Consider the following 286,652-nt stretch of genomic DNA (forward strand, 5'->3'; position numbering starts at 1 on the left):
GCCAGTAACCAGCCCAAGAACGCCTTCCCCTTGGGGAGCAATTTCTCGGCACCCTGAACGTAAAATTTCCTTATTGACTTCCCAGACCTGCTCTTACTACGGGTTTACAGCAGAGTGTTCACAGGTAGTTTTAAGAAATAACACAGAGAGAGGCAGTGTACCCTTCACCAGTTTTCCCCATAGGAATCTTCTGCAAAACCGCAGTACGGACACGGATACACCCACGGTACAGAATGCTGCCACCGCTGCCCGGATCCCTCCTGATGCCCTATTATAGCCACGCCCACTGCTGCCCCCTTTGCCGCCGGAACTCCCGCTGGCTATGATCTCTTCTCCATCTCTATGGTTTTGTCCTTTCGAGGACATTGTATAAATGGAATCATATTGTACACAACATTTCGGGATTAGATTACTTTCACTCCGCATAATTCTCTGCAGATTCCTCTGGGTTGCTGTGCACATTAGCAGTTCCTTTCTCTTTGGTGCAGAACTGTATTCCATGTGTGGCTGGACCGCTGTTTGTTTAGCCATAGTCACTCCATGAAGGATGTCTGGATTGTTTCCAGTTTGGGAGCGTTACAAATAAAGCAACTAGAGATGCCTGGGTGGCTCAGTCGGTGAAGCGTCTGCCTTCAGCTCAGGTCATGATCTCAGGGTCCTGGGATCCAGTCCCACATGGGGCTCCCTGCTCAGCGGGAAGCCTGCTTCTCCCTCTGCCTGCTGCTCCCCCTGCTTGTGCACGCGCTCTCTCTCACAAATAAATAAAATCTTAAAAAAACACAAACAAATAAAGCAACTATAAAATATTTGTGCACTATTTTTAAAAATGTGACTATACGTTTTTCTTTCTCTGGGATAAATGCCTAAGACTGTCATTACTGGATCATTATGTATTTAGTTGCTGTTTGCTTGTTTTTTTTAAGAAAACGCCGAGCTCTTTTCCAGAGTGGCTGTACCATTTTATATCCCCGTCAGCAATGTATGAGTGATCTAGTTTCCCCGTCCCATCACCGGCATCTGGTTCAGTTGCTATTTTTCATCTCAATCATTCTGGAGATTGTGATCTCTCATTGTGCTTCTCCTCTGCATTTCCTTAATGAATAATGACGTTGAGCATGTTTTCCTGAGTTTATGTGCTGCTTGTAGATCCTCTTCGGGGAAATTTCTTGTGTTTTTTTGCCCGTCATTTTCTCATTGGAATTCTTTCTTTCTTTCTTTCTTCTTTCTTTCTTTCTTTCTTTCTTTCTTTCTTTCTTTCTTTCTTTCTTTCTTTCTTTCTTTCTTTCTTTCTTCCTTCCTTCCTTCCTTCCTTCCTTCCTTCCTTCCTTCCTTCCTTCCTTCCTTCCTTCCTTCCTTCCTTCTTTCTTTCTTTCTTTCTTTCTTTCTTTCTTTCTTTCTTTCTTTCTTTCTCTGTTGGGTTTTGAAAATTCTTTATATATTCTAGACAGTAAGTATGTGATTGGCAAATGTTTTCTCCCAGTCTGTAGGTTGTATTTTCATTCTCTAAACAGGGTCTTTTGTGGAACATAAGTTTTTACATCTAATAAAGTCTGGTTTATCACTTTTTCCCTTTTTTGATCATGTTTTTGGTGTCAAATCCAGAAACACTTTGCCTAGCTTTAGGTCCCACAGATTTTTTTTCCTATGTTTTTTCCTATGTTTGATAGCTTCACATTTAGGTCTCTGTGATCCACTTTGAATTAATTTTTGTATAAGGTGTGACTTAGGTTAGGTTGAAATAATTTTTTTTCTGACTCAATTACTCCAGCACCATTTATTTTAAAAGGGTAGTTTTCTTCCAACGAATTGTCAAATATCAGTCGGATATATTTACACAGGTTTATTTCTGGATTCTCTATTCAGTTCCGTTGATCTGTGTGTTCATCCCTCAGCCAGTGATGCCTTGCTGTCTTGATTCCTGTAGCTATATAGTAAGTATTGATATTGGGTGCACTATTGCCTCCCACTTTATGATTCTTATTTTTTGAATTAAAAAAAATTTGAATCCAGTATAGTTAACAAACAGTGTTATATTAGTTTCCAGGTTACAGTATAGTGATTCAACAATTCTATACATTTGTCAGTGCTCATCGCGATAAGTGAACTCCTTAACCCCCTTCACCTATTTCCTCTACCCCCCTACCCCATTCCCCTCCGGTAACCATCAGTTTGCTCTCTATAGTTAAGACTCTGTTTCTTGGTCTATTTTTTTCTTTGTTCATTTGTTTTCTTTCTCCACTGTATGATTCTTTTTCAAAATTGTTTAGCAATTGTAGTTCCTTTGCCTTTCAATATCAATTTTGGAATAATCTTGTCATATCTATAGAAGTCTTGCTGGGATTTTGATAGGAATTGCTTGAAACCGGTTTGTCAGTCTGGGGAGAATTGACATCTTTAAGATTCTGAGTCTTCCAATCCATGAACATGGTATGTCGTTACATTTGTTCAGATCTTCTCTGATTTTTTTCAGCATTTTGTAGTTTTTAGTGTACAAATCCTACATGTATGTTGTTAATTTTACACCTAGGTATTTTTTGAGCAATTGTAAATGGTATTTTATTTTAAATTTCAGTGTCCAAATGGTCACTGCTAGCATATATAGAAATAAAATTGATTTTTATATGTTGATCTTATGTCCTTCAGCCTTGATATTTTGTTCTAGACACTCAAGCAGACTAAGAGTCCCTAGGGCCTTGTCTCCTCCATGTGGAAGCCCTACACTACCCACACCTGCACCTGCCATCAGTGTTCTGCAAGGCTGCCTCCTGCTCTCCTTGGACCGTTGCTAGTTCCCGAGGTTCTGGTTTTGCTCATGCTGTTGTTCCTCCTATAAGACACCCTCCTTCCCACTCTGCAGACCCCAAGCCCACTCCCCCTGCAGGAGCAACACCAGCCCTAACTCTCCTACCATCTTTTTGGAGTCTTCAGATTTGCACTGGGCTCTCCCTCTCTGACCTTGTGCATTTACGGTCAGCAGCATACATTTCATTACTTACATGTCCTCTGACTGTTTACAGGTGATAATTTTATGTTCAAAGACACTGGAGAATAAGCTTGTTGAGGACAAGGACTTTGTTTTGCTCTTCACGGCTCACAGAAGGAGTTCCAGCAGAACTTAACTGAGTGATACACATACAGATGTAGGTTTCTGTAGAAAGTCAGACAAGAGATAGAGAAAAAAGAAAACACTAAGAGGGATTCTCAAACAACTGCCATGGACTTCTTTTCTTGGCTTCCCCACTGTGTCTGAGATACAGGATGTACCTAGAGACCTTCCCCTCTATGGCATGCCTGCAAAAACAACAGCCAGGGGCCCTGGACCAGCTCCTACTGTTTCTGGCCTTGCTCCCTGTGCCGCAGCCAGAAGGGAAGGGCTGCTCAAAGGCTCTCATGCCTCAGGAAGGAAAAGCAATCTGCAGTAAGGCTCTGTCCTGAGATCAAGTTCTTAAACAACTAGTGAATAAATAGGAAAAAAATATGTTAGGCAGTAGTGGAGGTTGGGTTGTGTTTGGAAAGAAGTGGCAGGCATGAGGGAAGGATGGCAGGAGTGAGCCAAGAGTTAGAGAACTGAAGATGCAGGGAAGGCATAATGGAGAGTAAGGTGAGAGTAAAGCCATGAGAGAAAATGAGACAGAGAGGCAGAGATCTCAGAACAGAGAGATGACCCTGAAAGAGAGAGAGAGAGGAAGAGAGGAGGAGCTAGGAGAAGGGGAGAGGGGAAGGTGTGGGAGAAGAGGGGGAGCCGAAGGGGGTGGAGAGAGGAGAGGATGGGATGGGAGGACAGAAGAAGGGGAGGGGAAGGGGTGGGGAGGGAAGGGGAGGACAGCAGGGGAAGGGAGAGGATGAGGAGTGGGGAAGGGGGTATAGAAGGAAGGGAGAGGTTGGGAGGGGAGGGAATGGGAGGGGAGGGTATGGGGGAGAGGAGAAGAGGGGGAGGGGAGGAAAGGGGGAGGATGGGAGGAGGGGAGAAGGGGGGAAGGAGGTTGGGAGGAAGGGGCAGGACAGGGGTGGAAGGAGACAGAACAAAAGAGGTCTATAAGAGTGGACAATGGAAGAAAGTCTTGAGTGGATTTACTAAGAGAACTGAAGACAGCAAGCCTTGGAAAGTGGTCTGGCAGACAGCAGTCACACGTCGGGAAAATCGAGGAGGACCATGGAGAGGCAGAGCGACGTCAGATCTAAAAGCAGAGGTAAGGGTTTAGGGTCACACCATCTTTTACTGGCATTCATGGAGGGCCTGATGGAAATGTGTGTGTGCCTCTCGAATGTGGACCTGAGGAAACTTCCAGGGCTGAGGGTGCAGGCCCTCCCCATGACTCGCCTTCACACTGGGCAGGAGGAGGCAAGAAGAATGGAGAACACTCAAGGCTCAGCACAGATAGTTGCGTCCAGTGTTCAATCCCTCACCTGGGAATGTGTTTACCTGGATGAAAACAAGCCCGAGCTTCTGCTTGGGGGGCCCTCTCTCCTGGCACCCCTTCCACAGCTCTGGGAGGGCCCTACGATGGCTCGCATGGTCATCTGTTTTTGTACGATCTGCAAATGTCTGCTGTCTAAGTGCAGTGGAGACAGTGGTCCCCTCTCTCTCTAACCCAGGGTGGTCCCAGCCCCCGTGAACAGACATGTCCTGGTCGGGGCACGTTTCCAGGAGTACTTACCGCCCCTGGCACGCTGACTTGGAAGGACAGAGCCTGTGGCCCTCCGGTCACGTGAAGGGCCCCAGCGGGAAGGGGCAGCAGATGAGAAATGAGGTTTGAGATTTCTAGAGCCAGAAGTCAGGCCGGGGAAAACTCTTGCAATCATCAGATGTAAACTAGAAAGCCCAGGATTTCCTTCCGGCGAAGGCCTCCTCAAACCTGAGGCTCTCATCTACCGGGAATGTACCCTCGGGCATCTTGGGGCATCAGGAGGCCACAACATGTCTCTCGCCCTCCCCATGGTGGCACTCCAGCCCTGCAGTCACGGAGTTCCCAGATGTCTGTGTGCGTGGCTCGGGCCACTGCAGCCAGCTGAGGACGGAGTGTCTCCAGCATGGTGCTGGGCCCCTGGCCGTCAGTCCACGCATAACCCTAAGACTCACAAATTTGAAGGAGTGAAATATGCATTGAAACTGATATCTGCTTGTTCGTTCCCCAGATGCCATCAGTGTAACTTTGTCTTCCCCACAGCCAGAGAAACCATCACTGTGAGGACATAATCCCATGCAAGGGACCCGTCCTTTTGTCCTCCCGCCCTCCCCTCCTGCGCGGTGAGGGAGGCTGGACATGAGGAGGTGGACGGGTGCTGATTGCCACATCCGGTCTCTCTCCCCGGGGGGGAGGTCCCTGGGTTCTAGGTGGAACAACTCTCTCTCAGCTGTTCTTTGGAGTTTCCCGGCATCCCTGCAGTTTTTTAAACAGAGGGCTTGCTGGTTGCAAAACTTCTTTGGCTGTTTTCGTCCCCTTTCGGTGGAAACCTCTATTTGGTAACAGGACTGGTTTCCCCACAGGTTTTGTGGTACGGATGGAGTCTTGCTCCAGCCCCGGAGCCTCTCCTTCGGGAACGCTGTTGTGCTTCTTGGGCTGTGGCCGTGCAGAAGCTGGGACTTACGTAAGGGCCGCAAAGACTGGGTGCAAGAACTGAAAACTGGCTTTTGAAATGAGGTGGAGGACTTTGGACGGGAGTTCTGTTTGGGTAGCCTGCTTCTTGGAAGTGTTGTGCGTATCTCTTGGGATAGGCCAAAACCGCTTTGATGCCCAACTTCAGGCACTGACTTGCAAGCAGCCCTGGCCAAGCTCCAGACAGGGCTTCACGGGGTACGAACCCCCCTCCCCTGTCCCCCCACAGACCATGAGCAGCGCTCTCCTGCAGGTCAAATTGTCTCCCGTGTGGTCTCCCCACAGACTCTCAAAATCCCTGCTTCTGTGGCATTGTCCTTCACACTCACCAGAACCGTCCATGTGGGTGTTCCAGACCATTTCTTGGGGTTCAGTTCTTACAAGGCAAGAAGAACAACGCTTTCCTGGCTGCTGCCTGATCTCCCTGGGGAGGATTTTCTTTCCCTCCTCGGGTGGTGGAGACGGCAACGGGAGGCGGGGTCTATCGGGGAGAATTTACTGTCTCGGGCCGGGCTGATCACACCTTCGGGCTTACAAGGGGCTCTTTCCGCCTACATCTGCTGTCCTGGCTGAGAAGGCTCCAGGGCTGCTGTGGAAGGGCCTGAGCGGCCTGGCCTGGCCGAGGGCGCCGCAGGGCCTGGAGGGAAGGCGGCATCCTTTGATGGGTCGGCTCTGTGCGGTGCACGGGGTTTGCTGTTGCTGGAGTAGTCAAGTCATCTCCCCTTTCGGGGGGTAATCTGGCATCCCAGCAGTGTTTTCTGGAGAAAGAAGCCGCCAGGAGAACCAGCCAGACGTGCCAGGCGGCTAGGAGGACACGACACCAGTCCCCGTGCAGACATCCAGCTTTGCTCTTCCGTGTCGGAGGACGGAAGGGGCTGGGTGGAACAGAGACGGTCTGGGAACAGCAGGCACTCAGCAGCCTGAGGCCTCAGCCGGCAGGACCTCCCTGTGCCTCTGAGGCCAACGCTCAGGCGCCCTCCCCGCGGCCGAGGCCTCCGAGTGCGTGGAGTGCAGGCTTCTCTCGGATCCTCCCCTCCTGAGTCCTCCCTAGGGATTCTTCCCTCTGACGATCTTCCGTCTCCTCTCTGGGCACCCGACACTCCACCCACCTGCTGAACTCCCCCCCACATGGCTGGCCCCCGTAGCCATGGACATCACAGCACGCAGAACCAGCTACATGATTTAGGGGGCCCGTCCTTCATAATTCAGAAACCATTCAGAATTTCGGGGTAGTGATGGCAGAGGACTGCACCAAGCAGCATCAAGCCCAGAGCCCCCCGGAATGACAGAGGGGACTTTTCATCACCACTTGGCCGCTGGCCGTCCTCCAACGGCGAGGACGTCTGTAGCTGGGATGCACTCGGTGGCTCACGGCCCCATGCAGCACCCTTGCCGTGAACACCGACTCTGGCGGGGCTCTGCTCGGCCTTCAGCGGTCAGGTGGCTGCGCTTGAGGGGCGGGCCCTCGGTGGGGAGACGGGGCAGTGTGGGGGGGGGGGACAAAGGGGCATGCTGATATCATCAGGTGCGTGCAGAGGCCACGGCGATGCTCCGAGGGTTCTGGAGGCTGGAGAGAAGTTAGCCGATCGGATCGGGAGAGTAGGGAACGGGAGTCAGCCTTCCTCGAGGATTAGACGTCAGAACTGAGTTTATAGGGTTGGGCGGGAAGTGGTCTCACAAAGACAAGGCAGAAGGACACTGTGCCCCTCTGCGCCCCTGCGCCTTCTCCCACGAGGTCCCTTCAGCCTGGGAACAGCAAACCCAGGCCCGCCCGCCTCCTCCCCACCCGTCGTATCCACCTGGCTGCCGCTCCGTGTGCGGGGCTCCTCCACGTTTCCAGAGCACGTCTCCGTCCATCCCTCACGCCACCATTTGTGCTCTGATCTTCACCTTTGTGTCCCCTAAAGTCCGGTACGCACGCACGCACGTTCGACAGTATAGGCCGAAGGAGTGGCACATCGCCTGAGCACGAGTCTGGTTTGACCCTGAACTTCATTCTTGGAAGTGCGGTGTCTGGAACAGGGAGACGTGGCCCCCTCACCACCGGCATCGGCCAAACTTGGCTGGGGTCCAGGAACGCGTCACCGCAAGGGACTGACACAAGCTGAAATATGTCAAGAGACAAGGGGGCCTGACGTGCGCCATCTAAACTCACTCTTGAAAGGGTCAGTGCTGCTAAAAAATAATGAGTAAATAAATAATAAATAAAAATTATCCAACCATTGGACAATTGGCCTTGAACTCCCCACAATGGGCACATATCCAGGAGAGGCAAAGCAGCCACCCCCCCGGGATGTCGTCACCTTTAGGCCTTGGGTCCTGGATGGGAGATTAGGCCAGACAGCCTCTAAGATGGTGTGCGGATCTAAGAGCCTGCACGCGTAGGAGTTCGTCTCCACCTCAGGCCCTGCGGTGAGGCCACATTGCGTCCATGCCCAGAGACGGAGAGGGCGCACCCCAGGCTTCACAGGCCCCTGTCATGCCAGCTCTGGTCCTCGGGAGTGTTGAGGTTGGGAGTGACGAGCCGGGCGAGTCCCAAGTCTGTGGACGGCCTTTCCCTACGCTGTGGGATTGCTTCTCTCCCTCACCTTCCTCGTTTGGGTCTTCTCCAGAACCTGGGGTGTAGGACTCACCCCACAACTCCTAGAGCCCAGGAGAGAGCCAGCTCTGGCCGGGTCCGCAGCAGCCCTCCTGGGACTCAGGGTAAGAAAGCAGTCTGTGGGTCCCTCTGACCTCCCTTCAGTGGCATCCTTGCCAGGACCGCTGTCACAGACTACCATGGGCGGGGTGCTTTAAGCAGTAGACATTTATGTCTCTCATCTGGAGGCCAGAAGTCTGAGGTCCAGCTGTGGGCAGCCCTGGTTTCTCCTGAGGCCATGCTCCTTGGTGAGCAGACCCCGTCTTCTCCCTCTGTCTGCAAATGTCCCTTTCTTATAAGGACATCAATAATGCTGGATTGGGGCCCACCCCAATGGCCTCGTTTTAACTTGATTGCCTCGATAGAGACATTATCTCCAAATAGGGGTTATATGCTGAGGTTCTAGGGGGTCAAGACTCCAACAAATGAATTTGGGGGGGCACAATTCAACCTCTAATGGAGGACATGTGTCTTTTCTGATTGCCCATCACCTGCACTCCGCGATGTGACTTTGGGTGGGAGGCAGAGCTCTCCTTCCACAAAGAGGCTGAGAGGCCCAGACACGGCCCCGCTGCTCTGTACCCATGACAAGGCTTGGGCCCAGCTTTGGCAGCAGAGAGGCCTGCATGGGACGGTCTACTGTCCCAAAGATGTGGCCAGGGCAGAGTTCTCTCCTGCTGGTGGTGGCCGCCTCCACTTCCTAGGGACCACAGCGCCCCTGCGCCCGCACTCACCGTTGGCACTGGGCAAGAGGGGCCCTGGCTTGTGGGGTGTTTTGACAGCACCCCCTCTGCAGCCCCCTGACCTCTGACCCCGGGGCTCTCACCGACGCTCAGTTTCCCCAGCCCTGCGGGACAGCACCAGGTGCGGAGCCCAGACAGCCTGGGCTGCACATTTAGCCTTCCACCTCCCCCGCCTTCTGAACCACGTGCCTGGCTCCTTTCCCCTCTCTGTTAACCCTGACGCATGCTAGACGGCCACAGAAGCCCGAGAAAAGATGTTTGGAGGCCTATGCGGAACCCCGTCATTGACCGTCCCCATGGGGTGTGGAAACCCTGCTGTCCTTTATTCAAGCCCATGGCCGATTCCTGACTTTCCCTCCCCTGCCCCCAGCACCCAGCCCCTGGCAGGAGGCCCCGGAAGGGCTCTACCTGCTTCCGGCCCAGCTCCCTTGCCCCCTCTGGGTGGGGCCAGGCTCCTGTCTGACACCTACCAGAACAGCAGGATGGTAGGAGGTCTGGGGTTTGCTTCCACTCACCCTGGGGCAGTGTCTACCTCACATGAGTTTTAATTTTACATTTCTCCAAAGAGAACAACAGAGTCATTTTTAGCTGGCTCGTTCGGGGAGCTTTTGAACAGGCCCTTGGAATCTGTGAGGATCAACAGAAGCCGGCAGGGCTGGGCTGTGTTTGACTTAAAATTGGAAACACACGGGGCGGGGGGAGGGGCTTTATATAGTCTGGGAGGTCCCCGAGCCCCGAGCCCTGATTTACGAGCGGCTCGGTGAAAGCCTGTGGTAATATTTATAAATTCCTTCCCTGGGGCTGGATGGAATGTTCTTCTGAGCTGCAGTCAGATAGCACCTTTTTGGGGGATGAAGGGAGGGTAAGTCCAATTATTCAATGACCGGGAATGTGGGTGAGGAGTCACTGTGAGAGGTCTGCTCCCAGAGACTCGGGGAAGGAAGCTGGTCTGCGGACCTCCTTACACCCTCAGGGACCCACTCCAGGGACTTTCGGGGGCTCCTCCCTGGTGCTCCAGCCCCCAGGCTTCCCCCTGCCCTGCTCCCCCTGCCCTACACCTGCTCATTGTGGTGAACACATTTCACAAACAAACATCCACCTCGGTCGGTGTCAGGGAACAAGACAGGTCCTGGACGCGTGGAGGAAGAATGGGAAAGAAGACGGAGGGGGCGTGTGGAGGGGGCTGAAGACAGACGCAGGTGACCTGAGCAGCCCGAGTCCCCAGGCTGACGTGTGACAGGACACACACAGTCAGACCCATGCCTGGCACGGAGGTCGCGTGCATGCCAGGCCCGGCGAGAGGCTCACACACCCACTGTGAGTTTTGGACCCACCAGCCAAGCCAGGGGACGCCACTGAATCGGAGAGCGCCTGCCCAGCAGCGTCCCCCTCAGGCCTGGCGTCCCTGACCCGAACCCAGCAGGTGGGCAGAGGGCTGAGCCACGTGGCCAAGCTGGCCAATGACCTTGCTTGGATGAGAAGGAACAACGGCAAACGTTTTTAAAAATTGTGTTCAGGAAAGTAAAACCAAGGTGGGGGGAGAGGGAGCATATTCAACTCTGTGGGCCCACCTTGCCCTTGGAGCCTCAGGTTCCCCCCGTGAGCAGAAGAGAACCCCGTTTCTTAGTGATCTGCTCCGAGGCTCCCAGAGGTGCGTTTCCTACCTGCTGCTCAGCTCCCTACAGAAGCGGTGACCACGGCGGGCGGTGGTCTGAGGAGCCGTGCTGTCGCTGGGGCGGTGCGCAGCTTGTCACCTTCTTTCCAGGCTGTCTGGCCCCCTCATCCGCAGCCCGGCTGCGGGAACACCGAAAGGAGGGGCTTGTCAGGAGGCCTTTCAGCAGCAGCCTAGCTCCTGCCCGGCCCAAGGACTCTCCAGAAGACTCTACAGCCTATTCAACTGCAGGCAGAGTGGGTCCGGCAGGATGCCTGCGGTAATTATGAGACCTGCATCGGCGACATCACCGGGAGGCCGGGTGGAAGGCACAAGAAGACACCTCATCCCTTCTAGCTCAGTGTCAGCAGGCCAATAGGTCCCCATACTTGCAAGGGCTTAGTCAGGCCGACGCCGGGAAAGCAGGGGTTAAACGCCCAACTCTCCAGCCTGGTCCAGGTGCCCTGCACCTCCTTACCTGGTTCTTTGCTTCCTGAAGCCTGGGTCCCACGAAAAACACTGAGAAGGAATCCTTTTGTCCCTGGGGGTGACGTCAGTGTTTCCGTTGGCTGGTGGGACCGTCATGCATGTCTGAACCTCAGAGGTGACGACTCGCTTGGCTCTTCTGTGCAAGGCACCCCGAGGGAGCTGTGTCCACGGTATCTGGACGCTCAGTCCGGCGTGCAGAGGCGCTGGCTGCCAGCTCTCCACCTGTGGGTGTTCAGCCAATCCCGACCCTTGAGGGCTGCGGGAGGCTTAGCTCAAGCAGGCTCAGCCTGCAAGGGCCTGTGGTCAGAGCATGGCCGTCCGAGTCCGTGCCCGGGAGGGGCTCTGCAGCTGCAGGACATCGGGGCCCTCCTGTCCGAGACCCCGCCCCGCATCCCCCCAGCCCCTGCCTCTTGGACAGAAGGGTGGAAGTATGTTGCCAGGCCTCACAGAGTGTTAGAGCTGAAGGGGGATCCTAAAGGCAAGAGAACTTGTCACTTATTAAGCACCTACTGCATGCATGTCACTTATTAAGCACCTAAGATGATTTCTAATCCTCTCGCAGATGCTCGAGAGAGGCACTGTTATGGTCGTCGGCCTCCATGGGGGCCAAGGGGCTGCGGAGAGGCCGCACGGTGTGGTCAGGGGCACAATCCCAGCCCCATCACTTTCCAGCTGGGGCATCGCGCTGATTTCTTAAGCTCTGCGTGTCTCAGCGTCCTCGTTTGCCTGACGGGGAAGCTACTCGCAGCGGCCAGTGCATAGGGTGCTAGTGGGCTACCGTGCACGCAGAGTGCTCCCCACAGTGCCTCGCACCCAGGGGATCCTGTGCGAGGGGCTGCTCTCCTCGTGAAGAAGTGGTCCCAGCCGGCAACAGTCCCAAGGCCGGAAATCCAGGCTCTGCAGCCCCAGTGCCATGTTCCTCGTTGTACATGTCAGGATGCGCGTGCTGGGGAGGGGGTGTGGGGGAAAGCACTTTTCCAAGATCAGCCAGCTGCTGTGTGACTGTCCCAGAGCTGGCAGCTGTTTGTCACCAGCCCCAGCGTGGCGTCCACTGCCCAAAACACTGCCTCCCTTTGGCACTGAAGTAACCGCTGCAGGGTCCCTTTGACCTCTGGGAGACGCCGGCAAATGCAGGAGTAACCGTGTCGGTGGCTGTGGGGCCCCACGTGCTGGACGGGCAGTTCACACCCTCCGCCGCCCGCGTTCCTGTCACCTCCCAGCGGCCCCAAGCCCACCAGTGATGGAAACGCGCGACCAGGTGCCTTCTCACCTGTAATCTGCTCGGGGCTCCGGGAGTTCTACTGACTTACCCATTTTATTTGAAATACACATCGAAGACTGACCTTCTGTCTTTTCACTCTGCTCTCCAACACAAGGTTTCATGGCCTTTTCAAAAAGCACGGAAACGGAGATCCTGCGTCATGTAAACCCCAGACGCACCGAGGATCATCTCATCTCGGCAGGAAGCAGAGCCAAAGGAGACGTGATGGGGATGCAAGCACTTTATTACTCCCTGTGCTTCCCTCTCCCTCCCGCTCCCGTCTCCCTCCGTGAAGCTGCACACAGACGTGTTACAACGGACCCAGCTTTCCGCCCAGCTGCAAAGGGTGAATCACAGACAAGCGAGCGCCCCGTGGAAAGGGGGTGATGTTGCTCAGGGAAGCCTGGTCTCAAGCGTCATCATCTCCGGCAGCCCCTGCAGCCCCCTCACTCAGGTCAGGTCCGGTCCCTCCTGCCCGCCCCAGTCCAGCGGCTGATGGAGCCATCGGGCCGCGGGGGCTCCCGTGGCCCCGGCCCCAGTGCCGAGTGCCTTTCAGGGGTCCAGCCAAGGGCTCTATGATGTCACCCTGCGCCTCCGCAGGTGTCCAGTCACTGGGACTTGTGCTGGTCCTCTGCTCACTGTCTGTGCAGAGTGACGTCGCCGCTGGTCCAGAGTGGCAGACGTACCTGGGCTTGGGGGCGGCCTGTGTCAGTCCAGCTGGGAGGAGAGGGGAGGAGGGCTGGCAGGAAAAATGGGACAAAGGGAGCTGCACAAAGGTGGGCGGAATCACCTGGAACGGGGAAGTGGCAGAGCACAGAGGGGCCGGAGGGACGCAGGGAGCAAGGCCGGTCCCAGGTCCCCACAGCACAGCCAGTGGCCTGGTGTGGGGCCCAGCGCCAGGCCCGGCCCCTCACTTGGACACCAGCATGTGGACGAACTCCTCGTAGTTCACCTGCCCGTCCCCGTCCACGTCGGCGGCCCGGATCATCTCGTCCACCTCCTCGTCACTCAGCTTCTCCCCCAGCCGGGTCATCACGTGCCGCAGCTCGGCCGCACTCACCAGGCCATTGCCGTCCTTGTCGAAGACACGGAAGGCTTCGCGGATCTGCTCCTCGCTGTCCCTGCCCTTCAGCTGCCTGGCCATCATGCCCAGGAACTCGGGGAAGTCCACGGAGCCGTTGCCGTCCCGGTCGATCTCGCCCACCATGTCACGCAGCTCGGCCTCCGTGGGGTTCTGGCCCAGGGAGCGCATGACGGTGCCCAGCTCCTGGGTGGTGATGACGCCGTCCCCGTCCTTGTCAAACAGGCAGAAGGCCTCCTTGAACTCGGCCACCTGTTCCTCGCTCAGCTGGTCGGCCATGGAAGGTGGGCGCCGTGGGCTCCGGTGGTGGTGGTGGCGGCCGGCGGAGGAGCAGGACAGGTGGTGGTGAGCGGGCGCCGGCTGGCTGGCCGTGTGGCCCGGGCTTGACTGGCGGGCGCTTAAGAAGGAGCCGGGCTCTCGCTCACATGCAGGCTCCCCGCCCTGTGGTTGCCCCAGGCCGGGTGCTGTTGGAACAGGAGTCCGGCACCCAGAACGAGGCTGGCCTGGGGTTGAGCTGACGCCAGTGCCGGGGTGTGTGCGTGTGTGCGTGTGTGTGTGTGTGCGTGTGTGTGTGCGTGTGTGTGTGCGTGTGTGCGTGTGTGTGTGAACGGCTCCCCGCCCACCGCACTGGGAGCCGGCAGGAACCCCCCAGAGGACACCCACAGGGAGGGCGGCCTGCCCAGCCCGCCGGAGACTGGTTCGGGCTGTTCCTCCTGGAACCGCCCGGTCCTGTCTTCAGACCCCACGCTCCACAGAGCAGCCAGCTTCCCTTCGGCGGAGGCTCGGGCCAGGATGAAAGGCAGAAGTGGCCTTTGCCTGAAGGGAACTTCCTCCCGTGTCTTTGCTTTCCAAAGCCTGAAAGCCTCCGGGTTCCCAAGAGGGTTTTCCGAGAAGGAGCAAGGTTCTCTTCTCCAGGGCGAAGCAGATTGTCTTCTTATCTTCAGAAGAAACATGAATGGAGATGTATTTCATTCCAACTCATTCATTCCTATGTATATACTGAGGGCCTACTCTGTTCAGGGACTGTTCTAGAAGCTGGGATTAGAGCCACAAATGAGACAGGCAACTCCCAGTCCTCTAGAAGATTCTCTCCCCTCCAAGAGACGGCTAGCTAGTGAGTAAACTAACAGGTGAGATACTTGGATATTGGGACGAATGCCATGAAGGAAATTGAAGGGTGCTGGTGGGGAGAACACAAGCAGGTGGCTTCCACGGTCATGGTCAGGGAAGGCTTCCTCGAGGTGGCACGTGAAGGTGACCTGAGGGGAGAAGGTGCTGTCCAGGCAGGGAGGCTAAGCAGGCTCAAAGCCCACAGGTGGAGAGGGCTTGGCATGGCCAAGGGACAGAGAGGTGGCCTGCGAGGCTGCAGCCTGACGGGGGCGGGGAGACAAGGACATGAGGAAGGGCACACAAACAGGAGGAGGTGGGGGGGGATTTACGGTTTACTCTGTGATTGACGAGAAGATTCGCAAAGGCAGGTCTGAAAGTCTGGTCCCCTTGTTTTGGGGTAGCAAAGCAGAAGAAAGTGGTGTTTTTAAGAGGAGATATTCTCAAGAAGGCTATTCCCGGGAGCCTGGGAAAACGACCACCCAACTGAGTGAGAAGAGGTGGCTTTGCCTGCAGGAATCCATGAAAATCCCAACTGGGAGAGACCCCGGAGAACCACCAGGATACTGCAGGACAAAGCTGGAAGACGGCCACGACCTGACTTCCAGACTCACTGTAAGCCCACAGGAATCAAGATGGCATGGTTGCCCAAGAATGGTTCGAAGGAACAGAAGCGTAGAGGGCCCAGAGATAGACCCACACGACACAGTCGACTGATCTTTGACAAAGGAACAATAAGAGGGAGAAAAGATAGTCTTTTCAACAAATGATGCTGGAACAACGGGACATCCCTGTGCGGTGAATCTAGACACAGAGCTTATACCCGTCCCAAAAAGTAACTCAAAATGGATCACAGACAAAACATAAAATGCAAAACTATAAAACCCGCAGATGATGACAGAGAGAGTCTGAACGACCTTGGGCTTGGCAATGAGACCAGAGCATCCAGTTTGGGTCTGGGTTGGGTTTAGATAGGATATCCAAGGCCTGACCCATGAAAGAAAGAATTGATAAATTGGATGCTATGGTCTGAATGTGCCCCCCCCCGCAAATTCATAAGCCAAAATCTCACCCCCAGAGGGATGTACATATGAGATCATACAAGGGCAGCCGCAGGAGACAGGCGACACCACCAGACGCAGGGGAGGAAGTGGCACGCTGTCCTGGAGAACCAGGGGCTAGCATCACGGGAGAGCGCGTGCCTGGGACGGTTCCCCGATGGACGCGTACAGTCTGGTCTTGCTTCCTGCCTACTTCCCCCGCAAGGGGTACGTGGCCGATGGGTGTCTGCAGGTTTCTGGATTATGGCATCGTGGTCCAACATTCAGCCCTCGCCCTAAGCGTGTTCTTCAAAAAGGCGCATTGAAAGAGAGCTCAGTAAGGATTTTAAACAGAGTTACTCATGACTCACAAAGGAGAGAGCTGGGATGGGCTACACTGTGGCGTCTCGCTAGCTAGGAACCTGGCGCTTTGTTCACGGGCCTCTGCAACTCTCTCCCCGCAGCCTTCCCCAAGAACAGAGTTTGGATCTTCAGACCCACCTAAACATTTAAAGGGATTGAGGACCCCAAAGAGCTCTCATTTATGTGGGCTGCACCTATCCGTACTTACTGGATTTGCAATCACCACTGGAAAAACATTAAATGTTGAAATATATTTTCTCTATTTATCGGCAACTTAAAGAAAACAGACGTAAAAAACTCACGTTAACATAAATAATATCGTTTTCTGAAAAATAACTATGTTTCCAAAACAAACAAAAAAAGGAGATGAGTGGCACCTAATAAAAATAGTTTTGCACCTATCTTCCTATGCCCGGTTTTGTAGAAGCATGTTTGCTTCTGCTGCCCTGGATTTGTGGGGTAACCCGGCTTCACACAGATACGCAGGTGGAAAAGGAGAGAACGTGTAAGATGACTCTCTCAGGTATTGGTGGGTGTTCTTTGATACTGTATCAAAATTTGGCAAGTGGGGGTTTCTCAAAGGTTAGCTGTGGTGTGGAATCTGAAACCATGTCTGTCTGTCCGTCTACTGTCACATTAAAATCCATTGGTCACTCGCGGGCTTCGTGATTTTGTCACATGATGCATTGGTCATTTGGACGATGTTGGTTCACCGAGTTCTACAAATCTTCTGCATGTTGAGCCATTGCAAATATAATTTAATTTTTTAAAAGATTTTATTTATTTATTTATTATTATTATTTTTAAAGATTTTATTTATTTATTTGACAGAGACAGAGACAGCCAGCGAGACAGGGAACACAAGCAGGGGGAGTGGGAGAGGAAGAAGCAGGCTCCCAGCGGAGGAGCCTCATGTGGGACTTGATCCCAGGACTCCGGGATCACGCCCTGAGCCAAAGGCAGACCCTTAACTGCTGTGCCACCCAGGCGCCCCAAGATTTTATTTATTTGAGAGAGAGAGAGAGAGAGAGAGCACGAGAGGGGGGAGCAGCCAAGGGAGAAGCAGACTCCCTGCTGAGCAGGGAGCCTGATGTGGGACTTGATCCTGGGACTCCAGGATCATGACCTGAGCCGAGGGCAGTTGCTTCACCAACTAAGCCCCCCAGGCGCCCTTGCAAATATAATTTAAAAAGTCACTTTCATTCATTATTGCCACCAATCCTATTAGAAAAGTATCAGAAAGTCTCAAGCTCTCAGTGGCACATACGGAATTTCCAAAATTCTAGTTTTCATTTGAAAGCTCAGCTATTAGCAGTGACAGCAGATATTGTCGGTTGTTTTTCCTGAAGCGACAGGCTCGCTTCATCCATTTTTGAAAACGTGTCTGCCAGATACCCAGTCTGAGTGACCACACTTGTCCTATCAGCCGTTCTTTCCGGTAAAAACGGCAGTCCACAGACAAGGCGCACCCCGTTACTCGTGGGCTCACATGGTGCTTCTCCTACGGCAACCGCTGTGTCTCCGCGTCCAGCAGCATATTAGACACGCGCATGCAAGGGTGGAAATTTAAAAAAATTATGTCACTACTCCAAGAACATTCTTACATGAAATGGCTTTTTGGTTTTTTTTCAGTTGAGACTCTGTGGCAGCAAAGAGTATAACGACTGTTAGTACCCATGCTAAGGGGCTGCTGATTTCACGCACCATTGCTTTGGCCTCACTGCAAGATGTTAACACAGTGAAAAAGGCGAATAATGTCTTGGTATTGTTAGGAGAATCGTTTTGACCTCCCAGACCCCCTGAAAGGGTATTGGGAGCGCCCGGATCCTTGAAACGCTCTTGGAGGACCACGCCGGTGGAGTGTTGAGAACCGAGTCTGAACCGAGTGTAGTACTCCCTGGGCTGGAGGTGAGAGGTACCGAGGACGCTGGAATCTTGGCAGGGACGGTGTTGACCCTACAGAATACAGTATTAATGAAGACCCCGGCCCACCCCAATCATTCACGAGGACATCCATCAAAGGGACTGCTTGCTTCAGCCGCTTCCTTTGAAGAGTAGAGGACCCGAGGTACTGTTCTACCTGGATTGGTGTCATGGTACTTTCTGTTAAAAAGAGTTCATGCCGCACCCTTGGGGATCTGCTTCTGCTACTGGGGGCTCTGAAGATACACGTCAGGATTCCCCAGGCTTGTCAACCCTCCCATGCCTGTGCCCTACGAGAATACGTGTGGCTGAGAGTGGCCGTGAGAACGTCTCTCTTTCTCTGGATTAAGCCATTCACCAGCCCTAACAGTTGCTCACCAACCAGCCCCCCATCTGAATAGAAACACCTTGTCTCAAGGTGTTCAGGCCGCTACAACCAAATGCCACGAACTTGGCTGGCTTCCAGACTCGGTGCACAACCCAGCTCTTGGAAGGACTTTTTCCCAGTCTGTGTGAATCACCCAGGTCCCTTCGGGCTGTCCCGGGCTGGGCTGCCCTGGAGTTTGACTTCAGGGAGGAGTTTGAGTTCTCGCTCTGGATCAGAGCTCTGAGCTGTTTGATGGAAATCTGATAGGAACCGAATGACATCATGGTTCAGGAGGCCGGTGCGGGACGTGAGAACACCTTTCCCAGAGTTTGCAGGGCACCGTGTGTTACCTCCTGCTGGGTCATAAAGGGAAGGAGTGGCTCGTTTTTTATGATTGGAGGCCTCACCTGCAGAATGAAGGTCACGGGGGACAGGGGAAGTAAACAATAGACTGTTTGGAAAGTTCCTTGGATCTTCTTGGGTCAGTGTGTCCTCATGTCAGCTCCCCCTGCTTTTACTGGGCGGCAGGTCTAGGAGGGCTGCCTCCAGGGGAGCATTCCCCCAACCCCACGCTGACGCCCCCGCTCGGCATCTTCAAGCTCCTTGGCGGCTTGACTGCAGAGGCCAGCCGCTCTGGGGACTTTGGACACCTTGCACAGTCCATGTATGCAGGAGGCAACAGGAGGGACACAACGTGACTTGTATTTAATTACTGATTAAATCAGGATTAAATGATCACCCCAAACAAAAGCAAATTAGTACAAAATCCCACAATAAAAACAGCCAGACAAATGAAAATATCTTCTCAGACTTCCTGTTTTCCTGGGAAAAGGGTGATTTTTTTTTTTAATGACACCTGCTGGGATTGGTGACTTAGCCCGGGTCACTCGCCGTGCTCACTGGTGCCTCCCCTGAACTTCCGGGCAGGTGAAGGGGTCCTGCACTGGCCTTGGGGAAGGCAGGGTGGAGGAGGGCAGAGCAGGGTTCTGAAAGGGCTCCTTTGTGTGACCCACGGCCTTTCAAATATGATATTTGATGTGGTTTTTAAATTTTCAAATTTTTATTAAAAATTTTTTTATAGTTGATGTTTTGAAAAAAGAATTGACCAGCAGAAAATATTAAACGAGGTGATGTCGCTGAGGGGCTAGAACTCCATTGAACAAATCTGTTGGTGCCCAGCTGCATTTGATCAGGGGCTAAGCGGGTTACTTTAAGCCCCCGCAACCACCGGGGTGTGGTAATTACCTTCCAGAGAACACGCTACTCTGCCCTGAGGGTTACACAGCTCCCTGAGAGGCAGGAAGAGCGTTTGTTCCAAGTTCCAAGCCTTTGAAGTTTATGATTGTGATGAAAACCTTTTCATTCCATGCCGAAAGCCACATGTGTGTGAGCTTGTGTTTGCGTGGGGCTCAAGCGTCCACGTGAGCACATGCGAGCGGTGTGGAGAAAGCAGGCGTATTTGGGGTACGGGCTCCGTACCCGGGTAAGCCATGTGAAGGAGGCAAAGGGGTTCAGCAAAGGGCAGAACCCCCTTTGGAGGTCATTCACCCAGCAGCTTTAGACTTGCTTGTTGAAACCCTTGGAGTCTGCAAAGGTCCTTCCAGAGATTCGTGGTGAGTGACAGAAGGCGACACGGAGGACCCGGGGTGCCTGGCCTCCTTCCCTCCCCCCACTGCCAACTAGTAAAACCCTGCTTTTAACTGCTTCATATGTGTTGGGCAAGTTGCAACACTCATGGCTCAGGGTCCTCTTCTGTAAAATGGGTACAACAGTAGCATAGGGCACCACGGATTAATTCATGCGGGGGTTCAGACCCGCGGCTGGAACAGTCACTGAGCTCAGGAAAGGTTAACAATCACTTACCATCCGAGGAAGATTTCATTTGAAACATGGCTTCCGTCGCTAATGATTTCTGAAAGACACCCTCTAGTCTAAACCCCTTGTTTGCCAGACAAGGACATTGTAACCCAACAAACTTAAGTCTTTACCCAGGACTAGGCACTTAGTGAGCCGCGAAAATAGGCCTGGCAGGAGGGTCACCTGGCTCTTTGGGCTGCAAGGAACAGGGCCGAGGGGCATTGCCACCTACTAAGGGAATCTGCCCTCAGCCTCAAGTCCCTGGAAGGCATGGAGAGTATTTTGTTCACTGGAAACTCTCCGAGTCCCCACAGCCCCCACACATAACGGGCATTCGAGAGACATCTGCTGAGGGGACGACGGAGGCTTTGATCAAGGTCAGCTGGCTGGGGCAGAACGCAGGTTTTCTGGGAAGCAGAAGGTGGTGGAAGCCTTGGTCCCAGGGTAGTGCCTCGTGTGTGGTAGGGGGGACGGGGCAGGAGGGCTCGTGACGCAGGTGTCATCGACTGCGGACAGAGGTCCAGCGTCTCAGAGTGAACCGAGACTCTCGAGGTCCAGTCCTGACTCAGCGGGCCACCGACATCGAACCTGGTGGTGTTTCTGTGTACGCATTTCTACATTTGTACGGGGAAGAGAACACACAGCGGCTGACCTCATCTCTGAAGGAATATGGGGGTGACCCAAGCACCTGACCCAGGACCAAGCGTTGCATGCCTGGAGGAGACCAAATTTGGTGACTCGGAGAAGGGAAGGGTCGGTCCTAGGAAAGGAGCCTTGTTCAGGAGAAGGAAGGGGTGGAGGGAGCGGGCGTGGTGTGGCCCAAGGGAACCCCATGAGAAGTCCAAGGGCAAAGGAAGGAGTGACTGGGGAGTGCTCAGTTCTGAGTTTTCCCCTGTGGGGTGCTCGAGGGCGGGCCATGGGAGAGCTCAGTGGGTTAGGGAGAAGGAGGCCTCTGCAGAGGCCTGGCAGGCGGGTGGGGGGTGAGCCCAGCATAGGGTCTGCCCCTGGGGACCCCCAACTTCCCCTGAGCCCCTGCTCTGAGTTCCTGGCAAAGAAGGGGTAGAAGCTGGGGCCGCTATTTTCACTAAGGTGCCAGCGGAGACCAGCCTCTGCACCATCTCTGTGTCTCAATCTGCAGCTCCGGGGAGCAGCGGCTCTGGCTCCCTGAGAGGTCGGGGTCTCAGCTGCACCTGACCCCCAGATCTGACGGGGAGGACGACCCTGTGAAGGAGGGCGTGGGGCAGGCGCTGTTTCCATACCGGGCCGGGAAGGAGATGGCAGACCCAGGATGTGGGGAGGGCTAGGGGGGGCCCTTCACGTGGGCTCCATGCTGCTCGCTCCACCGCCCCAACTCCTTTCCACAATGAAATAGGGAGCTGCCAAACTATGGCCTCTCTCTCATCTATTTATCTATCATCTATCCATTATCTATCAATCATCTATCATCTATTATCGATAGGTCTGTCTGTCTGTCTAGTAAACCCGGAGGAAGGAATTTCAAATGCATCACAGGGAAGAGCTGGAGAAAACAAACACACAAAATGACCGTGAGCCCAAATACTGAGAACTGGTCACATCACTGTAGTCCTCAAAGAAGGTCGTTTCACAGTAAATGATGACAGCTTGGAAGACACTCAAGAAAGGGAAATGGGCCAGTATAAAGGCAGCATGTATGTGCGAGAAACAGAGAGTAACATGTAAAAAAGCCAGACATCTGCTCTCTGATCGTGCACGGAATAGAGTCAGTCTGGAGGGTGCAGCCCGTGTGCTGGGAGGGGCAGGGCGAGTGTGAGCAGAGCTCCCACGAGAAAGCAGAAGGTTCCCGATGCTGTAGTAAGAGGGGGTGCGGGTGGAGAGGAAGCCCTGCTGTCTTTTCAAGATGCCAGAAAGTAGTCAGATATACTAAAAAAAAAAAAAAAAAAAAAAAAAGTAAAGAAAGCTCTTAAGAAAGAGTTAAAGTCTAGAGATCTTTAAAAAACAAATCATTGTTGGGGACGCCTGGGTGTCTCAGTCACTCAAGTGTCTGCCTTCGGCTCAGGTCATGATCTCAGGGTCCTGGGATCGAGTCCCGCATCAGGCTCCTTGTTCAGTGGGGAGCCTGCTTCTCCCTCTGCCTGCTGCTCCCCTGCTTGTGCTCTCTCTCTCTGACAAATAAATAAGTAACATCTTAAAAAAAAAAACCCTCAAAAAACCCACAAATCATTGTTCCACGTGTTAATGTTCCAGATGAAGACTCTGGAATAAAAGTAGGGGGGATTTAAAGCCCCAGTAAAGAGATGGCATAGCCACAGATGAGGTTACTGAGGGACAGAGAAAGTCAAGCAAGAATCAGGACAGCTTGTCCCAGAACGTTCCAGAAAATAGGAGGAGAATGGTGGACATAGGTAAATACAGTTTAGTGGAGGTGATGCTGAAGGCTTCCTGCCAATGACGGCTTCTCGAGAAACCATTTCCAAGGATTTCACAAAAAAGCACAGAGGACCATCTACGTACCAAGCCCGTTTGCTGAGTTATCCAATGTTAAATGCAAAACTGGGGCACCTGGGTGAACTGGGTCGGTTAAGCGGCCAGCTCTTGATTTCGGCTCAGGTCATGATCTTGGAGTCGTGGGATGGAGCCCCGCATCGGGCTCCGCTCCGGGTGTGGAGTCTGCTGGAGAGTCTCTCTCTCCCTCTCTCGCTGCCCCTTCCCTGCTCGCTCTCTCTCTCGAAGAGAATTATATACATATATAAAATACGCAGAACTGGCTCCTGTAGTCAAGTGTTGCCAAAGCCAGGCGGCGGCTGGGAGGCGGGACGCCCACTGCAACGCCACCGCCTTCCGGCTCGTCTGGTGGCCTCACCTGCCTCCCTGCCCTTCTGCACCTGGGGCGCAGCTGCCTGGGGGGAACCCTGGCTGCTGGCTCTGCCGGGCCACCAGGGGTTGCTTGAGTCGCGTGTGGCTGCCTTCAGTGGCATAGGGGGAACAGCGGCTGAAGGCCTGAGACGCGGGGACAGCCCTCCCCCCCCACCCCGAGTAAGGGAACCTGCATTCAGGTCCTGGCTCTGCCGTGAACGAGTTCTATGCCGTGTCTGAGCCTCACTCGCTTCATCTGTAAAATAGGAACAAACTGTTGAGTGACTAGGAGATGAGGTCACACATCGGAGCCCTTGGCAGATCAGCCAGGGCGGCGCCAGGTCAGATGGCGTCGTGGCCACTTGGCGTGATGGAGCCTTGCTGATACCCCATTACCAAGAGCAATGGGAATACCAGGGGCCGGGGGCGACAGGCCCACCTCTCCCTGCTGAAACTGGCCCATCAGGCACTGTCCCCCGGGGATAAGGGAGCCTTTCCGGGCAGGGGTCACGGGGAGCCACCCCCTCCCTCAGGTGTGTGTCACCGTGGCCCTGCCCAGCTTGGGCAACGAGCTTGTCGGGCGGGGGTGGGGTGGGTCCCGCTCTCCCAGTTCCAGGCTCTGACCTGGTTTAAGCCGTTGCCCTCTGTATGTGCCACGGCCGAACTCCCGGGACAGGCGCTGAGGGGACCGAGTCCCCATCCTCAGTCTTGTGAGGCCCAGGGTTCCGCGTCCTGTCCGCTCTGGCCTCACAGATGTCTCTGTTCCGGGATCATTAGCTTCTTCCTTCACACCATCAGTGTCAAAAAGACCCTCCTGGGTCAGGCCCAGGATGGGGAGATCGCGGACATTAAGGCCTCAAGGTCATGCACCTGTAGGTGGTCGGCTGGCCCCGGGCCCATTAGCTCCAGGGGGAGGGCGGCCGACTGCTCACCTCCAAATGGGACGGCCGTCCACTCCCATGGACAGCCCTCGAGGCCCGAGGGGGAGAGCTCATTCGCTCCTTTTACAGCCCAGGAAGCTCTGAGAGCCGCCACTTCTCCACAGGAGGCCGGCTGCTGAGACCCACGTCGGTCCCGTGAGGCCCTGCTGCAGCCAGCTTGCCGGGCCTTGTCCCTCCAGGCCCGGAGCAGCCTGTGTCCTGTGCACGGACCCTGCCCCCACCGCCGGGCCTCCCTGCCCAGCTCTGTTCTCTCTCCTCTGGGGGCAGGGCCATCAAATGATTGAAAATATAAAAGGTCCTTCTGCCAGGGTTGGCCTGTCAACAGCAGGCGTGGGGGCGATGGGGGCAGGCTCGCCACTGGCCTCAGTCCTGTGGGAAGGGACTGTGTGTGTGAGTGGAATAAGCCCGCCTGCGTCCGTCCTCCTGGCTGCTTCTGATCTGTGCTTGTGGGAAGACTGACTTATGTCTGAGGCCTGGGCTCTCCCAGAATTCAGTCCGTGGCCCCAACACACAGCCTGGTCCCAACCAAGCCTCAGATACATCATGTCAGCAGCCAAACAGGCCAACGGAGCGCATCTCATAGCAAGTGTGTCCTTGCCACTGTCAGCAGGTGTCGGAAAGACAGACGTTTGTATCTTGCTAGGCCAAGGGCGGGGATCCCTGGTCTTAGGGAACGTGACACACGGCATTACCTTCGACTGCACTATTACAGCTTGGGGGGGGGTGTCAAATAGCTCCCCCCATGCCTGCTGAGGACCCACACATTCTCCTGAAAGGGGCCACGAGTTTCCCTAAAAGTGATTATTTAACACAGAGCCGACGTCCCTGAATTGGTAAAGGCTTCCCAGGTGACACTCAAAAACACCAAATTTGCAACTTGAAAAAAAATTCAAGACCTGGTCAAGTCCTGGGCAAGTCTGAGAAGCCGACAAATCAGTCTCTCAGGTGGATCTAAGAGGAAGGGGAGAGAGGACCCCGCAGAGGGGCCCACAGACGCCCAAGGACGCAGTCGGCGGGCTCAGGCCTCCCCTGCGGCGGAAACCCACGATTTTAAATTTGATTCCACCAAGTGTGATTTTCTTAACTCCCTTCTTAGAAACGAAAGCTTTGTGAGGCTGGGGATTGTGAAGAAAATAAACGAGTCATCCCAGAAACAGGAGCAAAATAAAAGTCCTTTCAAGAGGTGGCTGATCTCTTATACACACACGTACACACACGCATACACACATGTGCGTGCACACACATGCACACACGTGCACACGCGTGCACACACACACGCGCTGACCACCTCTTTCATCTTTTCCTTTTCTTGTTGGTTCCCCGCTTTCCTATGTCTCGGCACCTCCCACGTTAACGGCTAGACCTGTGATCGCGCTGCTACAATCCCAGCACGGGTTTGCCTACACCACGTGCTGCCAGGGTCCTCGGACGAAGGCTGCCGCACTTGCCCTCTTCGCAAGCAGCCTGGGCCGACACCCATCTCTTCGTGTCCTCGCCGGCACTGCAGCGCTCAGTGAGGGCTTACCAGCCGGATTGGGTATACAATGACACCTCATTATCATTTTAATTTGTTGTCTCCGTCTCCTGCCGAATTGTAGAGTCTTCCAATATGTTTCTTGGCCATTTGGATTTGCTCTTCTGTGAGCTGGCTTCGTATCCTTGGCCTGTGTTTCTATTTTATTGTGGTTTTTTGAAAAAATTTAAGAGCTCTTCATTCATATATTAAATCATTGGTCTGTTGTTCATTTCCTCCCAGGTCCGTCTCCACCACCCCCCCCTATTTTAGCTTAAACGATGTAGGATTTTATTTCACAAAGATGAAGAAGTGCCCCGGGGATCAGTCTGGGTGGCATGGCATCTTCGGAACATTGGGGACCCAGGGCTGTCTAGCTCTGTCCGTACTTCTGTACCACCTCCTGACCCCAGGGGGCGGGTCCAGGCCTTGTCTCAAGCCCGACTTCTGCACAGCAGAATTCTGGAAACCGGTGGAGAAAGTCAGTCTCCTCTCTTCCCTGAGGCTGCCCACAATCCTTTTGCTTACATCATTTTGGCCAGAAACTATTCACATAATGATACTAGAGCAAGGGAAGTGGGAAATTTATTCTTGGACGTCTCCAGATGGCCACGTGTCCTGGGAGAAATGATGAGTTTTAAGGATGTTTGTATTACTTTTAGGGAAAAACAGCTGTTGGTGCAAACAGGTTGTTTTTGCCACGAAATCCCAAAGATGTTTGTGTTCTCAGCACGACCTAGGCTCCAAATGAGATATTTAGTCTCTTCTAAGTTCTGACACCAAAAATACAGCTGCTAACAGAAGAGACACCAACTTTTCTTTACTGATAGTCACTTTTGACCACACACAGAATGGCATATTTTTTGACATAGTCAATATTATTTTCAACATAGTCTTTCATAGCTTCGGCGTTTCCAGAATTATTTCAATGTATTTCTGCTATCCCACCTCTGACTTGGGGCCCCCATCTGCTGGCGTTTCGTTAGTTAGATCTAAACTCCCTAAAGGCTGCCCGTGTTCACGTGTCACAGCCGTTAACGTGAGTGTGATAGCGTGTGCCTTGTGTTCTCCTGTAACAGGTGGGCTATTTCTCTGTGTCCCGGTGCTTCTGACAAAATGGTGAAGAAGCCATAATTGGCTTCTGGCAACCTCTCCATTTTGGGGCTCCCCTCTTCCCCCTCCTGTTACCACCTGTCTCTCCAGGGACCTAGAGACCCTGCTCTTCCTACCTCATATCCTGTCCTCCCACTGTCCCCCTCCAGCCTCTAGCAGCTGTGCCCGCCCTACTCCCCTGTGCTTCACCTGCCCCCGGGGACCCCAGAAGTCAGTCCCTGGTCTGGTGCCTGGCCGTGATGGAGCCTTCACCTACCCACTGAGAGAGGAGTTTATATAAACTTGCCAACTGCTTTTTCTCTAGAAGTTCCATTTTTAATTCTTCGGTGGGTGGTGGGTAAAGGGAAAAGTCATTTTTGAAAATCTCACTCTGGCAAGACGACCTGTGGGCAGTTATGTAGTTTCCGTAGTGAGTGTGGATGAGCGCGTGTTTAAGCCCGCAAAGGAGAGCAAGAGAGGTGCATCCAATATCACCAGGTTCTGTGGGGCGGGAGGCTGTCACAGACACTCTGGAATGTTCTGCTCACTCAGCAACACAGGACATTATGACCCACGTTGCGTGGTCATTTCCACAGTGGGGAGGACATGTTTGTACAGAGATCCTATTGCCCTCTTGCCTGGTTCTCCTCAGGGCAAACGGAAAGGTGGAGGCGTGGAGGGATGGCAGGAAACTGTTGTGAGCTCTCCAAGGGAACCCCAGTGGGTGGTGGGGGGGATCCCGTGGCCAGGGCTTCGGGAGCCCTGTGACCTAATTCACTCCTTCTGAGCAGCGCATCGGGACGCGTGGGTGCGCCCCAGTCACTCCCCTGGTCTGCAGCAATGTCTTGGGGCTGCTCCCTCCCTCGTTTCTTGCCAGATGGAAGGACCCAGGAGCGCCTGGAGCAGAGATGGGGGAAGGGGCTGAGGCAGGCGCGTCTGTGGGAACGGATGCCTGCTCGGAGCCAGTGTTCAGGCAACGGCAACCCTGATGCTTTAGGAGCTCGTCCCGAAACTAGAGATACAGTAGAAGCACCGGGCACCACCCTTAGAGGGATCGATTCATCACTGCTTTTTAAAAAAAAATTTTTTTTTTTTTAAGAGAGAGAGCGAGCGAGCATGCGTGCCAGGAAGGGAGGAGCAGAGAGAGAGGGAGAGAGAAAAGCTTAACTAGACTCCGTGCTGAGCATGGAGCCTGACACGGGGCTTGATCTCACGACCCTGAGATCATGACCTGAGCTGAAACCAAGCGTCAGACGCTCAACCGACTGAGCCACCCACGTGCCCTGATTTATGACTGTTTTTAAATTAAAGTTGCTGATTTACAAGTTTGGTCAACTCTTTTTTTCCCTGACGACTTTGGCTCTACCTTGTGTCAAGACTAGCTGTGACATGAAGCCTGGGACCCTTGGAGGTAACAGCAGACTGCGGACAGGAGGGGGGAGCACCCACTGGAGAACCTGCAGCAAACTGGGACCGCGCAGTGCAGGGCCCACACACTTGCTCTTGGCCCCACGGGAGGGCTGCGCCATGACAAGACCAACGGTCCCATCTCTCCTCTCTCGCTACTGGGACTACGGTCCACCTCACTTCGTCCAGAATGGGGGGAAATACAACACGCGACGCCTCTTAGAAAGATTTCCAGCACGGATGGTTAAAGTTAAAATGCTTAGTGTTTGAAGGGATATATTTCTGTTCTCCGGAAAAATACCTCACTCAGAGCATTTCTTGTGGAAAGTGCCAGACAGCTACAGCGCCATCATCACTGGGGCTGCGTATGTGTGTGGATGGCGCGTGGGGGGTGACATGTCTCCTGCCAAGCTCCCAGGTGTGTCGTTGGAAAAAAAAAGAGCGGGAAGGACGGCTCTTGCCAACGACCCGGCAAGTCTGGGCAAATGGTGGACAGCAGCTCCCGCCAGCAAGCAGTGCTGAGTGCAGAGCGATCAGACCCAAACCCCGCTCCTTTCAACACAAGCCCATGACAGCAAGGCCTCTGCCCTTTTCCAGGCAACCCACTGGTAGCCCAAGAATCACGCCTTTGCTTGGACAAGGATCTAAAATGGAAAGGTGAGGGGCGCCTGTGGGCTCAGTGGGTTAAGCGTCTGACTCTTGGTTTTGGCTCAGGTCATGATCTCAGGGTTGTGGGATCGAGCCCCGTGTCCGGCTCCATGCTCCGTGGGGAATCTGCTTGAAATTCTCTCTCTCCCTCTCTCTGTGCCCCTCCTTCCTGCACATGCGTTCTCTCTCTCTGAAATAAATAAATAAATCTTTAAAAAAAATAAAATGGAAAGATGCTCTCCGACTTCTGCGCCTTCAAATGTGAGCGTTTCTGGTGGAATGATGGTCACCTACCAAACTCACTCAACCCCAGGAGCACCTGCTCCACGGCGGGCACTAGCAGTGGGAGTGGGCAGCAAGACAGACACTGTCCCTGGCATCGGTGGGACCCAGTGTTTCACTCGGCCTAAGACTTCCTGAGAACAGGGAACAGCCACACTAGTCTGCCTCAAGGCTGTCTTTTGACCGGCAAGCAGATGCTACAGGGACTGGAAGCTCGATGAGGTGCCCCTGCAGAGACTGGCGGCTGGGGGAGGGGGAGGACGGCAGGGAAGCGTGCCTGAGCCTGTCCCAGCTAGCGCCTTCCCTGCCGCTCCATCCGTCTCCACCCTTATAAGGCAGGGATGGTGCTCTCTCCACAGTGAAGTCACCTGCCTCGGGCCATACTACCTGTGACCAGGGGGCCTGGACGACTCCCCACAGCTGCCTGGTTCTAAGGTCAGCGATGGCACCACCTGCCGTATTGCTCTGTGGGGAATGTGACTTGCGTTTTGGGTTCTGGGCACGACAGGGACTCCTGAGGAGGTCTGCTCACCATTTCTACTGCTCATGACTCATAAAAGGTCTGATGGAGCCCGGTTCTGGGACCTGGCCCCGGAAGCTCTGTGTGCGGACAGCCTCACGTGCTCACACAGCAGAGCCCCCCTCCCCACAGGAGCTCCAGGCAAGCTGGGGGGAGATGCCAACTCCATGGACTGGCTCGAGTGGGAGGGACTAGCAGGTTCCTGCAAGTCTGAGGAGCCAGAGGAGGCCCCCAAACCTGTCTTACTGGTTTCTTACCAGTACTTGGCCCACAAAGCCAACGGGGAAGGGAGGGCTGAGTGTATTTCTGCTCCTGGGGAGGCTGCGGCTGGCTCCAGCCGTGGGTTCTGAAGGCCTGAGCAGGAGGCCGACCACCTCACACGCCTGTGCCCAACACACACACACATGCACGCACACACACACTCAGGGCTGCTGCATGAGCAGTGAGGAGTAAGGACTCCCCTCCCCGGAGCAGCGGGGCCTGTTGCCTGTGGGGACGGCCTCGGGGACTCCTCCAGCCTAGGGGAAGGCTGCTTCCTTCCTCTTCCCTCCTCAACCCAGGGGACCCTGTTTGCCTCCAGGACTGCAGACTCTCTCACTGGGAGAAGTCCGAGCATCCCTGGCAGCAGGGTCAGGGAGATAAATGGAGAGGGGCCCCGGAGAGGGAGGGAGTCCTGGGCAGGAGAGCTGACCTCAGTCAGGTGACACCAGGAAGGCCCTCTGCTTTCTCCAGCCACGCTGCTAGTCTCTGCTCTGCCCGGCCACGTCGTCTCTGTTCTCGATAGCTCCAGGTGCTCCTTTTTCAGCTAACCTGGGTGCCCCCCTTCTCAGGTGTGGTCCTTCTGTGCCCCTCGGCAGGCAGCCTTTCTCTGTCTCCCTCACACTCAGCTGGGGGGAGACGGACACCCCACGGGCTGATGTGGGGCGTTCTTCTCACTGGTTTTCTTGCACATGCTTCTTACTCGGGCCCCGGGGCCAAGGGCTGGGGTGCCGAGCAAGTGACAACCCCCAGCCTCAGAGTCATCCCTAATGGACACCCTCGTCCCAACACCCAGAACGGTGCAGCCCCGCGAGGAGTCACCCACGGATGCAAGGGATCCCCAGCTCCCTTTGCTCTTTCCGAAGAGCTGGGCCAGGCTCTGGGCCAGGACTGCGGAGGGAGAAGGCCGCTGACCGGCTGCTCACCTGCTGAGGCAGGAGGCCGGGTGGGGAGGTCGGGGAGTGATTTCCATATGGGTTCATGCTCTGAGAACAACACACCATATTAGAGAGGAAGCAGGGCCCAAAATGGCAGGCCGCAGGTGGGGGGGTACTCACCGAAGTGCGGCTCCCTCCCCAGTTACTGGGGGCCTTGGGCATAGGACTGTGCCTCCCAAGATGCCATCTGTCCACGGGGAGAGGGAGCAACAATCCTTCTCACCTTCTGGCCCCATGAGGACACTCTCTAGATGCTCTTTCTAAATACAAGCCTCTGCTCCGTGCGGAACTGCGCTGCTGGGGCTGAGGTCCAAGAGCTGACGGATGTCGGAGCCTTGGACTGTTTGATGTGACTAAAACCTCCAGGCGGACGAGTTTAGTTTATCAGTCCAATCAAGAAAGGTGAGACTGAGGTCCTCCTTTTCTTGAGTGTTGGTTCACATCAAACACAAACCATCTTGTTACCAGAGATGAGGTTTATCCTAGAATAATAATGCCTTCCGCTGATCAAAGATGCTTTGATCTTTGAGCTTAAGTGCCCTGATCATATAGGGTGGACTTATTATCCTATTTTATAGATGAAGATATTGCGACCCACGTTAAGTTTCCAAATCCGCGACGGAGCTAGAACCAAGAGCTTCCGTCTCCTGATAGCATCTGGAAAGTTCTTAATTGTTTACGAGGCATCATCTAATACCAAGGGAACATAAGAAAATGTTGAGCATCTTGGATTTGTAATCACAAGTCCTGCTAATAAGGTAAGAAAGAAGTGTAAAATATAGATTTATATCTTCAAATACCCTAAAGAGCAGATCTCGTTGTCAGGAGCCCCACCCGTCTGGGTCACGTGCGAAGCAGGAGCTCCCCCGCACCGTGTTTCAGGTAGACCACGTTCTCCACCCGATACTGGGTGTCGGTTTCATTGAGAAACTGATTGCTCAACGATTATTGAGGTCTCTGTACTATTCCAGCGCCAAGATGAAGCAGCAGCGCTTCTTCAAGACATCTTTGTAAAAGAAGTTAAACAACTGGAACATTCCCCTTTGTGTCTCTCTCTCCACCTGGGTCCCCTGGCGCGGGGTGGGCTGGGGGGCAGGTGTGCCCTGGCAAGGGAAGTGTTTGCCTGGCTGCCCTCTAGGGAAGAGAGACTTGTCAGTCTGTCTGAGGGGCTGAACCAGAGGGAGCTAGAATTTATACAATTCCACGGCAGAGGGAAGGAGCTCATTCCGTACGTGGACGCACAGGTGGGTGGTAGTCCCAGGAATGTGCAGGGACCAAGAGGAGATCTGTTTGAGAAAGACACCACGGAGTCTGGTGCAAACGTCCCCTCAGAGCCCTGGGTCTCACTTGCTAAGGACTTGGGAATAGTCCTCAAGGGTTGAGCTCTAGGTCTAAACTCTGCTACTCAGAGCCTTGGGCAGAGATGATTTCCTTCCAGAGAACACAGAAAACTGGGGGCCACGCGCTCCCCAGCACCCCCTCTGCTCTTGGACAGGAACCCCCACTCGTCCTCTGTGTCCTCATAGAGAAGCTTGACCCTAACAATGGAACGGGATCAGAGGAATCACGGAGCTCGAGGAGAGGTATTCTCGGGGGACAGGAAGTCTTTTCCTCACCCCCCGAAATCACCCTTGGACCATTCGCATCGTAAACAGCACAGGTTGTGCGTGCGCCCGGGCCCCGTGCTCCAAGCCGCGGGCAGTGGGCTGTATCTTCCATCTACACATCTGTCGACCGCCCTGGCCTGGGAATTTAATGATGCCCATGGGTCCACACAATTCCACTCAATTCTACCATATTCGCCTCTACTGGTCCGCCCTGTGGGATGAGAGCTGGACAGCAGCCTGAGAGGGGCACAGACAGGGATGCTGGACAGTCGTCCTCTCCTCCAGGACCTGCCGTGTCCATCGAGGGAGGCTCCCTTTCCCTTCCCAGCCATGGTCTCTGTGACGTCCAAAGTGGCACGTCTGCAGTCGGGGCCTGGAGAAGCTGGCAGGCCTCTGATGGCCCCCACACTGGCTCCCTCCAGCCTCTCCTGGGCGGGCCCTGCCACTCCAATTCCTGCATTTCTGGTGTGCTGCTGGTCTGTCCCTCCCTGGGAGGAGGATTTCGCCCAAGGACATGGAAGGGTGGAGAGCCTTTCCCCTCCCTCTGTTCCAGTTGCAGAAAAGGAGGGGGTTCCCATCCCATGGCAAGGCTGCCACGGAGCTCTGCCCTCACACAGACTTGGCTGCCCGTCCCAGTTGCTGGTCCCCAGCCCTGACGTGAGCCCTTTGAGCCGGCTGGCAGCAAGGTCGGAAGCTCCGTGACAGGTGTCAGTGACATGGCCGAGCAGCTGTCTGAAGAACAGGTGGCCGAGTTCAAGGCGGCTTTCTCCAGATTTGACACGAACGGGGATGGCACCATCAACACCCAGGAGCTGGGCGCCGTGATGCGGGACCTGGGCGAGGATCTGTCGGAAGACGAGCTGAAGAAGCTCATCGCACTGGTGGACACGGATGGCGACGGTGTCATCAGCTTCCAAGAGTTCCTGGCAGAGATGGTCAAGAGGATGAAGTCCTGGGGCAGCGAGCACGACATGCGGGAGGTCTTCCGTGCCTTCGACCTGGACGGCAATGGCCACATCAGTGTGGACGAGCTCAAGCAGGCCATGGCCACACTGGGCGAGAAGCTTTCCCAGGAGGAGCTGGACGCCATGATCCAGGAGGCCGACGTGGACAAGGACGGGCAGGTGAACTACGAGGAGTTCTTGCGCATCCTCTCCCAGAAGTGAGGCCCGGCCCTGGCCCGTCTCCTGCCTGACTCTGGTCCTCACGCCTTCTCGGGGCCCCTGCTTCTGTGGCAGGGGAAGTAAAGGGGAAGTCTGGGTGGTGGATGGGAAATTCCTTACCGGTGGGAAAGCCCGGCCTCACTTGGGCCTGGGTTCTGCGTGCTCTGTGCCCGGAGCTGCTGTTGTAGAGAAATGGGGAGCCCCCTGCCTCACTGGGCTGTCGTGAGGAAACCCAAAGCAATGTAGTGGTTGAATAAAAGGAATGTGAGCTCCAAGGGTGGTGTGTGCTGGTGTTTGAAAGTTTGGTTGGAAAGTGGAAAATCAAGGCTTCCAGCTGGTGGCATTTGGGTTTCTTTTGCACGTCTACCCCCTTCACTGGCCAGACAGTCCTCCTCCAGCGTCTCCGGGATGCCCGAGGAGGAGAACAGGTGCAGGAGGGGTGTGTCAGGCTGGGAGAGGATACAAGAGGCACTTTTTTTTGGCTCAAGGTTCTGCCTGAGCTCCTGGGTCCGGCCCAGAGGCTGGAAACCAGAGCCTGTGACTGGAGCACTGTCTACACCACAAACAATAAATTACCATCCTTTGCATATGGTCATCCTCTGTTGCCTCCAACCCCATTTGAATTGGGGTTTGCGGCATTGCAGCGTGGCCCCCCAAAATCAGGCCCGTTGGAGGCTGTTCGTCTCAGTTTGCAAGGCTCCCTTCCTTGTCCCGGTTCTCAAAGATGGCTTCATTCCAGGTCACCCTGCCCGGAGGAAACCGAGGCCCAGGGTGGCATCGGAATGAAATCCCGGGGTCGTAGGAGACGCAGGATGAGCCCCAGGCCTCAGGAGGAAAACACACATGGTTTTCCAGCATCGTCTGCGACCAGCTGTGCGGCCCTGGGTGTTGTGTGATGGTGGGCTTCTGCTTCTGTCTTCGTGAAATGAGTTTTTCTTTTGCTTTTGGCGACGACTGACTTGATCTTCTCCTAGCTGTGCCAAGTCAGTGGTTCTCAGCTCAGGGTGGAGAGGTAGAGCCAGCTTCCCCGGGGGGTTATTGCAAAATACTAGCGCCCGCCCTTTCTCGCCTGCCCCTCATTGCATCGCGGGTGGTGGGTGAGCTGCAGAGCCCGTCCAGTGTACCCCCAGTGGAGGGGGGCAGGGCCAGGTCACCAAGGGGGGCTGTGGCTCGGATGACATCGTCGGTGGGTCATCCCAGTCTCCTGTGACCCTCACATGCTGCGGTCTCCTTCTCCCCAGCCCTGTCCTCAGACCAAGTCCCAAGTACGGCCAGGCCCCGTCCAAAGCCCGGCAGGTGTCAGACGCGGCAGGGCAGGTCCAGGGTCGAGGGCTGGGAGGGCTGGCGGCCTGCGGGGTCTGAGGCAGGGAGGGAGTCCCCTAAGTTTCTGAGGGAAGAAGGGGATGGGCCAGGGAGCTAGATGACAGAAGTATGGGAACTGGGGAAGGTACTGACGTGACAATGAGGAGATGGGGCAAAGGCAGCCATCAGCCCCTGTGTGGTGAGGGAAGGAGTGGCAGGATGGGGTGGTTCCCTCCAGAAAGTCCCTGTCGCCTTACAGACGTAGTCACAGAGGTCTGAGTTTCTAAATTAGAGAGTCCTAAATGCCACCCTGGCCCGAGATGAAGGTTTCCAGGCTCTGTGTGGAAACAGAGAGAGTAAAAGACTTTTTCGACTAGCCGAATGTATGCCGTGTTTAAATTTTTTCTGTATTTTCCATGTTACGTGTCCTTTCTTCCGTGAAGCCACCGTGATGGCAGCTGATAGCTTTGCGAGCTTTTTTTTTTTTTTTTCATGTTCTTACTCTGAAAAATGAAGAGTCCTTACAAAGTGCCCCCGAATGGAAGTGGGTATTTCACTGTCCCACGGCCCCAAACGGCTGAGGACCACTCCTGGAGCGGGTGGAGTGTAAAATCGATTTTCTTTCTTTAAAATAACAACAACAACAACAAAACTTTTCTCCCCCTGACTTTGAGGAAAGATGTGGCTTATCCAAGGGACTAGTAAGCTCCCCCAGGCAACGGTGAGGGCAATCTCAGGGCCGCTGTGGGCCGGCAGCAGGAGGCAAGGGCCGGAGGCCGTCTCCACCGAAGCCTTCCCGCTGTGCTTGGCCAGCTGGCAGCCAGCTCCAGGGTCGCTGGCTCTTCTGCTCCCCGTGTGGTCGTGTCGACAGCGTGCTCCGCTAAGTGTCATGCACGCCGTACTGGAAAGATTGGAACTGGTGGAGGAAGGAGAGAAGGGAAGCCCCTGGCAGCCCCGGGGCGGGGGGGCTGGGAGATGGGGCATCTGAGGCTGCTCACTCCTGAGCTGCTCCTGAAAAGGGCTTGCGAGGCCAGGGGGCAGGAATAGGGTAGCAGGAGCTTCTCTTTATCTTTTTTCCAAGATTTTATTTTTATTTATTTGAGAGCGAGAGAGGGAGAGAGCATAAGCACAAGCAGGGAGAGCGGCAGGCAGAGGGAGAAGCAGGCTTCCCACTGAGCAGGGAGCCTGATGCGGGACTCGATTCCAGGACCCTGGGATCATGACCTGAGCCGAAGGCAGACGCTCCACCGACAGAGCCCCCCGGTGCCCCAGCTTCCCCCAGGAGGACAAACGGGGACTCTGAGGGTCTGGGAAAAGAAGTGACTCACTTCAGGTCTCCAAGTGAGAGACAGATGTGTGTGGACCTCGAGGATTCAGAGGCCGCCCCCTTGAGCAGCCTCATTTCCCCACTCAGAGCTTCTTCTACCCCGAGGCCCTGGTGGCCCCAGGGCCACCGAGGAGGCCCCAGGGCCCCGAGGAGGAAGGACCCCTTGGGCGTGGGGGGGTCTGGTGGAGAGGGTGGGTCGGGACCCACAGGGTGAAGCATCTTGTGGAAGGTGGCAATCCGAGGGACCTTCTCGCTACACCTGGCACCTCGGAGATACATGGAAACAGCCTCCGTGTGACCCCATATCTCCTGGAGGACTTCGGGGGTGGAGTCCAAGCACGGGAAGCCTCCCTGCCCCACTCTGGAGCCCTGGGGAGGACTGGAAGGAGTGTGGAACCGTCCCCAGAGCCAACGCGGCTCGAGACGACTTCAGGGAAAGTCAGTTCTCTGAAAATCAGTTTGCCAAGACTCGTTCTGCCAACAGCCGATTTGCTGGTATTTCCCAATTTACGAAAAAAAATTATTTATAAAAAACACTTTACGAGGATTACAGAGATTCATATTGGATGAGATGGTTTAAGTACTTTTTGACTATTTCTAGAGTTTTCCTCGCCTTCGTTGAGTGGTTCTGGCGTGGTCACCTGAGCCTCACCCCGCCGCCTGACAGAGATGAATGTTCTCTGCCTTCTCTTCTTGTCTTGTTCTTGTGTTTGTATAGTCCGTTGGGCCTATGGTTTGGGGGCAGGAGAATGGAGTCGTTTCAAGATGGCGGAGCTGCTCGAGCCTCCGGTGTCAAGGATCTTACGGACCATCGATCAGGCGGGTCTCTCTCTTCTAACAGACTTTCCACAGAGGTGGTTGCTGTAGTCCCCGCTTTAATTTGCAGACGTACGAACTGACTCAGTCAGACAGATACTTAGCGTGTGTTCTAGGCGGTATTTGGTAAAGGCCTCGGTGTCAGAAATCGGAATCACCCTCGAAACTGACATTTAGCTGAGCAGAACTGAACTAAGTCTACGGGGGGGAAACAGCTTTGGTGAAACCAAAACTGATCTGAACTGAAGCAACATTCTCCCCAAATCCTTCAAGAGAGGAATCAGGACATTGATTTTCGATGAATTATTCTACTTCCAGTCAAAAGAGGTATTTCAAATTCCATATACTGAATAATACATTTTCTCCACTGAATTGCCCCTGGATTTTTAACAATCCTGATTTATGTCCATTCCTGACAGGCCTCTCTTTTAAGGCCCATGTCAAATGCCTGCTCCTCCAGGAAGCCTTCCAGAACAGGGCCTGGCTGGTCGTGGACCCTCCACACACACGTTGGAGTGAAAGACTGACTCTCTCCCTCTTGATACTATTCTCATCAAGATGCATCTTGTATTATAATTCCTTGTGTCTAAGGCCTCATCTTCTTCCTCAGAACCCCCCAAAAATAAAATAAACTTATCCACACCCACACTGGATCACGAACTCCTTGAGTGCAGGGTGTGCGGGCTCCAGGGGTGTGGCTGATCGAGTGCAAACCCTCCCCACATCTGCACTGGGTGCTGGGTGACCAGGTGGGCTCCTTCCCCTACGAGGCCTCACCCCTACCCCCAAGGGATGGCTTCCACGGTGCCCCCTGGATTGAAGAGGTCTGTGCAATGTCTAACAACAGGAAGAGAAAAGACCCAGAGTGACTGGCACCTCTCTACTGCCCTGTCCTCTATGCACAGGATATAAAATTCCAGCAGTCCTGGATCAGCCAGGGTGCTCCAGACCCGGCACCGATGGGGAGGGGTAAGAGGAGCTTTATCATAGGAATTGGATCATGTGATTATGGCAGCCCAGAAGTCCCACAATCTGCTGGGTCATTCAGCTTGAGTCTGAAAGCCCAAGATCCAGGGGGACGCATGTCCCAGCTCAAGAGCAGACAGCGAATTCACCCTTCCTCCACCATTTTGTTCTATCTGGGCCCTGGATGGACTGGATGGCTCCCCCCACACTGGGGAGGGCCACCTGCTTTACCCAAGACCCCCTCACACACACCCAGAAATAACGTTTCACCAGCCATCTGGGTGTCCCTCGGTCCAGCCAAGTTGACACCAAGAATGAACCATCACAAGCTCCCTCGCTCCTGGTGTAGAAACAGGGAGGGTCCAGGCCATGTAAGTCATGGGACAGACAGAGATGTAGATGTCCGACCACTGTACCAGTTTTTAGGGTTTCAGATCCATGCTCTTCACAGGGCACCATCCCTCTGCCACCCCGGGTCCAGGGCCTCTACGGTCCAGCTTCTCAGGAAAAATCTAGATACGATGTCTCGTCCCATCTTCTCTGTAAACTAGCACAGACTTTGAGTTTGAGGGTCCACAGTGCGGCAGCCGTACCCCGCATTCGCTGGGACTGCTCGGTTCCCCTCTAGAGGGAACAGAGCCGGCCTCTCCCCGCCCCCACCACCCACACAGGAGCCCCCCTGCTCCTCCAGCCCTCCTCTCTGATCTTACTCTGTCTGGGAAAGCACCCAAACGTCCCAGTCTGCAAGCTCCTTCTTGCTCACCTGCGCTTGTTTACCGTCTCGGCGTGCTCTCCCCTCTCCCCGCTGCAGACGGCCCTGAGGCCCAGGGCACGGGCACCGCTTTGCCCCTCACCTCTCCCGGCCCAGCCTGTGCCTGCCCTTTTTTGTTTTTGTTTTTTAATTTTATGTATTTATTTGACAGAGAGAGAGAGGACACAAGCAGTGGGAGCAGCAGGTAGAGGCAGAGGGAGAAGCAGGCTCCCTCCTGAGCAAGGAGCCCGAAATCATGATCTGAGCCAAAGGCAGACGCTTGACTGACTGAGCCACCCAGGCGCCCCTGGGCCTACGCTTTGCTGAAACCCAGCGATTCCTCCCTCAACCAAGCAATTGATGCACCTGAGAGCTGCTGAAAAATGTCATGCGTGGATCCCCCCGTGTTCTGACCCCTCATTTGGTCCAGGGGCCTCCACTGTTCTGACCCCCACATGGTCTGGGGACCCCTGATGGTCTGACCCCCAGATGGTTCAGGGGCCCAGGCTTGACCATCTCTTTCATGCTCCCAAGTGCTTGAGTGGCCGAGATGGAGAAGCCAAGAGTAAGAAGCACTGTTCCAGCCTGTCCCTGGAACCCACGAGTCGACCAGGTGCCCACACCCCCAACTCTGCCTTTGCCCCACTGGGCGGATGGGCACGGCCTGTGGAGAGGAATCCGGGGGAGTAGGCACTCGTCTCTACAGGTCTGCACGGTGGGAGGCTGCTGGTTGCACAAGTCAAGTCTGAGTCACTCTGTTTGGGAACAGACGGTGCTCGGCTTGGTGACCTGCCAGCCCCAATACCCACGGTGCCACCCAGAGACGCTGGATGCCAGGAGCTGCACCATCTGCCAGAGGAGCCGTGTTTCTCTGTATCCAGAGCGTCGTGGTCGGGACAGCATGGTGGCAGTGGGGGTGACATGCATCCGTCCCTTCATTCCGCAGGGTCCTCTTGAGTCACGCACCTTATGGGTCTGTGAGGACAAGGAGGGAAACGTCACAGCGGCCTCTGCCTCTGAGCCGGGTGGGATGTAGGTGTGAACAACCACACGCACAGACAGTGGGTGGCAGGTGCCTCATCGGTGGATTCCAGCGAAGGGTAGACACTTGGAGGCCGTGGCATCGGGCTGGGCATTGGAGGCGGGGGAAGCTCTCAACAGGTGCCAATGTTCTTGGCAGAGGAAGCGTGAGACTAAAAGTATGGCAGTGGGGACATGCCATGCCTTTTGGGGGCATCCCACGGCCTGGGAGCTGGGGGAGATGCGGGAGCCCCGTGACGGGTGGCCCCGACTGTCAGGAGTTTCCCAGTGGAGGTATTTCCCAGCTCTGTGACCTTGGACAAGTCAGTTGTAGCCTCTGCCTCACTTTCCTTGTAAACTGGGGGGGGGGGGGGGATTACACGTCTGTTGATGTTGCTGCGAGGCCTCAGTGGGTGGTATGTAGACAGAGCTAGCAGTGGGGTCTGGAACAGCTCAGCTTGGATAAGGAGCATAATCCATGCATTATTAGTGCGTTGGTTTTCTTCCAGAAGATCCAATGGAGACTCGCTGAAGGTTTTTAGTCAGAGGAGGAATATGGTCACCTCGGTGCTCTTGGAAGGTTATGTCTCAGGGGCATGCAGGAGGAACCAGACTGGGGGGACGAGGAGGCTGATTTGACATCCTGAGCCTGAGCTGATAAGGGGAGGGGGCAGGCAGACGGGCCGAGGGGAGGCTCTGCTGCGGGCAAACCGCAGAGCAAGGGCAGGGCTTGGGGTGGGGCTGACTCTGTGTCCGCCAGAGCCCTCGGGAAGTCTGGGGGGGGGAGGCGCGGCAGGGAGAAGTCTCTGCGCTCAGCCACACCAGGGCGGGACCATGCCTGGGCCTCGCTGCGTCAGGGGCTAGCCCTGTTCTTGCTGCTGTCAGAGGACCGGCTACCATTGCACACGTGAGGCCTCTTGCCGTGCCAAATGCTGAAAACACATTAGTTCTCAGAATCCTGGAGCCACAGGGAGCCTGGGAGCCACAGGGAGTCTGAGAGCCGCAGGCTCTGGTAGGAACCGGGCAGAGTGCACCCTTATAAAACTCCAGGGCCTGCCCAGCCTCCAGAAATGGAGGGGACCCCCTCCGGCCAGGACTATGGGGGCCAAGAGGCAGAAGTGTCCCCAGAGCTTTCTGCCCACCCAGCCCCCTCCAGGAGAGGGCCTTTCCCCAACTCCAGCACGCTCAGTTGTGGGGAAGGAGACTTCTGGGGTGCTTTAGGCACCTGCCCCAGGAGCGGGGGGAGAAGGTGTGCACACAGAACTGGGGCCACTCCTGGAGCCCGCTCTTGTGGGGACAGGTGTGTAAGAGGCTCCGTGATTCCTTCCTGATTATTGGGCCTGATTATTCCAGGCCCAGTGGTAGGTGTTGGTGATCAAGAAAGGGCCCACCTTGACAGCACTCTCCATCAGGGACAGGGACACAGACAGGAGGGCCCACTGCGGGACCTCTCACCCCATGGGACTGACACTGCCATGGGGGCAGAGGCTGCCAGACGGGACATCTCAGCTGGGCCTTGCTGCTGGCACCTGGTGGCCTTGCAGACCACTGGGTGGTGGGCGCTCGGGGCTCAGCACAGAGCTCTGGGTTCGCGGGGGACGGCTGCAGAGCACCCCTCTTCAGGCACCTTCTCTGCCTGTCTTTCTGCTTGGAGGCAGATCCACTCCTTTGAGAAGGACACTCAACTGCCCAGACTGCTTGCCTGTGGGGACAGGGGTGGGCTGCCCAACGGCCATGTAAGCCTCTTTCCTCCATGTCCTTGGAATCCTGGAATTCTTCTCTGGAAGGGTGAGCCTCCTTCCCAGGGCCATTACCTTGGGTGCCCCCCCTTCTGTTGCTGGCCCTGAGAAAGCAGCCAGGGCAGGGTGGGGGGTGGTGGGCAGAGACCGCGGGGCATGGGGGGCATCAGGGACAGGCTGTGAAGAAGGCGGTCTGCTGCTGCCTCAGGGACTTCGCTTCAGCTGTTCTTCTTGTCACTGGGGTCTCAGCATAAATGTCAGCCCCTCCGAGAGGCCACGTGGCCACCGGTCATGCCTCATCGTGGGACCGGCTTTGACTCGGAAGAGCACCACTGCCTGGTACGCTCCCCATCCCCCACCCCCGCAACCCGAACGTGAGCTCCTCGACAGCTGGACTCTGTCTGTCTTGCTCATTGTTGGTCTCCCAGCACTGGATTCAATTTTGTAGGAAGGATGAGCACGCAGATGGTCATCCTTCTCAGCTCTGGGCACCTCCCTTCTAAATGATGGCGCGGAGACAGACTGGGACCCGTTCAGAGAAGCATGACCTGGACGACCCCGCGGGCGGCCACGTTGGCCGCGCTGGCTGCAGGGGCTGTTGGGCCTGGAGCAGAGCCTGCTGAACCCCGAGGAGCATCCCCCCGGGACAGGGACTCAGACCTGCTCCTAGCAGCCCCAGGGCTAGAATCAGGTCTGGGAGTCGGGGCTGCAGGGGCTTGCCTGGGGCTCGGCAGGACGGCGCTCCTCCAAGCGGGGCGCCCCCAGGTTCCGCGGTTGCTCGGGAGGTGGTGGGTGGAAGCGTTCAGGCAGACGCTGGGAAGATGTTCGGGAAGGGTGTGTGGAGGAGATGAGCCATCCTCCCTCCACTTGGCTGCATGGACACTGGACGTTCCTCCCTTTCTGAGGTTCAGTGGTTCCCTAACTTCCCAAGACGGGTCTAAGGATCCTTGTTTTATTGGAAATATTGAGATGGACTGCAGTTCGGTGTCCCCCCCACCCAGAAACTTAACGACCCCTGCCTTTTCCTCCGGGAAACAGACCCTGCAAGAGATGGGGCGTTGGGGGCAGAGCCTGGAGTGAGCCCCAGTGTCTCAGGCCACCCAGTTTGTGGTGGTTTGTCACAGCAGTCCCAGGGAAGGCACATGGGTGGGTCAGAGCTGTCGGAGGCTCACTGAGGAGTAGAGAAGGGGCGCACGGGCTCCCGTGGGCGCCTTCAGTGCAGAGGGGCGCCGGTTCTGTGGCTGCACGGGCTCTGATCGGCTCCCCACATCTTTGATCGGCACCCATTGGGAAAACAGTAGACGTGCTGGTCAGCAAGTTCGGTTTGTGTGCTAAAAACACGATTTGGGAATGAGGGCTCCTGGGGAGAAGAGGGTTTGGCTGGACGCTCCTAAAAGCCCTCCAGCTGTGAGGCAGCTCAGAGGGTGCACGGGGCTCCCGGGCCTGGGGAGCGGCCAGTAGGGAGGACCCGGGAGAAGGTGGGGATGTGGGCCGCCCACAGGGGCCCCTCTGGAGTCCAGCTCCAGCCGCTGCTTTCCCAGCAGACAGGGTGCGCGTTGAGGCAGGGCTCCCTGGTTTCAGGAATGACTGCTCAAGTCGGCAGGGAGCAGGGGCAGAGCCCCGCTCTCCCCAGGCGCTCCCTGCAGGCCAGGCCGGGGTGGGGAGGGACGGGTGAGGGGGTGCTTGGCGGGAGCACCCAGCTCTGTAACTGGGACTCAGTTGTGCTCTGGGGCCGAGGCAAAGATGAGGACTGGGGCCTGGTCCTTGAGGGCCGGTATGTGCCACCCACCGCCAGGAGAGGAGGCCTGGGAGGGATGTGTGTGCCCGGGGTCGGGGCAGGGTGGCGTGGGCTGGGAGCTGCAAGGGGGAGGAGACTGGCCTTTAACAGACCAGACTTTCCTTCCCCTCCCCATGCTCTCTCCTCTTTCCCACGCCAGGCGCTCAGGCCGCCTTCACTGGTGGCCCTGGAGAGCTCAGCTTTGGAGTTCTAGAAGGGACAGGCGATACATCGGGTGAGCCTTGACGACAGCCGTGCGTGGGGTAGGCAGCAGGGGGGAATGACGCTGACCTTGGCGCTGACCTTGTGCTAGATCTGGGGCACGGTCTCTTGGCCCTGGTTTTTCTGTTTGCAATTCAGGGGGTAGTGATGCCTCTTTCTCTGCAGATTTGATCAAGCAGTTGTTAGAGGGGAGACCACTTTGGACCCGCTAACACACGTGGGGGCAGCTTCAAGCCAGGGTGCTTACGTCTTTCCTCAGGTGTGGGGCTCCCTGCAGGGGCTGCTCAGAGCCCAGGGCCCGGGGGACCCCGGCCTGCCTGTGACTTTTCTTTACTTCTACAGCGTTGGGCGGAGCCTGAACCGACCACGGGGGCTGCTCCGCTTCCTTCTCTGGGTTTTCCATGAGGCAGAAGGGGATTTCCTGTCAGGAACCACCATGGTATCTCTCAGGGCCAGTGGGGAGAAATGTTGGAAACAGAGCCCGTTATCTCTCCCCAAACAATGCTGGTCCCTTGTTCTGTGCACTGGCAAAAAAAAAAAAAAAAAAAAAAAAAGGGAAAAAAAATTCTTTTCAGGCATGCATTTTTAGGCCAAAGGATTGTATTTGTGTGTATGTTATGATTATCACAGGGGTTACAACAAACCGCTGGGAAAGAGAGTGGGGGGCAGGGGAGACGGGGAGAAACAGAAAAATAAATAATTCAACTGTACCTCTGAAAGGGACCCTGAAGATCTCTGAACTCACTGATGGCCAAAGTTTGGGCCCTGAGATGACTTGAGGACATAAAATGACAAATATAACAAAGGTGAGAGTAGACCTCCCTTTAGTATGTAGGCAGGACTTGTTAATTTAATTTTGCTTTCAGAACCCTGATTGTTACAGTTTCCTCCTATTTGTAGCAAGGGAAGCTGGTTTTCTACTTAATAATCAGGACATAAAGGGGTCTTTTAGAATAAATACAGAGCCCGCACATGGAAACATACCCAGCAGAGAAGCGTGCAAATGATGCCAACTTGTGATAGTGACTCTGGGGGCAGTGACCCTCTGGAAACACAGGGGTGACCGAGCCTCCCCCGTACACGGAGGATGGGACCCAGGCCGCAGACTGATGGGCCTGACCGGGGTCCAGGGGGATACTGGCACGGGTGTGGGTGGGTGAGAAGGTGGGGACACTGAGTAGAAGCAGCAGGGGAAACAGGGAGAGGATGTCCCCTGCAAAGACGCCCAGGGAGAAGCGGGGCTCAGGACTCAAGCCGCAGGCCAAAATCTGGCCACCGCCCCAGAGGGGACCTTGTAAAGACCCAGCTTCTGAACCTTTGGATTCGTTTTGTCAGAGGTTTTGAAAAACCCCTGGAGGCCTCAAAACTTTTGTTTTTGCTCATCAAGAAAAGCCCCCGAGCCACTTTTGGTCTCGTGACCTGTGGCTCCTTCTGCCCGGACCCCCGGCAGGCAGAGCAGCGGGAAGACGAGAACGCTAGCGTCCATCAAGCCCAGGAGAACCGGAGAACGCAGGTGCACTCAGTAACGTCAGGACGGATGGACAGCCAGGACAGGCTCCCAGGACGGACGGACCACAGCAGACAGGCCTGTGGCAGACACGCTCGGGCTCGAGCCAGGGCCTCAGGCCAATCACTTCTGGAAGTTTCAGGCATCCAGAGCCATGCAGACAGGTGCGGGGGGGGGGGTGTGTGTGTGTGCTGTGCCCAGGATCACTCTCCAGGGCGCCACGTCTGCCTCTTGTCCTGCTGCGGGCCTCCTGGCACACACACAGGTGTGGCTGTCGGAGGCTGGCAGGCCACACGGGTCCTGCGCAGCCCTCTCTCCAGAGCCTGGAGCAAGGCAAGGACCTCTCTTTCCTACCATCCCAGGTGGTGGCCGTCCTGCCCAGGCTGGGGGTGGGGTGGGAAGGTGCACGGTGGGGTCTGGGGTTCCTCAGGGTCCCACCAGGTAAAACGTGGGGACGACTGCTGGGAGACGGACGCCACCCAGCCTGGACATTGAGTTCTGCCCTGGAGGGGTGCGGGAGGTGGGGGCCGGGGGCAGTGTGAAGTGGGGGTGTGGGGCACGGCCAGCCTTGAAGCCGGACAGGGTCATGAAGGTCGTTAGCGTGCGGGAACGGGGAACTGGCAGAAGTGGTTCCAGGCCCGAAGCCTTTCCCTCCCCACGCTGTTTTAGCGAAGCTGCTGGGGAACGTGTCTTAAGTGAGGTTCACGGAAGCTCCCCGCCAGTTCCGCGGCCCCCCGTGCACTTCGCCAGGGAAACCATTTAAAAATAAAATCCATGCAGAGGTCCGCAGGGGCAGGTGGTCATTGGTTAGTGTACGTTTCTCCCGTAGGTGACCTTCCAGCGGCCACCAGGCTCGATGACGGACCTGTGCCTGCCGCTCCAACTCGGCCGGCATCGTGACTTTGATGGGCCGCAAATATTCGAAGTCCCCGTTTGTTATCTCCGTCCGCGGCAACTTGACACGTGCAGCACACGTGTCCCCGTTACGGTCCCTTGGGGGGGGTGCTCAGCTGCTAAGGGTCGCCGTCAGTCTCTCTGAGGGGCCTGCTGCACGTCGTAAAGCGAATTTCCAGAATACCCAGTTTTTTGGTTTTTTTAAAGATTTTAGTTATTTATTTGACAGAGACAGACAGCCAGCGAGAGAGGGAACACAAGCAGGGGGAGTGGGAGAGGAAGAAGCAGGCTCCCAGCGGAGGAGCCTGATGTGGGGCTCGATCCCAGAATGCCAGGATCACGCCCTGAGCTGAAGGCAGATGCTTAACGACTGCGCCACCCAGGCGCCCCAGAATACCCAGTTTAAATCAGGCCATCCCCGCGCCTAGCCCGACAGTCAACCTCTCTGGCTGTTTCTTCGGGAAGCCGTAGCAGACGAAGTGTGGTTACATTATGAAAACAAAGTTAATAAGCAGGAGCGATGGTGTTGAGGCATTTGGGGCGCCCAGAATTACCGTTGGGACGAGCACATGGCGATTGCAGGCTCCTGCAGCCACGACCACATCCACGACCACGTCCACTACCACGTCCGCCACTGCGTTTGCCACCACGTCCCTGACGTCTGCGCCAGAGCACGGGCCCTGTGGCACACACATCACGGCCACTGTGAGGGGCTCCAGGTGTGTGACTCGGTCTCCCCAGCTTGGCGACCGCACGCCGTGATGGTCTCGGGGCCTTCCAAGCCCAGGCCGACAGCAGGCAGGACTCAGGACAGCCCAAGATGATGCCTTTCTACCACGTTTAGGGAGTTCCCTCTAACTCCAGCAAGCGCACAGGGAGACTGGTGACCCGGGGCTGAAGAGGCACCTGAGGAAGGCCTCCCTCTCCAGGGAGCTCCCTACACCCTGAGCCGGAATCTACAGGGCCCTGGACGTGTAGCAAGGCATGGTGGGGGAGCTGGACAGGGCGCTGTCTGCTCCCTCCTGGGCTCCCCTGCCTGACCTAGGACCCGCCTCAGGACCCTTTCTCTTGACTTTCTCTGGGACTCTGGCCTTGGGCTGGCTGCACCAGTGATTCCACGTCAGTCACTGGGCTTCTCCTCCACCTGCCACCCAGGGGTCCTGACCAGGCCGCCACCATACTGTCAGCTCCCAGAAGGCTCAGAATCCAGGCTGGGAGCCGGTAGCACTAAGGCTTCCTGTATGATCAGACGAGCCTTGGCTCTGCCTTTGGACAGACCCGAGCAAAGCTTCAGAGGCTGTCAGTCACGAAGAGTAAAGAAAAGGACAAGTCATGTTTCAAGTGCTTGGAAAGGCGTTGTCCTCAGGCCTGGGGAATCAGGGCCACTGCTCTGGACTCCTTATTTTGGAGGCCACTGGGGCGTCTCCCCACCTCGCCAAGCCCAGGAAGTTAGGACTCTTCTGGGCCAAGGGGTGATGCCAGCCAGAACCCCGCCCGGCTTCTAGATCACGTTCCTGGTGCAGACAAACGTGGAGTTCCCCCCCAGGTGACCCTGCACCCACATCCGGGGCCTGTCTGCTTCTGACCTGGGCACTAGATCACTGCCGTTCACACCCCTTGGCCCAGGGAGCAGCGGTCTGTGGGGAGAGGGGGTGTGGGTGTGGACAGAACTTGGATGGGTGGGCTGGGCACGTGTGAGGGCCCTCTCGGCTCAGGAGGGAGTTGCACAGGAAGCAAAGGGGACAGACTGCAGGCCGGAGGCCAGCAGGAGCAGCAGGGCGGTGGTGGGCACCCAAGAAATGATAGTTCTCAATGGTTGTGCTATTGACCAGGCCGCTTGTGAGTCTGACAAATGTTGTGCTATTGTTCTGTGTCTAGGAATGGCATCCATGTGGGAGAGAGAGGTGGGGGAAGGGAGGCAGAGAGGGAGGAGAAGATAAGAGAGAGCTCACTCCTCCACGTGCTGGGGCGAGTGCCACCAGAGGCCAACTGAGCTGGGGTCGGAGACGCCAGGCCCACCTCCCAGCGCGGGGGCTGCTCTCCCGCCGTAGGGCATCAACAAGTCAGTCCCCGGCTGTAAGACCAAGTGTGATTGAGTAAGACCAGGGCAGGCAAGGTCAGCCCATTCGCTCTGTCCACTGGGATGCAGAATTCAGGGAGAGAGGGCAGCAGGCCCCAGGGCTCAGACCACGGCCACGCCTGCTGTGTTTGTGTGACCTATGCCTCCGTTCTGGGCCCCGGGAGACAGGCCTTGGTTTCTCTTCCTGATATTTACTTCTTGTTTGTTCCGTCTGGCTTGGTGCAAATCCCAGGGTGCCGAGGAGCTCCTGCAGGCCGACTCCCCATGATTCTCCCCGCGATGGCTGCAACCCAGCGGAGCTCTTAGGATGTGTGTTAGTTACCTGTTGCTGCATAACAGACGATATGAAAACCTCGTGGCTCAACACAGTCATAAACATGAATTATCTCAGTTTTTTTCTGGGAGCAACCTAGCTAACGGTTCTGACTCAGCACCTTTCATGGGGCTGAAGTCAGGAAGCCAGTGGGTGAGGCTGGGTTCCCTGTTTGGAGGGTGTGCCCCCAGGAGACCCCCCAAAGCTGGGCAAGCTGGTGCTGGCTGTGGGCAGGAGCTCAGCTCTGCCCTCCGGGGCCTCGGCACAGGCCTGCTTGAGCATCCTGGCAGCATGGGGTCTGGCTTCCTCCAGAGCGAGGGACCCGAGACGCCGCAGGCAGAAGGGGCTTGGAAGTCACATGCGGTCACGTCCACCTTACTCTGCTGGTGGTGCGGACAGCGGTGCTGCGTTGCGGGAAGGGACCCGAGGCGGGGTGAATTCCAGGAGGCAGGCTCATCTGCGGCCCTCTGGGGGGCCCACCCAGGTCTGAGAGTCTGGGAGTCTCCTTGCCTTGCTAACTTCGCCATTCTGGTGCATTCAGCAAACACGTTCACGCACCTTCTCGTTGTCAGGAGAAGTGGTAGTTCCTGGGGACACCGAGACCCAACAAACTCACAGACTGGTAGGGAAGGCGATGTTCAGGCTGGAAAGTGTTGTGTGTCACAGGGCGGTGACGCTTTCCCGAGCAGCCTGGTGGGGACGCATCGCGGGAGTCAGAGAAGGCTGTCTAGCATGGGGAAGGCCAGCCAGGTCCTGAGGGATGAGGAGGATGTCTCCAGGCAGAGGGAGGGAGAGAGGACAGAGGACTAACGTTGCAGGTGGGGAGACCGCGTGACAAGTTCAGATCCCAAGCCACCTGGGTGGGGGGGATGCGGCATTGCGAGGTGAAGATGTCACTTCTCCCACGTGATATGATTTCAGAACTTCCCAGAACCAATGGAAAGTTCTGCATCCTTTGAATGCCCTGTTAGGCAGGCAGATAGATGCCCAGGTTGCACTTGTCTGTTATTGCAACAAAGAAGCTCATTGGAAAGTTCTGGGAGATGAAACCTGGAGGAGCTGCCTGTGAATTAGAACAGCAGAGAATGACAGAAATAGTTTCCATGGGTGGAAAAGACTACTTCATGCTCCTTGCCTGGAGGCAAACATGATTTCGGGGTTTCAGGGGCCCCTCCCCAGTTGCTCAGATAGGGTGTGCAGGGGTGTGTATCTGCACACCGTGTGCCATTTCCTTTGTTTTGGAAAAGCGCCCTACCCCCTGGGATGAGCGCGCATGCAGGGGTCTGATGGAGAACACGTGACTACAGGCCTGCCCATACCCCGAGAGTTTAAAGTCTGTGCTGAGTTTCCACCTACACGTGGCACCCCATAAAATGCACCGTACCTTTGATGGTATGGAAAAGTAATATGCTAGCTATTTATTTATACATGTGGTTCGTGCAGTTTGCCCTGTGGTCGGCTTCGTTGCCATCTGTCTCGGATTACGTATTCGTAATCTGCTTGGGGCAGAGACTTTGTGCGAAGCCCCTCCCTCGTGTCCTGTCCCTAGAGAGGGACTGCGAGGGGAGCATCTGAGACAGGAGAGAGAACAGGGGGGCAGTGGGGGGCCCCAGCTGCACCTTATGCTTTGCTCCCCCGGATCTTCAGAGTTGGGGTATCACCTGCCCACAGTCCCCCGTGGCATGCTCTGCCCCTCCCCCGTCATCACAGACGCCACATGTTTCTTGGACGGTTGGGTGGGGAGCGGAGGGCTGAGCTCACACCTGGAAATGGCCCAAGCTGAAGAGAACACACGCAGGCGGGCACGGGCAGGGTGTGCTGGGGGGCTGGGGAGGAGTCTGCCAGGGAGAAGACAGACAGGGTCGATGCCTGACGGTTGGCAAAGGGAGGTGATGTCAGACAACACTCTTTTCCAGCCCTGGAGCAGTTTCCAGGAGTGGAGGGAGGCCTGGCGCCAACGTCTCAAATCACGTTCAACTGACGGTAGTAGTTGGAACTAACTGCTGGGAGGGGGGCCTGGAGGAAGAGAGTGCATCCAACCGCCCAACCGCAGGGGTGCCGCCTGGCCCCCCGTGATCGCACCCTCAACCCTACTGGGGTGAGCGCCACGGCTGCATGAAGCCTTGGGTGGGGTCATGGGGGATGGAGGACAGGCCCTGCCTCCACTGCCCAGCAGAGGCAGAGGAGGGAAGGGAGGGGTGCAAAGGCAGTGGGCCTCTGCCCCACATTTTGGACCCCAGGTTAGCTAAAAACAGAGTCCAGCTCCAATCCCAGACTCAACTGGGGGAGGACAAACCAAGTTCGGAGCTCCCCTCCCCGCCCGGCTGGGGTGCTGCCGCTGACTCTGCCACGTTCCTCTGCTACCTTCTGCCCCGGCTTGCCGTTTCCCCTGCGAGTGGAGGAGGGCTGGCCCAGTCACCTCATGCCCTAGGTCCTGACTCTTCTGGAGTTGGAGGTGTGCTGCTCTGGGTGGCCGGGGCTGGTGTGAGAACCTGAGATCCTGGCCTCTGCACACAGAATTTCCTAAGCAGGTGTGGTTTGAAAGCGATGGCTTGTGGCCCAGACATCCGGACACACAGGTCACTTTTGCTGAGCACTGACATCTGATGTCTTAGAATATCGGCGGTAGTATTCCAATTTTGGTCTCTGTAGATAGGACTTAGATATATATTCCTAATTGTATATATATTTTTTCTGGGCCTGAGTAATTTTTCTTTTTTCAAAAATAGACTTTTTTAAGTGCAGCTTTAGGTCCACAACTAAATTAGGTGAAAAGTGTGGATTTCCCATTACTCTCTGCTTCCATACACCCACAGCCCCTCTACTATCAACATCCCCTAGCAGAGTGGGACAAAGGTCAGTGAACCTACATTGTCACATCCCCCACAGTCCGCAGCTGACATTAGAGCTCTTGGTGTTGCACATTCTATGGGTTTGGATGAATATCCAGTGACATGTTTGTACCCTTACCCTGTCCCCCACCCCCACCCCCTGGCAGCCACCGATCCCTACCATCTCCTTAGTCCTACCTTTCCCAGAATGTCATAGAGCTGGAATCCTACAGTTTGGAGCGGTTTCAGATGGGCTTCTTTCCCTCAGTAAGATGCATTTAAGGTCCCTCCATGTCTTTTCGGGGCTTGACAGCTCATTCCTTTTTCAGTGCTGGAATATCTCACTTAGGTCTAAATGCACCATAGGTTACTTACTCATCACCAAGAAGAGCATCTCGGTTGTTTCAAAGTTTGGCAATTACGAATAAAGCTTCTATAAGCATCCATGTGCAAGTTTCTGTGTGGACTTGTCTTCAACTCCTTTGGTTAAAATCGAGAGCATGACTGCTGGACCATATGGCGGGTTTCGTAGTTCGTAGTTCGGTTAAGAGACTGCCAGTCTTCCAAAACAGACGCACCATTTTGTGTGCCCAGCAGCGATGAATGAGCGTCCCCGTTGCTCGCCAGCGTCTGGATCTCGCCATTCCGACAATGTGCAGTCCGTCGTTTGCACGGGCACTCCCCTAACACCGCGTGTGGCGCCGTCGTCTCTCTGCCTGTGCTTGTCATCTGTGCGTCTTCTCGGGGAGCTGTTTAACTAGTTTGTTCGTTTCCTTATTGTAAAGTTGTAAGGATTTTTGTTATTTGTTTTGGGTATATTCTGACTAATCATCCTTTATCAGATGTGTCTTTTATAAATATATTTTTTAAAGATTTTATTTGACAGAGTGAGGGCACACAAGCAGGGGGAGCGGCAGAGGGAGAGGGAGAAGCAGGGTCCCTGCGCTCTCCACTGAGCAGGGAGCCCCAATGCAGGGCTCTATCCCAGGACCCTGGGACCATGACCTGAGCCGAAGGCAGACGCTTCCCCGCCTGAGCCACCCAGGCACCCCTAAATATTTTCTCCTAGTCTTTAGAGTCTTCTCATTCCCTTGAGGCAATTTCTTTTTTATATTTTCTTGATTTTCCAAATTGAGAATCCATACCATGTTTCCCTAAACAAAGTCCTCGTCAGGAGAGACTTGAGCAAATGTTAACTTGGGATCTGTAGACAGGTTTGGGGATTATCCTGGACCCCCCTAATTTGTGTGGATGTGTATATACATTCATACATTTTCTGGGGGGTGAGGGCCCATAGCTTGTATTGGGGTCTCAGAGTACTCATGATCTAACTCAGATCACATACCACCGGACTTGAGGAACCACTTACATCTGAGACCACCTCAGACATGCTGTTGGTTCTGTTGTTCAAATATGCAGGCAAAAATCAAAATTCCTCTGGATCTAGGAGATTCTGGAGTCCTCTGAAGTGAGGGAGATGTTCTTTGATAGGACACTCCTCAGGGGAATCAGGTCCAGATTCTTCCATAGGTATTCCTGAATGCTTTTTCTTAAGAAAAGCCCAAGGAGGTTGAGATATCATGTACTTCGAATCCCTTGGACTTCTAAACACAGCGAAGACCAGTTTCAGCTCCAGGGACGGGCAGGAGTTTTCACCGAGGAGTGTGACGAAGACAAACTGTAAGACGCCTGCTTCGTCTGCGTCAGTTCCCAAGACTGACTGATGGAAGCCTTCCTCAACTAGACGTTTGCCGACAATTAACTGAGTCATATTACAGTTATATGTATACTGAACAACCCCACACCGGCTAGATCTGCATCTTGAGAGAAGCATTAAACAGACGTAGACCCAGCTCTCTGACCAAGTCAGTTCAGGAAATGTCAGTCTCAACAGATTCAAGGGTGACTGGATGACACTGGCTCCACCGACTGCTAGTTAGTTTGGGTGGGTGACTTAGTTTGCCCGTACCACCTTGTGTGCACACATCCTAAGTTTAAAAAGACCTTCCCAAGCAGAGACTAACTTTGCTCAAAATATATAAGCACACTCACTGAAAGAAGAAAACTCAGGCTTACCTCAACGGAGCCTGAGTACTTTAAGGCAAACTGAGAAGTTAGTAGATACAGGACGGTACTTACTGCTTATCATTCACATAGTGGCTATTGCTGGATCCCTGATTGTGAAGTGCTGACCCAAGGAGTTCACTGTATCAGAATTACTAGGAAGGAGTGTTTACAAATACAAATGATCAGCCCTCCCTCCTACACCCCTTCTCCCCAAGACCCTGAATCAGTGAAATGGGTATTTGTATGGGAAAGAGTTAGGGGATAGGTCCACTTACTTTTTTTTTTTTTTTAAAGCACCCCTGGTGATTCTGATGCCCGAACTGGCTTGAGAATTACTACTGGCTAGATCATCAAATGCTCTCAAATATAGATGTAGTTTCTGAAGTGTTCATTCCATGCAATTATTCATTTTCTGAGTCTTAGTTTCACCTTTGTGTGAACCAAAGGAAGATACAGCTTTTGATAAAGAATCATTCCATTAATAGCATTTGAACTTATTTCTGAACTTCAGAAGCTGATCAAGGAAATTCTGGAAGGAACATTCTATATAACGTCTCTAGAAGTGATCAGAAATCTTGCTTTCTAACTTTCCAGATCACGACTGTTGGTTTAACCTACACTTTTGACTTTGCATTTCCAAACTTAGAAACCTGAGATACTTAAATTAAAATAGCTTTACTATTATATCCAGAAAGTGGCCACATGTTCAACGGACTTCAATCCAATAGCTATTTCTGATTATACTGTATTCTAAATGGTGTAAGAAGATTCACAAAACTTGTCCTTATAATTCAGTCTTTCCCTTACTCATCAATGAATTTTAAGGGTTTATTTATGATTTTTAAAAACTTTGTTGAGGTCTGCCATTACCTCCTCTGAACTAGCACATCCAGCAAATGTCCCCCAACACCCACCAGCCAAGAAACCTTTAAGGGTGATTATGTGTGTGCTTTTTTTTTTTAATTGTATAATTCGTTTATACAGAGAAATGATTTGGGTTATCTATTTACAGTCTTTTTCAATTTTCATTTCCACTGGCCAGATATAGTTCACGTAATAGTCCACATTTACTTGAGCTGATCACCAATATAGATTTGCCACGACACAGGGCTTTAGTCCTCCCTCTTTAAATACTGTGGTCTCATTTGAACAGAAACACGTTACAATAAAAGATTCATCAGTCTTTTCCCCCCTCTTGTGAGTAAATCCACCAAAACTGATCTACTATGGTCAAATTTCAACACATTTCATTGTTTCCTTTCAAACCCATAAACCAAGGCAAATAAAATTCACTTCCCCCAAGCCTTCTACGACTTACTACACACCCTCAAGTTTAGCTTTTACTATCTCCTTTCACGTTCTGGCACAACCAGACATTTTTACTTTAAGACAAAACTACTCTCTTAGGCCCTCTTGTTGTGTGTGTGTGTGTTTTTAAAACTTATTACCAGTCAATTGCCTTCCCTCTTGTTTTTCAGACAACACTAAAACTTTCAACAAAAACCTTATGGCATTTTTCTTTCAGTAGTCCAGAATACACAGTCATTTCATGTGTATTCACCACTCTGACATGCTACACTTTAAAAATTGCAATTTTCTTAATTGGCTCAAAAACAGTATGGCTTGGTTTCACTTGGTAAGGTGATTAAAAAAAAAAAAGATATATATATACACACACATACACACACACACACATTTTTAATCAAAGAAGAAAAATACTTAAAAGACATGCCAATTTGAAAAGGCAAAGGCATCAAAGTAAAAAAATAAAAGCAGATACTAAAAACTACTTTACAAATTAAAAAAAAAATTAAATAATTGGCAGGTTAAATGGATGAAAAATGAGGAATGTGCAGTGAAAAACAAATATAAGGTATTCCAGTTGATAAAATGGAAAACTCACTAAGTTTTATGGTTTGTTCTCCAAGGACTTTATGTTTCAATGGAAGTTCTGAAAAATCATAAACAAGCATGTAGACTTTAGGTGCCAGTGCTACAATTTCAAATTCTGCACACAAAGTTTATCAGAGAAACACTGGTAAAATCCCAGTATTTGCAAAACTTCAGTTTTTGGCAAATATTGTAAATATCACAATTGGTTGGTATTAGAAAGTCATGATGAATGCAGAATAAAGAGAAAATCCATTTCATAAATATTTCATTTGATTAAAAATACCAGGCTTGCATGTTCTAAATAATCAGGGGAAAATATCTTAAAAAAAAAAAAAAAGCTACAGTTTAACAGTAATCTGCATGTATCTTTAGCTGCCATTAAAAAAAAAAAAAAGGAACAACCACCAAAACCAACCAAAAACATAGAAAATGTTAAGACTGGTATTAAGTAGCCCTGCAATGCTCCCATGCTCACATTACAAGAAAAAACAAACTGTACACATTTATAAATAAACAGTCTCTCCACCAGTTAATACACAGAACTTCCTTTACACCACAGTCTCTTTCCGTTTGCCACTGAACTGGGCTTTGTCCCTTGCTTTTCGGAAGCCAGACTGTGTTTGGTGAACTTTCACACTCTTCATGTCGTCTGCTGTGTGCACTGGGGAGCCGCACTCTGAAGCGTCTCCAGCAACTTGGAGATGAGTCACACTAGACGCCGTGGACGCCCTTCTCTGGGCTCGGACGTTCCCGGCAGAGGGGTTGTTCTCCTCGCACTCCTCGTGGAGCTCCGGCAAGCCCTGCGGCTCGGCCGGGCCAGCGGCCTGCTGGAAAGGAGCAATGGCGGTGCGGATGCAGTTGAACCACTGCTGCTTGTGGAACACATCATTGGCCTGCAGAGTGTGGGACTGGCCTGGAGAGGGGTCTTGGAAGCGAACCCTAAAGATATTTTTAGCTAGAAGAATAAAAAATGTAAAAAAGACTTTTTAAGAAGTTTATTGTGAAATGAAGTCAGCATACACTCTTACTATGGCTGGGAGTGTTTACATCCCAGGCGCGTCTAGCAGGCCGATACACTCACTAAAGCCTATCCGTTCCTTATCAGATGCAGCTGCTGGGGTCAGAGCAGCAAAGCGCCTGACGGCTGTTCCAGCCAGTACAACAGGTACAGGACAATGGAATCCACTTCATTTATAATTTTTTGTGTAGGGACAGAATTCTTAAAGAGTAAAACTAAATTTATTTAAGTTCTGAGTTTCTGTTTATGTAAACTACTTTAAAGCTTCTATTTTTACCTTTATCTGAGTTGCTGAAAGCCCCTCGGAAGGACCCTCCCATCCTCACATCTCCATCCTGCAGGTCTTCCAAGATCAGCTCTTGGACAGGGATTGGCTGCCGATAAACCTGGTAGGAGTGACGCTCATTTCGTGTAACAGGCCGAGTCAAAACCAAGATGTCTTGAAACAGGAATATGTAAAGTTTCTGGAGCAACAAGAAACAAATACATCCTAACTGTGAAACTTTGTGATTTTAAGTGACTGAAATCCGTCCTTACAAATGACCTCATAAAGACCGTGATTTCAAGGCTACGCATGTTCTACTTGGAGAGCTCTTCTAATCTCAGACTATATAAAACTTATTTTTATCAGTGTGTAACATTAGATTAAGCAGCAGCTGAACAAACGCTAGGCACCACAAAGACCTACCAGTAGCAACACGTCTGGAAACACGAGTATTGTATACCATGGTTTTCCAACAAAATAAGGATTAAAAAATGCAAGTTGGTAAACACGTTAATGGTTCTATTTTGTCCCACACAAATGTGAGCCTTTATAGAACATTAGGCTTCATGACAGAAATCAGAGATGTCAGGTTTCAACTTTTTCCAAAAAGAACCCCAACTTATAAATTGGGCTTCTGGGGGGAAATAGGTGATGGGGATAAAGGACAGCACTTGTGACGAGCATGGTGATGTATGAAATTGTTCAATCACTGTATCGCACACCTGAAACTAATATTACACTGTATGTTAACAAACTGGAATTAAAATAAAAACTTAAAAAACAAACAAATAATTGGGCTTCTTTCTGAAAAGCACCTAATGAAATAAAAATACCATTCCATGGGGTGCCTAGGTGGCTCAGTCGGTTAAGCGTCTGACTCTTGGTTTTGGCTCAGGTCATGATCTCAGGGTCATGAGATGGAGCCCCACATGAGGTTCCATGCAGGGCATGGAGCCTGCTTGGGATTCTCTCTCCCTCTCTCTGCCCCTCCCCCAGCTCACGTGCTCTCCGTCTCAAATAAATACATAAATCTTAAAAAAAAAATTTCCATGCTTACATTTAGTTCCAGCAGGTACTTTTTTTTTTTTTTTAAGCTTTTATTTATTTATTCGACAGAGATAGAGACAGCCAGCGAGAGAGGGAACACAAGCAGGGGGAGTGGGAGAGGAAGAAGCAGGCTCATAGCGGAGGAGCCTGATGTGGGGCTCGATCCCATAACGCCGGGATCACGCCCTGAGCCGAAGGCAGACGCCTAACCGCTGTGCCACCCAGGCGCCCCCCAGCAGGTACTTTTATAATTAGTATTTAAAGAATAAGTTCGCTTTCATTCAATCTATTGTAGAAATTTGTTTAGTAGTTCTAAAAGCTACTTCCATCACTATAAAGTCTTCAAAATTTTTTTTTGAAGGACATGTTTTTTAATTATGAAACTAATAATGTATTTAGAAAGGAACCCCTAGCCAAACAAGTTGATTTATGCTTCAAAACTAAAAAAATAAAGTATAAACCGTTCTCCACCAAGACATTCCAGTCATTCTGTCACAAAAGAAACCAAAGTTTGCTTTACCAAAGCTGTTAACGTAAAATAAAAACCAGTAACCTTCTTTCACTGTGTGATCAATTTATTTTAACACCTGTTTCATGACCTACGCAGAAAAAATCACACAAGGTACAAGATGAAAGGAATAGCTCCCTTGTATCCTAGTTAGTGTGAGACTCACATGTCCGTTCTTATTCTTCAGCTCCCCATGGCAGAGCAGTACTTTGCTGGCTTCAATTCTAGGATCCTTCTGCTTTTCGTCTAGATACTCCAGCTTGTCAATGTAATACTGGCACTCCGATTCACCTTTCTTCAAGTTGATATCAGACAGAACTCCTTGTATTATCAGTATCTAAAAATTATCAAGAAATCAACGAAACATTTTCAGCATTTTAACTTGACTCTGCTTCCCCGCAGGGGAATATAAAACATTATATTAAAACGATAGGATTTTAAAAGCTTGAAGGGACTCTAGAAATCAGATAATTCAGTCAGTCCCTTCATTTTGCAGATGAAAAAACAGCCTCAGCCAAATTGGGGGACTTGCCCAAAGTCACATAGCTAGCTAGTGAAAGAGATCAGATATTAGAATCTAGTCTTTTGATTACAATATAAATATAAAATGTGTCATGTCTCTTCACTGCTCAGTGCACTAGCATATTGGGTACTTAAAACAACAGAAGGTTTCACATGCTGCACTGTGCATAAGATTTGAGAGGGTCATCGCATACCTTTCTAAGGCAAGCTAATATACAAACTTGAAAAATGTACGAATCATTTACTGGACTTACAGCTTCCTCCAGAGGCTGAACATCAGGGTGGTCTTTTGGAGTGTGTCTAAGAATTTCTCTTAACAGCAAAGGGTATTTGACCAGGCGACTTCGAGGAATATCTAGGAAGCTCCAAAGATCTAGTTTTCGACTGAAGGGAGACTCAAGACATCGCTGGAGGAAGTCTTGGACTCGTGGATCCTGTTTCTTTTGATCAAGAAGAGCTTTGGCTGCCAGCTGGTTACTACAGTAGCCTCTGTAGGCATTCAAGCCTGGCAACTGAAGAATAATAAGAGAAAACACGGTATGATACATGTTTTTGTGAAAACAAACACAAAACTTATAGCTAATTCTGAAAGTTTAAATAAGCTGCAAAAATTTCCCTGCAGATGATAATGGAGGTAGGGGAGTACTCTGAGACAACATCAGAATGTCCTTTTCTAATTTCCCTACAATTTGACTAAAGCCAACCAAAGACCCATGACTTCTACTTTCTCCCAGCCTCTGACAGATGTTAGTCTTCTATATTCTTCGGGCACCTGAGTTTCTCTACCACGGTTATCACCAACCTTGAGACTGCTTATGTACTTGACTATCGTCTCACTAGATTATAAATGTAGAGATGTCTTTCATCACTGAATCCCCAGTGGTCCCTCCTAGAATAGCACCTGGCATGTAGCAGGCACTCAAATGTTAACTAAAGAAAAAAATAGATAATGTGGGAATTCTGTCCAAAGAGGAACATATGTTTAAAACAAAGAAAACATATCATTCATGAACTATTTTTTTAAAGTAAACACTAACTTTGACAGCTATATAATTTTGTTCAGTTTTAATGCACTATTTATCTGTTTTTAGAATGTAGTTCTAGATCAAACAGATCTGCTATTCACCACAGATAACAAGTATGGCATTTATGCAAAAACTGTCTGTAAGCCACTCACTACACACCCAGTTCACAAGAATGTGACCAATTTGCTCCACTGTTCCACCAGGTTTGGTTGCTTCTCCTATTCTTGCCAACAAATCTGAAATGCAAAAAGGCAGAAATACCAATAACGAAATTATTTAAAAAAATAATTCAGCATTAAATTAGAAGTTTAGATTCAAAAGAACTTGTGTTGGGGTGCCTGGGTGGCTGAGTTGGTTAAGCATCTGACTCTTGATTTCAGCTCAGATCATGATCTCAGGGTCATGGGATCAAGCCCCATGTGGCCTCTGCCCTGGGCATGGAGCCTGCTTGAGATTCTCCCTCTCCCTTTGCCCCTTCCCACCTCACCCGGCTTGCCCTCTCTAAACAACAACAACAATAACAATTTGTGCTAATGCTGTTCAGATACTAACGAAAATCAAATAGCATATCTTACCTTCATGGAGAGGTATGTAAGCATCCAAATCACCAAATATATGGGTGAGTTCCTCCTCTGACATAATAGACAGCTTTAACATGGGGTCATGGTAGGCCTATCAGAAGGGGAGAAGTATGTCACCCAAAGGGATCAAGCAAATAAAACATGATGAGAGACCTTCCTTGAACGCAAACATGACTAACTATACAAAAGCTACGCGTGGATTCTATTTATTATACATAAAAGAAACTAAAGTATATGTTACTACCCAAACAGATTCTCTTACTGATACTTATATTTGAAGAGATTGGAAACCATAAAAGAAAAGTTTATAATTTGTGAAATATAATTTTCTAAAACCAGGGCATGTGATAAAAAGTTATTTACTGACCTTTCTTGCCAGCTTGAGATCCTCAATTAAATCCTGTTCACCTCGGGACATTTCATATATTGCCTAAAAAGAAAAAAAAAAAATCCAGCAAACATTATAGATCATTTCTTCCTTTGAGAAAGGAGAATTACATGCAATTGATATTTATCATTAATTATTTAACTGATGTTTTGAAGAGCACTTTTAAGTGACTCAGTCTGAAAACTGTAATTCAGAATGGAATCTCAAATAAGAGGCTGCCATACGTTTTACGATTTTACTCCATTAGAGTTAACTTTGACGGCCAGTACGCATCACAGAGTGCGGCTGCCCAGCATGTGCTGTGGATTACCACTGACATAGTAAAATGCAGCAGGTTTTTGCCTTGGCATTCGTTTGCTATTCTTCTGACAAAACATATGTTTAAAAAACAGGGACAATTTTTTTTCGTATAAGCCAATAAATACGACCTTGCTACTGAATGCCAGCTTACCTCCTGACGTTTGATTTCTTTGGTAGTTAAAGACTCTTTCATACTGACGTCTAACATCTCTGACCACAGGACACTGCTTCTCCTTTTGGCAGGTGTTGGGGCTGTTGATCTGCTCGATAACTTCTGGGCAGAAGCCGGGGATCTGCTGTCACCACGAAGGGTAAATGACTTAAAATTAAAAAAAAAAAAGAAAAAAAAAAAGAAAAAAAAAAAGAAAGAAAGAAAAAAGAGGTAAATAAAAAGAGAGATTCAAAGGATATAGTAATTATTCCTTTTTCTTAAAAAAAAAACAGACAAATTAAAAACAAAGTTCTGAGAATTTCTCAACACATAAGATAATCCTTTGTCCAAGATTCAATCTATCATTCAAAAATATTTATTAGCCAAAATTACGTTTTGGGGAATAAAAACTAAGACTCTGTTTTGATATAAGATGTGACTTAATATAATGGAGTCATAAAAATACTGTTCTGATAAAAATATTCCTTTCCAGCATGTTAAAAAAACTTTATGTTTAAATATAATAGTGCAAAACTGTTTGTACAACTCAAAGGAAAACACAAATTTTAGGATTCTGTGAAAAGTCCCCTTACTACATTACTCACCTCCCAGCCCCATCCCTTGCTTACCTGAATTGTTTGACCAAAGCGTCGGACTGCTCCATTTCTTACAGGAGAGATCAAATTTGCCAAGGATGTGACCCGAGCAAGAGGTCGAACTCTTTTATTGCTTGGCTCCTATAAAAACAAAAACAGGTTACTCTAAATGTGTGTTTAGGTGTAATGGTTTCAAACAAGTTTGGACAAAGTTGAACACTCTCAAAAACCAATATTTGTACATAATAAAATAGAGAAACATGAAACTCTGAAAATGAATGTTGTCCTTTATTATTAAAATACTAAGAACACTATTAAGAAACAGTAAATTCTTAAAAAATTTAATGGTATGAGAACAGCCAGGTGGATATCACTTTGAGAACAGAACAAATATTATCACTACACAGAAGAAAAACTAAAATGAAAACAAAGACATTAGATTCCAGAATCCTAAAGAACTTTTCAGTTTACTATAGAGTCACTATTAGAATGTACCTGATTATTATGAAAAATTTCAAACATACACAAAGGTGAAAAATAATAGCATAATGGATCCCATGTACTTATCACTCAGCTTTAGTAGTTTTTGGTGTGAGAATTTGCTTAAAGCAAATCCCAGACATCGTATCATTTCATTCTTAAGTACTTCAGTTAGAGAATAGCTTTTAAGTGAACATATCTGCTGCTGAAATGGGCCAACTCTGAAGGCAGAGCATCCCTGTCATGGGAGGTAGTCAAGCAGAGGCAGGACAGGGTTAGGAGAGAACACGGGCTCTGGGATCGGACTGGGCCCAAATCCTGGTTCTAGCACTTGCTAGGGAATATCCAGGGCCTCAGTCTTCTCATCTGTAAAATGGGGTTAATATTAGACCTTCTCTTATAAAGTTGTTATGAAGATTAAATAAAATACGTTTAAGTGGTTTGAACAATGCCTGGAACACATTAAGTTTTTGCTATTACTAACATTCTTAGAAATATTTCCACTTACTATGTAAACACTGGGATTTATGAATAATTAGGTTCTCAAACAGTTAATGTGTTAACTTAAAGGAAAAATAAATACAAGTTGAGAAGAAATAGTTATTCTACACGTATTGTCCCAAAAATAATAGTTTAGTAAACATATCACTTAATCATTCAAGGATCTCAAAACTTTACAAATCACACTATTCTAATCTTACTGCTAGGGAAATGGAGGCACAGCATTAGGGACTCCTACAGCTACCAAAATAAAGAACATCAGGTCTGTCTTTTACATATCTAAGGAATGTATTTATTTGTATTTGGTGCTTTTGACAATTGTGGCATACTTGACAAAATTTTGATTGTAATTCAGAAGGATATATAATTAAAAATTAACTTAAAAATAAAAATAAAGAAAACACGTAAAAATAAAATTTACCATTTAAAAATGACAGATATGAAACGTTTTTTCTAAAAATTCTTTGATATGACTAATGTCACATAAAAAAGTAAGGGGCAAGAAAATGGAGTAAAAATAGTCCCCGTAGTATAATTTAAAAATAAAATGGCAGAAAGAGATAAAATTCTCTGGAAAGAATCTTCAATGATTTGACTCTTCAATGAGGCAAAGCCCAGTACAGCTCCTAAAGGTATACATTCATATCAGAAGGGAATGTGACTTACTAAGTAAGGAGACTGGGCAGGTCACCAGCTCAGGTCTTTGAAGGTCTTAAGAGGTAGAGCTGAAGACCAACTCTCTCCCACCAAAATAATTAACCCCGAAGTAAAACTTTGAGTATAAAACCACTAATGTGCAAATGTTAAATGAACTAAAAAAGAAACCTTCAAGATATGTAGTAAAATGACACACTGTGTGGCCAAGGACATGTGCGGATGCCTTTACAACATACATCTGTGCAAGACTGAAGTGACACATGCATGGCAGAAGGTCCGGCACAAGGCATTCCTTTCTATTTAGTAAAGACAGCACAAAGAGTCTTCTGTTTGAATAGAGATATAATTACCTCCTCACAAAGTAAGATATGCCAATGCTAACTAGAAACAAAGCAGTTGTCAGAAAGTTCTGTTCTACTTTTTGGAAACAGAGGTTAATTCCTCTTCCCTGTTTAAAACATAACAAATCTGACTTTCTACTAAGTCACAAGATGAGTCATTTAACTTATAACGTCTTTGGAAATGCGCTCTTCCCAGTGAACTTGAAAAGTTAGTATGGATGGGAGGAAAAGATTTTTGGTATCTATTTTATTATATTAAATCAGGTTAGATAAAAAATTCTTATCTTTATAGGATCATTTACTGTTCAATTACTGATTTCCTGGTAACTCAAAATTACGTGATATTTAAAGTTAAAACTACAGAATTTAGATTTAGATAATTAAATGTTAAATATATCTAAAACATCTTTTTGAAATTAATATGGATTTTGTTTCTGCAGTCCATTTAGGGTGGTGGGATATTTACCCTGAGCAGTATTTGGTGGTTAAATATGTTCTACATAGGTCCTTTAGAAAGCCATCTATCTCCCATCTTCACAAAGGATATGGCAGTCTTAGGAGTTTATCTAATCTAAACTGTCTTGGTAAGAGCTCCAGGCTAGCTCAGTCACTACAGCACCAGACGCTTCCAATGTCCTGGTAAGTAAGTAAGTGCAGTATTAAATCAGGAAGCGGGGGGCGGGGTGGATACCTCTGTACTTTTCACACATGTTTTTGGGGATCCAAAAGTAAAGGACCCACTGCCTTACTAAAAGGAACATGCAATGAATGTTTAGGAGACAAAACACGAACTTTCAGCATATATGTATATTTCAAGAGTATGAAAAATTTTAATAACTTAAAAAGTGTGACTGCAATGTAAAGCTGAACACGGTTCACTTCTAACTTTAGGATACACATACAGCATCTGAGAAAAAATACCACACAGAGGACACTTCTGTGGCAAAGTGATATGGATTAGGCAGTCATCTTATTAGATTACAGGGTCACCTTAAAGGTTGGGACAAGAATTTCTTTTAAAAACAGGTTAGGATTCCGCCTATGTAAGCTACAACCAAAAGGAGCTTTTCTTTAGAGATCCAGATGAACCATCTGAATGAGCTTGATTTGGTTATGAAGAACCTCAACATCTGCACTGTCACAAAACTTATTCCACAGACAAAGTTTTTCGAGAACTGATATTACACCCACATCTGCCACTCTGCACACACAGGATGCAGGCACACTGTTTGGAGGTGAGGAAGGGAGAGAGGGGCAGGAGTCTACCTGTCTTACCGTCACTCAGAATAAGGCTTACAAAATGGTTTTGCTGCGGCTGTTATTTCTGTTCAGGAGTGCTGTTAAGAGTGTCATGGTCAATACGAAAAAGCTAATAAGACCCAGTGCAGATGGGGAAACTATATACTCTCCTCAAAAGACACTCCGAACATCTACGAGAATAAATAAGGAATACCAACAAGTTTTCCATACACGAGAACTTTCTCCTGTAGCCAACCTTTCACCAGGGCCAAAGTTCACAGATATGGAAAAATACTCCAATACCTCTAACATAAATTTATGCTGTTTATTTAGGTTAGGTTTTAACGAGACTATCTAGCTTAGCCAGGCAATCACACGCATTATTTTAGGGTATCTGCCTTTAGACAGACTTTTTAATCAATTTATTTTACTAATCCAGTTGTAAACAGAAAATCGTTAAGATGGATTTTAAGTCTTTTACTGGGATGTACCTTGCACATAAAAACAACAACATGGAAAAACTGCTGTGAACGCCTTTTTTTTTTTTTTTTTGTAAAAAGTTTTTTTCTATTAATGATGTCATGAAAGAGAATAGGCTGGGGAGGTCTCTTCTATAGTCAACCAACTCAAGACACTTAAAAAAAAAAAAAAAAGAAAAAAAAGAAAGAAAGAAAAAAAAAACCAGTATAGGGGTGTCTCTGAGGCTCAGTCAGCAGAACATGCAACTCTTGATCTTAGGGTTGTGAGTTCGAGCCCCATGTTGGGCGTAGAGTTTACTTAAAGAATAAATCATAGTTAAAGAGAAAAAAAAAACAACCAGTATATATCTGGGTTTATTCGTTTGGGTTATTGGATGCATAATCTTCCCTCTTTGGCAAGAACTTCAAAATAAGGAAAAAGAAAAGAAAAATATATTTATAAAAAGATAAAAGAGTTATGATTATATAGGATTTCTTCCCTTTCTACTTAGTAATAGAAATAGTCAAATTTAGTCATTTATTTAAGGTTGTTATTGCTAGTACTAAGAACCTGACGGCATTCCTGGTGTTTTAAATCTTTGGAATAAAGGTATGCCAGAAACATGGCTGGTGCCTGATACCAACCATAAAAGACTAGTTCTTGATGGTCCAAAAGATGTTCAGTTTCAGTATTTACACTGATGACCATGTATGACTTGTCCTACTCAAAGGAAATGCGTACATATTTTCAGAAAACTGAAACATAAAAGCAAAAACCAAAACCAAACATAAAAACAAAAACCGAAGCTAAATTGTACCAAATGAAAGCATAACTCCTAAAGATGGCAGCTATTTTAACTACCAGGTGTGTGTATGTACGATACACGGCTTTACTGAGGTATACAACAGGCTGCACATATTGAAAACGTATAATTAGGTAAGTTCTGATACACGTATATAGCCACAAAACTATCACCACAATCAAGGTAAGAAGAATATAGTCCACTGAACACAGGAACACTACTTCTGTCCTCTAGCTAATAATGTAGTATATACCATAGAGTAAGCAGTAGAAATAGAATATACATATAGTATTAAATCAACTGTCAAAATTAAATAAAATGGCACAAAAATCACTTGACTTATTTTGATAAATGTTCATAAAGCCCTTTAAAAACCATAATGACTTTAGACAATTAGAGCAAGGAGGGGAGAAGTACCTACATAATGGTTTGATGGTTTAAATATTTTAACATATTTTCCTTTCAAAAAAAAAAGTCGCATGCAATAGACTTATTAGATGTGGAAAGAAAAATAAAAACAAGCACTAGCTTAGATAGCATTTTACTTGCCATTTTATTTGTTCACTAGTGTGAACTCACATGGAAGGGATTCTTATTTTCCTTTTACCCTGTAAGGCAGTTCCTCAGACAAGTGATATAAGTGCAAGTTAAAAAGAACAATGTATTAAGCATCAGAAATGTGACCAATTTAACCAATTTAGCAGCATACACATTTAAAATATTGTCCTTTTTGTATAAAAGTCTATGTACACTCGGGCTATGCTACGTATAAACCTATCCATACAGTAGTTCCTAAACCTCTACCGTAGAACCAGGCGTACTTCAAACCTGCATAGAAATCAAAGTCCTACATTTTAACACTCAATAATGAGATAAAAAATTAAGTTTAAAATCATCCTGTTAATAAACTGAAAAATCTTCAAAGTTCCGTGGAATCAGAAAACCTTCCTTTGGTCTTACCTCTTGTTCTCTGAAGGACTGGTTATTAACGTCCAGGACTCGTATAGTCCTCTTGATGGGCAGGAGACCTCCAATCTCGTCATGAGCCACCATGCTTCCCCCAGTGGCCCTGCAAACCCTCACAGTCCTTGGGAGCCAAGCCCGCCCTACAGCGAGGCAGTACCGGCACGCAGGCTTCCCCTCCGAGCGCCCGGCCCCCGGACAGCCATCGGCCCCGGCCTCTCCCTCGCGCCGCCGCCGACTGCTCTGCAGCAGCCGGGCGATCCACCCAGACCGCGGGGCTCCGGGGGCGGGGCTCCGGGGCAGGGCGGGGCCTGTGGACACGTGACCGCGCTTAACTGACAGCGGGCACACCTCGGCTTCTCCCTTTTCTCCTGCAGGAGAAAGCTCTAAGAGGTTTGGAATTTCTACAGCAACGCAAGGCTCAAGGAAACCTTAGGTTAATGTAAGGGATTTCCTGGTTTAAAAAGCATTCCGGGAGGGAAATTAATTGCTTATCTAAGTTACCTACTCTAGTACTCAGCCCCAGACAGGGATACTTTTTCTCCAAAACCCTATCACCTAGAAAGGAATTCTGTGGTGGAAACTTGACAACTTCAAGTGAGAAAACTGTAAGTCAGAGTTCAGTGTGTGTACCAAAGAAAAGCCTGATTATTCAGGGACCTTTTAGTGTGAGCATATTCACTCCCTGAGAGCATCTAGGCCTTTACTCTGCCCTTGGGACCGACAGAGTGGGCACCGCGGGCACACTTCTGGTCACCCCATTGGTCAAGTGGCTCTCCCACGGGGCTTTGGGGCAAGAACTGTGCTACCTCAGATTTCAGCGTCAGCACTGCTCAGACTTAGAGGCACATATCTTTCCTGGATGCTTTAAAAACTTGCTATCTGTGTACAGATGTTTTACACCATAAATACAAAAAAGGTGATTTCTAGTAACGGGATCCTGTTCTATTCTGAAATAACTCACCGTGGTAGAGTCCTAAAAGAGTCAAAAGGCCTTACTTAAAACGTAACTTGCACTTTACAGGTAGAGAAATGAGGTCCACAGAGGTGAAGTAACTTGCCCCAAGTTACACATTAGTGACCGTCTCTAAATTCTTTCTTCCCTGGAAAAACACCATTTATGTTGGTTTGAAAGGCTTGCTAAGAAGCAGATTTTCTTCCTCAACAGAACATACCATATTCTATTTTGAAAGGCAAGATTTTATCTTAACTATATACTACTATGAATGATATGATGCCAGTAATTTGCAAAAAAAAAAATGTTCTTGGGATTTATTAGGACAGAGAAATCTGAGAAATCTATGTAAAAGGCACTATTCTAGATACCGTGGATGACATAAAAATAGATTTCATATTTGCTCCTAAAGCACTAATAGACCATTATGTAAAAGTAGGCTACACAAAGAGATAACTCATAAAAGGCCTTTTGAAAATTCCCAAGTAAGTTGCATAGCTAGCTAGTAAGTGCCACAAGAGTTCAGGAGGAGAAGCCGCTTCCAGCAGTCTTCTGAGCAGAGATGGGGCTGGGAAAGATGCTAGAGAAGACACTGTAAGATGTTATTTGAGTGGTGCCTGGAAGGCCATGTTATGTTCTTCATAGGCCCATGTAAGGGTAAAGTGGAAGGGTTTCTCAGAAGAGCATGAAGGAGTGATCTCACAGACTGCAGTCACGGGCTGTGGGTAAAGACAGATGAGCAGAGGATTTTACCGAGCAGGTGAAAGATAATGGAAGTTATGTTGAAAGCTGATCTATCAGATGGTTTGAAAGATGACTGGGAACATAATGCAAAAATTATAATCAGCTATCAAGAAGTTGGCCTAAGGTAGGGACCGTGGGAAAGGAAAAGGATATATGCAAGAGGCAACACAGAGAAGTCATAGATGCCTATAATTTTAAAGTTAGGAGGGGTAACTGCTAATACACATAAGTAAGGAAGAATGAGCTTTGAATGAGAATTCTGAGTTTCATTTTTAGATCTACTGAGGTGGTGGAAGAACATGAAAATGAAAATACTGAGCTACTACTTGGAGATGCTGGACAAGGACTTGAAAGAGGCCAGAGGGCAGATTTAGACTGGGGAGTCACATACACAGGGATCGGAGTGGAAGCTAGGAGTAAATGAGATGCTTGGGAGAGAAAATCTGGACAAAAAGAACAAGGGTCCAAGGATCTAACTTTGGAGAGATGCCAAAGGAAAAAGACTTTGGCAAGAGGAATAGTCACGAGAAAAGAAACATAGCAAGATGCCAAGGGAAGAAAAGGTGTTAATTACAGCAAAAAGGTTAAGAAGGGTAAGAAAAGATGCATAGATTTAGTGAGTACAAGTTTAATGAGGACTGGAGTGTGCTAGTTCAGTGGAATAAAGACAGAAGATAAACTAAGGAGGCCGAAGAGTGAATAGAGCAGAATAAATAGTGAGCACAGACTATTTATAATGACAATCTATAAAACACAATTTACTAAGGTTTGCAAGACAGTGTAACTTCTTATTGGAAACATCAATGCTGCTCCTCTATAAATACCAATGTATTTTGTATTCAAGATGGTAATAATTCATCTTTTTGCTCTGAGACTTTAAAAAAAATAATGGTGATTGGTTATATCTCATCATGTATCCTTTATTACCTGACCACACCTGATCAGACATACGTGGATGTGCCTGGCCTTAGGGATGGCTGACTGTGTGCAGAAGCCTGTACTACACAGGAGTGAAGTGGAAGTACCTTAGAGATCATGGGAGCCAGTTCCCTAATTTACAGGTAAGAACACTGACCTGGCTCAAGCCCTCAGAGAGAGACGAGGCTAGAACCCAGGAGTCTGGTTTAGTTTCACTGGTTCAAAATGATGGAAGTGAGGCCAATACTTAATGGCCACTGAGCTTCATAAGGGAATACAGGCCTTACGCTCAGGGAGAGTACGGAAGCTGCTAGGGTGATCTCACGGGTCTGTTACCTGACATCTCTTTCCACTGTTCTTCTATTTAGTTCTGAAAGAGGTAAGGCCGAGATAATAAGGAGAAGGGATTTCTTTCATTTCTCTCCTTTGGCTGAGGACCCAAAAGGTAGAGAGATAGGTCTTATAAATGTAAAAACTGAAAGCCCACAGGAGCCACATAGGGTTTAATGGTGATAGTCACAGCACTATCCCAACTCACCAACCCTAAAATCTTCGTTTCATTTTGAATGTTCAGGGTTGTGGTCCTAATATAATTCAGGTAACTGTAAATAGCATCTAAAAAAGCAACAATGAACACAGGATGTTCAACGAGTACCCTGAGTGATGAGCCTGAGGATCCTGACGCTAACAATGCTCCATAAAATCAGAGGGCTGAACCGCTGCCTTTGAGGTCATCAACACATCCTCCTCTGTTTTCTTAGGAGGAAACTGAAGACCACCAGTGAAAAAAAAGAGGAAAATTTGCGTCCTTACCCTGTGCTGGGAGGTTTGTGTGTGTTACTAACTTAGCCAGCTTTATGAAGTATGTGTTATTAGCACCATCTTACAGATGGAGGAAGCTGGGACTCAGTGTAAGAAACAAGCCCAAAGTTGCAGAGTTAATCAGTGGCTGGACAGACTTGAGTCTGGTCTGGCAACTCCCGTTACAGTACACCTTCCAGGTAAGACAGGAAATGTACCGCCGTGAGCACGTTCGATGCACACGTGGTGTGCAGTCAGTGCTGGCCGGCCTTCTGTGAGCTGGGTCTCCTGGTCCCAGCGTGTGTGTGTGAAATAAATGGGAACACCTTACAGAGAAGGAAACCATAAAGAAGTTGAGAGATTATTTGTCTCAAAGCCTTTTTATAACAAGGCAGGTAAGTAAAAAGATAATAAAGTAGTTCCAGCTGCTTCAGTTTTAGAGGAGATCCTATTTCAGTTGTTTAACGTTATTCACAGCTTATTAAAGCATGACTTACAAATATTACAAATTGTGTAACTAAAGCACAGATTGGTTAAGTATCTTTCCTTTGTGTAGAAAATCTAGAATTTAAAAACTTAAAGACTGAGTTTTCTAGGAATAATAATGCAGCTCTGTAAAAGATACCAGCTTTTGGTGAAAATACGGGTTTCCAAAGACCAGTTATAGTTATAACCTCTGTTCTTCTTCTTTTTTTTTTTTTAATTTTTATTTATTTATTTAACAGAGATAGAGACAGCCAGCGAGAGAGGGAACACAAGCAGGGGGAGTGGGAGAGGAAGAAGCAGGCTCATAGTGGAGGAGCCTGATGTGGGGCTCGATCCCATAACGCCGGGATCACGCCCTGAGCCGAAGGCAGACGCTTAACCGCTGTGCCACCCAGGCGCCCCCAACCTCTGTTCTTCTGTTTGTATGGAACTTTCAATGCTTTCTTTTCTAAAATACGAAGAAGGTAAAGAGAGAGAACACTGCTTCCCTTCTACAGAGAAAGCCTACTTTTTCTTCAAGATGAAATCAGAATTCTGGAATTTAGATAAACAAGAGCTGAAGAATAATCATTACTTTTTCTGGTCTAGATACTATTTGTTTTTATTTACTTTTGTCTGGACTAATAAACAATTGGAAATTAGGCGAGGAAAGCCCTATTATAGGGAAGGAAAAAAAACAAAATCTAAGCTCTCTGCTGCCCTCTGCAGGTGATATTGTGAAATGCAATCACCAACCTGCTTTTTTTTCAACTTTGTAATTATAAGGACCTTCTGTAGATGACTACAGAAACAATCTTAATCTGTACAGAAATATGGATAACAGTACAATCTGTTTCTTCAGCCCTTGTGTAGCTCTCATGTTTTATATTACTAAATTAGACATATATTTAAAAATCATTAAGTGTATGAAAAGTTGCCACAGTTCACGAGAAATACTTTAAGGGCTTTTTTCTAAACACAAGAAAACAATGTTTCACTTTAAGACTCTAGAATTTGGGGTGCCTGGCTGGCTCAGTCCACTATGTGTCTGCCTTCAGCTCAGGTCATGACCCTGCTCACTGGGAGGTCTGCTTCTCCCTCTCCCTCTTGCCTCTCCTCCCTGCTTATCTTCTCTCTCTAATAAATGACTAAATCTTAAAAACAAAACAAAACAAAAAACAAAACAACTCCAGAATTTAAGATTACAAATAACAACTATGTATCTCACTAAAAACAGCTTAGTTTAAAAGAGTATTTTAAATCTTACTAGAAAAGGAAGCAATGATTCAAATATAAACAAAATGGAACTTCTAAAAAAACCAGAGTTCCAAAAAAATTTAGTAACTAGTTAAAAACAACAAAAAGGTGGGGTGCCTGGGTGGCTCAGTGGGTTAAGTGTCTGACTCCTGGTTTCAGCTCAGGTCATGATCTCCTGGTTGGGAGATGGAGCCCCGTGGGCTCTGTGCTCAGCAAGGCTTAGGGGGAGTCTGCATCCTTCTCCCCCCCCCATTAATAAATAAATCTTTAAAACAAAACAAAAAAAGGCAGTTATATTTGGACTAAATGAACATTAAAGAAGTTGGTAATAAAGTTATATGTAGATTTGAGTTTTAAAAAATTATTTGGATTAAAAATTTGACTGTCTCCAAGCTTTACCAAGAACTTGGTTTGGAAAAGGATCAATTCAGATCTTTATACTATTAGCAAGGACTATAAACAGAATACCTGACAGGCTAAGAAGTTTGGTATTATCAAAACCATGGTTCTTTTTGCAATAATAATACAAACAGCAAATAAAATGGGCGTATTGGTGCTGTTAGTGGTGACTTTTTATCTCAAGTACATAGGATAGCAAGTAACTTCCAGTATAATAATGTAAGATCACTTAGGCTTGTGTGTGTAACAGGACGTTGAATGGGATTTTTCTCATTTGCCCCTGAAACTCAGCTAAGGCCCAAATCTGAAGACAAATGGTCCTGTGCCCAAGCTCCTGTTTCCTCAGCCTACTTTTACTTCAGTCATTGCTCCCGCAACCAGCTATACTAGGTTGCTCTTGCTTTCTACTCTGGGCTTGAATACTGGAACGTGGCATTTACGCAGGTACCTGGTAGTGTGAGAAATAAACACCCCATGGGGTAGCCACTGACTAATGGTGGATAAAAACTCCTTCTTCAGTCCCTTCACAAGACAATTCTGCGATGTATCTTACATGGCTCTTCAGAAGGTTCCGGCAAAAACAAGCCTCAATTGCACACAGTGGTGACCAGCTTAAATACAGACACTTGGTATTAGCTTCCCCATTCCCAGGGACCACACCTTTTTCAAAAAGACTGTCAATGAGCTCACGTCTCAGGCTGATTTCTGGAAGGAACCCGGCTAGGACACTGAAACTAAGACTGGTCCTGGAGACTAGACACACAAAATGAGATTCTGGAACTAGGCCCTCATTGGAAAAATGGTGATAAGGTTTATAGTTATTGATTGGTACGGATGGAGTGAAGCAATGGATCATACAGTGGTTGTGGCACATGAACAACATAGGGTGCAACTCTAATTGTAGAGGTTGTAGAGTTGGCTGGCTTCTGTTAATTGCTTTAAAAGCTTTGAAAAAGCAGCTGGTAACTTTCATAATGTTCTCAGAGTCATTATGGTGGGAAGAGCCAAGTGGGAGCCCCTGAAATTCTATCCCCTACACTGGAGTCAGAATAAATAGAAGCAGTATTACATACCAAATGAAAATGCAGAGATGGTCATCAAAATTACAGCAGGCAGGAGTGATAGTCTCCACCCCATATTCATTCAACTATCTGTAGGCCTCCTACAATGAGATGGACTGTGACGGCCAACAACAGACTACTGTAAACTTAACTCAAGTGGGACATCATGGGACTAAAGCTATAAGAGCTGTCCAAAATGAACAGGGTCAAGCCCACCAAGTCACAAGTTTGGGCAGGTACAGTGGCAACCTATTATATGATGGAAACGGTCTATCTGGAATTAGGCCTGAGCAAGACCAAAGGGCATAAGTAAACTACATAAATAGATGTCCCCAACTGTCCCAGTACACCAATATCAGCCCTTCAATTCTTCATTTGGTGGTGGGAATGGGGGTGGTTCTTGGTAACCAACTGATAGAGGAGAAAACCTTGCCCTAGTTCCTGGGTAGATTAGCTTCATCTGTTGTTATGAGCACTACAATGGACCCCCCCTACTGTGCTGCAGTGCCATTTAGGGATAATCCTGAAGGAGAGTGGTGCAGGGAAACAATCCCAGCAGGCAGAGCTGCAGGCAGTTGTCCAATTTATACAGAGGGAGAAAAGGCATGAAGTACGGGTTCCTGAGAAGCGGTGAATAGCTTGGCTAATGGCTCAGGGGCTTGGAAAGAGCAAGACAAAAAAAAGGCTGAGAGAAATTTTGGAAAAGAGGCATATAAATGGACCTATGGATTGTGCACAACGTGGGAGGATCTTTGTCTCCTGTGATCAAGAGTACAAAGGTACTAGTGCTTTGGAGGCACTAGGAAGAAACAATGATTTACCCTGTGCATATCAACAAGTCTCTCTCCTAAACCATCACAGCGCTTCTGGAAGGGGCCCTAACCACTGCCACTGATGAATGCCCCACTCGCCAGCAGCTGAGAAATGATGCTAAAATCCGGCCATAGAGTCCTGGTCGCTAGGCAGACTTGGTGGCTAGTTGATTACGTCACACCCTACTTCTACAGTGGGCAGTGATTCACCCCTGCTGCGACGGCCATCTCCACTGGATGCTGAATTTCCTTCTCTATCTTCAGGGCCCCTGCCAGCACCATCATCTAAGCGCTTGATGGTGCCTGCTCTACATGCATGAGACCCTACATTACACCGCCTCCGACTTCAGGACCCACTTTACAACAAAGGAGTTACAACAATGGAAAGACAGTCACTTGACTGACGGTTCTTCCACATTCCCCATTATCCAGAAGCAGACAGCTTAACAGAATGATGGCATTGTTTACTGAAGATTTAGCTATTGCAGCAGCTCAGGGTTAAAATTCTGCAGTGCTGGAACACTGTCCTTCAGAATGTGATACATGTGCTATGTCCTCAACAGCCATCATACTTGGGCCTAGGAATCAAGGGGTGGAAGGAGAATTGGTCCCTCTCATCATCACTCCCAGAAGTGGTGTTTCCCAGGTTCAACCTGGCTCTGTAGCCACCAAGACTCAAAACGGTAAACAAACTAGGGGTTCAGACCCCTCAAGGACAAAGGTGGAGCAAGCAACTTAGACCCACTGAAGTGCTGGCCAAGGGTGAAGGAAATCTATTCTAGTGGTAGAGGAGCAAGATGTTCATCAGTTATGGCTCTTTGTAGCAGCAGACACTGTGGCTTGTTCTTCCGTGTTGTAACTTGCAGAGATGGTAGCAGGCCTCTGTGATAGACAGGGTTTAAAGGAGTATATGAGCACATCTCTCCAGTACAGATGTACGGGGTCAAACAGCATCTGTATCCTCCTCCTCACATTCCCTACCCCTACCCTTTCATTAGTTGCACTACAAATCACCCTTTCTGCTCTAGGGCTTCTTGAATGTACAGCCTACAAATACAAGGGTGCATGTACCTTACAGGGAATCTGGACCAACAGGAGATGGGGCCAGCACAGGAAACTGCTACCCCTCTGCCTGTGAGAATGCTCTACAGGACTCCTCAGAGGCCCAGCTGCCAGGTCAAAAAGTCTCCCTGGAACTTACTTTTCTTCCTTTTCCCAGTCCCTTATTTCCTCAGATAAAATATCTGTATACGAGCCTTGCCTCAGGTTCTACATTCTGGGGGAAACCCAGACTAAGACACCCATATTTCTTTTTTTTTTTTAAAAAGATTTTATTTATTTGAGTGAGAGAGAGCAAGCGAGAGAACATGGGGGGGAGGGGCAGCAGGAGAAGGAGAAGTAGACTCCCTGCTGAGCATGGAGCCCAATGAGGGGCTCGATCCCAGGACCCCAAGATTATGACCTGAGCCGAAGTCAGATGCTTAACTGACTGAGCCACCCAGGTACCCCAAGACACCCATATTTCTAATTCGAGGAGGCATAAGCAAATGGCACCAGTACCAGGTCAGGGTGAGAGAAACCTAGTATGGGTGGTGCACGAGTAGGAGAATGTGTTTCAAGTATGGCTTCCCTGCAGGATTTACCCATTAAAGCCTGATCAAGGAATGAACCATTCATGCCCACTACAGCCATTTCCACTTCATCAGAAAAGGAATGAGAAATAAAGCTGCTGGTATGGGCTTGTAGTTTTCCTGTAAAGAGACTACTCTCTCCTCTCTCCAAGCTTTCCTTCCTTTAGGGACTTTCAAGAGGAGAGAGGGCCAATGTGGCACTGACGCCACATGAATTTCTGGTTCCTCTAGTACAAAGAATGGAGGTGAGATTGAAGGTATGGTCTTGCTGGGATGGCTGCATCCAGGTGGGCAAAGAACAGCATGTACTGGAAGGGCGCGTGGTATGCTATTTGCTAGAGGGCATCCAAAAGATGTGGTTAATCTTGCAACATACGATCAATACCTCGGGGAGTTTCACAGGAATGGATCCCTCATTAGCAGAATTTGATGGAGCCATTACTCATTCTCACTGATCCCACAGAGGATGAGATAGGACAGAAGTTACAAACCAAGATGAAAAGGATTGTAATCTCATCCAGTAAGGTAAAGAGGCTTGATCCTATTTCTCCTTTCTCCCTTGGAGGAGTCTGCGTCTCAAAAAGGTGGGAAGGAGATGCACGCAATAAACAGAATACATGTCTCCTCTACAAATTTCTAAGGTTGCAGACAGATATAATCTGCAGATAGAATGCCTCCACTAGAATGTAAGCTTCATGAGGGCAAAGACTGTTTTGTTCTCTGAGTGTCTAGCACACAGAAGGAGCTCAATAATGTAAGAATGAATGAGTGAATGAATGAAGACCTAATATGCTGAGAAGTGGAGAAAAAGAGCTATGAATCAAATTTGAGATTAAAATTTTATCATTAAATACAGAAAACAGAGGCTTAGAATGGTTATATAATTTACACGAAGTCACACAGGTAGTAACACACAACTGGTTAAGTCCAAAAGTCTGCAACTTCTAAACAACCTTTACAGGCCCTAGCATAATTTCATTTGATTTATGGTTTATTTTATATTAGTTAACAGAGCAAACAGAAGGAAATGTTAAAAGAAATAGAAGTAATATCCCCGGAAGGTAATAGAGGAAAATACATTAATGAAAATAAAGACTATTATGGGAAAACAAAAAATTAGAGATCTTAGAAATAAAAAAAATTGTCAAAATTTTATTTATTGCCAAAATAGAAATGTAAATAGTTAGGCTAACTAGCAAAATAGACACTAATGAGGAATGAGCAAGCTAGAAAATGACATTGAGGAATTCTCCCAGAGAAGAGCATACAAGATTAAAGAGATGGAAAGAATAAAAAAGAGTTAATAAACATATAAAATAATTCCAGATTTTCTGAAATCTTCCTGAGTTCTAGAAGCAACAACTAGACAGTAAGAGGATGAAAATAATCTAAAAATGAGAAAATTTCACAAGGCATTTACTTTACAATTAGAGGGTCCAAAAAATGCCAAACAGGATGAATAGAAAATTTAATGAGAATTCTCAAACTATAAAAATATTAAATAAGTGATCCCATCAAAAAACAAAAACAAGAGACTGGAAAAAAAACCCAAGCCCTGCAACATACATAATAAATCAGAGGCTAATAATATCCATGTAACATAAAGAACTCAAAATTATTTTTCCTTTTTTTCTCACATTTAAAAAATTGTGATGAAATACACATAAAATTTACCATTTTAACCATTCTTTAAAATGATTTTATTTACCTGAGAGAGGCAGAGAGTGGGCGGGAGAGGACAGGAGCGGGAGGAGGGTCAGAGGGAGAAGGAGAAACAGACTCCCTGCTGAGCAAGAAGCCCCAATGCAGGGCTCTATCCCAGGATCCCGGGATCATGACCTGAGCCGAAGGCAGATGTTTAACTGACTGAGCCATCCAGGTGCCCCCAATTTTAACCATTTTTAAGGGTATCATACATTAGGGAGGGCTCAGAAGCATTAACTGCAGTCACATTTTTGTGCAACCATCACCACCATCATCTCCTTTTGTCATCTTTCTTCCCAAACAAAAACTCTGTACACATTAAACTATAACTCCCCATTTCCTCTCTCCTCAGCCCCTGGTACCCACTATTCTATGTTCTATCTCTATGAATTTGACTATTCTAGGTACTTCATATAAACAAACTCATACAACATTTGTCCTTTTGTGTCTGGCTGATTTTGTTTGGCATAATGGTTTCAGGGTTCATCCATGTCGTAGCATGTATCGGAATTCAATTCTTTAAAGTTGAATATTCCATTGTATGTATATATCACATCTTGTTTATCCACGAGGAAGCTTCTTTCTATTTTTAGTTTGTTGGGTTTTTTAAATTTTTTTTTTAAAGATTTTATTTATTTATTCAACAGAGATAGAGACAGCCAGCGAGAGAGAGAACACAAGCAGGGGGAGTGGGAGAGGAAGAAGCAGGCTCATAGCAGAGAAGCCCGACGTGGGGCTCGATCCTGGAATGCTGGGATCACGCCCTGAGCTGAAGGCAGACGCTCAACCGCTGTGCCACCCAGGCGCCCCATGTTGGGTTTTTTTTAAATCATAAAAAGGGTGTTGAATTTTGTCTAATGCTTTTTCTGCATCAATTGAAATGATCATGAGGTGTTTCCTCCTTGATTCTGTTAATGTGGAGTTATTACATTAACTGGTTTTCATTAGTTGAACCATCCTTGCATGCCAGGAATCAATCTCACTTGGTCTTAGTGTATAATCCTATTAATATGCTGAATCCACTTTGCTGGTATCTTTTTGAAGATTTCTACACCAATACTTATAAGGGATATTGGTCTATAGTTTTCTTGTAGTGTCTTTGGCTTTGGTATCAGGGTATTGCTAGCCTCAGAGTGAGTTAAGAATTGTTCCTTCCTCTTCAATGTTTTGCAAGAATTTGAGAAGGACCGGTATTAATTCTCCTTTAAATGTTTGGTAGATTTCACCAATGAAGCCATCTGGTCCATGGCTTTTCTTTCTTGGAAGGTGTTTGATTACTCATTCAATCTCTTTAATAGTTATAGGTCTATTCAGATTGTCTCTATGATTCAGTCTTGGTAGGTTTCTAGAAATCTGTCCTCCTCATCTAGGTTATACAATCTGTTAGTGTAAAATTGTTCATAGTTCTCTCTCATAATCCTTTTTATTTCTGTAAATTGGTAGTAATGTCTCCACTTTCATTTCTGACTTCAGTAATCTGAGTCTTCTTTTTTTTTCCTTGGTCAATTTACCTAAAGATTTGCTGGTTTTATCTTTTCAAAGAACCATACTTTAGTTTCATTGATTTTTTTCTATTGTTCTATTCCCTTTTTAATTAAAACCCACTCTAATCTTTATTATTTCCTTCCTTCTGCTAGCTTTGAATGTAGCTTGTTCGTCTTTTTCTAGTTCCTTAAAGTGTGAAGTTAGGTTGCTGATTTGAGATATTTCTTTCTTTCTCTCCTTTTTTCTCTTTCTTTTTTTTTTTTTTTTGAGGGAGAGAGAGAGTGAGCACATAAGCATGAGTTCGGGGGAGAGGGAGAGAGAAAGTCTTAAGCAGCTCCAAGCCCAGCACAGAGTCAGATGCTGGGCTTGATCTCACAACCCTGAGATCACAACCTGAGCTGAAATCTATAGTTGGGTGCAACCAACTGAGCCACCCAGGTGCCCCAAGATCATTCTCTTTTTTAAAATGTAAGAGTTTATAGCTATAAATTTTCCTCTTAGTTTTTTGCTGCATCTCACTAGTTTGGTATGTTATGTTTTCATTTTCATTTGTCTCAAGGTATTTTCCAATTTTCTTTGTGATTTCTTCTTTGACCCACTGGTTGTTCAATATCGTGTTATTTAATTTCTATGGAGTTGTGAATTTTCCAGTTTTCCTTCTGTTCTTTCTAGTTTCATTCCATTGTGACTTCAAAAATACTTTGTATAATTTCAATCTTTTAAAATTGATTAAGGCTTTATATGGTCTATTATGGAGAATGTTCAATGTGCACTTGAGAAAAATGTATATTCTGCTTTTATTGGATAGAGTTTTCTATAGATGTCTGTTAGGTCCAATTGGTTTATGGTGGTGTTCAATCCACTATTCCCTTAATAATTTTCTGTCTGGTTGTCTTTCACAATTGACAAAAATTTAAAAGATTAAAAAAATACAGGGTTGAGAAGAATGTAGAGATATGTTATCATAAACTGATGGAGAAGTATAAATTTGTCAAACTACTGGAAGGCAAGTGAACAATATTATCAAAACTGAAACTTGCAACCCAGCATTTCCACTTCTTGATATCTATATTAGAGACATTACAGTGGTTCCTCTGTACAGAAGGGGAAGACACACTGCAGCATTATTTTTAATGTGAAAAAATGGAAAATATATTAAAGGGCCATTCTTCAAGGACTGGTTAAGTAGATTACGGTACTTTATACTATGGAATATGATATGACAACCAAAAAAAATGAGGTAGCCTTATATGGTATTGATAAGAGATAAAGAGAAAAAAAGCAAGCTGTAGGACATGTACGGTATGATCATATATAGGTCACCATTACACACATTGTGTGAAAGTACATAAATAAACAGAAAGGAACCTGGAACACATCAAATAGTAACTAGTTACTTCAGAGGATGAAGGCGATACAAGGAAACTTAAGAAGTTTAATTTTGAACAAAGACAATGCATTCTTGTATTACTTTAATAATTAAAAAGCAGACACAAGCATTTACATGCACATAGCAGCCGAGGAATGATTCACAGCAGTCTAGGAATGATTAACCCTAAGGATAAGTAGCTCTGGATACTTCAATAGCTTCTCAGAGCATTATCACGGGTAATTGTTTTATGTTTAACTTTTATGTTTTTGGCTAAGAACCATCTTCTTACATCTATCCTCTGTTCCTCTTAACTTTCATCACCTGTACTAGCAGATGGCTTTATTTTTTGGACCAATGTCACAGAGAAAAAATGTTTTATTTTATTATCTTACAGGGCAACCAGCAGAGATCATAAGTTACATGAAAATGCAAGGTGGGGGGCAGTAAGCTAGCTTTATTCATAAATTAAGCCACTAGGGGCGCCTCGGTGGCACAGTGGGTTAAGTCTCCGACTCTTGGTTTCTGCTCAGGTCATGATCTCAGGGTTGTAAGATCAGTCCCTGTGCCAAGTTCCTCCCTGAGGCAGGCTCCATACTCAGTGCAGAGTCTGCTTAAAGACTCTCTCCCTCTCCCTCAGCCCCTCCTCCCCGCTCTCTCTCAAATAAATAAATCTTGAAAAAAAAATACTAAGTTAAGCCATTAGCTTTGGCATGCCACCTAGCTTCAAATTATTCAAATCTGTGCCTCAGAAAAATTACCAATTACCTGTCATGGTCTAAGAGGTGGGTTTGTCAAAAGTGAGATTTTATTAATCCAGGAACTGACAAAAGACTATTCGTAATCTTAAACAATCACAAATGTTTTTAAAATCATTTATTAGGAAGATCACAACCTGAGCTGAAATCTATAAATATACATAACTCATTATATTTAATCTAAGATTTACATAGTACACCAATACTCAAAGTATAACCCTTCACTATACTATTTAACTTATAAGAAAATGAAATCCCTAAATCTGAACATTCTGAAAAAGGACGAACCATTTATATATATAAACATTTCTTTTGAAGTGTTCTGGTTTGTGTTTTGATCACCGACTAACAGTTAAAGAACTTTGGTCATGAAAATATGACTCAGTCTTACTCATCCCAGTATTATTTTACATTAACAAAGTAAAAAGTCACTTTGGACTCTTTACTATCAGAAGAAAAGGGCAAGGTTATGGTTGCTAACAAACAGAGCTGAGAAACACCTTTGGAAAACAAATACTGTATTCCTTTTAAAATGAATAATTTTATACATAATATAGTAGTAAAGCAACCTGATACAAGTGCTAAAATTTTACTTAGAGACAAATTTGATAAGCAACCACAACTTCACAACAAAATAGCCAATGATCCCCTTCAGGACAAATCCTTAACATCGGTATTAAATTCCTAACGTAAGATAGCCAAAATCAAAATATATAACACAATGCTCATGTTGTATGTTTACTTAAGTCCAAAGTCTTATTTGATTCATATGACCTATATTACTTTATCTGTTCATTCATTAAATATTTACTGAGCACCTATTATGTGTCAGGCCATGTGGCTAGGTGACTGAAGTACAGAGGTAAATAAAGTAATGGCTTCTAGCAACAGGCCTCAAAAGACCATACAAACTGATTATATTTAGCATATTACATAATAACTGTTATATTTAGATGAAAGGCCATGCAAAACACAGGGCTGGGAAAGTTGGCACTGTATCCGTTTCAGGGTATGTTTTTGAGGTAGAGGGACAACTTTAAGAATGTCACATTCTAACTTAGTGGTTAAGTTCTGACTATACCTAAGAATCGCCAGGACAGCTTATACAACAAAAACAAAACCCAGATGTTCCTAGGTCCCAATGGCACCCATCCTCATTCCCCCATCTCCTCACATTCATATAGTATGGGATAGGGCTTCGCAGCGATTTCCTCCCCTAAAAACTCCACGGTTAACTCTGACCTACAGCCAGAGTTGAGTAATTATTTTCAAGGTATAAATATAGCTTAATGCTACTGTGATCATCAGAACTTCATTGCTGACTTCTTTCCTCCTCATGAAATCCTTATTTGCTCCTTCTATTCAATTTTCCCTACCTAGAGGGCTTATGGGAGAGGTAACCAGGCTAGGTTCGTAGGGGTGGGATAGAGGGAGAGGGGTAAGACTCTGGGAAGGGTTCCGGGATATAATGCCTGAGTGGGGATAGGCAGGCAATCTCCAGGCAAAGAAAAGGAATAAAGATGTACAGGGGAAAGGAAACAGGGAATATGATAAAAGAGATATTTTGGAGAGATAGGAGTAGGGAGCTCATCATAGTGGGGATTACATGTTAAGTAACATTTGGGTTTTATCTTGAAAGCAATGAATAGCTACTGAAAGAATTTCAGCAAGGTACTGGAAAGACCGAGGAGGAGCGACTGGGTGGCTCAGTTGGTTAAGTGTCTGGACTCTTGACTTTGGCGCAGGTCCTGATCTCAGGGTCATGAGATTGAGCCCATGTTGGGCTTCACCCTGGGCATGGAGTCTGCTTGAGTCTCTCTCCCTCTTTCTGCTCCTCCCCCACTTGCATGCACGGGCGCGTGCCCCCCCTTAAAAAAAAAAAGACCAAAGAAAATCAATATGGCATCATAAAGAGGCTACAGGCAGGGAGACAGTTACAAGGCTATACCTCTTGAAGCAATTAGATAAAGGGATGTGAAAATCAGGACTGTGATCTGGCTTAAAGATTCAGATTAGGGAGTCATCAGTTACAGACAGCTGAATCTGTCTGTAAAGAAAGATCATTAAGTAAGAAGAAAAAACTGATGAAGATTAAACCTTAGGAATGCCCTTTTCATTTCCACAGTCATCACTCCCATTCTAGGCCTCCAGACTCTGTACCGGGTCCTCACTAACCAGTACTTTCTATTGAGATGGAAGGACTATAACTGCAGAAAATCAGTTCAAGAATCCAGAATCTCCTCTCTGTTGATTTTCATAGGTCAATAAATGCTTCAGCCAATCATTTTCAGCCTTCAAACTGAGTGGCCAATTAACCTGTGTACTACTTCATTTCTTAGTTCTTCCTCATATATTTGACTCTTTCCAAAGAATTTATCATTCCTTACACAAACACAACTCATTTTAATTCTTGGCATTTGTAGACACCCCTTCTCTATCTGGGGTTGGTTTTCCCAGTTCGTGTTCACTTTCATAAAAAGCCAACTTCAAATCAAAACCTCCCCAAATCTTTTTCTCCCTCCCATTCCTCTTTTTTTTTAATAATAATTTTTTATTTTATTATGTTAGTCACCGTACAGCACATCCCTAGTTCTTGATGTAAAGTTCCATGATTCATTACTTGCGTGTAACACCCAGTGCACCATGCAATACGTGCCCTCCTTAATACCCATCACCGGCCTATCCCATTCCCCCACCCCCCTCCCCTCTGTAGCCCTCAGTTTGTTTCTCAGAGTCCATAGTCCTCATGGTTCATTCCCCCTTCTATTTACCTCCCCTTTCTTCTTCCCTTTCTTCTCCTACCGATCTTCCTACTTCTTATGTTCCATAAATGAGTGAAACCATATAATTGTCTTTCTCTGCTTTACTTATTTCGCTTAAGATTATCTCCTCCAGTCCCGTCCATGTTGCTGAAAATGTTGTGAAATCGTTCTTTTTGATAGCTGAGTAATATTCCACTGTATATATGGACCACATCTTCTTAATCCAGTCATCTGTTGAAGGAATATCTCGGCTCCTTCCACAATTTAGCTATTGTGAACAATGCTGCTATGAACATTGGGGTACATATGGCCCTTCTCTTCACTACGTCTGTATCTTTGGGGTAAATACCCAGTAGTGTATTGCTGGATCATAGGGTAGCTCAATTTTTAACTTTTTAAGGGAACTCCACACTGTTTTCCAAAGTGGCTGTACCAACTTGCATTCCCACCAACAGTGCAACCTCTTTGACATCGGCCACGGCAACTTTTTTCATGACACATCTCCAAAGGCAAGAGAAACAAAAGAAAATATGAACTTGTGGGACTTCATCAAGATAAAAAGCTTCTGCACAGCCAAGGAAACAGTCAAAAAAAACTGAGAGGCAGCCCACGGAATGGGAGAAGATATTTGCAAATGACACTACAGATAAAAGATTAGTATCCAAGATCTGCAAAGCACTTCTCCAACTCAATACACGGGAAACAAATAATCAAATCAAAAAAATGGGCAGAAGATATGAACAGACACTTTTCCAATGAAGACATACAAATGGCTAACAGACACATGAAAAAATGTTCAAAATCATTAGCCATCAGGGAAATTAAAATCAAAACCACATTGAGATACACCTTATGCCAGTTAGAATGGCAAAAATTGACAAGACAGGAAACAACAAATGTTGGAGAGGATGTGGAGAAAGGAGATCCTATTCCTCTTTCTAACACTATCATACTTCTGTAATCTACACAGGCATGATTTTGTCAGTGGTTCTTGTTTCCTGTTTGGATATAGTTTTATCTCTAAGGTTAAGTATAGGACCTGGAACATTGTGGGTGCTCCATAAAATGTTTGTGGAAGCAAAAAAAAAAAAAAAAAAAAAAGGAATAAAAGAATTTAGACCAGACCCTAATGAAGTTTTGAGTATACAAAGATGATATTCAGTAAATTATTATTTCAAATTCATTCTTTTCATAGTTGTACATGATTCCTTAGGTTTGGAAGAAACGGAGACTATATCATGGCAGGTAGGTAGGTCTGCTTAATGTAACTAAACTTTTAAAAGGATTTCTTTCTTGCATATAACTCCACAGTCTGAAGAACATAGTGGTAGTATATGCAAATGTATGACCATTGCCCCAAACTTAATAAATTTTGAAGGACAATAAAAAGCTTTTTTTTTGGCTAGTTGATGAGTATTAGTATCAGTGCATAATATATAATCCATTCTAAAAATTATAGCAATTCAACTAATTCCAGTAAATTCAATGTCAAGGGGCACCCAGGTGGCTCAGTCGTTAAGCGCCTGCCTTCGGCTCGGGTCATGGTCCCAGGGTCCTGGGATCGAGCCCTGCGTCGGGCTCCCTGCTCAGCGGGAAGCCTGCTTCTCCCTCTCCCACTCCCCTTGCTTGTGTTCCCTCTCTTGCTGTCTCTCTCTCTGTCAAATAAATAAAATCTTAAAAAAAAAAATTCAATGTCAATAACATCTGCTAAAATTATATTGGGTTCAGAGGAAAGCTAAATTTGCCTTTCACCGTTGGGGATAAAATATAGGAGTCATAATTCTGGGACTAAGGTGATGGCAGGGACATAGTTTTGCAGTTTTTCCAAATCCTTCCATAAAAACGCATAGAACAAGGACAGCAAAACCAAAACCTCAAGGTCAATATGTATAGCACCATGTAACAAGGTACACAACCCCATGAACCCAAAAATACAAGTTAACGTGGATAAACTACCAACAACTAACTGTAAGACTTATATAGCATCAGAAGAGAAAGCAGAGAAAAACAAAACATCTGCCAGACCTGGTAGAGAAGAATCCCGAAACTATCGACAGCTCCTTGCTGCAGCTGCAGAGCGAGGCGGGTCATTGTAAGCACGGCAACTGAAACTGGGAAGGGTTTTATCTACTCAAGGGTGGCAGTAAGGGGTTCATGGCTGGAACACATGAGCTTAGGAACTTTCGAAGCTCCCTTCCAGGACAAAGCCCTACACTGTGGTGCAAGTTCGGGGAACAGATTCAAGTCAAGTGGAATAGAGGTGACAGATACACAGGAAAAGAGAAAGTTTCGATAAAAGTTGAGGTGGACAACAGGTTCTGGAGAACTCAAAGTGTACCTACATTTATCATCTGCTAAAGACAACAGAAGAGGAAGTTTAGAGTCATGAAGCTAAAAAAGCTCTGACTCGCTCCTCCTTCCTAAAGTCATTTTCATGCGGTAATGACCAATAGAAAAGAATCACAGTCAAATCCCTTATGAAGTTTTCATAAGGAAAAAAGGTAAAAGGGAAAAAAAATATCCCTACAAAAAAATAAAAGCATGGTAGGAAAACATGCTCACAAAAAAACTGTAATATTCCAAGACTAGCTACAAAGAACATAAATCAGAATTAGAAAGGTGGTAAAATTAAGGGAAGAGTTAGCAATAAAAGAAAATATCCAAAACTTGAAATCAGATGTAAAGGGTGCCTGCATGTCCTCTCAGTGGATGATCTCATCCTCTAGGGCCGTGCATCTTGTCTGATTCACCGTTTGTTACTGAGCAGGTTTTGTGACTGTTGGGGCAGATGTTAACTGTAGAAAACTGAGAGCAGCGCAAATACATTTTGTAGGCAGAGATGTAGAAGAGGATATTAATCTGTTTTGCATCAAATTTAGCAATCTTTTTTTCCAGCATTCTTTTTTTTGAAAGATTTTATTTATTTAGTTGAGAGAGAGCATGAGCAGGGGGAGGGGCAGAAGGAGAGGGACAAGCAGACTCCCCACTGAGCACGGAGCCCCACATGGGGCTCAATCCCAGGATCCTGAGATCATGACTCAAGCCAACTGAAGTCAGATGCCTAACTGACTGAGCCACCCAGGCGCCCTTCCACCATTCTTTCTTCCAGTAATTAGAATCCTTCAGTGTTTCCTATAGTTCTTTGTTAGCTTTACCATTCTGTTGGCTCATTCATTAATATGTTAGTTGAATCTTTGACAGGCCTTCACTCTTTAAAGTTAAAAAAAAAAAAGGCAGCTAGAGCAACATAACAAAACAGAAAACTCAATCGACAACAAAATGAAGAGAAAATGTTTCCCCCAAAACCTTTTGTCTGTCAGATAGTGACACACAGGACCACTATGAGACCACATGGCATCAAAGGCAAGGCAACTGGGCTCCTTTGATGGCGCCTGAGAACAGGGAGCCCCTCACTAGCATGCTAGTCTGAGGACAGTAGTCTAACGTGGGAAGGACCCCATGATCAAATTCTTGAGCTGAGGGCAAGGACCCTGCCATGCAAGGAGGTTAGCAGTCTGGGCCATTTAAACTCTTGAAGCTAACACTACTCTAAGAGTAGGATCTAAATTGAGTGGAACAGGGCAACAGAAGCAAAGACAAGAAAAAACTCAGATAAAAATGAGGGAGGAAAAAAGAAAGATCTCAGAAAGCCCGAGGCTGTAAAAAGAAAAAAAAAAAAAGTGGTTAAAAACCACTTTGTGAAGACAACAGAAGAGGGAGCTCTGGAGCTATGAAGGTGAAGACAGGCGACCGTGGCTCACTCCTCTCACCTTTAAGACAGGAAAATTCACTGCACTTAAAAAATGAGCAACAGAAAAGACTCATGAATCCCCTTAAAAACTATTGTAAGAACACAGAAAATGTGAAGTAGAATAATGTCTCTATAGCATAAAATAAGAAAATTATAGAAGTTGTGAAAGAACGTAAAACTCTGAAATTACGTGGGTAGAGAAAGGAAGATTTGCAATGAGGTGATAGAACTAAGAAAACAATTAAAAATAGAAGAAAAATTATTTCAGAATAAAAAAAAATCTGTCCACTGCATTAAGAGGAAAAAGAAGATAAAAGGGAAGACAAGTTTAAAGACAAGCCTGGATGGCTCAGTGGTTTAAGCATCTGACTCCTTTTTTTTGTTTTTAAAGATTTTATTTACTTATGTGACAGAGAGACAGCCAGCGAGAGAGGGAACACGGCATGGGAGTGGGAGAGGAAGAAGCAGGCTCCCAGCGGAGGAGCCCGATGTGGGACTCGATCCCGGAACGCCGGGATCACGCCCTGAGCCGAAGGCAGACGCTTAGTGACTGCGCTACCCAGGCGCCCCCTAAGCATCTGACTCTTGATCTCAACTCAGGTCTTGATATCAGGGTCGTGAGGTCAAGCCCTACATTGGGCTCCATGCTGGGCATGGAGCCTACTAAAAATAATAATAAAATAATTTTAAAAAGATACAAAGAGATAGAAAATATTTTGAGAGAAAGTGATAAATATAAAAGATAAAAAATCCAATCTAAGTAAAGGTCAGGGAAGGGACAGAAAACAATGGAATAGAAAAATGACAAAAACTATGAGAACAAGTCATCTGAATTTACTCTAGAGCAGGGGTTGGCAAACTCTCCGTAAAAAGGCCAAATAGTAAATATTTCAGTCTCCGTAGGTCAGATGGTCCCTGTCACTGCTACTCAACCTCTGCCACCGTAGTGTTTTGAAAAGCAGCCAATAACAATATATGTAAGTCAACGAGAGGTCAGACATGGTTTGTGGGCTACAGTTTGCTAACCCCTTTGCTAGAAAATGAGTTTCAGAAAAACAAAGACCTAGAACTGGTGCTCAGCATTCAATACACACTTACCTGTAGAACTAAAGCCTAAAAATGGTTACCAGGGTGCACAGCACAATGTGCAATGGCTATATTCTTGTAGATAGAGTAAAACTATGTTCAAGAAATGGAAAATGGTGAATGTACATGAAAAGTAAAATAAGCACTTAATACTTTAAATGTATTAATTTAGAATAAAGAGATATTACTTTAGTTTATTAACAGGAGAAGGAGAGGAGGGAGCAGAGGTATTAGTTGATTATAATAATGCTCATAGGAATGAACCTATTTCCAATAGTTAAAAAGAGGAAACTGAAGGCAAAAATATCCAAGAGAACACAAAACATGAACCTTCCTAAATATGGAAAGACATACCAAAGCAAAAATACACAGGCAAAACAAATAAGGAGAATAAAATAGAGCATATAATGAAAGACAGCATGCTACTGTTTAGCCAAGAGAATGGGACATACAAATATACATGCAATTGCTTCTATTTTTAAAAAGTGAAAGAATAAACCATAAAATTTAAAAAAGGGAAAAAAGGAATTTGTACAGAAGAAGTAGAAGATCCAGGAATAGAAACAAGAATCCTGTGGAACTGACTTTGAAATTCCATATAATTTTGTTATGTGATTATAAGAAAAATTAAGTTTAAAAAGTAGTTCTTAAAAACTGAAAATAAAAAAGAACAAGTGAGTTGTTGCCATAATTACACATAGAAAAGTACTAGTTCAGGGGCACCTGGGTAGTGCAGTTAGTTAAGCATCCAACTCTTGGTTTTGGCTCAGGTCGTGAACTCAGTGTCCTGGGACTGAGCCCCACATTGGGCTCCACACTCAGTGGGGAGTCTGCTTGAGGATTCTCTCTCTCTCTCCCTGCTCACTTTCTCCCTCTCTCTCTTAGAAAAAAAAAAGTACTAGTTCAATAATTTAAAAACATAGTAAGTTGTACATACTATAACTTATATGTAAAAACAAAAAATCTGAAAAATAAAACATGCAATGTTTTCAGTAATTGTCTCATTTATAGTATGCAGTAGCGATTTGCGGTAATGTAGACTGTTGTCTTTGAACTGTGAGTAAATCAAGTGAGTAATTATGTCAGCATCCCCAGGACCCAGATTTTTGGTGTGGCTGAGAGATCTAGATAGTAAGATTAATGTAACTGAGTAAAAAACACTGTAGTCTCGAATCAGTACAAACTCAAAATCTATTGTATCTGAAAAAGTGATTTACATTTCCTAGCTTTGTCCATTAAAAAGGCACAGAAACAAGAATCAAAACGCAGCCAAGGAGTGTTCATAATGCCCAGGTTTAAGCCTCTACCATTTCCTAAGGAAACCAGGGTTTTTAAGAAATGACTGTTTCCAGGTATGGAGCAGAAACAACAACAAAATGTACAAGTGGGCCTGGAAGAACTTGTTATCCTGGAAGAAAGGGAGGCCGTTTAGCCTGCAGGTATAAAGTGAGGGTGATGTCAAAGGATACAGGAAATCAATACACTGCATTCCTTAAATTTACATTATGTTAAATGTCAATTATATCTGAAAAGGGGGGGTGGAAATAAGTACATTGGAGCTACCCTGAAGCCAAAGATAGGATAATTTGAGCATTCTAAGAGTAATAACTGAAATGGACCAAAACACTACAAATGTGCTAATATCTTTACGCTCATAATCACCTTAAGAAGAAAATATCATTAATTACTTTTAGAGAATTTTAATGAACAAAACTAATCACTTGAAATTGATACAAGGAATCAAACACTTGTCCTACCTTTAGTATAAGTACCTCGTAGCAACCAAATGCTGAGTGGAGTTTTCGCTCTTTTTTTTTTTTTAAAGATTTTATTTATTTGAAAGAGAGCATGAACGAGCGGGGGTGGGGGGTGGGGGAAGGAAGAGAGAGAATCAGGCTCCCCACTGAGCAGGGAGCCTAACATGGAGCTCTATGTGGGGCTCAATCCCAGCACCCTGGGATCATGACCCAAGCCAAAGGCAGATGCTTAACCAACTGTGCCACCCAGGCGTCCCAAGGCGAGTTTTCTTTTTACGCAAGTATTCTAGTTAATAAAGATAACTGATAAAGGTACAATGTTACCACTCTGCAGCCCTTAATGAGTAAATAAATCTAGGCAATGATAATTAGTTTTGACAACATCACAAAAAGACACGATGTACCTTCCAAGGGAAGTACAGAGCCCAAAACAATCGCTAGATCTATCAGTTTATTAGGAATAAAGGGAAGAGAGGAACATAAGAAAGGATACCATGGAGATGCAATCATGAATATACTATGAAGGGCTCTTCATACGCTTTCATCTTTAACAATAAAAAATTCTTAAAAAAAAAAAAACAGCTAGAGTGGGAACCTACAGATTAAAGACACTGAAGAGACATAATCACAATGTATGGACCTCATATGAATTTCAATTCAAACAGACAAAATGAACAAAATCAAAACAAAAAAGGTGTAAGACAAATCAAGGGAAGTGTGAACACTCAATCTGATGATACAGATAAAATGAAACAACGTAAAGGATTTTCTTCAAATAATCCAGGGGAGAGGAGGCAAGTAGATAGATAAAATGAGAATCACTTGATCCCATGATGGGAACTGCTGAAGTTGGGATAAACAAAAGAAGGATTATCTTTAAGTAGATTTGACCATGGATTCCATTGTGACAAACTATAAATACTGTCTATTTCTGTACGTACTCTGATTTGAAGCATACTTAAAAATAGGGTTGCCATTTCACCCCTTTTTTTCTTTCTTTGAATACAGAATTTTTAAATGTAACTAAAACTGTTTTGCAAAAAGCCTACCACTTAAAACAGAGTTCTTCCATAAACATATTGTGTATGTACACATGCCAACCCCCGCCCCCTCCGCCAAATCTGGTTTGCTGGATTTGGCAAAATGTTGATGGGCAGACCTATAAAAATTTGTCATCATCACACATGATGCAAACATTTTTAAATCTCACTTAAAAAATATATAACTTTTATGTAACAATCTTTAAAAAGGTTCCTTAAAATCAAGATGGTTCTGTAAAGTTTGCCAACAGACAAAAATGGACTAAGTGATTCCACAGATACTAGGTTTTGGGACTTAACTACAATTTTAAATAAAAGGATACACAATTATTTTTTAAGTGTGAACTGGATTTTAGTTTGTCATATGTCACACATTGGAAACACACGGCCACGTCTGACCTGCAGACGAGCTGTTTGGTTTGCATGGTCCAACATATAAAGATTGGGAGATTTCACAAAAAAAAATCCAGATTTTGACAGTCCTACAAGCCGCCAAGGGCTGGAGCACAGTAGCCACTGCCTCTTGCAGGAGGGCGCGTGTCTCTTACCCACCCCAGTCCCTCCCTTCCTTCCTCCTTGCATACATCGTAGGCATTTGAGTGTGAGATCACTAGCTAAAGCCTAACATTGTTCTTAGGGAGGCTTTTACCTCATTCTTAACAAAGAAGTACAATAGAAAAAAGAAGAAATCTGTAAGAGCCCATATTATTCAGTTTTGCACTTACAATTTTTTAAAAAATTAGCATTCATTATCCTTATAGCACACACAAATATGCTATCTGCATATTTTTAAATGCTTTTCTTTGACAGAGCAGGAAGGCTTACCTTTAGATCAAGGCTGTTAAGGCTTACGACATCATCATCTTTCGCTCTCCGCTTTCTTTTCTATATGAAAAAAAGATTTCATTCTTATATAGAAGGAATGCATGTTACTTCATTAAACAAAGACTCCATAAAACCAGAAAAATCACTTTAAAAAAGTGAAGCTGTACTCATAAAATTATTTTTGAAAAAAACTATTTTTGAGGGATGCTCATAAGTTATCTCTAGCATATTTACTGTTTAAATAGTCCCCCTGGCCTGATTCATCTCATGCTTCGACGCTCCACCCTATTAAAAAACCTTATGTAAAGTTTTTTCAGAGCAGAACTCTTATATAAGTCAAGGGCTGACTGTACTTGTTAGAAAAAGTAAAATATGTTTTAAACATAAAGGCAACGAGTTTTTTTTTTTAAATGAACACATTATTTATCCTATGGAAGGGGGAGGGTCTTCACTAGAAAAAATATACCCTTTTCTCATAGCCCAAAGTAATTAAGACCTGTTGCCTGAAGCAGGATTTATCTGCTGGAAGACAACACACTCCTAGTCATCATTCACCATCCTCACTGAGCCCTGCTGGTGCCCACAGGGGCGGAACTGTGTATAATCTCATTTCTGTCCTTCACCACTATTGAAGAATAATCCTTAAGTAACACATCACCCACTCACAACCTCAAAATAACTTTTCAGATTACCTGTGACACAGTTTAGCTCTTGTAAACTCTCAAAACTGACCAGCCAGGGTTCCATTCCAGGACCTGACTCCACCCCAAGGAGAAACTGGTGGTAGAGTGGAATCAAAATGGAGCAGGACAGGGACAACAGAGAAAAGGAAAGACAGAGTCCAGATGGAAGTGGGGAAAATAGATGGAGCCTGGGAATCACAGAAGCAAGGCACCATAAAAAGAAGAGAGCGAGCTCTGTGAATTTTAGAAAAGTTATCTGAACCAAGCCTCTTTGTAAAGTTCAGAAAAACTAAATTCACATTAAAATGAACAGAAAATTCTCCAAGTCAAATCCTACACAAAATAACTCTAAGAAAAAAGGGAAAAGGGGAAGAATAACATCCCTACAGGGAATAAAAGCACTCCAAAACGAAATGCTCTAAGAAGCAGAGCAAAACTATGACATACTATTCCAAAGTTAGCTAAAAGACACTAAGAAAATGATAGAAGATCTGAAAGAACAATATAAGTCAGGATTAGAAAAAAACTAAAAATGAGGTGACAAGAAATCTTTATTGATCCTAAGGTCATATCCAGAAGATCTAGAAAAATATGAATAATATGATCCTAATTTTGAAAAAACAAAGCAAAGATCCTGCATATGTGTATCTTATTTGTGAGGGTGTGTGTGTGTGTGTAAATATATGAGCAAAACACAGAGGGATAGGTATGGTATTGCTGACATGGATTAGAGTGGAGGTTGGGGACAAAAGGCTTGACTGGGGAGAAGGGAGGAAAGGAGGAGGAAAATGCCAAGCAAAAAGGAGTGTACTGAGGGGAAAAACTCGTTCATGACTGTACTTACACATTTATATAAAATTATGTACATGTGTTTGCATTTGTATAAGGACATTTAACAGATTTTAAAACATTCTACTATATTTTCTTTTAAATATTTTAAAGTTTTGCTTTTCCTATTTACATATTCAATCCATCCAGAATTTATTTGTTTGTATATGGTATGAGATGGCACAGCTAACTCTCCCCACTGCTAATACCATTGTTGCAGGCACCATTCCTTCTAATGTCTACGATGCAGTAAGTTCTCATACATATGTCAGTTTTTGTGTTCTTGATCTTAGAGCATTGGCCTATTTACCTAGACCTTCATCCACACTGTGGTTCCGTAATTACTATACCTGGGGAGTAAGCCTTAATAGCTAATATAGTAAGTCCCTGACTTGCACAATACTTTCGCTGTTCTGGGTTTCTACTTTTCTTCCTGAGTTGTAGAATGAGATCTCTTACACTCTAATGGGATTTCTATCAGAACTGCAAGGAATTTATAAATTAATAGGGGGAGTACTAACATTTTTATGTTATTGAGTCTTTCCTTGCATGACTATCTTTCCATTTGATTTGGGGTCTATGTTCTTTATTAATGCTTTCCAATTTGTCCCATAAAAATCTCACAGATCTTTTCAAAGATTTATTCATAGTTTTAAAAATTGTTTTTATTTCAGTAAAAGCATCTTTACAACTTATATCTGTTTATTGAGAGTATATATACACATTTTATTGAATCCTTTTTATAAATTTTATAGCCAGTAATCTTGCTTGAACTCTTATTAGTTCTAATAGCTGCTATTAATATTCTCTGGGATATTCATTCTATGTAGAAAGTCATATTGTCCCTAAGTAATGAAATCCTACTGTGCCTTCCTTTCTAATTTGAATACCACTTTCTAATTACTGTGTTGGCTAGAAGCACCAGTACACTGCTGGATAGACATGGTGATAGCAGGCTTTTTTTCAAAACTTTACGGTAATGTTTCTAACATACTATCATTACAAAACATGTTGTTTGTGGCAGGTCTCAGGCTAAGGAAGTTCTATTTTATTCCCAGTTTGCCAAGAATTTTATCATGATTGGGCGCTAATTTTATTTTTATCCATTCTCATTTTTCCTTCTATTTTCTTTGGTTCTTTCTACTGTTCTTTCTCTAATTACTTGAGTTAGATGCTTACTTTTGTTCTTTCCTTTTCTTAAACTATGTATGTGAAAGTTTATAAATCTCCCTTTTAGTACTCCTTAATCACATTCCAAACGTTTTAATACATGAACTATGAGCTATTTCTTCTGTCACGGGAGAACTCCACAAAAGTGTTTTTCCCAAGTGGGATCTCCCCATTCCAGAGGACATGCAAGATATCTTCCCTGGAGTGCAGGAGGAAAATGTTAGAACTTCTATTTTTATGTATTTATTAATCCTTAAATATAAGCTTTACTAATATTTAATACATCAATTATGCACTCATCATCACCCACATTATAAGGTTAGACAATGGTGATCTAATCAGTTTCCAGAAATTGACCTCACATTGTGAAAATGTCATGGCTATTTGAAATACAGACTTACACCCACTATCATGAACTTTACCTTAGGTTGAGTACTGTGCTTTGAGTTATTAGCTAATAATGGTGGTACATACATAAAAATCCTAAATAAATAAATATATCAGGTGTACATGTTCAAAATACTTTTGCTGATAGGTTTGCAAAATCAAGTTTGGAGACACTTCTCTACTAAAGTTTTTCTGTTTGAGTTTAGGCTTATCAACTACTAAGGGAAAAAAACCAAGATGAAAAAAGTCTCAAGGAGAATAAAGAATTGTATTAAAATCAGGAGACTCTTGCTATGAATGCTTTACTGACCAATTAACATAAGCAACTGGTATAAGAGTACAGAAATCTCAAACAAAAGTCCCCAACAGAAATATAAATTAAATACAAAAGAACAGAGTGCAAATTAAATATGTATTGCTGAACCCATCAGCAGACGAACAGGTAAAGCCTGGCAAATAGAAACAGAATGATTTTTGCTATTTTCTCCAAATAAGAAAACATAAGAATCATGTTCTATTTGTACATACATTATTTATATGAGTATTATAAGGTAATGAGTTTTTAATTACAAAAAGAATCAACTGGTGTCATTCTGCACAGTCAGATGCCTCTGTAAAGTCTCATTCTAAAAATAATGAAACTAGGATACTAGGTGATTAATAACAGAAAATAATTCATTCATCATATATATCATCTGCAATCATTTTTATATTTTCAACCAAGAGAAAAACTGTTAGAGTATGTGCATAAAAACAACTTCATGTTTCATAATATAGTCTCTTAATTTTAAAACTGGTAGGAATACGAGAAAGGACTGCATAAGGTTAAAAATAAATAGATGTGATACTTTTCAAAGTATGTTTTATATTTAATTGAAATAAAAGTCGTTTTTAGCTCGTTAGCAGAAGAGAAAAGAATTAAATTAGGCTGCCAAAGATGTCGACAGAACCTCTGTACCTCAAGATATTCAGAGAAGTACAGACAACTGAGTTGTATACCAGATAGAAAGACAACCTAGGAATTAATTCTAGGAATTAATTCTATCAATGTCTTGACATAAAATACCCAGGAAGCTACTCACCAAAGTGAAGTCCCAATGGGGGCCAGGTGTTAAAAATGTGAAGGAACTACCTCTCCGAAGGGAATATCTGTTTAAAAAATTCAAGCAATAAAAAAACTGAGAGTAAGTTTAGTAAAATAAAGCACTAGATAGATAAAAAGCTATCTTTTTCATACGTTCAAAATTATTTAAAGTAGCCTTATTAGTCATCCAATTGTAGAAATATAAATGAGGGTATGCAAAAAAAAAATATCAGGGTATAGGTTTTGGTCATTTTACAAAAGTGAATGGGCCTTTATAAAACTAGTGGACATATTAAAAATAATTCACCAAACCAAGCAGAGTTATTTTAGGAACATATATGTGGTTCAAAAGTAAGAAATCTATTTATATACTACATTATACTCATATGTTTAAAAAAAAAAGCAGTAAATGATGCAAAAATTATTTAATAAAATTAAACATGCATGCCTAATATTTTAAAAACAAGAATAAAAGGATGCTCAACATAATAAATAAAACCCGAATGGATTTAATTTGCATTTCATGTTTATATCTCTTCCATGTTCTGATTTTTTTTTAATTATGGTTTAATTAACCAAATAAAGAATTCTGAAAATTATATCTGAGACAAAGATCTCAAGTAAGATTTTGACTAAGATTTTGTTTGTTACTATAAAGTGACAGATTTTTCTTCTGTTTATCTTTCCATTCAAGAGAATCCTTTTAACAAAAACCTGTCGTCACCTTTATAAAATATAAACCTCTATGTTTATAAAACATGTAGAAAAATCACAAAATACAGCTAGCACAAGAAATAAGGTTTATAAACTATACTTACCATTAATCTCTTCAGATGTAAATAAATATAAAATAAATAGGTTTTCCCCTTGTATAGGAATAAATGAGAAAAGCAAAGGCTATTTATTCAGCTCACTAGCGGCAAGGGAGTGAGCCACCATCACTTGTGTTCAGGCAGACTCAAAGGCAGGCTGAAGAGTGGGAAAGCTTCATAGTGGAAAAAAGGGAAGGTTTCAAGTATGCCCTGATTGGAGGTTGTTGGCATGGGAAGCTGAAGGTAAGCTAAGCAGGAGTGGGACATCCTATGTGACTGGCATGGGGATACACATTTGGCTTGCTCTGATTGGTTCAAAGTTGGAAGCAAGGATTAAAAATTAGGGAACCTGGCAGTTATTGATCAAGTCCTGGCCACTTTTTTGTTAAAAAAGTTATTGTTCAGCTTTCTGGATTATAAGGTCATTCTCCATTTGTATATGCACCCACTTCGCACCCTGGATCCTCATAGTCTTTGTTCACTCTAAGTTACAGAAATAGCACAGATGGCTATTACACCTACATGAATTTACAAGTTTAAATCAAGTACAAGGTAGTTTTCTAAGCTAAATATAAAGCAGAAGTTTGTTCATATTTTGACAAGGAAAACAAGGGAAGATGGCTACAAGGAGAAAGAGGATGTCAAAAGACTCCACCGAAGAATTATTATTTAAGCAATTCTAAAGCCAAATCAAAGAGAAATAGCAATTAGCATAGCATATGAGAGCCAGGAAGGGTTTTTGGGCAAAGGGAACAGTGTAAGTTAAGGGGGAGTGAAATGAATTATATTCAGGAAATTACAAGTAGTTCCTTATGTTTGGGTACCAAAAGAAATAAGGAAGGGCTAGATAAAAGGCCTTACATAACAACCCTTAAAGAGTATGAACTTGATCTTGAATATGTATGGTGGCAGCAATCAGCTATTGAATTCTAAGTAACAAGAAGGATGAACCGGAAGGCAGCCGGACTGGTTGGGAAGACCCATCAGGAGGCAGCTCCCATATTGCTTACAATAGACAGCGAGGGGCTGAAGCAATAGCAACAAAGTTAGGAGAAGCACATTAGAAAGAGGGCTCACTGACAAAACTGGAAGATTTCCCCCTCTTCCTCCCTATGCCAGCTCAGTTTCCATGAAGGTTCCTGGCATAGTGAAATACAGTTCCACTAATCATCATCACCACCACCACCACCATCATCATCATCATAAAAAGAAAGATCTTAAGATATTTAAGCAAACATTTCCTAAATAATTGTTTGTGAAAGACTAAAACACAGTTAAGAATTGTATTACTCTTAAAGCTCATTTTTTCTTTCCCTGGGGGCCTCTTTAGTGGAGCAAGATAACTTAAGGAACTGATTTTTCTTGCCACTGCAGAAAAAGTTAACAATGAAGAAAACAGTATGATTTTTGATAAAACAATGGAATGAGATATTTAGTTTAAACCAAGATGACATGTGAAATGCATTACAATTCTAAACAATACAAAGATACAATATTATAAACAATGTTAAAAGATTATAGGAAAAACAGCACCTTTGTACCATATGTATCCATGGATCACGCTTTTTAAAAACACTACTGGAGGTAAGTGCTATCATATACTACATGGTTAATAAGAGCACCAGTGTGGACTGGGTTGAGAAGCATCAATTACGATTTCTCATAAGATTATTTTTAATCCAGTGCAAATATTCATTACAAAGTAGTAGTCATAGTGGCATTTAAAATACTCAATAGGGGCGCCTGGGTGGCTCAGTTGTTAAGCTGCTGCTTCGGCTCAGGGCATGATCCCAGAATCCTGGGATCGAGCCCTGCATCGGGCTCCCTGATCCACTGGGAGCCTGCTTCTTCCTCTCCCACTCCCCCTGCTTGTGTTTCCTCTCTCGCTGGCTCTCTCTCTCTCTCTGTCAAATAAATAAATAAAATCTTTAAAAAATAATAAAATAAAATATTCAATAAATATGTCCTTAAGCCCAATTTTAAGGAGAACACAGAACCAAAGTTATTCATTTCTTTAGTCCCTAGAATCAACCAAACTGACCTCAATGAATTTGATGTTTGAAAGCTGGAAAGAAAAATAGTTCTTAGGAATTTCAAATAGGTCAACTAACTGGAAAAATATTTCCAATCAGATGGCAAGATTCTTTCCAGTACAAGCTGTAATCAGTTTTATAGTTATGCTATTTTTTCCCAATTTAATAACAAGTACCTATTTATTTTGAATACCCATGGAAAAAAAGAACCCAATAAACAAACTGTGCCCAGCAATCATGTAAGACAGTGCCAACTTTTAAAAATCTTGGAAAGACATACAGTCATCTTTCATAGGGGTCAGACTCCAAATGTAATAGCTATTTTAAATCCTTGTGGGAAAAAATTTTTTGATTTCAAAAAATGTTAAGACTATAAGTGGCCTTTCTAGAAGATACAAAGCAGAGTTCATTTAAAGAGCTATTTAAGGCTGAAATAAGAAATGACAGTCCTTCATCTTTTCAATAATTTTTGTCCAATCCCCTTTTTTCATATATTCAAACAATTACAACATTTCAGACATAAAATAAACTAATACATGAAGAAACTAGCTTGGTGTATTACATTGTATTTCCTATTAACCCCATTGTGATTATTCTGTAGCCTAACATCCATACTTCCTTTCCTATCATTTGGTGTTTTTAAACAATGTAAATTATTTTTTTTTTAAGATTTTATTTTTATTTATTTATTTGACAGAGATAGAGACAGCCAGCAAGAGAGGAAACACAAGCAGGGGAAGTGGGAGAGGAAGAAGCAGGCTCATAGCGGAGGAGCCTGAGGTGGGGCTCGATCCCATAACGCCGGGATCACGCCCTGAGCCGAAGGCAGATGCTTAACCGATGTGCCACCCAGGCGCCCCTACAATGTAAATTATTTTTACACTAAACTAGTTTTAATCTAAACAAAGCATAATTACAATGGTACAGATGATGTTCAAAAAGAGAAGAATTCTTTTAATTCATTCTTAAGCCAAATCATGTTTTCAAAGATTATGGTTTGTGCCATTGCCCTCCTCTATCATGGCAAATAATTAAGAGCTGAATTAGAATTATAAATAGCAGAAAGGTAGCTCAATGAACATTTTCATAAAATGTACTAGACAACATAAATGAGATAATTATTCCAATTAAAAAGGAAGAAAATGTAAAGATAATGCCTTATAATAAGTTAGATATTTAGGGGTTTACAATGAAGAACAACCGAAAGGAGTTAGAAAGTAATGTTTTTAAAAAGCAAGCGAAAGGGGCGCCTGGGTGGCTCAGTCGGTTAAGCATCTGCCTTTGGCTCAGGTCATGATGCCAGGGTCCTGGGATGGAGCCCGGCATTGGGCTCCCTGCTCAGCAGAGAGCCTGCTTCTATCTTTCCCCGCACCCCTCCCCCACCCTGCGCTCTCTTGCTATCTCTCCCTCAAATAAATAAATGAAATCTTAAAAAAAACAAATAAATAAAAAGAAAGCAAGATAGGAATATAGCAGACTAGGTCATTGACATCAGCAAGAAGACCTGAGGCATAGGGCACCTAAAATATGGGAAGGTAGAATTGAAAACTGTGTGTGATGCCTCCAGATCTGTAAGGAGAATTAGTTCCTATGTGGTAAAACAAGAAAAGAATACAGTAATGCTGAAATCTGGCTGCTAGGCTAAGGAAGCTGGTCCCACACACCAGCAGTGCAACTCAAATAAATGCCCGGGACTAATCATGAACTACTTCACAAACAGCTAAAATTTAAAAATTTTAATCTGTAAATGCCAAGGGTACCATGAATGTAGAAAGAACAATGTAAACTATTCTCTGCAGTGAACATCTGTTGATATTTGGGGTGCTGAACTACTCAGGTTCTCAAGTTTCTTTGCAAATTAGGCAAAAAACAATGACAAATATTACTGAAACCATTAATTTACTTGGGTCAAACATCTGATGTAGTGGACTGTTTTGACTGCTTAGCAACTTTGCTCTTAAGAAATTGTCTCTTCTCCCACTTTGTAGAGGTTCTGTAGGAGCCCAAACTCATGTAGACTATTATCCCTTACCCTACTAGGGAATTTTCAACTGTTATCTTTGAGCCCCAAATAATAGATACATCTTGGAACATCTCTAAGTCCAGAACACAGCTGAGCATCTAGAAGCCAGCACACACACAAAATGTAGAATATTCACTTCATATAATGGGATTCTATTTCGCAATAAAACAGAATTAAATATTCATGCGAGCCATAATATGGATGAACTGCAAGATTACAGATGGTATGATTCCATTTATATGAGACGTCCAGAAATATAAATTTATACAGATGGAAAGCAGGTTAAGTGGCTGCCTAGGCTTGGGGTGGAAGTGGGAGCTGACTGCACACAAACTTGTAATATCTGTGGTGATGAAATGTTCTATCAGTGGATTGTGGTAACAGTTGCACAACTGTATAAATTCACTAATATTCACTGAATTCACTTAAAATGGGTAAATGTTATCATATGCAAATTGCAACTCAATAAAACTGTTAAAAAGTAGTCATTTGATGTGGGAACAAATAGCCCCAGGAACTAATGTGGGTATTATTTTATTTGTAGCAACTATATAAACAGTAATAATGATGACAATCCTGAGTTATCAAGAACTGGCTCAATTATTTGTTTATATGTCCTAATTTGGTTTAAAATACGTTTTGAAAAATAGCCTATCCAAAAAGTTACATTCCCTTAAAGGGAACAGGAATCCTTAGATGTGAGTTTATACTACAGCTAGCCTGGCTTAAGACTGTGCCTTTAACCCTGGATATCATTCTACAAATTCATCAATATTACTGGAAAAATAAAATTTACAGAGTTCACTACTGGTAGATCATAGGCATGATATTATTTTTTTAATTTTCAAATTTTATTTATTTGAGAGAGAGAGAGAGAGTGAGCATGCGCATGATAGTGGGAAAGGGGAGAGAGACAAGCAGGGTCCCTGCTGAGCTGAGCGTAGAGCCTGAGTGGGGGGGTGGTGGTGGATTGAACTCAGGATCCTGAGATCATAACCTGAGCAGAAATCAAGGGTTGGTGGCTTAAGTGACTGAGCCACCCAGGCACCCCATAGTATTACCTTTGTACCAATGGAGAGCATTATTTCAAATCTTTTAAAAGAAGTATGTTATAAAATCCTTAGAAGCCTTCGTATGGATTTATACTTCTGCTATACAAGTAATGTGTAATATTCAGTGGATTCTCCTAAGGCCCCAAAGGCAGAAATAGAATTATTTAAATGTTATTTACATCTAGTAATTGTAGTATTTGCATAGAAAAGCTCCTTAACTGTGGTTACATGAGTGATGGTAATTGTTTTGCTGGTTAATGCTACTAATCCATCCCTTTAGAGACATTTTGTGGAGGAAGCATGGCAAACGGAACATTAAATTAGGAGTTAGGTAATACAGGACAAACATTTTCTGGTATCTAGCTGTGAAATTTCACAGAGCTTCACATTCTCATCTATAAAAGAAGTTGTGCTAAATTCTAAGGCCCTCTTGGTACTAAAATGGATTAGTCAATGTTTCTTAGAGTTAATAACAGCAGCAAGAAATTTATGGAATGCCTGTTAAGTTCCAGGCACTATTCTAAGCATTTAGATGTTTATATGAGTTCTATGCATTGACTCATAATCCTTACAGCAACTATATAAGGCAGGTACTTATAAATGAGGTATAAAAGAAGAGGCTGGCAGCAAGGATCAATAAAACTGGTCAAGGCCTCAAAATAGTCAGTGGCAGTATCAGGATTTAAACCCAATCAGTCTGGTCTAGCACTATGCTATTAAAAATTCTATGACACCACCTCTACAAGAGCTGACAATTGAGCTAACTGCTAATATTCTTTGATAGACAGTAAATAAGTGATAGTTCCAGTGTTTCCTGCAAAAAATACAAATAATGATACCTAATATTCATGGAGCGTTTGCTATGTCTAGGTACTGTTCTAATGCTTTATATGAATTATGTCGAATAATTTTCACAACCTTATGAGATAGATCCTGTGAAGTAAGATTTAAAAAGATTAAGTCTCAAGAGGCAGAGTTTGAACTCAGGGAGCCTGACTGTAAAGACTATACTAATATTTTATTTGGTTGTGAGTCTCAGTCTAAAAGGATGTACCTTCCCAGAGAAAGTAATTAGATGAATCAAAGCTGGGGCCAGAACAGACTCAGCATCAGGGAAATGAGGCCGGGAAAGCAGGCCTTCTTCTGAGCTCTGAATCATATGGCAGGGGCCAGGGCTGTCAGTAGACAAGACCCTTTCCTGCTACCCAGAACAAAAAGGGAGGGACTTAAGGGGAGAAAGGATTTGAGAGGCCTGCCATAGAACCTACACAGAAGCTTACACTCTACTGGATTCTAGCTATTTCTACTTTCTTCCCTCTAATTATCTCTCCCCTGCCATAACCTATAGCAGTCACCACACGTATGATATGTTCCCCCCAAAATCAGTATTTAGCAGAGGCAAACCAGCTTCATAATCCTTTACTTAAGAATTACTAGCAATGGGGGGCGCCTGGGTGGCACAGCGGTTAAGCGTCTGCCTTCGGCTCAGGGCGTGATCCCGGTGTTACGGGATTGAGCCCCACATCAGGCTCTTTTGCTATGAGCCTGCTTCTTTCTCTCCCACTCCCCCTGCTTGTGTTCCCTCTCTCGCTGGCTGTCTCTATCTCTGTCGAATAAATAAATAAAATCTTAAAAAAAAAAAAAAAAGAATTACTAGCAATGGGTGTGGGTGGACATGAGCTCCAGAACTGTGGGTCAGGTTGATTAAAGGGTGGGCATGCATGTGTATGTGTGTGAGCGCACACACACACAAACACACACACACACACCCTGTACTGACTATTTCACTTTAAATTCCTGACCACAAATTTCAGGTAGGTCTTTACTCTGGCCCAGCAATGCTGTTACATTGCCCTTGTCACTTCCTCTCCTACTCTTGGAAATAACAATTTCACACCTTTCTCTCCTTACTCTTCCAATACTCCCTCCCCAACCCCACCTCACTTTCAGCTTATGACTTTGCATCTTATAATATTATATCCTCCACACTTATATTGTTCAATCTACCAACATACCCTAAACTTTTTCCTCTCTTTTTGTTACAATGTATAAGCTGTATTAACTAAGACCAAACCCTCCAATTATACACTGGGTTATATCTTCTTTTCTCTACTCTTAAAAGAAGCCAGAGACAAAACACATTAACTTCAAAAAACCCCAATATTTAGATATTGAAATGTAAATAGATAAAATCCAACAATTTAAAGATAAAAATTGCTAGAGGAAGATCCTTTCTGAATAAGGGCACACAGTCAGTGTAATAAGGTCTTGAGGAAAAGCAATTGTGTGATTAATGGATTTGTAAACTGAATTAGCTGTTCATTTTCAGAGAACAGTATCTTTACTTGAGGGAACCATTAACAGACAAACTATCATTATTTGGACTTGGGTATTTTGCAGGCATTTACTCTACAATGAAGCATTGCCGCCAATAAAAAAAATTTGTGCTTTCAAATGAAAATTAGAATTTTTGAAAACTGTATCCATCACTGCGAGCAAGACATCTCAACACTTCAAAAGCTTTTCACATGAGCCTGGTGATTATATAAATGACTGTGATTTTTTGATAACATGTTAGTATATATCAACTTTTGGAAGATCTGCATAACTCAGTACACCAATATTTTCTAAATGACAAATACATGTCACAAAATCATAAGTAAAATAGATCTATTCAAAAATTTAAGACAGTGGATTTTAAGGTTAACAGAGAATGAAAAGTTCATCGATACATTTCAGATTCCGAACTGCAGCCAAACTTTAAGAAACTACCACTTGTCAAGTTCTGGTGTATTATCAAAGAATATCCATAATTGTCTGAAAAGACTATTAAAGGGCTCATGCACTTTGAACTAAAAATCTGTGTCAGGGCAGATTTTCTTTACATACTCATATACTTCATTCTCTAAAGACTTCATCTTTATATACTGCAAGAAGCAGATATAAGAATCCTGCTCTCTTTTGTTAAGCTAGATATCAGAAATCTATGAAACTTATAAAAACTCCAGACTTCCCACTGATTTTTTTGTTTTCAAAAATCTCTATGTTTAAAAAATATGTTGTTTATGCAAATGTAATGGATCTGACTGCTAAAAAAATTTTAACAAATTAATCATTTTTAATAACTATAATCCACATCAACAGAAGCTGTTTGGTGTCCTCAATAATTTTAAAGAGTGTACAGAAGTTGTGACACCACAAAAACGAGAACTGCTGCCCTAGAAAAAGCCTGTACAGGTGCCCGAAGAAAATGTACACCCAAATATACCTTATACAATATACCAAATAAACTCCATCTGAATTATGGAAAAAGACTTAAAACTATTACAGTTGATATTTCACTGTATAAAAGTATCATTTAATTTCCTTCCAGTTTTTTCTATTTATTACAAAAATGGGTTGTGATATATTTTCTTGCACATACACCCACATATACTTAGACAATTACTTTCTTAAGATATAAATTCCTATATGTATAGTGCTCAGTTTAAATATACGCAGTATTAAAATTTTGTTTTATCTGCCAAATTTCTTTTACAACATCCATGTAATGGGAGTACCAGAGGAGAGAAAGGAGCACAAAAAATATTTGAAGAAATAATGCCTGAAAATTTCTCAAATTTACTGAAAAACAATAACCTACACATCCAGAAGGCCCAGTGAACTCCAAGGAAGATAAATTCAAAGAGATCCACAGACGTATCACAGTAAAAATGGTCAAACACAGGAGAAAATCTTAAAAGAAGCAAGAGAAAAATGACTTGCTACTTACAAGGTACTCCCAACAAGATTAATGGCTGACCTATCAGAAACAACAGAAACCAGAAAGCAGTGGGATGCCATATTCAAAGTGCTCAAAGAAAAAGACTATTGACAAAGAATCCTATATCCAGCAAAACTATCCTTCAAATATGAAGGTGAACTAAAGACATTATTAGATAAACAAAAACCAAGAAAATTTGTTGTTTGTAGACCTGTCTCACATACTAAAGGAAGTATTCAGGCTAAAAACAAGGAAGCCTACATGGTAATTTGAATCTACCCGAAAAGACAAAGAGCACCAATAAAATCAGTTTAAATGAGGAAAAAAAATCCATTAAAAAATTAAAATATCATAAATTAGAAAACATTCACTTAATGCAAAAGAAAGCAATAAAGGACAAATAGAGAAACTAAGGTCATATATGAAACAAAAAGTAAAATAGCAAGTAAATCAAACCATATCAATAGTTAACATTAAATGCTGAGTGGAGGGGCACCTGGGTGGCTCAGTCGTTAAGCGTCTGCCTTCAGCTCAGGTCATGATCCCAGGGTCCTGGGATGGAGCCCCGCATTGGGCTCCCTGCTCACGGGGAAGCCTGCTTCTCCCTCTCCCCTACTCCCCCTGCTTGTGTTCCCTCTCTCACTGTGTCTCTCTCTGTCAAATAAATAAAATCTTTAAAAAAATGAAAATAAAAAATAAATGCTGAGTGGAGTAAATCACCCAATCAAAAAACAGATTGTTAACTTGGATTTAAAAAAAAAGAAACAATCCAACTATATATCATTGACCCTTAAACAATGTGGGGCTAGGGGGACGTCATGACCTCTCATCCATGAGGTCAAAAATCCATGTTTAACTTCTGATTCTTGTAAAACTTAATTACTAATAGCCTTCTGTTGACCAGAGCCTTAACTATAACATAAATAGTAGATTAGCACATATTTTGTATGTTATATGTATTATATACTGCATTCTTACTATACAGCAAGCTAGAGAAAAGAAAATATTAAGAAAATCATAAGGAAAAGAAAATATATTTACAGTACTGTAAAAAATCCATGTATAAGTGGACCGACTCGTGCAGCTCAAACCCGCGTTGTCCAAGGGTCAACTATGCCATCTATAGGAGACATACTTCAGCTTCAAAGATACAAATAGCTTGAAAGTAAAAAGACAGAAAAATACATCATGCAAACAGCAAACCATAAGAAAGCTAGACTGGCTATATTAGTATCAGACACAATAGACTTTAAAACAAAAAACAGTTACCAGAGACAGGAGGGGCATTTTATAATTATAAAAGCCTCAACCCAACAGGGAAGAATAACAGTTACAAATATATGTGTATCTAATAACAAAATAAAATACAGGAAGCAAAAACTGACAGAAATGAAGGGAAAAACAGACAATTCAACAACAATAGCTTCAATACCTCATCTTCAATAATGGTAGAATAACTAGAAGATCAACAAGGAAATACAAAACTTGAACAAACCTATAAACCAACTAGATCTACCAGCCATCTATAGACACTACATCCAAAAGAATATACATTCTTTTCAAATCCACATGAAGCATTCTCTTTGAAAGACTATATTCTAGGGCATAGAACAAAATGTAATATATTTAAAAGGATATAAATTTAATATATTTAAAAGGATATAAATACAAAATATGTTCTCAACCACAGTCAAACGAAATTGGAAATCAACAGGAAAAAAATTGGGAAAGTAACAAATATGTGGAAATTAAATGATGCACTCCTGAATAATCAATGGGTCAAAGAAAAAAGCAAAGGAAATCACAAAGTAATCTGAGATTAGTGATAACAAAGACACAAAATATCAAAACTTGTAGGATGCAACTAAAGTAGTGCTTGAGGGGAAATGTATAGCTATAAATAACTATATTATGAAAAAGATTTCAAATAAAAAATTTTCCATTTTAAGACAATGGATAAAGATGGGCAAACTAAACCTAAAGCAAGCAAAAGGACAGAAATAATAAAGGTTAATGTAGAAATTAATGAAACAATAAAAAAACAGTAGAGAAAAATCAATGAAACCAAAAGCTGGTCCTTTGGAAAGATCAACAAAATGGACAAATCTCTAGGCAGACAGACCAAGATAAAAAGACTCAAATTACTAAAAACAGAAATAAAAGAGGGAGCATTACCACTTATCTTACAAAAATAAAAAGGATTATAAAAGAATACTATGAATAATTGCCGACAAATTAACTTAGATGAAACGAGCAAATTCCTAAAAGGCACAAACTACTGAAACTGACTTAAGAAGTAGATCTTTAACAAGGGAAGAGACTTAATTAGCAATCAAAAAACCATCCACAAAGAAAAACCCAGGTCCAGATGGCTTTACCCCTGAATCCTACCAGACATTTAAAGAATACCAATTCTTCACTAACTCTTCTAAAATATGGAAGAGTACGGAACACCATCCAACTCATGAGAGCAGTATTACCCTGATACCAAAACCAGACACAGAAACAAGAATACTACAGACCAATCTCTTGTGAATGTAGACGGAAAAAATCCTCAATAAAATATGAGCAAACTGAGTCCAACAGTATAAAAGTTATACACCATGACCAGGTAGGATTTATACCAGGAAGACAAAGTTGTTATAACACCTAAAAGTTAATGTAATTTTATCAATAAAATTTAAAAAATAGTAAAATTGGGGTTGGGGGGAGAGAAGCATTTGACAAATTCCAACATCCTCTCGAGATAAAATCACTCAAAAAGCTAGGAATAGAAGGGAACTTCTCAGTCAGATAACGGGCATCTACAAAACCCCACAGCTAACATAGTTAAAGGTGAAAGACTGGATGCTTTCGCCCTAAGGTCAGGAACTCGATAAGGATTTCTAGTCTCAAGGATTCTATTCAACAGTATCCTGGAGGTTCTAGTGAGGGCAAGTAGGGAAGATAAAGAATTAAGGTATCCAGGTTGGAAAAAAAGAAATATCGCCATTTTTATTCCTTGATGACATAATGTATGCAGAAAATCCTAAAGAATTCACCAAAAAAACCTATCACTTATTAGAATAAATGAGTTGAGCAACAGTGCTAGATACAAAAATCAATTGTATTTTTATACACTTGAAATTATGAAATTGTAAATGAAGAAACAAATTCCATTTGCAATAGCATCCAAAAGAAAAAAAAATTTACGAATAAATTAAGCAAATCGTACAAAAGTTATACTCTGAAAACTACAAAATACTGCTGAAAAGAATTAAAGATCTAAATAGTTGGAAAAACATTGCTTGTTCATCGATTGGTACACTTAACATTGCTAAGATGGCAATACCCCCCACAACTGATCTACAGATTCAGTGTAATTCCCAATCAGAATCCCTGCTGACTTCTTTGTAAAAATTGACAAGCTGGTACTAAAATTCACATGGAGTTGCAAGAGACCCAGAATAGCCAAAAGAGTCACAAAAAAGAACAAAGTAGAACTTATATGCCTCGATTTCAAAACTTACTACAAAGTGATGATAATCAATAGGCGTGGTTCTGGCACAAGGATATACATACAGATCAAGGGAATAAAATTAAAAGTCCAAAAATAAACTACGATACCTATGGTCAACTGGTTTTTGACAAGGTGCCAAGCCCATCTGATGGGGAAAGAACAGGTTTTTCAACAAATGGTGCTGGGACAACTGGGTAGCCACAGGAAAAAGAAAGAGTACCCGTACTTCACATCCTATCTAAAAATTAGCTCACATGGATCAAGCCCTAAATATAAGAGCTTAAACTGGAAAACTTAGGGGTAAACCTATACAACCCTGAATTTGGCAAAGGATTCCTAGATGTGACACCAAAAGAAACAGCAACAAACACAGATAAATTGGACTTCATCGAAATTAAAAACTTTTGTTCTTCAAGGGACATCAGGAAACTGAAAAGACAACCCACAGAATAAGAGAAAATATTTGCAAATCATATATCTGATAAAGGACTTGAATCTAGAATAAAGAACTCTTAAAACTCAACAATGAAAAAAAGGACAAATAACCCAATTTAAAAAGTGGGTGAAGGATGGCTGACCAAAAACGGCCCACATGATTCCATTCATATAAAATGTCCAGCACAGGGAAATACATGGAGACAGAAAGTAAATTAGTGCTGGGGATAAAGGGGGAGGGGTCTTAGGGAGGGGGATGATAACTGAAGGGCATGGGGTTTCTTTTCAAGATTAAAAAAATGTTCTAAAATTAACTGTGGTGATGGCCGCACACACCTGAATACACAGAAAAACACTGTATTCTTTAAATGCATAAAATTATATGTGAATCTGTTTTAAAAAACCCAATCATACTTTCATTTTTCTTGTCTGTTGTTTTTCAAATTAGTGTACAGTGAGTTTATCTAAAAAAGTTTTGTATTTACATATATTTATACACCAGTCTTTCTCCTTATGATTTCTGGATTTGATGTCAGCTTAGTTATTTCTTGCTCCACTATTAATTGATATTACCCTGTCATATTTTATGTATTTTTGTAGATGTCTTACATTCTTTCTGGAAAACGGAATATGGATCAGTTACTTCACTCCCCGGTTTGCCTCCAAGGTTCTTTGAACTTCATTTCTATCCTCATGCTGCCTGTGTTACCACGCTTTCTCAGCGGACCTCATTTCTACCCTCACACACAAAAAATGGGAGCCCCACATTGCTTCTCACAACCTACCCCATTCCCCAAAACTTACCTAAAAGTATACCACCCATAGCTCTTAGGCAGGCTAAATTCTCTACACTTAATTTGACTTCCATTCTTTTCTGTCTTCTTAGCTGCTTGCTTAATCATCCCTTCTCTCCCGTCTCTTCGACTTCTCCCTCTACCTACCTCCCAAGCACGTCAAGTTGATCCCTTAAGAGACTGCCCCACTGGGGGCGCCTGGGTGGCACAGCGGTTAAGCGTCTGCCTTCGGCTCAGGGCGTGATCCAGGCGTTCTGGGATCGAGCCCCACATCAGGCTCCTCCGTTGTGAGCCTGCTTCTTCCTCTCCCACTCCCCCTGCTTGTGTTCCCTCTCTCGCTGGCTGTCTCTATCTCTGTCAAATAAATAAATAAAATCTTTAAAAAAAAAAAAAAAGAGACTGCCCCACAAAATTGTGTTGCCTCCCTCCATTATTTCTTGCCTTCCTGTTGCAGTGAAACTTCTTGAAAGTACAATTCACACTCAATATTTCTTGTTCTCCAATCTCACTGCCAATTGTTTTCCAATCTCGCAGATTCAAACACTCATCCAGGGTACTGCAGACTGACTTTCCATCAAGTCATCGTCTGTATTTGGGATTTTTAATTTGGTATCCATAGTTGGACTCCAAGGGACCACAAATCTGAAATTTTATGTATATCAGCATTTTTTTGGGAATAGTTTTTATAAGACTTAAAAGAGTGTTATGACCCCAAATGTTACCTACTTTTCTCAATGAAGGCAGAATGACCTTTTAAAATGCAAATATGATCATGTGATTGGCTTGTCTTTCAGTATTTCCCCATCACCTTGAAGACAAAGCCCAAACTCTCATGGCATACAAGGGCTCCTTCAAGATGTGGCTGTTACCTCTTCAGCATAATCTTTCATCACTATCCCTAAATTCTTCCCCCTACACAATTAGCATCCGGTCACAGCCAACCAGGTATGATGCCTAGAACTCATCATGCTCACTTGCCTCAGGGCCTTTTAGCATGCTTGTCCCCCATATGAAATCACCCATTTACACTTCTCTAAACTGGTCCTCCAAGACTCAGGGATTTCAACAGGAAATCATTTTCTGTTCTTTTCATAAGTGTTCCTTTTATTTGCATTTATGGCATCCTGTGTATATCTCTACAGCAACTTTTATCACAATTATAATTATTAATATATCTTTCTTCCCTATAAAATTATAAACTCTTTAGATTAAGTATAATATTTTCCATCTCCTATTTCTAGTATCTTACATACTTCCTGAATAAATCATACCTCATTCTCTTCTCAAACCCTGCAAACATTCTAAATTCAATATTTTAACAGTCTATGATTGCCAGATTTAATGGTCTTTTTATTCCTTATCTAACTTAAACTGTCTAATCCTTCCTTATCAGGAACATTTGACATAGTCTACCATATCCTCTTTCTCGAAATCCTCTGCCCTCCTAGATACTGTTCTTACTTGGTTCTTTTCTTACCCCACCAGCTGCTCCGAGTATCCTCTTTACCCTGACCTTTACATGTTGGGAGTGCCTCAGGAGTTAGTCCTCAAACTCTTCTTTATTTATACTCACTATCTAGATGACTTCCCAGTTTCATGATTTCATGTCTATTTGCTGACAACTCTCAAATTTATATCTGGTTACACAGGTGGATTCGCTTTATGAAGTTTAACCTAGCTAAACACTTATGATTTGTACACTCTTCATTCAAGTTTTATAGTTCAATAAGAAGTTAAGAAAAGAGAAAAAAGCAAAAAAGAGAGTAATGACTAGAATAATGTATAGAGTTGTTGAATCACCATACTGTACACCTGAAACTAATAAAAACACTGTTGATTAAACTTCAATTTAAAAAAAAGAGAAAAGAAAAAGAAAAAAATTGTGATGAGCTCTTTAATAGGAGTCTCATAACCTACCCCAAAGCAAACTTTTCCCATAGTCTTCCTTTTCTGAGAAGAGTAAAACCCATCCTTCTAGTGCCTCAGGCCAAAATCGTCAGAGTGCTCCTTCCACTTTTTCTCTTAACTCCAGTTAATCCATCTGCAAATTCTGTCAGCTCTATTTTCAAACATATGCCAAATACGAATATTTTCCACATCTCCCACTCTGATATTGATGTCTCAACTGCAATACCATAATTGGTCCCTGCTTGTAACAGAATGGTCCTTGTAAATATAGATCACATCATTTCCTCTTGCTTCCCAATTCACTAATTCAAATTTAAAGTCCTTTCAGTGGTCTCCCAGGTACTGCATGATCTGGCCCCAGCCACCTCTCTGATCTCATCCTCTGCCCTTCTTCCCTTTGTTTCACTCCACTTGGTCATCTTGGCTTCCTTGCAGTTCCTTAAACATACCAAATGAGATTCTACTTCAAGGCCTTTGCACTTGCTGCCCCTCTCTCCAAATATTCACATGGCTTAGTTCCTTAATTTCTTCAGATGTCAAATGTCATCATCATCAGAGAGGTTTTTCCTTCTGCTCTTTTAAAAACAGCAACACTACCCTTTCCTTATGTCTATTCATGCCTTAATTCTCTTCATAGCATGACCACCTGATATTTTATATATTTGATTATTGTCTTTCTCCCCCAATCAGAATTTAAGCTTCCTAAGAGCAGGGACTTCATCTGTTTTATTCACCAGAATTCCCAGTATCTACAACAATGTCTGGAAGGTGCTCAACAGTATTACTGAATGAATGTAGAATGAATTTAACACTGCCTCTGTTTGATATTTCTGAATTCTATTTTCCTTAGCCAGTCTTTCCATCTCTCAGTCTGAGTTTATTTCTTTCTCTCTGCTCTTTCATTACCTCTTAAATAAAGGCTGAAATCAGTACAAAGATTTTACAAACGTATATTAAGACAAGGAGTACCCTAAACTTCAGAATAATAAAAATCAGTTTCCAATGAAACAAACCCTAGATTTCTGCAGAGTAACTTAACAATGGGCTTATAGGGGCGCCTGGGTGGCTCAGTCGTTAAGCGTCTGCCTTCCGCTCAGGGCGTGATCTCCCGGAGTCCTGGGATCCAGCCCTCCATCGGGCTCCTCTGCTGGGAGCTTGCTTCTTCCTCTCCCACTCCCCCTGCTTGTGTTCCTCTCTCACTGGCAGACACTCTGTCAAATGAATAGAATCTTAAACAACAACAACAACAACAACAACAACAACAAAACCAAAAAAAAACCCCAAACAATGGGTTTATAAATGCCTTCCTGATGAAAGTAAGGTGTTGTTCTGGCTCTCAAAAAGGGATCAGCACACCCGGGTATAACTGGAATATAAATGATGTAAGGGGCTGTAGTTTGCCCAAAGCAGTATGTGAAATGGACCATAGGGACTTCTGAAATGATGAGCAGATGTGGAACTCTTAGAGATAAAAACCAACAAATGACAGTAAACTTATATCGAGAGCTTAAGTACTATGTACGCCTGGTACATGCATCATCTTACTAAATTTCACCACTTCTAGGAAAGGGGTACTATTATCGTCTTTATGGTACAGATGAGGGCATAGCCTTAGAAATGGAAGGTCCCACACGCAGTCATTGGACCCTACCACCTCCAACAGTGTGATGGGAAAGCGAAGTTTTCAGTACTTCTTTACAGCGCCCCTGTTCAGACACAACCTTCTGAAACCCTCCAGCGCCCACCCTTTCCAGGCAAACGAGACAGAATGTGAAATGTGTTAAAAGCGAAAAAGTCAGCGGTCATCCTCACCACCTCACCTCACCACCACCCGGGAGGCTGGAACCGGGAGCTGTGCTCGGTTCCCCGACTTGGCCAGTTCTCAAAAACAAGAATTCTGGCGTCCGCAAGACATTTCACGCGAACGCTCGCTTTCGGGCTAAAGGTTCAGTGCCTGTTACAAGTCGTCCGGCTCCAGTGACCATTGCTCTACCTGGAGCCCGCAGGCTCTAGGACAGTTTCAGTCTCCGGGTTTGCATTTAGGACCCGCTCCCGGGGCAGCCCTGGCCCGGCAGCGGGTGAAGAACCCACCCACCACTTCCGCCCGCCCGCACCGCCCCCCACCGCTGCAGCCTGGGGCAGGGGGGGGATCGGGAGGAGCGGGACCAGCCTGCGTCCCCGCCTGAGGAAGGGCCCGGAGGAGGAGGAGGAGGAGGGTCAGCAGTCCGCGCCCTCGACTAAGGGCCGGAGGAGGTGGAGGATGTGAAGGAGGAAGAGGGTGAGCAGCCCGCGCCTGAGGAAGAGAAAGAGGAGGAGGTGAGTAAAGAGCGCGCCCCTGCCTGAAGAAGGCTGGAGGTGGAGGAGGAGGGTGAGCCTCTCGCCCCTCCCCGCGTCCCTCCCCTCTCTCTCCCCTCTTCCCCCTCCGGCCTCGGACCGGACGCCCGGGTCCCCCAGTCGCAGCCGCCACCCGCGCTTACCGGCCGTCCGGTTCAGGCCTGGGGGTGTCGGCCGAAGGTTCCCCGGCGCCGCCTGCATTGAGCGCGGAGGCCCGGCGGCTTCGCCTCCGCGGCCGGGGCTGCTTCTGGGCCGCCAGCTCTGGCTCCATGGCGCGGGGGTGGGGTGGGGGGTGGGGCGGTGGCCGGGTGCCCGGGAGACCCGCTGGGACGGGCACCGCGCCCGACCACTTCTGCCCGGAGAGCAGTTCCTGTCAGGAGGGCGCCGCCACTGCCGCCGCCATCTTCCGGGGTTTGAAAATGGCGGCCGTGCGGCGGCCAGCCAATCGGAAGACATTGGGCGGTTGCTGGGAAACGTGAAGTCCCGCCCCTTTGATCGGATGGTGGAGGGGACAGCCCTGCACGCTAGTGGACGGCGTTGAATTTAGTTCAGATTCCATTTCTAAATCCCCAAGGCCCGATTCCTACTTCACCGTTCATTGGGACTTTCGCCACAGACCAGGACGAATTGGAAGCATTAGGTCTTTCTTAGTGGGGGGGGGGGGGTAGGGAGAAGAGAGATTGAAAGTGATGACCTAAACTGAGATTTGGTGGTTGGCCACATGCACGCTAAATTATTCATGTGAGATAAATCCCCAGTTACCACAGGTAATGGAAGTGTGTTCTTGGGGCCGTCTCTAGGAAACCGCTAAAATCTGATCGTGAGTCGTCCTAGGGAGAGAGAGCCCCTCATTGGCAAAAGGGAGTGAAGGTGCCTTCACCCTCTAAGTCTATGACAGCGGCAAAAAGCACATCAAGTGAAGGAACTTCTCAAATAAAAAAAGACGATCGTTAAATAGCACGTTCTTTGATTTTAAATATTGCTTTTTGTGTGTCAAAGCCTTAACAAATTGTAAGAGATTTGACAGAGGAAGAAGATGAAATCAGTTTATTAAAATATCCCTAAGTAGTCAGACTATGGGTATTGAATTCTTTTTTTTTACTTTCTTGTATTTCATAATTTTTTAAATCATGCGATGCTGAACTTGAATTTCATTTATAACACAAGGAAAAATTCTGGTGTGATAAGAATCATGTTGAGATATTCTACCTTATCCTGCCCTTCCTGCAAAATTAAAGAAGAAAGTATTGCTTTGCTGCAGTTAGAGTAAAACAGTATGGGAATGCTGTCTAAGGAGCTGAGTGTTTTTTTTTTTTTTTTAAGTCACTGTTGGTAAGAATCAGAAAAAATAACTGACAGAGGAAACAGACCTGCAAAGACGTTTGTTTCGCGGAATAATCAGGCCGATTAGGAAACATCTGCAGTTATCGTGTCTAAACAAATAGAAGACAAGATGGAAGATACAAGATTTCAAAAAAAACAACTTCTAAAAATGAAAAATTATAGTCATTACAATTGACAACTCAGTGAATCACTTTAAAAAAGGTTAAGTAAAGCCAAAAGAAGACAGTGGATGAAGGGGAAGACAGCTGGAGAACTTAAGCAGGATGTGGCACAGAGGTACAAAGAGATTGTGAATATGAGATGTTCAGAGATGTATAAGCTACAGTAAAAACGTCTAACAAAAAGAAGAGGAAAGCGAAAATGGGAGGAAAACAATATTCAAAAAGATCATGGCTGAGAACTCTCTAAAACTAAGAAAGACATGAATCTACAGATCATTAAGCCTAACAAATCCAAAGCCGAACAGATAAATCCACATAAAGACACATTATGGTAAAACTAAAGAAACCAAGGACAAAGATACATTCTAAAGCAGCCAGAGACCTTACAAGGAGCAATTTTTATACCAATGGCTTCTCATAGGCAGGAGCAGGGGCCAGAAGCCAGTGGACTCAGGGAGAAATGCTGACATAGAATTCCATACCCGGTGAGATACCTTTCAGGAAGTTGGGTGAAATAAAGGCATTTCAGAGAAAAGCAAAGAAAAAAAAGTAATTGAAATACCGCACTCAAGGAAATTGTGAAGGATTTACTTCAGACACAAGTAAAAAAACAAAAAAAAGTAAGTAGGAGAGGGAATGAAAAGCAAAGAAAATGGTAAAACAAACACTGATTTTTATGAAACAACAACAGTAATGCCCTGTAGGCTTAAATACATTTCATTGGTACAAAAGAAAGTTTGCCAAAAGATAACCTAGAACATGGGGACAAAGAGAAATAAGATAAAAGCATAAAATAAGGTATCTAAATCCAGTTATATTAGTTATTGCATTAAATATAATGGACTAAATTCTTCAATTAAAAGATAAATAGGAAAAATTCAGTTATATTATGCTTACAAAGGACACATCAAAAATATGAGAATACTGAAAAGTTTTTAAATTCTTAAGAATGTAAAACGATGGAAAAGACATCATTCAGACGCTGACCAAGAAACTATATTAAAGTAGTAATATTACTATTCAATAATAAAGACTTCAAGGCAAAATCATTCATAGTCATTTTAAAGTGATAGAATGTTTCAATTCCATAGAAAATCTAATAATTTAAAATTTACATGTTCTTAATAATGTAGCCTCAAAATATATAAAGCAAAAATTGTCAGAGAGAGAAACAATAGACCAATCAACAATCATAATGGAAAAATTTAACACATCTCTAAAACAAATCAATATTCAAAATTTGGACTACACTGTAAATCAGTTTGAAACGTGTATATAAAACATTCCATCCAACAAACTGCCCAATACACATTCTTTTCAAGCATTCACAGAACATTTTCAAAAATTGACCATATAGCAGAACATAAAAGTTGTCTTGACAAATGTATAAAGAGAGAAATCATTTAGAGTATGTTCTCTGATCTTAATTCAAATAATCAAAACTAACGGTATAAGTGTATGTTACATATAATAATATCACCATTTAAAATAGAACAAATAATAAAATTAGGAATAACCAAAACATAGAAAATCCCCATACATTTGGAAGTGATGGTCACGGTCAAGACGCACGAGTAGGAGGTGGGAGGTGAAAAGGATACTTTCTTAGTTTGCTGTATGTCCCCAGGGATTGAGTCTTATTTAAAGAGAAGATACTCATGTAGTACTTATGCCTAGAAAAAGCTATTTGCTGTTGCAGCAAATTTCACTCCTACTCTTTCCCCATCCATGCTCCATACGTTCTTAATCCAGGAGGAGGATCTTTTTAAGAAGACAGTTGTTACTTTTAACCAAAACAGGTTTAAGTTGCAAGTAGATTTGGGCAAGCTCTAATGACGCCACCTGTAGTTGTGCACAGAGCATCTCAGGCCGTTCAGGTCCCGCACGGCTGCTTTGGGAACGAGAACAGAAAAACTTGAAGAAGGGGCTGTTCTGCTTTAAGTGAAGCAGGTGTCCCAGCCCTCAGGTGGAGTCATTTCCTGCCCTGTGATAAAGGCTGCCTGGGCGTGGGGCTCGTCATTACCGCGGGCCAGCGGGGGCACCTCCAGATCAGCATGGTAAGTGGCTAGGGTCGATGTACGCGGTTATCAGTGTTGCTGCGGTGTTGTAGCAAATACTCCTCGTATTTGGCCCTCTTCCCCGCCACACCACCCTTAATAAATTCTTAATACAAGAGAAGAAATGTTTAAGGACGCATTTGTTTCTTTCAGTAACTGTGTTTCAGGCAGATTTGGATGAGCTCTCGTCTGTTCATCTGTGGTTTTGCGGCTTTTAGGAAGAGCTTAGTGGATGTGCATGTTAAAAACTGCTTTTAACTGAAGTATTGAAACAAGAACCCCTCCTTCCTTTAGTTCTACATTTGTTTTAGACCTGCTGTGCTGAGTTTTCTGTAGAGATCAATTGCTTTGCTTTTAGTTATGCTTTTAGAGTTTCTGGGGACTTCAGACCCAGGTCGTCCTTGCTAAGCTCATAAATGCACAGCAGGGTAAAGTGCACGGACATCTCGTCCTCTCTCGAGTTTCCTTCTTGGGAGATAACAATGAACACAGTTACTTACAGTAATTCCTGTTTGGGAATCATCACTTAAGATCTACTTTCTCTTTAATGTCTTATGTGCTAGTCCTAGTAGTTTTTGGTATCTTAGAATTTTAAATTCTTAAATGGAAGCAGCCTTTCAGACCGCTTTCTCATCTTTGATGTTTCCACCCCCTTGGACCTTCTCTCTCCGACATTTTAAGGATGTTGAAGTTGTTTTGCTCGTCAACATTATGCCTTCCTACATGAGGGATCCCTGCGGTCACGGAAACATTCTGTAGCTTGACTAAATTTCGGTATTCTCGGGGTATATTGTTCTGTATTGCCTTGCAAGATATTTACGCTGGGGAAAATGGGTACAGGGTACATGAGATCTTTATTCTTTCTTACAACTGCATATGAATCTACTACTTATCTTTATCTCAAAATAAAAAGTTAATTAGAAAATCGTGCCTTCCTAGTAATTCAGATAAGCATTGTAGCAGCTAATGTGCTGTGATTGATAATATTGATATTGAACGGGCAGTTTACAATCTTACTTTATAGTGTGGCTAATGTTTCACAGAGAGTTTGGAAAGGAGGGTATGTCTAAGAGAAGAAGGTGAAGATAACCTTCTATGCCCTGGGACACTGTTATGTCATAAACTCAGCTGCTTCTCAAACCAAGAAGGGCGTGATTGGTCCTTCTTGGGCCAAGTGTTCCTGCCAAGTTCAGAAAGGACAGTATCACTCCTATGTCTGAACCCCTTGGGTAACAGACTGTGTGAAAAGCAGCAATTGCTTTTCTACGTTGGTGATTATTTTTACTGTGAGTACTTGGAGCAAATGCGTCTGCACTGCCCCCCAACCCAGGGCCTGGGTGGTAAGCCGGGGCGTGCTGTGAGAGAAATTGACATGTAAATGGCTCAAATGATGGGGAAACCATGAAATGCACCCCCCCCCCCCATTGAGCATTTTTACCTAAATCTTGGGAGTTTTTATCTGGTTACAGTAGCTAATGTACTGAGATCATTTGCAGTCCAGCAGGTATGGTAGGAATGAAGCTGAGCTTTGCAGACAAGCATGTTAGAAGCTTGTTTATGATGGAACACGCTGTTTGATTTTTTTTATGTGCTGGACAGAGGTTGGAATCCTGGTTGGTGCTGAGCGAGGTGCTTCCTGAGTTGAGCTCATAGCCTTTGTCATGAGAGACCCATAGTTGCACAGAGAAGAAACAAGGGGGGAGTTCTACTCAAGTAGTGAACTTGAATTCCTCATAAAGCAGAGAGGGCGGTGTTAGGCCTTGGGAATCAAGGAGACAAAGTACGAGGGCTTGACGTGGTGGAGCAGGAACGAGTCCAAGTCGGATTGCAGGGCTGTGGCCCGCCAGAGCTCCCTCCCTCCCTGGACTAGTGGTCTTTTCGTGGTTGAATCTCAGACCTTGTCCAGGGAAAGAGCAGCCTGGACAAGGGCAGGGCTGCCTATCAGCTCAGCAAGCCAACAGCTGGCAGGGCCCCCGTGAGATGGAGAACAGGCTGCTCACCCCACCAGCCCCCCTGCACCGACCCGTCCCACGCCCGCTGGCAGCCAAAACCCAACAACATTCAAATGCGCGCTTGTTGCCCTTGCGGTTTTTTAGGATCTAACTTTTTCTTTCCTTCTCTTAGATGAGTAGATATTCGTGTCTGTTTAAAGGACCAGAACAGTCACTGGCCTTTAAAAAGAAAGATGAGAATGGTGATTTAAACGGGGGAAGGGAGAGTGGAGGCTGATGAGGGTGATGGAAAACAGTGGCGTTTGAACAAGGAAAAAAAATCACTGCCCAGATGTAACTATAGTTAATATTTGATGCGTTTTAAAGATCTTTTTTCTATGCTTATTTTTTAATGTATTTCATAACATACTTTATATACAATTTTATGACTTACATACCTTCTACATCCTTTTTATCATAAGCTTTTGCCATGTCATAAAATTTGGGGGGTAAACTTTAAGGGTTGTAAGGGTTGCATAACTCTTTCTTCAGATGCCCAACAAAAGGGAATGTAGATTGGTTTTTGATCCTCACTCTTATAAATAATAATACTGTGAATGCCCTTGTGCCTAAATCTTTGCATTTTTAGATTTTTAAAAAAATAATTAGTGTATGTCATTTGTCTGTTTATCTACTAACCATCTCAAGTGTTTGGTTGGTTTTTAAAGGTTTTATTTTTAAATAATTTCTATACCCAGCCTGGGGCTTGAGCTTACAACACTGAGGTCAAGCGTCTCATGCTCTACTAACTGAGCCAGCCAGGTGCCCCTCAAGTGGTTTTTTTTTTTTTAATTAATGTACATAAAATTGCGTTATTGATAGCCACTAATATGAAGAACTATATATAAATCGTTTTTTGTATACATCATCATTCTTATTTGTTTATGACAATATTGAGTTTTTACACTTTCGGGTTGTGATATCTATTACATGTTTCCTTGGTAAATTTTCCACTCATTTTATGCTTAGAACATCCTTCCTTCTTTAGAACACATATGAATAGTAAATATAAAATCTCAAGATACAAAAAGGTAACATCTTTAAGTGCAGTGGGTTTTAATATATGTGAAGTTTATACATTGATTTTTGATTTTATTCCTTTCCAGTAACTAATAGTCCAGCTAAGATTTTTCTGGGTGAGGCAGCTTAATTTTATATATATATATATATATATATTTTTTTTTATATTTATATTTATATGTATATAATGTAGAGATATCCTTAACTCACGCTTAGCCCGTTACACAGTAAGTCCTTAACTTACGTAGTTGAAAGAACTCTTTCAGTAAAATGGGAGTCCTTGGTTCAGTTGTTCTTAAATGGTACCTGTGCCCTGGTTTTTGGTTTCCATGAGACACTTCTAATTAGCCTTTCTCTTGTTGGCTTTTGCGAGCTTGGTCTCTATCGATTGTGAGCGGCATTACTGAGTGACCAAGCTCATGTATCTACAAAGGCTATTAGTTCTAACTTCCCATGGCTTATTTCAGAGGGAGTGCCTTTCCATCCACATTGGCCAAGCTGGTATCCAGATTGGGGATGCTTGCTGGGAACTCTATTGCCTGGAACATGGAATCCAGCCAGATGGAGTTGTTCTCAACAGTGGAAAGGATCAGCTGGAAAGTGCAAACTTGGAGCATATGGATTCATCTTTCAATACCTTCTTTTGTGAGACGAGAGCTGGGAAGCACGTGCCCAGAGCACTCTTCATGGATCTGGAACCCGCTGTTATAGGTAACGTAAGGCTTGCATTCAACTGTACTTAACCAGGTCCGCGCTCAAAGCAAACAAATCCAGTACCAGTGGATGGGATCATCAGATTATATGAATCTATCTGGATAGGATCATGGGGACATTTTATAAATCTAGAAGTTAGCTTCATGACCACTTAAGGTGATTGGCATGAAAACATACCCAGAGGGAGTACTTGCTTAGCCTTCTTTTTCTGTGTGATGAAACAAACTCAAACCTTGTTAGTTTCTCCACACACATCTGTTGTCACAGAAGATTAAATCTTTTCTTGGATTTGAAAGCCAGTTGCTAGAAGTTTCCAACAAAGAATCTGAAATTTGGCATTACCTGAACATGATTCCAAACAGGCAAGGAGCCAAACGAATCCTCCAATTATGGGGAATCAGTACAATTTTATGATTATTAATGGCAGATTTTGTAGTGTCTTGTCCAGAAATATGGCATGGCGGCTCGGTTCCAAGAGCAAGCATCGCATGAGCACAGGCAGAAGTCCATGGCATTTTTATAATCTAGCCTCGGAAGTCCCAGTGTTTCACTGTCATTGTCTGATGGCTTAAGACCATTACAGAGATCCACCCAGGGAGGGAACAGAGACTTCACCTCTTGATGTGGAAAGAGCGAGATTCTAGAAGCACATGAGTGATGGAAAACATTCTTGTGGCCATCTTTGGAAAACGCAATCCTTACACACTGGATTGGAGTTCATTTCCTTATCGAAACCAGGTCGGATCAAGTCACTGATGGTGAAAGTAGATCGACGTCCATGGGAAGGAAAAGATGGAAAGCGTTAGTACGAGGGGAGGGTAAGAACTGCCTAGACCAGGACACCTATATGCAGTTTCCATGTTTGCTGGATGTGAAAGGATTAAAAATAAGGAAATGTTGGTGGCTTCAGGAATAGGTGAGATTTGTATGGAGGGTAAGAGGCAGCTACATTGTCTTCTGACTTGAGTTCTAAGTGTCCGAAGAGAATATCTAAAATTTTTTTTCAGACAAATGGGGGTTTGTAACCGTGAGTGTTAACTGAATTCTGGTATCCCAGAAACCTGGACAGGGTGGAATACGTCCCCAGAGGACTTTGGTGAATGTAGCTAAAGAAACAGCATGAGAGGCCACATCTCAGTATTATGAATGCTATAGCAGATATTTTAACTTGCGCCAACCCGAAGATGCTAGGCAAATAGGAGTCTTAGGACCTGGAATCAGAAGCTAATATGCAAGTCAGGGCAGAGATACATGGCAGGAAGAGACCATAGGAAACTCCCCAATCCTCTAGAATACAGGGAATAGAGAGAGGGGAGTTTTGTGGATCTGGAGCTGGCCCAAACAAAGAGGCATAAGCTCCAGGTTTTAGGAGAAGGCACTAGTTTTCCTTGTTCTGCTCAGCAAATTAGAGACCCTCATGCGTGCAAGGCATTGTTCTTGACATTGGAGGTGTATATACCCTCAGTCTTTGTGGAGCCTACATTCTAGTGGGGTGCAGACCTATAAAAACTATACTGTGTGCCTGATGGTGATCAGTGGCATGGAGAAGGACAAAGCAGGGCCACGGGGATAGGGAATGTTGTGGGTGGTGGGAGGTGTTTTTTCTAAAGGAGTGCCGAGGAAGGCCTTGCAGAGAGGGTGACATGTAGGGATCTGAAGGAAGTGAGGACATGAACCTTACCTCCCTGGAAAAGATCGGAAAAGACTTTATGGACAAAGTGATATTCATTTGAGTCTTGAAGACTGGGTAAGCGGGTTTTAACAGTTCACAGGTGAGAGAGGATGGAAAACATGAGCAAAGACATGTTCAGACACCTGTGAATATTGTTTCAGCTTGAAAAGGGGGAGGATGTTGACATAGCCGAGTCACAGAAGACATAAACTGGAGTGGAGGCTGACCATGGAGTTTCCTTGAATAATATCTGTGGTGTGAACCTGGTAGGAAATAGGGGGCCAGTAAAGATTTTAGAGCAGGGAAAAGCCAGATGGAGAACTGTAATCCAGTAACGTTAATCACAGAGATTTATCCATGAACATATTCAGTGTTTCTTTAGCACCTGCTATGTGCCACGTACTGATCTAGAAAGAGAGCGGATAGGAGAAAATGACAAGGTTTTTGTGATGTGTGGACCGAGAATGGAGAAGAGAACACAGATTTGAGAGACGTCCATGTAAAATGGAGCAACGGATTACATGAATGTTCTGGAGAGAATTCAGAGGTGCCACCCAGACTTCACCATTTCAATAATGGGATTGAAAAATGAGATTGGAATTCCAGAGGGGGACCTAGGTTTGTGGGAGTAGATACGTTCCATTTGGGCATGAGGAATTTGAAGCGTCCGCAGGTTGGTCCTCGTAGAAGATGGGGAACCAGAGGTGTTCAGTGAGAAGTGATCCTATGGAGATGATACTAAAAGACTGTGAAAGTAGCTGATCTTGTCCAAAGCCAGCCCGAATGGTTTTAGAATGAAGGAAAGGTGAGTTTTAGTTGTGTTTGTGGAGTAGAATTCTACTGAAGATATTTGTAGGCAGAACAAAGGAGGAGGAAAAGAGGGGGGAGGATTCAGAGGAGTGAGGGGACCCGTAGCACTGAGAGGGTGGGTCGTGCATTTCCTTCTCTGAGGTAGAGACTGAGGATTTTGTGGCAAGGAGGAAGGTGTTCATCGAGGAGTTCCGTGATTGGAATAATGGGATCATGCTGTGTGAGAACTCAGAGAAAGGAGAAGAGGTTTAATACACATTTGGAGAAGAGCACAGTGGGTCAAGGGAAGCATGAAGGATGTGCTGAGTGGGGCCTGAAGGGGCCGAGAGCACAGCTGGGGTGGGTGGTGCCCATTACGTGCAGAGCAGGTTGAGCGGGGACATGAGGCTGGTGGCAAGCGCATGGCTCTGATCACAGGGCCAGGCTGTGTGAGCAGACCAGTGAAGCCAACGTGAAGGAGGAGGGGGTGGAAGAAGAAAATGCTGGGAGCTCCAGGTCGTGGTAAGAAAGAATTCAACATCATTCAATGAATTCATTGAACATTCATTCATTCCAGAGAGGAGCATAGAGATGAATGAACGTCCATCCCTTCTATCCCTTCCCTCTCACTGTCCTCGTGAGTTCAGTCCATTTTAACAAAATATTGTAGACTGGGGGCTTAAACCACAGAAATTTATTTCTCACTGTCTGGAGGTGGGAAGTCCAAGACCAGGGGGGACAGCGTGGTTGGTGTCTGATAAGCGCTTTCTCCCCGATTTGCAGACAGCTGCCTTCTCCCCGGGTCCTCACATCTGGTCACTTGCAAGGGCACTAACCCCATTCATGAGGGTCCCACCCTCGTGGCCCAGTCACCTCCCAAAGGCCCTACCTCCTAACACTATCACACTGCGGGGAGGACTTCAATGTATGGATCGTGGGGACACACGCACATTCAGTCCTCAGCAGCTACTGTTCATTAGCAAGGAACCACGTGGGTATTCTCCTATAATCCTTTCAGCAATTCTGTCAGGAAACCTTATTGCTGTCCTGCGTTAACAGATGAAGAAGCTGAGGCTTGGGCAGGTCATGGAAGTGGCCTTAGGTCATTGAGCTGTAGAGGGCAGAACTGGGTTTGACCCCCGGTTTGTCAACTGACAGAAAGCCATTCTCTTTTAACGAAAAAGCAGCATAAGCTAGTGGAGAAGAAAATGTAAATGGTCGTAGCAACACTAACACATGTGTTCAGTTGAGCCATATAAAATTCCCCATGGTCAGTTATTTTTTACCTAAAAAATGTCAGTATCCTCCGATGCAACCTAATAACAATAGAAATGTCTGTGAGGTGCAGCGGTATCCCAGAGGAAGGGATGAGTAGCCGGGGAGCCATCAGCCATCTTTGGCCAAGGGAGCAGCATTGGCAGCTTCCCAGAGGTGTGGAGGAGCACCCACCTTGAACAGGAACAGGGTGTGAGTAGGAGAGTGATGGGGACAGGAAGCTGGAAAGATTGTCGAGCTGGGTCATGGGCAAGCTGGGGGAAGTGAGGAAGTGTGGTTGGTGAAAGGATTTTACAACTTTAAGATTTTGGTGGGAGGACAGTTGTGAGTGATTTCAAGTGGAATGGAGCTGAATAGCATTGGAAGTAAGGAAGCAAGGAACTGTCAACTAATCAAGTTTAAAAACCACTGAACTCCCTGAGGGTGCTGGTTAAGGGCACTGGGCCAGATGCTCATGTCTCTGAGCCAAGTGGAGAAAGTGCCAGGAAGTGAGAGTGGACAGTTTGGGTGTACTCATAAAAATGGCAGTGCTGTAATCACTGATCTCCAAGAAAGTGGTTTTTACCGAAGAATTTACAGAACGACCTTCAAGATCTCCATTGGACATTACCATGAAGAAGCAGGCTTCCAAAATTCCAGAAATTCACCTTTTAGCCTGAACTCAGCCTTATAGCTGCAGGATAGTCTGCCCAGAGTCATATGCCCACTGATGTCTTGTTTATAAATACATCTCTAAAAACTCTTCGCTTTGGTGGGTTTTTTGGTTTGTCTTTTTGTTTACTTTTTTGGTGTGGGTATGTTAGTTAACAGTCCTTCAAATCGATTTTAGTAAATTTCAGCATTTGGGGGTGTACAAAATTATGGTTAGAAATTCATGGTCATGGACAGAAGAGCAAGGTGAATTGAGAGAGCTGTCTCGTTCTTAGAAATGGAGTGTGTTTCCTCTCGGGCAGCGAGCTTCTAGGGTTATCTATATGTATCTGGTGATGAGGCTGATGCGGGATTAACATAAGTACATGTCATGAAGACAATTGTGTCATTATTATTGATAATCGTTGTCATATGGGCCATGCATTGTGCCCTATGATCTCATGTAATCGTCCTAGGAGCTCTGGAGGGGGGGGTGTCTTGTTATCATCCTTATATGTGAGGTGAGGTCGTTGAGATTTAGGGGTGCTAAGGAACTGGTGGATAGCTGAGTGACGAAGGAAACCATGAACCTGGGAAACAGATTGCTTCTCTTGAATACTGTACAGCATAGTGTCCCTCTGTAACCAGGGCACCGTTCCCAGAGCCTGCTTGGCCCTTGCGTAATTCTGTAGCAATTGTGCTATCTGGGTAGTTCTAGGCCTGGGGAGCAGGACGTGGGCCCGAGACATGAGTGTTTGGGTATTTTCTCATGCCGAGCAGGTTTTTAAAAGGAGGAAAACCAGGCAGGAGTTGCCCTTGGCTGTATTGAGGACTGCCAGCATCTTAACCCCAATTTCCTTGCTTCATGAGTTTATATCAACTGCACTCGAGTTGGGTGGGCATTTGAGCTTGTTACACCTTCTTTGTTAAAGCCTCTGTTAAAGTAGACTAGTAATAATTTAGATCGGTCCACTTTTCTCTGCTTTTCCGGCACTCAGCTGGCTATTTGTAGATAGAAATACTGGTCTTAGAATGCCAGAGTGTCACCGGGTGTGTGATGGTTTGAAGGGTGTCTCTGTGTCCACCTAGAACCTCAGATTATGCCTTTACTTGGAAATAAGTTCTTTGCCGATGTACTGACTTGATGTCCTATGGATTGGGGTCGGCCCTAACTCCAGGGGTCTGTGTCCTTATGAGAGGAAGAGGGGACCCGGTCAGGGGGAGCGGGCATGCGTGATGGAGGCAGGCACGAGTGGTGCCGCGCCAAGCCGAGGAACCAGCCCTGAGACCTCCGGCAGGAACCAGCCCTGCCAACACCTTGACTTTGGACTTCTGGCATCCTGAACTGTGAGAGAAAATATATATCTTGTTTTCAGCCACCGAGTTTGTTGTAATTGTCACAGCAGCTGTAAGAAACTAGCAAAGGGTCTACGTTGGGAAAATGTGCTTTCAACTTGTCTGAAGTGATGACACTGTTCCTAGACGAAGGAAGGCCAGCTCAGCAGTTGGAAGCCCCTTCTTTAGTGCAACACTGGGGAAAGGAGGGTCAGGTGCTGGGCTGTGCAGCCACTGGCAAAGGCTTAGCAGTCGAAGGGAGTGGAGTGCGCTGACCCATGTCCCCTCTGCAGATGGGATTCGAGCCGGCCGGCACCGCTCTCTCTTCCACCCAGAGCAGCTCGTCAGCGGGAAGGAAGATGCCGCAAACAACTATGCCCGCGGTCGCTACTCCGTGGGGTCCGAGATCATCGACCTTGTGCTGGAGAGGATCCGAAAGCTGGCAAGTCGCCCTTTCTCCCTAGCCGGGGGCCGTACCTGAGTGCCTGGGATCTGCCTTCCAAACGGCACCCGCGCTTCCTACCACCCGGGTCACCGCCACCAGCCTCTCCCACAGAGGCTCCAAGCTGGGCCGCACCTAGATGTTGGCTTTGATGATGCTGTGTAAAGCAGGAAGGGTGAAGGAAACCTTTACACTTACTGCAGCCCCACCTACTCTTTTTTAGTTTAGATTTATGCGGAAATATTTTTTTTCAACTGCTTTATTGAGACATAACTGACACATAGCAGGGTGTCAATTTAAGGCGTACAGCATGATGATTTGATACACATATATTGCACAGCGATTGCCGTAGTACTTGTGTGTGTGTGTGTGTGTGTGTGTGTGTGGTGACAACATTTAACACCCACTCTCTTAGCAACTTTCAAGCATACAGCACAGTATTTTTTTGTTTGTTTGTTTGTTTTTTAAAGATTATTTATTTATTTATTTGACAGAGAGAGAGAGAGAGCCAGCGAGAGAGGGAACACAAGCAGGGGGAGTGGGAGAGGAAGAAGCAGGCTCCCAGCGGAGGAGCCTGATGGGGGGCTCGATCCCGGAACGCCGGGCTCACGCCCTGAGCCGGAGGCAGACGCCCAACGACTGCGCCCCCCAGGCGCCCCCCAGCACAGTATTGTTAACCATGGTCACCATGCTGTCCATTAGCTCCCACAACTGACTCCTCTTCTACCTGGAAGTTTGTGTCCTTTGACCAACATCTCCCCGTTTCCCCACCCACAGCCCCTACCGTATACTGTGCTACTTTCCGTTTCTATGAATTTGACATTTTTCGATTCCACGTGTATGAATGGGATGATACGGTATTTGTCTTTCTGTGCCTGGCTTACGTCACTTGGCATAAAGCCCTTAAGGTCCATCCATGCCGTCCCAGATGGCAGGATGTCCCTCTTTTTAATGACTAGCCCCCCCCATTCTTGCTTCTGCCCACTCATCATGGCTCATCTTGCTAGCACAGACTTCCAAAGCATCCCGACGCTTGTCCTTTTCCAGTAGCATCCGTTATTCGTGACGTTAACAGGAGACACATCCTACCTGGAGATTAGTTACTCTAGTTACTGACGGTGAACTCTTCTCTAAGGACGTGCGTCTGGAAAATCCTTTGTCGAGTACATATTTTGGTGTCTGGCATAATCCTTAAGCGATACAATGCCTTTTACGCCAGTGTAGTAGATTGGATGTGGAAGTGGTAGGCGCTCCATCTCCTGGAGGGGCGGAGGGAGTAGGTTGCTTCAATATTTTGCCATCTTGTTTGTTACTGAGAAAGACCTTGCTTTAGGTCACATGCAGATACGTTTGTGGAGGGCAGCTAAAGACAGGTGAATATTTATGCTTTGCTTAGTGAAATTCTAAAGCGCTTCCCTTACTCCAGAGGTAAGCACTCACGTGTGGTACTGGAGCGTTAACAATGGGACACCCGTCCTTCTGAAAGTTTTCTTTGTTCGGGGGAGCACTGCTTGTGGGTTCCCGTGGCCCAGGTCTCACCCTCCTTTGCTTCCCCAGGCAGAGCAGTGCAGTGGACTCCAGGGATTTTTGATCTTCCGAAGCTTTGGAGGAGGCACCGGATCGGGATTGACGTCTCTCTTAATGGAGCGGCTCTCGGTAGAATACAGCCGGAAGACGAAACTGGAGTTCTCTGTCTATCCGGCCCCCAGGATCTCCACTGCTGTAGTGGAGCCTTACAACTCCGTCCTCACCACGCACTCCACCCTGGAGCATGCGGACTGCACCTTCATGGTGGACAACGAGGCCATCTATGACATCTGCCACCATAAACTTGGTGTCGAGCGCCCCTCTTACGCCAGCATTAATAGGCTGATAGGTCAGGCGGTCTCTTGCATTACTGCTTCCCTCCGGTTTGAAGGGCCCTTGAATGTGGACCTCATTGAATTCCAGACCAACCTAGTACCTTATCCAAGAATACATTTCCCCATGACAACCTTCGCCCCCATCATCTCCGCGGACAACGCCTACCACGAGGAGCTCTCTGTGTCCGACATCACCGCCGCTTGCTTTGACTTCTCCAATCAGCTGGTCAAGTGCGACCCTCGGCTGGGGAAGTATATGGCCTGCTGCCTACTCTACAGAGGGGACGTGGTCCCCAAAGATGTGAATGCAGCCATCGCAGCCATGAAGTCAAGGAACTCTGTGCAGTTTGTGGACTGGTGTCCGACTGGCTTCAAGGTGGGCATCAACAACCAGCCACCCACGGTGATGCCAGGAGGGGACCTGGCCAAGGTCCAGCGGGCCGTGTGCATGCTGAGCAACACCACGGCCATCGTGGAGGCCTGGGCCCGCCTGGACCACAAGTTCGACCTCATGTACGCCAAGAGGGCATTTCTGCACTGGTACATCAGGGAAGGCATGGAGGAAGACGAGTTCTCAGAGGCCCGGGAAGACTTGGCCGCTCTGGAGAAGGATTACGAAGAAATGGGTCAAAGTTTCTGATGGAAACGTAGCCGGGGAGAATGAGTGTTAAGTCAAAGTGTCATTATGTACTCTTGGTAGGTAGAGTTCCCCTGATTAGAAGAAACTGGAAACCAAATCAAGCAAGACCCTAAGCTCTGCACTAAATCAAATGGGTCAGTATCAACAGTGAGCTCATAGTTCCTTGTCTGTTGGTTCAACACGGCTACCTGTGAACCCTTCAGGTTTGGGGTCCTTTGAGCGTCTGGATCATGTCCATGTTTCTTTTCTTTCTTTCTTTTTTTTTCTTAGAATGGAAACCTAGCTTTATTCTTTGCTTTTTCAAAAAAAGATGATGAAACCCTAAAGTCAGTGCTTTTGCTTTCCCTTTTCTTGTGGTGTTAAACAGCACATGTTAATTACTAATGTTATTTCCCCCATATCTATATTTTGTACATTGATTAAATAATGAATCTTTTCAGTATCATTTTTTCTTTCTTCCAAAGGTGGGCCTTAAGGTCTTAGTTTGCTTTTTATACAAACAAATAGCAAGACTATTCTTGGGTCTTTCAAAAATCTGCATCTGTGTTCCTGTGGGTCAGAAGGTGAAAAGTTAGCCCCCCATCGTTGAAGAGATGTTCTCGAAGTGTGGCTGGCAGAGCCCTGCATCAGAACCAGTGGAGAGGTTTAAAAAAAAAAATTAATGGAATTCATTTTTGGTATTACATTATCCCACTTTCAAACAAGTTGTAACTTAAAATGGAAAAAAAAAGTTACAAATGCATTAAAACCATCAGCCCCATTTTTATTATCCGTGGTGTTTAGTGTGACTAATCACTGGAATTCAGGTGAACTAGGCAGTACAAAGGTGCTCACTTGGGTGTAGGTGTTGCTCTTGAGATGATGGTAGATAGTTTCCAGGGGCCTCATTCAGCTGTGGTGTTTACCTGGCAGCCTTAGTCCGCCATCTGTACTCTCTTGGCCCCAACGTGGTCAAGGCTTTTGGTTCAGGTAGATATCTGAGGATGATAGCCACTAAAGCCTTGGCTGAAGGCGTAAAGTTGAGGGTCGTATTGAGAGATTTACCAAACTGCAGTACAACCACCTTCTTATTGTGTGGACGCAGACTGGGCCCTCCACCTTTAATGGTTTCCCGGTAGATGCTCTTATTACTAATATCACTGCCCTGGCCTTCCAGAGCTCCATTCACACGATGTACCATTTTGCCTGTGTTCCACTCATACGTTGGCACCATGGAGGCCAATGAGCACACTTCGGTGGAAATGATGTCTAGACACTTCAAGACATGCCTGTCAAGAGGTGGTTTTCCAGGCCACCCATCAGTGAGTTTTGCTCAGTCCTCAAGTCTCAAAGCGTTTGGCTGGATCCCCGTTGCTCTCTATATCCAAGGCCCTCTGTCAAGGGCTCAATCTATGTTGACACTAAAACAACTTCATACCAGAGTTCCCTTTGGAACCTGAGGCCTGTTAAACCTGAGATGTGCCAGGACGTCCAGGATAATAATAAGGAAAGGAATGATTCTCATTCCTATGTCTCTGACCTGCTGTGATCAAATATTTGGAGGAAAGTAAAAATAAATGAATGAATGAATGAATGAATAAATAAATAAATAAATAAATAAATAAATAAATAAATTTATTTTTTTTCTACACAGAAAGGAGTGATTTGGTGCCCTCTGTCATTTTCCCCGAATCCAACATAGACCAACAGTGGACTTTGTGGCTCTGTGAGCATGAAAGAAAACCTTCAATGCTTGAAGGAGCCTATATCCAAATTTATGGGGTTCTCTTTTTCAACTAACCTATGTGTCTTATGCTTGCATTTTAAAATCCTCTGTCTTGGGACGCCTGGGTGGCACAGCGGTTAAGCGTCTGCCTTCGGCTCAGGGCGTGATCCCAGCGTACCGGGATCGAGTCCCACATCGGACTCCTCCGCTGTGAGCCTGCTTCTTCCTCTCCCACTCCCCCTGCTGTGTTCCCTCTCTCGCTGGCTGTCTGTCACATAAATAAAATCTTTAAAAATAAAATAAATAAAATAAAATAAAATCCTCTGTCTTATTCGGTAATAAATAAAGATATCTGATGACCTAAATAGAATGGACATTTCACATACTTGTGAGTTTTAGGATTAGGTCTCCTAAGGAGTAGTCTTCAAGCCTCTACAACCTGTGTGATATTAGATTTACCAAGTATTTTTCTGTGTTATTAGTGTTTCCTCTCTTAATTTATTAAACATTCATTAAATGGTTTTGCCTGCAGTGGATACCATAGACGCGACAACATTCAAACCTGACTCGGTAGCATCTACTGTGTATTCCTGTTTTCACTACTTCTGGACGATGAAAACACCTGTAGAACTTGTTTACTATCCTCTTGCCTTTTGCGTATTGTGACCTTATATTTCCCAGCATTTATTCTAAACCTTACAAGGCATTGACTGTCACTGCTGTTGTTTGAAACGGGGTGTTTGCTTCGATCTACCTTCCTGGTTATCCTCTGGCGCTCTTCATTCAGACTTCCATGTGGGGTCATTTTCCTTCTGGCAAAATACCTCCCTTAGGTATTCTGTTGATGTGGATCTGGGGTTGATATTTGCCTCTTCTTCCTCAAAGAGTGAGGTCACCTGAGATCATGAAATACGACCTCGAGGCAGGGAGTCTCTTGTTCACCTGTGTATCTACAGCGCCAGGCACAGAGTAGGTACTCACACGATTGTTAAATCGAAAAGCGCCAGGAGAGGACCTTATTTCCTACTTTACTGAAATCACATCCATCTGATTTTAACGTCTTGTGTTCCTCTTCAGTCTTCCCCTCAAACTTATTTTGAATCTACACATGTCTTCTTCCATCCCAGAGGAGTAGCACTGTCCATTCCAAGGCCGTTTATAATTTCTGCACCTTCCCTCTTGACTCTGACCTTCTGGAGGACTTCACTCCTTCAATCCCCTTTGTATATTCTCTCCTTTGCCATTGATTTTGCTGCAGTTGTTCTTCTCCTTACTTGCAAGTCCAAGTCTCCTCGTTCAAAAAATGAACCCCTTTTTCTAGATTCTGCAACCCCCATAACATGTGCTCTCATCTTCCCACTCTGTCAAACTGCTCAAAGGATATACACCTGATGCCTGCACCTCGTCTTGTGCCCGCTCCTCGTCTGTAATATGTTTTCCCCACCGTGCTCTGAAGCCGTTATCCTGAAAATCACTGATTGTACCTCATTTCCCAAAACAAAGATTTTTCTCAGCCTTCAGATTTCTTTACCCTAAGTGTTTGGTTATTCCTTTTTCTTGAAACTTTTCCTGTGGCTCCAGGGAACCTAGTTGTTCTCCCACTACACCTGGTAGATATCTGAGGGTAATAGCCACTAAAGCCTTGGCTGAAGGCGTAACGTTGAGTGTTGTAATGAGAGATTTACCAAACTGCAGTGCAACTTCCTTACTAGCGGACCCACACTGGCCCTTCCACCTTAATGGTTTCCTGGTAGATGGTCTTATGTACTAACATCACTGCCCTGGGATGTGGCCTTCCAGAGCTCCATCCCCATGATGGACCATTTTGCAGGCTCCTCTTGAGCCTCGTCTGCCCCTGATGGAGATGCTCTTGGTGCCTTTCTCTGGCTCTCGGTTACCTTGTCCACAACCACATTCGCTCCATGTGAGTGACAGAGAAGATGCTTAGTTTTCCTTCTCTCTCGAGTTCTATACCGAAACTTGCACCTGCCTGCTATCTTCTCAGACGTATTGCCTGCACTTAAATGTAACTTCTTCCAAGAAAACCTTACCGTTTTCCTCAAAAGAAGTCTGCTCTTCCCTTCGTGTTCTGTCTTGTCGATTTATGTCATCTTCCCAGATTCTGAACAACACCGTCATTTTCGACTGCCTTCTTGCTTTCTACAGAGCCCGAGTCCTAGCAATTCTACTTCAGTGATGATTCCAGGATCCATTCCCTTCCCCGTCTTCCCATCAAAGCCAGTTCACCTGTCCTGTAGAGCTGCTTGAACATCCATTTACTCCCACCCCAGGATTAGAGGCAGTTAGGATACACTATGAAATCTCTCAATACATTGAAAATATTGTAGTAAATACTCATTAATAAATTATATATATATTTTTTTTCATGTGCATACCCTACATAGAACTTTGAACTTGTATTAGACTTTTACGAAGTTGTTTTAAACGCACGTGTAGTTTCTCTCTTCAGACACCAGAGGGCGCTAGTGAATGCCTAAATAACCCCTCTGTTCATAAAATTGTTTTGCTATTCTGAAGGACATTTGTGTGTGTGTCTGCGTGTGGGTGTATTCACACAGAAAAGACCATTCAGGGGTTTTCTTTTTTTTTTTTTTAATTAATAATCTACTAACATTGAGATTCAAAACTTAATTGTTTTGGGGCACTTGGGTGGCTCAGTCGGGTAAATGTCTGACTCTTGATTTTGGCTCAGGTCATGATCCCAGCCCTGCACTGGCTCTGTGCTGGGCATGGAGCTTGCTTTAGATTCCTTCTCCCTCTCTGAAACACAAAACAAAACCTAAATATTTCTTAAACTTTTAAGGCCAGCCTGAGAATCTTATGTTTTCTAAGTTTAGCAAATTTAAATAATCACTTTTAAAGGGAATACACGTGAATTTTTCTCCTTTGCAATCTTAGATAATTACTCTTAAATACTTTAGATTGCATTTATAAATTTAATATATTCTGTTTTCCTTTAAGGGCTTCATCCGACAGACTTTCACAAGTACTCTTAAGTACTTCTTTTAAAATCTAAAAAGTGAAACTATAAACATGTTGCTTAAGTACGCTCAAGTGTTCCAAACTGTTTATAAGCTAGTAAGATTTTTATTTAAGATCACAAATGCAAATTATTCACTCAGTTCACATATTTTAAAATTGGAATTGTAAGCCCGAATGTTTCTATTAGGCCCCATACTCTTAACTATCACAAAAGCTGTACTTTAAATACTAAATAGGCACAGATTCTTTGTCGCAAGAACTTTGCTACATTATGAAGTTGACTTATTCCCTAGTTATTTACTGGCCGCCTATCCTGTGCTACTCACTCTTCTGAACACTGGGGATACAATGTTGAACAAAACAAAAATAATCCCAGCCATCATGGGGTTTATATGGTAGCAAAGGGGGGGGGGATGAAAGTCAATAAACACAGCAATTAAATTATATTGGGTGTTAGAAGGCGATAGGTACCATTGGGAAAACTAGACCATGGTAAGGGGGAGAAGGGGGTGGTCAGCGACGAAGAGGTAATTGATGAAGACGTGGAGGAAGTGACATAGGGAGAATGCAGATTACCTGCAGGAAGAGCATACCTGGCAAAAGACACGAGCAGAGGGGATCTAGAGGAGTGGCCCGTGGGGAAGAAGGGAAACAGAGTATGGTGTCCTCAAAGTCAGGCTGGAAAAGCTGTATGAAGATAGGAGGGAGGTAGTGGTCCACTGCATCAAATGATGCTTACAGGTCAAGAAGGAGGAAGGCTGCCCCTTGACCACTGAATTTAACAACGTGGAGGTCTTCGCTGACTGTAACAGGTAGTTTTAGCGGAATGGTAGGGATGGAAGCCTGAGATGTGTGGGTTTAACGGGGAATGAGAAACAGTCCCAAGAGAGAACTGCCCACAGTGGATTGCCGTAAGAGGAGCAGAGTGATGGGCTATGATCTGGAAGGGGCGGCAAGCAAGGATTTGGGGGCTTGTTTTTGATACAGGAGAAGTAAAGTGGGTTTGTGTGCCCATGTGAGTGGTGCAGCGGGTGGGGTAATGCTGATGACGTGGGAGGAAGGAGGGAGAGTTGGTGGATCGGTGCCAAAGGGGATGGGAAGTCTGGGCATGACACAGGGCTGTCCCTCACCCAGGTGCGTGGATGGTGCGTCCAACTTAACAGACAGTGTGTGGAAGGTGACGCCTGGGGTAGGTGAATGTGATGATGGGCTTTTGTGAAATTTTGCTTCAGAAGCATCCGATTTTCTTAGTGAGATGAAAAGCAAGGTCACCATCTAAGGTGGGACATGGGGAGGAAATATGTGAGGTTTGAGGAGAGAAGAAAATGAGTGAATGTCTCGGGTAGTTGGAGTGGGAGTGGAAGGCAGTGCGATGTCACTGCTGATCTGTGTGAAGGGCTTGTCAGGACTGCAAAGTGAGATCGCTGATGGTGCACGTACATGGGTGTGTGCAGGTGCATGGGTGTGCGTGTGTTTTAAGTTGTGTTCAGCTTCAGAGTGCTGGGACAGAGTAGTAGAGTGAATTCATCAGGATTTCATCAATAAGGCAAAGCAAAAGCAGAACAAGGGAATTACAGGTGTCTGCACAGCTACAGTGATAATGATTGATCACAGCATTTGCACTGACAAAGAGTGAAGGTCTGTTTTGAGGATCGACGGGTTATTGGTCTCAGCGGGGCTGGAAGATGGTTGGGGTTGGCTTCCTGGAAAGAACAAGCTGGGGAGATAGGAGGGATGATCGGACAGCTTATGATTTAATGACAAAGTCTGGAATGAGTTGGACAGAGTCAGGGAGTAGAAATGAGACCAGGATGTTGGACAGGTATCCATACGCACGTTGCAATCGTGAAGGCAGGAATGGTTTCAGAGAGACTGATGAGATGATGGGGAAATGAGGTGCACTGACCCAGGTGTTGGTGAATGGTTGCAACAATGGGCAGTGGGGTGATCATTTGATGACATGAGGTTCAGGTGGGGAACAATGGCTTAGGGAGGAAGGAGGAGAATTCTCTCCTGGGATGAAACATGCTTACCTTTAAGAAAACACTGTGTCATCCCATAGGGGTTTGCTTCCCAAGATTTTTTTGTTGTTGTTGTTGTCTTTTGCCTTGTGGGCTTATGGAGGCTTCTTAGTGATATCCACCGGGCTGTGACAGGTTCTAATGAAACATGCTCAACCCTAGGAATAGTCTATGATGGGAACTTCACTAATTAAAGAACAAGGCGGAATCATTATGTTGTACCCTTGAAACTGATATAATGACGTAATGGTGTATGTCAATTATACCTCAATAAAATTTTTTTAAAAGAGCAAATTGTCCCATAGCCCATGCTTAGATTAACGTGATTACTTAATTTTCAGGTCAGATTGAAATTCATCTGTAATTCTTAGTAAGGTAGCTAGCCACACCATTTGGCAAGATTTTGAATATCTTTGGCTCTTTTATATGTAACTTTTTAAAAAAGATTTTATTTACTTATTTGAATGAGAGAGAGAGAGAGCAGGAGCTGGAGGGGAGGAGCAAAGGGAGAGGGAAAAGCAGGCTCCCCGCTGAGCAGGGAGCCAGATGTGGGGCTCGATCCCAGGCCCCCCGGATCATGACCTGAGCCGAAGGCAGAGGCTTAACCAAGTGAGGCACCCAGGCGCCCCAATATATGCCACTCTTTAGTATAATTCTGCATTCTTGTGACCTCGTGCATCTCCCATTTTTTGGAATTATGTAAATATCTGACTGAATTCTGGGTGTCACTCAGCTTTCCCCGATTATTTGGTTACAGATCCAAAGTCATGCCAGTGTCACAAAGCCCCCCTTTGCTTGCAGTTGGTGTTTGTTTTCAGATTTCCTCCGAGGTAGGACATTTAGAGGTCACCATCCATCACTGGGTTTGCCTCCTTTGAGGAGTGTCACTTGGGTTTTGAGCCTTGTTTTATTTTTATTTATTTATTTTTTAATTTTTTTTAAGATTTTATTTTATTTATTTGACAGAGACAGCCAGCGAGAGAGGGAACACAGCAGGGGGAGTGGGAGAGGAAGAAGCAGGCTTCTAGCGGAGGAGCCTGATGTGGGGCTCGATCCCAGAATGCTGGGATCACGCCCTGAGCTGAAGGCAGACGCTTAACGACTGCGCCACCCAGGCGCCCCTTGTTTTATTTTTAAAAGAGAGTTTCAATGATTTTTTTTTTCAGGGGAGCTCAAATCAACACAAATAATCTGACAAATTGTGTTGGAATTTTCACGGACATGAACTCATTATTTTCACCCCCAAAACCACTTCCAAAACTTTCCTGTGAACCTCAAATGCCTTTGTGTTCATCACATCTTTTTTTTCATCTTTTCCGTGGTGTGATTTCCTTTCCTGGCCATGATGAACTGAAGCTAGTGTTTTTGTCGAACCCATGAATCTTACTGAGCCTTGACAAGGAGAGACCACTCTTCCCTTTGGTGTCATTCATTCCCCCGTCTCTCTATGAATACAGCCAAAGCATTATTATAATAATTATTATCATTTTAATTTAAATCCACTTTGGAGAAGGGTCCTCAGTGCTAACGTAGCACAGTCCCTCATAAACTCGAATGGTTGTCACGAACCTACTATTTTTTAAATTTTTAAAAATGTATTTATTACACACTATGGCAACTGAACTCAGTTCTATCAGCCTTCGTCTTTGGGGGTCCCTCCTAGACTTTCTAGCCTGTGGCGCACTCACTTCTAGGGCAGGGGATCTGGGGGGCTCCCTGACGTGTTCCTAAAACAGAATCAGATACAGCCTGTGCAGTGAGACTTTGCTAAGAGCTTCGAGCATTGCTGTGTTCATCAGTAATCTCCTTCGCAAAATGCAGAAACACAGACCCGTGAGAACCTAAGCGGCTCTCTTGCAGCCTTTAATGATATGAGGCATCCTTGATTACAAGGAGAGGTCAACGCCGTCTGCCCCGGGACTCTGCCCCAAGACTGGGCGCTCGGTAACTGACTGGGCTCGTGGCCATGAAGCAGCCTGTTCGTGCGTGTCTGCCCTGCAGAGTTATCCACAGTGTGTCTCGGGCAGGGGACATGGATTGTGCATCGAGGACTCACAAAACCTCAATCACAGTGTTAAATCCTCGTGTAGGAGGAGCCTGCCGTGTCACCCGGGGATTACCGTGGGCTTGCCATATTCTCCTAAAATACTCTCCAACTCTTGCCACTAACTTGGAACCCAGACTCTCGCGGCCGGCGAGGTTGTTCCTTTTCTATGTACATGTTCTTCCCTACGGCGGAGAAGGCAGAGGAGCTGGAGGTTTCCTTCCTTTTAAACCAATTAGGATTGGGGCGCCTGGCTGGTCAGTCGGTGGAGCATGCGACTCGATCTCGAGGTGGTGAGTTCGAGCCCCACGTTGGTGTAGAGGTTACTTAAAAATAAAATCTTTTAAAAAATGAATTTGTAATTTGATAAGTACTTCCAAAATTGTCTCTCTAGAGTTTATATTCCCACCAGCCAGCAACAGAGGAGAGTGGCTATTCACCTCGTCCATGGAGTCTAGGTTAATTGTCATACTTAGGGACTTTTGCCAATCTGAGAGGTGAGAAATTGTCTATGAGTGCAGTTCTCATAGGAATGAAATTTAGCATTTTCTCATATGTGTAAAAATCATTTGAAAGTGTGTGTGTGTGTGTGTGTGTGTGTGTGTGTGTGTGTGTGTGAGAGAGAGAGAGAGAGATCTATTCATGTTCTTGCTTATTTGGGGGAGGGGTGGTTCTTTTCTTCTCAATTTTTAGCAGCTCATTGGTCTTTTATATGACAGGCAAGCCTTTTTCTAATCTGTCTTGCATCTGTTTGACTTTGCCTTGGGGGCGGTGGTAGCGTTGGCTGCTGGTGTGTGGGGATGTCATTTATTCCAAAGTAACGGTAACACACAGAAGTTGCTTTCCTGTGATTTATGACTTCTCACCAAGCAGAAGGCAGGAGAACCACAGTCCCTCTTTGGGAATCTGGCCCTTGGGTTTTGCAGCCAGAGGCCATCAGAGTTCTTGCCAATGTCCCTTTTTAGTGGACTTTTACTCGTATTAAATCTTCCCATCCCTGAATCCCTCATATAATTTTTTATGCTGGTTGCTATCATTTAGCAGTTCATCGCTCATACAGTCTCTGGTGGTGTTTGCTACTTTTCAAGTCTGGGTTTCGAGCCTCACCTAGCATGCTGACTCAAGAGAGCAGAGGCCTTGCCTCATCCACCCGCCTCGCCCACCAGGCCCGGCATCGGCTGGGAGGTTACTATGGGGCCAGTGAACACCTATCAAGGGCCTAGTGGCCCTGTGCCCAGCCATGGTGGAGTTTGGGGCAGCACGAGGGAATAACTGAGAGCCCCCTCCTCACCTAACCGTTCAGTGCCCATTCTATAGCAGACCCTAGGCTAGGCCTCCCGGGCCAGACCAGGCCGTGCACATGGCTGTAGCTTGAGCGATGCCTGATGGAGTCCTGCCAGCTTGGCCTCTCCAAGCCTTTCTTTACCACTCCTAGGCCCTCCAAGAACCTCTCTGTCCCAGGAGAGATCAGGAATGGACTTGTCCGCTACCTCCCGCATTCACCTCCCCTTTTCCATGCTCAGACATGTGAAGACCACTGGCTGAAGGAACAGGAACCGAAACCAGCCCGGGGTTGCAGAAGCCATCGCTTTTAATGGGGCCGAGAGGGAAGGGAAGGGATCTGACGTCAGGATGGTGAGGCGTGGGTGGGGTGGTGTATGGGCAGGAAGGAGCACTTTGCACCCCCTTCCCAGGCATGGGTCATGGAGGAAGATCGTGGAGAGCAGGACGGCAGGACCTTTGCCTCGTCACGGGGAAGGAGGAAGGAGACGCAGAATCTAGGGAGAGACATGAACGGCCTCATGTCTGCGCAGGTGGGACAGTACTGCACTCGTGTACGTGTGTGCAGAGGATGGGGCTGGGCTGGAGGCAGGAAGGGAGCAGAGGGTCTAAGCAGTGAAGCAGCCTGGAGAACCAGACCCATGCCTCAAAATACAAACTGGCCAGATTGGCAGCCCCTCGCCCTCCACCCCGACCTCCGTCCCTGTCCTTGATGTGCGCCGTCCTCCTGCTGGCCTCTGCTTCTACTTCTTACGCCCAATCTGTGCCATCAGGAGCGCATTGGCCGCTGCCTTGGCATGCAGGTTCTTGGCCTTGGCGATGTTGAAGAGGATGTTCATGATATTCGTGGGGACGTCGAGGGACAGCGTGAACTTGGTGCGCCGGTCACTCTTGGCCTTGTCCTGGTACAGCCTCCCCTTGAGCTGAGCTGGGGGCAGGTATTTGTACCGGGCGCTTCCCGCTCCACTGCTGGCCCCGGAGCCTGGGAAGGTCCTCTTCTTCTTGTCCTCTTCCTCCTCCTCCTTCTCCTCGTCCTCTCCTGAGGAGGGGTCTTGGCTGGGCAGGTAGGCAAAGGTTCTCTTGCTCAGCGTTGTTGTAACCTCCAGCGGGCTCTTCCTGGCCTCTGACAGGGCTGTGTTGACACAGCTGAAGAAGGACCTGACTCGGTGGAGCTTCTGGGAGAGGCCTGGCCGGGGGGCCCCTGGGAGCAGCAGCAGCAGCAAGAGCAGGAAGTGGGTGGGCATCAGCATCTCTCCCTGGAGGCGAGAACAGGGCCGTGAGAAGGGCTTAACGCTCGGAAGACATGGGTTAACATTCAGTGGGCTTTGGTAATATTTTACAACGGTTCTCAAAGTGTGGTCTCAGGACCAGCAGCACCATCGGAAGTTTGTTAGAAATGCAAAGAATTCTCAGGTCTTGCCCCCAGAACGACTAGATCAAAAAGTCTGGGGCCAGCGATCTGGGTTTTAATCAACCCATCAGGTGATTCTGATGGTCGGTAACGTTTGAGCGCCATTAATTGGCCGGTATTGATGGTTTCTATTTCGTTCAGCTTTGCTGGTCATCACTGGCCCTGAAAAATGAATAGTAAATATGCGAGGTGAGCATTTCATAGCTTGCTTGGGTTGATTTTAGTGGCGAGTGACTTAGTTCTCCTACCTTAGTGCTGCTGACTCAGTGGGTCCCTGCTGCTTAAAGACCATGGTGGGTGGTCTAGTCAGTGTGTCTGTGGCAGATCGTCAAGACCCGGCCCCTGCTGTGCTATCAGCGTTCCTCGGGAGCAAACAGGTTGTGGATTTGGTTGGTTTTACTATAGAATTTATGAGGTGAAAGTCAGTTTGGTCTCTGTCTAGAAGTGTCAAGTATTTCACAAGGATCACCTGTATTCTCTAGTGTTTAAGACTGATGCGACCTCAACCCTAAAACTATCAGTTGTCTCTATTATATGTACGTTCTTGGTTATCCATCCGACTGAATGAGAGAGAAATTGTCTGAGAGCTAATCCAGGGACACCCATGTCCAAGGACATGCTGTACCAGGGGTGGGTCAGTGCCTTCAAATGCAGGGCAGGTCTTGCAATTGTCCAGGGTTACAAGGAGATGCTCAGAGGCATGAAAGGATTATGGTCTATAGTGATCACTTGAATCTAGTCTTTTATTGAAAAAACAACAACAGAAAGAAAAGGAAAAAACCCTAAATTTAGTGTAGGAGGCATGTGTGGCCATGACAACATCCAGCTCAGTGTCCCTCCTGTACCCTGGACTGTTCGGGTTTGAAGCCATCATCGGTGTTGGGCCTCTGATCAACAGTGCTCGGTGAGCAGGGGAGAAGGGCTCGTGCTGGGCCAGTCCCACCCTGTATCCAGCCTCCTTTGTAGAAATAGCTCACAGCTGTGTCAGAAGACCATCAGAATTTGGATTGTGGGTGGTCACTGTGCCTTAGGAAAATGGTGAAGTGGACAGAATCCACCTCCTGTGTCCTAGGACCAAACCCACCCTGTACCCCCCTGGTCTGTCCTGTCTGCACTCTGTCCAGCTCTGAGCTAAGGACATGAGGTTCATTGACTTCACTGTCACCCTTCATCAGGCATGAGAAAAAACTGTGAGGTCAAGGTGTGGGATTTCATCAACTCCCCCCAGAGGAAGGACAGCTGGCTGTTCTGCACACCCCGACATGCTAACCCCCCTACCTCCTCCCGTTCTCAGGAAGCCCGACGATCCCAGGAGGCACAAAGAGTGAAGGGCTGCACTGTTCACTTTGGCTGCTTTACCTGAACTTGGAGTTTATTTTCTGACTGAGACATCCTTGACTCCCACAAAAGAAAGCAAGAAAGGTGTGGTTAGCTATCCAACTCGGGGGACTGCTTCCATAAGGTAGTTTTTTAGGAGGCAAAACAAATTGGATAAATAAATCAACACGGGGGGCCTTCTGGGCATTAAGAAGGCTAGACTAGCACAAGGTCATTCTGTTTCCTGCGGTGACAGTCAGAGGGGAGGGGGGCTGGCGGTCCAAGGCTGAGGGCTAGCCTCAGCTCTGCAAATCATGGTCCACATGACCTGGAGCAGGTCATTTCCCAGAAACAGAGCAGGAATGAACCTTCGCTGCCTTCCCAACTTCTTCAGGCTGTGAATGGACGGGGATAGAACTGACCCTTAACCACTTGAGCCTCCTTCTGTCTCTAAAGGACAATCTTGTGAGCCCTACATCGGGCACGTTTCTATAGAAGCCTGGTTTCCCTGGACTCCACGTTGTGCCTACTGCCTTCTTTTTCCTTTCCCTTAAGAAACCAGGTTGATTTGATTGTTTGTTATTTGTTTTTACATCAGAAAAATGTCAAGTTTATTTTGTCAGATGGCTATGAAAAAAATAGGCGATCCTTGCATTATATGATCCAAGTGCGTGGCCTCGCTGCGTCTGGGCACGTGGCGCTGTGCAGAGAGATCCACACGCACTCTGGGATTACAGAGACACAGGTTCAACTCCACCCCGTCCTTCTTTCCCTGAGCACCGTGGCCAGATTGCTAACCTCTGTGCATTTCCATCTCCTCGTCCGATGGATGGGGACAGGGATAACTACCTCATAAAGCTTGCGTGGAAGATGAAATTGAGGTGGAAAACGCTCTTGCTCTAGCCAGATGCTTAATAAAGAGGGCTGCTTCCTCTCCGTTTACACATAAATCATCTCCAGGTCCTATTAGGATAAGATTCAGTTCGTGCACAACCATTTTGGAAGTGATACCGGCATCTATGTATTTTTATCTGTATCTCTACATAGACATCTCTAGATGCCGGGTCATTTTGATCCACTCGTTTGGTCCTGCAGACCGATATCTTTACCGTGGTGTATTTCTGGCTTTTAGTTTTTGGCCGTTGTACCACTTTCTCCGTCCTCACCCCGGCAGGCTCCTCCTGCCCTGACCTCAGTCTCAGTCAGCGGTTGTCAGCTTTTAGAGTAGCTCAGAATCACGTGAGGGGATTGTTCACACATGGGCTGCGGGGCGCCTTCCGTCCGTCCCGGGGGCTTCTGGATCAGTAGGTTTGGGATGCGGCGGGAGCGTCTGCATCTCTAACTCGCTCCTGGAGGATGCTGAGGGTCCGTGGACCACACGGTGAGAACCACCCCCCGGGAGCCCCGTCCTCCTTAGAATTGCACACATGCCAGATTCCCAGAGAACGTTTGACACGGGTGTATTGACTATCTCTATGGGAAAACGGACTCGGCCTCTCTCTTAGTAGCGTGTCGATACCCAAACCCTTGGCTTCGTCATTTTCTGATCAACGAGCTGGCCGTGCTTGTTTTGTGTAAACATCGTACGAATCGTGGCGTTAGCTGCTTTCCAGCTCGGAGGTGTCTCAAAGCTTTGGAGCAGTTTCCAAGGGCTTGTAAGACCGAAAGGATTTAAAGACTCGAAAAACCCAGTTCACGGAGAAAGGGTTAATGCTGGCGGGGAAGTCCTGGAGAGAGCTCTGTTTGAGGTTTGCGGGGCAGAAGGGAAGAAGCCCTGCCGAAAAAAGAAGCCCTTTGCTCCTCTGTCAAGTCTGATTCTGGAACAAGCGCCCCTCCTACATTCTTCGGATTCTTTTGCCGCCACCCCTAGCGGAGCCGACACAAAGGTTTAAGAGGTCCCTGCTACCTGACCTGAAAACGAGCGCTCCCCCTCTAGTTACATGGAAGGGGGCAAGCTCTCCATCTGTGCTTTTTGGATTTGGGTACCTGAAACTCCACCCTTCTTTTGGGTTCTAGCAGGACTTCTCAAGGTGCTTCTCAGAGCTGTCCCAGCGTCACGCCCCAGGACGTGAGTTGGCGAGGGACCCGGGCCCCTCCGGGAGTCAGAGCACCCCCGGGGAGAGGATGCGCTGAGGGGAAAGGTGAAGCCAGAGGCAAATAGCCAGCTTCACCCCGTGCCAGCCCATTTTCCGGAGCCCGTTTTCCGGGCAGCGAGGAGAGCAGGATTCATCCCCATTTTACCCTGGTCGACTGTAAACACCGGCAAAGAGCTGAATAAAGGCCATTTTATAAAACCGCGGCTGCAGAATCTAGGGGAACTTGACACATTTCAACAGGTGTTAGAGCAAGGAGCTGTCCTCTGAGGGCAGACTCCTGGAAGTGTGTACGAGTGCCACACACGTTCCCACAGGTGGCTAAGCAGCTCACCTCAAAGTGAGCTAGGAGGGTTTCCACGTGAAGGGCTCTTCCCCGCAAAGAGGGAGGAAGGGCCAGGAGGAGCATTGACATGTTATAGAGAGCATGTCCCTGGCCGTGTTCATCGTCATTTCATTTAACCCATTCTCAGAAGTGGGGTGCGTGTGTGTGCGTGTGAGCGTGTGTGTGCGTGGTCGCCAGATTGCCATGTTTGGGGGCACCTGGGTGGCACGGCAGTTAGGCATCTGCCTTCAGCTCAGGGCGTTATGGGATCGAGCCCCACATCAGGCTCCTCCGCTGTGAGCCTGCTTCTTCCTCTCCCACTCCCCCTGCTTGTGTTCCCTCTCTCGCTGGCTATCTCTATCTCTGTCGGATAAATAAATAAAATCTTTTTTTAAAAAAAGATTGCCATGTTTGAGGAGAAAATTGCAAACAACATTTCTCAGAGAACTTGGACATCAAATAGAGACATAAAAATCCATCTTTATGTTCCCTCCCCTTTACAGATGGCACCAAGTCATTACAGATGTCTACCCCCTTCCTCTAGCATTCCCAGCTTGCCGAGGGAGAAAGGACTCTGGGCTTTGGAGGCAGAGGACCTGGGTTCGAAGCCGTGCTCACCCCCTCACCTGCCCCCGGGTGAATCACTTAGCCTCCCCGGGGCCACAGCCTGAGGAGAGGTCCCCTGCCCCGCAGGTATACAGAGAGGAAGCAATACAGGCAAGCCGCCTCCTGCTCCTGCAGGCAGCGGTGTGGGGACTACCAGCCTCTAGTTTGTAGTTTCTATTCACACCCACCTCCCCATTTCTTGGGGAAAAAATACACTGGTAAGAACCCGTTCTGCCTCCGATCTGTCACCTTTGCAAAGCAGGTCTCTCTGTACCAACAAAGGGAGGAAGGGTTTCTCCTTCCCTAAAACGCACACTGTGGTGTTCTGCACCTGCTCCCTGGGGCTGGTGCCCGGGGGTGCTTGCAGCCTTTGTCTCTCACCCCTGTCCAGTCCCCAGCACGTTCTGCCTCCTCCAGGGCAAATAAATTCATCCTTCGTGGACAAGTCCCCAGCCCAAACCTTACCTGTGAGTGGCCTTTGCTCCGGAGTAGAAATGCTAGCGAGCGAGGCAGGCGGCAGCTTCAGGACCAGGAGGTCTGCCCCAGAAACATCCCCTTGAACTTCTGTCTCTGCTGGGGTCACGGCTCCTTCTTTTCTTGTATTGCTCCTAAGTGGGCCGTGATATTTCCTCTCTATGGAAACCACTCCACTCTCTCGTGTGTGTGTGTGTATATATATAAAAATGACAGGTCACGGGGTGGATTGTCATTCCAGACGCGGTGTCTACACCGGGATGCGATTTCATTTAAACTACAACGGAACCAGCTGTCCGCGTCATGGAGATGACAGGCACTCTGTGTCCTTGACCCCTCCTACACGCCCCCCCCACCCGGCCCTCCCACCGCCTCCCACTTCCCCTCCTGCCCTAGCAACGTGCTCATTGATAAAAAGAAGAAAACGCTCTGTTAAACTGAGAAGCAGCTCCTTTGAAGAGTTTTATTATGGATCTTAGTTCTTACTGATTTCAGTCTTCCTACGTCCTCATCACTCTACCCCTCCTGTGGGAATCTGGACGCAGGACCTGCTTTGAAAGTAGAGATGGTGACTTGAAGTTCATCTGTTGTCTTGTAGTTCCTGTGGGTCCTGACGTGCAGTGTTACCCCTGGCTACTCACGGAGCTCTGCAAGTTTGTGTTCATTAGAGGGCTCACGAGGGAGCAGGCGCAGTGTACCTAGAGCATTGGATGGAAAATCATTCGAATTTTAACCATTTTTTTTTCATCCATTCATCCAATATTTTTGGAGCACCTGCTGTGTGCCAGGTATTGGCATGGCGCTGAGGAATTCAAAGTTGAGAACCCTGTTCTTAGAGGCATCACAGTACAGAAAGATATGTAAAAACAGCCTGATTTCAGTGTGGCCAATGCCAGAGTACAGAAGGGAGCATCCCTGTCCTGGAGACTCAAGACAGATAATGTGCGCCAGGAGAGGAGAGCAGAGATTCAGACTGAAAGGAGGTTCGGGAGGGAGAGAACCAGCAAGGAGAAGGACTGAGGACGAGGAAGGCAGGGGGCCAGTGCTGGGTCGGGGGCTGGCTTCCCACTGGGGGGCACCCAACACTCAGGCGAGGGGGTTCCGATTTCATTCCATATACAATGGCAAAGATATAGGGACCTTGAGGCAGGCAACTCCCTTGTTTCACAGATGAGGACACAGAGGACAGAGTCAGGGTGAGAATCTGGGTCTCCTGTGGGCCCAGAGCTCTTGGAACCTCAGGCTGAACGATTTGGAGGGGCCATGCAAGACCCACGCTATGTCCAGGCCTCTAGGCAAGACCACAGCTCCCCACCCTCGATGGGCATTCTTACGTCCTGAAATTCCTCTAAGACGAAGAGCTAAGTGGACTTCTGGAACTATCCCAACATCTTCATGCTCACAGGTATTTTGGGGAACAAGTGGAAATCCTTGTGGGGAAGGACGCAAGGCACCCCAGAGTCCCACCCTTCATTGTGGATGTGCGGGATTGGACCTCACTGCGCTCCTTCTTCTGGAGCTGCCTGGCTGGGGTTCTTCTGGGATGAGCAGCCACGTGAAACTAGAGATCTGATCCAAACTCATTCATTCCCGTGTTCACTCATTCATATATTCATCTTTGGGAGAAATTTTCTTTTTCCCCATTTCAGATAACTAGGCAGTAATGGAATTTGTGTAGGTTGGAGGGGTAGTTAGAAATCTGAGTTTAACCCCTTCTCTGCCTTTCTGAGCTCTGGGATTCAAGGGAGGTGGTCTCGCGAAGATACCCAACATTGCTACCCCTAGAGCGGGGATTCTCAGCCTTGGCACTACTGACATTTCGAGCTGGGTGACGTTGTGGGGGGCTGTCCTGAGCATTGTAGGGTGTTAGCAGCAGCACCCCTTTCCTTATGACATTCCAGAGCGCACCCTCCCTTGCCCAGCTGTGACAACCAAGACTGTCTCCAGCTAGGTCCCCCCGGGAACAAAACTGCCCTCAGTTGAGAACCACTGCCCTAGAAGATGGGATTTAGAAAAAGAGACCATAAACACTGGCTTTTCTTTTTGCTGATCTGCCGTTTCTTCTCAACTTCCTACAAAATCTCCTTTACCTGAGCCCCATGGAGCCTCCCTGTGTCAGGGGCTGGTGGCTGTCCGTGAGCGCACCATCCCTTCTCCAGACAGAGGTGGGCTCCTCAGTCCCCATAGGCCCATCTGGGTTGGCCCTGGGGTTGGTGGATGACTCCCATGAGTTCTCAGCCTGGGAGGAGGAGGGTCCCACCTGGAGTCCGCATAGCCCTGGGCGGTGGCTGAGCATGCGGTCCTGAAGGTGCTTTTCTTAGAGATTAAAACCTCAAGATCTGTCTGTTTGCTTTACAACCGCACAACGGCTTCTGGCTGCATCTGATGGAGGCTCGGAGAGAGCTGGGGACTGAAGGAAGCCGGCTGGTGAGCGGCAGCCCCAGGGTGTCCTCCCTGCTAAGCCGTGGTCTCCCTCTGTCCCTCTGCGGCAGGGCGCCCGGGGCGCTCCGCTATGCTGGCTCTGTTCTCCGGCCTTGGCGCGCCGTCGGTATCTTCCGTGAATCAGCACTAGAACGTCGGTTAGGGACGTAGAGGGTACATGGAACGCGCTGAGCGGCTTCCCGCGCGAGTAGAGCCGGCTTACATTCACAACGCTCACGTCTCCGAAGTGCTCAGAGCAGTTCCACGTAGTAACACACTTCTTTCTCAACTTCTGAGTAAGGCAGCAAAAGACAAAGGCAGGGAAAGGAGCTAGGGAATTGCGACAACGCTTGATGTACAGGGGAGAGGATTTACCTCGGGGTCGGGAAAGAGCATTCTTCCTTCCGCCGCGGTGGCTCTCGTGGGCATTTGCTTGGGACTGGCGCATTCTCTGCTCCTCTGTTTCCCGTTTGATGAAGTGGGGGTTAGCGTGCCTTCCCTGTTTTTCTAACAAGGTTGGCGTCAGGATAGCCAAGGCTCTCAGTTTACTTGACTCCTCCGTGCCTGGCGTGTGTGTGTTAACGTCCGCTCTGTCTGTGGGTTTCTTCTTGTGGGTCCATCCATTTCTTGCTCTTTTTGGAGTGTTGGGTACGTACAAGTGTCTGTTACATCAGATGGCTCTCACCCCCCTCATGCCAAATAACGCTGATTGTCTTAAAGTCTGCTTTGCTTGGCATCCAAATAGCTATTCTGGTTTTCTGTTGGGTAACATTTGCTTGGTATGATTTCCGGTCTTTTCCATGTCAACATTTTTTTGTCAATGGTACATATTTAAATTGTAAAATCTGATCTAATAATCTGTATTTTAACAAGGCCTCTAACACGCTCGTGCTAATGGTGATTACGGATGTATTTGGATTATTTTCTGCGGTCTCACATTGTGCTTTCTATTTGCCCTGGGTTTTCCTCGTCTGTGTTCTGCTGGATTAATTCTTCATTTTCATTTTCCCCTCTATTAGTTTATAATATAAGCCTTCAAAGCCACCATGTTGCCTTGAAGCCCTGCTTTCACTGGAGCCCACAAAAAATGAACAGCCCATTCTTAACCTGGCAAAATCATTCTATTTGTTGGGGAGGAGAGACCCGTGCTTTGACTTCTGTTTCTTGCAACAAGCAGGATGGATTTAACGGCTAACGGTGAGTACTTCTGCAATGATAGCAGGCCCGATATGCCGTGCTCACATCCAGTCCTCTCTGGGACCCGTCCTGTAACACCCTCTCCTTCATGGATCTATGGAAGATTGTTTCCACTGGACTTTGTATCCATCTTGCAACCAGTGGCGGTGGGAACAGGTGGGGAAAGTTCTGGCTCGTGTCCATATCCAGGCGCAGTGGTGACGTGTCAGATATTTTATGGTCCTCTCTAATAGACTTTGGGTAGCTGATGGATTCATGGAGCAAAGCTCCTGGGGTCCAGGGGCACGTGGAACAAAAAATCAAAAGCTTTCTGTTTCTCTAAGGAAGGGGCAGACGTACGCCTTCTTGGAAACCCTTGTATGCCTATTCCACCGCTGTCTTCCCAAACTCGGGGGGCTCTTCACGTGGTGGGCAGACCAACCAATAGCGCCAGACCCACATATAGGATAGACGTTTTCTCTACTGACGAAGGAAATGGGAACGCTCTGAGTTTCTGCACAAAGGCAGTAGAGTGAGCAGCGTGCTCCCCCACGTGTGCGTGGAAGCAGAGCCGGCAGGGATGGTGGCCACACGGACGCCATTGCTCCAAGAGCAGTAAATGCACCTGTGCCCCTTCCTCCCTGCCAGCCACCGCCGCGACCGCGAGCCACGAGCCGCGCTTCGGAGCCCATCAGTGTGCCTGCTGCTTAATCAGGTACAATGCTCCGACGATTATCTCATCATTAATGAGAAAGAAAACCCAGCATATTCCTGTCCGCTGGCGATTTTAATGTTGCCCTCGGCAAGCATCGGCTTTGGAGCTGGTGCCCTTACTGTTGAACTAACGGGGCCATTTTAACAGCAAAATCACCAACAAAAAGCACACACATGCTAAAATGCAGCAGTAAATAGATTGCCAAAAGGGCACTCCTTTGCAGCAAGAGAGCTGAAAGCAGAAGGCAGCATCACCTTGCTCAGCCTGAGACGAGAATGTGTGCATTGGGTGACTCAAACCTTTCACCCCTCTGCACAGGCACATGTAGCTGAATGACCCTGAAAGGGCCATGAGTACTAATTTTGGAGTTACAAGTAAGTTGTCATAAGCAAATGGTTTCTTTTTTTTTTTTTACATTTTATTTATTTATTTGAGAGAGAGAGAGAGAACAAGTGGGGGGCAGGCAGAGGGAGAAGCAGGCTCCCCCGCTGAGGAGGAAGCCCCATGTGGGACTCTCTCCCAGAACCCTGAGATCACAACCTGAGCTAAAGGCAGACGCCTAACTGACTAAGCCACCCAGGCGCCCCAAGTAAATGTTCTGTATTCTTTTATGAGCTGGTCAGTCAGGTGCGGCTCTAAGAGGAGATGCAGGAAGGACTCAGGAAAGCAAAGTTTATTGTATTCAAAGGTCCTGCAGGCAGGAGGCACGGCTGCCATGCAGGGCCACATGGGGAGGCACTGCGGGGTCAGGAGGCAGAAGATAGGCACAAGGAGAGTGCTTAGCTGTGGCTTTGTTTGGATTTCTGCAGGAAAGGGAAGACAAGGTAGGGTAAACAGGTCAGAACTGGCCAGTGTGAGCAACTCGGCAGGCTTGGCTTAGGAGTTCCCTGATCACCTGGCCCTGGGCCCTGGGATGATGAAAGCAGACGAACATTGCCTCCTGGGGAGGTCTGGCTCAGGACTGGGTAGTGTGCATATCACAGGTGTGTTATCTCGAAGGATTGCCTGGCCCCGGGAAGGCAGTGTCTCCCAGCTGGAAAGTTTCTTCAGGATGACAAAGCATCATAATACACAGAAAATCATACATGTATTCTTTTCTGTACATACAACATACACAATACAGTGAGCAAAGTGCACTGCAGAATCCATGAATCACAAGGACCAGCTCCATGTGCTGAATGAATGAATGGAAACAGGAAGCCAGAAGCAGGAGGGCGAGTTTCTCCTTCATAACAAATTCCCTTTACCTTTTTGCCCCTCTCCTAGTATAACAGAAAGAGAATGACAAATAAGCACTTTGGACTCGGGTAAGGGTGGCAGACCACAATAACCCCAGACCTCCAACTCTGACTATACAGAAATTCCGGATTAAAATACATCATTTAAAAATGCATTTCTGAGCTCACAAGGTGGAGGGGGAGTTGGGAAGCGTCCTCTGGCACCAGGACACGAGGGGACGAAAAGTCAAAGTCACAAACACGTAAAGGGATGCCACGTTTGCCCCGGGAGACCAGAGGAGAGGGGCTTGGACCCTCTCAAAGGGAGTTTTAGAACTGAGATGCCCACAAAAAGCTTTCTATGGGAGCCAAAGATAAATTGATGTGGAAGTGAAAAGAACTTTAAAATGCCTCAAGAGCAAAACTGGCTCCTTGTGAGAAGTGAATGGCTTAGTGAAATTAAGATATTTGGTTACAATTGTAGAATTTCCCTAACCCCCCCCCCCCGCCCCGTGATTTGGAAGGCTGTGCTAAGTGGGGGTTTATACTGAGGGTTCCTTATCACAGTCTTTCTGAGAATTTGCCCTCTCTAGCTCTGCACTGTCCCATATGGGAGTTATAAGCCACCTGTGTCTGTCAAGCACTCGAAACGTGATTAATCTCCATCGAGGTGGGCTCTGAGTGTAAAACACACACTATATTTCAAAGACTTAGTATAGAAAGGTGTAAAGCTCTTGTTAATAATTTTTTATATCCTTATGTATTGAGATAACATTATGGATATATTGGGTTAGGTAAAATATATTATTCAAACTAATTTCACTTAGTTTTTTTTCCTCTTTAAAAATTTGCTTACCGATCAAACCCACCACGTTGGGTATAGTGACAATTATATGAGATCACACATGTTATCACCTAGCATAGCACCTAGCCTAAGAAAGGTGCTTACAGGATGTAAACTTCCTCCATTTCTTCTTGGCAGCTGAAATAAAAAGTCTATTAACTTCAGCCAGTAATGTCACTGTGCATGAGGGAACACGTCTCTTCATTACCCTTGTCAGCTTTGGATATTATGAAAATGTTTATCCTGTTTGTTTGAATTTGCTTTTCTTCGTATTAATGAGGCTGAACATTTTCCCAACACTGCTGGGGGTAGTGTAAAAGTTTTCTGAAATGATTATTAAGAATCTTTAAAAAGTTTATTTATACGTTTATTCAATTTCTTTTCTTCAAATATTTTTCCAAAATAATAGAGATAAGGACTGAGATGCATGTTTAAGAATCTGGGGTATGTCCAGGAATCTTCACTTTTTAAGATCAGGTTAAAATGATAAAGTCTTGGAGCACCTGGGTGGCTCAGTCGGTTAAGCGCCTGACTCTTAGTTTTGGCTCAGGTCATGATCTCAGGGTCATGAGATTGAGCTCCAGGTTGGGAAGTCTGCTTGAGATTCTCTCTCCCTCTCCCTACCCTGCCCTCTCTTTCTCTAAAATAAAGAAATAAGTCTTTTTTTTTTTTTCTTTAAGTTTAAGTCTCTGGGGTGCCTGGGTGGCTTAGTCGGTTAAGAGTCTGCCTTTGGCTCAGGTCATGATCCCAGGGTCCTGGGATTGAGCCTGAGTCAGGCTCCCTGCTCAGGGGGGAGTCTGCTTCTCCCTCTCCCTCGGCTGCTCCCCCTGCTTGTGTTCTCTCTCTCTCTCTGTCAAATAAATAAATAAAATCTTAAAAAAAAAAAAAAGGTTATGTCTCAGTTAGATTGGAATGTTGTTTCTACCAGCCAGCAGAGGAGAGGTGGGAGGGGGAGCAGTGTGGTCCAGGCTGGGGGTGGGGGGAATGCCTGGCACCCACCTGCACTGAGGTTGGGTTGCTGGTGGCTCTTTGCCTTGATGTCCTCCATTTCGTGTTGCATCCCGCTAACCTTTCTATTCTTACCCCCTTCCCCTCCATTTCCCCTCTGCCTCCCACCCATAACCTACTCTCAACCTAGTGACATTTTTGTTAGGGAGATCCTTATTGTGACTATTTGCTGTTCTCCAAAACATTTGTTTTATGCCAGGAGTCCCCTCTGCTCTCTTTTATGCTTGGGTCTTTGGAAGTCAAAGCCAAGACGACTTCTCACTTATCTGCCTGTCCCATCCCTTGCCTGAGTAACTGACAGCAGGCCCGACCAACCAGTTAATTAGGAGATGGGGAAAGAAAAATAATGCTATCATGAGGGGAAAAATAATATATCAAAAGATTATTATACTACACATATTACATAGATGTGTGGGAGTGAGACCTTTGCTCGGTGAAGTTTCTGTCACATCCTTAGAAATCCCATTTGTCTGTATGTTATTTTATCTAATTATTTTTTCTCACATATGGCTATGATAATGTGTGGTATGTTAATTAAATGATTCAGATAGGTAGTTAATATATAGTTCTACGTATATTAGTAGTTATGCCTAAATATTATTTTACTGATAGAGGTCTGTGAGCCTTAAAATGATGATACCATTGTTCCTTAAATCAGTTTTATCTTGCTGCTTCTCCTGAGTCCAACAGGACAGCAGAACCCATCTGTACTGGGGTTCAGATGTATGTTGGTAGGAATTATCTGTCATAAAAAAAAAAAAAAAAGAAAGAAATCCCATCTAGCTGCAGAGTAATTAATTTCCTTACTGTAGCTGTGGTAAAGACTATGTATTGTACATAACAAATATTGATTGATTGTTTGGACAGTAGAGTGGAAATGATATGGAGGAAATTCTTTGTCATAGAGGGAGGATCTTTTAATAGAACACCCTAATCCTTGTCCTCTACAAAGAGTACCAAGGGTGGGACGAGTGGAGCCAGACTCAGGGTCCTGTGCTTACTAAGATTGAAAGCCAAGATCTAGTCATCCTCAACCTGCTTCCACAATGAGTGAGGAAACAAAATAGAGCTCAGTTTCCAGAATTACATGACGAATGTAAAAATGGATATTGGTAAAGGTAACCCCCATAGATCCTCAATGGGTAGGATATTTTTTCCTGGCGAAGTTGTACTCTTACGAATGCTTCAAATTCTGGTGTCCACTTGGAGAGAAGAAAGCTGTAGGGAGCAGGATACTGATAACCACAAAACTCATTTTATTTGAGAATGCTACTGAAGACCCGTATCTATTGAGAACATCACTGGTTTTTATGTGTTATATATTTAAAGTGATATCGATAAACTGGAATTTGAGTGAAGAGGCTGCGTGAGGTGATGAGAGATCTGAAAATAAAGAGCCAAATCAATGGGGGCAATTTCATTTGAAGAAGACAGGAAAGAGAAATGTTAACTCCTACTGGAAGGGCTTCATATAGAGCAAGTAGTAGATTTCTTTTTCTTAATGTGATTCCAGCTGACAGAAATGGGTTTCATGAATAAGAATTACTGAGGGTCAGAATTTTCTTAACTTTGAAGCTCTTAGACTTCCCCTTACCCCACCAAATAAAATAAAATAAAATAAAATAAAATAAAATAAAATAAAATAAAATAAAGTCTCCCGTGCATGTAAGTGAGGACAAAATGATGGAATGCCTCTGTCAGAGTGCTGAAACGTTGGGATTCCGTGGACTGTTTCTTAATGGGGGGGCAAGGGAGTGAAGGGTAACTGTGAAAGTAGAGTTTCAGATTGTTTTCCATGCTTTAACCACAGTGTCTACTTTTGTTTTATATACTGGGGTTCTGTACAGAATTTTGTTTAAAAACAAAGCTCTGGGGACACCTGGGTGCCTCAGTAGGTTAAGCGTCTGCCTTCAGCTCAGGTCATGATCCCAGGGTCCTAGGATCGAGCCCTGCATCGGGCTCCTTGCTCAGCGGGGAGTCTGCGTCTCCCTCTCCTTCTGCCCTTCCCCCTGCATGCATGCTCTCTCTCTCTCTCTCTGACAAATAAATAAATAAAATCTATAAAAACAACAACAACAAAATAAAACAAAGCTCTTATTATGATAACAAATAAAATTAAGTAAACCCTAATCCAAACTGAACAACCCTTCCAAGCCACAAGTCTGAAAATGCCACCACTAAAGACAGGATTGGGTCAATGGGAGCAAAAATATGGTGGGTGCTGGTGATGGTGCTTGATAGTACTGTTGGTGGTGTTTCTGGTAGTGTTGGTGGTGCTGCCGGTGCTGGTGTGTTTGTGTGTACCTCTGTGTGTGTGTGTGTGTGTGTGTGTGTGTGTGTAACTCTTATTGAAGATTACACTGGAAATCCATGACAGAGAATGCAAGTCATTTGACTCCTAGACGTGTGTGGTATATATTTTAATGTTTAATCTGTGAAATCTAGAACAAGGTAGAATTAGCAAAGTTTTACATATATATATGTATATATGTATATGTATATATATAGAGAGCAAAAATTAATATTTATATATGTTGCAAAACTTATATACATATATACATATACATATAAATACATATGTACATACACATATATACATATATACATATTATATACATATATATAAATGAGACTGAACATTACACACACACACACAATGGCAGTCAATCACATATACCTGAACAGACACTCTATTCTTTAGGTATTTTAAGTGCTTTTGCTTCTGTGAACTTTTCCGGAATCATAGACTATTTGGCCCAAGAAACTTCATAGTCTAGTTCAATCACTTTGATAGGGTCGCACACCGGTTATTGCGAGAGCTCAGGCCTCCTGCCACAAACATTTTCGAGGGTCATCTCTGCAGCAAAGCCAGATGACGCTGCATTTCTGACCACGAGGAGGGAACAGAACTTTGCCTTGAGAGTGAGTGAGTGTTTTAGACGAGCCTATAATTGAAGATCACATTATTGAAATGAAATAAAAATGAGAGATTATTAGGTATTTATTCAAAAAGACAAGCGTAGGGAGTCACATCACATTGAGATTACATTTGATCTCTAATAATCAAAGAAGGACAAAGAATGTGTGTTTTGTTTCGTGTGGGTCTAAGGCTAGGTTAGAAGGCAGTAATACCACTAATAGTTTGCTTTGGGTAAGGTAAAATCAAACAACTCGTTTTCATTATAGAGGCAGAAGGAGCGATTTAAATTAAAAGGAGTGTGCTTGTACCTATGTATTCAAGATAGGGAAAGTAGGGGAGAGTCAACAATGGATAAATCTACGACTTTGACCAATAATTGCTGTGCGGGTGGGGATGGAAGTTGCTATGAGCAGGATCAACGACGCCAGGTCATCAGGCAGAATGGAAAGCACCCCTCAAGTAGTGATGCTCTTTCTTATAACCCCCCCCTTTGCCAGTTCTGCTTCTGCCTAACAAGGCTCCAGCTTCCTTACTCCAAGAAAAAAGACGCACATGAGAAGGAGGAAAGGCAGATGTCTTGATAAAGCTTTTCTACTTCATTCTACTATTGTAGAAACTTTGCCATAGATGCAATCATCCCACCAGAGCATGTTTATTGGAGACCTACTAAGTACGAGGAACATAGGTGCTAAGTACATAGGACTTAGTGCTAAGTACTATGGGAGCCTGCTGCTCAAAGCAAGGTCTGCAGACCAGCAGCCTCAGCATCTCTGGAAGCTCTCTAGACAAGTGCAGAATCTCAGCTCTCACCCCAGACCTAATGAACCACTACCTGCATTTTGACAAAGGGTCTCAGGTAAGAAGAGCAGCTATGGGAAGCACCAATAAATGGCTTTATTATAGGAATATTTTTGTAGATAAGTTTGAGGAATCAGGTGGTTGAATGGAGGTGAGCCTGTAAGAAGATTAGAAGTGACCAGCTTTTTAATTCTTTATGGAACACATCTTACCTTTACCCCCGTGAAAGCTGAGAGGAATAACGTCACTTTGGTCCCATTAGGGTCTATAGCTTTGGGAAGGACATCTGTGTGATCCTGGTGGGGGGCTGGAGATGGAAGAAGAGCACTCTTCAGGAATTCACATAACACACCCCCAGAAATAGCTCCTCGGGTCTTGGGGGCAGTGTGGCACCGTGGGTCCCTTGTCCTTCAGACAAGGGCATGAGCAACTGGATTTGTAGCCTAAGAAAACAGGTTACATGGATTTGTGGCCATAGCATAGATATTATTTTATATTCTGCCATTTTCCCCCTTACCCACCACACTTTCGAACATGTAAAAGTCTACTTCCCTTTTCGCTCACCTGAGACTTACTTTCCCACTCTGTGTTACGGGGATAACGACATTCCTCTTCTCATTTCACACTCTGTGTACCAGGCGGATGGCTCGCTGAGCTGCACACACTCCTCCAGCTCCCCCGTGGGAGAGGGAGGTCGGAACAGTCATCCTGGTAAGCAGCAGGCACTCGCTCAGGAACCGGTGTCTGCAGGGGAGGCTGCTGATGCCGTACCATGTAGAACACGTGGAAATCTGAGCTGAACCTGGGCTGCTAATGAGAACATCACTTTTCTCTAGAGTCTTCCTGCCCCAGCTCAGAGGTGAAAATGAGATTTCCCCAAACAATAATTCATCATGCATTCACAACTGCTCATCCTTCTCTCCTAGACTTATTTTCAAACATCCAAGCTTGTTGTTGAGGAGATGGCCAGCGTGTGAGTGCTCTGCCACGAGGATACCACCACCACCCCCTGTGTAAAATGAGGGGTTGCCCAAATGACACCCTATGCACTCTTTTTTAACCTGAACCTTTTGAAAATTTTCTAATCTCCGGAAGAGTAGAAATAAGAGCATTATGAACACTGGTATACAATTTACCTAAATTAACCAATTGTTAACAGTGTGTGTGTGTGTGTGTGTGTGTGTGTGTGCGCGCGCGCACAATCCGAGCCATGTATCTTGTAAAATGCCCCACATTCTGGATTTGTCTGTTTCCTCATGTTTAGGTTCAGGTTAAGCACTCTCGACAAGAACACATCAATGACATTATGTACTTCCTATTGCGTCACATCAAGAAGTGTGTGAGAACAATTTGTTCCATCACTGGTTATATTACTTTTGACCGTTTAGTTAATGTGGTTTTGCTAGTGTTCTCCATTGTAAGGCGCCTTTTCCCTGTTCTAGTCAATAAGTAATCTGTGTTGATATTTTGAGAGCATGTGAGTATCTTGTTTCCCGGTAACATTTCATGCAGTGGTCTTAGCATTTACTGACAACATTTGATAAATCTTAACATAGAGGATGCAAACAGTGACTTTCTAAATCTATAATTCATTCCAGTTTTATTGGCTGGCACTTATCTGCAGAGAAGAACTCCCCACCCCCACCTTTCCACCTTTCTCTCCCTCCCTGTCTCTCTCTCATTTCTGAATATCAGCACAGACTTACAGATTCTTTTTTAAATTCTGGGCATTATTATCCATTACTATTATTTTTTTATTCTCAAATTATCCAAACTGTGTCCAATAGTGGCCCTTCAGGCTAGCTCCTGGATCCTTTGACATGTCCCTATTAGTTTCTTTTTATTTTTTAAATACTTCCTTACTTTCTGATAAGACAAGACAGTAGAGGCTTATAATTTCACTATCAAAGGACTGGGATCAAACATTGTTCCAAGAAGCCCTTGTTCTTTTTAGTGGGGAATGGTGTTTAGAAATGATATTTAGTGGGGGCACCTGGGTGGCTCAACAGCTGAGGGTCCAACTCTTGGTTGTGGCTCAGGTCATGATCTCAGGGTCCTGAGAACAAGACCTGCATCAGGCTCAGTGCTCAGCAGGAGTCTGCTTGGATATTCTCTCCCTCTCCCCCTCCTCCTGCTTGCACACATGCTCTCACTCTCTCTCTCAAACAAATAAACAATTCTTCAAAAAAGAAATGGTGTTTAGTGGAGAACTCCAGATGTGCTCCTTGCTACTATGGTATCACTGTTTTTAGGCCCTTTCTATAGAGTGATCTAAGAAATAGGCCTTAAGGAATAACACTTCCTTCCCAAGTTGACCTATAGATTCAAAGCAATCCCAATAAAAATCCTAGCAAGGATTTTCTTTGAAAAGGCAAAGGGCCTAGAATAGTTAAAACAATCTTGAAAAGAAAAATAAAGTTTAAGGACTTAGGCTACTAGGTTCAAGACTTACTATGAAGCTATAATACTGAGGGCGCCTGGGTGGCTTAGTTGGTTGAGACTTTGCCTTCAGTTCGGGTCATGATCTCCAGGTCCTGGGATCAAGTCCCACATCAGGCTCCCTGCTCAGTGGAGAGTCTGCTTCTCCCTCTCTCTCTGCCCCTCTGCTTTTTTCTCTCTCTCCCTGTCAAGTGAATAAATAAAATCTTAAAAAAAATACGAATGTTATGAATCAACAAATAGATCAATGACACAACAGAGAGAGTTTAGAAACCCTCACATACCTGGCCAGTTGATTTTTGACAAACACACAAAGTCAGTTCAATGGGAGGGCAAATCTCCTCAACACATTTTGCTGGGACAACTAGATAAATGGAGAAAAATTAACTTCAACTCTTACCTCCCATCAGACACAAAAAAGAATTTTATATGGACCATAAACCTAAACATAAAAGCTTATAACATGAAGCTTCTATAAATAAACATGGGAGACTATCTTTACGAATTTATATTGGACAAAGATTTATTAGACAAGAACCAAAAAGCATAAACCATAATAGAAAAATTGGTACATTGAATTAAAGTTGAAAAAAAATCTGCTTATCAAAAGAAATTGTTAGGAAATGAAAAGGTAAGTCACAGACTGGAAAAAAATATTTTTCAAAATATATATTTGACAAAGGATATAGATCCAGAATAGATAAGCAATGCCTACAACTCTATAGTAAAGACAAAACCCGATAAAAATTGGCAAAAGACTTCAACAGACATTTATAAAACAAGATATAAAAGTGGTAATATGAGGCTGGCAAAGTTGTCATCAGTATTAATCATCAGAAAAATGCAAATTAAAACCAAATTGAGAGACTTCCACCTTCTGCTTAGGATATAGAGGTCTAATCTAACAAAAAACAGTTACTTGCCATCTACATCAACATAAGATTTCATGCTGAAAAACTGAATGCTTTCCTTTAAGATGGTGAACAAAGGATGTCTGCTGTCACTCTTCTTATTCAACATTGTACTAGAATAATTCAAGTGCAATGATTCAAGGAAAAGAAATAAAAACACACAGATTGTAAAGGAAGAAATAAAACGATATTCACAAATGACATGATTTCTATACTAAAAATCCCAAAGAATCTACATGAAAACAAGTTAGTTTAGTAAAATAACAAAATTCAAGGTCAACATGCAAAGTCAATTGTATTTCTTTATATTAGCAAATGAATAATTAGAAATCAAAATAAAGAGTACCATTTACAATAGCAACAGAAATTTTTAAAAAGCTACTTAGACATAAAAATAATTATGTGTGACTATGGAACATAAGAACTAGGAAGATCGGTAGGGGAAGAAAGGGATAAAGAAAGGGGGGGTAATCAGAAGGGGGAATGAAGCATGAGAGACTATGGACTCTGAGAAACAAACTGAGGGCCTCAGAGGGGAGGGGGGTGGGGGAATGGGATAGGCTGGTGATGGGTAGTAAGGAGGGCACATATTGCATGGTGAACTGGGTGTTATACGCAACTAACGAATCATCGAACTTTACATCAAAAACCAGGGATGTACTGTATGGCGACTAACAATAATATAATAAAAAAACATTTAAAAAAAGTAATTATGTGTGAAACGCGTATGCTGATAACTACAAAACGTTGATAAAAGAACTCGAAGAATGCCCAAATAAATGTACAGATATACCATGTTCATGGATTGGAAGACTACAGATAGTACAGATGTCAATTTTTCCCATACTTTACTGGCAGAATCAATAGAATTTCAATTAAAATCCCAGCAGGAATTTTTTTTTAAGAGATCAATGAGCCAATTCTAATGTATATGGAATGTTAAGAAGTTAGAATTGCCAAACCAAATTTGAAGATGAAGAACGAAGTTAGAAGACTCACTGTACTTGATTTCAAGGGTTAGTAATAAAGCCATAGTAATCAAAGGAATATGACTTTAGAGCAAAGATAGACGTATAGGTTAATGGAAGAGAACTGAATCCAGAAATTGACCTATACATATATGATCTGTGGATTTTCAGTAAAGGAGCAAATGCAATTCAATGGAGAACAGACAACCTTTTCAACAAATGCTGTGGGAAAAATTGGATACCCATATGCAACAAAAGGACTCCTACATTACACCACATATAAAAATCAGCTCAAAATTAGTCATAGATCTAAATGTAAAACCTAAAACTATAAAACTCCAGAGGAAAATGTAGGAAAGAATTTCTTATGAGTTTGGCAAAGTTAGGCTAAGATTTCTAAGATACAATGTCAAAAATCATGATCCATTAAAGAAAAAATGCTAAGTTGAGCTTTAGTAAAATGGAGACCTTCTGATCTTCAAGATCACTAATAAGAGAATGAAAAGACAAGACACAGACTAAAAGAAAATATTTGCAAATCACATTTCTGAAAAAGAACTCGGATTTGGTATTTATAAAAGAAATCTCTCAAATATTTTTTTTTTAAGATTTTATTTATTTATTTGACAGTGAGAGACAGCCAGTGAGAGAGGGAACACAAGCAGGGGGAGTGGGAGAGGAAGAAGCAGGCTCCCAGCGGAGGAGCCCGATGTGGGGCTTGATCCCAGAACACCGGGATCACACCCTGAGCTGAAGGCAGACGCTTAACGACTGCGCCACCCAGGCGCCCCGAAATCTTTGAGATTTAAAAAAAAAAAAAGAAAAACGGGTGCCTGGGTGGCGCAGTCGTTAAGCGTCTGCCTTCAGCTCAGGGTGTGATCCCGGTGTTCTGGGATCAAGCCCCACATCGGGCTCCTCCGCTGGGAGCCTGCTTCTTCCTCTCCCACTCCCCCTGCTTGTGTTCCCTCTCTCACTGGCTGTCTCTTGCTGTCAAATAAATAAATAAAAAAAAATCTTAAAAAAAAAAAAAGATTTGCAACACTATGAAACAATGTTACTTTTCATTAAATTTAGTTTTTGTTTTGGATTATACAGTCATTTTTTGTAAGACACGGTTATTTATGTTAATAGGTGATGGGTTTACTATTGTTATTTTTAAATGGATTAATGCACATTTTTACAATTTCCCTGTTTTAATGTTTATTATGATAAATATTGATAAATGTATCTTACATAAACAAAAGTTCTTTGGCATTCCCTTTAGAATGTGAATGTGTCCTGAGACCAGAAAGGTTGAGATTTGCTATTATAGACAGCAGATACTATGGGAGTTCAGGGGCAGCATTTGCTATAATTGTTTCAGCCAAGTGTTCTGCGGGGAAAGGCTCTTTGGTTTAAGGTCAGTTCAGTTTTCATTAAATGCCCGGTTGAAGCTAGCTCTCAGATGGCCCTTAAATGCAAACTTGTCACTACTGTTATTTATTAGATTCATAGGCAGCACCACTTACCCAACAGGTGCTTTAGAAGCACTTCATTCTAGAATGATGCTAAGAGGAAGATGTATCCTCCCAGATGAGTCAGGAATGCCAGGAATGCTCTGGTTCTGACCATATTGCTATTGTTGTGCTCACTCTGTCCACCTTGAGACTTTTTCTGACTTAGTAAGTGTCCATGGATCTGCAGTTTAGGAAGGGCAAGTCAAAGAGGACAAGAAATCCCTTCCTTGTCTTCTTTGCAACTATCAGTCACAGTGGATAGTTCTTTGCTGCGTGTTAGAATAGGCATCTGGTTTCTTTGTCTCTTCCTTCATTCTGACTAATTGTTGATTAAAGCTCTGCATTTACTTGATTCTTTGGTTGTCACCTTTCCCCACTGTCCTAACCTTTTCTAACACTCCTCCACTCAGTGTAGTCTGAAGAGCATTCTATGTAAATGAGGATAAATCTATCCAGAAATGGATTATCTTCAGAAATATTTGTAAGGGGGGAGTAGGTGGGAGAAAAAGTTAAATGTCACTAATAAATACATTTCAGTTTTCAACAAAAGAAGTGCTTCAGTGATGCTCTGCTTTGCCATTTCAAAATTATAGGACTGGTTAATTGTCCCATTTGGAAGAAGAACACGCTGGGCTTTTAAAAATAAATTTCATATAATGAAGAAAATCTGCATTTTGGATACAGTCATTTATCCACTTAAATATTCATTGAATGCCTATGGGTGTGGGGGATGGTCTTGACTTCCGGAGATTAAAAATGGAGTGGGACAGTCATGATTCTTGCTCTCAGAGCTCATCTCTCAAAGCAGCGTCTCTCAGAACAAGCTCATTTCCTGTTAAGAATGGATAATTCCTATGTATTCTTCAGTTCTCAGATTAAGTGTTAGGTTAGGTGTCTAAGAACTGCTGGATCAGAGGAACTATACTTTTATGATGTTAAAAGATATTATAATACCAGAAAAATATTGCCAATTGTCCTCTGTAGTGATTGTATCAATTTGTACTCTTAATAGGATTACAGGAGAATGGAAGTTAAGGTCCACAGAGTCTGAATGACCTGCCAAGTGAGCTGGGCTGAAGATGGGTAAACAGGCCGTGGCGGGACAGTGAGATGACCCACTGTCACAAGAGGGGAGGCCAGGGTGCTGTGGGGACATCCCCAAGGACCCCTTGTCCAGTCTTGGGTGCCACCCAAAGATTCCTAGATATCGAAGCTCACACTTAGTAGGACAGTTGAAGGATGAGTAGGAATTATTCATTCCCAACAGGAAACGAGGTCGTGGTTTACTCAGAGATGGTGTGGTCTTGTTCAGGATCTGATGTTCCTTTCTACACGACAGGCTATTCTGACGCTGCCCACCTGAAGAGAAGCAGGGAGGAGTCCTGGGAAGATGCTTGGCAAACTTAGAGGTGTGTTGCTTGTTGCATCATGAGCAAAGATAATATGCAATCTGTAAACTACGTGCTTATGGATGTAACTCACTCACATGATTCAAAGTACGAGAGGTACACAGAGGCACACAGTGAAAACTGCCTCTTTCACCCGGTCCCTGAGTCACTGAGGTTTCCCTCTGGAGGAAACCAAACTTACACATTTCTTGAGCTTCCTTCCAGAGATATTTCATGCAGAAAACAAATAAATTATATACACACACGCATATGTACATATATACATGTACGTATATATACATATATATGAAGTATATATAATGCTGTATATAACTATATAATTTATATACATATAATTTTTATGTTGTATAGATACAATTTTTCCTCCTCTTTTCCACAAATGTTAAAGAACTATAGCACTTCCTCATTCTTCCACATTCCAATTTAAGATGTACCATAATTGATTAAATCAGTCCCCCGTTGATGGTCAATCTTTTGCTAGTAAAAACATGCTTCCATATGTGTGTATCTGTAAGATAATTTCCTAGGAGTGGAATTACTGGATCAAAGAAGCTATACTTTTATCATTTTGAAAAAAATTGCCAGATTTGCCCCCATAGAGGTTATATCAATTTACACTCTCAATAGGAATACATGAGAACGCAGCCTAAGGCCCCCTGAGTAGAACTTTGGGGATCGGAATTGGAGGACATGATTACACAACAGTAGCAAGCCCTTGGCTTTCTGATAAGTGTGATAGCGTGGGGGTGGACAGTTCCCACGTGGTCGGACCTGCGATGGACCTGCTGGGACGGGTTTAATACGGCTGCCCTAGCCAGCCACAGAACTTGCACCTGAGCGCTACAAATGTCATCGTGAGACCCAGAGAACAAAGAACAAATACAACACGAGTTTTATAATAAAGCCATGTTTACCTTATTATACCAAAGGTCTCAGGCTCATTAACTGCTGGAGTTTAGAATCATTCCCATTAATAATACGAAATTCTCACTGGCCGTCAGCTCCAGCTGACTGTTAAATGTCAGTCTTTTATAAACCTCCTCCCTAAATATTTCCGGGCTTACTCGGGGGTGTGTACATGTGGTAACAAATCATTCCTGACCATTCACCCGCTGGCTGGTCCAGATAAGGTTCTGAAGTCCCTGGTCCATATAATTCACAGCTTTGCTGCTAAATGGATGGAATTGTGGTAGGCGCTTTTCCTATCTGTGAAAGTGAGACATTGCCCCCAAGTCTCAGGAGGAGAGACCCCACGGCCCACCAAGTCTCTCCCCACAGATAAAGCATTTTGTCCAACTTCCTTCACCAGAACTAACCAACCCCAAGGCCCAACCAAGACATCCGATTACATAAATAATAAAGATTAAAATTGAATCAAGTGGATTTATGAATGGAGAGATAACACTTACGAGTTGTTTTTATAAGAGGAATTAACAACCAATATATTTCTGTGCCAGTTGAATTGTAGCGTCTAAAACGTATTTAATTGCTTTAAAGAAGCACAAATAGAATGGCCCCAGTACATGTCATCAGCCTATCTGATGGCAAATATGATAGTTGACTGCAAATTACTATTACTGCCCCCAGGCAAGTTGTGAATTCAGGGCATCTTCTCCCTGACCCTGAGAACGGTTCAGGTTTGTGCCGCAACTCACAGGGCAGCTCGGACAGCTCGGGAGAAACGAGGATTCTTCCCAAGGGGAAAGGTAATGTGAGTTAGGGTCAAGACTACTCCTAGGCCTCATTGATAGGGGCTGAAGTTTCACAGTAAAAATATAAATTATCATGGATTAGGTCAACCACACTCTCCTTTAGCTGCTTCGGTCTCCTCTGTCCTCCAGCTTTTTGTCCTTTAAGCAGTAAAGCATCAAAGGCCAATTTTAAGTCTTGAGTCTTGGGAGGGGCAGGGACAGCTCAAGGTCAAGGAGGCCATTCTTTCTGACTTGGCCTTAGGACCTTGAATCAAAAACACAAAAGGAGCCCTTGGGCCTTACCAGGATTAGGAATTCAATTTAGGAGTTTAGGGTTAGTCTTGGTTATTCAATTTAGGAGTTTAGGGTTAGTCACGAGGTGCTTGGGTTAGTCATGGTAAGTAAGCCCTATCTTTTCCCAGTGTGTCCGGCTGTGCATAGCTCTCCTTAGAGACTGTCATGGATCCCATGCAAATCTTTTCATCTCAACTCAACTAGCTGTTCTTTCAGAATTTTCCTAACAGAAAGATAATTTTAAAGGCAAATTTGTAAGTAAATGGTGTATAAAATAGTCACAGGGTAATGGATAAGAAAGAGCTGGAGCTTTGGAGGCAGACAAATGGGTTCAAATCCCAGCTCAGACACCAGAGCTAGAATAAAGAATAGGTTCTAGAATCGGGAATAAGAATCAAGAATGTGCTTTTCCAATTCCTCATCCATTAGATGGGGATAATCGTTTCTATGTCATGGGGTTGTTGTAAAGGTCACAATGAGATAAGGTGTATGAATTGTTAGCAGAGCACCTGGCACAGGGTAAGTCCTCAGTATATGGTTGCATTATTACTAAGAGCATAATGAAAAATTATTTGGTATTATCTATGTTGACGGCAATTTCTGTCACTACTTGTCTTCATTTCTGTGAGTAAATACGCTCTGTCAACTTCATGTGGAGAACACAGGCAAAAGAAATGTACGTAAATTCAGATCTTACAACTTGTGGGCCCTTGACAAATACTTGAGACGGGCAGAGTATGACATTCCTCCTGGAACTCCCAACCGTCTCAATGTTAATGCCTTGCTAGAAGGAAAAAACCACCTTAGCTTGACAATAGCTAGGCCTCCAGGATTCTGTAAATCTTCTTTAACATATGAAAACCCTTTTGGAAACTTCCTTTGTCTCTACCCCTCCCCCCCACAACTTAAAAGTGTATCAATCAATCATTTCTCAGGACCACAGCTCTTTCTGCCCAGACGTACTGTCCCTGTGCTTTAATAAAACCACCTTTTTTTGCACTAAAAACATCTCAAGAATTCTTTCTTGACTGTTTGCTCCCAGACCCCACATCAAATCACACAAACTCAATCTCCGTTATCTTTGGCAGATTTTTCCCTCTCTGCCTTCTCCATGCCCTTGGCTTGGTTCAAGCCTCTCTTATTTGTTACCTGAATAAAGGCGATTGCTTCCAATTCAGCATCCCTGACTTCAGTCTTGGCTTCCCCTAATGCCAGGGTTTTTCTAACTTTAAAGTGCATTTGAACCCCCGGAGGGCTCATTAAATCACAGTGGCCAGTGGCCAGTGGCCGGAGAGAGAAGGGGCAGAGGATTTGCATTTCTAAGTTCCTAGGTAATGCCGATGCTGGTTGGCTGGTCTGGAGACCACACCTTGAAAACCACAATGTTGGATGCCCTGTTGAAATCATCACTTGGAGAGATTTACAAAATATTCTTGCCTGGATCATACCAGCTCAGAGTCTGATTTAAGCAGTCTGGGATGTACCTTCAGGTGCTGAGTTTCTTAAAAGCTTGCCAAGTGTTATAAGGGGTAGCCCAGGTTAAGAACCACTGCACCAGAGCAAACTCCCCAAAATCCTTCCCCAAATTTCCCCGTAAATACCATAGTGCTTCACCTCAGTCATCCCTAAACGGACCATGTCTTCTTCCTCATCTGTTTTCTCTCAGCTCTTCAGTTAAAGTTACTCTAACTGATTTCCCTGAGTTCACCTTCACTGGCAAACTCATAGATGCTTTTACATTTTATAGTTTAAACACCTGGCCATATTTCCATCCTAACGTGGGTTATGGTTGTTGGTTTACTTGTTTGGTTTCTCAAACAGAGAAGGAACTGTGTGCTGTTCATCTCTGTATCATAGTGCATGGAAAGTAATAGATGTTTCATAAATGTTTGCTAAAGGCATAGTCCTTTATGTAGCTGTTATATTGCAGATGAAATGCGGGAATGAGAAAGGCACAGTGTGGGGAAAAGAGCACTGGACCAGGAACCAAAGGGCTGGGCTGTTGCCATGGATGAGCTGCCTTGTGACTAGACATTTCTGTGGGGTGTTTGCATTTACTTCTCTGGGCAACCTTCCAGGGTGGATATTATTACCCCATTTTCAAGATAAAAAAAAAAAATAGAACGTTAAGTAATTTCCCCAACTTCCTCCAAATCTCTTTCACTCAGTCTGTCTGTCACTGGTCACTTCCCCCTTAAGAATGATCTCTTGGGGGGCGCCTGGGTGGCACAGCGGTTAAGCGTCTGCCTTCGGCTCAGGGCGTGATCCCGGCGTTCTGGGATCGAGCCCCACATCAGGCTCCTCCTCTATGAGCCTGCTTCTTCCTCTCCCACTCCCCCTGCTTGTGTTCCCTCTCTCGCTGGCTGTCTCTATCTCTGTCAAATAAATAAATAAAATCTTTAAAAAAAAAAAAAAAAGAATGATCTCTTGGCTTTTGGGAATGATGTGTTCTGGTTCTCTACCTTCCCTGCAGTTTCTCAGCCTCCTTTCGCAAAATTCTCTTACTTGGGTTTGTCTTGTCACGTGTACTCTTCCTGGGAGAATTCTGGAAGCTGTGGCTTCTTCCTTCCGAGGATAACCCTCCATCTGTATTTACAGCCCAGACAGCTCTCCATCCAGGGCCCCAGACTGTACATCCAAGTGTCCACTCAGTATCTCCACTTGAATGTTCTAGAAGCACATCACGGTCAACATTTCCAAAGCTCAGCTCATTATCTTCCCTCTTCAGCATTCCCTAGCTCTGTTACTGGCCCTATTGCTTGGCCAGATGCTGGAACAGATCCTTGATTCCACCATCTTACTCCCAGCTCTCAACTAAGCAGCTACAAGATGGGATGAAGTTACTTGTCCATACTAGTTGCATCCTGTTCTCCAATATGACTCCCCCCTCAATCCTCTGCACAGGAGCAAAGCATTTTTGCTGAAATGCAAATCATTATTTGGCCCCAAAATTCTTTCCCAGTGGGTGGGGGGAAAAAATCTCACTAGCAGATGTTGGAATTCCTCTTAGAACAGAAATTGTCTTGGTTTAGAAAAATACTTTCAAGTTTCAGACAGCAGGTGAAAACCTGGGGGCAGGAATTTCAGGAGTCAGAAGACTGGAGAAAGATACATACTCATTATGATTGGGTTTCCCTCAAGCAAAGAAGCAAAGATTTTTGATGGATTGTTTAATATCCTCTTCTAGCATCAGCTTCTGACACACTGATTCACAAAGCAGGAGAACTTTGTGAACACAAAAGTAACAGGATTGCTTCTAAATGTGTTCTGTCAAGCCTTAACTACAGATCTTAACACAGTCCTGACATCTTCAGGACATCCAAGAGCCCTTGCCCCTAATTGGCCTGTGCAGAAATGAACCTGAGCCAACTGTCCTGAGGATAATGAAGTAATAACAAGATTGAAATGGGAAATTGCCAAGGCTTAGCTGAGCCCTGTGTGACAAGACTCATCTATTGCTTCTCCCTCCTTAGTAGCCTCACTAAGAAATGGAGCAAGAATATGGTTCAACAATATTCAGAAAGCATTTTCTGGAACAAAAATTTTGTACCAGGTTCTATTTTAGGGCTAGGGATACCAAAACAGCTATGGTAGGGCCACTCCATTGTCCTCTGTGACCCACACGCAGATGGAGAAAATAGAAAAAACATAATTCAGTCCATAAGAAATATCACCACATTTTTTAAAATGCTATTAAAGTTGAGCAATTATTATATCATTTGGGTGTATGCCAGAGGCTTTGTTTAGAAAGACAAAAAATACCTATTCTGTCGCTAACAAGCTACTCTCAAAGGAAACAGGTAAGTATATTTACAAAGGCTAGGTGTATCAACAGGGTGAGTGAGTTATTCCTCTTCTCAAAGCGTCTTCCTATCTGGACATGAAGTATTGCTGTCTTGGAATGGAACATTGGCATTTTCAGTTCAACCAATCTTTTTTGAGGACATACCGTATGAAATTTTCTGCGAGGGATACAAAGATTAATAGGGCTGGGCACTTGTCCTCAAGGGCTTACAGGTGTGTGTGTGTGTGTGTGTGTGTGTGTGTGTGTGTGTGTGTGTGTGATCAGGGACAAAAACTCAGCAGGAAAGCTATCATAGACTGGGTACTTCCTATACACCAGGCACTACTCAAAATTCTATATAACCTCATCAAATCCTCACATGTAAGGATTTCCACAACCATGTAAGGTAGGTGTTAGTCTTGCTTCAGGCTTAAGCGACTTTCCCAGGGTTACAAAACTAGTAAGAAAAGGATCAAAGAGAATTTCAAAATGAAGTGATATGGGGGCTCAAAGGAGGAAATATCATATTTGAGTAAGAAGGTATCAGAAGCTTCATCGTGGAGGGTGTTTTTGCAAGACCTTGACATCTGGGCAGAATTTTGAAAGGCAAAGACTGTGGGTATGGGAAATAGTCTCGGTACAGAGAAGAATATGAGCAAAACCCAGGGTGTTCATGGAACAGCACAGTGAGTTTGGGCTGGTGTGTTGGGATGTGTAGATAGATAAGACCAGAAAGGTAGAACTTTCTGGGGGGAGGCCCTTTGTTTGAGTGAGAGCTGAGGAGTTCCTGTAATGTCGAGTTAATGACGGAGAAGGATTTGTGGGGTGCTCACAGCTGTGTTTTAGGGGGCTGACTCTGTCAGGATTAATATTGGAGAACGGGAACACAGGAAGCAGTGAGACCCATTAGGGGCACACAAGTTCCAGGAAAGGTAATGAGATCTTAACTAGGGCAGCAGCGTTGGGAGCAAACAGCATTATATTTTTTAAGATGAGCATCATGGGGGTTATTTTTCAGGATTCCTAAGGAAGAAGTTGTGCCTGGTCACCGAGTAAGCCCATACTATAAATACTTGGATTGAAAATATGGTCCCAGTAAGCATCTAAAACTTATATATATAATACTTTCTAGCAGCTCCAACAGTTGTATGCTGACACTTAAGGCAATGCATGCTGGTGCTTTTGGGGGGCAGAACTGAGGGGGGAGAGAAGGGGACAAGAGTCATAGTTGGGTCAAATTGCCACTGAAACCTAAGCAGAGAGTAGCATGGTAGAGAGGTTAGGTGCGTAAGTGGGGAGCCAGAGAGATGAGTTCAGGTGCCAGCTCTGGTCCCGGCTGGCTGTGTGACTGTGGAAAGATGGGTCAGTCTTCAGTTCCTGTCTTGTAATGGGATTAATAATACCACCACCTCAATTTTTATTTAACATAACATTGCCTACACAATTTCCACCTCTCCCACAAAACCCATTTCTTTAATCCTACAACTACCTGATAAGGTAGACACATAGAAGTGTCTAATTATTGTTTGATTTTGTCATTTTGTCATTATTATATGTTACTATTATTTTAATATTATTAAGATGATACCATCAGGGGCGCCTGGGTGGCTCAGTTGTTAAGCGTCTGCCTTCGGCTCAGGGCGTGATCCTGCCGTTCTGGGATCAAGCCCCACCCTCAGGCTCCTCTGCTGGGAGCCTGCTTCTTCCTCTCCCACTCCCCCTGCTTGTGTTCCCTCTCTCGCTGGCTGTCTCTCTCTGTCAAATAAATAAATAAAATCTTAAAAAAAAAAAGATGATACCATCAAAAGCTCCAATAGGGGTAAGAACTGTTTATATGTAAACTAGCTTTATAAAAGGCTGAATATAGTTCCCATTCATTAAGCTGTGGTTTAAAAATAGTGTTTGGTGATAACATTTAAAACACAGAGATTGGCAGCTCGGTGCAGAATACAAATTCCCAGGAGCAAATGTCTACCAGTGAAAGAAGCCGCAGTTATAGGGGTTGGAACCGCTGATCACAGACTGTCTAGAAAGTGGTTGGAGATAGGGATTACCAGATGAAGAAAACAGGGGTGGCGGAGGGGGCGTTGTTGGAAGGGAATGGGGTAAGATGCTGTCATTCATTTCAATAAGGATGAAGGATGGACACACTCTTAGTACATAGCACAGTACTATGCGTATCAAAGGTTCAATACGTGTGCAGTGAATCAGTTGTGATTTACCTTCAGAGGGGTGGAGAGAAGTGGTCTGAAGACTGTGGCAAGGTTCCTGGCCCATAGTGGACACAAAACAAGAGAAGGAAAGAAAGAACGAACTAGGATCTTTAGCTCCCTTATGCAGAAGGGGAGCTTACTGTTGAAGAACCTAGAAGGGAAGTTTACAAAACTTACAGAATTTTGCAAAAAACCCTCTGGCTGGTTATCAGCAGAAGTTAAAAAAATGTGTGGGATTGGACGGCAAGGAAAGAGATCCTGTACCCTTCTTAGCCTAAAAGTAAACATACTTTACTTGGGCTCACGTGGGCTGAATGTTTTCCCACTTCGGGACTGACCTAAAACTTTTAATTCCTTCTTAGGGCTTCAATATTTCTAGATGCCTTTATGAGATGCCCTGCTTGGGGCTCCTATGGGGCTCAGCAGAGATGAGGAAGGGAGGATCAGATAGTGCAGCTGACTAGTAATTGTTTGCTCCCTTTCCAGAACTCTGCAGTCCCTGGCTCTGCTCCCCTTTCTCTCTACGCTGAGCCCCTAATCCTCAGGGGCCCTTGATGATCAGCTCTGTCAGAAGCTCATCTATGTCCTACACAGAATGACTCAGGCAGAAGAAGATGGTCATTCTCGAAAGCTGAAGTAGATCAGAAAAAGGATCAGTAGAAAGTGAAGGAAAGCCTTTTTGCTACTGAGTGCCCAGTCTGAGTGAGGGCTTTGCCATATGGCCTCTGCTCAGAATTGATCTGGCATGAGGTTATGAAAAAGCATTGTGCACACACGTTATATTGCCAAAGAACTCTTCTGATTGACGGTAGATAGTGGATACGTGTGGTGGCAACCTACAGGGAAATCTGAAAGGACTTCATCTATAAGGGAAACAAGAGCTTCTTTCCAGCCAATCTTATTTTCGGATCTGTGGGTGCAAAAACCAGCTTTTCAAGACATTGAGATTGGGAGCGCTGTCATGTTTTCAACACTTAAACCCTTTCAGATGCCACCTTGGGAAGGACTTGATGGAAAGCATTCTGTCAACTTGATTCCTCAAACAGGCACATTTCTCAAGCTGTCCAGAGGATAAGGGCTGATTCTGTGAACCAGATTTGAGTCGGCACATCTAATCCAACCACCACCTTTCTGCCCCAGCAAATGTTGGTGCTTTTCCTTCACAGAGAAACAAGAGTGAGTTTCCTCCATTTCCTATTTCCTTGTGTGCCATCCTATCAGACTCGTCTTCCACAGTTATCAGCGTGTTTCCCTTTTCCTACCCCCTTTGCTCTTATGCTGAGTCAGTGGTATTCAGCGGCTGTCCAAATGTTCACGTCTCCCATGCACTGATCCCTTCACCTCCCCAAGGATCTCCTTCCCTTCCTTCTTCACCTCTGCACATCCTTTACCTCTAGCTCTTACCCGTCAATCTGTGGTCATAAGCAAGATTCCAAATTACTAAAACAATCAAAACCCCCCTGGACCCTGGGTCTTGCTTTAGTTGCTTTTCTATCATTCTATCATCTTGAATAGGCATGCTGTTCAAGAGAGAAATGTATGCATTTGTTCTTTACACATTTAGTCATCCATCAGCCTTTGGTGGAGGGCCTCCCACCTCCCAGGAATTGGGCAAAGTGCAAGGGCCATGAACAAGACAGTCCTTACCTTCAGGGAGTCTGGTGAAGGAGACCAGTAAATTAATGACCACACACACAGGGTGGTAAGTGCGGTGCCAGGGACACGCACAGGTTCTCCGGGAGAACATAGCACCTTCCAGTTCATCCTTCGAGACACAGTAGAAAAGTTACTTCCTCTATGAAAGTTTTCTACGGGATTCTTGTTTCCCATCTTGGCGTTCCCATATTACCTGGTGTGTGCTATCACGATGTCACTTCACACATTTTACTCTGATTATCTCTATCCAGCTTACTCCTCTCCCTAGTTGTGAGTTTTCTAAGAGCAGGGATTGTGCCCAACTTACTCCAGGACCTCTATCCCAAAGCCCAGGATTTAGGGGGTAGAAGCTCTTAGCAAGTGCTTGTTGAATGAGACCAAGTGGATGTTAGGAGGAACACAATATCTTTGGGGGCCAACGTTGATGGCGTAACAAGACCTGAGTCAGAGGGGCCTTATGGAAGAAGGCAGAGCCACGGGAAGAAAGCACCAACACCCACATGCACATTCAATCCATTCTCTTTCCTGTCAGCTACAGCTTCTCCTAGCTACCACTTTTCTGTTCAAACCTAGGAGGAGGGTCAGGCTTTGGTTTTTATCATGGAGGCATTTCCCTTTCAGTTTGGCTGGTCGTGCACGAAAACAGTGCTTTCTGCCATGCTGCAGTCAAACTCCTCCAGCCATGGTGGAAGGAAATTTTAGACTTCCCATTCTGAAAACGAGGAAAATGAGGAAGGACATGGGTACTTGACTTAGGACAGCACCCAAGTAAAGTCTCTGGGGCCCATACGTTTCAATCTTGGACGAGATGTTGAGCAGAATTTATCTGACCAAACCTTGTTTTGGGGAGCAGGTAAGGTTTTATTATCCTTATTTTACTGAAGGTGTAGCTGGACCCAAGGTGAAGGGGTTACGTGATTTTCCCAACATCTAGGGAAAACTTATACCTTCTGACTTCTCAAGCAAGACTCTTTTCTCAAACTCTCTAAAGCTACTTGAACAGTAAAGTGAAAAAATCAGCCTGAGGTTTCTCTGGGGTGTGTGAGTCAACTTCCCAAGTATTTCACATTGATGTAAATGCCTTTCTTCTTTTGGGCTCTGGATTTATCAGAAGTCATCTTAGAGACAGACATAGCAGATGGTTAGCGCTAAGGGAAGGGGGGATAGGAGACCCCCCAGGGGTAACACAACTTCCTGCCACCCCACCCCCTTCTGGAGGAGGGCACTGTGTGCAGCAGTGCTCTGGACTCCTATGACATTGTTTCCTGAAAGTTCAATAGCTTGTAACTTTGCTAAGTACTCACTAATTCTGTGTATTTCTTTTCGTTAGATACTCTATGGCAAACTCATTAGGGGCTTATTAGCCAGGACTGTTGGAGCTGAACTGATGCTAGTTAAGGAAAATGAGTTTGTGAGCATAAATCAACGCCGGAAGTATCCTCATCCAGGCTAATGAGAACTTGATAAATGCCACAGCGCAATTGGCACGTGTCGGCAATCAGAAGCAGTCAAGCCATTACTGGATTTAATAATTCAGTCCAAAAAGGACACACGTCAGTCAGTCACAGGTGGGAAATGCAGAGGGAGGATGTAGGAGTCAAAGTGTAAGCTCATCAGGAATCCAATAAATTTGCCAGGTTTTGGAGAGGAAGCAAAGTGGTGTTGAGGCCAGGACGGCAGGGCACCTGTGCATATGTTGTTGAAGGAATCCTGCTAACTGTTAAAGAAGTAGGTTCATTCCTGATAACTTCTATATGACTGTGGGTTCCTTATTTGTGGGATAGGAATGGTGAGTTTGGATTCACAGAGAAAGGTGTGAAGAATGCTTTCCACTTGCCAAGCTCTTAATTGTTTCTTACGTTGCCCATCTTATTGGATTCTTGCAATAATTTTAGGAGATAGTTAGGGCAGTTCAGTCTAGGGTGGCTTGGTGTGTCCCTTGGGGGCAGGACAATGAATGAGCTTCTAGCTAACTGGGCAATCTTTGAAGGCCACATCCAGGCTTCAGTTTTGATGTTATAACTTTAGATCCAAGAACCAATGGGATGAGGGGACTTGGTCTCATGTGGACATGGTTTAATAAAGAAAAGCTCATGGTCCTAGACAACCCCCTTTATAAACACCAGCACCTTCCGTGTTACCTGAAGAGATCATTCTTTTTAGGCTGATTGGTGGCTGTGGAGAACGTCAAAGGCAGAACCTGTGAAGCTAAAGCATTTTTTAAAACATATTTTTAAGTTTATATATAGTGTAACTGGGGTGTGTGTGTGGTCTGTTTCAGGTTTGCTTGCCAGATTGCAGAATTTCCATATCATTCTTCAGATCAATAGACTTCCCAAGGCAATCTACCAGACAAGATAACTACTAGAGAAAAATCTTCACAGGTGTGGTGAGGAACGTCACTGAGGCCCAGAGCGACAGGATGTGCTGGGTAACAAATAACGCTTGATAGATGTCCTGTCTGTGTGTGTGCGTTCTCCTACACGAGAGAAGGAATAGCGTGTTGCAAGGAATCCTGAGACCTATTTACTCTTGGATATGTACATTCTTTGGAATGTTTCCTTCCATTTCCGTCCTCTGTTTCCTCAAGTGCTGATGATTCCCAGATGTGTAAGATCTTATCTGCGGCTCAAGCCCGTCTTCTAAGTCTAGGGTGTATATCCACCTGCTTTGCCTCTCAGTTTACGGTCTTCCAGGCATGTCACATTTCACAATACAAAACTGAGCCTCTGATTTGGACCCCTCCTCCTCCGCACAAAAAATATCCAACTTTCTCTGTGGCCTTCCCTGTTTGGATTAATAGTAATTTTATTTACTCACTTGCTTAGGCCAAAACTTTTGGCATCAGACTTGACTTCTCTATGTCTCTCCTGTTTCACATCTGATCTGTCAACAAATTCTGTAGACTTGATCTTCAAAATATATTTGGAATCTTTAAAAAAAAATCTATAAACGTACAGAGATTTTTTTCAGTAACTACAGGAAATGCATTTAATAATGCCATAAATTTTGACTTTAAAAAATGCTGGTTAAATTAAGAATAAAAAGGACTTTCTTTAACTGAATAAAGGGTATAAAAGTCAGAAACCTAAATTGATAAATATCAGAAGCATTCCCTTTAAAATCAGAAACAAAACAAGAGTAACTACTATCACTATTCTTTTTTTTTTAATGATTTTTTATTATATTATGTTAGTCACCATACAGTACATCCCCAGTTTCCGATATAAAGTTCGATGATTCATTAGTTGCGTATAACACCCAGTGCACCATGCAATACGTGCCCTCCTTACTACCCATCACCAGTCTATCCCATTCCCCCACTCCCCTCCCCTCTGAGGCCCTCAGTTTGTTTCTCATAGTCCATAGTCTCTCATGTTTCATTCCCCCTTCTGATTACCCCCCTTTCTTTATCCCTTTCTTCCCCTACCAATCATCCTATTTCTTATGTTCCATAGATGAGAGAAATCATATGATAGTTGTCTTTCTCTGCTTGACTTATTTCACTTAGCATTATCTCCTCCAGTGCCGTCCATGTTGCAGCAAATGTTGAGAATTCGTTCTTTCTGATGGCTGAGTAATATTCCATTGTATATATGGACCACAACTTCTTAATCCAGTCATCTGTTGAAGGGCATCTCAGCTCCTTCCACGATTTAGCTATTGTGGACAATGCTGCCATGAACATTGGGGTGCATATGGCCCTTCTCTTCACTACGTCTGTATCTTTGGGGTAAACACCCAGTAGTGCAATGGCTGGGTCATAGGGTAGCTCAATTTTTAACTTTTTAAGGGACCTCCACACTGTTTTCCAGAGTGGTTGTACCAACTTGCATTCCCACCAACAATGTAGGAGGGATCCCCTTTCTCCACATCCTCTCCAACAATTGTTGTTTCTTGCCTTGTCTATTTTTGCCATTCTAACTGGCGTAAGGTGGTATCTCAGTGTGGTTTTGATTTGAATTTCCCTGATGGCTAATGATTTTGAACATTTTTTCATGTGTCTGTTAGCCATTTACTATCACCACTTCTATTCAACATCGTACTCTGGTCCTCCACAATGCAATAAGACAAAAAAAAAAAAAAAAAAAAGAATACCAGCATACCCTTTGGCCCTCCTTTAAAATGCAGACATCTTCCCATCTAAGCTGTTTGCTTACGCAATTCTCTTCTCCTGAAGTGTTGTTCTCCTATAGGATGTGATCAATAAATATTTGTTTAACGAATTAACGGATGAAGAATGTAAGCTCCATGCAGGCGGGGGTTCTGTCTGTTTTGTTCATTGCTGTCTCCCCAGCTCCTAGAAGAGTGTATATAGGAGCAGACGCAGCTACATAATTGCAAAATGAAATCGTGGGGCTCCCTGTTAAAAAAATTCTGAAGATTTTCAAGATAGTGACAGTTGAGCGTTAAACGAAGATGGGGCCCTTCTGAGCACATTACCCTCAGCAGCTATGCCCCTGAAGCCAGCCCTACATAGCATGACATACCAGGCACTCAAGACTAATTGCTGAAGAAATAAATGATCTCACTTGATCATCTCAACATCTCATAAAGCAGTGGGGACAAATGAAGCTGAGAGAACTAAATGGCTTGCTGATTTTTAGTCTGTGTCTTTCCTTGGCCAAATCCAACTGGAAGGAAGGGCCAAGGAGCCTGTTGATGGAGACCATCAGGTCAGCCTCTGGGACCACAGAGCAGGGTGCAGAGGAGCAGAGTGTGGGCGTGGAATGAGGGAGGCAGAAATAGGAGCATGCCCACTTATCATACTTCCCTCTGGACTTGTGTCTCCATCAGGCAGTGGAACTGTGTGATGTCCCCAGAACCTAGCCCCCCGGGCAGAGGCATAAACAGTAGGTCTCCAAAAAATAATTGGTTAATAAATGAACAAATGAATTAACGAGGAAAACGATTAATACAGAGAAGATGTAGTCAAAGTCGTTTTAGGTGAATGGATAGAAGCTTAGTGAGTTTGTTTGGGGAGTCTGCCTGGGATTTTCTCCCTCTCTCTCTGTCCCTCCCCCTGCTCACATGCACGTGAACACACTCTCTCTCTCTCAAATAAACAAATAAATCTTTAAAAAAAATCAAAGCCTTGTTGAGAGAGAAGTATAGGACTCCAGTCTAGTTCATGGTGTGTGCAATTTAATATATATTTGTTAGGTAAATTTGTTATTGTTGGCCATTACATTTATGGGTCTGTATTGTAGACACAAAATTAAAGTCCATTTAATGGCAAGGAGAGTCCTAACAGTCTAAATTGAGGAAAGGTTCTAAATTAAATCCCATCAACCAACAAGAAGGTTGGGACCAGTGCTCTGAACTCATCACCAGGAATGGCAGCTCAGGGGTGCAGTTCTGGGGTGTCCTGAGCTATCAGCGTACCTTAGGGGTCTTTAAGGGTGTCATTAAAGACAATAAGTAATTAAAAGGAAAACCACAGAGGTGGGAAGGTCAAATCACAAGCTAGTAGGGTTATGTACCACTCAAAAACATGAACACAGAGCTGTCCAGGCCAGTTTGGCCAAATTTTTCCACCTTCATTATGTCACCTCTTCTGTATAACTCATTGTTTCAGGTTCAAAAAATGGCTATTATCACCTCTAAATTATAGAACGTTTTAAAAGTTTAAATATTTGTCTCAAACTCACAGCTATTTCAATTATTTAGCTATCCTTTTATATTCCCATATGAATACTTGTACTATAATTATAAAGCATACTTTGTTTCTATTTAATATCACATTATAAGCACATTGTTGTGTCTATGCTCTTCATGTGTCTTTTTTAAATTGTTGTGGAATATTCCCTGACTTTGCTAGACTTTGTCCTATGTCAGTTGGTGGACCTTTTGTATCCAAAGTCTTTATTCCCTCCTGTGACGGCCTTAGCACAAAATACCTTTATGTATATAGCTTTTTTCCGCTTTTGAATTATTGGCTCGGGAATAAGTTCCCAAGATGGCATTTCGTTACCCAAAAGCACAGCCCTGTGACAGCTCGCAGTGGATCTCCCCCTCTCGCTGGCTGCTGTGTGCACTACAGACTCTAGGGAAATCGGACCCCCAAACTCAGTGTCTCTCCTCACTCTTGACCAACGTGTGCTTTGTGTGTTAAGTGGACTGTCTCCCCACCTGATCCCAGTCTTTCAAGCCATGTTCAAGGTCCTGAAGCTTACTCCTGCTTCTGTGCCTTCGATCTCACCGTTCCGAACCACACTTCCCGAACCACATCCTCCTTCCTTGTCACTGCTGAGAAAACAGCCGTCCTCCTCCTTCCAAGGCTGTGCTTCTCCTCAAACTCGTGTTGTACGTCTAGCCTTTATTGTGGAAATCAGCACGGCATCGCGCTTCACGGGAACTGGTTTTATTCTTCCCCGTTTTAAGATTTTCGGCTACTCAGGGCTGTAGGTTATGCATTTCCGTCCCCTGATGGTTCCTATCAGCAGTGTCAGACCCTCTTTTGAAACTCAAATACTTGATCCTCTGTAAGTAGTTTTTACTTCTAAGCTATTTCTTCCAATAGTCCTTTGAGCTATTCTTTCAAAACCTTGTATTAGACTTTTTAAAAAAATGTTTTTTTCAACATTTATTTATTCATTTTAGGGACAGTGCGGGAGGGATGCAGAGGGAGAGAGAATCCTGAGGCAGATTCCTGGACTCGGGGCTTGATCCCTCAACCTGAATGGAAATCAAGAGTGTGTTCAACCAATTGAGCCACCCAGGCGCCCCCAGCTTTTTAAAAAATTGCTGGTGGGTGGTGGGGAGCAAGACTAGAGGTGTGGCTTACTTGCTCTGAAGGAGATGAAATGCACAGAAGTCAATAATAAAAACAGAAAAATGTCAAGGAGCCTATAAATAGAAGGAAATTTCATTCAAATATTGAGCATGACATAGGGGAATATTAGCAGTTACTGATTGCACAAATACTGTTATGTAACACCCAAAACCCCAGTTGATTTAAAATCCTAACCATGCATTTAGCTCAATTCTGTGGGTCAGTGATTGAGGCTGATGGTTTGTGGGTCCTGACTGGGCTTGGTTACAAGTCTGGGGGTCTGCTGGCTGTTGGCCTGGGCAAGTTCGTCCTCCCCATGTCCCTGGGGCCTCTCCAGTATATTCTCATGTTATAGAAAAGAAGCAAGAGTGGGGCACCTGGCTGGCTCAGTCGGAGGAGTGTGTGACTCTTTTTTTTTTTTTTTTTTTATTTATTTGACAGAGAGAGAGACAGCCAGCGAGAGAGGGAACACAAGCAGGGGGAGTGGGAGAGGAAGAAGCAGGCTTCCCAGCAGAGCAGGGAGCCCGATGCGGAGCTCGATTCCAGGACCCTGGGATCACGCTCTGAGCTGAAGGTAGATGCTTAACGACTGAGCCACCCAGGCGCCCCTAGTGTGTGACTCTTGATCTCAGGGTTGTGAAGCTGCCACGTTAGGTGTAGAGATTACTACAAATAAAATGTAAAGAAAACTTCAAAAAGATTTTTAACAAGAGTGAGAGAGCAAGCCAATGCATCAGCACCTTCCACATGAGGACCTATCTGAGCTGTGGAGGTTGATGAAAATGTGGACGGAGGTGGGCCAGAGGAGATGGAGACAGCACCCGAGGTATAAGGAAGCCCACGGAGACAGGTCAGGGCAGGTACTAGTTCAGAATCCCGTTGGGCCAGCTACTCTTGCTGTGAAGGAATTGAGAAGCAGGAACAACTGGGGTCAACAGTCAAACTGGAGAGGTATCAGCAGCGGGGAGAGGACTGATTCAGGTGGCTACAACCGTGAGCAGGGGAGCAGGCCGATGTGCTGGGGCTGAGGAGGGCTGGCAGGGAGGGGACAGGTGCCGACAGGGAGCTAAGAGTGCATCTCAGCATCTTTGTCTCTGGGGAAGGCAGGTATCGGTCTCCTGCCGCGGCTGTGGTTTCAGGTGAAGGCAGAAAAATTCTTTTACACCTTTTCCCCTTTCTGGGATGACTGGACAGACTTAAAGTTTTCTCTACCCACCCTCCTTTCCCCCCACCCACCCAGCCCCCAGTTTCCCTCCCCTCTGAACGTGGACCGGCGACAAGGATTTCAATTGTATTAAGCACAGCATGATGACTGATCTGTGTTCTCTGCCTCTGGAAATCAAATCAGAGTCAAATCTGATCACTGGGGAACAGAGAACTCATTTAAGTCCTGAACTTTGCTGGGCGTTTCCATCAGTTTCAATAGGGAGAGGAGGAGGTACTCAGTGAGGCTGATGGCAGGACAAGGCTTTGCAGGAAGGATTTATGATAGAACTTAAAGCAAGGATGGAAATCCTGGGATGACTTCTTCCCGCCCCACACAAGGTTCACAAGCAATACTAATGTGTTCAGTCCCATGAGGACCTGGGGTGGGTGTCCCCATCATAAGAGACTTGAGAGAAGGCAGTGCACGCTGTGGTGTAACTTTGGGAGCATAGCTCAGATCTGGATGATCCTGTTGGACAATCCTGGTGTCTGGAATCAAACCATTAGAGATTTTCTTTCTTTCTTTTTTTTTTTTTTAAAGATTTTATTTATTTATTTGACAGAGATAGAGACAGCCAGCGAGAGAGGGAACACAAGCAGGGGGAGTGGGAGAGGAAGAAGCAGGCTCATAGCGGAGGAGCCTGATGTGGGGCTCGATCCCAGAACGCCGGGATCACGCCCTGAGCCGAAGGCAGACGCTTAACCGCTGTGCCACCCAGGCGCTCCCATTAGAGATTTTCTGATCTGAGGCTTGAAGCCTGTCAGTCTTCTGGAAACTCAAGACTGAGATGCAAATGCCCTGGACAGTAAAATCCCTCCAGCCATCACCAGCAGGGGGGGCTTGAATAGCCAAACCAGGAGGAAATGGGACAAAGCCCATCTGCAAGGAGGAAGAGTTAGTTAAGAGTCAACTCAAGAGGAACTAGCTCAGCTTGATCCTGTCCAGGGATGGCTCCAATTCGAATACTGCCAGAATCCTTTTCTTCTGAAGTTTTGGGTGCTTTGGGCAATACAAACAGCGAGCTAGGTTGTTACAGCCTCTAGTAGCTTGAAGCTCACGCTCTAGACTTAGATGTTTTGTGGGAAGACATCCCTTCTTTTCTTTGCTAATTGTGGACTTCATGCATGATTTTCTTTCATCTCTACTTAAAAATATAAGCTCCATGCCCTAAGAACCATGCATATTTTACTGACACTGCAGCCCTGGCATGGAGTAGACAGTAAATATGTGAGCAAGGTATATGAACTGAGGTGATTTTCAATCAATAACACCTCCAAGGAAAACAAGTTCCACTGATTGGCAACCTGCCGTGTAAAATAGCACTTCCTTTGCTTTGTTCTTAAAAGAGAAATCCATATTTTAGGTTCAGAAAGATAGGTGATCAGATCGTAAGTGGTTTTCAATTTCTCCCTTTCCTGTTTGGTTTGTTCAAAGCAGAGAAACTATTTTATCAAATACAAGTTTACTTAGAACCATAATATATAAAGCATATATAAACCAGGCTGCGTGTGTTCCTAGTGGGCCAGACCTCCTCTTTGTTTACTCCATAAGGCAGCTCAGAAGGTACCAGAATCCCCTGGACCTCCCAACTCCAGCACTGTCCATATATCTAGTTCACGAACACCTGTAAGTGCCTAGAGCACAGGGTGCACATTCTCCTTTCACTTATTTTAGAATTTAAGACTCCTTTCTGTTAGGAAGTGTTTCTTTTTTTATCTAAGCCCAATTTTTAAAAAATATTTGGTCTCTATTTAGGAGGGAGGTAAAGGACTCTGAAGTGATCTGAAATTCAGTTTACTTTTTTTTCAAAATCTTTTTCATTTAGCGTCAAACTCCAAATTAAAAAAAAAAACCATGAAAAGATAGGATTCATCATTGTTTTACCTGATTGCTTATTCAACTTGACATGGCTACGTTTCTGGAATGGGTAGAAATTGAATATTTTTTTAATCACTTTTTGTCAGTCCTGGAAACTTAAAAAAATACACTTTTTTAGAGCAGTTTTAGTTTCACAGGAAAGCTGAGCAGAAAGTACAGAGATCTCCCGTATGTGCCCAGCCGACACACGTGCAGTCTCTTCTACTAGCAACACCCCAGCCAGAGTGGGATATTTGTTACAAATGATGGACCTACACTGACCCATCATCGTCACCCAGAGCCCACAGTGTACATCAGGGTCACTCTTGGTGTTGTACGTTCTGTGGGTTTGGACAAATGTGTAATGACGTGTATCTGCCATTACAACACCCTACGTAATCGTCTCATGGTTCCAAAAATCCCCTGTGCCCCACCTGTTCATCCCGTCCTCTCTCTTCCATGGCACCCTTTGATCTTTTTATTATCTTCCTAGTTTTGCCTTTTCCAGGATGTCATATAATTGGAGTTACACGGTACCCAGCCTTTTCAGATGGACTTCTTCTACTTAGTAATATGCATTTAAGGCTCCTCCATGTCTTTTCAGGCTTCATAGCTCATTTATTTTTAGTAATGAGGTACATTCCATTGTCTGGATGGACCATAGCTTATTATTTATACATTCGCCCTCTGAAGGAGGGGTGCTTCCAGGTTTTGGCAATTATGAATAAAGCTACTATCAATATCTGTGGGCAGAATTTTGCATGGATGTACGTGGTCAGTTCATTTAGGTAAATATCAAGGAGCATGATTGATGAACTATATGGTAGGAATGTTCCGTTTTCTAAGAAACTGCCAAACTATCTTCCAAAGTGGCTGCACCATTTTGCATTCCCGCCAGCAGTGAATGAGAGTTCCTATGGCTCCGCATGGTTGCCAACATTTGCTGATGCCAGTGTTTTGGATTTTCCTTGCTCTAATAGATGTATAGTGGTGTCCCATTATTACTTTGCAGTTTCCAAATAACAGTTTCCAAATAATGTTGAACGTCTTTTCATATGCTTATTTGCCATCTGTATTTCTTCTTTTGTGGGGTGGCTATTCAAGTCTTGCCCATTTTTTAATTGATTTGTTTTCTTATAGCTGAGTTTTAAGGGTATATTTTGGTAACAGTCCTTTTATCAGATATGTTTTTTGCAAATATTTTCTCCCAGTCTGTGGCTGGACTTTTCATGCTCTTGACATAGTCTTTTGCGGAGCAGAAGTTACAAATTTTAATGTTGCCTCTACTCTTTGTCAAAAATTGGCTGACTATATTTGTATGGGTCTATTTCTGGGCTATTCATCCATCTATTCTGTTCCATTGGTTTGTGTGTCTTTTTCATCAATACCACACTGCCTTGATTACTGTAGCTTTACAGTGAGTCTTGAAGTCAGGTAGTATCAGTCTTCCCACTTTGTTCTTTTTAAATATCACATTGGCTCTCCTGGGTCTTTTGCCTCCCTGTATAAATTGAGTCAATTCATAATATTTACAAAATAAGTTGCTTGTACTTTGATTGGGGTTGCATTGAATCTATAGATCAAGTTGGGAATAACTGATACCTTGACTATATTATATCTTCTTATCCATGAACATGGAATACATCTCCATCTGTTTAGTTATTCCTTGATTTCATTTGTCCTGAAAACTTTCTTCTCCTAAAATTGTCAACTGGGAAAATCCACATCTCTAAGTGGATAGGCTGTTGGCTCACTTTGACTTTAATTTATTCGTTGTGCTTTGCTTTCAGCTCGTGCTCCTGTAGATTATAGTAGTATCTAAGGGGAGGAATCTTCAGGTAGTAAGAACTAACCAACTCCTCTGTAAAGGAGGGAAGAGCAGTGAGGGACACTATCAGGAAGCTGCAGTTTGTTGTTGATTCTGAAGCTCACTTGCTCACCCAATTAGCAGGGACTTTGGAAGCAAACAGATCTGAGCTCAAATTCCAGTTCTCTTATTTACTAGCTTGCCTGTGGCAAGCTACCTTCTCTAAGCTTCTGGTTTGTCTGTATAGTGGAGAAAATATCTATTTTGCAGGATTTCTGTGAAGATTAAATAAGGTTGCATGTACAAGTGACCGACACATAGTAGGTATCTAGTAAATGGCATTATTGCTGATGCTCCCTCCCTTCCCCCCTCTGAATAACCAAGAGGCATGGGCCTTTCCCAGTTTTCCTCTGGTGCCCAATCCATGACCTTGGTGGGGAAAAAGGGTGTTACCATTCCAGAGCCATCCATCCATAGGGTACGGGGCAAACTTGCAAGGCCTCCATGCATCAAGTTACAGAGTATAACCCTTTCAAAGCTTCACTTTAGACTTTTAGTTTAAAATTCTCTTACTCTCCTCCCACTTCCCCTTACAAGGAGCTAACAAGTCCTTGCACTATTTTCACCACTCTTTCTCTGCCATCTAGGTTTGTGAAATCATTTAATGTTATTAGAATGTCCCTTATAACAGGTCTCTTCTGATACCAAGGTCGTTATTTATACATTCTCAGAGAAACTATTCTTACCCATTAATATTTATATACTGCAAGGTTCTTTACACCCACTTTTTTCTCTTCTCTTCATCTTCCCCCTCTTGAAGCCTTTCTCTTTACTTTACGTATCACTTGGCTTGTTTTCTCATGTATTTTTATTAGATGGGATCCAGAGGTGGTAGACTCTCTTAGTTTGAGTGTCTCACTAAATAGCTTTCTTTTATCCTGAGAGAAAGCAGTATCTTTCTCAAAAGTCTGTGGATACTCTTAGTGTCTTCTACCCCAACGTGCCTACTCATCACTGGAGATCTTGTTAAGCTGCAGATTCTAATGCAGGACTAGAGTGGGGCCTGAGATTCTGCGGTTCGAGGAAGCTCCCAGTTGATGTACCCGCTGTCAGTTAGCAGACTCTAATCTCAGTAGCAACGGTCCAGCTCACTGTGCAGAAGATGAGAAGTCAGAAGCAAGCTAGATTTCCCTCTTTATGGGTAACTTGTTTTTTTCCAGGAAGTTTGCAAATTTCCCTCTTATTATAATCCAAGAACTCTGTTAGGATATGCTCACAAATGTGTCTTTTGTGTCATTAATCTAAACTAGGATTCAGTGGGCCCTTTAAATCATAGATTCAAATGTTTCTTTGACTCGGACATTTTTCTTCTACTATTGCAGTCAATACTCAACTATTTACAGATTCTGTATTTGTGAATTTTCCAAAATGCTACAATTTATATCTAAGCCCAGAATCCACACTTGTGGAGCTTTTGTGGTCATTTGCAGACATGTGCATAATGGCCCCAAAATGTCACCTGATGTGCATGTTTTCGGCTGAGGTTGGACAAGGCTCCGCTCTGCCTTCTTGTTTCAGCTTTCACACTGTAAACACATGTCCTCTTCATGGTCTTTTGGCTTTTTTGTGCCTTGTGTTGGTGATTTCTGTTTAAAATGGTCCCCCCGCATAATCCTGAAGTTCTGTCTAGAGTTCCTAAGTGCAAGAGCATGTGATCAGCCTTATGGAGAAAATATCTGTGTTAAACTTCAGTTCGGGCACGACCTGTAGTGCTGTTGGTCATGAGTCCAATGTTAGGGACTCAACGATATATATAAGACGAAGTTTCCTCAAACAGAAATACACACAGAACAGGGTTATATATGGAACTGTTGAGGAGAATGGTGTGACCAGAAGCTGGCAGGAACCTAACCCCATATTTCCCTCAGGAGCAATGGTTCAGTGGCCATTTGTTAAATCGGTGTCCACAGCAACTTTATCAAACGTAAATACCACAAATAATGAGAATCCACGGTGTTTTAAAATTCCGGGCTTTTGTTTCTTTATCTCCGGGATATAATACCATTTGATCATGATATATACTTGTTTTTACATATTGCTGGATTTGATTAGCTAGTATTTTGTTGAGGATTTTGTATCCATGTTCATGAGGGGTAGTATTCTGAAAAGTGTTTTTCTTTTTTTTTTTTTTAAGATTTTATTTATTTATTTGACAGAGATAGAGACAGCCAGCGAGAGGGAACACAAGCAGGGGGAATGGGAGAGGAAGAAGCAGGCTCACAGCAGAGGAGCCTGATGTGGGGCTGGATCCCAGAATGCTGGGATCACGCCCTGAGCCGAAGGCAGATGCTTAACGACTGAGCCACCCAGGCACCCCTGTTTTTCTTTTTTTTTTTAAATTTGTTTTAGAGAGAAAGAACGCATGAGAGGGTGTTGGGGCAGAGGGAGAAGGAGAGAAGCAGACTCTGTCCTGAGCATGGAGCCCAATGCAGGGCTCAGACTCATGAGCCTGAGATCATGACCTGAGCTGAAATCAAAGGTTGGATGCTCAACCCACTGAGCCATCCAGGTGCCCCTGAAAAGTGTTTTTTTCTTGTGATATCTTTGTCTGGCTTTGTTATCAGGGTACTAATTGGCTCATAAAATGAACATTTTAACTACAAATTTTCATTGATAAATATAGGACTGGTTACATTATCTGTTTCTTGTTGAGTGAGCTCAGAGTGGCTGATACAAGTTTTCCCAAAATCTAATTTTCTCTTGAAAGCTCCATTTTTATCTTTGGCAACAAACATTGTTAGTTGTTTTCCCTGCAATGAGAAAGTGCCTGCCATAAGCCAATGTTGGAATAACTAACCATAATTTGTCAGAACCATAGTTTGTCAGTTGTTCTTTCGAGTAAAAATAGCACTCAGTGGAAAGGTGACTTGTTCAGCCCACAGTTCAAACAGCTGTACAAGTGCTTTTCCTGGAAATAACCAGTGTGCTGTGGTACGCAGCACGGAGTGCTTCCCATCTTGACACACAGAATACTAAAAAGATGCATGAGTGTGGGGGGCATAGGATGGTAGGGAGAGGGAGGGCTAGGGTTGAAAGGGTTGAGACTTCATCTATAACCTTATCAAGGACAATCTCAGATGAAATTGGCCATCCTGTGCTGTCATCCAATGTGTGAAACACATGTTATGCGTTTGCCTGGTTTTCTAGTTGCTTAAGGCAGGAGGGTAGATGTGGTGCCTGTTATTCCCTCATAATAGGTTTGTATTTCCTCTTCTGGAAATCCTCTTCCTCAAAATTAAGCCTCCTGGGGGCGTCTGGGTGGCTCAGTCATTGAGCGTCTGCCTTCAGCTCAGGGCGTAATCCTGGAGTTCTGGGATCGAGCCCCACATCGGGCTCCTCTGCGGAGAGCCTGCTTCTTCCTCTCCCACTCCCCCTGCTTGTGTTCCCTCTCTCGCTGCCTTTCTCTCTCTCTCTGTTGAATAAATAAATAAAATCTTAAAAAAAAAATTAAGCCTTCTGGAGCTATCTTTCTGGCTCTTCTCTTTCCCTCTGATTTTCTTCTTTTTTTTCCCCTGTACTTTGGCACATTTCTTACTCTTGGTCTCAGTGATGAATGACCATCTGGTTCTTTAATTCATATACTAGGTTTTAAAATTCAAAACATGCTTTTGGGCAAAGCCCCTGGCAGTCTTCTTGTGCTCTCCTTCAGTTTCCTTAGGCACTCGATTACCTTTTACTGCAAGTGTTCATCTCTCTCCTCCAGAGGTAGGTCTGCTTCCTTGGACACGTTGTCTACACGTTCCCCCAGCGCTTCCTCGCTCTCTGGGGTTGTCTCCTGTAGGGGTGCGTGACTTCTGCTTTGTCAGCTCACTGGGATTCACATCCTGTTGCTAGAAGTCACATATGGGCAGGAATGCTGATACCATAATACTACATTAGTATTTTTTTTATTGAGGTATAATTGGCAAGTAAAATTGGACATATTTAGATTGGATGATTTGCTAGGCATTGTGAAATAATCACCACGATCAAGCTAACTAATGTAACACCTCAATACTTTTTTTTTTTTTTTTTTTGGTGGTGAGAACACACAATCTACCCTCTTCGCAAATTTTTTGAGAGAGAGAGCGGGAGAGAGCGCCTGCACATGTGTGAGCAGGGAAGGGCAGAATGAGAGAGAGAATCTTAAGGAGGCTCCACACCCCACATGTGGAGCCCAATGAGGGGCTTGATCTCACGACCCTGAGATCATGACCTGAGCCAAAATCAAGAGTCAGATGCTTAACCTACTGATCTACCCAGGCACCCCTACCCTCTTAGTGAATTTTAAGATGAATATATTCATCTTGTACAATGGAAATTTGTATTCTTTGACTAACATCTCTCTATTGAGATGGCCCCTGGCAGCCACCAGTCTAGCCTTTGCTATTATGAGTTCAACTAGTTTAGATTGCACGTCTAAGTGAGATCATGCAGTATTTGTTTTTGGCTTATTTCACTTAACATACTGTCCTCCAGATTCATCCATGTTGTCCCAAATGACAGGGTCACTTTCTTTTTTAAGGCTGAAGATCAATGATATCTTTTTTCTGGACATTGCCACACAGGTCTTAACACTTTGGGAAAATCAAGACTTACATAGGATCGGGGTCAGAAGTCATTATTCCCTTTCTGTGTATGTGGAGAGAATGAGGCTCTGAGTAATGAAGCCCCCACCTAGCATTCCTCAAGAGACCAGAAGCAGAAATCCAGAGGACATCTATATTGTCACAGTGATTATCAATCATCTATTGAACTCCATGCTAGGCACGGAATAAATATTTTACACATATTAAAGTTTCTCGTGAAGCTAGGTTTTCTGGTTACTAACACATTTGCCCTGTGACATAGGTGCAATGATTCTCCCCACTTCTACATGAAGAAGCTGTGTCTTTCCTTGAGATCCCACAGGCAGGAAGTGGTGAAATTGGGATTTGAATTCAGGCATGTTTTTGAAATCCTTGACTGCATTTGACTTAGACAAAAATGGGAGTGGTTTCCCTTCCCTGCTGCTCCTCAACAGCTCAATGGGTGGCCTCCTCATTTTAAAAAATCCTTCAGGAGGGCACCTGGGTGGCTCAGTCCTAAAGCGTCTGCCTTCGGCTCAGGTCGTGATCCCAGTGTTCTGGGATCAAGCCCCGCATCGGGCTCCCTGCTCAGTAGGAAGATTGCTTCTCCCTCTCCCACACCCCCTGCTTGTGTTCCCTATCTCGCTGCCTCTCTCTCTGTCAAATAAATAAATAAAATCTTTAAAAAAATTAAAAAATAATAAAAAATTTAAAAATCCTTCAGGGGCAACTGGGTGGCTCAGTCGTTAAGCGTCTGCCTTCAGCTCAGGTCATGATCCCGGGGATTGAGCCCTGCATGGGGCTTCCTGCTCAGCAGGGAGCCAGCTTCTCCCTCTCCCTGTGTGCACACATGCATGCTCTCTCTCCCTAATAAATAAATAAATAAATAAATAAATCTTTAAACGAAAATCCTTCATATTCTTTCAGTGTATGAGGTCAAGGACACCACCTCTTCATCTTCTATACATTCTTTCCAGCATAATAGCCTGCTATTATTATTTTTAATTACTTTCCCATTTAATGATTAATTAAAGAGACTGGTGGGTTGAGTGGTGTTATCAGGTGATGGATTCTGTGCTTGCTTTTGCTCAACCTTCCCTGCCCCTTGTCCTTTACATTAGCTGATTCACAGGCTGTCTCCTTATTACCATGAAATCTGGGGGCAGAACAATCCTATTTCTGGTTGCCATTAACATTTCTCTTTTGAAGACCCTTTGAATGATGGGTGTGTCATACTCAAAATTTGTGTTAGGGATTCAGTGGTCCCTGCCAAAGGAGTTTTTGAGCATAGTCCAAGAAAGAGAGAAGAGATGTGGACTATCTGAACCAGTGCTTAACCCTTAAATCACTTTTTTAAGATTGGAATGGAGCCTATGGGAGAAGGACTGAAGAACGAGCTATGTATATCAGACACCCAGCTAGGGGCTGCTGCAGGGACTTGGTGGCAGGAATTCTTTCTGGTACGGTAGGATTGGTCAAGCCGAGATGCACTCCAGAGCCCAGATCAGTAGCTCTTAACCAGGAGTCATCCTTCTGACCATCTGGGGATCTCCTAGGTTGCACCTCCACAGAAAAGTCTGAGTCCTGGTATGTATATTTTGACAAAGCTCCCCTGGTGATTTTGAGGCATACCTCTTAGGTAAGATGGTGCACCAGCCACAACTGCCCAGAAGAGACAGGGCTTGGGGACTATGGTCATTTACTACCGGTGTCAGAGATCCAGAGTTTATTAAAGAACTCATGCAAAGTGCATAGCATCATATTTAGTGCTAACTGAATAACATTGCTGGTAGTGGATCAGGAGCCAAGAGGGTACTCCTAGGACACAAACAGGAAGTGGGGCAGGAACGTGGGGGATCAGACCATCAAGGCAAGGACAACAAGAGTAAGAGTCAGGCATCCCAGCAGAGACCCTGGACTTCAGATTTGTAAAGTTGGAACAATCCAGAAAGGTAGAGACAGGTTCACAAGGGATACAAACGACCAAGGTCCTTGAACACCAGAGTCTACTCAATGCCAGCCCCCTCTCCCTGCCTTGCTCACGCAGTCTTATAGTTCCCCACTGGGTTCTGACATTATTTCCCCAGAAACTTCAGGATCCAGACATTACAGGATATCAAGTCACTCTGTTAGTACCATGGCAGGTTTTCAATTTCCAGGGCCACCAGCACTTAAATGACTTTCCTCCCTATCTGGGCCCCAGTGCACCATTTCTGGCAACTCTGCTCAGGGAGATGAGATGAAGGAGGAGTCCACTCAAGGAAAGGAGATCACAAGGAACACGAGTGGGCATGTGGGGACCTCACCATGTGTCTCTTGCCTGGCAGAGTATTCATTTAGCACCAGGTGACTCCACCACTAAGGAATTTAATTGCTTGGCTTGCCAACCTGAAATAGATTCATCACTGATGTTTGGAAAATGAGATGACCTGAAGCCATCTTCCCTGCCTGGGACAGCCCGAGCCATCAGTGGCATTGGACTCTACGGAGAAGGGAGATGTCAACCCTTGGGTTGGCTTCCCCTCCTTCTGCAGCTCTGCTACTGGCCCCACCTGTGGGCGGAGACAGGAACTAATGCAAATATTCTTCCCTCCCAGGACCCCAGGACTACGTTTTTGGTCAAAGTGATCCTCTTTTCTCGAAGAGTGACATGTATACATTGGCTTAAATGTGAAAGTGAAACTTTGGAAATTTAGTTTCAATAGATTTTACCAACTGGCCCCTCAGTGTGCCCAGTTTTACTTCCGCCACTTGGATATAAAAGTATAAGTTCCACATTCAGTATCAAGCATTAACATTTTTGCCAGGCTGCTGCATGCGAAGCAAGATTGTATTTTGCATTAATCGGCAATTCCCCAATCACAAGCAAAGTCGATCAGCTTTTCCTCTGTTGATTTGGACATTTTTGTTTCCACTTCTTCAAATTGCTGACACATACCCTTTGCCCATTTCCCCCCCTTTTTTAATAGTCTTTTTGTATTGATTTTCAGAATTCTTTCTCTTTTATGGCTTTAAGTCCTTTGCTAGATATTTGCAGTATTTCTTCTGGTTTGTCCCCCTATTTTAACTTGCTACTATAAAATAGGAGTTTTAAATTCTGATGTGGTCAAATTTACCAGTCTTTCTCCTTCTGCTTTTTTTGTGCCTTGGTTAGGAGAACCTCTATCCTCCTACAGATATTCCCTACATTTTCTCATCATACTTTAAAAATGTTGCCCTTTTTATTGAGGTTGTCCATCTTTTTATTGGTGTTGTGAGGTAGGGATTTAACTTAATTCCTCCCTCAGATGTCTAGCCCATAGGCTCTTGGCAGGTATGGACTAGAGCTCCACCATCCCCACATCCCCTGCCACGGACTGAAATGGCATCTTCCCTAGGTACTAAATCCCACATATATGTTATTCTCTTCCGCTGATCTATTTGTTGATTACCGTTCTAATACCACACTGTCTTAATCATGATCACTCTAGAGCATTTGAAATCCTAGAGCTAGTTCCACGTGTTGGCTCTTTGAACTTTCTTGGTTCTTCCCACCCACACGTATTTTAGAATCCCCATCTGTTCTGAGGATTGTTCGTCCTCTGCTTGTTTCTATCCCAGTTCCCAATTTACTCCGACACCCTTCCCCTAGTTTTATCTTGCTTACTTTGTCACCTACTTTTCTCCATTTCCTCTATTTCCTTTGGGGAGGTGGGTAGAAACCCTGAATGGAAATCAGGAAAGCTACCTTTGAATGAATGCTATCATGTGCATGATCTTGCAGTGTGACCTTGGGCAAGTCACCTCTCCCCTCTTTTAGTTTTTCCCCCATAAAATGAGGGAGTGGAGGGGACGGACCCCGACTTCCCTTCTAACTTCTGCTCTTTCACACAACAGCTCATTCATCCACGTGATTAGCTCTCCTCGCCAACATGTGTCATAGTAAAGCAATTCTTTCTTCCCACCCCCATCTTCACCTGCACCCCCCTGCACCCCCTCCCCCATTCAGGCGCATGATGACTGGATGTGGCATAATATGCTTGGCCTCAGTATTTTCAGACTGCTCCTCTGCAGAACAAAGAAAGGGAGCATTAGGTGGCTGCCCCTGGGAGGTTTAGCTATTTAAACAGGGTAATCCTCTGGCTCCCCTTTCACGGAGCCCTGCTCGAAGGCACAGAGGGCCTGTCCACCATGCTCACTGGGTAGGATTAGTGGACAACCTGCTGCCCGTGTGCCTACCGCCTGTTGGCAATGAGGGCTCTGTCTTCAACTTGCAAATGGCTAGAGTGTATTTGCCTTGCCCAGCTGCTTATTTGTTTTTCTAACTGCTAATGGTCACAGAGTTAATGAGGCAATAGAAGTCCTTCTGGGTAATTACACTCAGGTGAAGCATTAGATCAGGTTACCTGGCTTCTCATCTGCTGGACGGATAAGCTAGTGGGCAACCCTGCCCATTTGAATTTTCTAAGGGCTGGAGAGCACTTTCAAAGCAATATATACACACTTCACCAGGTTTAAAGGGTAAGGGTGTCGGGGCGCCTGGGTGGCTCAGTCGGTTAAGTGTCTGCCTTTGGCTCCGGTCATGCTCCTGGGATGTGGGATTGAGCCCCTGAGTTGGGCTTCCTCATGAGCAGGGAGTCTGCTTCTCCCTTTCCCACTGCCCCTCCTCTGCTTGTATGTGCTCAAATAAATAAAATCTTTAAAGGTAAAGCAGGGGAGGGGATAGGGTGTGGACTGGGGGGCAGCTTAGCTTGATGATTTTTGTCTCTAGATCTAGAAACTCCTGGTATGGCAGGATGGTTCACAATTGTGCTCCTTTGAAATTGCCCTGGGAAACAAGAGGCCACCTCACCCAAGGTTGCCCACCCTTCAGGGGGGGTGACTCAAAGTCAGCAGTTGCTGATGCAGGAAGACCAAGGCCCAGCCCCCTTGCCTCCATGTGGGACAACTCCCAAAGACCATCCCCAACCTAGAGCGCTCCACGGGTTTAGCTCTTGGCCGGTCTTAAGGGATAACTTGCTTCAAGGTAACGCACTCCTTGCTTGCTGCCCTAAGGCCCTTGATCTGTGAACACAACTAACTTACTTTGAGATGTGCAGACCTCTGGCCTTGGAGAACGAAAGACTAGAATTTTCCCCGGCCACAGAGGACAGCAAGTCTGTTTGAAGTCACCTTGGCTTTCTGATAGCCCAGCAATTTTTAGCAAAATTGTTTTTCTATAAGTAAAAGACTTTACTGAACTCTCTTTGCACATCTGTAGACCTTACCCCCCCCCCGCCCCAAAAATCAGAGTACTCTTGTACAACCCCCAGGTACCAAGGAACCTGACCTTTTTGTACAACCCCACCCCCACTCCCCTGCCCCAAGGAACTAGGGCTTCTCTTGCACCACCTCTGGGCACCGAGATAACTCTGTAGCTGATACGGAGTCTGCATATAAGCAAGAAAGGTCACAGACCACCGCACTTCCTTAACTGATTAAGCCCCTTTAAAAATCTGAGCCAGGTGGAAACCTTGGACTTGGCTTTTGGAGAAGAGTCCACCTTCTCCCCAGATTGCTGGCCTCCTAAATAAAGCTCATATTCCTTTCCAATCAAAACTGAACTTGAGTATTGGCCTTTCGAGCAACAGGCAGCCCAATTTGGGTTTCCATGATATTGCTTTTCGGGTCAGCTTCCACCTCAGCCCAGCCTGGCCTTCCTCAGTCCCTGACAGGTGTATCTCCCCAGAACGTTCACCCCAGACCTGCATGTGGCCCTGGTCTCCGTGTTTCCCAGGCTCCTAACCAGATATGAAGACACACCTATTCCCTGGTCTCCCTGGGAGCACGATGCCCTCTGAGGGGAGGTGCTCCCATGTCTACACCTTCTCCATGGGGTGTGACATAGGGCACTCCTGCAGTGCCCGTCCAATGGGTGAATGCAGACATTGTGCGGCTGAGAAGCAGCTTGGAATTATGCTTTGTTCTTCCACGAAGCTTCACATTCTCCCTCTTCTCAGACGTATCAAAGCCAAGCAGGAAGAACAGATGAAGACTTCATTTTAAGGCAATTACTGAGGGGGTGGAAAATGACTTGGAGGAGTACAATGTTAAGATAATATAACTCTTACCATAGTGTCTGGTGTGGCTGTCGTCTTTTTAGCAAAAGGACTTCGGATCCAACAGCTGGGTGGCAGGACCCAATCACCAGGGGACTGGGGACCTGGAGAGCTGTTGATCCTCTTAGATCTTTGCCGATTCTCCCTTAGGGTCCCCTCCTAGATCTAGAAGCTGGTAACCAGACCCTGGCCCACAGGATCGTTCAGAGCTGTTCGTGGCTGAGCTGTCCCTTATGTCCTCCAGGCTTCTCCTGCCCAGGCCCTCACCACCTGCCTCAGGTCCCCCTGCTCCCGTGCATCTGCCCCAGGCTTTGTGCCCGGCCCTTCTTCCCTCGACCTTGAAGCCACTGTGAAGGGCTGCTTTTGTCCTTCAAGAACTCGCTCTGCAGTGAGCTTATGTCAGCCCCGGGGACAGAAGCTAGGCCTGCCCGTTCTTCTGGAGGAACTTCTACCAATGCCGTCCAGTAAAGAAGAGTCATTACCCGTCTTGTGAACCTTTTGTTTACTGGTCCGCAGTCAGGAGCATTCGATTTTTAAAAACTTTTTATTTTTCCATTAGCAATTCCAGACTCTTTGCAGGTAGACTCATTGTAACTCCGGGACTTGAAGGTCTCAGAGAGGCAATAATAGCAAAGTTAACATTTGAGTGCTTTTTACATTATGACACTTTGAATTTTAAAGAAACCCACAAAATTATACAACTTAAATTCTTACTGTATTTCTGACCACCACCTCGTTTCAGGCTTTCATCCCTTCCCCGATGTCATCCATTCCTTACTTTCTAGAGCAAGGGTGAGGCCATGGGCCATTACCATAGTGAGGATTTAAAAGCCAGAAAATAAAGTAAATGCGTAGGATTGCAAAAGAAACCAATGGTAGTGAAATACAGTGGCACTGGCTTCTTACTAGGCTGTGAGGCATTACTACAAACCTAGTGGCTTGAAATAACACACGTTTACCTTAGGGTTTTGGAGGTCAGAGATCCAAACCGGGTCAGCAGGGCTGCATTCCTCTGGAGCTTGGGGGAGAACTGTTTCCTTGCCTTTTTCCGTTTCCGGAGAACTCCTGCATTCCTTGGCTCGTGCCCCTTCCTCCGTCTGGAAAGCCAGTGGGTGCGTCGTTCCGGCTCCGACCACCTGCCTCCCTCTTTGAAGAAGCTTTGCGATTATACTGGACTCACCCGAAGAGCCCAGGATCCTCTTCCCAGCTCAGGATCCTTAACTTACTCACTTCTTCCAACTTTTTACTATATAAGGAAACGTATTCCAGGTTTCTGGAATTAGGATATGGACATCCTTGGGAGAGCATTATTCTGCCTACCACGCAGTTAAAAAACCTTTTTATTCCATAGTAATACGGGAGCCTCTTTAAAGATTTTGTTTATTTATTTGACAGAGAGAGGGAACAAGTAGGCAGAGCGGCAGGCAGAGGGAGAGGGAGAAGCAGACTCCCTGCTGAGCAAAGAGCCCGATGTGGGACTCGATCCCAGGGCCCTGGGATTAATGACCTGAGCGGAAGGCAGACGCTTCACCGGCGGAGCCACCCAGGCGCCCCCATGAGCCTCTTTAACAATGTGTCAATAGCAAGATCTAGGGGCAGGTTTAATAAGTCCTGTGATTTCAAAGCAGTGATGAAGGTAGACCACATTGGGAATATCTGTAACAACTGAGAGAGGGTAGGAAAATGTTGACTCTGTTCGTGAGTCATAGGGCCTGTGAAAATCACTGTGGTTTGTTTTCTATGGTCATAATTGAAACAAAGGCGAGCTGCAGTTAAAGGTTAGTAAATGCAAGGATGTCGTTTATTCCAAGTTTATGGACACTCTGTCCGTCTGTGGCCCGCTGGCCCCAGATGAAGAAATGGCTCTAGCATGTGTCCCAGAGATGAAGTGAGCCTGATGGATGGGGGGATGTCCGAGGCAGGAGAGGTTCATCAACACAGAGGGAATCGAGATATTTGTAAACTGGGACATGTTTATAGATCGCACGTGAACTTGGCTGCTTCCAGTAGCCCTCGTCAAAATTTCCTGTTTCACCTGGTGGGCTTTCAGTGAGTCCCACCGGTGGTTATTATCATATTGAGGTGCAAAGTCAGGAGAGAAAGGGGAGAGGGAGGAACAGTGAAGAAGGCCATCCGCACCAAAGTGACTATAAGCCAGGCTCCTGACACGGGTCTCCGGTCCTGGGGAGAGGGTTGCCTGGGTTTTGGTTGCTCCCGTGTCTCCCCAACTTCCCATCCTGTGAGCATCACCCAGAGCCAAAGACAGAGGTGGGGGTTTTGTCATTGTCACCACGACAGCCGTGAAGAAGTGGGATGAGTCAAGATGACGATGTCATCTGAGTGTGTACCATCCTGGGGCAGTCACTCCAACCAAAACATCAGCTTTGTCCAGAGGGTGGAAAGTCATGGGAGTGAAAACAAAATGTGGTTCTTGGGGAGAAATGCACTCCGATGGCCCTGGTGGCTCTCTTCTGCCTTTGGAAGCTAGAGACCCCATTGGAGTAAGGCCCCACTAGACGGTCTCCCGCATTTTCCCACTCTCTTCCCCTACTAACATGCACAGCCTCATGCAGCACGTGTCTTTGTGCGGCTTCTCCAAGACATGTTCATGCCCTGTGCTGGCCTTGGTGTCCTTCTCTGTGGGGTCATGAGGGCACAGTGGATGCGCCACTGTGCTCTCCTACTGCTTCGCTCTCAAGGTTCTCTTGATGAACTTATTCAGACATTGCATGCTAATGGGTGTCCTTGCCCCTTCTGCTCCCACTCTCCTGGGGGGAGAAGGAGGAGAGTAAAAAGTGGGGCTGCTCAGTGTAGAGGTATCCACAGTTGGGTGGACTCTCTTGATTCACTGAATGTCATCGACAGCTATTTAGAAAAGAAGAGGGAAAGCACGCAGACAGCGGACACTTGTGCAGTGGAGAGAGCCTATGCTTGTGAATGCTCTTACTTCCAACCTCTGTACAGATATTTTGTGTTTTCAGGTATTTTTTAACTTGTTCATGGCCTATCCCTCATTTTCCCCGGTGAGTCATATTTCCCCTAGTGAGCAATAGAGAAGTGATCATTTCATTTATTTTATTTCTAAGATCTTTCTGAGGGAGGGTGGGTCTGTGAAATGTTTCGTGGCTCAGAAATTGATGTGAGGTGTAAATTAGCACAGCAGGGATGGGGGTGGGGCGCCTGGGTGGCTCAGTGAGTAAGCATCTGCCTTAGGCTCAGGTCATGATCGGGGTCCTGGGATCGAGCCTCCCGAGCCTTCGGGTTCCCTGCTCAGCGGGGAGTCTGCTTCTCCCGCTCCCTCTGCCCTTTCCCCTACCCGTGCTCGCTCTCTCTCTCAAATAAATAAATAGAAAATCTTAAAAAAAAAAAATAGCACAGCTGGAAGGTAATGGAGTGAGCTTCCCATGCCGCCAGGCTAGACAGAAGAAACTAAAGCCATCTTTAGGATGCGCACGGAATGTTCCCCACCCTGGACTTACCACCTGAGTTTATTCGTCCCACAGATGCTCGCCAGGCACTCACTCATGCCGACCACTGTTCTGAAGGTTTCCTCAGAATTAGAGCTGGAAGAAACACTCAGCCCTTTGCGTGGACCCAACTGTTCTGGAGCCTTTCTCTTCCGTCATCCCGTCAATCTTCATCTGCTTCTCCACTCTGGAATTCCAGCATGCCAACAAATAAGTCCAGTTATCTCTCAGAAGGACACTGGCTTGCAGGAATGTGGATTGTTTTTCGTTTGAGCTATGTCGTAATCTTCTCTTGTGTTTTAGACGGCACACTCCTAGGGTGCTTCATGGCTGGCGGGATTTCGAAAGTCTAGCAGGAGATGTGCTCTCTGATCCCCACTTTTGTTACTTGCCCTCTGCGCTGCCTCTTAATTGGGGGGCGGCAAAAAGTGGGAGACTGGGGTCCTGCAGGCTAGTTCCCTCTGCTGGCCCCCAGCTGTGTGACCTGGGGCAACATACCTGGCATGTCTGTTTCCTTATGTGTGAAGGGACGTTGGGAAAAGTTTCTGTTTCCTTAAACTCTCTAGGTCTCTATGGTCACAGCCCCGGGCTCGTGCAATGCCCAAGCCACACACTAGAGGGCAGCATTGGCTAAAATGCGCTGAGAAGCCCTCTTTCGCCAGATCCTTGGAAGTTTAGTTTGCTTGGAGTTTGAGCAAATATTGGTTTTGAAGATCATGGAAGAGTGGACATAGGACTTACCAGTTTAGAGCAGTGGGATTGTTTCCTGTCATCCTTGGTCTAGGCGGGAATGCTCCGTTAGCGTTCTGCAGACGCGCCGGTGAGTGGGTGGGAGTCCAACGACCCGTCAAGCCCCCACCAGCGAGGGCAGCGAACTTCTCTACCATACTTTGGCCAGGACCACTTCCCTTATATCCAACTGAAGTCCTTCTGGCTGAAATAAACTCTTCTTACCCTGTCCTAAGCGGGGATGAGTAACAGATGAGGAGACTCTATAAGAAAACCTCAACTATTTAAAATGATTACATGCCAATACTTCATCATTGTTTACTTGGGGCTGAAATATTTCAATTTGCTCAAACTCTTTTTTCCTCATGGGATTCTCTGTGAATTCCACCCGGGGCTGTGGAACTAGAACTTGCTAATAGGCAAGGCTTGTTCTGACAATGAATCAAAGTTGGGCAAGGCTAAATGAATATTTTCCAAGCAACACTCAAAGCTGCTTGCATCTGTCAGAGGAGCTCACTGTTTGGGAAACACCTCTTCTCTTTACTTGTGGAATATGATGGGCAGGTGATAACGGGGGATCCAACCCACAGTTGTTGAGCCCTGCTGTGTGTCAGGCTCTGTGCTGGAGGCTGGGGATGCCACCATCGGGAGGATATAGCACCTGCCCTCCTAGATCTCACAGTCTGTGAGAGATGCAGACAGGTAAACAGGCAATTACAGGGTCGTATGACAAGTACTAAAGGTAAGGGTGAGCATAGTTAGCTAAAGACGCCTGAGAGGGGTCCCTACCTAGCGTGGACTGTCCTGGGGAGCTTCCAGGAGGAGGTAATACTAAAGCATATGGAGGACAGGTGCAGCTTGGCAGGCCAGACAGAGGAAACCTTCTAAGGATGAGGTCGGAGCATAGCGTATATGGGGAACTGTAAGTTCAGTACAGTTAGAATATAGAGTGCAAGGGAAGGCAGGGCAAGATACGGGGCTCATGAGGTCCAGCATAAAGAGGTTGCATCCTAAGGAGTAGGTAGTTCCTCTTGAGGGCAGTCTCGAGAGAAGCTTGTATGAGAGACGAACAGGGGACTGCCTTGTTTGGGAAGGACAGCTCAGCTGCTCTGTGGGTACAGACTGGAAGATGGTACACCCTGGAGGCTGGGACACCAGCTGGAAAGCTTCTGCCCTTGGATGAAAAGGTGTCCAAGTGTTTCAGCACCTTTTGTTGGGAAAACTGTGTGTTCTCCTTGTGTTACCTGGGCCCCTTTGTAGAAAAGCAATTGACCATACACGTGTCCATTTCTTCCTGGACTCTCTTCTGCTCCCTTGGTCTGTATGTCCATCTTTTCAGTAGAGCACACTGTCTTAATTACTGCCCCTTTATACGAAGTCTTGATTTAAGGTAGTTTAAGTCCTCCAACCTGGCTCTTTTTCAAAATTATGTTTGCTACTCTAACTCCTTTTCTTGTCCATATAAATTTTAGAATCAGTTTGTCGATTTTCAGGGGAAAAAAGTGCTGGTAATTTTTAGCAGGATTGTGTTGAATCAAAAGAAACATTTTGGGGGGCGCCTGGGTGGCACAGCGGTTAAAGTGTCTGCCTTCGGCTCAGGGCGTGATCCCGGCGTTCCGGGATCGAGCCCCACATCAGGCTCCTCCTCTATGAGCCTGCTTCTTCCTCTCCCACTCCCCCTGCTTGTGTTCCCTCTCTCGCTGGCTGTCTCTATCTCTGTCAAATAAATAAATAAAATCTTTAAAAAAAAAAAAAAAGAAACATTTTGGGAAGAATTGATTGACCTCTTAGCAATATTAAGTCTTCCAGTCCATGTGCACAGTATTTCTCTTCATTCATTCTTTTAATTTCTCTCATCAATATTCTATATATTTTGGCATACAAATTTTGTACATATTTCTAAATTTGTCCCTAAATATCTTGTTTCCTAATGTAATAGTAAATAATACTGTTTAATACCAATTTCTGTTTTACTTTTTAGTATATAAAAATACCATTGATCTTTTGAATACTGACTTTGTATTCTGTGTCCTTCTAAACTCACATATTAGTTCTACTAGTTTTCACATTGTTTCTGGAATATCCAATATTGATAACCGTGATATCTGTGCATAGAGAAGTGTTATCTGTTTCTTATAGATAGCATATAAAAAGATTTTGCTTTTTATCCAGTCTGAATATCTATGCCTTTTAAATGAAGTGTTTAAACCATGTATATCTAACATAATTATCAATGTGCTTGGACCTCAGTCCACCGTCTTGCTATTTGTTTTCTATTTTTCTCATTTGTTCCTTGTTCCTTTTTTCTCTTGTTCTGCTTTCTTTTGCGGTAACACTCCATTAGTTATATTGAACTGCATTATTGTCTAATTAGCTTACCTTTTTAAAACTTTTTTTTGGTGGTTCCTCCAGAATTTAAGATATTACGCTTCTAGGGTCTGTACTGAATTCCACGGGTGTTCAACAAAGATTCTCTACTCTGCTGGTTAGAACTCAAACACACCCTAGCTCTTGTGTCATCTTGGAATTTTTCTACTCATTGCTCCCATCAGTATTTGGGTGGCTTTGTGGAGTTCCACATCTCAGTGTTTGGTCAGACAGCCAAGGGAACTCCTATGCAGTCTTTATTTTAAAAATTCTTTGTCTTCTAGTCTCTATGTTTTTTTCCCCCCAAGTTATTCCCCTCCTCTTTCTTTCTTTCCCTCTTTCTTTCTTTCTTTCTTTCTTTCTTTCTTTCTTTCTTTCTTTCCTTCTTTCCTTCTTTCTTTTTCCTTCCTTCCTTCCTTCCTTCCTTCCTTCCTTCCTTCCTTCCTTCTTTCTTTTCTTTTTCTTTTTTTCTTTTCTTTTCTTTTCTTTTCTTTTCTTTTCTTTTCTTTCTCCTGTCTTTCAGGCTACAGGATTTCCTCAAAGGACTGGTAATCCGCCCTACAGGGGTGGTGGGCAGAGCTCTATCCCAGTATAAATTGGGGCTCCTCAAGAGTAGTAACAGTGAGACTTTCCTCTAGGTCTGTCCCTTTTGCAGAGAAAGATCTTTTATCCTCCTGGCTGAGGTCACTCTTGGATAGTTCAACTAATGAAATCCTCCATGGGGGAGGGAGGGTGGCAGCCTCTGGGAGGGCGTTTGAGAACATGCATTTTAAACACGCCACTCACCACCTGTTCTTTAGTTGGCACTCAACTCATTTTCTATGTCCTGGGTGTACAGGGGCCAGGAAGACTATTAAACCTACTGGCATAGAAGTAGACTCTTACAAATAAAGTTTCTATGTGCTAATTGGATTCTGCCAATCAGAAACCCTCATACGTGATTTGGAAGGCGGGAGGTATTGTCCTCAGGCTTTTGGTGGTTGTGTGCTGCAGCCTCTGGCTTCCGAGGTGACCACAGGTTGTTGTGATGTGCAGGCTGCATCCGTGGGACCCCCTTGCACCTGTTTTGTGCTGTGAAGACCAACTCACTGGTGGGTGTGACTGCTTTGGTGTCCGGGGCACTGCGGTTGGTGGCAGTGGGTTCCTGATCCCTGGATGGTCCGGCTGTGGAGGTGTGTTCTTGAACTCTACAGCTGCCAAGGCCACCTCCTGAAGGCCTGCTCTCTGACTGGGGACACCCCTGTGGAACATCAGTCTTGGGGTCATTCCTGGAGATCGTGTTGAGATCCCACTTGCTGGCCCTGCCAGTGCTTTTCTGAGCACCCAATGCTTTGCATCATTTCTGCTCAAAATGCACAAATGTTTGCTGTTTCTGGCACGGAACTTTGCTAGTATGGATTCTGGCACGGAACTTTGCTAGAATGGATTCTGGCATGGAACTTTGCTAGTATGGATTCTGGCACGGAACTTTGCTAGTATGGATTCTGGCATGGAACTTTGGTAGTATGGAATTTGAGCTCATGGGTGAGGCAGGGTTCTGAGGCTGCGGAGACATGGACACACTGGATTGTGTATGTGCTGTGCTGTCTGTCCCCTGATTCTCTTCCCTCTGCCTCAGGGGAAGAAAATAGAAGTCAGTTTTCCTTTCCAGGCTTTAAAATTAACAAAAGTAAGACCTAAATATTTAAGGTTAAAAAAGCCCCCCTTCTTTATACTGCTGTCCACTGCTTACTTCGCAGAGGTACCCCCTTGATGACTTGGTGGTGGCCTTCCACATCTTCACACGCATTTACATAACACAGGACGCCCTGTGTGCATGTATATACCCTACATGTACATACGAAGCCCACATGTCAGTACAGAGTGAGGCTGTGTAGACACATTACTCTGAACGTGCCCTCCCCACATTAGCCTATCACATCTGTTTCATGGCTCCCCCAGTATGGTTTGAATCATGATTTACTTAAACGGAACTTTATTGATATATTTGTATTCATTTTTTATGACTGTTTTTACAAACAATGAAGCAAAGCATATCTTTGCTTATCTTTGGCCACGTGTAGATATTTCTGTAAGATGGGTCTTTTAGACGTGAGATTGCTTGGTCAAAAGAAAAGAACATTGTAAACTTAAGTTGATGTCACATTGCCCTTAAAAGCACTGGTGACAACTTAGCCCTTCCGACAAAGATCGGAGAGATTTTTGTAATGTGCTCAGCTTCCATGTTTTATCCTAAATGTCGTTTATTTTATATACTCCTTTCCTTAGTCAGGCTTTCTAAATATGATGTCTTTCAAAAACTTTAGTCTAAGTTACCGGGACAAATCTGCATTACTTCTATTTCCTGTGTCATTACCGGGACTTAATCCCCATTCATTCTTCCCTCTTTTCTTCTCCTGTCTCTGAGTTTGTGTTGTTATCGTTTTTGCCCCTCCTTTTGTTGTTTGTTTTTCTTTTTGTGTTTGATTGCTTGCTGGGGATTTAGCTTTTTTGCCTGTGATTTTGTTTTGTTAGGGAATTAGGCCTGTATGAGTTCTGTTTTATAAGGTTTCTCCTTTTCCCCTAACACGTGGGCGATCCGATCAGGCGATGCCAGGGCATCCAGCTTCATACAGCGCGGCAGGAGCCCCAGGGACTCCCCCCTCAACCTCCTGAGGGAACCCAGAGTCTGGCCAACAGCTGAGTGTCCAAAGCCAGCAGAGCCCGCGCTGGGCATCTCGAGTGAATGGGGTCATTCGTGCTGTGGGCCTTGTTCTTTCCCTGCACTGCAGTGAGCCATCCCCACCTGTATGTATAGGAGAGGAATTTAAGGCTAGGAGCGAGTGACCCCTGCTCAGGTTCCCCGGAATAAACACCTTCTCAAATTCAATCTTTATCAGAGCTCTGCTCTGGATAGCCAGGCCCTCGCCCAATGGGTAGAGTTGTATATAGTGATGAGAGAGCAAAAGGCAAGCTGAGGGCAAAGCACAATGATACCCCACAAAGTACCCCGTAAGGTGCGATATGTATTACGTGCGGGCGCTCCCGACTGCCTAAGAACAAAGGCCAGGGGAAAACAAATGGTCAGCTGATAAAGATCCCAGTCGTGTAGGGCATGCAACTCCACTATAGTTTGTCACTGACTTAGTGATTTACAAGAAAAACACAATCTTAATAATAGTCAGACCTCCAGGAACCTATAGGCTCAATTTCCTGGAGCCCTAAGGTCACCTTTGCCTCCAAAGGACAGAAGACCCTACATAATCAGTCACCCCACGCAACCCCAGTGCAGCTCTTTCTGCCCACGGGTCCTGTCCCCGTGGTTTAATAAAACCACCTTTTTGCACCAAAAACATCTCAAGAATTCTTTCCTGATGGTTGTGCTCAACCATCCTGCATCATATAATATCCTCAGTTACACTGTTAAATAACAGAACCCAACCAAGTAAATTCAAACATCAAATCGGCTTTATTACAGGATTCATAAATTGGACAGCACCCCATCCGGCCAGTAGAGACTTGTACATAATGGAAGGTTTTTGTCGAAGGAGGGTGGGGGCAAGAAAGTTATTCGCAAAAGAAAAGGGTTGGTTCCAGGTGAGGCCCTTTCTAGGAGGAGAGTCTAACCATGCAGATGACTCATCTTTCTTTGTGGGGTGGAGAGGACCCATCGTGGCAGACCCACGGGCTCAGACAGAAAACTCCCTGGGGGACCCCTTTCTTGGGGGAGGTGAAACTGCTAATAGGTTCTGTCTGAAGCCCCAGTTTGGGAACTTGTCTACACGACACCGTTTTGGACCTGTTTTTTTTTTTTTTAACAACACGATACAATTTTTCGTATTTTTTCATTCCCCAACTCTGAATGAGCCTTAACACTGAGAAAGCCCGGCCACCTGAGGCCAGTTGATGCTTAAACGTGTTCTTGAAGCTGGGGTGAGTGCGACGCACTTTGGGATGACGGTAATCAGAGTTTCTGCTTAATAACGTGGTTGTGGCATGTATAACACGTCTGGAGGGGCTCAGATGACGCCTCCCCGAAGTACGCCACTTTGGCAGAGGATGGTTTTGAGCTGAAGGCAGCTGAGAAGCGGGCGCAGGAAGAGCTCTCTGCCAGCCCCACCCCCACCAGGAAGGACAGCAGGTTCTCAAGCACCGGAGACACTTCTAGACCCTCATCAGCCTGGAGACCAGGGGAGTCTACACAGCAACCCCACTGACTAGCCTTTGCCTCCCCTTGGTTCCCCAGAGATTCCCGTATATTTACCTCCCCACTTCCCTCTGTCTTGTCCCTTTACGAGATGTATTGTTCTTCTGCTAAAATGCTCTGCCAGCTTGAGTTCTAACCACCCTTCCGGTTACTCATTCTTGAGGTCCCCCAGAGGGACAGCGCTCCCTCTGTTGACAAACTCTGCTTGTTTTTCTCATGTTACTCTGTCTTTCGTTAATCCAATTCACAGACTCCCAGACAGAGAATGGACGAGGGTAAAAGGAAAAAGTTAAAATAATTTTCCTCCCAGACACATTCTATGTTAGTTAGCTAACATCGCCGTTATTGTAAAGCATTTTGATTCTGGCTGAATATTCAGCTCCTTTGAGACCCTCATGCTCCGTGGTTAGAAGATGACCAGGAGGTGTCCAGTCGACAGGACTGAGAGAAATGTGACATCTCTGTATTCATCCATGCAGCAAATGGTTTCTGGTTCATAGTACATGCCTTGCACTGAGCTCAGTGGTTAGGATCAAATCTCAGATGGTGAACAGAGCTCACGCTGGCAAGAAATCTACCTCACGTGGGGTGTGGGCTGTGAACCGGGAAGCTAGAGCCCAAGTCTGTGCCCACAGTGACTGTCCGTAACGTAGGATCTCAGCTACGGGCCTGAGAGCATGGATGGCTCTGGAAACTGTCATCGGCAGAGAGGCAGGAGAGTGTCGAGGACAAGCAATGGGTTTTAAATTCAGATAACAAAAACACCACCATCTACATTTACCACTTGCTCAAAATTGTCCCGAGGATCTTACAGGCATGATGCATCCTCGAACACTGCTACTTTACGCATCAGGGAGCCGAGAGCGGGTCACACAGTTAGGAGGTCCCAGAGCCAGGATCTGCACCCGGGCCGCGTGGCTCATGCTTTTCACTGCTACACTAGCTTCTGGTTCCAGAAAAGGTAGCACGTCACATTTCGGGGTTCTGCCCTGCTTATGCCACCGAAGAGCAAAGGCAGTTAGGCGCAGACTGTCTGGGACCCAGCCCTCCGGAATCGCCCATGGGCACAGACAAGAAGTCAGGAAACAAAGCAGAGAAGAAGGCTACTTTCTCCGGCTTGGGGACTAGAAAGGGACAGCACCCGGATATTGCTGGAAGATAGTTGGGCAGTTTCGTCACAAGTTAAACATACACTTATCATAGAGGAATTCCACTCGTATGTGTTGGAGGCATCGACCCAAGACAAATGAAAAACTTATGTTTAAGACAGACTTGGGCACCAATGTGCATCGCGAAATGCTATTTATAATAGCTGCAAAGTAGAAAGGATCCAAACACCGTTAACAGGTGCACGGAGAAACACAGTGTGGTTCACCCCTATCACGGGACACATCTCCACGGTAAAAGGGAACAAACTATTGGTACATGCCGTGATATGGATGAATCTCAAAAAAATTTTGGTGAGTGAAAGAAGCCCAACATAAAAGGCTGCATATTGTATGACTCCATCTATATGAAATTTGTGGGAGAGGCCAACCTCTACAAGCAGAGGGGAGGTTAGAGATTGTGTGGAGCTGGGGTAAGGGAGAAAGAATTGCCTTCCAACAGGCAAAGGGGGATTCTTGGGGGGTGATGGAAGGGTTCAGAACCAAGATAGCGGTGATGATGGCAAAACTCTATAGATTTCCTAAAACCCCTTGGAAATACATTTAGAATGGATGAATTTCATGATGCGTAAATTATACCTTAATAAAGCTGCTGAAAAATGTCAAATAGAGCTATTGTTATTACTCTTCCTATCGTTCCAGGATTGATCTGACTGTTCTGTGGTGGGAAAATCAGGAACGATGATGGTCCTAAGTACAGGCACCTGCTATGCTGACTCTGCTCTTGGTCCGGACAGGCGCTCTTGGGTTTGGGGCAAGAGACCTGGTCTCCTGAGGAGCGTGTCTCTTGATTACTCTTTCTTGGATGCTGGGGGCCTCCTGTCTTTCCTCGTGCACTGAAACAAGGCCTGGGAAAGAAGAAAGCTCAAGGGGGCTGAAATCAGCTTGCTTTTTGGTATCAAAGGGGCAGCTCCATCATCTGAAGTCTGAGTGTCTCCATTTTGTGGCTTATCCTCCAGAAACCAGCACAAATTCCATGATTTGGATTCTTAGGAGAACTGTGCTGAAGAATGTGGGATCCTAGACCCATCCAAACTCTTGAGTTCAGGCAGATAGACTCGGTCTTTAGCTCCCACCCCTGGCCAGGCAGGCCGATGCCCGAGCCATAGACACTGCAGCTACCCGTGTTTTTCTGTGATGTAATTATGGTGTCATCCTTAGTCTTCTAAGCCATGCTTTGGGAAGGAGTGGACCCCTGGGACTACAGGCCTTAAGATCCAGCAATAATGACTCCTATGTCTATATTTCAAAGAAGGTTATTATCATTTTAGGGCCAGAGAAAGACTTGAGGATATAACCCTACAAAAGCAAACTTCAAAACTCTTCAATTGTTCTTATATCCATGACCTCAAATAAGAAAAAAAATTAGGGTTTTGCATATAAGAGAGAAGGTAAATATTTGTTGAACTGAGGTCTGGATAGGTAGGACACGTTATATAGCCCCGCCTGTGCTGATCCCAACTTCGGCAAAGGTGACCTGAATCTGGTGAATGCTAGCATTCCTGCAGGAGCAAGTTCTAACACATCCTAGTTACCCCACTCTGTTCCCCCTCTCACACCTACATAATCTGACCTTCTGGCTCCATCTGTGTGGACTACAGAAGGAGGCAGTGTGTCATCAATACCCAGTTTAGGGGGTGCGGCCAGAAGCAGCCTGGCTGGTTGAGTCACGTTACAGCGCCAGCCCCAGAACCCTCCTCACCCTTTCACTGTGGCCATGGTGGCCCGGGAGGGTTGGCCACCGTGGCTGTGCCCTGGCTTTCCTGTCTGTGGGTTTCCAGCTGGTTTGGGCATCAGGAGGGACTGGTGAGAGCCTAGAAGCAGAAGGGGGCGTAGGGGTGGTTCCTCTCCTTTTCTGGGGGATGCAGCCCACTCACAGGCCCTTCTAGCTCCCACCCACCAGGCTCGCCATGGCTGCGGCTTCTGCCAGGGGCCCCCAACTCTGGGCTTCCTAATTGTCCTCCCCCTTGTTTTCTTTACCCAGGGGAGCAGCAAGCAGGGGCTGCCTGGTTTTACTCATCACTGGGTTGCTTCCTTGTTCCCTGGTTTGCTTCCCGGATGTTCCCACTATTTGAATACCAGTCTCGTGCGTGAAGTTTCCTCTGTGTCCATAACCAGCATGATTTCTGTCTCATGGCTGGTACCTGGCTGAAGCTACCCCTCGACATGTCTCCAGCAATCTCTGGAACTCCTTAGGGCCGCTGTTTCCCCAGCAGCCCTGCTCACGTCCCATTCCTTCTCTGTGGCTGCCACACCTGCCTGCCTTACTGCCGACTTCTCTGTGTCTTGGTTGTCACTCAGCCAGGCACAGCTGTTCCTGCTGAAAATTGTCACCGGCCTTGCAGGGAGGGAAGAAAACGAGGCCGTGTTTCCCAGCGTCAACTGCAGCTTTAAGGAGTTAATAAGGATTTGGAGACAGTCCAGGGCTCACAGAATCTAAGCACAGAACAGGGAATACTGGTGTTAATTCATCTTTATGTGTTTGACGGAATTTGCCCGTGAAGCCATCTGTTCTTGAGCTTTTCTTTGTCAAGAGGTTTCTGATTACTGATTCGATCTTCATACTCATTATTTATCTGATCAGATTTTCTATTTCTTCATGATTCAGCCTCAGTGGGCTGTACCTTTCCAGGAATTTACCCATTTCTTCTAGGTTGTCCAGTGTGTTGAGGTACAGTTGCTTATAGCAGATCCTTTGTATTTCTGTGGTATCAGTTGTAATGTCTTCTCTTTCATTTATAGTTTTATTTATGTAGGTTCTCTTTTTTCTTGGTTAGTTTACTTGAAGTTTTGTCAGTTTTGTTAACATTTTTCTTAAAGGGTGGGATTCCTTCTCTTTGAAATGTAAACATCAGAGAAGACAGGTATCTGTCCCTCTGGGCACCTTGCTCCAAGTTCTAATTGCCTGTTGTCATAGAGCTTTCATTTTTCCTTCAGAAAAAGTCAATTAACTAGCACAGATGGTTGCCCCAATTACCATGCAAAATTAGAATTGAACTATACAATAATGCATTGCAAATGTTGCCCCAGTTATTACACAAATTTAGAATTGAACTATATAATGATGCATTGCAAATGGTGGTATTAAGCCCTCTTACCTGAAGACAAGCTATCGTTTCTCTTAAAGATCTATCTACTTGTTTATGTAAAGGGATGAGATTTCCTTCTGTCTTTGTAATCTCATTAGCAGATTACCTGTGATGTTCCTTGCAGTCCAGTTTAATGCACATTCAATAATAAAACCATTTGCTTTCTTTTCTGCATGCATGGAGAGGAGTTTTCTGTGTTGGCGGGAGATTTTACTTTTAATTTTTCCCTGAACACAACTGAAGAGAAGCTTGACAGTCAGGTGTCCCAAACAAGTAAAGGAAGATTGCCATTTGATGGAACCATGGGCCCATCATTTCTACCTTCGGTGACCTAATAAAGGACACAGAGCTACCTTCCCCTTCCAGAGTCCTCAGTGGGGACTAGCCAGTAATGCCCACTGACATGGACACGTGGAATCCCTTTTGCTCTCCTTCCTACCCTCATCTGACTGAGTGAGCAATGCCAGCGTTGGCTCCCAGAACCACCCGGACGGTTGAGAAACCCCTCCTTCCTATAGAAGGCTAAAAGCAATGCGTGGCATATCTGATTTGTACCTGGCATTGCATTCTGTAGGAAATGCAAGAGGAGTGAGACTTTGACCTGCCTTTGTATTTGGTATCGGAATTTCTGCTTTGCTGCTATCAAAAATACCACCCCACCTTTCTTTGAAAAATACTGCTGACTCACAGTGACCAGAGGCTTTTGGTGGCATGTCAGAACTGCTGAAAACACAAACCTAGCTTGTCTGTGCTCACGTGAAGCCACACAGGTTCTCTTGTTTGATACCAGCTTATTGGAAAGAAGCTCATAAAATGAGAGCCATTCCTTTTTAAATAATTCTGGTTTTTGCAGTTGTTTAATAGTGTTTCTGAGGCTGGTGTCCCCCTTCTCAGGAGGGAGGGAGTGGGGCCACTGGCCAAGGATCTCTTGGTACACTTATGTTTCTAGGGCTTACAGTTTAGTATGTTTGTGTTTGGCACAGAAACCAGAGAAGGGACAGGAAAAGAATAAATGGCAGTTCTAGAAGTAGCAGACATGACCCTGGAAGTGGCATGGGGAAATGGTGCATCCCTGCAGATACTTCCATAATTGAGGGCCAGAGCTGGGAACCCCTCCTCTCTCCCACCTCCAGCCGCACATGGCTGCACAGAGGCAAAGACCTATAGCCACAGCAAGGGCTGGGTAAGGAGAGCAGATCTGAAATGACTTGTGTGTGAATGTGTGTGTGAGAAAGTTAAGAGTTTTGTTGAGCAAAATCCTTCCTCAAGAAAATATACTTGTACACTCTTTTTAATTTTTTTTTAAAGATTTTAGTTATTAATTTGACAGAGAGAAACAGCCAGCGAGAGAGGGAACACAAGCAGGGGGAGTGGGAGAGGAAGAAGCAGGCTCCCAGTGGAGCAGGGAGCCCAATGAGGGGCTCGATCCCAGAACGCTGGGATCATGCCCTGAGCCGAAGGCAGACGCTTAACAACTGTGCCACCCAGGTGCTCCATTGTACACTCTTTTTAACTTTAAGATTTCTCAGGGCCTGCAGTTGAAATGCACTGTGGTCCTCTCAAGGGATACTGAGTCAGAGTCCATCCACATCTCATTTTTGTCCTTAGGGCCACGTTAGCTATCCCCCCAAAAGCTCACAGCGAGCAGCCTCCTCCTGTGAGCCCGCCTGTTCCTGTGCGCGGTTGGGCTGTGGTGGCCCTTGGCTGCCATGGCTAACACGCTTGCACTGAATCGAAACCTTCCTCCATCATAAGCACTAGATCATGAGGGTTGCTTGGGACACCGCCAGAGCAAAGAAGAAAAACATTTCGTGGTAAAACAAATCTCTTGTTGACTCTAGAGAAGACAGTTTCTCTCAACACATCTTTTAACCTCCTCGGGCCCAGCACTTTCTCATGACTTCCAGAAGGCTATCCAGCTGTGTGTTGTTCACTAATCCCGACTCTGCCTCTTTTCCAGGGACTGATTCAAAGAGAGGACCACTCCTTCCCTCCTTCCCCTGAGGCTTTCCCATACAGCTTGACTTCTCCGTGTGGGCTTCCCTCCCTCTACGGTTGAGTCACGCATCTGAGGCTTGCCGTCCAGGGGTGACTGAGACAATTCTCCTCCTTGGTTTCCTGTTTCCTTCTGTCAGTTTTTCCTTCCAGTAGCCATCTCCCCAAGTTTCGAGAGAGAAGCAGGTATCCCCTGTATGGTGCATGACGGTTTCTTTTTCACCTGGCAGGAACGTGATAGTATACCATAGAGGAAAAAATTCTCCACTTTATCAATTCTCAAGGTGTCTAGATTCAATAGAGGGGGTTTCTCTGTTTAGAGTGAGCCCTCTGCTCCCTGGGCCACCACGTCTCCTTCGTCAAGTGTCAAGGAAAAGTTCCAGAGCTCTGCCTGTGGCTGGCAAGGCCCCCACGGCCGTGCGTACAACCTCCCACCTCCTCTTGCCAGGATAACGTCAGAGTGACGGTCATCTCCTCCTCACCCCAGCTCGTGTGGGTCATCCGAAGGGCCTGGCACTCCCAGCTCATCCCGGTCCCCCAAACCTTCATCCCTGCACTTTGGGCCCCCTACTTCATGAGCACGGCTCACTTCAGAAGCCCTCCTTGTGTTCCCTCTGGAACTGGAGCTCCGTCCATTGTCAAAAAATTCTAAATCCTGGACTTCCGTCTGCATGCCCACCCCTTCCCTTTCTTTCTGGTCCAAACATGGTTCCTCCTTGCGGATGATGCAGCCCTCCTCAGGGGAGGCCACTGGCCCCTCACTACCTCCCCAGCAAGCATGGAGGTGGGGGTGGCAGCCCCCTGGAAACAGCCACATCTCAGGCCACCTCTTGTGGTCGTGGTCCCCTGGCCTCCACCCTCGCGATCACCTGCTCTCGCTCCTTGAAGATTTTAATTCCTGGTTCTGGCTCGTTCTGTAATACTGTTTCTCTCATCATTCCTGGCATTTTCACATCTGTGCTCTGGAGTCTTGTCTCCCCCACCTTCCCTGTTATAATGGGGATTCTTTCCCTTTTACACAACACTCTTCGACCTCTGCCTCATGTCTCTACTTTCCCGGTTAAATTCCTTCACAGCTCTGTCTCCATTCACTGCCTCCAATTCCCGTTCTCTCACCCCACGGGGGTTTTCATCCTTATCATCCCACTAAAACTGTTTTACTGAGGTCACCGGTGACTTCCATGATGCTAAATTGAAAAGGAAACACTCAGTCCTTGGCCGGCTCAACCTACCAGCAGCATCTGGCACAGTTGGTACTCCACCCGTCTTAAATTATTTTTTATAATTAGGATCAATTAGTGAGCAATGCTGCAGAGAAAATTCAAACTCCCGTGACTTGCGTGACATTTCTGGGTGCAGTTCCTGCAAGAGATGCCTGCAGAGTCCTGATAAAAAGACATGAAAGTCATTGGATTGATTCCAGTTTCATCTTGCCGTCACTGGAATCTGTTAAGCCCAGCCCCACCTACCTTGTGTAGCAATAAAAAACACTGGAGCTTTGTCTTCTCTTGGCTGTCTGTCAGGAAGAGGGTGGAGAGACAGAGCCAGATTAGCCCGGACCGTGGGTGGTGATGGACCTCAACCGGAGTCGTTCGGTGAAACTGAATGATGGGCACGTCATGCCAGTGCTCGGGTTTGGCACTCTTGCTCCTGATGATGTAGGTAGAACCCAGGGGACCGGAGGGTTGGCCATGAACAGCCGTGGAAGGGTGGTCAGCAGACATGCACCCCACGCTTCATGCACTCCGGGTGATTTGGAAGGACTCATTTGGGTCTTTATTTCGTGATCTCTAACTTGCGCTAAATGGGATGGCAAGCTGTTGATCCTGGGGATTCAGAGCTGATCATTTTGAGGGTTATTATTATTATTATTTGGGTTACTGTAATGCATATTGAATTTACTGTGTATTTTGAGTGCTTTCCATGCATTATTATTATTTTTTTTAATTCCTCAACAACCCTCCTGGGTAAGTGCTATTCTTCTTCTTATTTCTCACCTGTGTAAATCTGAGCTGGGGCTGCTCCTCCTGCCCTCACCTGCTGCCTCGGTCAGAGCCACTCTGCTCTTTGTTAGAAGCTCCTGATGGGCAGTGAGTGCCCGGGGATGGGAGGACAACATGGCCGCTTGGTAGCAGCTTTGCTGTAGCTTCGTTGGCGCAGGAAGTATCTGCCAGAGAACTTCTATCACCGAAATCTTTCGTCCTAAGAGAACCCGCTCTTATTTCAAGCTTCTTATTACCTGAACTATCACTAGCTAATGTTCTCATGACATAATATACATGATACACATGACCTCCTCAGACCTTGTTTTTTCGCTGAAAGTTGGTACCATTTTATTAACATCTTCCCATTTCCCCAACTCCTGGCCCCTGGCAACCCCTTTTCTACTTTCTGTTTCTAGGAAATAGAATTCTTTTTTTCAGATCCCACATGTGAGTGACACCACGCAGTGTTTGTCTTTCTCTGCCTTATCTCATTTAGTGGAAATGCCCTCCAAGTCCATCCATGTCCTTGCAAATGACAGGGTTTCTTTCTTCACAGCTGAATATTCCAGTGTGTGTGTGTGTGTGTGTGTGTGTGTGTAAAGAAAAATCTATATAAAGAAAATGTGAGATATATACATCTCATATATATCAGTTGGATGGAGAATGGCTATTATGGCCTCATTTTTAATTCTAAGCCAAAAATACATGTTGTCTCTTTTATCTTGTCTCTGTCTTCTCTAACTATATCTATGCACATCTGTATCCTTAGAAGTTTTCTCTAGTGTCAGAGGCTTTCCTCTTAGTGACTTCCATACAATGAATTCCTTATTGAATGAGACTTGATTGTCCGTGGTCCCTGGTGAAGCCTGTTTCACTAACTCCTCTGAGATGAGAGGTCCAGTCTGTGCCCCCAGAGTACAGATTTGTTACCAAGGCTTCCATCATCCCCCAGGGGAGCAGGGGACACGCAGAAACATGGCTGCCAACGTGCCATTGAGGAAATACATTGCTTCCCTGTGTCAAGTGAATTACCAGCCCTCCTAATTCGTATTTTATAGGTTCCTAAGAGCAAGTCTGGTGAGGCCACCAAAGTGGCTATTGATGTAGGTTTCCGTCACTTCGATGCAGCATACATCTATCAAAATGAGAAGGAAGTTGGCAAGGCCATTCGAGAGAAGATCGCTGACGGCACCGTGAAGAGAGAGGACATATTCTACACCACCAAGGTGCTGTGGGCCAGTGACGAGAAGTCACTGCTAGATACATTATCTTGTAAAACACAAAAAACAATGTTTGGTCTTGGTTTGAATAATTTATGTACCTTCTCACATTGTAGGGACCCATTGTAGGAAAGTAGAGAACGAAAAAGGCTTGCTTTGCTTGAAGCATGTTAGAGGTAGGAGAGTAGACTTCATTCACACGTGAGACGTGTCAGTGATACGTACGTCCTTTATCTGTTTTATGGCTTGTCTGAGCCACCACAGTTGGGGGTCACTCCTTTTATTCTTCAGCAGATTCTCTCAGGACATATCCGCATGTGGTGGACCTCGTATTCACAGAAGGGAGCCTGACTCAGAAACACGTTCTTCAAGTCAGCATTGAAGTTCCTGAAATTTGTACAATATTCTTAGGTGGAAAACGGTGCTTCCAATGTTGAGAGAGTGGGGGTCTCTACAGAATGATCCTATGAGTGTCTCCATCAGGGACACTCTGTTTCTAGGAAGTGGCAGACCTGTTTCCAGGCAGATTCCGTTCCCCTTGCCTGGCACTTCCTGACTCTCCTCTCAGAGATGACGTTTCTCATCCCTGGGACATTTGGGCTGCCCTCCCTGGCCCATCCAAGTTCATTTAATGTCCCTACCATCATTCAAAAACAGCTCAGTGCCCCTGAAGGACCCCAGTCACACCAAGTGATGAATTTAGCATTTCTTATTTTTTAGACCACCCCAGTGGCTTGTTACTCACTTCTCAATCTTGTAACTGAGATACTTAATTTTGGTCCCCTAACATGTGGAATCTCTTCTTTTGATCATTGCAGCTTTGGACTACTTTCTGTCGCCCGGAATTGGTTCGACCAGCCCTGGAAAGATCGCTGAAGGCACTTCAACTGGACTACGTGGATCTCTTCATTATCCATTTGCCAATCGCCATGAAGGTCAGCTTCTGCGTTCCTTGTTATGCCCACCCCTGCTGCCGCACCTCGTTACCTCCTTCCCGCTAGCTTGTCTGGGTTCTGACTGAGAGGTAGGCTTGAGTGTCGTGCATAGAATTGCTCCACGACTTGTGACTCTCCTTGACACTTCTGTCACCTCACCACCAAGACTTTTCAAAATCCTCATCCCATAGCCTGCAGAATGATTGAAATTCAATGATCTCTTTGCCTCTGCCTCAAAAAGTTAAGGATGGTGCCCTACACGTCTAAGTGATGTGCTCCTGTCTGTGGCCCTTAATGATCAGTGACTACAGAGATACGATGGGAAATCCCCACCCCTGTAGGGGAAGAGTCCCTCCCATATGGACCTCTCAGCCCAAGCATGATGAGGTACCCTGGGATGTCTCACACTGCACCCCTGGCTTCTTTGGGCTTCGCCGATCCAACCTGTCATCAAAGTGGACGTTCACGGGCCGTGTCTGGTGGCCTCACCGTCTCTGACGTAGGTTATCATAAACTGAAGCTGAAACACATTGCTTATTAGTAAAGGGGGCTCCTATCATCCAAACCAGCCTGTCCTTGTGAAATCAATTCCAACAGTAGGAAAACTGATTCTTGGCAGAGTATAGGGGTGTGTGTGGATAGGAGGGAGGAGGGGTACTTAGTTACAGTCTCTCAGATGATTCTTGTTCTCCTCCCTCTCCCCATTTCTTCTCCACAACACACACACACACCCCGCATGCCCAAATTCACACATACATTCTGATCAGTAATCACAACTTTTTAAGGGTCATGTGACCAAGCTCCTTAGGCACCAGAAAGGTCATTCTTTAAAAAAAAAAACCTTCCTCCTTCTCTTTCCTCTCCGTATTCCAGCCTGGGGAGGAGCTTATGCCCAAGGATGCCAATGGGGACTTTATTTTAGAGACGGTGGACCTGTGTAGCACGTGGGCGGTAAGTATGGCTACCAGACCTGAGAGGGGCTGTGGGAGGGGTCGAGGCCACCAGCCGGGGGGTCAGAAGACGTGGGGTCTGGCTCCATCAATTGTCTGCCCTCAGACAGGTGGCTGAGTCTCGACGTACCTCAGTGTTCTCATCTGTACAGCAAGGGAGTTGAACAGGACGGCCTCTAAGGTCTATTTTTAATCTAAATTCTGTGGTTCTAAGTGCAGGTTTCTTTGCTCCACGGATCAGGTTGAGCTGCGAGCTCCTTAAGGGGGATTGTCAGCAGCAAGCTCAAAAGGAGGCAGAGCTCTGTCCGGGACAAGTAAAGGCACCCACAGAGGGAGGGAAGGGCTGCTGTCTGACTTAGCAGAGGGATACCCTTGTGTATGCCGTTCTGTACACTTTTTTCACTGAAATTCAAGGAGAGAGGAAGAAGAACGACCTTCCCTTGGTGGAAAACCTGAGAATTCCTCTTTGCCCTTGACTCTCATACCATTCATACCAAAGAACTATTATGGGCCTAATAGCAAAACAGGAGAAGAAATCGGGGAGTGAGGGGGAACTTAAAAACTTTTCAATGTCTATTTGTTGTCCTGGTCGTGCACGTTAATGGACTCAAGGAAACAAAATGTGTACACAGTGATTAAGTGTCACAGGAAATAATACATGTAAATGATAAAACTGATTCGGTCAAATCATTATATATGTTAAACACAGATTTCCTGTTTTTTAAAAGTTCAATGTCAAATGCCAGAGCCAAAGTACACTAAAGGCTTGCCTCACTTTTCCCTCCTCCTCAGGCCATGGAGAAGTGTAAAGATGCAGGTTTAACCAAGTCCATTGGGGTGTCAAATTTCAACCACAAGCAGCTGGAAATGATCCTGAACAAACCAGGGCTCAAGTACAAGCCCGTGTGCAACCAGGTGAGCCCACAGCCCACCGGAGACTGCCTTGCTTCCTGTCCTTCACATGTGCTCCCTTAATGTATGGCTTGTGTCCACGGCCTAGGGGATTGTTCCTTTTATCGCAAGAGGAAATGCCAAAGGAGGAACAGGTTGAGGGGAGTGGGAAGGGTATGATTTCCACTTGTCAGATTCCTCTGAGACGTCCAAGTGGGAGATGCCGAGTTGGCAGACGGCAGTGCTGGCCTGTTGCTCAGGAAGTCGGTCGGGGCTGGTGGTGTGCAGATTTTGCAAGTCATTGCTTTATGGGTGGTACTTAAATTCACAGAAATGGATTAGTGTTCCTGGGAGCAAATTTCCAGTTTACTCTGGGATAGGATAACCTGCAGAGGGCAGGAAAGTCAACATTTAATTAGAGGCACTGTTAGGAGATTGAATATGAGTTGCCAAGTAGGGAGAGAGAACACGGTGGAAGCCAAAGGAGAGGGTTGAAAAGGTTTGAGGTGGGGGTGGGGATCTTGGTGAAGAGCAGACAGTCCAAATAGGGGTGGAAAAAGCCGCTGGACTGCATGGGAAAGCCCACAAGAGCAGTGGCAGAGCAGCGAGAGAGAAGATGAAAAGAGAAGCAAAGAAATGGAGAGCAAGGAAAGGATAAATCATAATTAAAAGAAATCATTTTTAAAAATAATGCCCAACACCCAAAAGACAAATAGTCCAGTCAAGAAATGGGCAGAAGACATAAATAGACATTTCTCCAAAGAAGACGTCCAAATGGCCAACAGACACATGAAAAATGCTCCAAACCACTTGTTGTCAGGGAAATACATACAAAACCACCATGAGATACCACCTCACACCTGTCAGAATGGCTAAAATTAATAAGATAGGAAACAACAAATGTTGGCGAGGATGCGGAGAAAGGGGAGCCCTCCTACACTGTTGGTGGGAATGCAAGTTGGTACAACCACTCTGGAAAACAGTGTGGAGGTCCCTTAAAAAGTTAAAAATTGAGCTACCCTATGACCCAGCCATTGCACTACTGGGTGTTTACCCCAAAGATACAGACGTAGTGAAGAGAAGGGCCATATGCACCCCAATGTTCATGGCAGCATTGTCCACAATAGCTAAATCGTGGAAGGAGCTGAGATGCCCTTCAACAGATGACTGGATTAAGAAGTTGTGGTCCATATATACAATGGAATATTACTCAGCCATCAGAAAGGAGGAATACTTACTGTTTACATTGACGTGGATGGAACTGGAGGGTATTATGCTGAGGGAAATAAGTCGATCAGAGAAAGACAATTATCATATGGCTTCACTCATATATGGAACATAAGAGATGGTGCAGAGGATCATGGGAGAAGGGAGGGTAAGGTTGGATGGGAAGAAACCAGAGAGGGAGACAAACCGTGAGAGACTCTTAACTCTAAGAAACAAACTGAGGTTTGCTGGAGGGGAGGTGGGTGGGTGTACAGGATAACTGGGTGAGGGGCATTGAGGGCACGTGCTGTGATGAGCACTGGGTGTTATATGCACTGATGAAGTACTGAACACTCATCTGAAACTAAGGATGTACTATGTGTTGGCTAACTGAATTAAAAAAAAAAAAACCCCGCCATACGCTGCCAATTTTCAAACACTATGACATTGTAAAGTTTTATAGCCCTTTTTTTTTTTTTAAAGATTTTATTTATTTATTTGACAGAGATAGAGACAGCCAGCGAGAGAGGGAACACAAGCAGGGGGAGTGGGAGAGGAAGAAGCAGGCTCATAGCGGAGGACTCTGATGTGGGGCTCGATCCCAGAACGCTGGGATCACGCCCTGAGCCGAAGGCAGACGCCTAACGACTGCGCCACCCAGGCGCCCCATATAGCCCTTTTGTAACAGAGCTTGAAAGTGAGCCAAGAAACCATTCAAATATTTATCCTCTTCATCTTAGTTATCTTACTTCAAGGAATCTATTTGCAGAAAATAATTTAAAATGTGTTAAAATATGTCCTTCCTTCCCTTTGTCTTCCTTCCCTTTGTCTTCCTCCTCCTCTTCCTCCACCTCCTTCTCTCTCTATCAATTTATTTGTGAAAGAAACTAAGCCTTTTTTCCTTTAAATTTTTCCACACAATTGGTTTTACTGACTGATCCCTGTGATACAGTTTGACATGTTACTCCGTCTTTTGTGCTTCCTGTAAACTGGAGGTTAGGTCTAAAGACGTGAGCACATACACATGCCATCCTGAATTCGTGAGTGTTAACAGATGGGATGTTTTCCCACCCACTGCTTATCCTGAGCAAATGGTCACCATTTTGGTCAGCAGAAGCCTTGTCCTCCTCTTTGTCTTCCCCATCTTCTTTACTCTCAGGACTGTAAGATGTTCCAGGATCAGTTTGTAGCTTTTTTAAAAATATTTTTTTATTGTATTTTGTTAGTCACCATACAGTACATCCCTGGTTTTTGATGTAAAGTTCGATGATTCATTAGTTGCATATAACACCCAGTGCACCATGCAATACGTGCCCTACTACCCATCACCAGTCTATCCCATTCCCCTGCCCCCCTCCCCTCTGAAGCCCTCAGTTTGTTTCTCAGAGTCCATAGTCTCTCATGCTTCATTCCCCCTTTTGATTACCCCCCTTTCTTTATCCCTTTCTTCTCCTACCGATTTCCTAGTTCTTATGTTCCATAGATGAGAGAAATCATATGATAATTGTCTTTCTCTGCTTGACTTATTTCACTTAGCATTATCTCCTCCAGTGCCGTCCATGTTGCAGCAAATGTTGAAAAATTGTTCTTTTTGATAGCTGAGTAGTATTCCATTGTATAAATGGACCACAACTTCTTAATCCAGTCATCTGTTGAAGGGCATCTCGGCTCCTTCCACGATTTAGCTATTGTGGACAAAGCTGCTATGAACATTGGGTGCATATGGCCCTTCTCTTCACTACGTCTGTATCTTTGGGGTAAATACCCAGTAGTGCAATGGCTGGATCATAGGGTAGCTCAATTTTTAACTTTTTAAGGGACCTCCACACTGTTTTCCAGAGTGGTTGTACCAAATTGCATTCCCACCAACAATGTAGGAGGGATCCCCTTTCTCCACATCCTCTCCAACAATTGTGGTTTCCTGCCTTGTCAATTTTTGCCATTCTAACTGGCGTAAGGTGGTATCTCAGCGTGGTTTGGGTTTGAATTTCCCTGATGGCTAATGATTTTGAACATTTTTTCATGTGTCTGTTAGCCATTTGCATGTCTTCATTGGAAAAGTGTCTGTTCATATCTTCTGCCCATTTTATGATTTGTTTATTTGTTTCTTGCATATTGAGTTTGAGAAGTTCTTTGTAGGTCTTGGATACCAGTCTTTTATCTGTAGTATCACTTACAAATATATTCTCCCATTCCGTGGGCTGCCTTTCAGTTTTTTTTGACTGTTTCCTTGGCTGTGCAGAAGCTTTTTATCTTGATGAAGTCCCACAAGTTCATTTTATCTTTTGTTTCTCTTGCCTTTGGAAATGTGTCATGAAAAAGTTGCTGTGGCCGATGTCGTAGAGGTTGCTGCCTATGCTCTCCTCTAGGATTTTGATGGATTCCTGTCTCACATTGAGGTCTTTCATCCATTTGGAGTTTATCTTTGTGTATGGTGTGAAAGAGTGGTCAAGTTTCATTCTTTTGCACGTAGCTGTCCAATTTTCCCAGCACCATTTATTGAAGAGGCTGTCTTTTCCCCACCGGATGTTTTTTCCTGCTTTGTCAGAAATTAGTTGCCCAAAGTGCCGAGCGTCCATTTCTGGGTTCTCTATTCTGTTCCATTGGTCTACGTGTCTGTTTTTGTGCCAGTACCATGCTGTCTTTGTGATCACAGCTTTGTAGTACAGCTTGAAATCTGGCATTGTGATGCCCCCAGCTTTGTTTTTCCTTTTCAACAATCCCTTGGGGATTCGGGGCTTTTTCTGGTTCCATACAAATTTAAGGGCTATTTGTTCCAGTTCTTTGAAAAATGTCCTCGGTATTTTGATTGGGATAGCATTGAAAGTGTAGATTGCTCTGGGTAGCATGGACATTTTAACTATGTTAATTCTTCCAATCCATGAGCATGGAATATTTTTCCATCTTTTTGTGTCTTCTTCAATGTCTTTCAAGAGTGATTTGTAGTTTCTAGAATATAGGTCCTTTACGTCTCTGGTTAAGTTAATTCCAAGGTAACGTATGACTTTTGGTGCTATTGTAAATGGAATGGATTCCCTAATTTCTCTTTCTTCAGTCTCATTATTTGTGTATAGAAATGCAACTGATTTCTGAGCATTGATTTTGTATCCCGCCACATTACTGAATTGCTCTATAACTTCTAATAGTTTGGGAGTGGATTCTTTTGGGTTTTCCATATAGAGTATCATGTCATCTGTGAAGAGAGACAGTTTGACTTCTTCTTTGCCGATTTGGATACCTTTTATCCCTTTTTGTTGTATGATTGCTGTTGCAAGGACTTCTAGTACTATGTTGAATAATAATGGTGAGAGTGGGCATCCTTGTCGTGTTCCTGATCTTAAGGGAAAAGCTTCCAGCTTTTCCCCATTGAGAATGGTATTTGCTGTAGGCTTTTCATTGATGGTTTTTATGAGATTGAGGAATGTACCTTCTATCCCTACACTCTGAAGGGTTTTAATCAGGAAAGGATGCTGTATTTTGTCAAATGCTTTTTCTGCATCTATTGAGAGAATCATATGATTCTTGGCTTTTTTCTTCTGGATAAAATCTATGACACTGATCGATTTGTGAATGTTGAACCACGCTTGCATCCCAGGGATGAATCCCACTTGGTTTGTAGCTTTTTTGTTCAGACCTGGAATCAGCCAGTTTTCTAAGGAATCTTGGTTTCTTTTAGTAGGATGCATTTAGAGGCCACAACTTGACCATAATGGTCTGTAATAATTTTAAACACTAATTTAAAAAAATAAGAAGAGGGGCGCCTGGTGGCTCAGTTGATTAAATGTCCCACTCTTGATCTCAGCTCAGTCTTGATCTCAGGGTCATGAGTTCAAGCCCTGCATTGGGCTCTGTGTTGGGTGTGGAGCCTACTTAAGAAGAAGGGGGCGGGGAGGAGGTGAAGGGGGAGGAGAAGGAGGAAGAAAATTGTTTTATTATGTCTGAAAATTGATAGCATCTTGAAGGTATTTCAGAAGGACATGAGAAAAATAACGAATCTGAAAATATAGTATGTATGTTCATAGAGTATCAGAGGTTTTTCAAAGGACTTGCCAAATTTACATGTCTTTGGCTTATGTGTTTTGATACCTTTTGGTCTTGGCAATTCACAGGTGGAGTGTCATCCGTACCTCAACCAGAGCAAACTCCTGGAGTTCTGCAAGTCCAAGGACATCGTTCTTGTTGCCTACAGTGCCCTGGGATCCCAAAAGAACCCAGGCTGGTAATGACAATATCAAAGTGAGCCTATGTCAGCAACCCCATGATGACGAAACATTTTTACTAACGTTTTAATGTGGAAAGATTCAAACATGAGGAAGTACACACGACCATGTGGAGAGTTCCCACGTACCATCGCCGAGCTTCCGAACTCACCCCCATTCTTACAATCTTGCTTCATCCATGCACCCAGCTACTCCAAATTCCACTCCAAATATTATTAAGTTATTAATAATGTTATTTATTAACTTTATGGTAAAATCTGCACAGCTTGGCATGTATAACTCTTAGCTGTATAATTTTGACAAATAGGTGTACAGTGTAACCCACACCCCTACCATGATCCAGAACCTTGGCATCTCCTAAGACAGGTCTTTTGTGTTTCCTCCCAGACAGTTCTTCCTCACCATCTTTCTTTGATTTTAAAGTTTTTATTTTAATTCCACTTAGTTAACACACAGTGTTATGTTAGTTTCGTGTGTACAATACAGTGAGTCAACACTTCCATGCAACACTTGGTGCCCGTCGCAGCTAGTGTCCTGCGTCCCCATCACCTGTTTCCCACAATCCTCCTTCCCCCTCCCCTCTGGTGACCATCAGTATGTTCTCTGCAGTGAAGGGTCTGTTTCTTGATTTATCTCTTTCTCTCTCTTTTTTCCCTCTCCTTGTTTTGTTTCTTAAATTCTACATGAGTGAAATCATCGGGTATTTGTCTTTCTCTGACTGACTTATTTCATTTAGCATAATACTCTTTAGCTCCACTCATGTCATCGCAAATGGCAAGATTTCATTCTTTTTTATGGCTGAGTAATATTCTATTGTATATATATCACATCTTCTTTATCCATTTATCAGTCTTTGGACACGTGGGCTGCTTCTGTATCTTGGCCACTGTAGATACAGCTGCTATAAGCATAGGGGTGCATGTATCCCTTTGAATTAGTGTTCTTGTATTCTTGGGTAAATAACCCAGAAGTGCAATTGCTGAATTATAAGCTGGTTTTATTTTTAACTTTTTGAGGAACTTCCATACCATTTTCTTCCTTACTATTTTTTTTTCTGATTTCCTTTTTCAACCTGGATTAATGTGGTATGTTTCAGGACTTCATAAATAAAAGAAGTCATAGAGGACACACTCTTTGTGTCCAGCTTCTTTGGCTGGCCATAGTATCTGTGAAATGTATCTGTGTTGTTGCAAGAGTCTGGTTCATTCTTGTTTGCTGCTGTGTAATAGTGCATTATATGGACACACATATACCATAAATTGTTTCTCCATTCACCTCTTGATGGAAACATTAGTTGTTTCCAGTTTGGTGCAATTATGAATGAAACCCTATGAATATTCATGAAACTCTCTTAATCATACCATATAGTACCCACTTCTCTCAGTTGTCTGGAGAATCTGGGGGAAAGCGACAGCACACTGTAGATGTTCAGTCCTACACCCTTCTAATCTGTGTTTTGTGTTTTGTATTTTTTGTTCTCAGGGTGGAAAGGGATAGCCCATCTCTCTTGGAAGAGCCAGTCTTGAACGCCATTGCCAAGAAACACAATAGAAGCCCAGGCCAGGTGGCCCTGCGCTTCCAGCTGCAGCGAGGGGTGGTGGTCCTAGTCAAGAGCTTCAACCAGAAGAGAATCAAAGAGAACTTTGAGGTAGAGGCCCGGTGGCATTTTTCCAAAGTGAGGAATGGGTGCTGTGCTGGGGACTCTCTCTCTTGCTTTTCAGCAAGCGCCCTTGGTCATGCATTCCCAGGCATCTCTCCCTGTGTGCTGTGAGGCAGCTGGGCAGGTAGGAGAGAAAGCATGAGCCCGAGTCCTAGGCTTTATGGTCTCTAGCTCTGGCTTTGCCGCTTCCTAGTTACGTAACCTGAGCACATTTTACGTCTGCTCTCCTTATAGGAGGACTTCCACGCAGTAAAGAACTTTTAAAACCTTGGTTCCTCTCTTTTACCTTCTCCATCTGATGAACTCCAGTGTGTATGTCAATATCAGACCCTAATAGGATCAGCGGCTCCGTTAAACCATCGGCACGGCGTGACCACCACAGCACTTGGCATGGCTGTGTGGGTTTTCCTTTAGTAAGCCCAAATTGCTTGTTTATAGGTCAGTGTGCCCTCCAAGCTGTGAGACCCTAAATGTCGTGATGCTCTCTGGGTCATCTTGTAACACCTTTTCCCCAGCAGAGCTCCCAGCAGGTAGGGAGCTAGGTATAAGTTTAGGGACCGACCAAACTAACAAATGAATGGCGTTGCCCTAAACTCTCTCTCATGTATCTCCTGGCGCCTTAGAACAGTCGGTAGTCTTCAGCTTACTTTGTTGTGAACTCCTGCAAATTGTGAAAAACCGTGGGAACCCTAGCCTGTCCTAATGACAACGAAAATTGAATCCTGAGTTCAGAATTTGCGAAAGATGATATTGTGGAGCATGTGACTTATAAAGTATTTGCTCCAAAACTTTGAAGCCATAGATTCAGTTCGTTCAATGTACGGAAATACCCAATAGGGCACATCTAATCTCATTGTTAAACCAATCAGAAAAGAGATCCCATTTTATTTTTCAATTCAACTCAATATATTAATACATATCCCCATGACAACATATCCCTTCTGGAGTATACTTGTAAGACAGAAAGACCTGGCATTGTGAGTTGTGAGCCTTTCTTTTGTGAAGTGGATCAGCGGAGAAGGGATGGGGAAGAACGCGGGGTGGGGGGTGAACTCATGCCAGTGCTCCTGGCAGCTGATGGCGGGGACGTGCCCCCACCCCCGCAGCGCGCCCTTGCCCCACCCCGCTGCCCAGCTGGAAAGAACTCAAGCACCCAGGTAGAAGCCAGCTGCATTGGGGGAGAGGTCAATCTGGTTCTTTCCTTCCTTTCAGGTTTTTAACTTTGAATTGACTCCAGAAGACATGAAAGCAATTGAAGGCCTCAACAGGAATTTCCGATATTTCAAACTACCGTTGTAAGTGACTTGTATGTTGTATTTCACGGGTCGTTAGTTGTTTTCTGAGGTGTGGAGGTCAGCAGGAACGAAGGCCTGATTTCCACGTAGGAGTCAAACAGGAGCTTCCCCGTAGACCGAAGCCTGGAGGTCTACTCCGGAGCTCAGGCTCTGACCCGGTGGTAGTGTGAACGGGGCCCCAGCACAGACCAGGAGTAAAACTGCTAACGTCCGCACCATCGGGAATTCAGTACTTTCGTGCCCTAGTCCTGTGCCTGGTGTACCTTCTCTCGGGGCGGAGTGACCCGTTAGACACAGACGGCCCAGTGCCCGTGGTCCACTGTACTTCCGGGGGGCCTATGAAATTGCTTCATCTTTAATTCTTTTCAAAATCAGGAGAAAAAAGGATTCCATTAATAACGACTATGTAATAATGAGTCCAGCCTGGATTCTGTTTATTTTTATCCTAACACAATTGTGAAGGGTCATGTTAATATTTTTATGGAGGAGTGTGGCCCACAAAGGCTAATGTGCATTTTTTCCTTGGCAGGTATTCTTTTCCCTATTTCTTTCAGATCCATTTGTTTTCAAATGCATCTTTTTGTTGGCCTTTTCTCAGCTGTGTAATGTCACTAACTGAATTATAAATGGGTCATGAAATTAACTGACCCTCAAGTTGGTGACTCATGTGTCCCCACTGGTATACAGATAAGATCCTTTGGATTTCTCTGGTTTCTGGAGTCAAGACGGACTCCTAAATTGCCTTAGTCCATCAGGAGGCCATCCCTTGGGAGCCCTGCCTCCTTTGACTTTGATTTATTCACTTTCCAATTTTTCAGTTAGACTGCGGGAGGCTCTCCGGATCAAGGAGAAGGAAGGCTAGTCAAACAGACAAGGGTTTGCAAGGGAGGTTAGAGACAAGGGGAATAAGATTTTAGTTACAGAAGAAACATTTAGCTTAGAAAGAAAGATCATCAGTAATCCTGATTATTGAACAACAAGTATTCTCTTAAATGATAACTTAAGAGGACAGTAATCACATTTTGTAGGTATGGTTATTTAGGTGTACGTATTATCTCCTCAACAAACTGGGGGTTCCTTCATAGAGGGACCCTGTGTTGTCAAGGGAGCTCCTTATATATTTGCTGAATGCATGCATTAAAAAAAAAAAGCAGGAAAATCCTCACTGTGACTGTTCTGACCATCTAGGGGCTGGTGCCCCTGGGGATGTAGTGACCACAGTATTCGAGTCCCAGTACTTACCCCTCTAGTAAACTGCCACCTAGATCAGGCTCTGTGTCCCGTGGGGGTTTGTACTGCACATGTGGGGGGAACTGGGCGCTCAGGTGGGCTCTGCTCGGGGCTCTGGAGCTTCAGTGCTCGAGCTTTCGGGAGGACAAGGGGGGATGTGGCTGCGGACTTGGAGGTTTTCACCCAGCCTGCCTACGTACCCAAAGAACCCTCTGGGACCCTGGGAGGCAGAGTTGACGAGTTCACGTCCCTCCTTCTCTTTCAGTGCTGTCGGTCATCCTCATTACCCATTTTCTGAAGAATACTGACCACGAGCTATCAGCATTCGCTCTACCAGAATTTCTCCCTTTCAGGGCTCGGAAAGGCTTCTGTGCGTGCTGGAGATGATTAACAGCAGTGTCTGTGGCTTCAGGCTGCTTGCCTGTCTTTCTTTTCTTTTCTTCTTTTCTTTTCTTTTCTTTTCTTTTTTTTCTTTTTAAAGAAACAATAAAGACTTCAAAATAAGCATGTTTTTTCCTGATTATTATAATGATACATAAAAATTACAGAAAATTTGGGAAATAAAGACAAATGATGGGGTTAATTTGCTCGTCCTGCCTGAGCCTGCCCCAGCAAGCCAGCTCATTCTGGATCCCTGCTCATTCTGATCTGACCACCAGAGTCGCAGGAAAAGCAGAGAGAAAGGTGTGGAGAGAGAAGAGCTCCTGCCACACCTCCAGTTTTGGCTCCGGCGCGTAAGGAGCTGGGGAGTGGTGCCTTGCGTCTGTACAATAATAGAAAAGCTGAACCAGTGGAGAACCAGCCACTGTTTTACAAGCCCTCCGAGGGCTGGAGTCACAGGGCAGGCTGCCGCCCTAAAAAATTGGAGAGGCAGACAGCCAGATGCAGAGAATCGTGGCTCCTGGGAGCACACGGGCTGCGAGGGGCCCTGGGGGCAGGAGGGCATCAGACAGCCACTGCAGACCTGCTGGAGGCTCAGCGTGGACCAGTCTGAGAGCTAAAGACACCAGGGGCTCATCTGTCCGGCAGCCCCCACACTTTAGTGACTTTCACCTCCAGAAGCCCTACCAGGTTTTCCCAATGGACACTGGAGAAAAATCCCCTCATGCTTCTAGCAGGGGGAAAGGAAAGTAGCCAGCTTGAAAAGTGGTCAGAACATTCTGTTTCCGTTCAGGCCCACCCCACAGCAGAAACTGCTACACTACCGTCTAACCACCTGGGGTTTAACTCGAGCCTAATTGATCTGATGGAAGGGAGTATAGCCAATACCAGCCCAAGAACCCACCGTGGAGCTGAGCTGGCCCTAGCCCCCCCCCCCCAGTCCCATGGCTGGCGCGACGGTCTTGGCCCACATATATCTGGACGAGAAAGCGGAGAAGACATGGTTAGCATTCTGGGTAAAGGTTCTGGATTTCCTGCTCTCCAGAGGCCTGGAAGGAAGACAGATGGAAATTAAGGTGACAGCCGCACCGAATACCTTTCACTGCGCAGAAACCTCTCTCACTCGGAGTGTGTGCGTGTCGTAACACTAATAACGGTTTCTGAAGAATAACAACTAGCCATTTCTTTCCACTCAATGGCAAAGGGGCCAGAAGTCCCGAGTCCTTCTACACGCGGAAAAGACTGAGCTTGGGGAAGGGAACAGGTGCAGGGACGCAGAGCAGGGCCGGGGTTTGGAGGCTCCGAGGATCATGCAGAGACATCACAGTACGATGTGGTGGCAAAGAGGAAAGCGCTCTGGTTTCTGGAGCCAAAGAACGGCGTCACGAACATGACTCAGATGTGGAGGACGAGGGACTGGTCTCCCGCGTGGCAGCTGCGAAGCGAAGAGGTCCGTGGAAGGCTGAGGCGAGAGGTCCGAGAAAGGCAGAGCGGCTCCTCCGTAGATAGGAGCAATGTGTGAGGAAGACCCAGGGCCGCCCCGTGGTGTCCAGTCGGGGAGACTGAGCCTTTCAGGCGACCTCTCACCCCAAGCTTGTGTCTCCTGAGCGCTGAGCCTATTTCTCAGTCCCGCTGCGCCGTGTCTGGGCGGTAATCCGGAGGGAGCCTCTGGCAGCCCCACGGGCACGGCTGTGCGTGACCCCGTGTGTGCGACACCTAATGCTTTGGCCTCCGTGTGATACAGCCCCGTGTGGTCGCCACCAGTGTGGTGGCTCTGGTCCTGTGACCCGACCCTTCTGCCTTGCACTGCAGGTGGAATGTCACCCCTACCGCAACCAGAGCAAACTCCTGCAGTTCTGCAAGGCCAAGGACATCGTCCTGACCGCATACGCTGCCTTGGGGTCCGACTCCAGGAAGGAATGGTAATGCCCTCTCCGCTCTTATTCTAACCACAGACGCTGTGGAGTCATCGCTCAGCCCTCAGGGGGAGGTTGGCCGGCACAGCGGGACCCATCCATCCTTGTAATCCCTGTAAGGAGCCTGCATGGTAACGACTCCACGCACATTTATACTGAAAGCACTGATTAGAATGTTTGCACAATTCAAAAGCGTTGGCCTGCAAGGGTGACAAAGTGAGCCCAGGGCACGATTCTGACGCTTGGTAGTTGAGCGATAGGAGACAAGGGACAACTTCTGTAAGTTTCGGTTTCTTTATCTCTTGAAGAGGAATAAAAAATGCACCTTTCAGCACTCGACAGAGCAGATCACTCATTGAGAGCATTTTTGAAATTCTTATAAAATCATTGGGTTATTTATTATCACGGAGATCATTGGGTCCTACTTTGGACAAACATTTTATCTTCTTGACTTTTCCAATCTTTTACTACACTTCTCAGAAATGTTTGACTAAAAATAATACCCAAGAGTCCTTTTCTGCCTTCCTTTCTCTGGATTTACCAAAGAAGCGAAAACAGGGGTGGAGACAGCCGGAGCGTAACGAGGCCGACTATTGAGCCTGAAACAGCCTCCCTCGCTGTCTGCCTCCCTGTCCTTCTATTCTCCCCTGCTGACTGCAGAGAAGCCCTGTGGCCTCCTGGCTGTTCCTCACATATGCCAGGCCCGTCCCAGGGCCTTTGCACTGACTGTTCTCCCTGTCTAGAATGTTCTTCCTCCCGATAGCTGGATGCCCATTCCTTTACCTCCTTCACGTCCTCACTCAGGGGTCACCTCTGTGATCCCTTCTCTGTCACCTTACCTAAGAATGCAACCCTGCCCAGCCACACCATTCTCTCTACTCCACTTTGTTTTTCTGTTGGCACATTTTCCTAATCAGCATACCGTACAGTTTACTGATTTATGTTTATTTCCCCTTTCTCTCATCCGAACTCCTAGGGCAGGATTTAAAAAAAATCTGTCTCCCAGAGTGATTAATAAATGCTGGTTGAATGAATAATTATCTCAAATGATAGAGAGGGAAGCGTAGGGAGAGTGGAGTAGTGGGCAGTAATCCTTGGTAGTTAGCATTGGCTATTTTAATCAGTAATTGATTATTTTGTGATTTAGCACTTCCTATCTCAAAATTATTACTTCACACACACACACACACACACACACACACCCCCACGGGGAGGGGGTCTACCTCCCTTGCTAAGATGAAAACCCCATGATGAGGTGACTTATATCATAATCCCTGTATCCATCCCTAGGTCTAAAAAGGAATTTCTCCTGAGTAAAGGTGCAGATGAATTACTTCTGAGTGCTCGAAAGAAATCGAACAAGAGTGACATTCTTATCACCTTCCTCATCATCGCCTTGAAATATTTGTTAACTTACTGTGTGAAACCAGATTGGTTTGGTATTAAAACAGGCAGAATTCATTTCTACCCTCTTAGGAGTTTAAAATAGCAACACAAAGAGCTTATCTCCTTCAGTTTAGAATAATACGGTACCTGCAAAAATGCAACATTTTGGTTTATTTTTGTACCTGGGTTCATGAGCATGTAAGCGCATTTTCCACGTTGTATTCACTATAGTGTCAGACAGTGGGACGTGCTTATTATAAAACTGGGTGCCTTTGTACCTGTCCAAAAAGAAAGTTCCATTGATTTTCATCCTTAAGTGAGTTTAAAAGAAACGTATTACCCGCCCGGAAACATCTACTTGACTCAGTCTCTCCCTTTACCTTTTACATTTGTTAAGCTTCCAGATTATTCATTTTTTTGATGAGAATTGACAACAGTGTCGGGTTGCTCCAGAGTTTTTCGATTCTGGTTCATGGTTGGCGAACAGCTCACCGATGAGAAGGTATCCAGTTTATTCCACATTGCTTAGCTTGACAAGCTGAAATGTGGCTTGAATCCCCGAATCCGGAAATAATAGTCTCTAAACCCAGTCTCCCTCCAGCCCCCAAAGTCAAAGAAAATGCATTCAAACAACCTCATCTTTCAGTGCCTCGGCTTTTTAGTCTGTTTTGCTTTTTCCTGTGTCACTGAGGTTAAAATGCTGATCTCTGAAGTGATCACAGGGAATATAAATCTCCAAAAATAGCTAACCATTTAGTAGACTTTCAAGCCTTTTACTTGTCTGTAAGATTTTTTTTCTCTTTCATTCTATGAATTTACCACACTATACAATTTTATCAGACCTTTTAAAGGGATCTAAAACTTAATTAAAACACAGTTCAAAAAGGGCCATATTTCAATTAAAAATTACTCATAATGCCAAGGACAAGATTATCAAACTCAATGAAAAAGAACGAGCAACAGATACCCTACACCAAGATGACCAAGATACGAAAATTATCTGAGAAAGATTTTAAAGCAGCCATCATGAAAATGTTTCAACAAGCAATGGCAAACCCACTTAGAACAAATGGAAAGACAGAAAGTTTCAATAAAGGAACAGAAGATATAAACAAACATGAGATGGAAATTTTAGAACGGAATAATACAATAATCAAAATAAGAAACTCAAAGGATAGACTCAATAGACATTAAGGGATGGAAGAAATGATTAGCGTACTGGAAGGTAAAAAACACAAATCACCCAGTGGGAACAAGAGAGAAAGTAACCAGGGGGAAAGAACGAACAGAGCCTTGGGGACCCTGAACAATAATAAAAAATCTAATGTTTGTGTCGTCACAGTGGGGGGAATGCCGAGATGTTGGTCAAAGCCACAACTTCTTTTATAAGTTCTGAGGATCTAAAGTTCAGCAGGGTAATTATAGTTAACAATACTGTACTGTAAAACTGATATTTGCTTAAAGAATAGATCTTTTTTTTTTTAAGATTTTATTTATTTATTTGACAGAGACACAGCCAGCGAGAGAGGGAACACAAGCAGGGGGAGTGGGAGAGGAAGAAGCAGGCTCATAGCGGAGGAGCCTGATGTGGGGCTCGATCCCACAACGCTGGGATCACGCCCTGAGCCGAAGGCAGACGCTTAACCGCTGTGCCACCCAGGCGCCCCTTAAAGAATAGATCTTAATTGCTCTCACCAAAAAGAAAAGTTAAAAAAAGTTAGCCGTCTGGGATGATGGGTGTATTAATTACCTTGATTGTAAGAATCATTCCATAATGAATATGTGTATCAAATCATTGTGATGGTCCACTTTAAATACATATAGTTTATTTGTCAATTATCTCTCAGTCAAGCTGGGGAAAAAGGAGGGAGTGGGAACAGAAGAGAGAGGGGAGTATGTTGTGTGTCTTGATTGTGGTGAAGGATTCCTGAACACACATATGTGAAAAAATCACAGACACAAATCCGCATAAACCTGGGAAAGTCTGAATAAGATCAGTGGATTGCATCAATGTCAAAACACCGGTTTTTGTGATTCTGTGACTCTGTGCTATAGTTTTTCAGGATGGTACCACTGGGGAAAACTGAGTAAAGAGTACCTGGGGTATTCTGTATTATTTCTTACAACTTATTGTGAATCTACAATTATCTCAAAATAAAAAGTGTTTTATTAAAATAAGAAACCAGACAAATGGTTCCAGCCCCATATACACCCTCTCCTTTTAGAATCTTTTCTAACCCCGTCAAAAGAATTTGGGTGATGTTGTAGCTACCAGTCCTTGTGTAATCCCAAGAACAGTCTGCTCAAGAGGGAGTGGAATTAAAAACAGGTGTGATTTGGCCCAGCCGGTGAGGCCAGTGGCTCGATACATACTCCCTTCTCTAAACTTGAATGATGGGGGTTTCAAGTCAGTTGTAGGACTTGGCATTGCTAGTTACCAAGTAGTGGGATAATTCAGAATTTGGGGTGAGGAATTCGAAAGTCCAAATGAACCCCAAGGGAAGAACAATCCTTTCTGGAAATTGTTGTTAAATTCAAATTTTAATTTCCCCCCACATTCAAATGATTAAACATAAAATACTTTTCTTTGGCAACATACACTCTCTAACTCCAGAATATGGGTGAGGGGGGCTCTTTTTTCCAAAACTTCAATATCTAAAGTCTCAAATGCTATCAATTCATAGACACATTTGTAAGGACTTTAAAATATAATCCCAACTTTCTTCCAGGAGAGCTTCATAAATTTATAGTTATAAAAGTTACTGAAAGTGTAATGTTTCAAAAAACTTCACATATATTGGAGAGTCCAAATTTCAAAAATGGTGTAATTGGTAAAAGGGACTGAGAAATGAGTGCCATGATTTATGAAGAGCTTCCAAAGATGTTCTTGCCATAAAGACCATGTTTCAAATGAAACTGAGTTTAGAATCAGAATTTCAAATTTCTGTATCACAAAGTATTGAATCAAGATTGACAAAAAACATATGTAAAGCATAGTCAATCTATTGCTTTGGAAAGAATTTGTCAGCCATCACAATAAATTAGTGAGCACAAAGTGTTTGGACCATGATTAAAGTTATTTTTCTATTTCTTTTTTCATCTCTGGCTCAGTTTAAATTTTTTTCTATTTTGAAGTGTATTTTATAATGTACATGACGGATTAGTAAAGAGCGCATTTATATAATACATACAAAATAGACATGTATCTGGCTGCAAGTTCAAAAACTGTTAGTAATAGTAGAGATTTCATCAAAAAAGACGGACCCCACTGTTCAGAGGTCACGTTGCCCTTGTGTGCACGAGACGGGAAAGCATTGGCGTCCTTTTTCACCAAGGCTGTCCACAGCACGAGAGAGAGGCCCCCCTGGCAGCCCTCCAAACCGGTGGTCATCTCCCTGTGGACCACACGGGACAGGGCCATTACCAGAGGGGCAGGCGTCCCACCTGCGAGGAGCCGCGGCAGGTGCCACACCTGCGGGGCCCTGCGCTTCCCGACCAGGTGGTGCGCGGGGCAAGCCTCGCCGGACCCCGTGGGCCGCCGGGGTAAGCAAACAGGGCCCGGCTGCCTGGCCCCCGTCGGGTCCCCTGCTTCGCCTTCCCGGCCAGCGCCCCAGATGTCTGTCCAGGCTCGGGAACGAACCCCTGCAAGCCTCCGCTGAGCTGGCCCGTGTGCGCTTGCTGGTCCAACGAGAGGAGGCCGCCGGGGCGCCAGCATCCAGGGCCCAGGCCGTCCGTTTCCAGCCTCAAGTCGGCTCCCCGGGTCCCCACCGCCACCCCCGGACGACCCCCAGGTAGAGCCTCCAATCGACAGGCGGGGCAGCGGCGCCCTCTGCCGCCAGAGCCGCGAATGCGCCGGCGCCCGGCTCGGACCCGCTTCAAAATCCTCCTCAGACGCCTGCGACGCAGGCGAGACCTGGGATCCCAGCTGGGGTCTCCGCTGCGATGTTGGCCTAGCCGTCGACAGTCCGCGCCCTCGTGCTTTCCGGAGCGTTCTGGGATATATGCACAGTGCGGCAGAACCTGTGGGCCGCCCGCGCTGGGACCAGCTGAAGTAAGCGCAGTGCTCACCGTGGGCACGCGTCCTCGACCCCAGCTGTGCGGGGCCAAGTGTTTCTCATCTTCGCGGTATTTGCCATGCTGTTGCTATTCCTAGCGGTCCTAGTAAAAACCCACTTACAAATGTGTAGTCCTTTTCTCTGTAGAATATAAAGCGATGGAACGTACGGTACTGTGTGGTCCCTCAAGGCTGTGAATTGGCATTTGTCAGCGCCCCAGTTTAACATGTAGGGGTGAGAACACCCCCCCCCCCGCCCCCTCCAGCGAGCAGGGCCTTTGCAAGGCTGGAATTCTGGTGGGAAGGACTCCGTGTAAGATGTGGAAATCAATTACACTAGGCAGGAAGCTCGGATGATCAGTTAAAATTATTTGTCAAAATATTAAGTGAGCAGTTGCGTGAACTGTGCATCCAGTGTGTACATTCATGCATTTAAAAAAAGCAAGTTACTGGGGCGCCTGGGTGACACAGCGGTTAAGCGTCTGCCTTCGGCTCAGGGCGTGATCCTGGCGTTATGGGATCGAGCCCCACATCAGGCTCCTCCGCTACGAGCCTGCTTCTTCGTCTCCCACTCCCCCTGCTTGTGTTCCCTCTCTCGCTGGCTGTCTCTATCTCTGTTAAATAAATAAATAAAATCTTTAAAAAATAAAAATAAAAAAAAGCAGGTTACAAATGACATATGCTGTGCGGCAGGTCTGTGAGGACTTGATGCCCATTTATTGGATGTGTATACGTGTTACATATATATTTTTTTTAATTTATTTATTTGAGAGAGAGAGAGCATGTGTGCAGGGGAGAGGGGCAGAGGGAGAGGGAAGGACACTCCTCACTGTGCACAGAGCCCCCACTCGGGGCTCGATCTCAGGACCCTGAGGTCATGACCTGAGCCGAAGCCGAGAGTCCCAGGCTCCACCAACTGAGCCGCGCAGGCACCCGTGTTACATGTTTTATGTAAGTTGTTTATCTACATATGTCGAGGACATGGGCAAAGATTAGAAGGATCCACTAGAAAGAGGACTCTTCTTAGATACTGCTATTTTAGGCCATTTTTACTTTCTATAATTGAGCTTTTCTCTGTTTTCTTTGCATTCTGAATCCGGCAGAATTACTTTGTTAAATAGAAAAATTCTGTAAATACTAATAAAAAGCCCTATTAGCTAATCGTGTAGAATTTTTCTCACCCTTAACAGAAAGAGGGAAACATCTGATAATTAATTCATGAAAATGAGCCTTTTTAATCTAACATAATAATTTATATAAGCAGCTTAAAAAAAAAAAAGGCCCTAAGCTTGGTGCTGAAGTGCCATCTGGTGAGATGAGTCACATGCTGTCCGGCATGAGCCTGTGTGGCCACGCGCCCTCACGCCCTTCCCGACGCAGTGGGTGGAAGGCTGGACCCTGAGTGCAGGAGGGGGAGGGCCCACATGTCCTCTCTGAGCTGGCGTTTCCACAGGTACACTTAAACAGAGAAAAACCCTCTGTGTTGAACTGAGACATCTCCCACTTTCAGCCAGGTGTTCTCTGGATGTGTGACGGCAAGGATTTTGGGGGGATTGTCAGGGACAGAGGAGCGCAGATGACACAAGGGGGCCCAGGGTCGGTGAGGGGGCCGAGTGACAGATGTAGAGACTCGTTATGCGATGGACTCAACTCTTGTATTTAAGTATTTCCATAATACCGTCTTTTTTCCGAGAGCACAGGCCCATAGCTTGTCTTGTAAAAATCCCATCACACTGTGCTCCAAGGATCCTGAGGACTGAGGGTTCTCCATGGAGGGTGGTCACTGCTCCCATGGGGTTTGTCTCCATCACTGGGACCGGCTGAACCGTCTGAATTGCTCAGGGAGCTCAGCTTCTGTTCCAGGCGGAAATCCACCCAGATCAAACCCCGTCCCTCCCCTCCCTGGCTGCCCTGTGCAGAGGTGGGCCGGTTCAGACCTGGGGGTCTGTTGGGGCAGCAGGAGGAGGAAGGGGGAAGCCATGCTCAGTAATCTATGTTGAAAGGATAGTCCTTGTGGTTCTCAGCTCTGAAAAACAGGAAAACAAATAAAAATAGAAATGTATATTCTTTTTGAAAGAAACATTCTAAAAGCTACAGTCGAGTCCTTTCAAGCTCCCGGATGTATTAAGTTAGTGTCTGGGTTCGCTCAGTGGCCCAGCCTCAAACAGGAAGGACTTATGAGAAGGCTTAATTCACCTAAAACGTATATAATCAGCACCTATTCGGAAACCAACCCTCTATTGCGAAAGGAAGTAAAGGAGACGTATTTACATGGGTAACCTGCACATTCGGAAGTTTCTGTCCAGGGCGAGGATGTCATTCATATCCTGTTCCGACAATTCAAAGTCAAACACCTGCAGCCAAAACACGTGCACAGCAAATTCAGATCAGGGAGCACTTCGCTGAGCGCACATTACCCGCAGGCGCCATGCCAGGCCTGTGGGGGACACAACGCCGTGGGTGAAACACCGCGTGTGACGCCTGCAACTTCCCCAGAGCATCAGCCTTCGCACACGCAGTGGCCTGTGAGCTGCCGTCACCGGACACGGGCTGCCAGGCTGGGGGGAGCCCCCAGAAATACGGGGTGGGTACTGCATTCAGCCCATGGGAATAAGGGACATCCCGGACTGGTTAGGAAGTGCAGCAAAGAATTCTTTTCCCACTGCTCGAAAAACCCAAAAACTGAAAAACCAAAGCCCAAAACCTTTGTGCCCCACACCGTACCAGCTAGGAGGACGCTTGGGCCCCGGGACCATTCAGTCTAGCGGTGTCTGTAACACAGTGCGGTTCCTGCGTCTGTTCCTTCTAACGCAGAATTCCAAGCTGCCACCCCGCCCACCCTTTTGCTCTTAACACACTTGTGGAGTAGGACTCCCTCCTAAAATAAGAGCTTTTGTCCCAGGAGAACGACCCCTAGGTGCCGCTGAGGAGCTGGGAGAGAAGGTGCAGTGGCCAGGGGCCCGGCCTCTCCCCACAGGATCTCCTCCACCCCAGTCCAGCAGAAACCAGGGACTCGGTGTCCACGGCAGTTCCGACCGCAGGGCCGGCTGCGGCCCAGGGGGGCAGCTGGGCTCAGTTCTGGAGGGCTCAGGGCAGCCCGGGGGCAGCGGTCCACAGCGCTGGGGAGCAGGTGCGTGGCTGGGCCGACGCCCTGGCTGTTCATCCCCTCTCTGTTCCCCGTTTCAGCCGGTTTGCCAGCTCCTAGACTGGGTACGGTCGCCCCCTCGGGTTCCTCGTGCTGTGGCCACGGCTTCATCCCGCCCCTCTGCTGCGTCAAAGCCACAGGACCCCCGGCTCACTAACATACGATCCCAAACCCTTGGAGTAAAAGAAGAAAAGCACTTTCCTGGATATTCTCAAGAATCCGCTTTGGGGTGACGGATTTGGGGATCACTATCACATTCCTCTGGATCTGAAATCGGAGCAAAATCTACAGAAGAAATAGTCTAATATCAGACAGAGGGAAATCCTGTGGAGTCAGCCGTTTCCCGCACAGATTACATTATACTGTGCAGTGAAGTCCGAAGGTCAGGGGCTGCAGAGCTTTTATTATAAGCTCTCCTCTTCCAAAGTCCTTCAGGAACCAAACCAGCGTATTCTGGACGTTCTTCCAACGCGTGTGCAATGACCACCACTGGCCCATGGGGAGTTCCGTGAGTTAAAGGATTCGCTGAAGCGCCCAACCCCTACACGTTGGACATCAGAGCAGGGAAGACAGTGCTAAAGCCCTTTCCTGTCCCATTCGGCTGGTGGGCCGACGGAGAGGGCCCCAGAGCTCCACATCGGAGTCCCAAGCAGGGGGGCTCGCAGCCTGAGTGGGTGGGAGCACGGCCCTGGGCGCTAGTGAGCCAAGGGAGCTCCGGGCAGGGGTCCGCCCGGCCAGCCTGCGGGAACCCTTCCTCCGCCCACTCCCGGGCTCCCAGGGGATGCGGGCGCGGCCCCCCAGCCCCGGCAGCCCCCTCCTTACCTGGGCAGGAGACTTGCTGTACTTCCGGGCCACCCTCTGAATCACCGGGTCATCCAGCAGGTCTACCCCCTCACTAGAGAGAGCAGGACCGGGCAGGGGGTTAGGGTGCCACACATGGGTGCTTCTCGCTTCAAACAACACAGCACTTGTCCAGAATGCAAAACCTAGATTTGCTTTGTCTGATCGCAATACTTGCTCACTGCAGGGAAGCTGAGTGGTACAGAAGAGCTCATCACCCAAATGCCACCGTCCAGCGACAACCACTGCTAACACTCCCTAGAGACAGCCGCACACGCTGCTTTCATGCACATTTGCTGTTTTCTCTAGAACAAGGTGGTACCGTTGGAGGGTCTCAGGCAGCGTGTGTCCCTCTGACACTTACTGCAAGGCCTGGGGTCATGCCTACGGCACTGTTCCTAAGTAATTGTTGTCAATGGTGGTAATTTCAGCAAAGTTCAACTCAAATACCAGACCACCCGGAGACCGGGAACGTGTGGAATCTCTGGGGTAGAGAATGGCGCCCTCCCTCAGCGTGGGGCCCGCGGCACAGGCCCTAACCCCTCGGGAGAGACCTTCCTGCAGGGCACATTCTTTAGGCAGCTCCTAGGTTCCCAGCACTGCTCTAGGAACAGTGCCCAGAGTGTCCTGAAGGAACTGAACGGCTGATTCCATTTGCCGTGGGCCCAGCACTCAGCTGGTTCCCCTCCCCTGGGCGGCTCCCACCACCCACTGTGGCCCCAAGACCCGGAGCTCAGCTGCACAACATGACCCAGACTTCCAGCAACTGCCTCGCTGCTACCAAGATCAAAGACCTGTGCCTGCTTCCCATGGGACACACACAGGTAATCAGGTCAAATATTTCTAGTCCTCCCGGGGCCCCTGGTCTGTCCCAGGCACTGAGGCAGGGGCTAGCAGAGAGTCACAAATCACATGCTGTCCCTGCACTCAAGCCACTCTGACAAGTGGGGAAAGGAACTCATGACAAGACAGTGTGACGAGGGCTAGGGACAAAACGTGAATATGGGGAGTCCAGAGGGCTTCCTGGAGGAGGTGACGCAGAATTAAACCATATATTAGAAGTTAGAGTTTGCCAGATTTAAAAAAAAAAAAGAAGGATAACAGATCTCTAGGTAAAGAGAACAGTCTGTGCGGAGGCACAGAGACTGGAAAGAATGCGCTCTATTCCGGGAGACCCGCTTAGTTTCAAGTGGTTGGTGCGCACACTTTCTGCAGGAACAAATGAGGCCAGAAATAGGCAGAGGCCAGACCAGTTGGGACTCCTAGGCAAAGCCAAGAACTGAAGAGTTTTTAAGCAGGAAAGTGACTGGATCAAATTGAGACGCTCCCTTTGGCTACCGTGAATGGGGCAGATCTGGCCGGAGTGAAGAGGCTGCAGAATTACTCATGAGAACCACTTAACTAAGGCAGCGATGGCAAGAACAGAGATCAGGAGACAGATCCCAGGTTCTGCGGCAGAATGATCAGTGGATGTCGCTGATGGATTGGAAAGGCCGGATTTCCAGGTGTCTGGTCCGGGGCGTGCGAGTGAGGGCTCCATAGCTTAGCTAATGGAGGGAGCACAGCTCAGAGTTCAGGGTCTGGGGAAAGAGGACAGGTAGAGTCTCTGTTCTGTGGGGACGGGGATGTCTGTGAACCAGCCCGACAGGGTGGTCTAGCAGAGGACCCTGCGCTAGTCCAGCGCTCTGGAAGAGGCTGCTCCCGGCTGCTTCCGTCCCTCAAAGTGACTCTTCTCTGGCTCCCAGCACCAGCTCCCTCCCGCAGCCCACAGGGTGCAGGGCGCTGTGAGTTCCCCCTGCAGGTGCCTGTGGTCCCTGCACCTCCTGCCCACACTGTCCTTCCTGAGATCCCCTATTAAACTACCCAAATTCACGCAGAGGGTGCGTCCCTTTCCTGCCAGAGCCACGACTCGCTCCCACCGACGCAGCCCTACCTGGAACCACCGAGGGGCCGGTACGCGGTCACGGACACATCTCTGGACTGGCAAAAACGGATCAGATCCTTCTGGGTAAGATACGGGTGGCACTCAATCTACAAAGAGAATCCCAGCTTACCAAAAATTCAGAGCAACAGTATGCTGGGAAACAGGGCACACATTAGTGTCTCGGCTCTGTCACTGAGGAGCTGCGTGACCCGTCCCCAGGCTCAAGCGTCGCGCCTGTGAAGCAACAGGCCCCTGAGAATGGGCAGGAGGGACACCTGCGTTCCCTGGACGCTCAAACAGTGCCTGCTTGGCGAGGACCCTGCTCTTGTCCTTGACTTTCTGCTCCAGCCCGGGTCACTGACATCCTCGACGTTGCACTTAGGGGCCATCGTCTGTCTCCCCCCATTCGATGTAGGCCCCACGAAGGCACAGATTCGGCCTGACTTTGTTGCGTTCCCAGACATCCAGAATATGCTAGGCATACAGCACGCGCCCCGTCAACACTTGTGAGGTGCGCGGACAAGGCTGGGGAGTCACGTGGCAAACACATGCTCCGGGGGACGCTAATGGACATTTGAAGAAACCGGAGAGCAGGATTCCCGTCTCCACGTACGATTCCAGGGCATCGGCGGGCTGAAAACAAACACTTGCTTGGGGCGAACTGGGAGCTCCAACAGGGCCCCGTGGGCTCCAGGACCGCGCTCAGGAGCACGGCAAACAGCCGCGGGGCTCTGAAAGCCCTTCCGAGGGTACATTCCCGGGGGCTCAGAACCCTAGCTGGGAAACACACCCCCAGCCCCTCCGCACCCCACAGATGCGGCAACAACCCTCCCCCGGGTTTGAAGAGCCACCTCCAACCCCGATGGGACAGGAGCTGTGACGCACACGAACAGATTCTAGGCACGCGACGCTGTCAAGCAGGGAAACTAAGCCGTGCCTCACGTGGGTACGGCGGCTGGAAGAGCTTCCAGAAGGCAGAGGCTGTTCTGTTCCCGCCCTGGGTGGTGACCTGCAGAGACTCACCAAGTGACCCCGCTTCCCGTATCCACGCGAAACTTCGGCTGGGAAGTTTTTTTAATAAAAAATGGAACGTGATGCTCTGTTCTTAATGTCCCCAAACCAGAAAACACCCAAGCGCCCATCAGCGCTAGAATGGGTAAGCTCCCTGCGCTCTACTGGTGTAAAGGAGGCCCACGCGGGGAACAGCACGAGGGACAATCATACGTGAACGTGGAAGCATCCAACAGGTACAAGGTTGAAAGAAGCCAGACACAAAAGAGCACATAAGGTGCCATGTTATCTGCATAAAGTTCCAAAGCTACTCTGCTGTTAGTCATGGGCACACTGGCTGCCCTGTGATCCTAGAAGAGAGCGTGGAGGGGCTCCCAGGTGCCGGTCGCGCTGTTTCTAGACCTGGATGCAGGGCGCGGCTGGGCTCCGTTCAGGAGAATCTAGCAGGCGCTACTGTCACGTGTGCTCTCTGTAAATGAACATGACACTTGAGCGAACGTCTAGGTAAAATAAAGTGCTAGAAAAATGCCCTTTCCTCACGAGCCAGCTCCCTGCATGGAAGTCCTGGGAGCGTCTGTGAACGTGGGGGTCTTTCAGCTGCCCACCCTGTGAGGCTGGAGAGAGAGGAGGGGGCCCCGGCGCTTCCCCAGGAAGCCCGCACCGCTGTGAGCACCACTGTTAGCAAGGTGGGAGGGCACCCCGGGACCCTTCACCCCTTCTGCGCAGAGAAAACCCGGTTCAGCCCCTGCCCTGGCTTCTGAGGGCAGCACCTGTCCACACAAACCTCTGGGGCGGCTCTCCTGCCTCGGCGACAGCTCCCTGCCTAACTGCTCCCTAAGTCACCCAATTGCAGTCACAGGAGAAAAATGCCCACTGTGTGCCCCACCCCTTCTTCAGTTTCCCGTCCAGCCACATGCGAGTGACAGCTGAAAAGCCAACTCCCTCTGTTAAAGTCTCACCTGGTTAGTCATTGGCTTGAATCGCAAGTTGGGTTTATTCAAAAGTCTCTCCAGCTGCTTGTGGTTGAAGTTTGACACCCCGATGGCTTTCACCAGCCCCGCGACCACCAGGTCCTCCATGGCCTAAAGAGAACAGAGCCGTTCCGCTCCACTGGTAATGCACGCCCCTGACTCGTCTTCACGCTGCACAGGCCGCATCCACGATTCCTAAATGGCTCGCCCGGCACCCCACAGGCATTCTGCCCCCCAGGCCTACTCCACTTGCACCTCTCCCTCGCTGGGGGACTGTGGGCACGTTTATCTGACCACACTAAGCCTCGGTGTCCTCCCTTGCCAAGTGGGGACAATCTCGTCCGTGCCACAGGATTGTTTTAAAGATTCCATCAAATCACGCACGCAGCATTAAGCTCCGGGCTGGAACGCGGTAAACGCTCAGCGTGGAGCTGTTACTATCTTCTTACCCCAAAGACCTGTAGACACGGTGTTGGGCAAGGACGTCCACTGCTGTCCCCTCACCTCTCTCTCCACCTAGATCATATGCTTCCCGAGCACAGGGAGGTTCTCCTGCTGGCCCTCAGCTTCAGCGGGAGCGTGACCCGGTGCAGTGCACGTCGTCAGCGTGAGTCCGGGGTGGCCCCGGGTGGGTGACCAGTCAGTGCACGACAGCTACGGCCCGCCTGCAGCATTATCCAGAACCCCGCTGCGTGCACAGATGGCCCAGAGTTTAACGCACAGTTTTCCAGAGAGGCAGTGCCGTGGGACAGAAAGGGCAGGGGCCCCTGGCTCTCTCAGCCCAGACCCCTCGGCTAATCTGTTTCGCTGATTCCCATTTAAGAGAAATGGCGTTATACGCAAGTAATGAATCATGGAAGATTACATCAAAAACTAGGGATGTCCTGTATGGTGACTAACATAACATAATAAAACATTATTATTTAAATAAATAAATAAATAAATAAATAAATAAATAAATAAATAAATAAAAATAATAAGAGGAATGGGGTGAGGGGTGGCCTGGCTGGTGCTCCTCCCCGGCTGTGCGACTCCCTTGTTCTGCCTGGTACTCCAAGGCCGGCTCCCATGCATCTCCCTGAACTCACTGTGACTTCACCTGCTTCTCAGGCCTCACCCCTGCCCTCCTCTACCCTACATCGGTGTGCAATATTACACACGCCACATCAGCCCGGGGCGGCGGGAACCCCCGACTCGCTTCCACACTGGCACCCCTCCCCCGACTCCCATGCTCGCTGCTTTGCTCCAGGCCTCTTCCTCCCCTCGTGTCTGGACTCCAGCAGCAGGCTGCAAGCCTGCACCCCATCCTCCAGCTGCTTCCAGCGCCCCCCAAACCTCGCCGTGCTGCCGGGCATCGCTCCGACGAGCGGTTACAGACGGACCATCAGCAGCTACGGAATAGCAGTGGTGGGTAGCACCCCGTAATGGAAAAATGGATTTAAAAATTTTCTTTTTATCCTCTTCTGTATTTCTGTAATGACTGCGTGATGTTTTCTAATCAAAACACAAGTCGACGCGGAGACCGACAGCAGGTCTGCCTCAGTGAGCCCTCGAGCAGACGTCGCGGAGAGGAGCCGCCCGGGACAGACGCAGACGGCCGCTCAGGTGCCTGAGTTTCCGAGTCAGGTGCGCGCTCCCGTTCACACCGCACACCTGTGTCCCTGCCCACGGCCCGCCCACGGAGGCCTGGCACCCTCCCCGGAGGCCCGCCGGCCCACGGCTCACCTCCCACGTGTCCAGGAAGTCTGTGTCACTGGGTATCACCATGCCGCTGCGGTCCAAGGGCATGTCCTCGTCCCCGGGCTGTGAGGCAGAGGAGGGAGCTGACGGGGGCCGCGGGGGCCTCGAGCCCAGGCCTCTGCTGAGCTGCGGCCCACGTGGCCCTGTGGCTGGCCCACGCTCCCTGCACCACCCGACGGGCGTGACCAGAAAGCAAGGTGCCACGAGCACCTTTCGTACCTTGAACCCCATGGGCCAGTGTATGAGGTAAAGGTCCAAGTAATCCAGCTTCAAGGCCTTCAGACTCCTGGTGCACGCTGCTTTCACCAAGGACTTCTTATGGCTGGTGCACCAGAGCTGCCGGGGGGGGGGGGGGGGGGGAGCCGGGGTTAACATGACCTCTGCCCCTTGGCCCCACAAACCCAGTGTCAGGAAGACACACAACATCCAAGAGCAGATGGCAACGACACTATCGTCAGATGGTCCCAGGACTCACTCGGGGAGGGCTCTCCAAAACTGGTCTCTGCTGCCTGAGTCCTACTCAAGGGAAGTTGGCGGCCCCGTGTACTCTGGGATGGGGGTGGGGGGCATCTGGTTATCTGAATCCACCGGGACCGAAAGCAAACCAAAGCCAAACTAAACCCAAGCCAGAGCCCGTAAGCAGAAAGGGGGGGAGGAAAACTCAGAGGAAATTCTCCACTGTGTGCCCCACCTCCGTCAGCTCCGCGTTGAAGGTCCTGGGGACGAAGGGCTCATACTCGAGCAGTTAGTTAAGTTAGGTGGGCGAGCGAACATCCACCGGCCTGGACTGACTTGGGTAGTTCCCTCCCCGCCCTCTGTTTATTTTTTTTTTAAAGATTTTATTTATTTATTTGACAGAGATAGAGACAGCCAGTGAGAGAGGGAACACAGCAGGGGGAGTGGGAGAGGAAGAAGCAGGCTCATAGCAGAGGAGCCTGATGTGGGGCTCGATCCCAGAACGCCGGGATCACGCCCTGAGCCCAAGGCAGATGCTTAACCGCTGTGCCACCCAGGCGCCCCCCTCCCCGCCCTCTCTTAAGTCGGAAACCCACGACTGGTTCTGCCTCTCGTTACTTCGGTCACACTGTTTGGTATTTAACTGTGACGGGAGCCAATCCGAAGGCTCGGACGCAGCAAGAGAAAACACAGAAACAAGTACAAGAAAGAGGCATGAAAGATGTAGCAACACACGGTAAACACAGTGGATAGACCAGAACGAAGAAAAACAAAAAAATTAAAAATAGATTGTTAGCAACAGGACTCTCTAGATGGTGAGTATATAAAGTGATTTTTTTAAAAATTATATTTCCATGACTTTTCCAAACGTCAAGAGTGATGAGCACACCTGTCCTGCTGGCTTTGATGCACTCAGGAGCAAATGTCCCCTGATTTCGGGGCTGGCCTCAGCAATCCCGGCACCCACCTCCCTTCCTGGAGTAGCAGGAGAGACTTCTGCTCCCCAGCCAGGTGCATACCTAGGCCTCTCCCTTACCCGCCCTCTGCTCCAGCTTTAGAAGCACCAAAGAATTACAGACGTCATTGGAGGGTAAAACAGAAGAGCAAATCTACTACAGAAACAGCAGGAAATCTTGCAACTAGGGGCATCAGACCTGGCAACTACTCAGATGACCAAACCCAGAGTCTTGCTTTATATGCAATGACCCTCTGACCCTGCGCCATCCAGTGACTGACCCAGTCTCTCTGAGCTCATGAGAGACAGCTGGAAGGAGGGCCTGTGGCTCCTGGCCTCACAGTCTTAACGTTCCGCTTCAAAGTCCAAAGCAAAGGAGTTCTTGAACTCTGCTGTCTGGGTCTGCCCCTAAGCGGCCTGCACAGCGGTTTCCCTCTTCCCTCCTCCACCGTCCCCCGCTGTCCAAGTCCGGGCCGCCCTCCTCTCCCACCCACACGGCCCTCAACGTCTCCTGTCTTCTGCCTCCTGCCCACATGCATGCTCCTTTCAGGGGCTGCAATTGTCTAGATAGGACACAAGTCTCGCTGCTGTAGAAGATAAGCTCCCTACTTAGAGACCTTCAACTGTGCTCCTTGGTCTATGGGAAAAAGAGTAAGGCCCTTAAAAGGCACTCAGGCCTCTGTGTCTGGTCTGTCCCCTGCTCCCGCCTCGTTTCTTAGGACTCCGCTGCTTGCTATTTTCTGATCCGAGAACACCAAGCTTCTTCTAGGTCCCTGTCCCCAAGGTGCTGTCCCACGTCTCCTGCCTCTGTGCAAGCTGTCCCCTCTGCCTGTCACCCTGTCCCGGACGCCTTCACCTGCCGCATTCCCAGCACGTGCACAAAGCCGCACAAGTGTAGTCAGGTCTGGTTCCAGGACGAACTGAGCTGTCAGCTCCTGGGAGGCTAGAAAACCCTCCCGACGCCGGGTCAGCAGTCTTGCTAACTAGGCCCCGCGTGCTCGACGCCCTGCTCGCCCCGTGTGTGGAGACCTACCTTACTGACGATGAACAGGTCCTCGCGTCTCACCACACCCTCCTTGATCTTGCACTGGATCCCGTCCCCGATCTCACTCTCATTGTGGTACAAGTAAGCGCAGTCGAAGTGCCGGTATCCGGCGTCGATGGCCAATTTCACCGCCTCCGTCACTTGTCCTGGAGCCGCCTGCAGAAAGAGCACCGCAGAAGAAATCCACCCACATCCAGGGGACCCCAACTCCTCCCTAAAGTGTAGACTCAAACGGTGCCAAAGTGAGCAGGTCACGGAATGGCGCAAGTGTCAGTCAGCACTGAAATTAGGGAACGTCAGAGTCAGAAAGGATTTAGACACAATCTAAGTTCCAACTCCTTTACTTATTTGGGGAAAACTCTACAGGTATTTTTAGTGCCTGCAAATAACAGAGCCAGACGCTGGGCTTCCTGAACGAACAGAGGATAAAGAAATGGAGGAGGAATCGTAACAGTAACTGAGATACAAGAAGGTGTGGACGCACCCTCTACCCGACGAGACCAGAAGTCCGAGGGTAAAGGTAACAGGTGTACACTCACCCGAAGATAAGCCACCACCCGTGAGCATCTCCCCAAACCCACAGGCACAGTATGGATTCCATCACGATTGTGCAAGTTTGGAAAACACCCCCTGTGAACGGGGCTGCTCAAGCAAAGGGACTGGAACAGGGAAGAAGCCCGGGAGGGCTCACGACACATTGCGCTGAGCCTTCCCAAAGGGATTCATGCTTCACAAGGCACCTGCTCGCTTGACCTTTGCGGAACCCCATGCACTGTGTGTAATGGTCTTCGCGTGACGAGCTGCACACTCAGAGACGCTGAAAGCTAAAGAAGCATCCATCTCGAGACAGGAAACGAACCGCCAAGAAATTAGAAGGAAAGAGAAAATTTGAAAACAAGAATGAACATCCAGTCCAGACATAGAGAAGCTCAACAAAGCCAGAGGCTAGTTCTTTGAAAAACCTTAGTAAGGTGGACAAACTTCTGATGAGACTGATGGGACCAATTTTTTTTTTAAATGACCTGAATGAAAAACCGTCATGCAGATTAAACAGAGACCCAAAATCTTAGAAAATATTACCAATAACTATAAGCTGACAATTTGGAAAGATGAAAAGAATGGGGAAAATCCCTAGAAAAACTTACTTGAGAAGTAAAAGCTGACTTGTCCTACAATTATTTTTTAAATGGAGCAATTAAACACACACACAGTTCTACAAAATTTTGAAGGACGAAATCATCCCAATTTAACACAAAATCTCCCAGAGAAGGGAAAAACAAAGAATACTCCCAATTCATCCTACTAAGCCAGCATATCCCTGGAATTAAAAGCAGACACATTCATCTCACTCATGAATTACAGTTGCAAAAACCCTAAGTAAAATAACAGCAAATTGGATGCAAGAATATATTATGGAAAAAGAACATACTACGCCCACACTGAGTTTATCTGAGAAAACCAAGGATGGTTTGATATTAGGAAATTTATAATAATTCACATTAATAGATTAAAAAATAAATCATGTCAATCAATGTTGTATAAGATTCAACACCCATTCCTGATTTAAAGTCTTAGTAAACGACGGCAAAAGGGAACTCTTTAACCTGGTAAGGAATACCCACATTTAAAACAGCAACGATAACAAAAAAATCAAGAACAAAAAGAGCCCTAAAAACCTAGGGCAGACATCATCCTAAACATGTATCAGAAACATTCCCTTTAAGATGGGGAACAAAACAAGAATGTCCATGGTAATGGAGGCCCTATCCACCACAAGCCACTCAGAAAAAGCAATGTGAAACTTAAGGACTGGAAAAAAGGAAATGAAAGTGGCGTTATTTGCAGCTGGTATGATGATTTATGTAGAAAGCCCAAAGGAATCTATAGGCAAATGAAGAGAACAATCCGACACTTTAGCAAAGTGGCTGGAAATGTGTTGAATATACCAAAGAAGATTGTTCTTTTTTTTCTTTTAACTAGGCTCCACACCCAACATGGGGCTTGAATTTCTGACCCTGAGATCAAGAGTCCCCGCCCCACCGACTCAGCCAGCCAGCCGCCCTGAGAAGACTGTGTTTCTATGCATCGACAACGAATGAGCTGAAGACATAACCGCAGAGAAGTTTCATTTCCAGTAGTGTCACAGAATGTCCAGTACCCAGCATTAATTCCAACAAATGAAGGGAAAGCTGTATATATAACCAGATGAAGAGACACTGAGAGATGCAATCTATCTAGGACAATTTATTAGAGAAATACACTAGGGTTGGAGAAAGCCAGATTTCATGCCATAGTTGTGAGTTCTCTCCAGACTGATCTATGGATTTAATGTGATTCCACAGACCCAGAATGAGCTATATTCCCGCCTCCCCCCCCCCCCCCCCGAACCTGGGCTGTCCATGTGTTTTACTGAGGCCAAGAGAATGCAGCGGAGATGCCAGTTCCAAGCCTAGGCTTCAGGATGCCTTGTGCATTTCCCTGCTCCCCTGTGCCTCAGCCATCACCATGAGAATATCCCACATCAGCCTGCTTGAGGCTGAGAGTTAGGTGGAACCAAGTGGAGCAGCCCCAAACGTCCCAAATGAGACAAGCCAAACCCCAGACATGGGAGTGAGCCGTGCCAAGATCCACACAGCACAGAGCTGCCCAGCGGCCCACCTGCATGCAGCGGTAATAAACTACAAACCACTGAGTTTTTGTGCTTGGTTGTCGATGCAGCGCTTCTGGGCAACAGACAGCTGATGGGAGTAGCTCTAACGTTACACTACTGAAAATTACTACATAAAAACAAGACTCTGATCAGAAGGGTGATTAAGCCTGATCCAAGTCTGTGCACCTGAAGTCCAACAGAAAGGAATGTTTTGGCCTGTGAAACAGTTTTTGCAGGTTTTCCTTGCGCTGTGTGCAGGACAGGACTCCCACACCCACCGAGCCATGTGCAGAAGGCTGCGCAGAGAAGGCCGGCAGGGAAGTCAAAGCATTTAAACCGGCTGAGCGCTGAGAGGCTCGAGGGTGAGAGCCACCATGAATAAAGAGCTACATCCTTGCTCTTTAGAGTTGGAAAGTACTTAGAAGAAATCACTTAAATCATACTCGGATGAGCAGGGGTCGACGAGGCTAATTCCGACTCATCCAATCGCTTCTCTTATTAAGCACGAAATCTAAGCGATCAGTGCAAGCAGGTGCGGAGGGCTCCCAGTGAGCGCTGGGTCTCACGTCCCGGACAGCGGTGACGAAATCCGAGGACAGCAGGGCTCGCACAGGGAAGTAAGTTCTGTCCCAAACCGCACTAGTCTTTGGAACGCAGGTCACCTGGCCCAGGGCGCCCGCGGGTCCTCCCGTCCCGACCCCGCCTGGGCACCGTCTGCTCCCGGCTTTCGCAGACATTTACTGGCGAATGCTCGGAAGGGGGCCCCTGGGCAGGGGCGGCGGCGCCGGGGGGTGGGGAGGGAGAGTGGCAGGTGGCCCCGCGGGTCCTCTCCGCGGCCGGGAAAGACCCCGCCCGCCCCGGGAGCGAGGACCGCCTCACCTGCCAGGTGCCCAGGCCCAGAGCCGGGATCCGCTCCATGCTCCCAGCACCGCCGCGGCCGCAGCACTACTACCGGGGCGCGCAGCTGTGCCCGCGGCTCTGAGCAGCCGCCGCGCGCGCGGTGGGCGGTGCCAGCGGGAGGCGGCCCTGATTGGCTGGCGGCGCCCCTCGGGCCAGGGGACACGCCCACATCCCGGGAGGCCTGAAAGTCGGACGTTGGGGAGTGGTTGTGCGCAAGCGCTCGACTCCGAGGTCTCAAGGCCAAGGGTCCTGTGCGCGCTCCCTCGGGTGGGTTGTAGTGCCCGGCTGGTGGGCTGGTGTTCCGAGGTTCCCAGGGTCGGCAGGGCTGGACTATCCCCAGGGTGGACGGGAGAGGACAAGTCTGGGGCCCTGCGTGCGCGGCTCTAGGCGCCTGGAACCGGGGTTAAGCCACTAGCACCCACCCCCTTGTCGAGGGGGCTCCATAATAAAGAGGGAAGGCCTTCCTCCTCAGCAACTTGATGTGCTTGGGGCAGGGGTCCCGGGGGTCCCATAGGCTCCCAGAAGTGTGTCGGCCTCGGTTCCCCATCGATGACACACCTGGCTAAGTCCAGTAAATGCTTTCTACTCCCTGGGGTCCCTGGGAGTAGAGGGCGGCCTAAGGACTGAGGACCTGGGTGGTGCAGAACTTGGCAGAGCACTGGACTGCTGCTCGGGGGTCCAAGGACCGACCCGCCTTGCTGGAGCCTCAGGGGCAAGTGGGCGGAGTCATTGCCGGGGCTGGGGTGAGTAGACTTCGTGAGTGAACTGGAAACCCCAGAACAGTGGCCGGACAACCGGGGGACATGGAAGATCCGATGTCCTTCTCATCCTCCTTGGAGACCCCACGTCCTGCCCCTTTGTCCCCTGGGGCCTGGAAACGAACCTCACTGCCTTGATGACCCCAAAGGTGTGTTTAAATTTCTAGTTTCCTGCCTGGGGCTGCAGTGCTGGTGCCGACCACCAGGGAGAGGCCGTGTTCACCGGTCAAAGGAGCAACTGGAGCAGGAATGGGACACTCAGGGATCATTCTGACCCTGCACGGACCTTTCATGATGCGCTTCTCAGAAGCGGGAGGGCGCTCCAAGACCCTCTCATTGACTCATCTGGCTACTGTGCCCCTGTAGTCACCTAGGGTGAGTGCTGAAAGGACCCACATGGCCCCTGCCTTCCGGGAGCTCACCGCCCACGGTGGGAGATGTACAAAGACAGAGAGAACAAATGCTATAGGGAAATGAAGCAGGGCGCTGGAGGGCCAGCCAGGAGCCCCTCGGTAGGTCTCAAAGGCCTCCAGGGTGGTATTTATGCTTGACCAGAAAGACAAGAGGAGCCAGGCCCACACAAGTCTGGGAACAGTGTGCTAGGGGAAGCTCCCAGGTGCAGAGACGCTGAGGCAGAGGAGAATTTGGCCAGAGATGCTGAGAAGGAGCCAGAGTGGCTGGAGAGAGCTGGGGAGGCGACAGGGAGGAGGAAGGAGGGAGGAGGGCAGGTCCGGAGATGACCCTGGAAGGATATCCTGGTTGTCTGTGCTGTGAGACACATTAGCCTACGTTAGTGCTCACCAGAACAAAGGTTATCTCACGGTGTCTGCGATTCGGATCCGGGCTTGGCTCAGCTGAAGCGTGCCTCACACACGGTCTCCCAGGAGGCTGGGCTGGGGTTTCAGCTGAGGCTCTGTTGGACCAGGGTCCAGTTCTGAGCTCATTCACAAGGTATTGGTGAGATTCAGTTTGGACTGAGATTTCAGTTCTTTTAAGTCAGCTGATCTGATCTGAGCCCTCTTTTGGTTCTTAGCAATGGGAACCAGAGACACACACACGGGGGGACAGAGGGAGGGAAGGAACACAGGAGAGAGCAAGCAAGACAGAAGTCACAGAACTTTGGTAAATCACCTGTCAGTCGTCTTGGAAGCCATATCCTATCAGTCGTCAGTGTCCTACAAGAGCCAGGAGCCATGAGGGAAGAGTTGGCTCTTCTATGGCCAACCACATGCTCGGGAAATGTCACCAGTGGAAAGGCAGACAGAAACCAGTAAGCATTAAAGCATTCCTCAGAAGCCAATGCCAGGGAAAGGGTTAACATCCTGTGGTCTCAAACACTCTCAAAACTCAATGTTTTAGAAGGAACAAAGTCCAAATGCATGTGGTTCAAAGGAGAAACCGCACACACGGTGTAAAGATCAGAGGTGCTCGCCTCCCAGCTGAGATGCACAAATGTAAACACTGTGGGGAGAACAGGGTCACATCCCCGGCAGGTTTTTACTTGAAGGACAACAGCTTACGGGCCCATCAGAGTCCCATCAGTGCATACCTTTGCCTAGCAGTGCTGATCCTAGGAATTTATCCAAAAGAAATTCTTGTACAAGTTTTCGAAGATCTATTTAGAAGACTACTCCTTACAGTATCCGTAAACTATTCCCTGCAGGGCTGTAACCTGGCCCCTCCTGTTCCCTCCAGGCACAGAGCCCCTTCCTTTCAGTGAAAACAGCACATCTAGGGCCACTCAGCCAGGCACAGGGACAACCTTGGACGTGCTCCATCCAGGGGAAGCTCCCAGTTGCAACAGCAGGACCCACTTGAGGTTGTGTGAACACAGGAGGCTTTTGCAAGGTAAACAGAGGGGCTCAGGGAAGCTGCTGGAAGGGTAGAGCGTCAGGCTGGGGGCTTTAGAGAGGGAAAAAGTGCTCAAACCACATCTAAGGCTTCACCAGGAGTGACCACTGCACTAGCTCCCCACCCACGCATCCAGTACACTCAGCTTCTACATGGGCCTCTGGTCAGTGGAAAGGAAGGAGGGCGCCCTCATCTCCGCCAAAGCGGGGTCAGATGGAGTCCGCTTGGTCTGAGGCTGTTGGGTGAGGCCACGGTCAGCAATGTGTCTGGACGTGGAGTCTGCTGAGCATAGAACATCCGTCCTCAAGGGGGGACACCAAAAGCACAAGTATAAAAGAAAATATAAACTGGCTTCATAAAATTTAACGTTTTTGGATCAAAACATAGTATCAGTAAAGAGAAAGACAACCCACCAAATGGGATAAAATATTTGCAAATAATATTTCTAATAAGGGATTTACGTAGATTAAACAACTCTTACACCTCCATAATATAATAATAGAAACATTCCACTTAAAAAGTGGGGGAAGGATCCAAATATGATAAATTCCCCAAAGAAGATATACAGGGGCCCCTGGGTGGTGCAGTCAAAATGTCCGACTCCTTGATTTCAGCTCAGGTCTGATCTCAGGGTCATGAGGTCGAGCCCTGCATTGGGCTCCACACTCAGCTGGGAGTCTGCTTAAAATTTTCTCTTTCCGTCTCCCTCTTCCCCTCCCCCACTCTCTCTCAAATAAATAAATCCTTTAAAAAAAGGATATACAACTGGCCATACAAAGAAGGCATACACATGAAAACTGCTAAAAATAATTATTCATTGGGGAAATGCAAATCAAAACCACAACGAGATACCTCTTCACGTGCAAAAGGATGTCTATTATTAAAAAGACAGATAATGAAGTTTTGGTGAGGATATAGAGAAATTGCTGATTAAAATATGAAATAGCAGTCCTTTGGAAAACAGGTAGTTCTCCAAAAAGGAAAACATAGAGTTACCACGAGTCTAGCAACTGCACTCCAAGATATGGACTCAAGAGAACCGAAAACATGAAAATCTGTGTACGTTCATGGTCATAGCACATCACTCCTGATAACCAAAAGGTGGAAACACCCCAAAAATCCACCCACTAATGAACAGATAGACAAAATATGGCATATTCACGCAACAGAAAAGGGTTCTGCCATAAAAAGGAATTATTTACTGATCAATACTACAAACATGGACGAACCTTGAAAACATTAAGCTGCATGGTATGTCAGTCACAAAGGACCACATATTGTAGGACTCCAGACATAGGAATGGTCTAGAACAGGCAAACCTACAGAGACCAAAAGAGTAGTGGTTGTCTAGGGCCGGGGGTGGGGGGAATTGGGGAAAATGGGGGAACACTGCTAATGAGTACAGGGCTTCACTGTGGGTAATAAAAATGTTTGAATATTATGGTGGTGGTGACACAACTCTGATTGTACCAGAACCCACTGACTTGTGTAGACTTTGAATGGATTGAATGTATGGCATCTGGATTGTAGCTCGATAAAGTTGTTACAAGATAAAAAGAAAGCTAATTTTCAAGTTTCAGGTGTGCCTTTGTCCCAAGATGACCGGGACTAGGTCATTGCTATGTCCCAAATCCTGGCCAACCCACAGTGTAAGGGTCAAAACCTCAAACATCCCACCCTTGAGAGAAGGGGACGTGTGAGAAATGATGAAGGTCCAGGGAATCCTCCCAAATGCATTTCTCTATGCTCTTTCCCTCGTGCTGATGGGATGCAGGTGGCAGTGGGGTCCTAGAGCACTGTGAAGGCACAGGACGGAAGAAGTCTGGATTGCTGAAGGACCGGGTGGAGTCCTGCTTCCCCACCCAGCACCATTTTGCGGGCAAACCGTATGGTATCAATCCCTGAAGTGCTGGGAGTTATTTGGTACTTTGGTGTAACCTAAACAACGCATTCCCTAAAAAATTTAATCACATAATTAACTTAAATTGGCATCTTCCTGATACAATTAAAATGACTCCAGTCAATTTGGTCTTCCCATTTTAACCCTCTATTTGGACCCTGGCCAGGCTCTCAGAAGACGTTACCCAGCTCCCTCGGTGGACTCAAATACCACTACCCTGGGGTTAGCAGAGGGAAGACAGATCACAGGAAGCTCTTCTCTTGTCTCATAGGACCAAGACAAACTTCATGTAGGAACCCAGGAATGGATGGCCTCACGTGCCCATTTTAAAGATGGCAAAACTGAGGACCCATGAAGGAAATGGTCACATGGGGATCACATGTAGCTCAGGTGTTCAGACCAAGTCCACAACCCCTCCAGCCCCACCCAGATTCGTCGTGAGCTGCTGGACAAGGTCACGTGGACAACCTGTTAATCCTGGCAGCGGCTCCCAGCTGAGTTTGGACGGCTTGTCCGGGACGCGAGCGCCCTCATTTCAGCCCTGCTTCAGTCAGTTCCACAAAAGCTGCTTTATTCCCAGGCCTCCAGAATAGTGTCTAGCACACAGTAGGCACTTCCACGCGTAGTCCATCAGTGTTATCCTCCCAACGGTCCTAGGAGGTAGCTGCTGGTGTGTTACAGATGTGAAAAACCGGAGATACAAAGCCGTCTTGAGCGAGCTGACTCACTCATTCATCCATGCATGCATGCATTCAGCGCCTGTGTACTGCCCCCTTCAGCGTGCAGGCAGATACTCTCCTGACCCTCAGAGCTCACAGCTGAAGAGGTGGGACAACGTCCACCCCACAGCCAGTAAGGGGGGCGGCTACAAAGCACGAGATCTTACAGAGCTCTGGTACCCGCTGAGGAAATAGAGCGAGGACCCACTCCAGAATCAGAGCTCCCTCCAGCGTCAACATCTGGACCTGCTCGAGAGCAACAGCCCCCTCTGGTTCTAGATCCAGCCCTGAAGCACACCCATCACCAGTTCCCTCCCCAGTTCTGGTACCACTGCCAGAACCCAGGGTGAGCCACAGAACCAGAGCAATTCTAGAAACTTTGCACGACTGCCTGCGACAGAGCCAGCTCCTGCGCAGGCTCTGGAACCAGGTCCGAGGCTAGTTCCGGATCCGCGGCCAGGTGTGTCTCCAGATCAGCTGTGGCGCCCCCTCCCGTGTGGAGCCCACCCGGCGTCTCCGCGCACCTGCTCCGGAGCACACTGGTGCCAGGGCTGGCGCTAGAGCTGTCCTGCCCTCCCTTGTGATGACAGCTTGGTTTCTAAATCTTCTTCTTCTTCATATACTTTACAGCGTATTAGATTTAATGTTTTAAAATGTGCACACTGTGAAAATTTACCTTTTACTCATTTTAAATTGTAAAATTCAGTGGCATTAAGTAAATTCAATATGCTGTGCACCCATCTGTTGTATAGACTTCTGCATTCTGTTTCTAAACAGAAATCCTGTATACATTCATGCAGACACCCGGACTCTGCCAGGTGCCCCAGGCTTGCTTCCAGCTCTGGGGGATTCCAGAAGCTCTGCTCAGGAGCCAGAGACACTTGGCTCTTTCTGTGTATGCAGACTGGGGAACACTGGTACCACCAGGAAGCGTCCCAGTGCCTACGCCCCTCGCCCCCTGACCACCACTAATCTCCTGTTTCTATGCATTTCCTTCTCCCAGGCCTGCAACCACCTCCTGAGCACAGCTCACCCTTCCTCTGTCCCTCTGCCCGTCGCCCACCAGACCTGAAGACCCCTGACAATGCCAACCCGTTCTGCACCAAGAGCCCTTTGTCCTAAAGAATCAGACTTTCACCAAGAGGGCAAAGGCCAGGCACGGAGCCCGCTCAGAGCCCTTCCCCATGTGTACCCCTAACACCCCACTCCAGCCTCGCTAGAGCCCGCCTTACCCAGGGACCCCACCGAGCCCTTGCCCCCACAGAAACCCTGCCTGTGTTCTCCCTCTGCGCCCCCCCACGACAGACTCACAGCCAGGCTGGGCTCAGGGACCAGCTCCTCAGGCTCCCATGCACAGCACACCTGTGGGGTCCTACCGTCTGGGGCCGCGTCGCAGCCCTGTGACAGGCAAGCTCTGGGAGATTCAGTTCTGCCGCACTTGGTCACCTGAGTGACCTTGAGCGCTTGGTGCCCCTGCTCATCTAAAATGGGGTAAACTCACTGAGTGCCCAGGAAGGGCCCCCTAGGAACAGTAAGTACCCCAACACTCGCGCACCTGTCCCGTGAGGCCCCCTCCTTCCCCTCTTACGCCAGTGAGGGAGGGGCTGGACCTGTGTCCCGGGCCCTGTCAGGAAGATAAGGAGAGGAGGTGCAGAGGAAGAGGGGGGAGGGGCTCCCTGAGCTCCTCCCTGCACCGACTCGGGTTTTCCTGACCCAGCGGTGCACGGAGCTGGCCCCAGGGGTGGCTCTGGGGACCAGCAGAGCAGGGCAGGAGGTATTCCCGGACTCTGGTCTCCGGCCTGCCTGGCCGGGCTGGGGCGGCCTGGGGGTGGTAGGGGTTGTGAGGTCTCATTGCCGCCGGGTCTGCAGCCGTTGGTGCATTGAATGCGCACACACGCGGCAAGGCGGGGTCTAATGCATGTGCTGTCCACCCCAGGGGGTCCCCTCCAGTCTGCATGTAGGCGGGAGGCCCTGGGCATCCCACAGTGCACCCCACCAAACCCATCCAGGGGCTGGAAGCCCAGGCTGTATCCACACCACCAAGGGGGAGGTCACGCGGTTCTGTGTCCGGCCCTCCTGAGACAATCGGGAAACTGAGGCCAGGAGAGGCAGGAACTGGCCCCGGGGCACATCCGGTGGTCAGAGTTCAGAGAAGCAGGGAAGGTTCTGCCACCCAGACCAGGGCTCAACCCTCCTGTGGGGTTTGCTTTGGAAACGCGAGCCCCTCTGCGCATGCCCATGGGAGCACACCTCCCACCTGTTCATCTGCATGCCTGCTACGCAGAGACCTTACCGGAGCCTGAGAAACTTAGCAGTGTTACCTGGGGAATGGAGCGATGAGGTGGAGGACGTCATTAAAAACATTTTGGGTGTCGTGAGATTATTTTTACGATATGCCTAACTTGTTAATTTTTAAAAATAGTTCATAAATTGAAGCAATGTGGAAAGAGGTATTTTATACATTGAAGTATAATTAACATAGTGTCACATTAACTTCAGGTGTACGACATGATTCAACAATTCGATATATTACTCAGTTCTCATCACGATAGAATAGTCCCCATTTGTCACCAAACACTATTACAATATGATTAATTATATTGCCTACGCTACTTGTCATCTCTGTGACTTCCTTATTCTAAAACTGGAAGTTTGTATTTCTTTGAGAAAGCCAATAATGTGGGCTAGCATGTATTTTTTAATAGACAGCATTTTAGAAATAATTGCTTTATTGTTGATTATTTATAAAAAATTACAGAGAAAAGTCACAAATTATAAATCAAGTACATGACTATTTAGAATGTGCTTCACCTGAACTTGGGAAATGTCTTGTAATTGTAGAAATGGGTTTATTTAGGAAAAATAACTGTCTGTTAAAAAAAATAGTTACCTATTAGTTGAGAATACTCCTAATACAGCTATTAGTTGAGAATACTCCTAATACAGCATCAATTAAGGGGGACCTGCGGGCGGACTTCAGCTTGGCTCTGCTGCCCTCTGGTGGTCACTCCTCAAAATGCAGACACAGCTGTACGCAGGTGAAAAGGTTTGAAACAGGACAACTCAGGTGTGTGAACTGCACTCCCAATTTTGCAGATTTGAGGAACCTGAGCAATTTTCTCACTCAGGTTTCTCACTTTAACTTCGCCACGTCATCACTGTGTCTCGATTACACACTCCCTTGAGATTCCGAATACAAAACAATTCCGGTATCTCTTGACTATTTGAGCAGCTTTATCTAAAGCTACATTTTCTGTAAAATTTTTCACATATATACTATAATCTTAGGCCTTATTAGTACCACACAAAGGGTGTTTTGCAAATAAAGAAACACTAGTAAATGTACTTATTCTGTGTCTTACTATTAGATAAGTCCTTTGTATATTGTATTTTTTTAATTCCTGGTAACCACGCCATATACCTTGTGAAGTATTTTTCAGATTCCATGGAAATAAAGCGACACTGGGGGAGGCTGACAGAACTTAGGGAGTAGTACAGCCTCGGCCTGAAAATCAATCTGACTTTAGATTGTGTCATAACTTTCCTCCTTCTAAAAATCCATAGTTAATTAATTTTCAATTGATTGTAAATTATTTAATAAGTTGGTAGTATGTTTCAATGTTTTAACATGCTCGTTTGTTCAAAGCAACATTTGTGTATCGTATTTTTTCCTACATTGATGTGAGTCACTTAAAGACCTAGACTCCTCTAAAAAGTTTAAGAACCAAGTTCCATGATTTGATTTATTTTATTTTTAAGGTTCATTTATTTATTTGAGAGGGAGACAGACAGAGAGAGAGAAAGAGGAGGAGAGAGCACAGGCAGGGAGGAGGGGCAGAGGGAGAGGGAAAAGCAGACTCCCCACTGAGCAGAGAGTCCAACGACACTAGACCCCAGGATCCTGGGATCATGACCTGAGCTGAAGGCAGACACTTAACCAACCGACACTTAACACCCAGGCTCCATGATTTTAGAAAAGATAGATTTTAGAAAAGGTAGATTTTAGAAAGTCTTAAAATACAGGTTTTTCATTTTTAAACTTCAACTTCAATTTTTTAAGAATTGAAGGAGAAACGGGTACTTAGCATTCTTTTCATGGTAGATGCCAGCGTACAGATTGTGATTTCTGATAAAAATGATTATTAACTTCAAAAAAGATTTTTCATTACTATGGAAATTCAGAGTAAACTTTCTTACAGTCCCTTCTGTAAAATAACTTCATTAAAAAAAAATCCTTTGGGCATTCCTCTGATAGAGGTTTCAGGTCAAATCAGTTCCAATTAAGCTACTAGTCGTCCACAGACAGGTCACCTGATCGTGTTAGCCATTAATGACTTTTCCTCCCTTGAGTTTCTACATCTGGTTTATGCTGCTCACACAGCACTGACTTCACAAATAAGAACAACAGAACAACCGTAAAACCCAAGAAAAAGAATTATCCTATCGGGGTAAGCACATACATCTATACATAATAGACAAGGTTTGCTGCTCGTATATTAACTGGAAATGCGTGACTCTTCATGGGATCAAAGTAATTGGAGTGAAATCTCAGGGAGGCGTATCAGAGACTCAGCCACAAATAGGAAAGCTCAAGTCTGGCCAGTTGTACTATGCCCTGTGTGAAGAGAGTATTAAAACAATCATGTAACTGGTTTCATGTTAATTTAATAATTATAGCTACATGAAATACTTAAAACCCAATTATTCTAATTCAAGCACTTTCCACCCTATCCCCAGGAGATGGGTATTCTTGTTAACCACACTCTTGTAATGAGTAAACTGAGGCATATACGAGTTCAGTAACTTTCAGGATTTCAAACTAGTAAATGATGGAGCAAGATTCATCCTGGGTTCTGGGTCAGGACACACCAACATGCTGCTCTCCTGCCTCATTTAAGATGCTCTACCCTTGTGATGGCTAATTTTATGTGTCAACCTGACTGGTCCACAGGGTGCCCATATATTTGGTCAAATGTTGTTCTGAGTGTTTCTGTAAGGATGTTTCTCGATAAGATTAACATTTTAATTGGTGAAGCAGATTACCTTCCCTAATGTGGACAGGCCTCAAACAAGGCCTGAACAGAACAAAAAGGCTGACTCTCCCCTGAGTAAAAAGGAATTCCTCTTGCCTGATTGCCTTTGACCTAGGACATTGGTCTTCTCTTGCCTTCATACTTGGATTCAGACTGAATTATGACATTGGCTCTCCCGGGTCTCCAGATTGTTGTTGACTGTTGATGTTGGGACTTCTGGGCTTCCATAAATGTGTGAGCCAATTCCCTATAATAGATACATAGGTTGTGTTCATATAATACACATGCATTCTATATATTAGTTATACTTATACACATATATGTAATTTCATAAATTTACATATATATATATATATATATATATATATATATATATATATATATATATATATATAATCACCCTGATGTGCTGTAAGCTCCCAAGAATGTGGAAATATGTTATCTTTTCACTGTACATCCAGCACCTGTTACAATTTCTGCTGCAGGGTAGGCTTCCCAAAGTTATGTATGTATTCATTGGAGAGAGGTGCTAGGTGAAAGAATACAGAAATAAAACACACAATTCTTGGGGCACCTGGGTGGCTCAGTTGGTTAAGCATCTGTCTTTGGTCATGATCGCAGGGTCCTGGGACAGAGCCCTTGCCCGGCTCGGCACTCAGCCGCGAACCTGCTTCTCTCTCTGCCTCACCCCGCTCATTCTCGCTCTTTCTCAAATAAATAAAGTCTTTAAAAAATACACAGTTCCTGCCTTCAGGGGCCTCATGCTTCTTAGGATGACATACAAAATCTACATGGATAAAATCTAATTAACTGGGTGACTTCCATATTCAATCCTCCGCTAGCAATTGATAGAACACGTGGACAGAAAACATCCACCAGTGGGACAGTCAGCATGTACAGGGCACTGAAACCAAACAAAGCAGAATGCACATTCTTTTCAAGAGCACTCGGGACGTTCGCCAGGGGAAACCATATCCTGGGCAACAAACGGAGTCTGGATGTCTTGAAGAGGACAGGAAAAATCTTGCATTCCTCCTGTGCCCCCTGGTTCAGGCGGAGAGAACCCAGAAGGGAGAGGGCCGCATCCAGGGGTGACAGGCGGCAGGCAGATGTCTGCAATGACACGTCCCAGAGCCGGACGTGTCAGAGAGCGAGGCGGAGACGCAGAGTGTGAGACAGGGAGAATCGGGGTAACGATAGGGACTGGGCTCCTCGCGGCGCCTGTGCTCCGCAGAAGAGCCGCACTTGTTCCCCAAGCCAGTTCTCCGCACCTGTTCCCCGGCTTCCGGCGTGGGTAACTGCAGGGACGACCATTCGGCTTACCAATAACAAAAGTAAAAATAACAGGCGCCTTCTATTCTTCTCTTCCCGCGAGAGGAAACCCGCTTCCCGCTCCTCTTCCTCAAGTCCCGCCCCTTTTACCCCCCAAACCCCGCGGGAGGCGAATCTGCGGTCGCAGAACTGCCGGCAGCAACGCGTCGCGCTCCCAGGGGCGGAAGTAGATCTCACGCGGAGCCGTAAAGCGCGCTCCCTTCCGGTTAACGACAGCCGCCGCGACCGTCCCTGCCGGCCCTCCTCCGGTAAGCGCCTCCGCCGGACCCTCGGCGTTTCCACAAATCTTTCCAACTCGGGCTCTTCGCTGGGGGCGCCCCCTTCGCCTTGGATCATGTTCAAGAAATTTGATGAAAAAGAAAATGTATCCAACTGCATCCAGTTGAAAACCTCAGTTATTAAGGGTATTAAGAACCAATTGATAGAGCAGTTTCCGGGTATCGAGCCGTGGCTCAATCAAATCTTGCCCAAGAAAGATCCGGTCAAAATCGTGCGCTGCCACGAGCACATAGAGATCCTCACGGTCAACGGAGAGTTACTGTTCTTTAGACAGAGGGAGGGGCCCTTCTACCCCACCCTGAGGCTCCTTCACAAATACCCCTTCATCCTGCCGCACCAGCAGGTGGACAAGGGAGCCATCAAGTTTGTGCTCAGCGGAGCCAACATCATGTGTCCCGGCCTGACGTCCCCGGGGGCGCAGCTGTACCCCGCCGCGGTGGACACGGTCGTGGCCATCATGGCCGAGGGCAAGCAGCACGCGCTGTGCGTCGGCGTCATGAGGATGTCAGCCGAAGACATCGAGAAGGTCAACAAGGGAATCGGCATCGAGAACATCCACTACTTGAACGATGGGCTGTGGCACATGAAGACGTACAAGTGAGCGTCCGGAGGGGCGCCCCGGGACTGGAGCTGTGGACGTGGTGCTGTGTCTGTGTTTGTGTCTGTGTGACGGCATGAAGAGCATTCCTCCGCGCTGACAACAGATGCTCAAAGAAGCAAAAAACCAAGTAAAGATTTGGAAGGAGCACAGCTGTCTGTATCTGTGTCCTTGCGTGCGTGTGAGTACGGGTGTGCGTGTTGGCCGCGGGGCGCTTCGCGGAGAGGCGCCGCGGCCTCTGCCCCAGGCGGATGTCGGTTCGAGCACAGGTGCGTCATCTGTGGTAGAAAAGTAGATTTCTCAAAGCGAAGAGCTTGCAGTTGGGAGACAGACCCACAGCTGGGAGGAAGAAAAGGACCGGACAGGGGCCTGAGCTACTCTGTTAACACAACATTGGAAGGATAAGCAGAAAATCCAGTATGAAGTGTCCCGCAGGCCTTAGTGATTGTCTGCCTGACAGGCATCATGCCCTGTCCCCCTTGCTGGCAGAACTCGGTCATCCCGGTTCTACGTGAACCGGGAAAATTCCGATTAGGGTAGGCCCACCGCAGTGCTCCGTTTCCTAGTGAGACGGAGTCACATATGGGTTGGTCGTAGGACCAACGGCCAAGTAGGATCTTCCTATTTAGAAATCCCTAGGAATCCGTAGGTCCTTCCTCCCGTGGTTTTGTCATTGATCTGGGCGGCCATGTGACCTGTGTTAGGAGGGGGTGCTTGAAGATTTCTGGGAAAGGTGTGCAGGCTGTCAAAGATGTGTGGGGAGAATCAGTTTCCCTGCTTTGGGTGGACGTTGGCATGTGTGATTTTGCTCTTGCCACACACGTGCACACACACACATACACGCACAGACATACACACAAACCTTGATGAGCATCAAGTCTGAACATGGAAAGCAGCTGAGCCCTTGATGATTTATGAGCTGATGAGTAATCAGCTGTGGAGACTCCATAGATCGGGACCCCTTATTTAAGGGATGTGGTGAAGTTATGTGAGGTAAAATATTTTCTTTATAAATTACTTCGTCTTGAGTTTTCAGATATTTAAAGCCAAAGTTATCTCAATTTTTATAGAATGGCATTATAGACACCCAGCTGAAAAATTGTGTAAATGGTCAACTGAAGGCTAGTTGGCGACTGTGCCATGATTGGTCTCAGTGTAACTCCTATGAATGCAAGATAAATTGCGGTCTATTTAGGGGTGAATGGAAAGTGAAAAGGTAATATGTGGACATTTAGACTCATGTTATTTCTTACAGAAGTTTGGTTGGGAATGAAAAGATACTGGGTAAAAGCTAGAGGAAGGTTATAGTCAAGACGTTTTGTTTGGAGTCCGGGTTTTTTTCTGTTGTTATTTTTACCGTTGTTGTTGCAGGTTGTTAATGGGATATCTAAGTATGTCTACTTGTTGGGGAGAAAGATTCACTAAGAGTGGGAATACTCGATGGGGATAGAATCAGTGGAATAGAAAAGCAGGAAGGAATGGCTCCAAAAGGAGAGGAGGGACTGACCTGCCCTCATAAATCCACATATTTGGATTATGTCCTTTCACCACAGAGTGTCCTGTAACAACTCAAACTCTCCTCATTAGAACACTGTTTTTTCCTCAAAGGATTAGGGCTTTTGTCCCGTTTAATTGTCTACCCCAGTCAGCACCACTCTGGCCGTTGGTGGACACTGTGGAGGCCCTGGAAGCATCTCATGGTAATATTCGGGAGCAGCAGTGATTCTGATGAACATGGACGGAGACACTCAAGGTAGGAACCCGATAGTTCTTCTTTCACCATGTCCCCACCAACTGTCCACCAAAAGTTGAAAGAGGACCCTCTGTATCTATTTTAAGCCTTCTTTCAGGACTCCTCATTCATGCATATGCATGCTGTCTTCCATTATTGCACACTGATCCTTGTATCGATACCAGTCCTACCGAACAACTCACGGCGTAGAGCCTGCATACACATTGGAAAGGATGAGGGCAAGAGTTACATGACCTTCCTGGAATTTCATACAAAATTCGGTGTGTATATTCAGAGGCAGATGTATTTATTAAAGCATTCTCTACATTCATCATATGTTTAAGGTGATCTGTGAGCCAAAAGGTTTTTATAAACAATTAAAGGAGAAGATGATCTCTACTTACTCTTGGCTAATACCAATGTCTAATTCAATGGCGAGGATACTGGCTAATGAAATACAAGTGATAGTCACAGCTTACCTCAAGGATCCACTCACTGCAGTGCTCTTTCATCCGGAAGAGTTCAACAAACATTATTGGGTACTTACTTGGGGGCCAGACACTGGGCTGGAAGTAAGACGCAGAAATATAAAATTACCACCCTGTGTTCCAGGAGCTCAGTCTTGTTAGGAAGGCAAACGTGTACATAAAAATTTAATTTCAAATACTTGTGTATGTATATACACGTGTATATAGTAAATGTCTGAATTGCCTATTATAATATGGTATGAATAAGTGAGGGAAAGTTGTCTCTGCCTTGAAAATCTAAGAGGATTTCTGGATTAGAGGCTGAGTAGAAATGTAAAGAAAAAAGATATGATTAAGGGTGCTTTCATAATGAAAGTGGTGCAAACAGTTCCAGGAAAAGACCCAGTGTGAGCGGTGCAGTAGAGTCACAGAAACAGCAGCTTGGTTTCTGTCGGTCGTGATTTTCCAGGGAGAGATGAGAAGAGGTGAAAGTAGAGGCTTATGGTAGAGACCCATTCTTACGTGCCAGAGGGTGTATATGCTTCCAGTCGAAATGGGTCTCTGAAGAGTGTTGAGAAGGAGCGTGGCGTGAGCGAGATTATGGTTTTGATAGATGGTAGTGGGAGAGTGGATTCGAGGGGACCTGGGACGAGAGGAAGTGACTAAAATTGCAGCATTGCAGATCTTTCAAGCAAGAGATGACACTGATTCAAGGGATTTGACTTATTCAAAACATTTTTGTGGAGGAAAAAATCTTCAGACATCTACTGGGGAAAGGAAGTCTCCGCTTGGTGGAAAATGGCCCCATACATGGAACAGGAGCCAGGAGGGGGATGGTTAGGGCAGAGCAGCAGGAGAGGAGAGGGACATCCTTCTAGTGACACATATAAGACCTGAATTTCTTACGGGGCCTCCGGATGGGACTACCCAGCAGACGAGTAGTAAGTGCCTGGAGGGCTGGCAGTGCCAGGTCTTTGATGCAGATTTGCGAGCCATTAGTATGCAGATGGTGGTTGGTGAAAAGTAAATGCCCAGGAGTTTTAAAATGAGGCTGGAGATGGAATGTGTGCATGGAGGAAGCTCTATCCACTTAGAGGACGAAGAGGACAAGAGTCTGGGACCGTTACTCCATGACCCACTATCTGATTCCTGGGAAGAGTAAAGCCGTTCCTTCAGCTCTAGAGGACTAAGTAAATACCTAGAATCCGTGACTTACAGGGTCTGGAAGAGTCCTAAGGAATTTGGAGGCTTGTCCCTCTCCCGCTGTGCCCGCTGGCAGCAGGGAAGGGAGATGGGCATGTTCCCAGCAGTCATTCATGGCTAGTCCCACCAGACGTGGGTTGCTGTATGGACAGTTAGTGTTCCTCATTCTGGCCAGCCACCTCGAAAATCTATGTAACTTGAAGATTCAGAGAAAGAATTGTGTCGGGTGGCCGTCCAGCATGGCGCTGAGGACCTGGGAAGAGTGCAAGGCTCTGACCATGCAGAATCACTTTCTGCGTTGTATTGGCAGGTGTTAACCTCGAGGGATGAGGTGGCGGCCCTCCTGGAGAAGGAGCAGCCTTGCTTCTGCTGCCCGTAAAAGCTGCGAGTGCAGCAAGCTCAGATCCCCCTGCAGCATGATGCCCCGTGTTTGCAGTCATCGCCTGTGGGGCGGGAAGGTCACGGGGAGTCAGTGCAAACGCACATGAGGCCCGGCTGCTGCTTTTGTCGTGACTCCTCTGTCCTTTGCCTCTGGCTGCGCGGCCGCGTGCATTCTGGCCGCATTCGCGAAACAAGCTGGCTTGCTGGTTTGCAAGTCGGGTAAAATCGGAGACCCTGTGCAGTTCTGGACAGTTTGGGGGATGAAGATGGGATGCTAACCAGACATGGCTTCTGGAAGAGAAAATGAGAACCCCGCAGGCCAGGCAGGAGGACTTTGGCAGACCCCTCAGGATCCTGTAACAAGGCCCTTGTCCTACCGGCGGTGGTGGGTGAGAAGGGGGAGGCAGAGCATGCCCCTCTCCTATCTGTTCAGGAATGTGGAGAGGCTGAGCAGCGAGACGGGACTGAAACCAGCCCTTCACATGGCACCTTGGTTGTCACTCACTGTCTCCCGAATGAAAGAAGAGTGGGATGCTGTCATTCCCAAGGGCCCGCGCAGGACGCCAACTGAAAGGAGATGTGGTTTTGACTGCGGAGTCAAGGGGGCTCCACCATGAATTCAATGATGTCCATGAGGGGATGGAAAGTTTTGGAGGGAAAAGATTGTTTATCGAGCTGAAGCAGCAGCCCCTGGAAACCGAAAGTAAATGCAAAACCTTCCTTCCTGTTTTTTCTTCCTACAGCCTTCCCTGAGGCCCTCGTGCCTCCCCCCCCTCCCCCGCCCCAGCTGCTTTAGGAACCAGGCCTAATGAGTTAGCCCCTCATGCACAGGTGTTACAGCCTTGATCCGTGTTATCATTTGGGGGTGGGTGTGGGGAGCAGCATCTGAATTCAACTGATAAGGTCTCAGAAAATTCACAAAGAACGGTAAGATCCAGCTCACTTAAGAACTAGGTAATTAGGGGTGCTGGGTGGCTCAGTCAGTTGAGAATCTGACTCTTTTTTTTTTTTTTTTAAAGATTTTATTTATTTATTTGACAGAGATAGAGACAGCCAGTGAGAGAGGGAACACAAGCAGGGGGAGTGGGAGAGGAAGAAGCAGGCTCATAGCGGAAGAGCCTGATGTGGGGCTCGATCCCATAACGCCGGGGTCACGCCCTGAGCCGAAGGCAGACATTTAACTGCTGTGCCACCCAGGCGCCCCGAGAATCTGACTCTTGATCTCAGCTTGGGCCTCGATCTTGGGGTCATGGGTTCAGGCCCCACGTTGGGCTCCATGCTGGGTGTGGAGCCTACTTAAATAAGTTGCTGGAAAAGTACTGTTGTACAGGAACAATTTTACTTCTACCCTTCTAGCTTCTGTGGCTGGTCAAACAGTTACAATGACATAAGACAGGTTAACAGGAGAAAACCAAGTTTAATTATGTACGTGAGCCCCATAAAGATAGAAGACTCACGAGGCAGCTGGGCGATTGAAGCTTATGTAACTTCCTGAGCGGTGGGGAGGGGTGGGGGCCTGGGGAGACAAAGGGGAGGAGGGCTGTTCACAAGAAGGCAGAGGAGGTGTTTGGACAATAAAGGTTTCCCTTTTATCTGCCTAAGTTTCTCAGGTAAACCAGTTATCTCTGGTAATAGCTCTCTTCCTGCTTACCAGGCCCCCTTTCCCATGTAAATTTAGGCAGTTGAGAGAATGGTGAAGAGCTTTTTATGATTCCTTTGGGTTTTGATCGCCTTTAGCTCAAAATAATCCTCATGCCTACGTGGCAGATAGGCGGGAGACTCGTGCTGAAACCTTAGTTCTGTACCTATTAAAGTAATTAAATTTCTAGTTAAGGTTCTTCAAACAAAACACCAGACCCAGGAAGTCTCGCTAGCGAATTCCACTAGACATTCAAGGAAGGAATAATAAAAATTTTACGGTTTCTTCTTTAATAAAGAAGCTTAGGGGACACTTCCCAATTCATTTTATGAAACCAGTGTTACTCAAAAATCCAAACCAAAGACGTGGCGAAAAAATAAAACCGCAGACCAATATCCTTCATGAGCATAAACACAAGTATCCTAAAAAATGTTAGCAAAGTGGGCCCGAAATATGTAAAAAGAGCAAACATGGGGTTTATTCTGAAAGTGGAAGGCTGGTGGTCATGAGCACGCCACGAAGGCGCTCACACGAGTTGTGTCTTTCCACAGCGTCAGCTTTATTCAGTCATAAAGCAAAGTTAAATCACAGATACAGAGCCGGTTCGGGATTCCAAACTCAGTGACATTTCACCATGTGATTAAACTTGGCTTCTTACACAGCACACAGAGCAGGACACGAGACAAGCCACACAGCAGACAAGATAACAGAAGGGTGCAGAAGTTACCGAACCAAACTCGAAGTCAGTCTGTGGGCCCGCAGTTGAGGTTAGGCCTGGGTCCAGTCCGGGTCAGCTCTTGGCGCTTCTGCTTATGTTCACGCGATGAAGGATCTCACTTCTGTTCGGAGATCAATCGGGCAGAGTCTTGGGCAGCAAGCAGCTGCCTGTTTTAAGTGGTCAGACAGAGAGGGGCCAGGTCTGAAGAGTCTGACAGTTTGCTGCCAAAATCCTTCTCTTTTTAAAAGGATTTAATCGGTTTTGGGTCCCTGCAGACGTCCCCTGGTTCTGGTCCTTATCAGTTCTGGGGTGTCAGCTGACGTGGGTCCCCGTGATATCTCCTGGCTGCAGTACCAACAACTGCTCAAATCAGTGCTTGACACAGGCGCCTGTGAGGATCCATTTTGCTCTCTACACTGTTTCAATATTCAGAACTCAATTAATGTAATGAACCATATTGGTAGGTTAAAGAAGAAAAAGCATATGCTTATTTTACTAGATGAAGAAAAAATGGATATAATTCAATATTAATTCGTTCAATAAAAGAAAATTTCCTCAATCTGGTAAAATAGAGTTACAAAACTCCTGTAGTTCACATTATAGGTATTGGTGAAGACTGAATGCTTTCTTCCTAAAATCAGGAGCAGGACAGAGATGTCCCCTATTACCACTTACATCAGTCATTCTACATTGCGCAATAAGGGAAGAAAAAGAAAAGACATACAGCTTGCAAATAAAAAATAAAACTGTCTATTCAAAGACAGTATGATTGTCTAAGTAGAAAATCCAAAAGAATTGATAAAAAGGTTTCTAGAACAGATACTGTGAGATTAGCAAATCAGTTTATTTAAAAATCAATTGCATGTCAATATGCTAGCAATGAATATTGGAAATTGAAATTAAAAAATAGACCATTTTCAGTAGCATGGAAAACTTGAAATAATTATGTTTCAATCTCACAGAGTACGTGTAGGATCTGTATGTCAGAACCACACAAAACACTTAGGAAAGGAGCCCAGATTAAAGGGAACCCTAGCAAGCACAGAGGTATGCTCTGTTCACAAACTGCAAGACTCAGTCAGGTGGTAATTGATGGGGGAAACAAAGGCAAAGAAAAAGAAACTCAGTTACCTTTCTGGCTACAACCCATTGACAAGTCCTTGAAACAGGCAAAGTGACCTTCCTCTCCCAACTCAGCTGCTTGATGTTCTTGCTTTGCTAAGGGCCAAAGTAATCTTAGCCTGACCCCCTGGGATCCTGTGACGTCTACTTTAACATGTAAAAATTCCTTTGGAAACCTCCTTTATCTCTATCCCCCAAGATATATGTCCGCAATCACCCTCCAAGCATAAGACCCACCGATATACTGCTGAAGGGTCTCATGACTAGGGTTTTACTAGACAGTAATAAATGACCTTCTAATGACACTTAGCCTCTCAAGTTCCTGGAAACCTTGCTTCCAAATTCCTTAGAGACTTACACTATCCCTAACCCCCTCCCAACTTGAAGGTATATAAAGAGTCACCCCTCATGACCCCAGTGCAGCTCTTTCTGCCCACGGGTCCTGTCCCATGCTTTAATAAAACTACTTTTTTGCACCAGAGATGTCTCAAGAATTCTTTCTGGACTGTTCTCCCGGAACACCAATATTTCCATGTCAGTAATGTCAGTTTGCCCCAAATAAATGTATATATTTAATATAACTGAGGTCAAAATCACTCAAGATTTTTCATAAGAATTGACAAAACTATTTCTAAAATTTCAGTGGCATTTAAGGGGCACAGAATATCCGAAACCATTTTGAAAAGAAGAGAAAAAAGCTGGGGGCTCACACCACCTGACTCAAGGCTTACTATAAAGCGATGATAGACACGTCAGTAGGGTATTAGCAAAAGGATAGACATGTGAATTAATGGAACTGAGAAGAGAGTCCAGAAACAGACCCACTAAAGCTGCAAAGGTAATCCAATTGAGGAAAAACAGTCTTTGCCACAAATGGTGCTAGGGACATCCCCACGCAGAAATACTGGACCTCAGGCCATCCCTTGCAATGTAAAAAGGTATTAACTCAAAATGAATTACAGATCTAAATGTTAAAATGTATTAAATTTCTAGAAGTAAACAGAGTGCCTTTTTGACCTTGAGTTCAGCAAAGATTTTGTGACGTAACACTAAAAGCACTAACCTTTAACGAAAAAATAAAATTAATTGAAATTAAGAATTTCTGAGTTTTGAAAGGCAGCTAAGAAAATGAAAAGACAAGCCATATACTAAAAGAAAATATTAGCAAAACTATGTTTAATAAATAATTAGCATTCAGAACATAGCCAACTCTGCAAATGGTGAACGGAAGCATTAAAAAACTAGACCGAAGATTTGAACAGACACTTCACCAAATAGGATATACACACGTGAAAAGATGTTCAACACCTTTAACTGTGAGGGACAGTCAAGTTAAACTACAGTGAGACATCACTACGTATCTGTTAGAATGAACAGAACAAAACCCTGACCATGTAGGTGTTGGTGAAAATGCAGAGTTGCTGGTAGAAATGCAAATGGTACAGTCATGTTGGAAAGGAAATGTGTAAGTGGGTTTATTTGTAACCTTCTTGAACCAGAAACACAGAAAGGAACATTCCTACCACTGTCACACGTTTACCTGCTCTCAATCTGTTCTTTACTAGTGGTGAACATTACAAATACTGGCCAGTGAGGATTCTGAATATTACAAATTGAGGTTTTCAGATTCTGAGGATTAATGATAGTGTACATGTCGGCACATTTTTCTTTTACGTCTATGCACTTTCTCAAAAATCAAATCTCAAAAATCAAAGCCTACGTTTGCTGTGGGGCCCCAGTGCCTTCATTTCATCCTCACGTGATAAACTCCAGGAAAACTTTAAAACATTTACAAAGAGCATGATTGCGATTCTTGCATGCTCTTTCAGCAGAGCTAAAATCAGGATATAATTATTTTCTTTAAAAATTCAGTTGGCTCAACATATTTTCAAAAGAGGAAATTCCAAGGCTTTGAAAAGCACATCTGTGTTACAGAGAAAACATTTTCTAAGCAGGAAAAGGCTTTCTGACTATGCAAAATATCAAATTTTCAATCACATGTTTGGGGTTATTTCTATCCAAAGACTTTTTTTTCCTTTTAGTTGGAGCGATTTAGAAATGTGGGCAAGCAAGTCATGGTACTGTCAGAAGCTTAGCCAAACAACCGTGAATACTATATTAAATGATTTTCTTAGGGCAAAATAGAAGCTTTTTAAAGTGAGCTGTGCACTTGCTGTGTGTCGCGGAGTGTGTGCTGGAAAATATCTGTGTCTTTCAAAAGCATGAAATGCACGGCTCCTTCAAGGGCTCCTAGTGAACCCACTAGCCGCTGGGAATGATGTCTCTATTCCTTTGAGGTCAAATGTCAATTGATTCTCTTAAGTTTGTGTTTACCTCTGTATCGCCTTAAAAATCGACAGGAGTGTCAAGTAGGATAAAAAGGCTACATGGACATTGTCCCTTTTGCAACGACATGGCTGAGCCTTGCCCTCCGTCATGCTGAGTGGTGTTAGTCAGAGAAAGGCAAATACTATAGTCAGAGAAAGGCAAATACTATCCTTACACGTGGAATCTAAAAAAGGCCAGCTCTTTGAAAGGGAAAGGAGATGGGGGGTCGCCAGGAGCTGGGGGTGGAGGGAATGGGAAGGTGTGGGTCAAAGGGAACAAGCTTCCAGTTATACGATGAAGAAGTTCTAGGGGTCTCATGTCCAGCATGGCGGCTCTAATGAATAATCCAGTACCACATGCCTGAAATTTGCTAAGAGAGCAGCTTTGAAGCAGTCGCATAAAAAAGGGTAATTATGTGAGGTGATGGGTGTGCTGGCTTGATTGTGGTGATCATTTCAAATGATCAACTCATCACGTTGTACACCTTCAGTACATTACAATTCTATGTGTCAATTATACCTCCATGAAGCTGGGGGGGAAAAAGAAATAGATGAGAAAAGGTCGTGGACAATGGAATCTATCAATGAAACTTTGGAGTGAGCTGCCTCCCCCTTCTGGTCACTGGTCTTCATTACATTTCTCCTGCCCCTCAGGGAAGGAGGTGTGGCCCACACTCCAAGCCCATTGGAGGCCCTTGTGTTTTCTGATAGCAGGAGCCCTGAGATATTCCAGTCCCCCAGTCTGTGTGTCCTGATGTTCCTTGTCCACTCCTCAGAAGGAACCAGAACCCAAGCTGGGGGTCACAGCTGGGCCTAAGCGGCACAACTCGATAACTCTGCCGTAGACCGTTTGCCAAAGTCCTAATATCAGTTTTTGTAGAGAAAACAAATGTAACTAAAACTTGTTCGTGTTGCAAGATGTTGGAGATAACCTCCCTTCATTTAGAGAAAGAGACTACGGAGCCATGGGAAGATGAACACAGTTGGTCCTGGGTTTGGACACCCTGAGCTGTGGAGACTTCTGGAACCATCGGATTAGGGGTGATTAACTCTCCATAGCTGCTACCACCATTACTCCAGCCTCCCTTCCCTGGTGCCCCTTCTCCAAAAACCTACAGTCTTCCCTCGGCAGCCTCCCTCTCCCCCCATACACCCTTAAAAACACCCGGCATTTATGAGCAAACCCCTCTGTGACAGGATCATTACCTCTTTGGAGATGACACACTTGAGGCACAGAGGGGCTGTGCTGAGCAGCCAAGGTCACAGAACCCGTGCGTGGTGGGGATGGGTCGTCTCCAGAGTCATGAGCTAGTTCATGGAAGGCATCACAGCATGACCCTTACTGATTCGTGTTGTCATTTCATTCGTGCAGGCAGCCCCAGAGGCCCGTGGGCACTTCTATTCGTTTCTTATTGCTTACTGGAAAAAAAAGTCCTAGAGAGTGTTCATTTTCAATATACTGTTCTGGAAAAGCTAACCCTCTCCGGCCTGACCTCTTTTCCTCACTCTCTTGCAGACTTCTGTGGACATTTGTGGACATTTGGAGTCTGTTTGATTCCAATTATTCTTTTATCTTGAGTTTGCTCTTCCCTCCTGGCCTCATTACATTATTGCTTTTCTTCAAAACCTAGTGGAAGTCCTACATTTCCTCTATTAGATTCTCTTTCATGATTTCGCTCACCCGAAATCAAATCTGCTGAAATCTTAGCAGAACTTAATGTCTGTGTATCTCAGTTTATCACATTGGTCCCAAGGAATCCAACAAGAGCTGCATCGATTGTCATCTAGTCGCAAAGCCACGGTGCTGGGCCCTATCAGGACTGCCACGTGGGATGAGCCGGGTTCTTACACTCACTCATGGGAAGGCAGAATATAAAAACGATTTTATTTATTTTTACAAAACGGAAGGTATGAATGATAAGACAAGAAGACACCCCGGAAGCTGACGCTTTGCAGAGGGCGTGGGAGGGAAAAACCGCTTCATGCATGAAGAGGAGGAAGAGTAAGTGGTGTTCGGCCAGTCAAGCAGGATTTATGGGGGCGACCCACGCAGCCCGGATGGCAGCAAAATGTAACTTGTATTCCTTTAGGGCAGACGCGGAATAGCAGAATGGAAAAGATGGATGGCAGCCACACAGGAGAGGACTTTGAGTTCTCAGTCACTGAGTTCACCCAAGGCAAGAGATCACTTGTTCTTTTGATCCTACCAGTGGAATGTTTATTTTGAGAGTGACCAGCGGGGGGCGACGGGGGATAGAAAACTCCCGGTGCTCCAAACGGGGCGGAGCCACGGAGGGCTGGAGCCCTGCCCTGGAAAGGCGAGGGACAGGGAAGGAAAAGGGAAGAGGGGTGACAGAGTCGTGACTAGGAGTTATCCACACATGGCTGTGTGTGTGTGTGCGTGCGTGCGTGCACATGTGTGCATGTGTGTGCGTGTGTGCGCGTGAATGTGTGTGCCCCTGTGTGTGCGTGTGTGTGCGCCTGAGGATGTTTCTGTCCCGACAATGGCACAGGACAACTCGACATGGACTTTCCCCACAGAATTCCCAAATAATGACCAATTCAGTGGGGATAATGAAGTCTGTTATCTGACGTCATCTGGCCCTGCAAGGACTGCGCTGTGGCGGACATCCCTCACTCCCTTACCTGACCGGCGGCATTGCCTCAGGATCTGAACTGTGTCTTTTTTTTTTTAAGATTATATTTATTTATTTATTTGAGAGAGAATGAGAGTGAGAGAGATTACAGAGGGAGAGGGAGAAGCAGGCTCCCCAAGGAGCGGGGACTCCCATATGGGGCTTGATCCTACGACCCTGAGATCATGACCTGAGCCAAAAGCAGCCGCTTAACCGACTGAGCCACCCAGGCGCCCCTGAACTGTGTGTTTTTAACACCATCCCCTACTAAACACTGGAAAGAACACCACCCATACGATTAGGGAACAATTTGTTTGCTGCTTCTTTTTTTTTTTAATGGCAGTGTGAACTACAAAAGCCTAGATTCTTCCAGCACTAGGAACATGAATGATTTAAAACATGTGGTTGAATTCAGGTAAGATAAGATTGGTGCAGAAATCTGGCCGTGCAAAACAACACGAAAGAAGAATACAATATAATGTGCAGGGTTTTCCCCATAAAACTCTAGTTTAGGGACAATCATACTTGTGTTCATATATTTAAATACCTAAAAATTAAGAAATATATGACATAAAATGTGCACAGAAGCTGAAACATGAAATTATGGTAGAATGGGTATGTAGTATAGTTTATTCCCTTAGAATATTTCAAGGCTTGAATTTAATAATGCATTAAATTATTAATAATAAAACATTTTTATAAAGGACATTTTTCAATTTTAATACACAATGCAACAATCCAATAATGGAGAAGCCCTCAGCACTTCTTATAGCTTTTAAAACTTATAATCTTTCATTTTACACCTACAGGCCGATCTTTAAATAAGAATTAGTTATTTTAAACATTAGAAAATACAATTTTTATTAAGTACTGCATTTTGGATACTTCCTGCCTGGAGAGTTACACAGGAAAGGACCCCTCCCCCAACACAACACATTACACAGATCGAGTCTTTCCATTTATTTATTTATTTTAAAACCTTTATTCATTTATTTGAGAGAGAGAGTGTATATGAGTAGGGGGAGGGGCACAGAGACAGGGAGGAGCTGGCTCCCTGCTGAGCAGGGAGTGAGCAGGGAGCCTGCTCGGGGCTTCATCTCAGGACCCTGAGATCATGACCTGAGCCAAAGGCAGCCGCTTAACCAGCTGAGCCACCCAGGTGCCCCTTTTCATTTAAAACAATTATTTTGAACAAGGTAATCGTAATAGTGCATGAAAGACAAACTGCTTCTTTTGAGTGGAGGAGGATGTAATTAGGAAAGGATATGTAATAAACAGGTTTAGATAATTACTTGGAAGAAATAATAGCCTTATGTTGTTAATTTTCAAAATTCATCTGAAGTCATTGGTTTAATTTATGCATTCATTTATTCTTACATTAATTCATTTCATAACTATAAATACTCAGTATGAAATGGACATTAAAACACTCAGGCAAGTCTTTTTGGTTGCAGTTAACAAAACCCCATTGCTCTAGTAGGAGCAAAATATTGTAGGGCAATTTTAAAGATTTGAGGATCTAAAGGAAGGGACAGGCTGGGGGGCGCAGGGGCTGGTTCTCACAGGGGACAGTGCCTGAACACCTGTCCTGACCCAAGGTGACAAGAAGCTCTCCGTCTCTTCTCTGCTTTGTTGTGTTCTCTCCTAGCAAACCAACTTGCTCCGATTTTGGTGGGTATGAGTCAAGAAACCCAGACCATTCTTCTGAATAGTCATGGTCACCAATCCGGGCCACCAAGGGATGGTGATTATAGTGTCTGAAATCAGAGTCCAAAGTCCAGGAAGAATGTATACAGTCGGCCCTGCTTTGGTCTCATCACACCTCGGGCTCATCAATTACATTTAGTATAAACACTGCCCCAGGATCCTAGCCCCGTAGATGGGTAGGGAGGTGGGGACAGGGCCTTAGAACCCTCGGTTTCCAGCACTGTCACCGACACCCTCCTTTATGAGCATGATATAAAAATCCACAGATAATGATATAACTAGAAAGATGGCTTTAAAAAAATTAACAGACTGCCCTATAATATCATGTAGAGGAAAGTAAAAGGAAGGCAATTTAAGATAAAATGATTTGAATATTTAAATATCCTGCACAACTCTACTGAAGACGTAAGTAGGTACTCAGATGCTTACATAGTACACACAAGATTACTGTGAGTGGGTAGTTACAGATGCAATTCAATGCAGGCGAGTTACCTTGAATCCTCACCTCAAACCCCACAAGTAGTAACCGTCCCGTGATGTGATTTTTCTGAAATGTGGAGAATTTGGGGTACATGTCTGAAGCAAAGGACAGTCTTCTTTCGACTTGCACATTGAGTTTCTGTAAAATTCAGTGTGTGTTGAAGCCCTGTGAAAATGTGTATGTGCTTTATTTGACTCGGATCGGCTCAGAGAAGTAGATTTTGCACTTTGATGATGTCCAGCGGCACGTCAGCGATCTGGGTGGGCTGTGGCCGGCTGCGATGGCAAACACTCTCTGGCAGGTATCCAGAGTCTCTGGCATTGTCCACCAAGTGACAGTAACACCACGATCCTGTGACAACCCAAAACGTCTCCATGAGTTCCCGACTGCAGACCCCATTTTAGGGCTTCGAAATATATTTCTTGGAAGCGTCCAAACATAAAATTCTATCTCTCGTCTGCCTTCTGGTTCTCAAACTGATACACTCCTGAAATATATTGGCAATGTTCAGCCCTTATTGTGTTTGACCTACTATTTCTCTGCCCAAATCCAAGCAATTTCTCCCAAGATCCTCTCTTTCTCGTGTTGGTGTTCCTCAGAGCTCAGTCCTAAAATTTCTCCCCTTCTCATCCCACACACTCCTTGGATAGGTCTCGTGGACCTTCTGGGATGAACTCCAGGCTGATGGTTCTAGTATTCACACCTCTGGCCCAGATCTCTCTTTAGAAATTCCGAGTATGTTCTCCTGTCAGCCGAAATGGCCCTCTGACAGTCCCACAGGGGCATCAAATGCAGCAGGTACAAAACTGACCTTCCATGTCCCCATAACCCTGTCCCTCCCCGCCCCGTGATCTTACTGGGGTTTCGTGGAGCAGCAAGGGTGGTGAGAAGCCTAGAAGGAAGATGCTGTCTGCTGCCTTTCTGCATGGGGGACATAGATGGTCACATTACAGCACAATGATCTTGAATCCTCTAATTCATTTCAGCAATTCCCTGGGTTTTTAAACCTTAAGAGTAGTAGAGGCCCAAGCTCTGTGTGTAGAGAATACTGCAATCTTCTGGTTATAGCAAAGTGGGTCCACACATGGCCTTAGGAAAAGCTGAGTTTCCCCGTGGTGGACGGAGCCCGTGGCGAGGGTGGGCAGTGTGGGTAAGAAGCCAGGGAAACCTGCAAGGAAAGCTCTGAGATTCCCATCCCTTCTCCCCGCGATGGATGGAGGGGCACCTGGACGGTTGATCTTGGGTGAGCCCCGCGCCACGGGCAGGTCAGCTCTAGCCAGGCACGCGGCTACTCAGGCCAAGACCGCGTTCCCCAGGGTCCTTTCATCCCTGCGACTGGCGCAGAAACGCCTGCGTATCTGGTCACCTCGGCATCCCAGCTCACTGCCCTGGCCTTTCTTGTCCCTCCCAACATGGGACATGGACGTGGCTGTGACCTGGCTTCCAAACGGCCAAGTAGGACGAGTCTCCAGCAGAGATGCTTCCCCTCGGTTTCCAGGAACTAGTCATGGAAAAACAGCTAGAATTTTATTTCCACAAACTTCTAAGAAATTTACCATTTCCTGTATGTATGATTTAGAAAAAGCCCAGGGTGGCGTCCACAGCACCTCTGTCTCTGTCACCAGGAGCAACGTGGATCGTCTCAGGCTTCATCACAGTAACTAGTGACATCTGAAAATGAGCGCGTTGTCCAAGCCCCTGCTACTTCAGAGGATGGTGCTAGAAGGTCCTTTCCTGGACTGTGTCATTGAATGTCTTATTAGGGACACACGGATAGTACCGCATGGCTGCTGTGCTCCAGCGGCCGTGACAACAGAGCACAGACTCGAGGGCTTAGACAGCACACAGGTACTTTCTCGGGGCGGGGGGCTGGCAGCCCCCATCAGGGCGCGAGCTCATTTGCTGTTTGGTGAGGCCTCTCTTCTTGGCTCACAGACGGTGGCGTTCTTGCTTCTGTGTTCCAGTGGCCTTTCCTTGGTAAGTACACATGCAGAGAGAGAGAGAGAGAGAGCGCGTGCGAGCGAACAGGGGAATAGGGAGAGGGATGGGGGGGAGAGAGAGGAGGAGAAAGTGAGTGAGCGCTCCGGTGTCTCCTGTTGTAAGGACACTAATACTACAGGGTCAGGGCTCCACCTCCACCCTCATGACCACATTTAACCCTAATTACTTCTTTACTCCAGATACGCACTGGGGGTGAAGGCTTCAGTGTAGGAATTTGGTCAGTGCGGGGGCGGGGAGGGGGGTGGGGTGTGCGTGGGCACTGACCCTCAGTCTGTAACACCGCCCTACAATTTTACAAAACGTTTTGTTTCCTAGTTTGTAATTTGACAACGGTATTCCTATAACGTGTCCTCTGTGGTCTTCTGTATTGTATGATTCACACTTAAAATAATTTTTGAGGGTCTATAGGCCTTGTCACGCTGCCACAGAGAAGATTCTAGAAAACAAAGTAAGAACTCTTGCCTAGAGCACTGTTTTAACACGATTGCAGGCAGAATGTGAGTCTCTAAACCACTCCTTCTTGCACCAGGAGGTACCCTGCCTTTGGGTTTACTTTCTCTGTTTTCTCTGCGTGGAACATACGTGCTGACTTTGCCTGGTGAACTCTTACCCCTCCTCCTGCGTTAATTGCACATTGGATCCTGCAGACTTTCCTGTCCCAGGTCTGAGCTGACGCCCCGCTCTGCACTCCCCTCGTCCCAGGGGCTCTGCCGCTCGGACATCTACACCGTAGCTGTCTGTTTCTGTGTTTGTATAATCCATGAAAACTCCTTTTCACCTATCACATACTGGCTTCTCAATTAATACTCATTAAATAGGTAAATATTCTAACAAATGGATTCCACAGGAGAATAAGGAGATTCCCAGAAGGGAAGCGGACCTTAGTTTTGAGGTCCTCTCCCCCATGCTAGGCAAACTAACTGTCAAGGAATGCTGTTGTTGAAGGGAAATAAGCTGATGATTTTAACTCAGAAGGAACCAGGGTGGGTACAGAAAACAGAGGGGTAACTTTAATGTGGTGGGTGTTTGAAAAGTACAGGGTCTCATCCTGGTTCTTCATGACCTCATTGTTTAAAATGCCTCAAATCCTCTATGTTGTCATCCATTTACTCAAGGATAAAATAGAGCAGCCTTACCAGTATCATGGGTTGTTATAAAATTTAAATAAAGTGATACAATTATTTAGAAGCTGTAAAGAGATCTCCCTGAATAGTATAAGTCTAACACACAATTATTTTTTAAAAATCTGTATCCATCAATAATATAACAAGTCTAAGGGGTATCTGAGTAACTTGGAGATCGACATTCACATAAAACCTAAGGTATTTGCTCTTTTCTGGGAATCCCTGTGCTGAGATAGCCAGCTTCATGCTCGCTCTGTATGGTAGCACTCAACACACGTCTTCCCGTTCTTGCTCTGCTTTGGGAACCAACTGAGAGACAGACAAACAAGTCAGGCAGATGGGGATTTGAATATTTATTACGGCAGGAGCTGTCAGAAAACGTGGCTTAATTGTGTGGCAACAGCATTCTTACTGGTCCTATGACAGATCCTCAAAATTTAGGGTCAGCCGCTGGAATTAAGGTTTGAAACTTCTTAGCTCAAGTCGTCCGTTCTTGTGTGAACCTTGATTTCATTATCTGTAAATAGAAATAAACGTCATCCCAAACCACATACAGTCTTGTAGCTTCATGTGTGCGTGTCTGTGTATGTGTGTGTGAACCATATCGATAACATGTGAATATATTCCATGTATTTTAAATGGTGCAAACATTTTATTAATTGAGCACTAACACAGAAATAACACACAGTAATACCTCTGAGATGATCGATTTCGCAGCTCAAGACGCTGATAGGCACTGGCGAGGGGGCGGTTCACGTACCAGGCACCCCCCTCTCAATGTATACTTCCGGTGACAAGTTCATAGTTCCAGAATTTGAAACTTGAATACTTAGATGTGTATTTGCTCATTTTTCTTCAACGTTTCAGTCAACCATACATTTGAGTATCTTTTTTGTCTAGTTTTATCATTTTATTATATTGTATAATGACAATTCATTTGGGTTGACTTTAGTTGTTTTTTTTTCTCCCCCAAATGTGACCTAAATGCATTTGCTGAGCTAGAAAATCTTTTAGTGTTCTTGTAAGCACTCCTTCTGCCTACATCACTCATTTTATCTTCTTTCTTATTTATTCTGAGCTCCACGTTACTGACTCGTTAGGTAAGGTCTGACTTCAGAACCCCTCGTCCTCCTCCTTTGTATTTGGTCCAAATACCAAAAGGGTCTGACCTGTCATCAGTGAGTGCAGAAAGAGGGGAGTTCAGAAAGCACATGAGTGAGAAGCCCCACCTCGCTCTGGTACCTGGTGTATTCTAGAGAATCATGGGTAGAAAAGGTGCTTGAGCTTCTTATCCACCTCAACCCCGTCAGCTCGCGAATGGGAAAAGGTGGCTGAGTAACTTTAAACCCTGATTCTCAACCACCGAATAAACCGAACTCCAGCCGTGGTTTCGTGAGCACACAGTATGCATAATTAAATGACAGAGAAATTATGGCGAACGGTTTCCAAACCCACCAACAGGAGAAGCAGCCACATACTTTTTATAGAGAAAGTATATTGCTTATACACCTGAGACACCTCCAGAAGCTTCTATAAATACCCTGTTGCTTGAGGAGTAGAATAATCTCGTGGAGGTAATGCGCCTAAATCCTGCCGTAAACCAGACACTCCTCACCATGAGCTTCTACAACGAGGTATCTGCTGAAATCCAGCCCAAGAACATAGAATGACACGTCCCTCCCGATGGATCTATGACCCTCAAATCCAGGGCAAAGTCCAACACAGAACGTCACTATTCACCTGAGCTAGGTTCTCAAATAACCCAAATCCATAGGATTCAGAAGTCTTGCTTCAGTTTTTGATGCTGGAGAGGACTCTTCTTACTGGATTCAGTGGTGTCATTCCAGGCAGGGATTATTTTTAAACCCCAAACTTAGATTCTTGTAGTCAACTGGCGTTTTGTACTTACACATGCGTGCGTTTGCATGTGTATGGCTACAGAAGTAAGAAGAGTCTATTAGTCTTGAGAATGAATGACTCTCCTCTGTAGAATTTCATCACGCACATTAGGGTAAGTAAAAAATAACGTAAGGAGCAGTTATTATATATGAAAAACACGAAACAGAATTTGTTACAATTAGGTATCTTTATTTCTCCACTTTCTTCATTCTGATTGTATAAGTACAATTTATTTGTGATTTTCCTTGAAGTACTTTTTCTCTATTTAGGAAAGCCAAGGCTATTTTACTTAGAAAAATCTGTTTAAAATTTTCTTAGATGGTGGCCCCCAAAAGGTAAAGTCCGCAGGGAACCTCAGAATGTGAACTTGGAATAAGGTCTTCGCCGATGTGATTAAGAGAAGGATCTGAAGATGATATCACTGTGGAGTACAAAGGTTCCTAAATCCAATGACATGTGTCCTGTAGGAGGAAGAGCCACACAGACACAGGGGACAGGGCCATGTGCAGACACAGGCAGAGACTGCACTGCTGCAGGCACAAGCCAAGGAAAGCCACGCAGTGTTGAATCACTAGAAACTAGGGGGGAGGCATGGACCAGACCCTCCCTCAGAGCCTCCACGGGGACCCAACCCTGCTGACACCTTGATTTTGGACTTCCTGGCCTCCCAAACTGATAGAGAGCATGTTTTTGTCATTGTAAGCCATGTTTGTGGTCATTTGTCACAGCAGTTCTAGGACGCTCATAGAGTGCTGATCGGAACATTTAAAACACAACTTTATTTAGGTTATTTCTTATTGGCTTTCATTAACACAGCTAAAAAAGAAATTGTTGTTTTTAAAAAAAATCACTTTCCTGTCCTCGGATCTTGTTTCTGCATTTTTGAAATGTATGTTCTGAATGTTTTATTTTTTTTTAAAGATTTTATTTATTTATTTGACAGAGATAGAGACAGCCAGCCAGAGAGGGAACACAAGCAGGGGGAGTGGGAGAGGAAGAAGCAGGCTCATAGTGGAGGAGCCTGATGTGGGGCTCGATCCCATAACACCGGGATCACGCCCTGAGCCGAAGGCAGACGCTTAACCGCTGTGCCACCCAGGCGCCCCTGTTCTGAATGTTTTAAATTTCTGTTTTGCTTAGGGTTTATAGCTTACCATCATATAAATTGTGAGTTGGGAAAAGGAACTCATAAAAGATCCTTGAACAGTGAAGAACGGTCACTTG

The 286,652-nt window shown here is 46.1% G+C and overlaps 8 protein-coding genes and 2 long non-coding RNA genes across 13 annotated transcripts; 5 read left to right on the forward strand and 5 right to left on the reverse strand.

Moving 5' to 3' along the window:
• Positions 1-12,612: 12,612 nt before the first annotated feature.
• Positions 12,613-13,963, reverse strand: CALML3 (calmodulin like 3). The gene has a single exon (XM_045812944.2). It carries the CDS (start codon positions 13,737-13,739, stop codon positions 13,290-13,292), a length of 450 nt encoding a protein of 149 aa, XP_045668900.1. The 5' UTR covers positions 13,740-13,963; the 3' UTR covers positions 12,613-13,289.
• Positions 13,964-32,874: 18,911 nt separating this feature from the next.
• On the forward strand, positions 32,875-33,376 carry LOC123802291 (calmodulin-alpha-like). The gene has a single exon (XM_045812884.2). The coding sequence runs from the start codon at positions 32,875-32,877 to the stop codon at positions 33,322-33,324; it is 450 nt and encodes a 149-aa protein (XP_045668840.1). The 3' UTR covers positions 33,325-33,376.
• A 21,199-nt stretch (positions 33,377-54,575) lies between these two features.
• NET1 (neuroepithelial cell transforming 1) lies at positions 54,576-115,437 on the reverse strand. 2 transcript variants are annotated; one of them, XM_045812885.2, is made up of 12 exons: positions 115,198-115,437; positions 96,400-96,466; positions 92,250-92,309; positions 61,261-61,368; positions 60,632-60,799; positions 60,160-60,222; positions 59,787-59,883; positions 59,371-59,447; positions 58,441-58,698; positions 57,831-58,001; positions 56,122-56,308; positions 54,576-55,781 (listed from the first exon to the last, which is right to left on the reverse strand). In XM_045812885.2, the coding sequence occupies exons 1-12, from the start codon at positions 115,323-115,325 to the stop codon at positions 55,375-55,377; spliced, it is 1,791 nt and encodes a 596-aa protein (XP_045668841.1). In that variant the 5' UTR covers positions 115,326-115,437; the 3' UTR covers positions 54,576-55,374. The 2 variants fall into 2 exon arrangements, with proteins under 2 accessions (XP_045668841.1, XP_045668842.1); XM_045812886.2 differs by lacking the exons at positions 92,250-92,309; positions 96,400-96,466; positions 115,198-115,437 and adding an exon at positions 66,667-66,921.
• Positions 114,899-230,651, forward strand: LOC123802294 (aldo-keto reductase family 1 member C15). Of its 3 annotated transcripts, XM_045812889.2 has the most exons (11): positions 114,907-115,036; positions 165,519-165,588; positions 177,508-177,657; positions 217,599-217,766; positions 218,579-218,695; positions 219,569-219,646; positions 220,438-220,560; positions 225,852-225,961; positions 227,445-227,610; positions 228,835-228,917; positions 230,413-230,651. In XM_045812889.2, exons 3-11 carry the CDS (start codon positions 177,649-177,651, stop codon positions 230,453-230,455), a joined length of 897 nt encoding a protein of 298 aa, XP_045668845.1. In that variant the 5' UTR covers positions 114,907-115,036; positions 165,519-165,588; positions 177,508-177,648; the 3' UTR covers positions 230,456-230,651. The 3 variants fall into 3 exon arrangements, with proteins under 3 accessions (XP_045668846.1, XP_045668845.1, XP_045668844.1); XM_045812890.2 differs by lacking the exon at positions 165,519-165,588 and having other exon boundaries at positions 114,899-115,036; XM_045812888.2 differs by lacking the exons at positions 114,907-115,036; positions 165,519-165,588; positions 177,508-177,657 and adding an exon at positions 216,058-216,213.
• On the forward strand, positions 114,902-131,421 carry TUBAL3 (tubulin alpha like 3). Its single transcript, XM_087857762.1, has 4 exons — positions 114,902-115,036; positions 122,095-122,338; positions 128,336-128,488; positions 130,046-131,421. Exons 2-4 carry the CDS (start codon positions 122,245-122,247, stop codon positions 130,984-130,986), a joined length of 1,188 nt encoding a protein of 395 aa, XP_087713888.1. The 5' UTR covers positions 114,902-115,036; positions 122,095-122,244; the 3' UTR covers positions 130,987-131,421.
• UCN3 (urocortin 3) lies at positions 141,507-142,293 on the reverse strand. The gene has a single exon (XM_045812896.2). It carries the CDS (start codon positions 142,288-142,290, stop codon positions 141,784-141,786), a length of 507 nt encoding a protein of 168 aa, XP_045668852.1. The 5' UTR covers positions 142,291-142,293; the 3' UTR covers positions 141,507-141,783.
• Positions 230,652-238,582: 7,931 nt separating the features above from the next.
• Positions 238,583-253,631, reverse strand: AKR1E2 (aldo-keto reductase family 1 member E2). The gene is made up of 10 exons (XM_087857763.1): positions 253,501-253,631; positions 249,960-250,127; positions 247,735-247,851; positions 247,501-247,578; positions 245,764-245,886; positions 243,803-243,900; positions 241,852-241,924; positions 241,230-241,314; positions 240,156-240,237; positions 238,583-239,910 (listed from the first exon to the last, which is right to left on the reverse strand). The coding sequence occupies exons 1-10, from the start codon at positions 253,537-253,539 to the stop codon at positions 239,868-239,870; spliced, it is 906 nt and encodes a 301-aa protein (XP_087713889.1). The 5' UTR covers positions 253,540-253,631; the 3' UTR covers positions 238,583-239,867.
• A 62-nt stretch (positions 253,632-253,693) lies between these two features.
• LOC148107415 (uncharacterized) lies at positions 253,694-259,371 on the forward strand. The gene is made up of 3 exons (XR_015722480.1): positions 253,694-253,788; positions 254,447-254,654; positions 258,302-259,371. It is a non-coding gene; the product is annotated as an uncharacterized LOC148107415 (long non-coding RNA).
• Positions 259,372-262,486: 3,115 nt separating this feature from the next.
• Positions 262,487-265,222, reverse strand: LOC148107416 (uncharacterized). The gene is made up of 3 exons (XR_015722481.1): positions 265,054-265,222; positions 263,879-264,029; positions 262,487-263,364 (listed from the first exon to the last, which is right to left on the reverse strand). It is a non-coding gene; the product is annotated as an uncharacterized LOC148107416 (long non-coding RNA).
• A 77-nt stretch (positions 265,223-265,299) lies between these two features.
• On the forward strand, positions 265,300-266,141 carry LOC123802314 (malignant T-cell-amplified sequence 1-like). The gene has a single exon (XM_045812926.2). It carries the CDS (start codon positions 265,449-265,451, stop codon positions 265,992-265,994), a length of 546 nt encoding a protein of 181 aa, XP_045668882.1. The 5' UTR covers positions 265,300-265,448; the 3' UTR covers positions 265,995-266,141.
• The last annotated feature ends 20,511 nt before the right edge of the window (positions 266,142-286,652 follow it).

The sequence above is a fragment of the Ursus americanus genome, chromosome 31 (genome assembly GCF_024610735.1).
Source record: "Ursus americanus isolate L20-20 chromosome 31, mUrsAme1.1.p, whole genome shotgun sequence".
Classification (NCBI taxonomy): domain Eukaryota; kingdom Metazoa; phylum Chordata; class Mammalia; order Carnivora; family Ursidae; genus Ursus; species Ursus americanus.

What these genes read in the sequence shown, in the direction of transcription:
- LOC123802314 (XM_045812926.2), top strand. Translation starts at nt 265,449, where the DNA reads ATGTTCAAGAAATTTGATGAAAAAGAAAATGTATCCAACTGCATCCAG.
- CALML3 (XM_045812944.2), bottom strand. Translation starts at nt 13,739, where the DNA reads ATGGCCGACCAGCTGAGCGAGGAACAGGTGGCCGAGTTCAAGGAGGCC.
- NET1 (XM_045812885.2), bottom strand. Translation starts at nt 115,325, where the DNA reads ATGGAGCCAGAGCTGGCGGCCCAGAAGCAGCCCCGGCCGCGGAGGCGA. An exon ending in TTAACAGCCTTGATCTAAAG is followed by an intron (nt 61,369 to 92,249) that starts GTAAGCCTTCCT and finishes TTGTTTTTATAG; the next exon opens with GAGCCAAGCAATAAAAGAGT. An exon ending in TTTCAGCAACTCAGATAAAG is followed by an intron (nt 55,782 to 56,121) that starts GTAAAAATAGAA and finishes TTATTCTTCTAG; the next exon opens with CTAAAAATATCTTTAGGGTT.
- LOC123802291 (XM_045812884.2), top strand. Translation starts at nt 32,875, where the DNA reads ATGGCCGAGCAGCTGTCTGAAGAACAGGTGGCCGAGTTCAAGGCGGCT.
- UCN3 (XM_045812896.2), bottom strand. Translation starts at nt 142,290, where the DNA reads ATGCTGATGCCCACCCACTTCCTGCTCTTGCTGCTGCTGCTGCTCCCA.
- AKR1E2 (XM_087857763.1), bottom strand. Translation starts at nt 253,539, where the DNA reads ATGGAGCGGATCCCGGCTCTGGGCCTGGGCACCTGGCAG. An exon ending in TGGGCCTGGGCACCTGGCAG is followed by an intron (nt 250,128 to 253,500) that starts GTGAGGCGGTCC and finishes CTCTTTCTGCAG; the next exon opens with GCGGCTCCAGGACAAGTGAC. An exon ending in ACAGCAAGTCTCCTGCCCAG is followed by an intron (nt 241,315 to 241,851) that starts GTAAGGAGGGGG and finishes TTTCTTCTGTAG; the next exon opens with ATTTTGCTCCGATTTCAGAT.
- TUBAL3 (XM_087857762.1), top strand. Translation starts at nt 122,245, where the DNA reads ATGGATTCATCTTTCAATACCTTCTTTTGTGAGACGAGAGCTGGGAAG. An exon ending in TCTGGAACCCGCTGTTATAG is followed by an intron (nt 122,339 to 128,335) that starts GTAACGTAAGGC and finishes TCCCCTCTGCAG; the next exon opens with ATGGGATTCGAGCCGGCCGG. An exon ending in GAGGATCCGAAAGCTGGCAA is followed by an intron (nt 128,489 to 130,045) that starts GTCGCCCTTTCT and finishes TTCCCCAGGCAG; the next exon opens with AGCAGTGCAGTGGACTCCAG.
- LOC123802294 (XM_045812888.2), top strand. Translation starts at nt 216,127, where the DNA reads ATGGACCTCAACCGGAGTCGTTCGGTGAAACTGAATGATGGGCACGTC. An exon ending in GCACTCTTGCTCCTGATGAT is followed by an intron (nt 216,214 to 217,598) that starts GTAGGTAGAACC and finishes CGTATTTTATAG; the next exon opens with GTTCCTAAGAGCAAGTCTGG. An exon ending in CGATATTTCAAACTACCGTT is followed by an intron (nt 228,918 to 230,412) that starts GTAAGTGACTTG and finishes CTTCTCTTTCAG; the next exon opens with TGCTGTCGGTCATCCTCATT.